At 40.5% G+C, this 243,793-nt stretch overlaps 1 protein-coding gene across 6 annotated transcripts; it reads left to right on the top strand.

Annotated features, from left to right (window-relative positions):
- Nucleotides 1-51,529: 51,529 nt before the first annotated feature.
- On the top strand, nucleotides 51,530-237,273 carry SLC25A13 (solute carrier family 25 member 13). 6 transcript variants are annotated; one of them, XM_058725014.1, is made up of 19 exons: nucleotides 51,530-51,751; nucleotides 65,378-65,442; nucleotides 81,567-81,620; nucleotides 91,124-91,266; nucleotides 121,098-121,213; nucleotides 143,458-143,597; nucleotides 159,474-159,620; nucleotides 161,965-162,103; nucleotides 162,849-162,942; nucleotides 163,179-163,263; nucleotides 166,850-166,934; nucleotides 167,432-167,590; nucleotides 182,130-182,182; nucleotides 183,834-183,914; nucleotides 205,869-206,009; nucleotides 224,343-224,481; nucleotides 235,223-235,381; nucleotides 235,475-235,565; nucleotides 236,095-237,273. In XM_058725014.1, exons 4-19 carry the CDS (start codon nucleotides 91,157-91,159, stop codon nucleotides 236,279-236,281), a joined length of 1,926 nt encoding a protein of 641 aa, XP_058580997.1. In that variant the 5' UTR covers nucleotides 51,530-51,751; nucleotides 65,378-65,442; nucleotides 81,567-81,620; nucleotides 91,124-91,156; the 3' UTR covers nucleotides 236,282-237,273. The 6 variants fall into 6 exon arrangements, with proteins under 6 accessions (XP_058580997.1, XP_058580996.1, XP_058580999.1 ...); XM_058725013.1 differs by lacking the exon at nucleotides 65,378-65,442; XM_058725016.1 differs by lacking the exon at nucleotides 91,124-91,266 and having other exon boundaries at nucleotides 51,531-51,751.
- The last annotated feature ends 6,520 nt before the right edge of the window (nucleotides 237,274-243,793 follow it).

The raw sequence follows: 243,793 nt of genomic DNA on the forward strand, positions 1-243,793 counted from the left end.
ATCACACATGGCACAAATATTGAATATTTTCTCAAGGGAAAAATATGAAAAATATAAATTAATTTCTGACTCCTGCTTTTTAATAAACGTTATAAACAAACTAGAAGAAATTTTTTCTAAAAAAAAAAAAAAGATTTATCCTTTTTGGGGCAGAAGGTGAGGGCAAACACCACTATCAACCTGAGACATGGATAACACTTGGTTTGTTGGAAACATTTACAGGAAGGCCTTCCAAGAATGCTCATGCCCTGAGGAAGAGATTTCAGGTCTGTGCTGCTTTAGCATGTATGAAGAAGCGAGGGCAGCAGAGATACTGGTGACAATAAGAGTTCTTAGTGAGGGCAGCAGCCTTGCTGGAAAGAATGATGGGAAGTGGGACAGCAGCTACCTGCAGGACTTTCTTTCTAGCTCTGGTGTCAGCTAGAGACTTCATAGGTCTCCCCACTGAACCAGCTTGTTGCTAGGTTACCTTGGGAAACAGGGACAGAGTTCCCAGGATGTGTGATAAAGTTTGTTCTGCCTCATCCTTAAATCACATGGAGGAAGAATGAGCATCTCAGAAAAGCAGGGCTCTACCTGCAAGAGAGAAAGCTTTTAGAGTAGGCTACTGAATGTACTCTACACCTGCAGGCTTGAAACCCTCACCAATTGTGGTTGAATCTTAATTCTAGACTCTAAGGTTCTTTTTCTTTCAATACTCTGAAGATTTTGCTTCATTGTCTAGTCTCATCTAGTACTGCAGGTGAGAAATCTGTGAGTTATCTGTTTTGATTCTCTAGAATAGTTTTTGCAATTTTTTAAATCTTTAATGTGCCAAAATGTCATAATTTTGTGCAAATATGTGAAGTTGTTTCATCCTGTTTGGCGCACAGTATTCCTTTTCAATCCAAGAGCATGTTTCTTTTTTTTTTTCAGGTATTATTTCTTTTGTCATTTACTTGAGGGTTTCCTCCATTATCTCTATTTTATTCCTTCAGACTAACCCAGGAGACCCATGCATCATTAAACAGACTTTAGAACTTGCAAATATCTCATCCAGGTCTCTTAAGTTCTCTTGCTCACTTTTCATTTATTTATTCCTTGTGCTCTGTTCTGTAAGGACACTTGCTCCAATTTTCAGCTCACTATTCAGCTCTTTCGCTTTTCTTTTCTCTGCTCAACCCTCCACTGAGTTTGTTTTCCTAGTAAACTTTATTATTGAAATATAACACATATAGAGAAAAGTGCATAAATCCTAAGTGTACAGGTTGATGAAACTCACAAAGTGAGCACACGTTTGTAACCCTCGCAGACAAAAAAAGAGGACAGCACCAGGAAAGTTGCCTTTGCTGCTTTAATATATAAGGTGTATTTTTCTGTTGTGGTAACTTAGTGAAGTGAAAGAGTAAAAATAAAATGGAACTGCTGTACACCTCTTTAACTTAGTTTGCTATTCTGGCCAAGTGTTCCTTCTGTTAGCGCCTCCATTCTGTTCCTAAGGCAAAGAAAAGTTTTGTTCAAATGAGATAAATATGAGATCTCGATAAACATCTGCTTTACTATGGGTGCCTGGGTGGCTCAGTCAGTTAAATGTCTGACTTCTGCTCAGGTCATGATCTCACGGTTTGTGAGTTCAAGCCCCACGTTGGGCTCTGCATAGACAGCTCAGAGCCTGGAGCCTGCTTCTGATCCTGTGTCTCCCTCTCTCTCTGCTCCTCCACCACTCATGCTCTGTTTCTGTCTCAAAAATAAATAATCACAAAATTTTTTTAAATTAAATAATAAAAAAAGATCTAGTTTACTATGATATTGCTGGCAAAATTCCTAAATATTCCCTCTCGCTCATATAATCATTCTCCTCACACTTCCACTCAATATTGTTCATGACTTTTTATGGCCAAACCAAACCAAGTGGAATTTTTTTCTAAGCCACACCCTCTCCTAGAAATCTAAGAATGGCTTATTACACAAGGGCCCTGCCCTAGTTGGGAGGGTTAAAAGGAAAGAACTGTTTCCTCTCAGTAAGAGATGTATGGAAATGACAACTCTCCCTGGACCATCAAATCAATGTAGACTGGCCTGCCTGTTTCCTTAGGAATGATCTGGAAGAGTGTGCTTCAGAGGTATACTATCTTCCTAGCTAATGCTAGGAAGCTAATGCTTCCTTCCTAATGCTCTGCCTGCCCCTCTCAAAGTTATCATTCATTCTTCTTGTGGAGGACTGACTGTTTTAGCAGATACTCCCAGAAGGAGAAAAAGCTCAAGAAAGTGATCACAACTTGCAGCTCCCATGTGGGTCCAATGAACTCTCAAAAAATATCTAGGTCATTCAGTGGCTGGAAATTTCTGTGATTAGTTCAATTCAGCAGATGTTTATTGAGCACCTACCTTTAAAAAAAAAAAACTCATTTAACAAATATTTATGGATGAACTTCTCTGCAACAGGCTCTGTTTTAGGAGCTATAGCAGATACAGAAAATAAGATGAGACCTGTGTTGAAGGAAATTGCTGTTTAGTCAGAAGGAAAAGGCATACAGAAATAATGAAAACCTATAACAGAAAAAGGCACTGCCCTGGAGCAGTGTAAGCAAATGACCTTGGGAGAGGAAGATTGCACTCAGATCATCAGTAAACCAGGAGGGCTTCATGGAAGATAGCATTTAAGATAAACCTTGAAGCTAGGTAGGAATTTGACAGAGGTGGAGGAAGGAAGAACATTCCAAGAGAGAAAACTGATTAAAGAAAGGCATGGGATTAAAGAAAGGCAAAGGAGTTGCATGTGCCTGGAATGACAGTAGAAACAAGTAAGCAGAAGTTGTTTTTAAAAAAGAGAAGAAATTGGTTTATGGGTACCATACTTCTAGATGGCAACTCTAACCAATAGCCAATGGAGGTTGTAACATCCAAAACAAACTATTTTATAGAAAAGGATAGGGTTTCTGAATAAAAATAAATGATATTTTTGTTAATCTAGTATAGTCTGGATTAAGAGCAAAGTGCTAAGATCAACCTTTTCCTTAAGGAATCTTCTTTTTTTTTTTTTTTAAGTTTATGCATTTATTTTGAGAGAGATAGAGTGTGAAGTGGGGGGAAGGAATAGAAAGAGGGAGAGGGAGAATCTCAGGCAGGCTCTGTGCCTTTACTGCAGAGCCCAACACAGGGTTAAATCCCACAAAACTGTGAGATCAAGATCATGACCTGAGCTGAAATCAAGAGTTTGGGCACTTAACCAACCAAGCTACCCAGGCACCCCAGGAATCCTCTTTTTAATAAATGGATTAGAGGAACAAAAATGTTGTCCACTTCCCCTAGGTAAAATATATGGATAAGATAAGTTAAGCATTATTAAACAATTAATTCCAGCTAAAAGGACATGGAAGACTTTGTAGAAAATTCAGATTTAAGCAGGGTTTTGAATGATGGGGCAGGGGCTGGAGAAGATGCACATGGGAAGATCAAGCTCCCAGTTCTATTTATAATGCTCATGGAAGAAAGCACGGAGATCATGGGCAGTTGGTGCCTATGGAATCACTTGCTCTCCATAGACATAAGCTACGGGAACACTCTGGTCCAATTAACTGTGAATATCAAATGAGCTTCCCATTAGCTTCAATTGCTATGATTGATAGACATTTTGTGAATCCTGTGCAATCCTCCAGGCATTTAAACAGGGCTTTCTTTATCTTCTGTAATCATTATTACAAAATAATACCATGTGTGGCCCCTATCCCTATAATGTGGGGGACAAAGGAGAGAAGGTGGGTAAGGCTTCTGGGAGAAGTGGATGATGACTTTAAGATCCCAAGGTCAAGATGAAGGTAGAGACAGGGAGGGCATCCCAAGCAAAGAGACTGGCAGGTAAGAGTGGCAAGACAGAATTTGGTAGAATCAAGAAGTGTCAGTAATTCTGGAGGACTGAGGTAGAGGAAGATTAAATAAAGGGAGTATGAGCCACATCCAAGGTCTTGTATCCACCTTAAGAAGTTTAGCTCTTATCCTAAAGGCAATGGGAGTCATCAAAGCATTGTCAATGGGAGCAAACTTTCACTTCAGAAAAGCCCCTATGGCATCTGGAAGAAAGAAATGAGTGGTAGGAGGAAGGAGGAAGGAAGAAGGAATGCACCTTCCATTGCAGTTTCACAGCCGCAGCCGAAGCAAGGTGGGCCCACATCAGAGTCTGGTAACGAAGACTTGTTTTTAAGAGCTGGAGAACACACATTTCAACCGCCTGGTTATGTCGTTATGGTCTCTCAACACCCCTGGTTTGTCAGATCATTGCTCAAGCCAATTTCTTAAACCAAAGGGCTTAGGAATAAGAATATCACATACACTGAGGAAATTTTACTTTAACTTTCCTGAAATTGGGAAACCAACCTCTTGCACAGTTCAGCACATTCCTCAAAGCTGCTCTCACTTTCCTGCCTGGCTGCATCAGGCAGCAAAGAGGGCTTCGTTGCTAAGACAACCCCATACAAGGCCCTCCACACTACGCTGCCCTCTGCTGTGCTCTCTGGCTTAAACCCTTTGGGATTGCTTGGAAAATTACAACTAAAACTAGCGATGCTACTTCTTCACTTACCTTTCTCAGAAATCCTCCTAGACATCCTGTTCTATCAACCATGTTATTTCTGTGTCTGTCTCTCCAGCCCCTAAGTCTTTTTCTTTGAAAGGAAACATGGACTTTCCATTCAAATTAGGTTTTGTTTTCTGATATTTTCAGACCTTAGTTGCTTTAATTCTGTTTGTTTCAAACCGGTCCAAGGAAGGAGTGGAAAGGGAAGGGGAGAGGATGCATCTGATCTAATATATGCTGCCCAGGCCTAAATGTTATGAGGCATGCAGGTACCAAACCTAAATGCATTTCCTTGTTAAAACATATGATACCATATGTTAAATAAGAGCAATATAGTACATCTGGATTCAAAAAAGGTATTTGGCAAAGTTTCAGTATAAGGAACAAGGTGAAGAAATGGGGAATAGGTAAGTTTGTGTGGTTAGCATGATCCAAATTTGACAACACCCAGACAGTGTTGATTAATGAATTGCTGACATCTTGTAGGAAGGACTCTACTCTTAACCCCATCCTATTTATCAAATTCATAATCACTTGGATAGCAACATATACTATTAATTTCTTGAATGAGCCAGTGCAACTAGTGCAATGCTAGGAACTTAGTAATTGCTCAATCAATGTTGAATTTAATGGAGAGGAAACTATTGATACTTTACCTGACAGAATCACAACTGGGCTGAAAGAAAGTAAAAATACAAATACAATAATATTGAAAAGGGATAGATTAGTTTTGTGCTCTTGGGCTCAAATAATCAATGGTACAAGTATATGACTGAAAAAGCCCAATTTAACATGTGATTTAAAAATTAGGATTTAGCTGACTACAAGACATGCATTAATAGGTTGCTTTTCTCTCACTACAAAACTAATGCAGGCTACATAGCATCATATACAGATCAAGGGAGATAACAGCCTATTTGCCGCTGAGCTGTTCAGACATCTTGAAACTGTGTTTCATACTACACTCTGCATTTTAAAAAGATTATTAATCAAGAAACTGTGTCCAGATGAGAATATGTACAGTGGAGGTCCTATGAAGAAAACGTAAAGACATTTGGATTATTTGCCCATATTACAAAATAAAATTTATGCCAGAGTTTGATGGGAGTCTTCATGATAGCTACCTTCACATGTTTAAGACTATCATGTACAAGCAGGATTCAAATTATTCTTCGTTGCTCTAGAGAGCTTAGCCTTAGCTTAACTTAGCTTAATTACGAGTTTGAAAGAGGGAAAATAAAGTAAATTTTGGCTGTAGATAAGAAATAATCCCTTAGCAAATAAAATGGTCAACAAATAAAACAGTGAGTGTTTCAAAGTAATACTGAAAAGCATGTTTCTTTTAGAGAGAATTATTACATGGAATAGATTGTTGGATTTTAAAAAGTACTTTATATTTTGAAGTCCCTTTCATCTCTAAGACTGCCTGATTATGATTATGACTATGATTATGATTATGTTGTCTAAAAGGAAAAAACCAAAGTGTTAAACCACCACAACCAACTAATCATCATGCAGGCCAAAATGATGCTCAGATTTAAGAAATCTTAACTCAGAGATGCCTGGGTGGCTCAGCCAGTTGAGCATCGACTCGGATTGCAGCTCAGGTCATGATCCCAGGATTGTGAGATTGAGCCCTACATTGGGCTCCACACTGAGCATGGAGCCTGCTTAAGATTCTCTCCTCTCCTCTCCTCTCTCTCTCTCTCTTTCACTCTCTCTCTCTCTCTCTCTCTCAAAAAATAAATAAATAAATAAATAAAAGGTGGGGGGGGCACCTAGGCTACTTAGTTGGTTAAATGTCCGACTTCAGCTCAGGTCACGATCTCACAATCTGTGAGTTCGAGCCCCACAACAGGCTCTGTGCTGACAGCTCAGAGCCTGGAGCCTGCTTCAGATTATGTGTCTCCCTCTCTCTCTGACCCTCCCCTACTCACTCTCTCTCTCTCTCAAAAATAAATATTTAAAACTTTTAAAAAGAGAAATACTAATTCAGTTGAATTCCACAAGTATTTTGGGATTACTTCCTTTGTACTAGGCACTTTGTAGGTGCTGACTTTATAACTCAAGCTTACAATCTTGTGGTGAAGAATGATTTAAGTAGATAACTTCAATATGTTTCCCATAACAGTGCCTGCACATAATAGGCACTTGTATTAGTTTCCAAATACTACTGTAAGAAATGATCATAACTTAGCAGCTTAAAACATCACAATTTTATTAGCTAATAGTTCTGGAGGTCGGAAGTCTGAAATGGACCTCACTAAGCTAATATCAAAATGTCAGCATGGCTAGTTCCTTTTGTAGGCTCTAGGGGAGAATCTGTTTCTTTGCCTTTCCCAGCTTCTAGAGACCACCAGTATTCCTTGGTTTGTGGCCCCATTCTTCCAACTTGGAAGCCAGTGATGTCAAGCACAGTCGTTACACTGCCCTCTGTCTGATTCTCTATTTCCTACCTCCCTCTACCATACTTGAAGGCCCTTATGATTATGTTGGTCCCACCCAGATAATCCAGGATAATCTCCCAATTGCAAGGTCAATGGAATAGCAATAACACCTTTGCCACTGTATTAGTCAGCCCAGGGTGCCCTAATGAAACACCACAGACTAGGTGGCTTAAAAACAGAATTTTTTTCTCATAGTTCCAGAGGCCGGAAGTCCAAGATTAAGGTAATAACTTAGCTTATTGAGCTAAGAGTTGGTTTCTGGTGAGACCTCTCTTTCTGGCTTGCAGACAGCTACCTTCTTGCTGTGTCCTCACGTGGCCTTCTTTCTATAGACACACAAACTCCTGGTGTCTCTTCCTCTTCATAAAGATACCAGTCCTATTAGATTAGGGCCCCACCATTATGACCTTAATTGCTTCCTTAAAGACCCTATTTCTAAATATAGTCACATTGGAAGTCAGGGCTTCAACATATGAATTTGCAGGGGGACACAATTCAGCCCATAACAACCATGTAACCTAATATATTCCCAGGTTCCAGGGATTAGGGAATGCATGTGTTTAGGGGGCCATTTTCGTGCCTACCACACTCAATGAATGTTTGTTGAATGAATGACTGAATGAATGCAAAGGCAGGAGTTCTCACAGGGAAGCTCAGAAAAGATCCTTAGGTCAGCTTGGTATTTAAGGGAAGGATTTCTAGAAAACTAACTGTGGATAAATATAAAGTCAATAGGGAAAAGAGTAGGAAAGAATATTAAGCATCACACAGTCCAGTGCTCAATTTACAAACAAAAAGTGAAGGGTAAGGGAGGTTAAATGATTTGCTATTGGACCTGTTGATGAGAACTTATACAAGGGTGTGAGCCTCTGTTTCATCATCTACAAAATGGGGTAGTAACAGCTTCTACTTCATATAATTATTGTTGAGTTCAAAAAATAAGTGTGCTTGGAATAGTCTCTTGTGCATAATAAATACTCAGTAAATGTAGGTAACTACTATTATTATCATTATTATTACTATTACTAGCAACTTCTAATGCTCTTATTATAAAACGGTTGAAGACCTACCCGCTGACTGGTGCTGAACTAGTACCAAGACACAGAAATAAACAAGAGTTTCCACCACTGTGGACTTCAGTCCACAATGAGTCACAAGCCTAAATGCCTATGATGGCCACACAGGCATCTGTGATCTCTGTGAGTGAAGTGAGCCAGATGGGCCTATGGCAGGAAAAGGGCCCATGTCTGATGTATGTGTAGCACCTACTGAGTTCCAGCCAACTCTTGCCTCATAGCGCCTAGCCCAGCACTGTCAGAGATACCATTTTTTCAAGGGAAGCTGCATATCTGAGTGTGTATATATATATATATATATATATATATATATGATAGCAACTCTTTACACTGGCAACTCCTATCACAAACATCTGTGGACCAGATTTGGCCCATAGACTACTAGTTTGCAATGTCTAAGGTGAAGAAAGGACTTGACTGATTAACCAGCAGTTCTTAACCTGGAGTCCTAGATAGAATTCAGAGGTCTGTGAGCCTGCGTGGGGGAGGAAAAAACCTATATTTATTGATGTAACAATTTGCATATCTCTTATATATCTATTTATGTTTCTTTTTATTAAATAACAGAAAATAAATTACATATTTTTCTAACCCCTAGTGGAAATTTAGCCTCTCCTTAATTACAAATATCAACAGACCACAGGAGTATTAGGAGTACCTGTAACTATCACCCTTGGAAACCACAAATATTTTTACATCACATTGCAGTGTTGTAGCGTCTCAAAGTATTTTCTATGCGCATCACAGCTTTGCAATTACAACAATTTATAGATCCACTGTAGGTCTTGTTGTTTAATTGTATAATGTATTTAATGTGTGTGTGTGTACATATGTATACATGGCACATATAATACCGTATCATGAATTTGCTTTTATTCTAATATTTTGATAACTATTTCATCATGTTCGTTTATCTTTGCAATACTTTTTCATTTTATGAATTGAGAAAGATTATTCTGAGAAGGGTTCCCTATGCTTCACCAGACTCCAAAGGAGTCCATGACATGCACTACACACACCCCTACACACACACACACACACACACACACACACACCCCAAGAACCCTTGAATGAGGGCTCAATGAGGGAAATGAAGGATAAAGGGGAGACAAAAGACTTCTCCAAAAGCAATACTCATAATTGTGCATCTTGGTTTGCTCTTTGATAAAGTGTTAGTATGCGGCCACGTGGCAACTGCCAATCCCTAACTGTCACTTCAGCAGTAACATTAATTCTTTTAGTCCTCTCAGGTACTACAGTTAAGTCTAACTTCAGCTACCGGGAGTGACTGAGTCTTGGTGAAACCCAAGCTTACTGTTGTCAAACTTGATTATTAAAGTGTGCCGCCTTAGGAACCTCATCTTGTTCAGTAAACAGGTCATGATGGAACTTCAGCAGTAGTTACAGATAAACTTTTTTTGTTTAGGTCTTGCTGGGCTGAGGAGCTTTTGATTGTTTGCTTGCCATCCCATTCAACCAAAGCCTCTCTCTGCTGGTAGATGTGGCTGGTTACTTTCCCGGTCTGCGAAATGTGTTTGGCCTGCTCCAGTCTGGGCTGTCTGCTCTGCTTGCTGGGTTTTGCAAATCTGAGCTCAGTTGTGGGTTTATTTAGTTCCAGGAGAGTGGGTTGGCTTTTCACATTCCTAGGTCTCGTGTGTCTGAAGACCTTCAGTTTGGCTTTGCGAATGATCCTATGGTGTAACCCTAGCTCCTAAATGGTAACATAAGTTTGGTAATAATAATAAAACAGAAATAGGGAGCTATCAGAGATTATTAGTACTGGCATATGAATTAAACCATATTGTAACAAATCTGTTTCAAGGGTAATAATCTTAGTTTGGACAGAACTAAATTCAAGACCTCAGCCTCGCTGGCATTTTCCACATCCACTTCCTCTAAATATAAAGCTTTCCAGCTATCCTTACATGATGCATGCTCTCAACTAGTTTTCAGATAGTCCTCTAAAAGGAAGTCATTTCTACCAAACTCTGCTTTCAAATGTCCTGATTTTTTTTTTTAGTTCCAGGCAGCTGAATGCTCCCGAAGTCATAAATAAGAGGGCCCCCATACCTATGTATCGTCCCCAAGGGCAGAAATATTTGTTTGTTTTGTTCATCGTGGTATCCTTAGCTTGGCACGTGATAGGTGTTCAAAAAATATTCATTGGTTTAATAAGTAAATGAATCAATGCAACATGAATTAAGTATAATTACAATGCTTATTTCAGTAGTTATTGAAATGATTATTTAAGACACCATTTAAAAATATTCATAAACTCCTAAGTCCTATAAAAGTGAATAAACTGGTTTCACTAGTGCCATAAACCATGGTTAACCTCACACCCTCCTTCATGTTACACGAACTCTAATAGTTTCTTAGTTATATAAAAGCCTATTGCTAAGCAAAACTGTGTATTTTGTATGTTTTTATTGATGTCATTCCATTCTCCTTTTATCAATGCTGCCCTATTTTGGGGGTCCCAATTTCCAGTGGCTCAGAATCCTTACAAAATCTGGTACATTTGATATAATTCATTTAGAAGATAGTTCCGTCCTTACTCCAGACACTGAACATCTCCAAGCATTGCTTCCCTACCATCAAAATTTATCTTTTTTTAAAAATTTTTTTGAACGTTTATTTATTTTTGAGACAGAGAGAGACAGAGCATGAACGGGGGAGGGTCAGAGAGAGAGGGAGACACAGAATCTGAAACAGGCTCCAGGCTCTGAGCTGTCAGCACAGAGCCCGACGCGGGGCTAGAATTCACGGACTGCGAGATCATGACCTGAGCCGAAGTCGGCCGTTTAACCGACTGAGCCACCCAGGCGCCCCAAAATTTATCTTCTTATGTGCTATTTATTCTCCGCAGTACAAAGCTAACCTGAAAAGCTTTATATATGTAGGTATGTCTCAGCATGTTATTATTTAATGTAATATCCTTCTTGGTTGGTGCATGTGTCTTTCATTAGGGGCAAATACTTCAGCCATCCTGGCTAAATGGCAAGAGAATATTGGCTTTTCTGGGACCATTACATATTATAACACATTGGCAGCTACCTACTTCATCTGTGCATAAATCCAGCCCTGGTAATGCATGCAAAGGCTTATTTTGCCTCTGTCCCACCCAAGCGTGCTGGGACACTTGGGCAAATTGTTCACTGTCTCTTGAAAAGGGAGGATAGAAGTGGCCCAGATAAACCTAAGAGAGCAATGGTTCTGGTTGTCTAATATGCTTCATATGAAATAAAGCAGGTTAAATGAGAAATCTGTAAGAGATGCTAATGTTTTCTCACCTCACTTGACATCAGACTTTGACAATAATTTAGGAGCCAAAATAATTTAAGAGGCTATATATATATATATAATCTCACAGCTCACAGTATATAGGATTTATGAAGACAATAAAATGATGATTGAAAAATGGCCAAACTCACATCTACAAGGACAGCTATGTAAATCTTCCTGAACCAGAGGTTATATATGGCATAGTGTGTTCTGATAACTATTTCTACTTCCTCCACTGTCAGGATCTTTGACATCTAGAATGACTTTTCAGGCCACTTATTACTGGTCATACAGTTCTGATGCAGGTTTCAATACGTCTAGCCTGAGCTGTCTGAGTCTTCAGTCTCATCAGGATTATCATCTTCACTACTCATTAATGGGAAGGAAGTTCTAAATTGACATTTGTTGTAGAGGAATTACTTCCTACTTGAGATTCCTTCAAAATGCAAAAGTATGGACATCAGGATACTGCCTATGTACTAACATTAAATATGCCTGTCATGAGCTTGGAATGCTATTACCCAATCATTCTCTGTCCTGCCTAGTGTAGGCACTTATACACATCTTTGTTGGTGAGGTTATGCTAAATTGCTACAGCAAAGAGACCTCCTCCCCCCAAAACTTACTGGCTTAAAGAAACAAATAAATTGACTTCTTGGTCATGTACCGGCCTGAGGTCAGAATTGCTGGCAGGTATTTCTGCTGCATGGTGATCATTCGGGAACAGAGGCTGAAGGTGGCCCAAGAAACCTAGTAACACCCTAAATTCCATGTACGAACTTAAAAATAGACCAAAAACTGGTAGTTTTATCACTTTATATTTTAAAACATGATTCATAAATTGACTTATCTCTTTACTCTATAAATTTGACTCTAAAAAAAAAAAATCATGGCATGGTGACTATTTTTAACTTCACATGTAGTGGGCAAACTTGATGAAACCATACAGAATTGTCTTTTTTTTTTTTTTTTTTTTTAGCTCTACTGAAAACCAAATAAATGAATCAAAAAACTTATTTCTCGTATACAATTCTTCTGTTTAATACAAAATGCCAAGAGTTGATAACAAAGGTCTAGGTTTTTAATGTCTTATTTGCCATCATGTTACTATGCCACTGCCAGGTTGTCCGTTTTGTAGAGGGAGCTAAAATTTAAAATATAAACAAAGGCATGAGTTCCTTTGTGTTCCATTTTTGTTGACACTGGATTTTTCTTCTGAACAAAAATAAAGCCTTTCCCCCATCATAAGTAGTGACTTTAAATTGACCAAAAAGGAAAAATAAAAAGACAGTAATGTGTTGTCATGTGCCAGGAGACAGTGGTGACAGTTTTTATTTTTATAGTGCATTGTGAAAGGCATCTAACAAAAGAAGTTTGAGGGACTGCTAAGAATAAAATACATTTAAATGTCTCTGGCTTCCTTTTAAAATATGACTAGGAGGATGATCAGCATTTATCTCTGAGGGATAAATAGAAAGTCAAGAAAAGGAAGTCAGCTTACAAATGAACATATTTACCAAACCCAGAAAATAACAAAGTCATGCTCTTCACCTTCATTGAATACAAATTTGCTTCTGTCTGTGGAGAGCCACGATACTCTATTCGCTAGAACTGTCACGTGGTTTCTCTCCTTGGCTAGATGTTTTGGGCAAGTAGACCCACAGCAGCTGAGCAAACACACTGGAGTTATATGTAGCTCAAGACCACCGCAAAGGCTGCTGGAGGAGGGCAGCACAGCCACCCTGTGGAATCTGGGGAGTGGCTTCTGAGAATGAGGTGGTCTCAGGGGCATCAGAAGCCTGTTATGGACGCTGTGCCAAGATGCTGAGACTCCCAGATCAGCAAGGTCCCCCAGATCAGGTTAAGTCTGGGGTCCCCTGCCTGCTTCTGTCAGACAGCCAACGACTCTCAGTGTTAAGTCCCAGGGAGCTGCTTCTCAGCCCTCCCACGGCTGTCTCACAGTAGTTTTGGCCCAGATCATTTCCTGCTACATTTCCTTTCTCCATCGCCATGTAGAAACGTGTGATGGGGCATGAAAAATAGTATTGCGAGCCAAATAACACACTCTATTTGAAAAGATTGGTTTGGTATCCTCAAATAAAAAATAATTTTGCTTGTAATTTCAAATGCTAGCCTACAAACTTGAAAGAAACCCAAATGACCACAGGATGGGGTGGTATAGACTACAATGTGGTAGAGAACATTAAAAGGAGATATGGTAAGAGCCTGGGAAAAAGGGTCCTTAATTAGAAGGTGTGGCTCTGGTGTTGGGCTTGAAGGCATTTGACTATAGTCAAGGCCTTTCCATGACTCAAAAGTCTGAGGGGAGGTTAGTTATACATAAAATCTCTGCTTACACTGTCTCTAAAAATTAATTATACCAAAGTATACTTTTTCATTTGTATTGTTGACAGTCAGGATGTGGCCTCATATCTTGTAGTATATCCAACATTAACAGAAATAGTTACAAACTAAGGTTATCAAATATACACATATACAGCTAATGCAAAATATTCTTGTCAGGTAATTCCGTTGGAAAGCATTCTCTTCTTCAAAAGCGAGTGCATACCTGTGCACACACACAGACCACTCAAAGAAGGACTGAAAAGAGAGAGATGAGTAAGGAAAAAAGAACGCAGAAGTGGGGCAAAATTGGAAATCCAAACAAATTTATACCTGAAATGATGTGATTAACAAAGTAGCCAAGGAATTGTCCTCCAACGTGAAAGTAACACAAGAACAGAGTCATTTTCCAAAGCTCCATAGAGAATAAGAAAGTCATTTCACTGTGTGAACTACAACAATATACACAACACTAGCTCTCTTTTCTAGTCATAACAAAAATTACTTGAAACATATACAGAGTGAAGGAAAGAATTTTGGTTTTGAATATTGAGAATTTAAAAAGAGAGAAGTTATTTCCTCCGAAGGCTGAAAATCTAGCCATATGTATATATACACACACACACATATATATATAGGTATATATGACTTTATAAGTTAAAATTATTTTTTCCCCCTGTACTTTGAAAGCCTGAAATAATTTAATCTTTTTGCAATTTTTTTAAAAGAATAGACATAAACATTCACATTATTGAGCATATATTTAATGGAGATGAAGAGCAAGAAGAAAATTTTTAATGGAGGCATTTTTGCCAAAAAAAGATTTGAATGAATTTCATGATGGTTTAGAAAAACAGAGTAGGACATGTTCCATGTAGATTAATGCTGTTTGGAAAGTTATAGGCTAGATTTTAAATCCATTTTATGATAATGACAAGTTATTTTAAGTATTGTTATTATATGCTGTTAATAAGGTAAACAAATTCATAAACTGAACTTTCCTTCTTTCATCATAGAAGAATTCAAAAATGTTAATGCCTTGAAAGACAAATAGGAAAGGAGATTAGTCTAGATTAAAGGAAACTAGAGAGACATGACAATCATATGTAACGTATAATCCTTGATTGTATCCTGAAACAAAAATAACTGCAGTTAACTGTATTTTGTGGAAAATTGGAGAAATTTGGATACAGACTCTTTATTAGATATTTATTGAATCAATATTAAATTTTTTGGATGGTTTTGTAGAATATCTTAATTCTTAGAAAATACATGATGAAATATTTATGAGAAAAGCGTCAAGTTGCTTTCAAATATACCTACAGATATAGACATACATGTGTGTGTGTGTGTGGAGAGAGAGGTAAAAGCAAATGTGGTCAAATGTAAACAATTGGTGAATCTGGATAAAGAATATATGGGTTTTCATTGTGCTATTCTTTTAACTTTTCAGTTGATTTGAAATTGTTCAGGACAGTGGGTTACTAAATAATAGATGAGAGCTATTTCACTTTTTAGCAGTATTTCAGGTAATAAATGAAGAAAGGATGATAGAATTAGTCTGTCTCCATTTTGTAATCCCTAATGTACTCATGAATCTAAGCACTGAGCATCAATGGCCATGAAAGGAAAGACAGTCGGATATCATGTGCCTTTTAAGAGAACACACCACTAAGATCATACCACTGCTGGGGCACTCGGGTGGTTCAGTCGGCTAAGCATCCAACTCTGGGTTTCAGCTCAGGCCAGGATCTCACAGGGGATGGAGACCTGTGTTGGGCTTTGCACCGACAGCATGGAGTCTGCTTGGGGTTCTCTCTCTCTCTCTCTCTCTCTCTCTCTCCCCCCCCCCAACTTGCTCTTTATCACTTTTTCTCAAAATAAATAAATAAACATTAAAAAACACCACACACCACTGTTGTAAAGTGGTCTTGACAAGAAAACAGGTATCAAACCTGAGTTAAACTTCTAGGTTAGCTTTTCTCAAACATCAGCAAAATCAGAATCACCTAGAATCATGGTTAAATCACAGATAACTGGACTACAAGCCCAGAGTTTCTAATTGGACTAAGGCTTGGACGAGGTTTCAGTGATTTGCATTTCTAACAAGTTCTCCAGTAACGGTGAGACTGTGGTCTGGGACCACCCTTTGAGAACAACCTTTCCATATCAACATATTAATTTACAAGAACTACAGATGACAGAGGGATGTGAAATAATACCATAGGGATGCTGTCAACAAAAGGGGACTGTGGGTAAGTAAAGGAAAAAACAATCTGTGTTCTTAAATACATTGCAATTTAAGCACAGGCAAAAGGGGAACCTGTAGGTTAAAAGAGATTTAAAAAATGTACCAATCAGGGGCGCCTGGGTGGCTCAGTCTGTTGAGCGTCTGACTTCGGCTCAGGTCGTGATCTTGCTGTCTGTGAGTGCGAGCCCCATGTCTGGCTCTGTGCTGACAGCTCAGAGCCTGGAGCCGGAAGCCTTTTTTGGATTCGGTGTCTCCCTCGCTCTCTGCCCCTCCCCCGCTCATGCTCTGTGTCTCTCTCTGTCAAAAATAAACATTAACAAAAATTTTTTAATGTACCAATCGATTGCAATATGTAAAATTTTACTTGGATTCTTATTTAACTGTTTTTTTTTAAACATTTATTTATTTTTGAGAGACAGAGACAGAGCGTGAGCAGGGGAGGGGCAGAGAGAGAGAGAGGGAGACACAGATCTGAAGCAGACTCCAGGCTCTGAGCTGTCAGCACGGAGCCTGATGCGGGGCTTGAATTCACAGACGGTGAGATCATGACCTGAGCTGAAGTCAGACACTTAACCGACTGAGCCACCCAGGCACCCACTGTTTTGTTTTTTTTTAAAGCTTTCTTAACATTTATGAGACAATTAGAAATTTGACCATTAACTGGATAAATTCTGGTTAATTTTTTAGGTGTGTTAGTGGTATTATTTGTTTTCTTTTTTTGCAAAAGAAAGTTCTTTTTAGGTGTACTTCTTTTGAAGTTCTATTTAGATGAAAATTTTAAATGTACATATTCAAATATTTACAGATAAGAAAAGTCAGAGGGGAAAAATGAAATAAATAAATAAATAAATAAATAAATAAATAGCTTGGTAGCTTCACTGATTTTAATTCTCCACAAGAATGTTTTTTTTAGTCTTGCTTGTTTCATCATTAATATTCCTGTCTAGCTTTTTAAAAATCCTCCTTTTCCCCTATGATGACTCAGTTCTTGGACATCTGAGATGGCCCTCACAATTATTTTCATGGTTAAATTCTCTTTGCATTGGTGCCAGTATAAGTCTTTCCTGAATCCAGAGTACACATGTATTGATTTCCTCATTATTTTGACATTTTGAAATGTCAAAATACTAAAATACCAAGCATACCCACATTCAATATAAGTTCCATTTTAATTGCAAGCAAAAATATGAAAAATCATGTTTAGTTTTATTGAAAATACCATATATAGAGTATATGACGAATGTATGCATACCTTAAACAATAACAATGAAAACCACCCATCAACCACCTTCCGGCTTAACAAATAGGAGACTGTTGGGGAGCCTGGGTGGCTCAGTCGGTTAAGCATCTGACTTTGGCTCAGGTCATGATCTCATGGCTTGTGAGTTCGAGCCCTGCATCGGGCTCTGTGCTGACAGCTCAGAGCCTGGATCCTCTTCAGATTCTGTGTCTTTCTCTCTCTCTCTGCCCCTCCTCTGCTCATACTCTCTTTCAAAAATAAATAAACATTAAAAAAAAATTTAAGAAATAGGAGACTATCAGTACCCTAGAAGATCCCTAAGTGCCCATCTAAATCACATCCCCCTCCCTGCTCTCTGAAAGTAACCACTAGGCTGAATTTCATGCTAATTAGTCCTTTGCTATATTAGAGTTTTACCATCTAACACTATAGTTCTGTCTGTTTTCATATTTATATAAATAGAATCATACTATATGCATTCTTCTGTGTATTGTTACTATTTTACATTATGTTTTTGAATTTCAGTCATGTGGAAATGTACAGCAGTGGGGTGCCTGGTGGCTCAGTGGGTTAAGCAGCCGATTTTGGCTCAGGTCATGATCTCACAGTTCATGGGTTTGAGCCCCATGTCATGCTCTGGGCTGACAGCTCGGGGCTTGAAGCCTGCTTCAGATTCTCTCTCCCTGTCTCTCTGACCCTCCCCTGCTCATGCTTTGTGTGTGTGTGTGTGTGTGTGTGTGTGTGTGTGTGTCTCAAAAATAAGCATTAAAAAATTTAAAAAGAACAAAAAAAAGAAATGTACAGCAGTAACCCATCCATTTTAACTGCTGTATAGTATTCATTTATTCATTTGTATAGATATTCCAAGATTTATCAGTTCTTATGTTGATATTTTACCTCTTCCTTTATAAATTTTAAACTTTTTAATTTTTTTAAGTTTATTTTATTTTGAGAGGGAGAGAGAGAGAGAAAGAGAGCAGGGGAGGGGCAGAGAGAGAGGGAGAGAAAGAGAAATCCAAGCAGGCTCCACACTGTGAGGAGCCCAATGTAGGGCTCGAAACCACGAACCCATAAGATCTGAACTGAAATCAAGAGTCGGATGCTTAACCAACTGAGCCATGCAGGTGCCCCCAAATTTTAAACCTTTTTATTTGATAGCACTATTACATCAATTACAAAATTACAGTAAAATGGCAATGGGTAGCTGACTTATTGAAGTCAATTCTTGCTGACTTTTGTGGAATGACTCCAGTGTTTCCATTAATCCCGGCGCTGGCTTTTGGAACCTTTCTTTATTCATTTACTCTGTTTCTTCTGAGGACATCATTTTGTCTTGATTTTTCTTTGTCTTCTGATGTCACTTTTGGTATGTTATATTTTCCTAGTTAAAAGTTTTTCTATTCAGCCAGATTTTCAAATATATTTTTAGAGCTGAGTGTTCCCTTTGACTCTTTTTATTTCTTCTGTTTCTGCCATTATTTCCCTGTTAACATTTCTTCTTTCTTTCTTTATTTTTTTGTCCTTTTTAAATTAACTTTCCTAATGTTTTGTCTGTTTTATACTTTTAAAGGAGTTTTTACATTTCTGTATTAGTACTATATTTTCTATATTCTAAATCACGAATTATCTTGTTTTTAATTCCTTCCATTTGCTTTGCTTTGCTTTTTTCCAGCCAGGTGCCAAAACTTTATTACTTATTTACTCTTTAGATTCTTCTACTAAAATTATTTAGAGCTATTGAATTTTCCTCTAAAGACTGCTTTAGCTGTATCCCATGTTTTGATAGCTAGCATTCTCATTATTGTTCTTTTGTAGAAAAATTCTGTGATTTTAGCTTGAATTTCTTTGTTGACCCAGAAGTTGTTTAAAAGAGAACTTCTAAAATTTTAGGCAAAAGAAATTTTTTTCATACTTAGTTGGGAGTATATGATTTCTTTTAAAAATTATTTTAATGTTTATTTATTTTTGAGAGAGAGAGAGAAAAGGGTATGAGCAGGGCAGGGCAGAGAGAGAGGGAGACACAGAATCTGAAGCAGACTTCAGGCTTTGAACTGTCAGCACAGAGCCTGATGTGGGGCTCAAGCTCATGAACCTTGAGATCATGACCTGAGCCAAAGTCACATGCTTACCCGAGTGAGCCACCCAGGGGCCCTTGTAGTTTATGATTTCTGGTGTATACTCAGAAAGCAGCTGAAAATATTTTCTATTTTCAGGGTGCAGCTTTTGTGATAATATATGTATCAGATCCATCTTATTAACTATTGTTTTTAGGTCTTTATATGCTTACATACAGATTTCTCATCCATTTTACCTGCCGTTAACTGTGTCTTCTTTCCAAGCAAATGGCACCTGCCCTCTTTCAGTTAGAGATGGCTGTACTGATTGCTCTGGATAATAAAATGTGAGCAAAAGCAGCATGTGGCACTTCCAGGGAGGGGCCTTTAAACACTGGTGCACTATTTATTTACCCATTAGCTTGCCACAGAACCAGAAAAGGAATTTGTAATAAAGGAGACTTCATCAGCCTGTGTCCCTCAGTGAAGAAGGCATTGAGAATAGGCCCCTGTTCACCCATGATGGACATGTCGTATAAGCAAGAATTTAATTTTATTAGTCTAAGCTGCTGAGAATTGGGGACTGTTTGCTATTTAGCAGGATAGGCATAACCCGATTCACATGAATACAGCAAGTGTACAGCAGAGTTCAAGGTAGATTGATTAAGCAGCTCGGTATGTCATCAAAGACTCAAATATTTCCACCTTTCACTCTTGACTTCAGCTTCTCACTGATAACAAGGGATGCAGCAGTTCTAGGACTTATACTCAGAACGAAATAGCAAAAACAAGAAGAAAAAGCATATTTTCTCTAGCTCTCTCTTTGGAGACGGGAAACTCCCTGATGCAATCCAGCAGAGGGCCCTTTATACCTCATTGACTAGAACTGTGTCCCAAGCCCATTTCAGAACCGATCACTGGCAAGACAGATGGAATTTTCATGATTGACATAGACTAATGGTCTAGGATAAAACAGATGCTGGGGTAACAATCAGAATGCCTTCTACTGAAAGCAAATAATCTGTATTAGTTTGTTTACATATGTAGGAACCATTATTTTTAAATATTTTAATAGTTAAAAAAATACACTCTAGAATTCTCTTCATAGATATAAAACACAAGAAATGTAAAACAGTGATTAATTTTCTCCAAATTCTGAATTTAAAAAATTTTGATAGTTTATATATTATCATTTTTATCTCGCATAGGCCTTTTATTTATAAAAATATCTACTTACATGCTGTGAATAAAAACAGAAATAGTAAAAATATGTAAATTTATAACCCAGGATAAGCAATGATCAGAGTGTATTTGTATATTGGCAAATATATATTTCATGTTACCTGAGAAAGACAAGTATCACTTTAACCAAGGTTCCCACACTTTCTGACAACTCAGCTAAGTTTGGCTCTTTCGTTTTACTTGGCTAAATATTTATTCTTGTCCAGACATCAATCAATTACCATGTTTGTTATCTTCTCAGACACTGCTCATGTTCAGTTTATTTATTTATAGCAAATGGTAGATAATGTTAATGATACTGTGGAATTTTTGTAAGTTAATGACCTTAGATTTCAGTTTCCTTTGAAGTTTTAAAAAATTTTAGGGGTGCCTGGGTGGCTCAGTCAGTTAAGTATCTGACTCTTGATTTTGGTTCGGGTTATGATCTCACAGTTCGTGAGTTCAAGCCCCACATCTGGTTCCACCTCCTCACTGACACTGAAGCTTGCTAGGGATTCTCTTTCTGCCTCTCTCTGCCCCTCCCAGGTCACTCATGTGTGCACTCCCTCTCTCTCTCTCAATTGCTCTCTCAAAATAATAAACTTAAAAAAATTTTAAATCAAATTAACAAAAATTTTACATTTAAATTAGTTAATATTTTTTGTTTTATTACCTGAAGTGTTACATGGGCATTAAAAATTATTTTTCGGTTTTTATTTATTTTTGAGAGACAGAATGAGAGCAGGGGGGCGCAGACAGAGAGGGAGACACAGAATCTGAATCAGGCTCCAGGCTCTAAGCTGTGGGCAGAGTCAGATGCGGGGATGGAACTCTGTGAACCACTGAATCACGATCTAAGCTGAAGGAGGACGCTGAACCGACTGAGTCCCCCAGGCACCCTGTAACATGGGTATTTAAAATTACAGTCTTTTCATTAGTGATATATTTCCATTGAATGAAAGGTAATTCAGAAACTTTTAAAAGCATTTAAATACAATGGGTTCATATTAGAATCTAACAAACAGTTGGCAAAAATCACTCCCAAACTAGATTATAAGCTCTTAGAGGATAAAAATCAAGTCATAAAGCTGCTGCATCTGGTATACTAAGGCTCAAGGAATACCTGTTGACAATATGATGAAATGAGAAATAATCAATTTTTTCAAATTAACTACTTTTTATTGAAATAGCTATCCATATTCATGTTTTTAAAAAATGAGGCAAATATTACCATTTTCTTTCAATTTACTTAGAGACTATGCAAACAGGTATAGGCTAGTAGTTTACAAATGGGGATGTACTATACACAGTGTTTTACAACTTTGTTTTTCACTTGGTAAGATATTTCAGAGATCATTTCCCATTAGTACATAAATCTTTTTAATACGTCATATCTTTTTGTATGAATAGATCTTAATTTAACCTTCACCCCATTTATATGTGTTGAGGTTATTTCCAGTCTTTTGTTTGTATAAGCAATGTTGCAATGAGCATCTATTTTTGCACACTTGTATACGCGTATCTGTAGGAGAAATTCCTAAAAGGGAGGTGTGTGTTTTCACCACTTTACAAAGCAATGATATGAGTCAGACTTGCCATTTTTAAGACATTATTCAGAGGATATATCCACAAATAACTAACTCTAAAAACATTACTTGATTAGTAGGAAGATATAAATGTTGAATGAACCCTGTTCTTGTATGAAAACACATCTCTATTTTTATTTCACCACTTTTTCTGGTGAGTTCAACCAGTTGCCATTACCACAGGATGATTTACTCATGATTTTCAACACGACTTAATTAATTTGGGAGGGTTTAGAGATATTTCATACACTTATAAATATGAGAATAAGTGACTATTAAAAATAACAAAATAAATACCACTATCAGGAATGTGTGAGAATAAAAAGAGTAGTCTGAAAAATAATGTTTTTCAAATGCTCCTTGTATTTCCTTTGAGGCTCATCTCTCCTAGGATTACTTGGTTATTTGTTTTAATGTTTTATGGGTCCTTTGTGAAATACTGAAGGTTACTGGATGTATGACTTAAGTTTTGCAAATCAAATGTTTCTTTAAAATTCAACAAATTTTCAATGAGGTTTAATTAGGCAGAGAGGTGGTTCAGAACTCATTTTAAAACATGCATGATAATTAGGGAACATCAAAGAGTATTGTTACATTCTAAACAGTAAACAACCAGATGTTAATGATTTAACAAATTCTAAACGTTATCCCACAGTACAGAGAACTGAAGCTTTGTTTTTTTTAAGACAAGTGTAGATTAAGTAGATGATTTACTCAATTCCTCTTCTCAAAAAATAGCTTCACCAAAGACAGCATCTATCATTGCAAGGGTCGAAGTTCATGGAATCTAGAGCTGGGAGACCATAGGTATCTTCCCATCCACCAGCAAATGAGAACACAGAGTTGGCCAATGTCATATTTGATTACCAACAGTCTGAACTAGGACACAGTTTCCCTGGCTCTTAATCTATGTCACTTTCTACTATATTGTGCTGCATCTGCGTTGAGGTATGTAAAAGACCTCACAACACTAAGTTTACTGTGGTATGTAATTTTTTTAAATCGACTTAAAAAAGTCTTTATGTTGAAAATCATGGATAAATTATAGAGATACCCCAATGAATTAGGGAGAAAAAGTTTCTCTCAGGAGCCCATGTTCTGGTGGGAAAAGGGCATACCCATGATTAGAAAACGCACTAGGGAAGAATTAGAAATCCTGCTAGGGCTGATTAGCCTTTCTCCCCTGGGCTTGCTAGGAGTGATGACATGTGTGTCCCATTATGTCATTGTTGCCATAAGATCTACCACATTTTAATTACAATCATAATCTCTTACACCCTTTACAGATTTTAAAACATGTCTCCATTGCTGTGTCCGATCCTCACAGTAAATTGTGAGGCAGACGTTGTTATTCTCCACTTTCTAATTAAGAAACCCACCCTTACAAGGGAATGACTTGCCCCAAACCCCCCAGCCAGAAAGAGGTAGAAGTGGGACTGGAACCCCAGGCTTTCTGGCCTTTGGTCCAATGAGTTGGCCAATATAAATCAATCTGAATTTCCCAAATTCCAAATATTTAGTTTTCTGGGAATTCTGAGGTTACTTGAGAAGGGAGATCCTTCAGTGGAAGTTTGGGTAACCTAAATTTCCAAATTATAGCATGCGTTCTTGGAAGAGGAAAATAGTAGCGCCCAAAAGTTCCATGGAAGTGCTTGTGGCTGTGAGTGAGCTGTGAGGACTACATTTTGCTAGAAGCATGAAACCACAGTCAGCTTTGAGCTCCTCAGTTTGTTTGTTCCACTCCTTGTCATGGGGATAAGGAAACTTGAAAATAAAATATCATTGAAATTGAATGTGTCTGGAAAGAAGTTTACCAAAATGTTACCAGTCTCTGGGTAGTTGGGTTACAAGTTAATTTTATTTTCTTTTTCTGCATGTTCCCACATTTCCTACAATAATTATATTACTTTTATGATCAGAAATTATATAATTCACTGATAGCTATTTAGAATTCCCAACCTATCCAAAAGGGAAATTTGCACTTTCTTGAGCTGGATACTTAGATGGACAGATATTTGGAATCTCTACTGACAAACACATCCTTTAAAAAAAAATCAATCTGTGAGTAAGCTATAGAATTCATCTAGCTATCCACCCATGCTTCTAACAAATATTGATTGAGCACCTACAATGTGTCAGGCATACTTAGATGCTGGGACAACAGCACTGAACAAAACAGATAAAAATCCTTGCCTTCATGGGTCTTCCATTTCCGAAAGGGAGAGAGACCAAAAAATGAGTATGAAATGAGTATAATATAATATGTTAAATGGTGCTAAATGGTAAGACATAAAATGAAGCAAGGAAGAAGAAGGGAGTGGTTTGGGTGGGAGCATTTTGGATAAGGCATCCAGGGAAGGCATATCTGAGTTGGTGACCTGTAAGAAATGAGGTAGTGAGCCTGATGGATTTCCAGAGGAAGAGAAATCCAGGTAAAGAGAGTAGCGACTGCAAAGGTCCAGGACAGGAATATACTTAACATGTTCTACAAAGGTGGCAAGGGTATCTAGAAGATAGTGAGAAACAGGCCAGAGTAGAAGATGCCATCAGCCAGAAGGGAATACAATCTGACTTGTATTTTAGGATCATTTTGGCTGCTGTGGTACCAATGGGTGGAAGGCAAACCCGAGGCAGAAGCAGGGAAGCAGATCGGAGGAATACTGCAAACCTCAGCAAGTGGAGTCAGTGGCTTGAACCAGAGTGGCAGGAATGAAGGTCTTCAGAAGTAGAGAGTGCCTGGATATGCTTTGAAGGCAGGGCTACTGGGATTTGTTTATAGATTGAATGAAGGTTGTAAGACAGTCAACAGTGACTCAAAAGTTTCCAATTGAGCGACTAGAAAATTGTGTTGTTATTTCCTAAAATGAGGAAGATCATGGGAAAAGCAGATCTGAGGTAGACAAAATCAGGAGCTCACTTCTGGACATGCTAAAATTCAGATGCTTATCCTATATTGAAGTAGAAATATTGATTTGACACTTGCATATACTGTCAAGTTGGGAGTTGCCGGGAGTTGAAGGGAGTGGTTTGAGCTAGACATATAAAGTTGGGGGTCATGAACATCCAGATGACATGTGAATCCAAGAAGCCAGATGGGAGCAACCAGGAGCAAGTGAGAGTAGATAAGAGCGGAGACCCAAGGAGAGCCCTGGGTCCCACCTACATAGAGAGAGCAAGGAAACAAGAACCAAGAGACAGCCTATCCTGGCCACCAAGTGAAAACCGAGTTTAAAACAAAGAGGACATGCATCAGGTGGTGATGAGTCAAATGTAGCTGAGAATTACTGTGCCTCAGTATTCAGTTATTTCTCAGATAAATTTGAGTAGTGTTTGTTCCAGGGATTAACAATTCTTAATGATTCTGCCAGAAGAAAAACATTTTAAAGCCCATAGTATCACTTCTTGGCATTTTGGCTAAGATTGAGAGTAGAGGCCATGGTACAATGAAAAAAAAGAAAGATGGGAAACAGGGATGGGAGGACCAGCTCCACCATTTATTGGCTGTGTGACCTGAGAGAGTCATTTAGCTACTTCAGTTCTAGCTTCCCACATCTGTAAGATGAAAGCAATACTAGCTATCTCATTCCATTACTATGAGGAATAATGGGAATAAAATCTCTATCTTTGTTTCTAACAGAGACACTCAATAAATGTTAGTTTCCTCTTTGTTATTAAATGGCATATTTGTTGAGGGCAGTGTGATGGATAGAAATATGGGTAGACCCTATACTATATTTTAGGCTCTATAAAATTGGTCCTTGGTGACCCAAGTCCCTATTGTCCCCTTTTTCTATATTACTCAGGTGCCAAATATATGTCCCTTGCTAAACTTTAAACTTGGCTTCTCGAGCTAACAAACACCAAGCTGAGGAAGGTTTATAAAATAACTAGCTCATGTTCTCCACATTCTTAACATCACCAAAGCAAAGAAAGGCTTAGGAACTGTTGCAGAGCAAAGAAAAATACAAAGACATGACAAACACATACAATATGTGCTGCTGGACTGGATCCTGGACTTTTGGGGGCAGAGGGGCTGCTGTAAAGGACATAATAGGGACAACTGACAAAATTGGAATATGGACTGTATACTTGAATATAGATTGTTAATACATTAATAATATTAAATTCCCTGAATTTGATAGCTGTGCATGGATGTCTAAGGGAATATCCTCTATTTAGGAAATGTCACTAAAGCATTTCAGAATAAAAATTCATCAAAAATTATTATATATAGAACAGAGAGATAGAAAATGAAAAACAAACCTAACAACATGTTAGAAGTTGGTTAATCTGGGTAATAGGTATACAAAGTATCTTTGTATTATTCGTGCAACTTTTCTGTACATTTGAAATGATTTCAAAATAAGAAGTTGAAAATATTACTTTCTGGGGTATGCTGTTAATTATTTCATGCAAAAAGCTTCTTTCCCAGGGGCGCCTGGGTGGCTCAGTCGGTTGAGCCTCGACTTCGGCTCAGGTCACAATCTCGCGGTCCGTGAGTTCGAGCCCCGCGTCGGGCTCTGGGCTGATGGCCCAGAGCCTGGAGCCTGCTTCCGATTCTGTGTCTCCCTCTCTCTCTGCCCCTCCCCCATTCATGCTCTGTCTCTCTCTGTCTCAAAAATAAATAAACGTTAAAAAAAATTAAAAAAATAAATAAATAAAAGCTTCTTTCCCAGATTGGGTTTGGGGCAATTTTTCTTTCACATACATTTTATATGTTCTTTTGTATATGTGGCACATTTCACAACAAGAAATTAAACAAAAATAATGAGGAATGTCTAAATGTGTGTATTTCCACAGAAATATGAGGGATGAAAAATGAAACTACAGGCCTTTGAATTATAAACCCCTTTGGTTATGGAAACATCACACACACACACACACACACACACACATGCATGTTATACTTGGTTTATGTCTGGAAGATACAAAACAAAACAAAAAACCAAACACTTAAAAAGTGATTACCTCTGAAGAGTCCAATTGCAAATTTTTCTAATAATTTCTTTCCTGTTTGAATTTTTTAAAATGATTTTTCTTCTAATTTAAAATATATTTTAAGATGGATAATAAATGATACTGTTAAAACTTGAGACTCAGATGACACTTTTGGAATTTGTGGTCCAATAATGAGGGAGTGGATTTGAAAGAGAGAAGCAGAGAGTTTCTCCTGATGCAAATACACAGATGAGAAAAACTAGAATTTGTCAGTCTTCATCTTTTGTCTAGGATCTTCCTACAGCAGGAAGCAGAGGTATCACTGAGCATGGACAAAGCAGCTGTTGTTTAAGATCTTACCGGCCTGCAGATATTTAGGTAAATTATTCTTAATCCCCAGTTCCCTGGCTTCTGAAAATCCAGAACTTCCTAGGATTTCTGCTAACTTCTGATTTTAGGATTCTGATTTTTTTCTGCTCCTTCATCATCACGAACCAACTTGTTGCTGCCTAGATTTGCTCTGCTGCCTTTCACAAGGAATACAGGTACACTGCTAGTTTACAATTGAATAATTTAAATAAACACTTGAAGAGTGGTTGAAGTACCTTCACCAGACATTGCCAAACCCTCCACCCTCTCCCTCTTTCACATTTCACTGACTCCCAAAAATGGATGCTTCCACCCTATGAACCTGAAGTTGTGTGCATACCCTCAGAAATGTAGTTAAATTCTATCCTAGCAGATGTATCTCCAGTGGACCAGCTGGGCCAATCTCCTTGCCCAACTCCTCTTGGAATTCTGGTGAATAAAGTGCTCCTTAATAAAAGTTTGTGGTTATGATTTACACATGAAACATCCAATCAGGCACAGTTGTGGCAGGAAGTGAAACGGATTCATAGAAGTCAATAGGTTTTTGAATTATCAAAACACTTACCTGAAATGCCCTGATATCCCCTCTGCCCTTCCCTCATCCCTCCTCAATCTTTAAGACTTGATCCTGGGATCACTTGGTGAAACTTTTTTTTTTTTCTCTTCTCCATCTGCTGATGGAGGCTGATCATCTTTAGACACACACCATAGTTGAAACCGTGCAAGTAAGTGAGGTGGTCCAAAGCGTCTGTGGAATACAGAACAACAACAGCAATAAAAATAAATAACTTCATGATTAGAGATACAGGCTTTAGATGCTGGCTGCCAGAACCCAATCTTTGTTCCTTTACTGTCTAATTTCATCATACCAATACTTGCTACACTAAGTAAAGGGAAAAGAGAATGATACAAATTCCTTTGAAGATTTTGGGGAATTTGTCTCATTTATTTTCATGAAAATGAGGACATGTAGGGAGGTGAGAAAAGTTTATAAGGAAATCTACTGACAAAGTTTAATAAGTCTTCCAATGAATTGCTGTTTTGCTTCTCACCTTCAAGTTCGCCATACCTTTCCTTCATTCTTTTCCTGGTTATTGACCAAAACATTTGTGTTTGTCTCTCACCAGAACAGGAAAAAGGTCATGAAAGGTCTTTAAAGACCTATCCCAGTAGGAATATTGAAGCTAATTAAAATCCAAAATAGAAGAGTAATGTTCATCTCTAAGTTAACATCTTTCCTAGCCTTCTAAGCTATAGAACTCCTCACAAAGTGTGGCAAGCAAAATAATGGCTCCCCAAATATGTCCTCATCCAAATCCCTGAAACCTGTGAATATGTTACCTAATATGGAGAAAGAGACTTAGAAGGTGTAATTAAATTAAGGAGATGGAGAGATTATCCTGGATTATTCAGTGGGTCCAATGTAACCATAAAGGTCCTTATAAGTAGACACAGGAAAGTAGGAGTCAGGAAAGAGATTTACAGGTGCTGTGTTTCTAGCTTTAAAGATAGAAAAAGGAACTGTAGGCCAAGGAACACAAATGGCCTCTAGAGGCTGGGAAAGACAAAGAAGCAGACTCCTTGCTGGGGCCTCCAAAAGGAACAAAGACCTGCCAAAACCTTGACTCTAGCCCAGTTTAGACTCTTCTGACCTCCAGAAACAAGTCATGGTAAATTTGTATTACTCTAAGCTACTAAATGTGTGTAATTTGTTACAGCAGCAGTAGGAAACTAATATACTAAGTCACCTACATTTTCTTCTTGTACTTCCCTAACTGAAGTTCTGTTGTTCAATTGATTTGCTTGTTAGTTGTCGCCTCACTACTCCACTCCCTTAAGAATGTAAGCTGCACAAGATGAGGAGAAATCTCTTCTCATAAGATGAGCTTCAGACTGAGCCCATTGCCTGTCCCTCTGAGTGACGGAATTACTAATAACGCTGTTGAAATAGTATGACATTAGGCAGTAACACCAGAGACCAGAAACCAGTATTCATTGTGATGTATTCTCAGCAATCTACTATGTGCCAGGTACTTGGGAATTGTTGGGATGGAGAGAGCTATAAATGTAGCTCCTGACACCTGGGACATCTCAATCCAATCACATAGAGTAACAAGGTAATACTTACTGTAAAGTTTTTTGAGCAATTAAGATGCAAATAGAAAGCAATGTTTTAGAAGTCTATGATTTACAAGACATGGTGGCATCGCGGTGAAGAACAGTGGCTTTAGACGCAAGGCATTTAGTTGAAAATCTTGACTGTTACTTCTTTCCCCCAGGATGACCTGGAGTAGTTAATTGACTTCTTCAGCCTTACCTCCTTGTCAGTAAAATGGAGACAGTGAGATTTATGCCACAGATTATTGTGATAATTAAATTAAATGACAGCATCTATACAAAAGCCTTTAGTGTAATGGCTGGCACAAAATAATAGCTCAATAAATGACAACTTAAAAGTACAATTAATTTGTCAATATCCAGAAGCAATATTTACAAAAGTAGATGATTTCCTAACGTTTCCTCACCAGGAACCTCCAGAACTGAGTTATTTTACTTTGAAGAACTTTGCTTACCATATGTTCCCACTCCTTTCCCCATTCCCAAATCCATAGTTTCTGTTCAATTCCGAAATGAATTGCCCAATCAGATTTGTCAGCTAGGATTTCCCTATGCCTACTTTCTTTTAAGGGATGGACCCCAGCCAGAAAAAGGATTATATTCTCCAAATAAAAACACAAATGTGGGTTATGGGCCACCATAAGAAAGCAGAAATCTATAAGGACACCAAGATTCTTCCTTTAGGGTCAGGATGGATGAGGTACATTTGTTAGGGAAATTGTGTGTGTATGTGCGTGCATGTGTGAGTGTGTGTGTGTGTGTGTGTGTGTGTGTTTATACCATAAAATCCCTCATTGTTCATTTTGTGCTGGACCATTCTCAATATGACTTTCACTGTTTTCTTTCCAACACCTCACTGCCAAGCTGATTGGAAAGGCAACTGATTCTACCTTTCAAAGGTTAAATTGTAAAGTTAAACACATATGCCAGATTTTCTCTTTAACACATAAAAACACTTTGTCTTATTTATTTTCCATCTAACTCAACACACAAAAATACTCAATCTTACATTCCGAATTTTCACCAGCTAATGCAAGGAATAATTCAGAATAATCAACAGACAAACAGACCAGTGAAATAGAATGGAGACCCCAAAAGTAAACCCAAGTATATATGGTCCACTAATATTTAACAAGCGAGCCAAGAATACTCAATGGAGAAGAGATAGCCTTTTTAATAAATGGTGCTGAGAAGATTGGATATTCACAAGTAAAAGAATGAAACTGGATCCCTATCTTTCATCATACACAAAAATTAACTCGAAAGACTTAAATGTAAGACCCGAAACTATGAAGTTTCTAGAAGAAAATGCAGGAATAAAATCCCCTTGACATGGCTATTGGTAATCTTTTGGAAGTCACCCCTAAAGCATAGGCAACAAGACCCAAAATAAGCAAGTGGGATTACAACAAACTAAAAAATTTCTATAGCAAGAGAAACCATCAACAAAGTAAAAAGACAACACTTTTCCGAAGAAGATACATGAAAGACCAACAGGTCCATGAAAAGATGCTCAAGATCACTACTCATTAGGGAAATGCAAATTAAAACCACAGTGAGATATTACCTCATACCTGTTAGAATGGTCACCATCAAAAAGACAAGAGATAATAAATGCTGGTGGGGATTAAAGACAAAGAAACCCTTGTGCACTTCAATGGGATTATAAATTCGTATAGCCATTATGGTAAACAGAATGGAGGTTCCTCAACAAATTGAAAATAGATCTTCCTTATGATGCAGAAATTCTAATTCTGGGGATATATACAAAGGAAAAGAAAACACTAACTTGAAAAGATATCTGCACTCCTATGTTCATTGCAGCATTATTTATAATAGCCAAGACATGGAAACAACTTGTGTCCATTGATAGATGAATGGGTAAAGAAGTTGTGATATACATATACAATGGAACATTATTCAGCCATAAAAATTGAGGAAGTTCTACCATTTGTAACAACATGGATGGACCTTGAATGTATTATGCTAAGTGAAATAAGTCAGAGAAGGACAAATACTGTATGATCTCACTTACATGTGGAACCTAAAACAAAACAAAACAAAATCAAAAGAAACCCACACCCAACTCAGAAAAAGAGACCAGATTTGTAGTTGCCAGAGGTGGGGGGTAGGGGAGGAGGAATTGGAGGAAGGTAGTCAAAATGTACAAACTTTCAGTTATAGGACAGATGAGTACTGGCGATATAATGCACAATGTGATGGCTGTAGTTAACACGACTGTATGGTACACAAGAAAGTTGTTGAGAGTGTAGGCCCCAAGAATAGTCATCACAAGAAGCTAATTTTTTTGTGATGAGTATTCTTAGGATCTATTCTCTTATCAACTTTTCTATATATAATGCAGCAATGTATATGTGTGATGTTGTTAACTTTTTTCTTTTCTTATTCTATCTGTATAACATGATGGATGTTAATAAACCTATCATGGCAATCAGTTTACAATGTATTTAAATGTAATTCTCATGCTGTACAACTTAAATTTATAAAGTTATATATGTCAGTTATTTCCCAGTCAAGTCCCTTGATTTTTTTTTTTTTACTTTTCATTTTTTTTAAGTTTTTATTTTAATTCCAGTTAGTTAACATTGATTAGGTCTTAAATGGCGTAATTACAATGTGGAAGCAGATGTGTCTCCTTTCCTTTGTTTCCCAAATATAAAAAAAAAAATCAAGTAGCAGTCCCAGTGCTAAACCCAGAGCTGTGGAATGAGGGTTATCACCTGTAATCTCCTCATATGCGGGCATCTTTCAGAAAATCCAACCTTCCCACTGAGTGAAGGATCTCATCAAATATGGCACCTTTCCTCCATTTATTATGGCAGCTACCCAGGAATCTATGATAGGGTCATTTTCCTTTTGGAGAGGTGGGAAATTTGAGGAGAGTAGTCTATGGAGTCATGCTTGGACGCATATACCCCTGGAAGAGCGCTTGTAATTTATGATGGGCAGTGGCTGGGAGCTGCTGTTAATCAGAGCACAGTCTCCCCTAGAGAACACAGTGACTATTGAGTCTGCCTTTCTGGCTTGCCTGCTGAGACCCATGTGGAACCTCAGCAGGCACAGTACGTGGTATGTAATTCCTGGGCTCTCAGAAGGCAACAGAAGCCAACTTCAAACCATTGCAAAAGAATTCAGGCTGTTTAACAGTGGGGATCTTCCAATCAAGGCATATGAATGAATGTCAGCCTCCCCCATTCAGAAATATAAAACATGGCATATATTTTGCCAAGTGTGTAAGTGTGTGTAAAGACTGGAATCTCTCCCTAGCTCAGCGTACTGAAATCAGTTCAATTCATCAAAACTACTTATTGAATTCCTTCTTTATGTATAGCTCTGCATACCACATTGGTCTGTGGTAAACAGAAATGAGTGATGAAGTCAGAAAGAAAGCAAAGTCATGTTTGTAGAGTCCATTCTTAGGTATCTGCTTTAATTGTTTCTTAACTGTTTCTCACAACACCCCTGAGAGGCTGTGCAGTTTAGATGAATGGTCCAGCCTTGTGTAAAGGAGAGTCAAAATACTGCAACTTATGTAAGATAGAAATTTCTTTTTTTTCCCTCATCTAACAGTCCAGAAGTGGGTGCTCCAGGCACTCTCTATCTTATGCTCAGCCATCTCTAGGGTGTTATTCCCATCCACATAATCCAAGATGGCTCTGCACCTCTTCCCTCCCATTACACCTATCACTTCTGCTCACAGTCTGTTTCTTAAAGCTTACCCTCATGGCCAAATCTACCAGGGAAACATAGGCCTTCCTAGAGGCAATCACATGCCAGTCTACAAAGCAGAAATTCATTTACATGAGAGATAAGGAAGAAACAGATCTTGTAGAACTTAGATTGTTATAATGATTTCCATTTCACAGGTATGCTGAGATGCATACAGGTTAACTAACCTTCCCAAGATTCGAGGGCTTCACTACATTATACTGCCTCTCTGTAATGTCATACACTAGTTGCTTTAGCCTTGTGGCTAAGCTGTTTCTGTCAGAATAGAGTCCTGGATGCCAGAATTATGCATTTCTGAAGTTCTGCATCCTTTATGTAAAGGGAAATGAGACTGTGATGAAAACTATTTAAGGTAGAGAATTTTTTAAAGGATTTGGGGATTAATTGTTTTATGGGAAATTGGGAAGAAAGGTTTTTTTTTTTTAATGTCTATTCATTTTTGAGAGAGAGAAAGAGAGAGAGAGAGATCGTGAGCAGGGGATGGGCAGGGAGAGAGAGGGGAACAGAGGATCCGAAGTGGGCTCCATGCTAACAGCAGACAACCACTCAGATGCCCCTAAGGTAGAGAATTTAAGACATTCCAAAGCTCTCATTTAGCAAAGGAAAGTCAGATTTTGAGTAAATGGCAAGAAGTCACACAAACTAAGCAGCTAGGGTAGCAAGGTAGGAAATAGGAAAGACTTATCTAGGAGAAGTCAAGGCAGAACCCTCCCTCTCTCTGGCTTTATATCCTCCTGACAGTGGTAGCCGTCACAACTGTTCGTCTGTCATTGTAACATGAAAGTAGCCATATATTAGAGAATACAAAACAAATGGACATGGCTGTGTTCCAACAAAATATTATTTATGGACACTGAAATTTGGCTTTCATGTGTGAAATAGTTTTCATATGCCACTAAGTATTATTCATCTTTTGATGATTTTCAGCCCTTTCAAAATGTAAAAATCATTATAAACTTTTAAGGTATTTGAAAACAGTTAATGGTTACATCCATACCATGGACTACTACTCAACAATAAAAGAAATAAACTTTTGATACATATGACAACTTGCATGGGCCTCAAGGGTGTTAAGCTGAGTGAAAAAGTCACTCTCAAAGGTCACATCCTTTATGATTACATTAAATAACATTCTCAAAAAACACAAAATTACGTAGATGGAGAACACATTAGTAGCTAGGGATGAGGATGTTTGGAGATAGCGGTATGGTTGTGACTACAAAGAGGTGGCATGAAGGAGATCTTTGTGATAATGGAATAGTTCTGTGTCTTGATGAGGTGGTTTCTACATGAATCTACACATGTGATAAAGTGGCAGAGACATACACACACATGCACATACGTTGTGCCAATATGGATTTCTTGCTTTGACATTGTATTATAATTATGTAAAAGGTAACCACTAGGGGAAACTGGGTGAAGACTAGGTGGCATCTTTCTGTACTGTCTTTGAAGTTTCATGAAAATCAATAATTATCTCAAAATTTAAATAAGGGGCACCTAGGTGGCTCAGTCAGTTATTGTACAACTCTTGATTTCAGCTCAGGTCATGATCCCAGGGTCATAAGACCCAGCTCTGCCTCTGCCTTGGGCTCCCCACTGAGCATGGAGCCTGCTTAAGATTCTCTCTCTCTCTTTCTCTCTCTCTCTCTCTCTCTCTCTCTCTCCCCCCCCTCCCCCTCCCTCCCTCTGCCCCTCCCCTGCTCATGCAGGTACACATGCTGGTGTGTGCTCTCTCTCTCTCTCAAATAAATTAAAAAATAATAAGAAATAAAATGGACAAGGGACATAAGTAACTTGCAAAGAAATACAAATGGCCAATAAGGATATTTTAAAAATAACTAAGTCCAGTAATTAAAAATTGATGGCAACAAGCATTTTGCTACAGTATCAGAAACATATGATTAATATTATTAAATGCTGGCAATGTTATGGAGAAGTGGATAGTGTCATACATTGTTGGTAGGACAGTAAATTGGTGAATAAAATTTGAAAGATAAGTTGGTGGTTTCTGTGAAAATCTTAAAATAGGCATGTCTTTGGTCCACCAATTATACATCTCAAAATTAGTTCTATGGATATACTTATATGGGACCACAAAGATGAGTATAAGAATGTTCACTGTAGTTTAGTTGGGTTTTTTATCTTTTTATTTATATAGAATAAAATTATCTCACTTAAAATAAACAAGTCAATGATCTTTAGCCAGTTTATAGTCACACATTACTAAAATCCAATTTTTAACCATTTCCATCACCCCTAAAAGATACCTTCTATTCATTTGCAGTCACCCCCTGTTTCCATCCCTAGCCTTTGGCAACTACTAATGTACTTTTGTCTCTATAGATTTGTCTTTCCTGGATATTTTATACAAGCGATGCATTTTAGTTTTAATTGAGACATATTCAATATTCAACAACATAAAATTTCTTTCACTAATGCTCTAGTACCTATGGACCAGTAACTATGGACATAATTTAAAATCCTGCTTAAATTTAGCTTAAAAGCATCAAGCATACAGCTTCAATAGGAAGGAGATTGAAGGATATTAAATAGTATGTAAATTTGCATGTATACTGTCTTCCTTCAGAATTTGATAAGCAAAATCCGTTGAACTTTGTCACTGAGTAATGCCATGAAACTGTTATATGGTTCCCCTTCCATAGGGAATACAAAATTGATCTGTGTATTTTCAAAGTGGGAGGCATTGATACTTTGACAGAGTTCTATTACAGTGACAGTATTCTTATTATGCCCAGTGTCTAATGTACACCTAATTGTATTATACCCAGAGAGCTGTTATGCACTGATTACCAACTGCTGTTTATAATCTTTTGAATGCATTTTTCTGATGCTGAAAAAATTCATGGGAAAAGTCACAAGAGGGAGAAAATGGAAGAGAAAGTGATCCATAAACAATGGGGCTTCATATAGCTCCATGTGGCTACATCAAGCCTCATGATGTCTCAGAGTCTCTGACAAGTTCTAGGAGCATAATAAAATTCTAGGCTTAACAGCAATAAAGCAAATGGTAGCTTCTGATTTAATATGTACATGGGTGTCAGGGTTATGGTAACACTTGATATCATGAGTCCTTTGAGAAGTAGGCCCAGTGGCAACTGCTGAGCCTACTACACCCCAACCATAAATCATCAGTCATCCTAATCAATCAGAGATCAATTTTCCTGTAGGGAAACCGCTTATTTAAATGTTCAGGGCTATTTTCCATGTTTGTTATGATCCAATTACATTTTCAAATATTTGAGAGGTTCAGTAGAGAGAGAAAATAAAAGGATTTGGTTTCTTTGAGCAGCGTAGGTGCTATTGATACCTGCAAATTGAGCCATCATGACAAGAAAGCAGGAAGCATTGGGTTGTACCCAAATGGGACCAGATACTGAAAGTCTGCTATGTCCTTTCCATGTGGCAATGATTTGGGAGGAAAAGTGAGAGAGTAGTGACAATAGTAACATCTTCCCCATGGTGGAATGAACAACATTGGAAAAGAGAGTGGGAGAAGAGTTTGAGAAACTGAAATGAGTGCAGCTTGACTAAAGCAGAAGTTGCAGAGAGGAAAGTGGCAAAAGATGAGGCTGAAGTTGTATACAGGAGCCAGCAAGCAACATTATGTTCTTGGGAATTTCAGGACAACAGGGAGCTATTGAAAGATTCTGAATAAAGGAGTGGCCTGATGAGGTTTGGTTGCAGGATGAAGAACAGTGTGGAGGAGAATAAAGTGGGGCAGGGAGATCATTTAAGAGATTATCAGAATTCTTCAGGAGAGATGATCCTGCTTACATTACCATAGTGGTGGTGGTAGAGAGAAGGGGTATTTACATGGTAGAATCTACAGTAGTTGAATCTACAGTGATTGAAGCGATGTGGAGTGTGAGAGAAAGAGAGGAGTCAAGAGTGCCCCCCACCCACAGTGTAGTTTGGGCAACAAGATGGCTGATGGTGCCATTTGTTGAAATAGAGGTCAAAATGAGGAGGGGCTGTTTGAGATAGTGTCCAATTTGGACATATTAAAAAAGTACTTAAGACCAGAAGATAAATACATACATAATTAGTATGAGTCAGAAGCTCAGGAAGAGAGATAAGGAAAGAGATAAATATTTGAGAGTGAGACATTGAAGCTATACAGATAGATGAGATGGGGCAAGACTATGGAGAAGCTGGGACCCAAAGAAGGTAAAAATATCACAGTGATAGTATTGTTGGAGCTGGGATCACCATCCTTGTATAATGGCCTTGCCTAAGGACCAGAAGAGAAAGTAATCCAGCATGGTAGTTGAGAGCCTCAATTCAGGAAAAAGAGAATAATTTGAATCCCAACTTGGTCACATATAAATCAGTGATATTAGGCAAGTGACCCAGTCTCTTTATGCCTTACTTTCTTAAGGTGTGGTAAGATAATAATAATAGGAGCTTCAAGAGTATTGGAGACTGAATGCAAAAACATATCTAAAGCATCTAGTTCAAGGAATGACATATATTTGGGTATCAATAAATGGTAGTTCTTACTATCATATTCAATAAATGGAATGAAAAGTTCCTTTGAAGATCTTTACCTATAGATTATGTTGACTGATATTGTCTTTAATATTTTAAATTTTGCCAACTCTTCCCTTTAATTCTCATTTAAAATTCTTAATTGTAATTGACACAAAATTGTCACTTTTTCTTTAAATGGTAGTTGTACTATTGGGTATTGGTTGGCCAAAGACCAAATTTTATGTGCTAGAGATGACAATTTACAGTCTATTTTGAACAGGTCTGCCTAAGGTGGAGAAAGACACAAGAACCACTCACAGTGTCACACTTATTTCCATTAGGGGTATTGGTATTACATATAAAAACAGTAAATTTCTCTATAAATAATAGAGTACCATACATGGAAGGGAAAGTGCCTACAGCATAGGCAGTACTGCTTAATCTATTTTGGGGAAGAAAGAGCCCATACAAAAAGAACATGATAAATATGCTAAATTTATACAATATGTGCTCAGTGATAAATATTCTAAGCATGTACTTCAATAATTCTCTCATCAGCGCAGCCTTGTTACCCCCACCATCAGCAGATACTGATAATTAATCAACTGAAATGAATCTTTACAGAATAAACAAATCTGTTATACATGAATGATGATTATGTCTCTTTCAGTTGTGAAGGCTTTTCATAACTTATTCATGCCAGCGTTATGAAGACTTTTCCCTCAGGGAACAAATCTTTTTGGTGAGGCCTCCTTTTAGACTATTACTGGTGATCAGTGGCATTTCAGCCATATTCAGTGGATGTAGGTAATTGTAAGGAGCATGTGGGTGTTATTCCATCTCTGGGAGGGAGAGGGTAGGCCCCTTAATCTGTTTCCTAAGCACTTGCAGTCTTGCTGGCAGAGCTGGGATGGCTTGCTGTGACTGCACTCGTGGAAGTGGACATGATAGCTTTGTATCTAGATCTGGATAAATATCTATACAGGCTGCTTTACAGCTTATGCATACACACATTAACTTCTGTGGACAAGGAATATGGAAAGAAAATACAGTATGCCAGACAAAAAGAGGCCTTGGGTTGGTTCTGATGGAAATAACAACAGTCTCATGAATAAGGTGTACAGATGCATTCCAACCAGTTCCTAATACCATCTTCATGCTCCTATTAAAGATAATTCTTGGGGTGCCTGGGTGGCTCAGTCTGTTAAGCATCTGACTCTTGATTTCAGCCCAGGCCATGATCTCATGACCCATGAGATGGAGCCCCATGTTAGGCTCTGTGCTGACATCACAGAGCCTGCTTGGGATTCTCTCTCTTCCTCTCTCTCTCTGACCTTGCCCTGCTCTCTCTCTCTCTCTCTCTCTCTCTCTCTCTCTCTCTCTCCCCCTCCAAAATAAATAAATAAACTTAAAAAAATTTATTCTATACAGGTCTCTTGCATGTTTGCACATCTAATTAGTAGAGGCTCTATAGTCTTTGCTCCAAATTATGCAAGGACATTTGTATAAGAAACAGACTTGGAAACTCCTGGACACAGAACAGCATGCTTACTGTCCCTTATAAAAGATTTAGGTTTCCTAACTCAGGGTTCCTCCCCTATAATGCAAATAACTGCATGTACAAGTATCACCTGGCCCTCTTTGTGCTGCCTTGTGGGAACTAAGGCTTAGGGAAACCAAAACTGATACCCTGGCTATCGCTATTACTGTGAACAATAAACTGTTCTTTATCTTTGACCCCGGAGTCTCATGTCTTTTGCCGGCATCCATGGAAACTTGTTAGCTTGCAAGTAGACTAAAATCTCAGAGCCCTTTACAGTTTTTGACACTGGATTTCAGTATGTCTGATATTTAATATGAGTTATTTTCAGTTTTAGTGTACCTTAAAAGTTTGTCTGTGTTTTAATTCTTCTAAAGTAAATGTGGGATAGAGAGAATTGATTTGTAGTCAGTACAAAGGGAAGATATTTCTGAAAGCCATGTGGAAAGCTAAACGGTTAAAGCATGTTCTAAATCATCGCAGTATAGAAAAGTTATAAAATGCTTTTCTGTATTTTAATGACAAAACCCCTCAAAGAATGAAAAATTAAAATGTTTTTCTAAAGAGTCAGACATAAAATTTCAAAATAGGAAGAAAACTTAAAAATGAGTTGATTCAACTGACTCCCTCTATTAAAAAAAAATAAGGCATATGAGGACACACATTGACCTCCTTTGCATTCTCCATAATGGCTTTTGTAAATAAATATTCTAAGCATGTGCTTCAATAATTCTCTCATCAGCACAGCCTTGTTACCCCCACCATCAGCAGTGGGGGTTAGACAATTAGAACAAATATGTAGAAAAGTATTTATCATATTTTACCAATGATAGAGAAAAATGACAAATGACTTAAAACTCCCAACCATTAGAGAATGGTTGAAGTGTTGACAAATTCTTGTGATGTAATATCAGGTAACATTTATAATTATGTTTTTCGAGTGTTTTAATTAGTGACACGATATAATTTTTATGACATATTGTTAAGTGAGACAGTAGGATATACAAATTGTGTAATCCCAATAATATGACACATCATTATAACACACACTCATGCATACAAAGAAAAGAACTGGAAGAAAATTACTTTAAAATATTCAAGTAGTTATAACTGGATTGGGGAAATATGGATGGTTTTATTTTTCTTCTTTGTTGTTTTCTGTGTTGTTAAAACTTCCTATATCGAATCAGAATTTTAAAATAAATGATCCTTTATGCAACAAACTCAGTCTATGTTTAGTCCACCACCAGGCTTATTTTAGCCTTTTTCCTTCCCATTTATAACTCTCTTTGCCAGTGTGCAAGTGTGGGGTGTGGTGCAGTTTTGAGGGCTGGGTGGGGTAATAGAATTGTGTTTCATTTCTCAGCCTCCTGCTTCATCCAGTTCATCTTATCCTATCTTCACATGAAGCCACATATCCTGAAAGTCTCTCCACTTTTTACCTCTGGGATTCCAACCCCATGCCCTGGCATTGCCAACCTTTTCTTAGCTTGCTGCCTGATGGTGCGCTTGAGTACAGACTGGGGACACGTTAGGCAGAATGTCTCCTTGACCCACTCCCATCTCCTCCATCAGTGTTCCCTTTGCTGTACCAACTCTTCCACCCTCTCCCTCTCTCTACCTGCCCCTTCCCCACACATGCCTGCACGCATACACACACACACACACACACACACACACACACACACACAACTAGCTCTATATCAGCACTATTCAATAGCAACATTATGCGAAACCCTCAGTAATTTAAAATTTTCTATTAGCTACATTAAAAGAAACACATAAAATATATTTTAAGAATACATTTTATTTAACCCAACATGTCTAAACTATTGCTATTTCAACACATCATAAATTTAAAAGTTATTTAAGGAGACATTTTATATCTGCTTTTCTATACTAAAATCTTTGCAGTGCAACAGGCATTTTATATTTTCAGCACATCTCAGTTCACACTAGCTCCATGTCAAGTGCTCGGTAGCCACATGCAGCTTGTGTTACAGCATTGGGCAGCAAAACTCTGGAGGGATCTTTCCCCCAACAACTTCTGTTCTGTGTCCCATTAGCCTGGGCCTTCCAAACATGTAAATGGCTCTTTGGCTGGCTCTACTGGGACAGCTGTCTACATTAACCAGGGGCTTTGGAGGAAATACCTGTCACAGTTTGTGACAGGAGATCATGTACCTTTGGTGGTTCTGCCTTATGAAGTAGGCAGTCACCTATCCAATCTATGAATCTTGCCAGAGTGTGTGACTAGATCAATAGAGATCTGTTCCCTTATTAAAGAACAGAGGCCATCACTGTCCTTGATACATCCCATCCCATCCCACTCTCACTAAAGTATGGCTTCCTATTCCACCTATGTCTGAGGTTGGCAGACTGGCTTTCTGTTTAAATGAATCGGGAGAAGAAAGGTATCGAGCATCTTCAAAATTAAGCACATTCATTTCATTGGTAAAAATACTGAGTCCTGGAGGGGGAGAAGTGATTTGCACACAGTGATAAAGCCACTTAGTGGCAGACTTGGATTGGAACTAAAATCCAGGCCCCTCTTGGTCCATCACATGAAGTCTCAAGTTATTTACTTTTGGTGATGTTGATCAAGTTATTGAATCAGGTCATTTACCAGGAGAAAGGTCCACGATCTACCCCAGAATTAGAGCCCATTAGTCTGATCTCTGTCTAGCTCCAATCTTTTTGTCCCAAGTAACTTTTCACACCAAAGCCTAGAAAACGGACAAGCAAACAAACACAAGCGATTAACTCACTGTCACAAAGTGCTAAAAAGGCCAGAAACGGGATGCAGACATAGAGGGTAACAGGAGTTCCTTCTTTAGAAAGGAGGTCAGAGAAGGCACCCCTGAGGACCTGAGGATGAAGAAGAGGATAAGGGAGTGGGACTGTGGTGTTCCCAGCAGGCCAAACGGTCGGTGCAGAGGCCCTGGGCCGGGAAAGCTCTGCCCATAGAGGAACTGGAGGCAGTCAGGAAGTAAGGCGTGAGACAGCCTGAGAGGCAGGAGGAGCCACATTACATGGAGTCTCATGGTGAAAAGCTAGACATTTCAGTAAGAGTTTGAATTCTCCTGCCCCTTTTGGTATCTGGTGAGTTTCTTCTTAATTTTAACTGTTGATATTTAAAGATCTTGGCTGCATTACGACCTTAAGAGAATGAGCTCCACCACCTACAAGAGTCCTTGGAGGGTGAATGCGCTGGCCTCTCTTTCCAGCAGCAGATCCCTAATGGACTCAGGCAGTGACAGCAGGAGGTAAGATAAAGCACTGTAGAGGCTGTGGCCCTGAGGCTGGAATTGTGATTGTATCCAACTGACAAACAAGTTCGGACATGGACCATCTGGTCCAATATCCTTAAATTGGGAACCTAGGGCTAACGTTAATAGGTTGTTCATAAATACTCAAGTGCTCTCCTGTTCTCTGCCTCATTGCTGTTTCAATTTTCAGCTTCCAAAGTAGATTTTCCAATACTTCTAAATGGAATGAAAGATTCTGGGACAGTGAGCCTAGGAAGAAACAGTCTTCATCCGCGTAACAGAATACTGGAAGCAGTAATGCTAGAATAGAATCAGAGAACATCAGAACAGCAAGGAGTCAAGGAGGACAGCTGCTCTGACCCTTTCATTCTAGTGTGACTATTATTTATAACATATTTTTACATGCCAGATGATTTATACATTCAGTTTAATAGCATAGCAACCTTGCAAAATGGGTATTTTTAAAAATTTCATTTACAGATCAGGAGACTGAGGATCAGAGAGGTTTACTACTGACCAAAGGTTGCACAGCCAAAAGTGGCAGAGCTGGGACTCAAATAAAGGTCTGATTTTTAACTCACCATGCTATCTGAAGCTAGTTAAACAAATAGACAGATGAGAATATAATAATAAGAGCTAGTGGTAGAATATACATGGCCCAACTAGTTCTCATTTTTTCTACATCTTGATTAGCTATAAAGAAGAGTGCAAAAGAGATAAATAATACCTGAATAGAGTTCATTGCTGTTGTTGGTGGTGGTGGTGTTTGCGTTTTATAAAAATATAGGTCTCCTTAAACCAGTTTTGGAAGATTGTTTTACTGAGTATTTTCTTCTTTTTTTAATTTTTTATGTTTATTTTTGAGAGAGAGAGAGAGAGAGAGAGAGAGAGAGAGAGAGTAAGCAGCAGAGGGGGAGAGAGGGAGGGAGCCACAGAATCTGAAGCAGGCTCCAGGCTCTGAGCTGTCAGCACAGAGCCTAACACAGGGCTGAAACCCCTGAACTGTGAGATCATGATCTCACCTGAAGTCAGATGCCCAACTGACTGAGCTACCCAGGTGCCCCCCAAGTATCTATTTTCTTAAAGAATTATAGAGCTCTTGATGAAGAGTTTTAGGAATTATTGCCAAAGAAATGGCTACACTAAAAGAAATGTTCCATACTACAAATGGCCAGGGATGGAGATCTCCCTGTGCATATTACTGGCTTCTGCTCCTTTCTGCTGATCTGACGCTGGCCTGCTGAAGCACTTGACTGTTCTGATACACCCTTCCTGAGTGCACTGAGGGCCCAGGGTAGCCTAAGCGTGATTTGCCACTGCTTTGAGTAGCCTGCTGGGCTCAGGGGATCTCAGCCAGATTCATAAGCACAGACTTGGACCTGGTGAAAGATTTGGGGTATTCTGGTTCCAGGCCATAGAAACAGAGCTCAGTCTCTTCAAAGACTTGGCATAAGTCCTGTGAGTAATTACTGGGATCTTATGGAAATATGGTTAAACATATTAAATATTCTACTCTAAGAACTACGACTTCTCTAAGATTTGCTACACCAGTGATACCATCTTCAGAACCAGGTGTGTTAGGCAGAATAATGGCTTCCCAAAGATGTTCATGTCCTGATCCCCAGAACCTCTGAAATATGTTACATTACATTATATGGCAAAAGAGAATTGAGGTCCGAGGTGGAATTAAAGTTGCTAATCAGTGTGAGCTGAATTGTATACTCCTCAAAATTTATATATAGAAATCCTAACTCCCAGTACCTAAGAAATGTACCTGTATTTGGATATAGGGTATTTAATTAAAATGAGATCCTTAGGATGGGCCTTAATCCAATATGGCTGGCATCTTTCTAAGAAGAAAAGATTAGGACACAGGTATGTACACAGAGAAGGCCATGTGAAGACACAGGCAGAAGACAGTTGTCCATAAACCAAAGGGAGAGATTTACTAACCCTGCTGAAGAAACTAAGTTTGCTGACACATTGTTCACAGACTTTTAACCCCTAGAATTATGAGAAAATAAGTTTCTATTGTGTAAGTTACCCAGTCTGTGGCACTTTGTTATGGTAAGCCCTAGCAAACTAACACACTGATCAATTGACCTTAATATTGGAAGGTTATCCTGGATTATGTGGGTAAGCCTGATGCAATCACAAGGGTCCTTAAATACAGAAGAGGAAGGCAGAAGAAGCGATCAGACTGATGTGGTATGAGAAGAACTGGACCCACTGGTGCTGGCATTGAAGATGGAGAAGGAGGACCATGAGCGAAGGAGTGTAGGTAACCTCTAGAAGCTGAACGAGCAAGGAATAAATGGATTCTCTCCTACAGCCTCCAGACAGAGAGTAACACAGCCCTGCCAATATCTTGATTTGACCCATTTGGAACTTCTAAAGTGTAAGATAATAAATTTATGTTGTTTGCAACACTAACTCTGTGGTAACTTGTTCCAATGGCAGTAGGAAGTCAATACACAAGGGTTCTGAGCATGGTCTGTACAACACAGCAGGTTACAAGGCATGACCCTTACTTCAGCATGGTTTGGACATCTGTTGCACTCATACCATTAGATGCTCTTCAAAATATTCCTACTATTTCTTATTTACCTACTTCTTTTGTCAGTGTTGTATAAGATATTAGTGAATGGTGCTGGAATAAGGTACTGGGACAAGCAAATGGTCTGGTCTAACACCTTCACATAGGAAATTTCGAACATGCTTTGAAATTGTGGATGAAGCCAGGTCACCATGGTGTCCTTAATTTAAACTTCTACTCATTGGCCCTTGTCGGGTGATCTTCCTCAATCCTTAGAGGTATTGGTGCTCTAGGTGTAGGACTTCATGTTTTCGAAGCATACATTAAACGGATTTTTACTGAGTGCCTTGTACATACCAGATAGTGTTGCAGACACTGGGCATGCGGCAATGAGCCAACAGAGATACAATCTCTGCTTTCATTCCAGTGGGGGGAGGGAGACAACAAATACCTAAATAAATGTATGCCAGGTGATGGTAAGGGATAGAATGAAAACCTAAGCAGGAGGTGAATGGAGTGGGAGCAAGAGATTTCTCTGATATGACATTCGATGAAGACCTGAATGGTAGATCTGGGAATTCTCTGCGGGTCAAGACTGTGTCTTCTTCACCTTTGTTTCTGTGCACAGGTCAAGTCCTTATAATGTAGGACAGAGAAATGATTTAACACTAGAATATAAGACCACGCTGGCAGGGGCTGTAATGATCAACGCTCACCCCATGGAAGTATAATGTATATAGTCCCATGAATACTGGTCAGCATCAGCTATCTATTCCATTTCACTCAAGAGTCCTTTATGCTCTTGAGATAGACAGCAATCACATAACTCAGAACTTTCTGGGGTACTATGTGCCATCTGTTGTCCCAATATCTTACTTAGATAGTCTCACCAGTCAACACTGTACCCTGGGGACTTGAAACTAGAAATTTAAATTCATCCCCAAATTTGTAGCTGCTGTAGAAGACTTTAGAGGTTTCCTATGCCTCCTGCCAAGTGTATAACTTCAGTGCTTGGGAATCTAATCATTTATGCCTGAATTGCAGTATTTGGCCCTTGACCATTAGGATGAATTCTGTGTAAATTTAGTAATTGTGATTCCTTTTCCCCAGCAGAAGGCTGGTTGCTGTTATGGCCCCTATTTCCATTTTTGGGTAACTTTTGATACTCACATCTTGCATTTGGTGAAACTGAAGGTCTACCCATGAGGGCAAGTGTTCACATGCTTGTGTATACCTGTTCTGCTCCCAGAAAGTAGCTGTTCAAGGCCTTGCTTTCAGAGCGTATCTCAAAGCTTTGGGGATTTGTTTTCAATCACACTTTTCTCAAGATGTCTTGTTTCCTTATCCTGACTACTTCCTCCCTCCCCTTCTTTCCTTTTTAACTAAAAAAATGTTGACATAGCTTTCTCTCTTGGATTTACTAAGAAGCTAGGTCATATTCATTTCTGACCTACCTTTAGCCCACTCTCGGGGAAGGCTCATCATGCTTGATCTGACACGTGGCAGGATTCCAAAAACAAAGGACCGCCACAGAAGGTCCTGGAGCCTGTGCAAAGTCAGAACTTAGGAGCTCTTCATTTAGTTATGTCATGGTGCTCCTTTTGCTCTGTCACACATGTCCTTTACCAGCCTGGCATTACCTTTGCAAAACGCAATCCATACAAAGGATCATACTGCAGTTTGTAGTACATGGTCAAATTTCCGGTAGATGATGTGTTTTGCTGGAGTACCCTTTCCAGCATGCTGTAATCTGGTGGTGGTAGTGGCCACAAGAGTGGCCTCTTGTTTGCTTGTTTGTTTTTCAGGGAGCTGAGGAAAAGAGCATGGTCAAAGGGCACCTACAAAGTGTGGCTGCCCTGGGAAAGGTGAAAGCTCAGAGCAGGACACACTGTTCACTCTTCTGAATTCCTGGGGCTTGAGCTCATGCTCAGGCCGTGTGCCTTCATAGCCCATGAGCGTCCCTCATGATTTAGACTGGCTGATTTCCCGGCCAGCCAGGTTGGCATCTGGTGCTTCAAGACTGATGGCTTTGGGACCTGTATTGGTTTCTTTGTTGCAACAAAGTACTGCACACAGGGCAGCTTCAAACAACAGAAATTTATTGTCTCATAGTTCTGGAGGCCACAAGTCCTCAGGCGAGGTGATTATCAATCAGGTAGAGCTATGCTCCCTGTGAGACTCTAGGTAAAATCCTGTCTTCTTCTTGGTTCCTGGTGCTGGCTGTTGATTGTTGGCATTCCTTGGCTTATAGCCCCGTAACACTAATCTTTGTTTTTGTTTGTTTGTTTGTTTTGTTTTTTATCATCTGGCCTTCTCCCAGTGTGTCTCTGTGGCTTCTTTTTTTTTTTTTTTTTAACGTTTATTTTTGAGACAGAGAGAGACAGAGCATGAAGGGGGGAGGGTCAGAGAGAGAGGAAGACACAGAATCTGAAACAGGCTCCAGGCTCTGAGTGGTCAGCACAGAGCCCGACGCGGGGCTCGAACTCACGGACCGCGAGATCATGACCTGAGCCGAAGTCGGCTGCTTAACCGACTGAGCCACCCAGGTGCCCCTCTGTGGCTTCTTATAAGAACACCAGTCATAGTGGATTAAGGGCCCACCCTACTCTGGTATGACCTCATCTTAACTGATTACATCTTCAATTTCCAAATGAGGCACATTCTGAGGTAAAAGGGGTTTGGACTTTGGGGGGGGACACAACTGAACTTCCAACCCATAATTTTTGGTCAAAATTTAGTGTCAGCTACTTTTAAATTGTAGGAAAGAGGATAGTCTGGGGGCAGAAAGAAGGGGTGAGTATGAGACATGTCGCTTACCAGAGTGCTCCTCAGCCTGTCAGGACATGATGAGTGGTAGGAGGCAAAGTGGCAGGTGCCCAGGCGACTTTATCTTCCTGGATAATGTTTCACATCATGCTAATGTTTAAAGGTTATGTGGAAATCAAGGAGCATCTTTCCCATTTCAGGGCTTGTGACGGTTAAACTTCTTAAAAATTTCATATTTTGGATAATTCCAGAATGAAGGAAGAAGCTTAATAACTGAGTCTGACTCAGTTGAAGTACACTTTGTTCCATATGTGGATATACCTGCATCCACAGTGTGGTAGGCTTGGTAGGTGGACTAACGGCTCCCCACCCCCAAAAAGATGTCCACATCCTAAACTCTAGAGCCTATGAATGTTACCTTATATGGTGGAGACTTTGCAGATATGATTAAAGATCTAAAGATGGACAGATTATTCTGGATATCTGGGTTTGCTCTAAATGTCACGGGAAGTGTCCTTATAAGTGGGAAGCAGAGGAGATCTCAGGCAGAAGACACCATGTGAGGGAAGCAGAGTCAGAGACAGAAGATACTATATATGTTAGCTTTGAAGATCAGGAAAGGGGTCATGAGCCCCTGGAAAAGGTAAAAAACAGATTCTCCCCTAAATCTTCTGGAGAGAGCACAGCCCTACTGACACATTGATTTTAGCCCCTTACAGCTCATTTTGAAATTCTGGCCTCCAGAATTGTAAGAGAATACATTTATGTAATTGTAAGGGAATACAAGTATGTGGTGGCTTTGTTAGAGCAGCCATAGGAAACTTATACACAGAGTATGATTCCTTCTATTTAAATTTAAAAATGCAACTCTCTCTGAAAACTCACCATGATGAGCACTGAGTAATGTATAGATTTGTTGAATCACTATATTGTACACCTGAAACTAATATAATGCTATATGTTAACATACTGGAATTAAAATAAAAAACTTAATAAAATTAAAAAAATAGATCTCTCTCTTTTTTTTCTCTGCATAAACACATAGAGATATCAAGACTTGAAGAAAATATGATAAAATGTTACCAGTGGCTAACTCTGGGGGTAGGATTGTAAGTGATTTTTTTTGGTCATTACTATGATTTCTTAAATTCTTCGAGACTTCTTGAGAAAATCGAACAGATTCTTGATTCTTTTTCTTTAAAAGTTAAGGAACGATTACTCAGTCTTAAAAAGTCTTAAAACTCTGGCCCATGCTGCCAGATGGATGAAAACTTGCAGACATTATGCTCATTGAAATAAGCTGGTCACAAAAAGACAAATACTGTGTGATTTCACTTTTATGAGGAACCTAGAGTAGTCAAATTTATAGAGACAGAATGGTGGTTGCCGGGGGCTGTGGGGGAGGGGGCCTGGGAGTGGTTGTTTAACATAAAGCAAAGAGTTTTAGTTTTGCAAGATGGAAAGAGTTCTGGAAATTGATTGCACAACAATGTGAGTGTGCTTAACATGACTGAACCATACACTTGATATTGGTTAAGACAGATTTAAACCACACGTAAATTTTTTTTTTTTAATTTTTTTTTTCAACGTTTTTTATTTATTTTTGGGACAGAGAGAGACAGAGCATGAACGGGGGAGGGGCAGAGAGAGAGGAAGACACAGAATCGGAAACAGGCTCCAGGCTCCGAGCCATCAGCCCAGAGCCTGACGCGGGGCTCGAACTCAGGGACCGCGAGATCGTGACCTGGCTTGAAGTCGGACGCTTAACCGACTGCGCCACCCAGGCGCCCCACACGTAAATTTTTTAAAGTTCATCTACATTATAAGAGGAGAGCTTCAGTGATGCCCTTAAAAACAAACGTGCACTGAACGATGTGCTTTCTGTTACATGAGGTTGCGTTTTCTCTGTAACTTTTAAATTCTTTTACAGCAGCTGGAGCCACCTCTCCACATGAGCTTTAGGTTCATCCCCTGCCATTCTTTTCTCTGTCAAATCTCTTGTTTTTGCTTTTGTCTTTATTCTTTCACTCTTTGCGTGGTTTTTCTCCTCCACCTATGAACATGCTCAAGTTTTGGGGGGCTTTGTTAGATCTCTTAAGAGTATGTTAATCAATTGCTCCTTTTTAAAATGCTTCTTTTTCTGGCTTTTACAACATAATTTGTATATTGTACATCCTCTTACAGACACACACTTGTATAACTGATCTTCTATTACTGATCTGTGGTGTCTCTCCAACATCCATACCAGGGATGTATGTGCAAGGCAGGGTGACTCCCTTTCTTTCTCTTACCCCCACATATAATTATTCAGCACTGGTGACTAATTTTATCTCCTCTGTATTCTTTTAGCCCTATCCCATCTCTGGTTTCAGGCCCTCAGCCTGTCTTGTCAGAATGTCCCAATAGTTCAGTCTTGCCTCATCTTCCACACTGCAAGCAGAGTGATCCATCTATATTGTAAACCTTACCATGCTTCTTCCTGTCTAAAAGCCTTTTGGTCAAGGTGCCTACCCTTCAGCATGGTACCCAACACCTTCATGACATGGTCCCTAGCTGTCCATCCAGACTCTTCATCCACCAGTTCCACAGCTCATGTCACCTTTCATGATCAACGACTTTCATAACTTGCTGTGGTTCCCCAGCAATTTCTGGGCCTCCTGCCTCTCCTTATTTTCTCTGGCTGGGAAATCTTTGCCTTCCACTTCATTGGCCCAAGACACAGCCACTTTCCTACATTCAGCTTAGGCACCATCTCCCCTAAGGGACTTCCAGAGTCCTCAATGTCCCTACAGTGTCCTGGGAACAGGTTGTTGCCTTAACAGGTTATTTACATAGAAGTTAACTATCTATGTGTCTGCCTCCTCACTAGCCCTTAAACTCTTTAAGGGCTGAGTCCATCTCAAGTCATTTAGGTGTTTCCAGCACCTAGCACACTGTAGGCCCTCAATCAGTGTTGATTAATTAACATAATTATGTAATAAACACTTTTGTTGAAAGGTTATATCCGTAATTAACAAAATATTTAAAGCACTTTTCCCTGACCACCATTGCCTTAATTATAAATTTTGATGGCAGAGATAAATGAACGGAAGTTTGATGAAGAAAGCTAAGATCTCTGGAGGTTATACATTTAATTTTTCCATTATAATTTTGACCTATTTTAGCAGGGCCTATCTGGTCGGGGGCGGGGGGATCTTTTGACCTTTATGATCCTAATAGGCAGCGCTGAAATCAAATAGCCTCACAAATATATGTTCTGCATTATACATACCCATTTGGTACTTAAGAGTTTACAGATTTGGCCTAAAAGTAGATTTGCTAGTGATACTACTTTCCTATCTTCCCACTGACTGGCCAGTGCTTTTGGATGCATTATAGCATAATACAGAGTGGAGTCCCTTCAAAAGGGAACCTACGAGGAAATCTGGCTGAACAGTGACCCAAGGGGACTTCCCACCCGGGTGCGTGCCCCTCCTTGCGGGTCTCAAGGGCCTGGAATAGCGGAATCCGGCCGCTTCCCTCGCAAGGCCAACTACCCCTAGGAGGGCGGATCGCACCCCACCACTGCCCCACGACCCTCGCCGCTGGACAGCGCAGCCGGGGTCACGTGCGCGCGCCCGGTCCACCGCCCCCGGACCCGAGCCCGCCCCGGCCTCAGGGCAGAGGCCGTAGGATCACGCGCGCCCGGGCGGCTTGGGCCGGGCGCAGCCAATGGGCTGGCGGCGCCCGTCTGACCCGCGCCGGCGGGAGGGCGTGGGGAGGCAGGCCGGGCGCGCACGCTGCCGGGCTGTATCGCCATCCCTGCTGCCGCCGGGACGGGAAGTGAGCCGCCGGGGCCCACAGTGAGATCCAGCCACCGAGAGGGTCCTGCAGGCGCCCGGACCCGCACCCGGGGCGAAGCATGGCGGCCGCCAAGGTAAGCGTAGGCCCGTTGCCCCGGGGAGCGTGCCGGCCGGCCGGGGCCCGAGGGCTCGGGCGTTCACGTGCCGCCTTGGTGCAACGGGGAAAGCAAATGGAGAGGGGCCCGGGGCAGCTGTTCCACCTTGCAGCAAAGGAGGAGGGAGGTGACCGCTTCTCCCGGGCAGCACATGTGGCCCATGCGGGGACAGAGGCCCGACCTTGCAGTAGAAACTTTGTCGGCTGAACCCTCCCACTTGGCCCGGGAGGGAAGTCGGTGCCCGGCTGGCGCTCGGCGGGCTGAGCCAAGGTCGGCTTAGAGAAGCCAGGTGCGCCCGGGGCGAAGGAGGGCCCGGGGTCATCAGGTCCCCTCGGGCACCTCAGAGCACACCTGCTTGTGACCCCGGTTGTTATTGACTCGGGCTTTTTCCCGGCGGCATCGCCCGGGCTGAAGCCAGATCCTATTAGGTTTCAAAGGCTCCGCCCTCCCGAGGGTGGGGAAGTCACCTTGACTTCCGTTTTAGAGACTGTTCGGAATAGTTGGCCTGCACGCGTGTGGGTAAAAATGGAGAGGGTCCCCGCCCCGCCCCCCCCTTCTCATCTTCCAGCCACCTCTCCCCATCTGACAACACTTACGTACCGGCCTCTGAGCATTTGAGAGGCTTCTTTTTAGAAATGACAAAACAGATTGTCCTGGGAGCCTGTAACTCTTGTGAAGTTTTACTTAAAAGGAATTCTGCGTAATGTGAATCATTCACTAACCCGGAGGAAAGGCAGCTCCGACAGCTTGACCTTTCCTCTTTTCACCATTTTTTGAAACCTGGACACCATTTCAGTCTCTTTGGACTCCATTTCAACTTTTCTGGCAGAATACCATACTTAGTCCCAATCACTTGAATCATTGGAATTTATTGCTTTTAATTTTAAGTTCACGAAGGCAGTCCTTTAATCAAGCCTATACAACTTCTTAGTTCATTTTAAGTGCAATGAACTTAAATATACCCAACATTTCAAACATTTGTCCTTAATCAAAACTCTGTGATAACCCTCAAGAGGAAAACATGGCCAACACATCATACTCCTATTTATTCAAGCAAACTAATCACATTTGCAATGGAAATTGTAAGCAGACAAATATATTTAAATGCTGTTCTATGACTTAAGTTTCTCCAGACTCCCCAAATCTGCAGGCTTCTTCATGTTTCTAGACTATGTGGCCTAAGTGGCCTTTTTCTTTTCTGTAATGACTCTTGAGTTCCATCCTCAGGAGTGTGTTCTTGGGTGTGTGCATGAGTGTATTTGTGTGTGTGTGTGTGTGTGTGTGTGTGTGTGTGTGTGAACATATTGGTATATATAACTATTTTAGGTAGATTCTTTGAGGATCACTGGTATTTATTTTTGGTAACTACATTAACCCTTTCAAACTCAATGGCTCTTGACCTTTTCTTTGCATTAAATTTGTATCCAGTCAAGATTTCAAGGCCTGATATGAATTCGTTCCTTCCAAGTGACTTCTTCCAGGAGACAGGTGAAAATAGATTCCCATGCTCTTATTATTTTTTATATCTGCATGTGAACTAAATAATTATACTTAATTTGGAGATAAAATAATTGAGGAGCCTAAACTGATGAATGTGCATGTAATTTGAGTATAAGAAAAGGATCATGAACTAGTATGAAGTAAAATAAGTGACATGGACGCAGATTTAACTTTTTGGTTGTATCTTTATTAAGCTATCATATCATATCAATAAGTGCAGTTAATTGTAACCAAGTAGTGAGGGGGAAGATGAAACATTTCATTTTTACTCTTTGGGAACTTGTGTGTTTGTTTATTTATTCATTTAGCTTTGCCTCTTTTCAGGATTTCTGATGGCTCATATTATATATACATATATTTACAATCCAAAAAGATATCAAAATCAAGTGAGAGTAGATAAGAAAAGACAGGATAAAGGGAAAGGAAGATGCAGCCATGACTAAAATTAGTGGGAAATAAGGAGGTACTTGCTAGAGGAGACTGCATTTTCTAGCAGCCAGGGTAAAGAGGAAATGATCAGCAAGGTCAGTCAGTTACTTGGGAGAGAAGCCTCCTTGTACTGAGGGCAGTTTCTCCCCATGTCCTTTTATGTGCTGTGAGCAAACTGCATTCAGAACTAGCTCATGACCACAAATATAGGTCTGTGGGTTCCATAAGGCCATTTTTAATAATGTCCCTCCTTGTAGCTCCAGGGCAGTGCAGTAAATGTAGTCTTAAAAGTTCCCAAAACGAGCTGTGCTGGTCTACTTTAGTCTAAGAATGCCTCTTACTTAGTGGCCTTTGGGCACTATCCTTGTGAGGTGATTCTGTCAGTTGTGGGTCAGTGCTGGGTGGACTGAGTTAAAGGCTGCGCTGTTAGCCTTTTCCTGGTGTGCAGTTAGTCCATGTTGCTGCATTGAACACAGAGCCATGGGTTTAACAGTCTCATTTACAAGCAGGATTGACATCCCCTCTTAAAACTTGAAGAGCCTGCCTAGGAGAGAGCCCACTCCAATGGAATGTCCCAGAGGTTGGGCCAAGAATCTGAAACTCAACAATTGTAGGTGAATTTCAGCACTCACTGTGGAGAATTGTTTGAATATTTAATTAAGCAGGTCTGATATTTTCTGGATGAACTTAACCACACCTAGCAGTTTCTTGATCTCTTGATCATTTATTCTGAGTTTCCTTGTTCTTTTTTTCTCCCCCCCCAAGTGTAACTAATTATTCATGTCCCTCTTCCTTTAAATAGTTCACATAGGAAGGCCAAGAGGCCAAGAATCTAGTCTTTGGTCTGCTTTTATTTTGATTTCTGCACGAAGACTTCTGCATAATGATGCAAAAGATATTTGTTTTTTCATGAGGTAACATTGATCTAAAACTCTTATTATTTTGAGACAGACTCAAAAAACTTCCATTCTCTTGCTGCCTACTTTCTTAAGGTTCCCTTCCTATATGGTAAATGGTAAGTGGTCTGCCTGTACTATTTGTGTCGTTTTCAGTATTTCTTTTAAAACCTTCCAAGCACTGCCCTGCATGTATTAAAATGTAAATGAGTTTTTTTAATGATGTTTCATGCAACTTCACAAAAAATGCATTTTTAAAAAGTAGTAATAAGGGGAAACCTCCCCTTCCCCTTTGCCCCCATTTGGTTGTAGCGAACATTCCCTCTTGGTCATTGGTTGAATTTGTACATTAATAATGATGAAATGAAACTAGATGAAACTTAAAAGTTAGAGAATGCTTACTTGAGTTCAGGCGTGAGAAATGTTCAGATATAAAACTGGACATGGACCGATAATTTGGCCTAGAACTAAAGGAAATTTGGAACAAATTGAAGCATTAATAATAATGAAAATTTGGTCTGGAGGACTAGAACACTTAGGATTGATACTGCATTCTTGGAGGAGTTGTTGCTACAATCACTGATCACTGACTGCTTCAGAGTTGTGTATTATGTTCTTTCTAATGTTCCAAATGGGACTAAACTGAGGATGTGAAAATGAATTGGTTTCCTTTTGGGCCTTCTAGAAAACCACAACTATACTATAGGCTGAATCCTGTCATGGAAGTGCCCTCAGTAGTGGTTAGTGCCACAAAAGGGGCTATGGAAGCACTGGGGAAGGAGATGGATTCTGTGGGGGTGGAAGGAGGAAACATCTCAAAAGTGATGGTATTTCAGCAAGAATGGCTGGGGAAAGAGCGAAGACCCGTTCCAGTGATAAGAAACCACAAGTGTAAGGCCGAAGTGACAACACTTGCTACTTGTAGGGGATAGGATAGCAGGTAATGAAATCCATAAAAGAGCAGGGAACCTTCCCTGAGTACTTACTAGATAAGAGATTTGGTCTAATGCTTCTTGTTAGTAACTTACCTATATCCTGTAGCAGTCCTGTGAGTTACATGCTATCATCCATGATTTACAGATGATGACTCTGGACACCAAGAGTTGATGTAAGTGGCTGAAGAGCAGATAATTAGGAAGTGAAGGAGCTGGAGTTCAGGTCCAGCCAGTCTGGCTCCAGAGTCTGCTCTTATCCTGTGCTCCCTAGGGTCTGCCTGCGTGGTAGTTTGGGTAGAGAGTAGAGCGCATGAGAGAGGGGAGATGGTTTAGGAGGGAAATTAGGTGCTTCAGAGTAAGCCAGATTTTTATGTAAGAACCACTTACACAGTGTCTGCTATGTGCCAGGAACTTTCCCAAGTGCTTTACAAATAATAACTCAATTACTTTTCATAATAGCAAGAAGGGTGCTATTTTTGTCCTTATTTTAATAGGTGAGAAAACTGAGGTCCAGAAAGGTTAAGTAATTTCCTTAAAGTTATATAGTAAGTAAGTGATACAGCCTGGATTTGAACCTTGCCAGTATTTTTTCAGTGTCTTTGCTCTTAACCTGTCTCCACCTCTCCCAGGCCTTAAAAAGAGTTCTGTTTGCAAAGGTGTATGTGAAAATTCACATGTTATCAGTTATGGACGTATGTATTTCCTGGTCTTCCTAGTCCAGTAGTTTGTAGCACACTGTGACACTCAGTGTATGTTTCATTGCAGTGTTGATTTGCTATAGCTTTCTTTAAAAAAAAATTTTTTTAACGTTTATTTATTTTTGAGAGAGAGAAAGAGAGAGAGAGGGAGGCAGAGCTTGAGTAGGGGAGGGATAGAGAGAGAGGAAGACACAGAATCCAAAGCAGGCTCCAGTGTCTGAGCGGTCAGCACAGAGCCCGATGCAGGGCTTGAACTCACCAGCTATGAGATCATGACCTGAGCCAAAGTCCGATGTTTAAATGACTGAGCCACCCAGGCGCCCCTGGCTTTCTTAAAAAAAAAAAAAAAAAAAAAAAATTATTTTTGAGAGAGAGAGCGAGTGAGCACGGGGGAGGGGCAGAGAGAGAGGGAGCCACAGAATCTGAAGCAGGCTCCAGGCTCTGAGGTTTCAGCACAGAGCCCCACGTGGGGCTTGAACCCACGAACCAGGCCGTGTCCTAAGCCGAAATTGGACGCTTCACTGACTAAGCCACCCAGGCACCCTGATCTGCTATGGCTTTCAAACCACATTGCTGAGGCCAAGAATTGTCATATACCTTTTTTTAAAAATAGCTTTATTGAGAATTCATGTACCATACAATTCACTCATTTAAAGTGTACAATTCAGTAGTTTTCATATATTCACAGAGTTGGGCAACTATCCATGCTGTCATATGCCTTTGTAAAAGTCTTAATCCACTGTTTACTACTAAGGACTTGGACTGTATTTTTAAGCTCCATGCTTTTCTCATTTCTCATCCTATAACAATGCCCTATTCAAACATTTGTTAATGAGGATGAAATGAGATTTGGGCTTATCACAGATATTCTTTAAATGGGAAGTTTCTTTCCCTTATGGTAAAACCACTAGGTATTTAGTGATATCACAACATCATAATAAAGCAGAGCAGTTTTTGTGCTAGACAGGAAGGAAAAAAAGTTTGAATTGTTTTTATGCTACCACGATGGTGGTAAGTTTCTGTGGTTCTGCTGAGGTTTGGATTTAGAGTTTCTTAAATTGATGGAGCTGGTGAGGAATGGGTTTAAATAACACAGTGGTCCTCTCTCCTCCCTACCAGTCCTGTCCCCTCTTGCTAGGTAAAGAAACGGAGTCCCAGAAAAATGTGTAATTGGACTAAGTCCCCTGATAAACCCTTTTGCTTTTTGCACACAGGCCACATGCCTTCACCAATGTTGGTCAGCAAATAGAGAACTGGGGTGGGTGGGGAGGGTTCAAAGCCAAGCTATGGTGTAAGAAAGTCAGGGAGCAATTCTTTTTGGATATTGAGTTCTTCATAAGATTGGTGGAGGGGTTCTGACTCCTTCTACTTCTTTGACCTGTTGTCCTGTGTCCAGCCTCTGCTTTTGTTGAGTTCTCAGATGGAATCATTCCTCCCTGAGTTTTCCACTCTCTGTGAGGATTAGGCCTACTGAGCATGGTTTCTTCCTACGCTCCTTGCCCAGCATTTGCTGCTTCATAAGCACCCATCCTTCCTGTCATGATGCCTTGGATGCCTTTGAGTGAGTCTTGGAACAGAGGAATGTGTGAATCTGCAGATGTGTGCTGGTTTTGCTGGGGAGTAAGGAGGATGTGCCCTTGCTGCAGTGATATAATTCCCTTAGCAAATGTATTTAACAGCAACTGAGCAAGCTCTATTTTCATGGCCTGTTTAACCAGACCTTCTTGTTGGGTTAAATCGCCCCAATTTATGGTGGCTCTGGTCTGTTACCTCAGAATTATTCCCAGTGGTTTATTTGTAGCGTGGTGGTCTGGTTTGTTGATTAGAAACGTTTATAAGATAGAGTACTCGTACTCACCATTTCCTTTGGAAATTTGCTGTGCAGTTGCATGAGTGAAAATAGGCCCTGATGGTTCCTTTTGAGTTGAGGTGCTGACAACATAGCAGAGTTTGCAGTGTTGAAATTTTTAGTAATTTAGCCTAAATAAACCACTCTGTTTAATGACTGTTATTAGGCTGGTAGCTTTGTCTTGGTTTCCACACGTAGTCACAGTTTCCACATGTTATCCATGAAAACTGTTGACTTGATACAAGAGTCAGATATTTCAAGATACACTTATTGTTCTATGGTAAAACGTCTTTTGCGTCAGACTTATGCAGTACAATTTGTAAGAAAACTGTGAAGTGTAGGGGAGGGAAAAGTTCTCCCGGACTCTCCTAGGGTCCCTGGCTGGATCTGAAAATTAAACTGACAGAAACAGATGGGAGAAACGTATACAAGTTTCATTGAATTTTTACATATACGTGGGAGGCTTCACAAGAGAATGAAGACCCAAAGGAGGGACCAGAGTAGGAAGCTTTTATTCCTTTCAAACAAATTTGTGAAGAATTGACAAGACAGAGGCATTTGGGCTAGGAGTAGTAAATGGTGAAGAAGTAACTAGGAGATAAGGGTTAGTTTAATGATGTTTAATGATGTACAGTTTAATGATGTACAGCTTTCTGGATCCCCAATTCCCCATCTCTGGTGATAAGAATGTCTTTTCTCCTCCTAGTGCAGGGAGGGTACCCTGGTACCCTTCACATGGGGATTCTGTGACTGATTTCAGGAAAGAGGGCTGTGGGGAGAAGGTCAGAGTGACTTTCCTCCTTTTGCTGTTTTCTCAGACTCCTTCAGCTTAAGATTTTCCATGTGCCAAAATGCTACATTGTGGTGCAATATGTCCTGAACTCCATCATGAGCCTGATTTGAACAGGCTTGTAGCCCCAGGTGCCTGTTTAGAAGTTTCTCCAAGTTAGACACGTGATTTTTATATGTCTGATTCTGGTCACAGTTCTAGACTGAGCAGTTGAGGAGCTCAGAACTGCTTTCTTATATGGGAAGAGGCTGCAAGAATGTTTTGTTTTGTTTATTTATTTATTTTTAAATCAGTAGCTCTGGTTTCGTGAGGAGCTAGACAGGCAGGAGTGGCTGTATGCCCACTTCTTCCACTAATGGTGAGAACTTGGACAAGTCTACTTTCTCTGGGTACTTAGTGTCACCTTGTGGAAAACAGGGACCATCAGTGTGTGATGAGCAAATGCAATGTAACATGTGAAACCACTGCGAATTATCAAGGAATGTCAAGAGATGTTGTTGCGGGCTGTGGGACATTTCCACCTAATTGAAAACCGGGGGACAGAGATATTATTTGACATGCTTGAACAAAACGTAGTGTGCTTTTCTTAAGCTTGTGATCCATTTTAGTATTCACCATAATGGCTAGCCTCTGTGGCTGCTTAGCCAAATTCTCTGAGTAGTCTACTGGAGCTTGGCTATTAGAAGTTTTGGTCCATGGACCCGCAGCATTGGTTTACTTGGGAGCTTGTTAGAATTGCAGCATATTTTGAGGAATCTCCATAATGTTCTCCAGAGTGGCTGCACCAGTTTGCATTCCTACCGGCAGTGCAAAAGGGTTCCCCTTTCTCTGCATCCCCGCCAACATTTGTTGTTGCCTGACAACAATGTTATCCATTCTGACAGGTGTGAGATGGTATCTCATTGTGGTTTTGATTTGTATTCCCTGATGATGAGTGATGTTGAGCATCTTTTCATGTGTCTGTTAGCCATCTGGATGTCTTCTTTGGAAAAGTATCTGTTCATTGCCTGTTTCTTTACTGGATTATTTGTTTTTTGGGTGTTGGGTTTGATAGGTTCTTTATAGATTTTGGATACTAACTCTTTATCCGATATATCATTTGCAAATATCTTCTCCCATTCTGTCAGTTGCCTTTTGGTTTTGTTGATTGTTTCCTTTGCTGTGCGGAGGCTTTTTATCTTGATGAGGTCCCAGTAGTTCATTTTTGTTTTTGGTTCCCTTGCCTCCGGAGACGTGTTGAGTAAGAAGTTGCTCTGGCTGAGGTCAAAGAGGTTGCTGTCTGATTTCTCTTGAAGGATTTTGATGGTTTCCTGTCTCACATTTAGGTCTTTCATCCATTTGGAATTTATTTTTGTGTATGGTGCAAGAAAGTGGTCCAGGTTCATTCTTCTGCATGTCGCTGTCCAGTTTTCCCAACACCATTTGCTGAAGAGACTATCTTTTTTCCATTGGATATTCTTTCCTGCTTTGTCAAAGATTAGTTGGCCATATGTTTGTGGGTCCATTTCTGGGTTTTCTATTCTGTTCCATTGATCTTTGTGTCTGTTTTTGTGCCAGTACCATACTGTCTTGATGATTACAGCTTTGTAATATAGCTTGAAGTCTGGAATTGTGTTGCCTCCAGCTTTGGTTTTCTTTTTCAACATTACTTTGGCTATTTGGTATATTTCTGATTCCATACAAATTTTAGAATTGTTTGTTCTAGTTCTGTGAAGAATGCTGGTGTTATTTTGATAGGGGTTGTAAACTACCCTACAATCTATCAATTGCACTGCTAGGTATTTATCTGAAGAATACAAAAATGTTGATTTGAAGGGGCACATGCACTCCAATGTTTATAGCAGCACTATCAACAATAGCCATATTATGGAAAGAGCCTAAATGTCCATCGACTGATGAAAGGATAAAGAAGATGAGGTAAATGTATATAGTAGAATATTACTTGGCGATGAAAAGGAATGAAGGCTTGCCATTTGCAACAACATGGATGGAACTAGAGTGTATAATGCTAAGTGAAATAAGTCAGTCAGAGAAAGACAAATACCATATGATTTCACTTATACGTGGAATTTAAGAAACAAAACAGATGAACATAGGAGAAAGGAAGAAAAGATAAAAAGAGAGAGGGAGGCAAACCATAAGAGACTCTTAAATACAGAGAACAAACTGAAGGTTGCTGGAGGGGTGTTGGGTAGGGGGATCGGCTAGATGGGTGATGGGCATTAAGGAGGGCAGTTGGGATGAGCACTGCATTTTATATGCAAGTGATGAATCACTAAATTCTACTCCTGAAATCATTATTACATTATATGTTAACTAGGATTTAAATAAAATTTAATGATTTAAAAAAGAATTCCAGCATTTTTGGACTTATGCCAGGCCAAAGATTCTGTTGCATTAGAATCTGCCTTTCAACTAGATCCTCACGGGACTGCATGCACATTAAAGTTTAAGGAATATTGGTCTGGAGCTCTCATTAGTGTGTAATTAAATGTAGCTACCTTTCTAAACCAAGGGTGCAGTACCTTTTGAATTGGTTGTAAGTTAGTCCAACTTTTTGCAGAATTAAATACACAGTGATAAAATTCAGTATAAATTTTAGGGTTTTTAGGGATTCATTTTGATTCCACATTGGGGTCAGGGTATTATTTTTGGAACACATGTCTGAATTATTATTTAAGGAAATGTATGATTATTATACAAGGGTTGTACTTTTCTCCATTTCTTAACTACCCACACATACTTAAAGTTCCCGAATATGAACTTACACGTATTCTCTTTTTCGATATTCTCTCCTAAAGGTCACCAGTGACCTCAGTTCTGAAACTGTTGACCTATCTTCTTTATTACTGGCCTGGTGGGACCCCCCCCCCCCCAATGTCCCACCCCTTTCTTCCTATAGCACCTTCTGTCAGCTTTCATAATGTCCCCTCTCATGGGTGGCCTCTTAACTCATATTATTGCTTTATTCTCCTTTGTGGGCTTCCTTTCGTCCTTCTTTTCTCCCCGAAATGTTGGTGTCCTGAGACTCTCTTCCCCCTGGAGGGTGATGGCTCTGTGTAACTCAGTCTGGGCAGCTCTCTTAAGCAGCAGCCTTGCATTTTCAGCTGTTTGTTGGAAATCTCAACTTTTCTGCCTCAGAGATAATTCAAACTCTGCTTACCTAGAATTGAATTCATCTTCTTGGTCATTCCTGTCTTTCAGTCTGTAAATTAACTTTCCTGCTGATTAAAATGTCCGATTAGTTCAATTGAGTACCTGATGTGGTCAGCCAGGAGAGACCATCAGCAGTAATTTGGATGTGGACAAAGAGATGGGTCTGTGAAACCCTTCTGCTGCCCTTCTAGTGTCCTGTCTCTTCCATTTATGCCCAGGTCTTCATTACCTTTTAGCCACACCGTTTCTATAGCTTCCAAGCTAGTCTTGCCTTTGGCCTGTTCCCTTTCCTTCCGTCTCCATGCTACCCAGAACCGTCAAAGGCGGCTTCTAAGATTGGCTCTTGTTCCCATGCTAATAGCAGTACTGTGTTCACATGGACAGCACCTAACAGTTTTTAAAAGATGTATTCGTGTGTGCGATTGATACCAACTATCTGTCAGCTCATACTGTACTGGGCTTCTAAAATGAGTCAACTATCAGACTTGTTTTCAAGAACTCACAGTCTAATGGGGTTAAAATAACCAGATGATATGAAGACCCAAGCTTCACTATTTTATCTTTATTATCAACAGGGTAGCCGGGAAGGTAAGGTAGCCTCATTTGACAGGGCACCTTAAGGTTCAGAAAAGTTATGCAAATAACAATAACAACAGCAGGTTCCATTTATTTAATACTTATAAAGTCAGGCACTGTTCTAGGCACTCTGTATATGAAGGAATCTGGTCTTCTCAACAGTTTTATGACATATAAGTGCTGTTCTTATCTCCATTATAAAGATGGACAACTGCATCTGAACAGAGTATTTAATATTTAAGTCTCTTGAGGACAGAGAGGTTAAATGATTTGTCCAAGGGCACAGAGTTTAGAATTGGCAGATTTGAAGACAAGCAGCCTGGGTCCAGAGTCCACGTACATAACCACTGTGTGACATTGCCTTCTTTAATCTACCTTGTCACACAGTGTAGTTTCATGTTGCCTACAGAATAAAATTTAATCTCTGTAGCCAGCCAATGCCTCTTTGATCTTGGCTGTTGTCTAGTTTTTCCAGTATTACTGCACACTCATTCCCTTCGGATATCCTTCACAGTGGTTTATGAATGGGACCCCTGTTTGCATTGCTGGCCAGAAAGCTATGGCAACAGTGTAGCAGGGAAAAAGGGAGTCTGTTTGTTTGTTTGTTTGTTTGTTTGTTTGTTTGTTGTTTAACTTAGAGCTCAGTCAGAGACAGATATGTTTTTTGTCATTTCTCTATGTTGGTCGGCTGGGTTTTTTTCAGTTCTCTTTAGTTCTTAGGAAAAGGGGTCTTAGTTTTATTTTGCCATTCATTGAAGCACCTGTCAGGATGTTAAAATCCATGTCCTAGGTTTATAGTTATTATGGCTGGTTTGTTCTAATCAAGATTCAGACACAAGCCACACATGGCATTTGACTGATACACCTTTTAAATCTTGTTAATCTATATGTTCTCCTACCTCTCTTACTGTTTCCTTGAGGTTTATTTGATGAGGGAATTGGGTCATCTTTCCTATAGTTTCCTACAATTTGGATTTTGCTGATTGCTTCCCCCTGGTGATCCTCTGTCCCCAGTGTTTTCAGACAAGTGATAGATATGGAGGCTTGATCAAGTTTAGGGTTTTATTTATTTTTATTTTTTGTCTTGGCTAGAGTACCTCCTAAGGGGTGCTGGGTGCCTCTCTCAGGTTATGGGGTACTTGGTACTGGGTACAGCATCAGGGGGCACATAATTCTTGGTTGTTTCCTGTGTTGTTATGTTTGATCAGTGGGGCTTGGATGTTGCTTTTCTATGCCAACAACTGTTTGCATAATGGCTTATTTTATTTTTAAGGTTTATTTATTTATTTTGAGAGCAAGAGTGAGAGAGAGAGAAATATCCTAGGCAGGCTCCACACTGTCAGTGCAGAACCTGATGCAGGGCTCAAACTCTTGAACCATGAGATCATCACCTGAGCCTAAGTCAGACATTTAACTGACTGAGCTACCCAGGTGCCCCAGAATGGCTTATTTTAGTTGGCTAAATTTTAATATTAACAGTCATTCTCATGTATTATGATTTTCATTCTTGAAACACACACGTGCATGTATATATGTATATATATTACAGAGAGTGTGTATCACAGTTATTACAAAAAATAATGGCTATTAAAATCATTTGGATGTTAATGGCTGTAGAGTTTGGAATGATGAAAAGATTATTGCTGGTGGTAGTCCAACATTGTGAATACATGAAATGGCACTGAATTATACACTTAAAAATGGTTAAAGTGTTAAGTTTTATGTATATTTTACCATGATAAAAACAAATCAGTTATAAATGGATTGTAATACATTCAATTACATTACATTCATGTAATACATGAATTAAAAACAAAACAAAACAAAACCAATACCATCATTCCATGAGTGAATAGTATTCATGCCCCAAAAAGTGAAACTGAGGTAGAGGGTAGGAGGTAAGTTCTTATTTAGCGAAGAATTGCCAACCAATAAAGGTTGAAGGCTTGATTGAATTAGAAAAAGGAAAAAAAATCATTTTGCAACCTGCAGGTAATAATGGATTCGCGCAAGGGTCTCTAGTGGATGCCAAAACCATTCAGTGAAAGATAGTTGGAATTCCTATGGTTTCAAAGTATCTCCTTGTAAATTACTTACTAATTACAAAGGAGGAAGAAGGTACCTTTACAATGAAGGACTCTGCCGCAATCTGTGATCCAATTTAACATCATCAGGAAATGGGACAAGCTATCATTGCTGATGTGATGTAGTAGGAAGTACCCAGCATATGCATAACTTTTGGAGACTTCTTGCTAACAATGTTGAATCTGAATCTAATCATGGAGAAACAGACAAATTCAGAAAGTAGGACTTTCTGTAAAACCTCTGGTCTGACTTCAAAAATGTTGGTGTTATGAATGAAAAGGCTAGATTAAAGGAGACCTCCAAAGAGATGTGACAGCCAAATGCAGGGCTTGGGCTTGGATCCAAAATAAATAAGCAAAACAGTAAAATAAGTAAATGAAAGAATGCCCAGTTGGCGTAACTCAATTAAGGAGAATATATTAAGCAATTCTGTATTAGTTTACTAGGGCTGCCGTAACAAAGTACCACAGACAGAGTGGCTTAGACAACAGAAATTTATTTTCTCACAGATTTGGAGGCCAGAAGTCCAAGATCAAGGTGTTGGCAGAGTTGGCAAGGTGAGAGAAGATTTAGAATTAGCTCTTTGGCTCCTAGGTGACCTTTTTGACCCCGTGTCTTCACATGGTCTTCCCATTGTGTCTGTGTCCTAATTTGGTTTCTTGTGAGCGTTCACACACTTATTTTATTGCAGGTTGATGTTGACTCTGAGTTTGCGGATTCCTCTTCTTTCCATTGCCCACCGTCTCTGTTCCAGAGGTAAAAAAAGCTCAACCCCTGGTTCTCTTTTTTGGTGGTTCTTGAAGATTTGTTAGCCCTATTTTGGTGTCCATCGGCAGGTCGAGAAGAGCCTGGTCTTGACCTTTGTCCAGTTTTCTGTTGGACTATTTGTCTTTTCACATTGATTTGTTCTCAGAGCACTTTTAAATTAAGAACCTTGGCCCTTTGTCCTATCTGTTGCACATTTTTTTTTGTAGTTGTTTGATGTTTAACTGGTTCATACTCACTTTTGATTTCTTTTTTATGTTACATATTTATTAATCTTTTTGTTTATGGATTCTGGGCTGTCAGTCATGTTTAAATACAGCTTCCCCACTTCATATAAGAAACCACTTGTGTTTTTCTAGTACTCTTTCTCTCTTTTGGAAGATTATTTACTAATTATCTGCAGTTATTTTGATATAAGATGAAAGGTAGGGAACCAGTTTAATTTTTGTTGTTGTTGTTCAACCCCAGGGGTCACGAACTTTTACTAGTGCCACATCACCAGCTGGCATGACCTGCTGCCAGCCCAGGCCAGACCTTCTGCTGGCTTAGGTTCGAAAGGGAAAATACCGTCAGTTCAGAAAGCCAAGAGAGCCTCCCTTGGGGCTCAGCTGCCTTCCGATGACTCAGTCAGCTCTGCCGCTGGGAACATGGAAACGGTGTCAGTAACTGGGAAGCAAGGCACTGTTAGATTCTGCCCCAGCATCCACCACTTTCATTCAGTCCTTCCTTCCCCTGTCTCCTCCACACTCACAGATAACACAGGAAGTCACATTGCTGGTTAGTGATAGGGTAAAAATTTAAATGTCCATTTGCAAAGCCCATAAAATAGGGGCAGATAGCATTCTGTGAGGGAAATCTGGTTGGACAATCTGGAAAATCTTCCCAGAAGAATTGGCATTTGACTTAGGTCTTGAAAGAACTGCAGCATTTTTAAATTTTCCAGAATGTGCAAAAAAAATACAGAAGAATATAATGAACACCCCCTCCCCCCCCACGTTCCTATCTAGTCAGTTTCAGGAATTATCAGCTTATGGCCAATACTGTTGCATTTATATCACTGTCTCTCTTCCATCCATCCGCCTGGTGTTTTCAAAGCAAATCCCCAACATATTGTATATGTAAATATCTAAAACAGATTTTTTAAATGAACAACCAAAATACTATCATACCTAAAAAAATTCGGTGATTCTTCAATATGATCAAATATCTGTTCTGTACATGTTTTATGCATTTCCCCCTTTCTTAATAATTTCTTAAATAGTTTTTTTTATTGTTACCTAAATAAGGCCCAGGCATTGCAATTGGTTGATGTGTCTTAATATTTCTTAATGTCTAGGTTCTCTTGCTCTTTCGATCTTGTCTTCTCTCTTTTTTCTTCTGAAAGCCAGTATAACATAATGGTTGAAATCCTGGACTCTGTGTTCAAAGTATGGCTCTGGGCAAGTTACTCTATTTGTACCTCGTTTTCCACATTTATGAAAAGGGGCATAGTTGTATTTCTTTACTGGGTCAATGTGCTCATGTTTGTGAAGCTCAGAGCCAGGCCTGGGACATAGTAAGCTTTACAGAAGCGTGAGCTGTGGGTTTGGAATCAGAGAAGTTGCTCAGAGTAACATTGCAAGTCAGCACACTGTGGGAGAGAGCAGAGGAGGGCTCATGTCAGTGAAATTTTGTGCAGTCTTGAGGATGTGAATCCTGGCTGTGCAGAGGGCTCCTATTTCTTTTTCTTTTGGCTGCCTGCTGGGTTCTTGATATTTCTTCAGTTCTATGATGTTGATGCACAGAGGAATTTTGAACAGGTAAGGTATTATTTAGTGGAAGCAACTTTTCTATTGTCCTTTTGATTTGCTGCTTTCCCTTCCTCTGCATTTATTAAGTTCGCTATTCTCTCGCAGAAGCCATTTTAACTTTCTCTGGCATTATCTGGGCTCCAGCAACTTGTGATCTCCTAAGTAGAACCTTTCAGCACTTTATAAATATGTCATATACTTTTTATATTCTTTTGTTCCCCATCAAGAACATACATCCCAGTCTTCAGAACAGCACAATCAGTTTTTATTCATTTAAGGAGCAGTAGTAATTTGACACTTGCTAATATGTAACAAATTATATTGGGAGCTGTAATTACAATTGCAGCTGGTTCCTAATTATACTGTAACCTTGATGCTTTAAAAAAATTAAGACTGAGTTCAACCTGTAATACTGGAGAATAATATTCTACATTAGGCAGGTCTGCCTTCTACTGAACCATGGGCACTTATGTATCATAATGCCAAATTAAAAATACTTTTTTTTGAGAGAGAAGGCACAAGTGAGTGAGGGGCAGGAAGAGAGAGAGAGACAGAGAGAGAGAGAGAATCCCATGAGGGGCAGAGAGAGGGAGAGGAAAAGAGAGAGAAACAGAACTCATGTTTACCCAAGGCGGAACTTGAACTCATGAACCGTGAGATCATGACCTGAGCCAAAGTCAGATGCTTAACCCACTGAGCCAGCCAGGTGCCCCTTAAAAGACTTTAATTTGAATTACTTTCACCTACAGTGTTGTCCAGAAGTACCCTTCATAAGGATAGCTTCAGGTCCCCATCCTGGCTTGCCAAATTCTTGGCACATCCTCCCGGTATTAAAATTAGTGTCAAAACAACCTGGGCTCTTGGGTCATTTTTGACTCTGTGATTTACTACTACTCACTTAAGAGTAAGAGTCTTATATCCTCACTTTCCTTATGTGAAAAATGGTGATGTTAATGACTCTTCACCTTAAATAGTTTTAGTGTTGTTTAAATGAGGTCAGATGTGAAGCCTTCTAGCATCATGCCTAGCATAGAGTTAAGGACTCAATAACAGCTGATAAGTGTTCATTACTATAATCAATAATGAACAATCCAGCTCCAAAGACTTTTTTACCTCTGCAACCCCCAACTCCAGCAGAATGATGATCTTAGTTCTGTCACCACTCTAATTTGTGATAGCACGTATCTCCACCCACATTGTACCAAGCACTCATTGGTAAGCCTGTCATTTCCCTCGTGGGGCAGGGTCTCTGGTTTATTTGGCATTGTCTCCTCAGTGCCTGGCGCTGGGCCTGGTACATGGTATGTTTCCCAGAGGTGATTGCATTGCATGAATGAACAGCACCATCTAAGGCAATGGTCTCAACTCAGGGTGGGGTAGTTTTGCCCCCAGTGCATATTTGGCAAGGTCTGGACACATTTTTGGTCGTCACATCCCCGGTGGCAGGGGGGAGGGGGTGGAGGAGTTTGCTACTGGCATCTAAAGAGTCATGGCAAGGGATGTTGCTAAACATCCTACAGTGAACCTGATAGCCCCCTATAACAAAGAATGATCTGACCCAAAATGTCAATAGGGCCAAGGTTGAGAAACTCTGGTTTAAGGCAACCTGACTGCCTGGGTTGTGGCCCTGTGGAAAAGGCATGGGGCTTAGGGTATATTAACCTGTTTGACCTGCATTTTTCTCAGCTATAAAAGAAGAAATTCCCACCTGCTTCAAAGGTTCTTTGAAAAGAAAGGGAGATTATAGAGGTGGGTGCCTAGTGACTCAGCCTACCTAGGCTCATCTTCATTGTCCTGGCCACTCATGATTTTTTTTTTTTTTTTTTTAAGACTTAGTATTTTTGAATAGTTTTAGGTTCACAGCAAAGTTAAAAGGAAGGTTCAGAGAATTCTTATATACCACCTGTGCCTGCACATGCATAGTCTCCCCCATTAGCTTTCTTCAGAGTGGTACGTGAATTACAGTTGATGAACCTGCATTGACACATCATTATCATTAAAGTCCCTGGTTTACATTAGGGTTCACTCTTGGCAGTATACGTTCTATGGGTTTGGACAAATTGTGTAATGATACGTATCCATCATTGTAGTATCATACACAGTATTTTCACTGCTCTAAAAATCCTCTGTGCTCTAACTGTTCTCCTTCCCTACTCCCTAACCTCTAGCAACCACTCATCTTGTAACTATTGTCATACTTTTTGCCTTTTTTAGAATATCTTATAGTTGAAGTCGTACAGTATGTAGCCTAATCAGATTGGCTTCTTTCACTCAGTAATATGCATTTAAGTTCCCTTTCGTGTCTTTTCATGGCCTAATAGCTCATTTTTTTTTAGTGCCGAATAATATTCCAATATCTGGATGTGCCACAGTTTATCCATTCACGAAGTATACCTTGGTTGCTTTCAGTTTTCAGTAATTAGAAATGGGACTGCTGTAATTATTAAACATTCATGTGTAAGTTTTCGATTCCTGGGTCATATGGTAAGAATATTTCAATTTTTTAAGAAACTGCTGATCTGTCTTCCAAATGCTGTACTGTTTTTCATTCCTGTCGGTAATCGATGAGAGTTCCTTTGGCTGCACATCCTCACCAGCATTTGGTGTTGTCCGTGTTCTGGATTTTGTCCATTCTAACATCTTCGTGTTTTAATTTGTATTTCCCTGATGGCAGATAATGTGGAACATCTTTTTATATGTTCACTTGCTATCTGTACATCTTTCTTGATGGTTTTTGTTAAGGTCTTTGGCCCGTTTTTTCTTTGGGTTCTTTTTTTTTCTTACTGTTGAATTTTAAGAGTTCTTTGTGTATTTTGGATAGAGGTCCTTAATTGGCTGTTCTATTGCAAATATTTTATCACAGTCTTTTGTTTATCTTCTCAGTTTCTTGACTGTATTTTGCAGAGCAGACATTTCTATTTTGATGAAGTCCAGCTACTCAATTCTTTCTTTCATGGGCCATGCCTTTGGTGTTGCATCTACAAACGCCTGAGCGGAGCCCAAGGCCATCCAAGTTTTCTCCTGTGTTATCTTCTAGGAGTTTTACATTTAGGTCTGTAATCCATTCTAAGTTAGTTTTTGTGAAAGGTGTAAGGTCTGTATCTAGAGTCTTTTTTTTTTTTTTTTTTTTTTTGCATGTGAATGTTTAGATGTTCAGCACCATTTGTTGAAGAGGCTGTCTTTGCTCTGTTGTCAGATCAGTTGCCTGTGTTTATGTAGATCCATTCCTAGGCTATCTATTGTATTCCATTAAAGATTGGTAATAATCTTGTTGGAAAATTGACCCTTTTGTCTTTCTGTAATGTCCCTCTTTATCCCTTATAACTATCTTGCTTCAAAATGGTTTCTGGCAGAAGTTAATATAGTTACTTCTGCTGTCTTTTGATTAATATGTTTGTGGCATATCTTTCTCCATTCATTTACTTTTAATCTGTAAGTTTTTATATTTACAGTGTGTTTTTTGTAGATAGCATATAATTGGGTCTTATTTTTTGATACATCTTACAAGTTCTGTCTTTTAATTAATTGGTTCTTTTAGACCATTGATGTTTTAAAGTAATTTTGATTATCTTGCTTGGTGTTTTCTGTCATCATGGTTTGTGGTTTTATGTCTGACATTGGTTTGGAGGAAGTTCTCAATCATTATTATTTCAAGTAATTCCTTCTTTCTTTCTTCTCCTTCTGGTTTTCCTGTTATATGTATATTATACTTTCTGTAGTTGTCCTGCAGTCCACCCCGTTCCCCCCCCCCCCCCCCCCCCCAGTTCCTTTTCCTCTTTGCTTTCAGTTTTGGAGATTTCTATTGAGATGTCCTCAAACTCAGAGATTCTCCCTTCAGTCGTGTCCAATCTACTAATAAGTCCATCAAAAGCATTCTTTATTATGCTTACAGTGTTTTTGATCTCTGGCATTTCTTTTGGTTCTTCCTTAGCATTTCCACTTTTCTGCTTACATTGCTGACTTGTCCTTGCATGCTGTTTACTTTATCCATTAGAGCCTTTAGCATATTAATCATAGTTGTTTTATATTCCTATTTTGATAATTTCAACATTCTTGCCATATTTGATGCTGGTTTTGATGCTCTGTTTCCTCAAATTGTTTCCTCAGATTTGTTTTGTTTTGTTTTGTTTTGCCATTTGCTATGCTTGTAACTTTTTCTTGGTAGTCAGACGTGATGTACTGGATAAAAGGAAGTGCTGCAAATAGGCCTTTGGTAGTGGCATGGGGGGAAGGGCAGCAGTGGTAAAGGCAGAGGAAGTGTTCTGTAGGCCTGTTATTAGGTCTCTGCCTATTAGAGAGCCTGTGGTTCTGGCTAGTGTACTTCACAAGTGTTTCTCAGTTTTTTTTTTTTTTTTTTTCTCTCTCCTCTTAGGTGGGAGAAAATGGCTAGAGGTGCCTGGAATAGGGTATTTACCTTCCCAACGGTAAGCTAGGCTCTGATAATACCCCAGCAGGTTAGGCTCTTAGTAAATAATTTCTCCCGAGTATAGATTTTGTTATAAAGAACAGAATGCTTGGATGCCTTTCAGAATGGTTCTGTTTTCTCTCCTCCTCCTAGAAGTGCAAAATGAGTTTTCTCCTGTATTCATTGTCAGAAACAGATTGAGTTTCAGGAGGTGAATATGGAGTTTCAGGACACAAATATGGAGAACCCCCTATGGCTGAGTCCCTTTACAGTTTTTAAATCTCTGTCTTGTCCACACTGAGCCTCCAGTGGTTTGTCATTTACAGTGACAGGTTTTTCCTACACTGACACTGGTTCTTGGCTTGGGTTCTAATTGGTCCTTCAGGTAACTTTCTGAAATAGATAAGTAGATTTGTCACTTCACCCATTTTATAGATGAGGAAACTAACTTGGAGACGTTAACTGACTTGTCCAGGGTCACCAGGTTAGCAATACACTGGAACCTAAATCTTTACCCTGAACCTGGTGATGTTTGATTATGTCATGGTGAGCAAACACCTCTGTCTCCAGAAAGAGTTGAAAATATAAACAGAAATAGCTCTATTTTAGAAAAGACTCATAGTCAAATTTTTGACTCTTGGGAACATTTACTGGAATGCTAACTTTAGCTGAATAACAATAATAATAAAATCTAAAATTAGTGTGTTGAAAGTAATTTTAGCATAACAGCACACAGCTAAAATACCACCATTCATTTCTTAACAGTTGTACTCTGTTTCTTAATACAGAATTGTAATGATGATGGCTTTATCATTGTTTAATATTTGTCTACAACAGTGCAGAGTTAAATCCAACACACTTCACAGGCTACTGAATCCTTCTGATAAACATCTCCAGCACCCCTGAAATGACCCGTTTGTGTAATTACCTGGCGGGTTAACATTTGTGGTATCTGCTGCCTTATAAGTCTCCTGTTGAGTGATATGAACTTTTGAGGGTTGATGACACAGAAAGGTTGTGGTTTGAAGCATGCTTAACAAGGCATCTTGCCTGTATACTTGTTTATATTTCAGTAACTTTTTCATAATCACTGCTCTTCCTTTATTAGAACTTAGGGAAACTGTAGGGTGAGGAATGAGGGACTTAGTGAATTCAATGAAAAATTACTTTTCTTAACTTTGATGAGACACCTCATTCTTTCTTCTTTTCAAGTTAATGGTAACTGTGGTTTTGGGGAATTCCGAACTTTCTTTGCAATTACTGATTGTATCAGTCAAGGTTCACTTACAGAGAACAGCAGAATCCACTCTAGCTGGTTTAAGCAGAGGGAGATTTATTACAGGGTATTAAATGGCTTACAGAATTTGTTGGGAAGGTGAAGAAACAGACTTCAGGTTGAGCTTTCAAGAGTGCCTCCCAGGCACAGCAGAGCAGGCCACCAAGGGAGCAGTCATGAAGCGGCCTGCCAGAGGGGAGTGTCCAGAAACATCCTGCCACTGACATGGGTAGGAAGGAGGTTGCCACAGGGAAATCAGACACTTGTAGCCATGGTGCTTGCTGGCAGAAACAGCAGAAGCATGGCCCCCAACTTCCAAATCTTTGCTTTCCAAAATTTTGCTTCCCAATCTCCTCCAGCTTCACCTGATTGACAGCGCTTAGGCCATGTAGCTGCAAGGGAGTCTGGGAAATGTAGTTTTCACCTTTCCAGTCTGTACAGTACATGAAGATGTGTGGTGATTCAGTTCAGGAAGATAGAGGGGAAGAAGAGTTGGCCCCAGTTTCTCAATTGTTAGGCCACACCCTAGTATTGCTTTCCCTTGGGATTCAGGTCCACCCACGACGCTTACTTCCTCAGATTCAAAAGACCAGAAAGGAACGTTTCTCCCTCCACCTCCTTTTGCTGCTTGTCACTACATGCACTCCTGTGCTTACACAGGGACTAGCTCACTTTTGATGAGCTGCCTCTTCTGGTTTTTATTTCATATCTAAGGTAAATAATTACTTCATGACAGTAGAATTTTCCGGGTAAACCTGTGCTTGCCTTGGCTTTCAGACCTTTTAGGTTTGGGAGGGCTGACTGAAGGCCTGGTTGTGCAAGATGAAGTTGAGATCTTGGGCCCTAGCTCGGTAGTTCTCAACCGAGCCCCACATTATCACCTCGTGATGGAGCTTTCAAGGTACCCATTTTAGAGATTCTGCTTGGATTAGCCTCTGCAGTCTAATTCGATAGGCCTGGACATTGATAAAACCCAGAAGTCCCTCAGGAGACTTGAATGTACAGCTGGGACTGAGAACCGCAGTCCTAACCAAACTGAATTGGACATTAGCTAAAGCTGTGGTTCTTTTTTTTTAATTTCTTTTTTATTGTTTGTTGATTTTAGAGAGATACACACAGAGTGTGAGCGGGGGATGGGCAGAGAGAGGGGGACACAGAATCTGAAGCAGGCTTCAGTCTCTGAGCTGTCAGCACAGAGCCCGACGTGGGGTTCAAACTCAGAAACCACGAGATCATGACCAGAGGTGAAGTGGGACACTTAACCGACTGAGCCACCCAGGCGCCCCTAAAGCTTTAACAGCATCAGCGTCATCAGGAGGACTTGTTAAACTGTGAATTGATGGCCCCACCCTTAGAATTTCTGATTTGTAGATCTGGGGTAAGGTGTGATCATTTGCATTTCTAAATGGTCCCACTGGAGGCTGATGGTCCGGTGCCCACACTTTGAGCACCAGCAGCCTAGAGGAAGGTATCTATTTTCATTGACTGGCTTTGATTTCTACTTGCCTGGAAGACTTTCTTCCTTAGTCAACATTTTTGGAGCATCCGCTTAATTTCTGTTCTTTGCTGGAGTTGGGGATGTGGACATTTGAGGAGGTCACGATCTTAAATCTCTAGAGCTTTTCACTGGAAGAGGAAAGCTTTTTGTTTCTTTACATTTCCTTCTTCAAGTTAGTATCCCTTATTCTGTGTAGGTTTTCCTATGTTCTTCCCTGCTGCCCTCAGACCTTGCAAACTGTTTGGGGCACACAATTCTGTACCACTGCGATTTGTTAATGAGCCTACAACTGTGGCTTGATTTCAGTATTAGAAAGCCACTTAAAAAAAACCATTCTTACGTGTAGGAAAATCTTGCCTGGTGTTTTCCTTTTTTTGGCTGCTTGGACTCATATTAAAATGAGAGTGAATTTATTTGTCCTGTAAGGTATCTTTCTGGTCCTCCTTGCCATGTTTCCTGTTCCCGCCTTTTCAAAACCAGTCATTTAAAGTTATGTTATTGTTATTTTTTTTTTTTATATCTAGGATGCACCTAATTCATGTATCTGTTTTGCAAGTGTTATTGACAGCCTGTGTAAGCTATTATATCTAATGTTTGTCCTGTCAAAAATTTTACATATTCAGTGGTCCTCAAACTTTGCCCCATGGAATGTTGATTCATAGAATTGATCTGAAATTTCCATACTAAAGTTCAGTAAAGATAAACCTTTCCCATTTTGTGGAAAAAATACACAATGCATAGTTTTTTTCAGTTTTAACCCCCTCCTTCTCCCCCCCCCCCCCCCCCCCGGCTTGGCTATTTATGAAAGTTAGCTGCTACAATATAAAATTCTCTATTGTATTGATTTAAGTAGCAAATGGTGATATTTCATAGTATCTGCCAAGAACCCTTTACCTCCTTGGTTATTTTCCTAACTATGTTTGAAAACTAGTTCCTTTATTTAAAATGCTTGATACAAAATTTTTGTTTAATGGTGAAATCTGTTCTTACAAATGCAAATTCAGAAGAATGATGATAAAATCAGGTAATTAGATTATAAGAACAGTAGCTGTAAATATTTACATGCTGTTAGTGTAAGAAAAAAAATACCTAACAATGAAATTCAGCCTTCTGGAAACAATCTCAAGTTTCATGAATCATCAACAGGCTTGTTAAAGTGATGCAGAGTGTGCATGCTGGGCAGCTGTTTCGAGTTGGCTTAAAAGGGGAGACTACATTTCTAGAGTTCCCCTTTTCCAGCTCCTAGAACTTTCTGGGTATTGATTTTGCCACCAGGTAGGCTCCATCTCAGTACACCTTCAGCACACTGGTACTTCTAGCTTTAACTTTGTGTGGTGTTGAATAAAGCTGTGTAAGTTCTTCCTTGACTGCCCATGATACCCAAACAAGAAAATAAGATGGGAGGTAGAAGTAGAACTGGGAATTCTGAATAGCCCCACAACACTGGGGAAATAGATGGGATTAGTGCAGAGGTGAGGAGACCCAGGAAGCTGGTAAAATTTTTTTCGGAAGCCATCACCTATTGAGCCATAGTTACTTTGTGCTTCAGTACAGTGTATGCAGGACCTAATACATATTTCAGTGGGCCTCTGGGAAATTCCATGGTGTATCTAACTTTGAATCTAGTCTCAAGAAGTAGCATTGGTTGGGGCTAAGCTAGCAGAGGAGATGAGTTAGGAAAACCTCTATGTTTAGTGGTTTGGTGAGTGTTCTTGAAGATCCATGAGTTCCTTTCCCCTCCTTCCTTAATTTTTTCCTTCTCAAGTTATGAGCCATCACTTAAAGAGTAAGCATGGTTGAATATAAACACCTTTCCATAAGAATATGAATAATAGATTCCACACGTTTAGTGCTTTAACTCTGTGTCCTTTTTGGTACCAAGCACTTTATGTAATTTTCTCGTCACTCTTTCAACCATCCAGGACTTCCATTTTGCAGATGAAGAAAGTGAGGCTAAGATATCAGGGATGTAGCTCAAGGTCACACAGCTAGTGACTTTAGAGGTCACACTTGATCCCCAATCATAGGTGGCCTGACACTAAAGCCATATTCTTAATCACTGGATGGACACTATAAATTGGTGGTATTAGGAGACACTGGGAGATTCTTGATTTCTAGGCATGTATTTTGTTAATGGTTAACATAAGTTATGGTCTGTTTGAAGCTTCCTGCAATGTGGCCCAGTGGAAAGACCAATACAGTAGGGGATGGAAGATTTGGGATCTGATCCCAGCTCAGACAACACTTAGAAATGCAAGTATGAATTAGTGCCAAATCTGACTTTTGGGGAAAAAATTGACTGTCTCTGAGTCTTAGTTTCTTCTTCTGTAAAGTGGGGCCAATATTATGCCCTCTCCAGGTCTCAGATTTTGCTGTGAGGATCCAGTGAGGTAATGGTCATATATTGAAAATATAAAATGTTCTATACACATTAGATGACATGACTTAGAATTGTTGGGTCCCTATATGAATTTTTTTAATATCTGTCTAACAATTTCTTTATCCTTTCATCCATTGATGGACAGTTAGGTTGTTTTTGTGTCTTGGCTATTGTAAATAATGGTGCAATGAACCTGTGGGTGCAAATACCTTTTTAAGTTAGTGTTTTCATTTTTTTCAGATAAATGCCCCAAAGTGGAATAGTTCCGTTTTTAATTTTTTGAGGAACTCTGTATTGTTTTCCATAGTGGCTGCACCAGTTTACATTCTCACCAGCAGTGTATGGGGTTTCCTTTTCTCTACATCCTTGCCAATACTTGTTATATCTTATCTTTTTGATAATAGCCAGTCTAACAGGTGGCTAGAAAACATGCAGTTTTCTAGTTTTCCCAAAACCATTTATTGAAGAGACTATGCTTTTTTCATTATCTCTTTTTGGCTGCTTTGTTATAAATTAATTGATCATATATGGCTGGGTTTGTTTCTGGGCTATTTTGTTTCACTGATGCATCTATTTTTATGCCAGTACCACACTGTTTTACTCACTATAGCTTTGTGATACAGTTTGAAATCAGGAAGTATGATGCCTCCAGCTTTGTTCTTTTTTCTCCAGATTGCTTTGACTATTTGCTTTTTGTGGTGTGTGTGTGTGTGTGTGTGTGTGTGTGTGTGTGTGTGTTCTTGGTGGTCGCATACAAATGATAGGATTGAAAAATGCCATTGGGGGGTGCCTGGGTGGCTCGGTTGGTTGGGCGTCCGACTTCAGCTCAGGTCGCGATCTCACGGCTCGTGAGTTCGAGCCCCGCGTCGGGCTCTGCGCTGACAGCTCGGAGCCCGGAGCCTGCTTCGGATTCTGTGTCTCTGTCTCTCTCTCTCCCCTCCTCTGCTCATGCTCTGCCTCTCTCTGTCTCAGAAATAAATAAACATTAAAAAAAATTAAAAAAAAAAAAGAAAAATGCCATTGGAATTTCAATTGGAATTGTAATAAGTCTGTACATTGCTTTGGATAATGTGGACATTTTAACAATTGATTCTTCCAATCCATGGGTCCAGAATATCTTTCCATTTATTTGTGTCCCCTCTGGTTTTTCATTAATGGTTTGTAGGTTTTAATATAAGATTACTCGCCTTAGTTAAATTTGTTCCTAGGTATTTTATTCTTCTGATGCAATTGTAAATGGAATTGTTTTCTTTATTTTTCTAATAATTTGTTATTAGTGTATAGAAATGCAGCAGATTTTGTGTATTGTGTATTTTTGTATCCTGCAACTTTACTGAATTTGTTTTTTAGTGCTAATAGTTTTTTGATGGGGACTTTAGAGTTTTCTGTATATATAATATCGTGTCATCTGCAAATAGTGACAGTTTTGTTCTTCCTTTACAATTTGAATGCCTTTAATTTCTTTTTCTGGCCTAGTTGCTCTGGCTAGGATTTTCAATAACTATGTTGAATAGAAGTGGCAAGAGTGGACATTCTCCTCTTGTTCCTGATCTCAGAGGAAAGGCTTTCAGGTTTTCATTGTTTGAGTATGATGTTAGCTGTGGGCTTGTCATATATGGCTTTTGTTATGTTGAGATACATTCCTTCTATACCTACTTTATTGAGATATTTTTATTATAAATAGATTCTGAACTTTGTCAGGTGTTTCTTCTGTCTATTGAGATGAAAATATGATTTTTATTCTTCATTCTGTTAATGTGGTATATCATATCAGCTGATTTGCGGATGTTGAATTGTTCTTACATCGCTGAAGTGATTCTACCTGATCATGGTGTGTGGTCTTTTTGATATACTGTTGAATTTGGTTTGTTAATATTTGTCGAGGATTTTTGCATATGTGTTCATCAGGGATGTTAGCCTGTAATTTTCTTTTCTAGTGGCATCCTTGTTTGATTTTGGTATCAGGGTAATGCTGGGCCCATGAGTTTGGAAGAGTTGCTTCCTCTTCTATATTTTGTAAGAGTTGGAGAAAGATTGGTATTAATTTTTCTTTTAATGGTTGGTAGAATTCACTAGTGAAGCTAGCTGGTCCTGGACTTTTCTTTTTTGGAAGTTTTATTTTTTTTTTTATTATTATTATTTTTAATTTATTTTTGGGACAGAGAGAGACAGAGCATGAACGGGGGAGGGGCAGAGAGAGAGGGCGACACAGAATCGGAAACAGGCTCCAGGCTCGGAGCCATCAGCCCAGAGCCTGACGCGGGGCTCGAACTCACGGACCGCGAGATCGTGACCTGGCTGAAGTCGGACGCTTAACCGACTGCGCCACCCAGGCGCCCCTGGAAGTTTTAAATTACTGGTTCAGTCTCCTAACTAGTATTGATCTCTTTAGATTTTTCTATTTTATCATGATTCAGTCTTGGTAGGTTTGTAATGTGTTTATGTAATATGTAATATGTTTCTTGAATTTATTCATTTCTTCTAGGATGTCCCATTTACTACTATAATTGTTCATAGTAGTCTTTTATGATCTTTTGTATTTCTGTGGTGTCAGTTGTTGCTGTCTTCTCTTTTGTTTCTGATTTTGTTTGAGTTGTCATTTTACTTGGTGAGTTTAGCTAAAGGTTTGTCAGTTTATCTTTACAAAGAAACAGCTATTAGTGACATTGATGTTTTCTATTGTCTTTTTAGTCTCTATTTCATTTATCTCTGCTCTAATCTTTGTTATTTTCTTCCCGTATGGGTGGTGTTCTCATGTGCCTTAGATCTTAGCAGAGTTACAGAGTGAAAGCTTTGTTTCTTTCTCTCAGAGAGGTGTAGTCCTGGTGGGGAACACTGAATGTGCATGTGGGGGTTAGTCATGGAAGAATGCTATGGGAATTTAGGGCAGGGGAAGTTCACTCTGCCCAGGGAAGACTTTATGAAGTGCATGGCATAGTGAATTAATTAGATTTTAAAGGATGTGGTATTCAAATGGAGCAAGAATGGTTCACTTTGTGGAAACTTACCTTTGCTTTTAAAAGGAAACTCAGCTAAGTACCTAGGGTCACCATATGCCTTCTAAAAAATTACTTATGGACTGTCTTGAAATGTGGAATTGGAGAGTATTTCTCTGCTGTTCAGAGGGTTGAGGGGCGCCTGGGTGACTCAGTCGGTTGAGCGTCTGACTTCGGCTCAGGTCATGATCTCGCAGTTCATGAGTTTGAGCCCTGCATCGGGCTCTGTGCTGACAGCTCAGAGCCTGGAGCCTGCTTCAGATTCAGTGTCTCCCTCTCTCTCTGCCCCTTCCCCGCTCATGCTCTGCCCCTCTGTATGTCTCAAAAATGAATAAATGTTAAAAAACAAAATTAAAAAAAAAAAGAGGGTTGAGGTGTTTTTATGCTGTCTCATCTTCTCCAGTGGTGTTTGGCCTATTCTACCTTTCTCAGAATATAAACCTGAAAGGAAGGAATCTTCTCCTGAAACCTTTAGGTTGGCACTATCATTATTCTTAGGTTGGTTAGCATTCTGTTTTTTCCTCCTTAAATGAACACCAAAGAACACTAATTCAGAATTTCAAAGATAACCAAATCTTATGGATAAAAGTAGCATTGGTGGTTGCAAGTACTCAGCTGAAATTAAAGGAGTTATCAGTCTTGCTCTGGGAAACAAGGTGACCAATCAACTTGTTTGAGAAAAACTACCTCTCCCATTCCAGTGATTAGTTAATAAAATTATTCCTGACAGTGGCAGGCCAAGAAGCTCAGGCAGTTACATATTTAGAGACAGAGAACACATTGTCCAAAGATCTCAGAAGAGCCTTTGCAAACACACAGAAAGGATTTAGAACAATTTGCATAAATCTCCCTGTGGAGTGCCATGGCCCCGGTATTAGGGTGGTTCCAAGAACCCCTCCTTGGCTGTATCATGGGGTGACGCTGTGCTTGGTGAGAATTCAGTCTCATGACGGTTTTTGCCAGCAGGATTGGGTGATGGGACACTGAATAAGCCCACTGTTTGGTTCTACATAAGGACTCTTTTGTGTTAGCCTGGGGTAGCCATATTCAAGTTTGTCTTGCTTTTTCCCCACTAATGTTTTTGGACTTTGTGGGCTGGGGAATTAAGCACAACACCTATTCTGAGCTAATCTGTCAAATTGTGTTCTTGAAAGGTAACCGTAGCCCCTTGTATTTCGAGAATGTGGAGAATAATAGTCATACCTTTGGAGACTTGTCCTGACTTCTGAAATTAAAAGTCGGGGAAAGGAGGAGAGCTCACATGGCATGCCCAGATAGGCGTTGATGCGTATTCCTGGTGGAACTGTGGGAAGTAATTCCCTTGGTTGTTAATATGATTTGCCTTGCTCACTAACTTCCTTAAGAACTATGTTCTCTTGCATAGTTAACAAACAAGTTGTACTTTGATATTTAATATTCCTCTGTGAAAGGGTATGGGTCACTTTGGTGTGTAGTTTAAACATGCCAGGTGATTCCAAATCTGTTTCAGCTTTTCTTTTTTTCTACTTATTTTTTGGAAAAAATGATATTTATTAGACCACATATTAAGAGCTTTACTGGTTTCTTGCACAGCCTGTTATCATTCTAGAAGCCACATAAGGAGTCCAATTTAAAATCCAGGGAGCAGTTTATGCACTGGGGAAATTTGGTGCTCTAACTACAAAAACGAAATCCACTAATTTCTAACCTGGAGTTTATTTTCTTTCAGTCTGCTAGCTTGATGTCTCAGCTTTGTTCTAATAATATAAACATTTTTATGTTTATTTATAGGTGGTTTTAACCAAGAGAGCAGATCCAGCTGAGCTTAGAACAATATTTTTGAAGGTCAGTATAAAAGAATCTATTTTGTTTCTTATTTGATTTGTGTTCTCAAATTTTTAAAGATTATTTTCAAACAGCTCTTTATTTCATTGTTATATTTTTTGAAAAAATCCCCAAAGGTATCTTTACATAAGACGTAGGAAAGAGATCTGTTACAATTATATGTGTTTTTTGAAATGCATCAGAAACTAGTAGGTGATTGTTTGTGATGGTAATATGGTTTACATTTTAATTCCTTTTCTCTCATATGGTGTCAGATACTGGAAAGGAGTTGCTGGGGCATTTAGTCTCACGACTCATTTACCTTTCCAGGATTCACCTTTGCGGTTTGATGATCATGCTTTTTCTCCTAAGATGTTTAAAGCTCTTTGTAAAATTCCCATGATCCTTCATCTATCCGGAGACAACTACCCTTGCCTCTCTTTGTAGAAACCCATTGTTGTCACCCTCATTGTCATTACCCTCATTTAATTGCAACTGTAGTGCCAGGTGAGGAGCCCTTGGTGTGAGTAACAGTACATATTAGATCACAACAGATATCACATATTTCCTTGGTGTCTTACATTTCCCCTGGGTTGTGACATTGGACAGTGAATGAATGATACTCTAATTAAAAGTCTACCTCGGGTCCCAAACAGTGAACCACATGTAATGTTACTCACCTGGATTTAAAGGACTCAGAAAAGGACACTTTTATAAAGATCATTTTATTTATTTAATTATTTATTTATTTATTTATTTATTTATTTTTGGGACAGAGAGAGACAGAGCATGAACGGGGGAGGGGCAGAGAGAGAGGGAGACACAGAATCGGAAACAGGCTCCAGGCTCCGAGCCATCAGCCCAGAGCCCGACGCGGGGCTCGAACTCACGGACCGCGAGATCGTGACCTGGCTGAAGTCGGACGCTCAACCGACTGCGCCACCCAGGCGCCCCTATAAAGATCATTTTAAAAGCATGTATGTGAGCTTTTTCTAAACATGATGGAAAACCAGCTGCGCTGTACAGACAGAGGACCAGGGCTTCAAATGAGAAACTTGACTGTCTGTCATGTCCCAGATAATATGGCTCAGAAAGTTACCAATGCCGTGAGCATCACTTTCCTCATCAAATTGTGTTACTACTAAAAAATACCAAGAAATCAGAGAATTTGAACACTGACAGGGTTATCTGGTGTTAAGGAATTGTTACTGATTGATTTTTAGGCCGGATGATGGTATTCTTATTGTGAGAGCTACAAAGAGTTTTTTTCTCTTAGAGATACACACTGAAGTATTTACAGATGAGATTATGATGTCCGAGATTTGCTTTTAAATCGTCCAGTTTTGGTGAACTATGGTTGGTGTGGTGATGGTTTTTGAAACTGGTAGATGGATCATTACGTTTTTTACCCTGTTTTCTCTATATTGTACATGTGTGAGCATTTTCATAACAAGTTACAAAAATTTTTAAAGATTCAGTGAAAAAAACTTGGATGAAAGTGCCCAGCACCTGATTTGCATTAGATACTGATTCAGTAAATGCTTGAAATTAAATGATTCAAACATGAGAGAGAGAGGCTTCAAAAGGAAATGGTTAAAAATATGAGCAGTTTTTGGGGGAGGAAACGGGATAGATTTGTGAGGAGGTTTGGATTATGTGTAAGAAAGTAGAGTTGTTTATAAATTTGGTTTTAGCCCAAGAGGACAACACTGTGTAGAGATTCTAAGGTAGAAAAGGATTCTAGAGAATGAAAGGACAGGAAACAAAAATGCTTTGTTTCACCTTGGCCTAGTTGTTGCTCTGCATTCGGGGCCCACCATAATTGGGATGAGGTGTGTATGAGGGAACCATAGACATTGTTAGTATGTATATTTAAGGTCTATATTATAAAACTCTTACGATGTAATTCGGGAAGACCTCTTGCAGGAGAAGAGCACGTGAGCGGGCTGCCAGAGAGCCTAGAAAAATGGATAAAGCTCGTTAACTTGACCTGGCAAAGTCATAATCATTCTTTGAACTCTATTACTTCGGTTTAGCAATAGTTGTGGGCACCCTTCTGACAGGAAATGGGGACAGCTCGGAGTGTCTTAATAGGTGGCACATCATGGATACCTTGGTCTTTTGGCACGATTTGGTGGAAAGGCTCCAGGTAAAAGCTGCGTCTGCCTTTTGAGGCCACATGGCAGCTGGCGAGGTTAGTTTAAGATCCTACTTCGGAACAACGTGTCTTTTCCAGCTGCTCCATGTCAACAGCAGGCAGGTCTATGGTGGAGGCAAATATTGGTCAGGGAGACCAAAGGAGGGTAGGAATTGCATGCAGAGTTCTGGAGAGTCACCTGTGAGATTTCTGTGGATGTGGGTCTGAGGGCTGGGGTGGAGTCTTTGGGACCAGCTAGGGAAGTGCTGTCTTCTCTTGGGGTGGCTAAGACAACGTAGCTTTTGAGTGAGAGTGTGGCTTTGAGTCCAAGGGGACGATGGGGCCAGGAAGGGGGGCAGGGGCTGTCTGTGAAGAAAACAGCGATCAGCAGTTTCTGGAAAGGATTGTGGATCTGGCAGAGGTTCGGGTGATCTCATAGGGCCTGGGCAGTGTAGTACCAACACAAATCCACCTTGGCTCAGCATGCGGGGGATCTCTTGTTTACCATCTGGCACAGATGGTGTTGTGGTGGGAGGAGAATAGGGATCGGGCTTGTGGGGGCTGTGCCAGGCACGTCTCCACTGTGGCTGGTCTTTCTAGTTATGTATGGATCAGCAGTAAGCACTCTATAAACCTAACTACTTTGCTGACTCTCTGTGACTTTTTCCTGACTTTTCTTCCTAACAAATACCCTACCTTCTGTGTATTAAACTAGTTAGAAGGTGCTTCTGTAGGGGCGCCTGGGTGGCTCAGTTGGTTAAGCGACCGACTTTGGCTCAGGTCATGATCTCGCAGTTTGTAGGTTCGAGCCCCGTGTCGGGCTCCGTGCTGACAGCTCAGAGCCTGGAGCCTACTTCAGATTCTAGGTCTCCCCCTCTCTCTACCCCTCCCCTGCTCACGCTCTGTGTCTCTCTGTCTCTCAATAATAAATAAATCAAAAAAAAAAAAAAAAAAAAGAAGATGCTTCTGTAGCTTGGGGGAAGTAGACCTCTGGACCAGATGTGCCAATAGCAGGGAGTTGGCAACTGCGGAGGTCAGGGAGAGCCAGAGGATCTGGGAGAGAGAAGGAAAGCGGGGTCCTGGAGGACTGCACTGGGCCCAATTCTGACTTATTTTGTTTTATCCTTAAGAACGGTTCAAATCAATGCCACTTCTTTCTTTTTTGGAGGGGAGTTGCTTACTGTGTGTTAAGTACAGTGTTAAGCGTTGGGGATATAAAGATGCATAATTCATGGCCCCTGCCATTTACTATTTCACTGTGTGTGAGCGTAGAAAAAGGCCATAACATGGTTGATAAGCATTATATGGCCTTAATTAGTAGGAAGCTGATGTGGGGCTAATTACATCTTGCTAGCAAGGGTCACTGAAGTTACAGAGAGGTTGTGGTGTCTCAGCTGGGCTAGACAATGAGTAGGTACTTATCAGATGGAGGAGGTAGTGGAGCGTTGTGGGGCAGAGGAAGACTGTTCTGGGCAGAGGAAACAGCAGGTGTGAAACAAAGGTTTCACTCAAAGTTCTGTGAGAGTGCCAGGTGGGGGGGTGGGCTGCAGCACAGGCCCCTGGGCAGTGCACTGGGATGGTCTGTAGGACGCGACTTGGTATAGGGCACTCCTAGCCCGAGGCATTTACTATGCAGCCTGTTTTGGTGATAAGTGGGTAGTAACATTTTGTCTGGGTGTGGAAGTTGAAGTCTAGGTGTGCTCAGTTTTGCTTCTAACCTAAATGTTGACATGTGTTTTTTTGCCTGCCTAATACTTCTGGTGCTGCTTCGTGTTAATTTGGACAGATGTACTGAGTGCTTACAGTTTAAATAAAGCACCCAGAAACTTTGCAGTGTGTAGGATGTGCAAAATAAGTATAAGCTGGGACCATGTCTTCAAGGAGATCAGCTTGTATACAAGAGGCCAGATTTACAGGCATGCAGCAGGTAAGAAAGAATGTAGGTTGGCCTACAGGTATGTGGTTTAAAAATGCCACAGGAAACGGAGAGAGTGGTCCCCGTGGTGGGGCGTGGTCAGAGGAGGCTCCTTGGAGAGGGAACTTGGGGAGCCCCGGGATGAGTGGGGCTGGAGAGGCAGGGAGGAGGGCAGGTGGGGAGTTCCAGGGGAGAGGGCCACATTTGACAGAAGGCCCGGAAATGGGTTTGGGAGCAGACAGCCTCTCCAGGTTGAAGGATTCTTGCTCCTTCTTCAAATGTTTATTTAAATTCAGCCTTGTGCCAGGGAGTCTGCCAAGCATTACAGGGTGTGGGTGACAAAATTAGAAAGATAATTGGGAATTTGGCGTGTCTGCTGAACAATAGGAAGCCATCGGAGGTTTTCCGAGTCATCCAGTGACACTGGCAGGATGGGTTTGAGATGTGGTTGGTACTGCAGGCAGTGAGTTTGGCAGTGTTGGGTGCAACCCTGGTGTGAGGCCCTAAAGACTTGATTGGGGTTGTGGCGGCAGGGGAAATGGCGAGTGGGCAAGGTAAAGACATTTTGAAGGACTGCTTGATGAAAATGGTCTTGTGTGATGAGTGAGAGGGAACAGGGGATAAATATGACCATTGGATATACCGTCTGGGTGAGAGAGGTGCCAGTAATTAAGAATGGGGAAATTGAGAAGGAAACCATTAGCTCAAGGGAGACCAAAGCGGGTGATACCTAGCGTTTACAAGTACAGAGGTGGATGTAGCTGAATGCCTCTAGTGTAAGATGTGGGAGGTGGGAAAACTGGGTAAAGGGACTAGACAAGGGGAATAGGCCATATTACAGTTTGTAATAATAATACATAGTGGGTTGCATTCGGGTTTTTATAATGATTCTTTGTCAACAAAACATGTGTATTTAAAATTTGTGTTAACAAAATTGGAAAAACTTCTTTTTTGAAAACTATTGAAGTAAAAACCTTTATATTCATTGACGAAAATTGAAAAAGCACAAGTGTGTAAAGAAAAGTAACTTGTGATTCCACCCAATAGATACAATCTATGTTTATATATAAATGTGTATTTTGTATACCTATCTCTCTGTATTTCTGTCACTGTGTATGTATGTAAATCTTTTTTTCCTTAACAGGAGAAAAAATACCGTTTTATCCAGTTTTCGTCCTCACCTGATGCGTTAGGAAACCCTCTTCCTGTCATTGATCGCGTTTCTACAGTATTTTTAGTGTTGTGTGCTGTTCCACATACAGTGGCTTTACTCTCGCTCATCTAGCGGCTTCCTGTTATTGAAGGCTTAGTTGTCTTGTCTCCTGTGCTAGCAGTAATGCTAGTTCAATACTCTTGAACCTGCATTTTTGCATATAACTTGTGTATGTTTAATCATATTAAAACTTAAAAAAAATTCTAAGGAAGAGAGGCTTCAAGTCACTTGTAAAATCTGTTCCCAAAGAAGAATCCGTGGAAGCTGCGAAGTCCACTCCCCTGACAGGGGCCCCTCTGTTCCCTGCTGCAGGAGCAGTGGAGCACCTTTGTCAATATATTCTTATTATGATCGGTCTGTCTATCAATTGGAGGAACAACCTTTGATATTTTTACTATAATCACAAAGCAGACTACTCCAGCCTCGGTGATGAGCTGGTTTTGCAAACTGAAGGAAACTGTTTTCTGTGTTCAGATTAACATGTTCTTACATTTACAAAATTATTTATCACTTCCAAAAAATGACGCAGAAAATATCTCAATGGTTTTCTTTTTTTTTAATGAAAACTATTGAGGTATGAATCAAGTGCACAAATCATGAATGTACCGCTCCATTAACATTCACGAAGGGAGCACACCTATGGAACCAGCACCCCAGGAGCCATCTGATGCCCCTTCCAGTCACTACGCACCCCTCCTAAGGGTAACCAGTTGTTTGGCTTTCAACTTTATGTAAATGGAATCATACACCATGTTTTCTGGTGTCTCATTTCTTTTGCTCTTGCTCTAGTTCAGATTCATCCTCATTGTTGTGTGTGGTTGTTTATTTTCGTTGCTGCATTATATGCCGTTGTGTGACTGTCCTACAGTAGTTCATTTACATATCCTACCATTGGTTGACATTTGAGTTATTTTTCATCTTTTTGCTATCCAAAATAATGCTTCCGTGGACATTAAAATGCTAAAGTACGTTTTTATTCTTTCTATATATGTATATACATATGTGTGTATGTACATATACATAAACACCACATATGTATATATACACACGTTTATTTTAGACATACTTGTGATTGAAATTGCTGTTTCTATGGTTGTCTGTTCAGTTAGAGTACATATTCCCAAGCAGCATTCTAAAGTGGCTTAACAGTTTACTCTTAAAACACCAGTGTATGAGAATTGCATTTGCTCCACATTTTTGCCGACACTTGTTATTACTTTTTAATTATTCTGTGTATGAGTTAGAGGTATGGCATTGTGATTTTATTTCGCACTTTCAGTAGAATTTTTTTTAGGGGTCAGCAGCTTGACAATGATTCTAAAGGTCATTTCGGGGAAAACCAAAGAGTGATCATGGCCCAGAAAATTCCCAGGATGGAAGTAGTGTGTGCCTTCATTCGACAGATATTTATTGAACATGTTTCACTCTCTGCCTGCCACCAGTCCGGGATGTTGAGGATGCTGCAGTGAGAAAGGCAGGAGAAAATCTTGCCCAGACAGAGCTTTCCCTCTAATTGTAGCAATTAAGATGCATGTAATCTTGCAAGGATTCCTGGTGCAGGGATGACAAGAACTGTCAGCCTGTCCGGCATTCCTCCCTGGAATTTGGTGGCCACCTCGGAGGAGAGCCTCTTTCTACCTTAGGGAGCCATTCATTGCCAACTGGTCAGAACTGGTGTTGAAGATGGACTTACTTGCCAAGCTGTTCCCTGATGACCATATGATAATCAGTATGTGTTGAACATGTCATAAGAATGATTTCATTTGTGCTCCTGGGACAACTGAGAAATTAAGTGGGGAAAACTAAAGTTGAAGGATCCTGACCTCAAACCACGTGAAAAATCAAGTATCAATGTATTGAAACTTAAAAGATAAACCTACTTGAAAAAAGCCCAGAGAAAATATCGGTGAATATTAGTCTTGAGATGAGGAAGGCCTAGTTTCTAGACTTAGAAGTAATAGAAGGAATTGCAAAGGTGGAAAAAAATCTGTAGACTCAATTATATAAAAATACCAAACTGGAAAAATGCTTGCAACAAATCTGAGAGACAAAGGACGGGAGAAAGGGCATGGTCCAGCACTGCTGGTGGGAGTGTAAATTGGTACAATCTTTTCTGGAGAGCAGTGTGATAATAAGTATCAAGAGCCTTCAAGTTCCTCTCCTTTGACTCAACAATTTCTCTTCCAGAATTCTACCCTTTGAAGATTGTTAGGAATTCGGATAATTGTTATGTGCGAAGCCAGTTACCTTAGCTTTATTTAGAAATAACCTAAACATCTACTGGTGGGAGAAGAGTGAAATTGCATTTTAAATAAATTAATTATTCACCACTATAAGCAAACATAGGTATAAGTCTAAATCATAGGATCGCTGTAATAATTAGCAGCAACATTCCCTTTATATTTCTTGTCCTCTTTTGCCTCAGGAAAATCAAAATCTAATTCTTCTGCATTTCCAAAAAGCCATTTCAATGCTAACTGAAGAATACTGGGATTCTTGGACCATTTTTGAGCTTTTCTTTTGTACCATGCTAGAAAATGTTAAAACTGATAATACAGAACATTTATAAAGTGCTTGTTGTGTGTAGCACATTGTGCTAAGTACATTACATGATTATTCATTTATTTCTAGCATCAACTTTATGAAGCAGGTAATGTTGTTACCCCCATTTCATAGGTCAGGAGCTAGAGACCCAGAAAGCTTTACTTCCCTGAGGTCGTACAGGTGGCAAGAGGTAGAAGCAGAGCTCGGTGCAGGCTCAGCCCAGGCCTGAAGGGCTCCAAAGCTTGTTACTGAGTATCTAAGCAAGAGTGTATCCTGCATTGGAATTAAAATGTAGAAATAACAAAGGACTTTTAAAAACAATTTTTATATTTATTTATTTTGAGGGGCGGAGAGAGGGAGAGAGAGAGAGGGAGAGAGAGAGAGGGAGAGAGAGAGACTCCCAAGCAGGCTCCTCGTTGTCAGCACAGAGCCCGACGTGGGGCTCAATTCCATGAATGGGGAGATCATGACCTGAGCCTAAATCAAGAGTTGGTCACTTAACTGACTGAGTCACCCAGGTGCCCAGAAACGGTTTTAATGGGACTTGCTGCTGGAGCTGCAGAGGGAGTGGAGGTGCTGTCATTGGCACTTCACACCACTGTGCTCCCCACATCATCCATTGTGGTTCCTGTCACCCATCCAGCCTTGTTCTTCTTGTAGCTCACAGTCCTCACTCCCCCACCCCCAAATTGCTCTTCTGTCCCCAGGATCAAGAGGTCCCCTCCTGCTCCATAAGGATACCATATGATCCCATGTTGTTTCTCAGCACTTCCCACGGCCCGAGGGACTCCACGGAACAGGAATGAACAGGTTCCCGCTTTCAGGAGTTGGACTGTGTCGCCAAGGCAAGAGGAACACTGTGAACAGGCACTGGGTGCCACCTGTCTCTCGTTGACCACTTCCACTCTAGAGCACCCTTTCACATATTCTTCTGTGAAATCCCACAGGAAACCATGCAGTTCATAGTTTGCTTTCTAGTTTAGCCTGTTTGTCCTCCTTTCCTGCATTATTGATGCCCTTGAAACAGGAATAGGGGCAAAAGAATTAGGTCGTTTCCATCCATGATTTTATAATTAATTGTTTTTTTTTTTTTTTCTATGTCCTTGCCAAAAACAAGATGTAATTTGTTTTTCCAAATTTCTGTAAGCCAGAAATTTTCATTCTCATTCTCGGCACTGATGACATTTGGGGCTGGATCACTCTGGTGTAAGGGGTCACCCTGTGCCTTGTAGATGTTTAGCAGCTTCCCTGACCTCTACAACTAGATGCTAGGAGCATCCCTCCCCCCTGGTTATGACAGTCAGAATTTGTCATCAGACACTGTCAGATGTTTCCCTGTGAAGAAAAATAGAAACAATGGAGGAAGTACCAAGCTAGAGAACACCCTCCCATCTCCTGCCCACCAAAGACAGGTAACATATAGAAAAGACTGGTCCTCATAGGTGGACTTGGCTATTAGGGGACATTGGTGTTTGTAAGCTGGACAGTCAAGCTAACCTGCCCTCAGTTGAGAACCACTGTTATGAACCTAAATCTTGGCAGACTTCATGTGTTTTTGTTTTTTCTATGAAGTGTTGGGAAATAACTGTCCTTGGGAAGAGTAGATTATCTTATGTGATGTTTTATCCTTTGAATATTTTCAGCTTTTTCAAATATTGATCTCGTGATTAAATGCTTTTGAGGGTAAAATATCTTTTCTCTTTTTTCCTATACAGTATGCAAGCATTGAAAAAAATGGTGAATTTTTTATGTCTCCCAATGACTTCGTCACTCGATATTTGAACATTTTTGGAGAAAGCCAGCCTAATCCAAAGACTGTGGAACTTTTAAGTGGTGTAGTGGATCAGACCAAAGATGGGTATGTTGGTCATTTTATTTATTTTTTTGTTCGACAGAGCTTTCTGTTGTTTTAAAGATTAAGAAGTCACTGAATACCTTCCCATCTCTTAAAAGCATTTTCTCTACCTATTAGAATTAATTCATTATTTTAGAAATAATACCTTTAACATTTCCTTTAAAGTCCTTATCACAATTGACGATTCTGTGTGTGTATTTTTTTTTTTTTTGACGGTAAAGTGGCTTATAGTTCCAGAGACTTTAAAAAAAATTTTTTTTTTTAATGTTTGTTTATTTTTGAGACAGAGAGAGACACAGCATGAGCAGGGAAGGGGCAGAGAGAGAGGGAGACACAGAATGTGAAACAGGCTCCAGGCTCTGAGCTGTCAGCACAGAGCCCGACGCAGGGCTTGAACTCCCGAACTGTGAGATCATGACCTGAGCTGAAGTCAGATGCTTAACCGACCAAGCCACTCAGGCACCCCCCAGAGACTTTTTTTTTTTAACATTTGTTTATTTTTGAGAGACAGAGAGAGACTGAGTGGGGGAGGGGCAGAGAGAGAGGGAGACAGAATCTGAAGCAGGCTCCAGGCTCTGAGCTACCAGCACAGAGCCCAACGTGGGGCTCAAACCCAGGAACCATGAGATCATGACCTGAGCTGAAGTCAGATGCTTAACCAACAGAGCCACTCAGGTGCCCCTATAGTTCCAGAGACTTACTATAGTTGATGACTGGTGTGAGATATACCAGAGTGTTTGTATCTATACTGGTATTTTTCAAGGGAACTGTAAAAATTGTGAGTAAATGTAAAACATAGCTCTATGAACATAACTTTTCTATGATCTTTCCCTCTGCTCAAATAACTTTTGAAATCTTCCATATGATTAAGTCATATGAATCTAACAGACAGAATAATAGGATGATTCCAAATCTCCAAGAAAGGTATTCTACCCAAGCTGGAAGAAAGAGACAGACCATCTAAAATTAAATGATTCTTTGCAAAAGGCCTTTGGGTTTTTTTTCCCCCTACCAGTGTTCTCACATTTTAAAAATGAGCTTTTCCTGATTTTGCTTAAGATTGCAGTTGGCATTTACCATTAGGTACAGAATTTTGGGCTCCAAACTCTTACTAATACAAATAACAACATCCCCTAAGAGACACATATTTTTTTTAATATGAAATTTATTGTCAAGTTGGTTTCCATACAACACTCAGTGCTCATCCCAAAGGTGCCCTCCTTAATACCCATCACCCACTTTCCCCTCCCTCCCACCCCCCATCAACCCTCAGTTTGTTCTCAGTTTTTAAGAGCCTCTTATGCTTTGGCTGTCTCCCTCTCTAACCTCTTTTTTTTTTTTTTTTTCTTCCCCTCCCCCATAGACTTCTGTTAAGTTTCTCAGGATCCACATAAGAGTGAAAACATATGGTATCTGTCTTTCTCTGTATGGCTTATTTCACTTAACACAACACTATCCAGTTCCATCCACGTTGCTACAAAGGGTCGTATTTCATTCTTTCTCATTGCCACGTAGTATTCCATTGTGTATATAAACCACAATTTCTTTATCCATTCATCAGTTGATGGACATTTCGGCTCTTTCCATAATTTGGCTATTGTTGAGAGTGCTGTTATAAACATTGGGGTACGAGTGCCCCTATGCAACAGCACTCCTGTATCCCTTGAGTAAATTCCTAGCAGTGCTAGTGCTGGGTCATAGGGTAGGTCTATTTTTAATTTTTTGAGGAACCTCCACACTGTTTTCCAGAGTGGCTGCACCAAATTGCATTCCCACCAACAGTGCAAGAGGGTTCCCGTTTCTCCACATCCTCTCCAGCATCTATAGTCTCCTGATTTGTTCATTTTAGCCTCTCTGACTAGAGTGAGGTGGTATCTGAGTGTAGTTTTGATTTGTATTTCCCTGATGAGGAGCGATGTTGAGCATCTTTTCATGTGCCTGTTGGCCATCTGGATGTCTTCTTTAGAGAAGTGTCTATTCATGTTTTCAACGCACATTTTCTACATACAAATATATGCACACACATAATTTTCTTTTTTGGTTGTGCCATTTGATTATAAATTGCAGACATCATGATAGTTTAGCATCTATCTTTTAAGAATAAGAACGTAGGAGAACAAGAATAAGTAGGAGACCACGTAACTGCCATACCATAATCTTTTAGGAGAATTAACAGTAATGTGAAGTATCTTCAAAATTCCAGTCTGTATTCCAGTATACTGGATCTCTCCACCTCCCTCCCACTTCAGATGGCTCATTGTGGTTTTGTTTTGTTTTCTTTTTAAATCTAGGATCCAGACAAGGTTCTTGTACTACCTTTATTTGTTTTATCTCTTTTAATCTAGAACAACCTTCTAATTTTTTTTCATGATATTGGCTTTTAAAACCTGGGCCAGTTGTTTTATTGAAGGTTCCACATTCTGGACTTGCCTGATTGCTTCTTCAGGCCTGGATTCACGTTAAGGGGCAGGTTAGGAGAGATCCTATACTTTCTGCTGTACCTCGTCAGAAACATGTTGCAGCATCAGTGATGCTAAGTTTGATTGCCTGGTTAGGGTGGCGTCCCCCCAGATTGTATATTTATGATAATTTTTGTTTGTAATTAATGAACAGATACTTTGAGGACATGTGCATATCCTGTTTCTCAGCAACTCTTCATCCACTAGTGTTAGCATCCACAATGATCGTTTCCTGAATCGGGTATCACATTGTGGTGATTTTTCTAATTCTGTCATTTCTCCTATATTTATTGTCTAGCACTCTTTGTTAAGGAAAAGTTTTCTCTCCTCTACCCCGTTTTCTTTCTCTCTTCTTACCAGTATAAATTCGTGGAAGTTTTCATTTTAAATTCAGTGTATTATAATCTATTACTATTATTCTCTTAGATGCTCAGATTTGGCAAGGGGGGGCCCTTGGGCCTAGCTCCTTTGCCCTCGTCTTTGAGTGCTCTTTGCTTTTAGGCAAATCAGCCATTCTAGGTTCTGGGTGGGTGTTTCTGCCTCTAACCTGGGAATCACTGTTCTCTTCAAGAAGTCCTGGTTCCTTTAGACTGGGAATGGTGCTTACAAACTGAGAGCTGGGCACTGGCTTGTTGTTACAAGGTTGTTACTACTTCTCTGTCTTCTCAGTAAAAAGAACAGAGAAATATACTTTAAAAAATCAAAAGTTCATAATGACATTTCCTATTTAAATTTAACATTACAGGATTTTTTTTTCTTATATTTTTAACTCAGTGAACATTTTGGTTCCTAATTATATTAATATATGTATGGATATTAACTTCTATAATTGTGATACCTTCTAATTTTTTTTCCCATCTCTATCACCATTAACATACATGCTTTTCCTATTTACTTTTGTATGTACTCTCCAAAAATAATAGCCTTCGATTCAATGAGATAGAACAATGTGTAATATATGCTGTGCATATGTATATATATATTCAAAATCTTATCACAAATCTCAAATGCTGGCTTTGTTTTCCTGGTTTTGCAGATGAGACAGCTGAGGCTCTTAGTGATCAAGCAATTTGCCCCCAAAAGGTGCCCAAGCTTGTCTGGTTTCAAAGACCTTGACCTTTCCAGTGTTTCAAACTGCCTCTTCTCTCATAATCTCATCATCCTCTTTAACTTGCCATTTTTTTTCAGATTTTGTATTAACTTAAATCTCAGTTTTTCACTGTGACAGAGAAAATGTTAGATGGCCTCAGTCCATTGCCTTGTGACTTTTTTTTTTTTTCCCAGTTGCAGAAACCTGAGTTTCAAAAGGGAAAATAACCACCCATAATCTTTTCATCCCCACACGGTGGTTTAGAGTCTTTTTTAGTATCTTCTATGATTTGTTAACCTGCATCAGTATTTTTCATAATCTGAATGAATATTAATTGCAGTTCTTTTATAATCTTTTAGACTATATTAATCAATTTCCATATTTCCATATGCTGTTCACATTAACAGTGTTAAATAGCTTCGTAGTCTATGAGATTATATACCAACCATACTCTATGAAATCATGCCCTTACAGAGTTGTTTCAGTGTCTAGTTTTCCTTTTGTTTAATTAATTCCTTTGAAAGAACTTAGAGCCGTTCCTGGACACAAGGGTAGAAGTATTTTAAGTTTCACCATATGTAGTGTGGTGATTCTTTCCAAAAGCACTGATCATGTTGAAGAACTTGTCCAAACTATTTATGCTTTCTGAGCCAGTAGCACACGGCTGCTGTTTGAGCCGAGACCTGCCTAAGACCCAAGACTGTTCAGATGTTCATGTGCCATTTTCCCTGACCCTGACCCAAGCTCCGCAGTATTTCCTTCACAAATAGGTATAACCATACATCTGTTCTCAATGTAAAACTGTGAATGCCTTCATTTCCCCTTCCTTTGGAAGCATAGCATTTCTCAAGTTCACAAGTCACAAATCATCTTCCCAAATCAACTACTGTTCTTGAAAAAATTACACAGTGAACCCACATGCTGGCCCATGGAAGCACAGCACATACACCAAACAAAGGGAAAACACTGGCATGGGCTCCATTTGGCCAGGCTCTCTTTGGGTGTAATGACATCTCTTGGCTGGCCAGAGGGATTCTAGTGCATAATCTTTTTCAAACTTGAAAAACTGTTTGTAGATTGGTAACTTTAAGATATCAAAATAACGGCAGCTGTGCTGACCCAGATGTCATGGTGAATTGAAATAGTCATTTTTAGGTAGATAATGGTCCACCAGCTGTGGTTTCTGGAGTGGATAAGCCAGGTCCTGCATATTTTAATATCTCCAGTGTCTGATCCAGTATCTGGCCTCTGGTTCACAGCAATTTGTTGACCAAATAGGAGTAAATCTACTAAGAAGTATTTACTCCCTTAAATTATGAGAGCCCAGGAGTATTGAGGAATGGAAGTTCTAGTTCAAATTCTAGGTTACTCACTGTAGTAGCTGAATAGTGTCCACCTGGAGATGTCAAGTCATAATCCCTAGAATTGGAAATGTGACCTTATTAGGAAAAAAGTGTCTTTGCAGATGTGATTACATTAAGGATCTTGAAGAGAGCACCCTGGCTTATCCATGCCTTAAATGCTGTAAGTATTCTTTAAAAAAAAAATTTTTTTTTTAATGTTTTTATTTTTGAGACAGAGAGAGACAGAGCATGAGCAGGGGAGGGGCAGAGAGAGAGGGAGACACAGAATCCAAAGCAGGCTCCAGGCTCTGAGCTGTCAGCACAGAGCCTGACGCGGGGCTCGAACTCATGGACTGTGAGATCATGACCTGAGCTGAAGTCGGATGCTTAACCGACTGAGCCACCCAGGTGCCCCTGCTGTAAGTATTCTTATAAAAAGTAGAGAGACGTGATACAGACATCAGGGCTACCAGCAGCTGGAAGAGGCAAGGAAGGATTCTCCAGTGAAGAGTCTCCCTTTGGTGGGTGTGCAGCCCTGCTGACACCTTGCTTCTGGACTTCTGGTCCCCAGAACTGTGACAGAATGAATTTCTGTTGTGTGGAGCACCCTAGTCTATGGTAGTTTGTTACAGCAGCCCCAGGAGACTAATACCCTAACAGAGCTCTTTTCTCCGTGGTTCAGAAAGTCTGTACTTGCAAAGAATATGCGGGGGATGGAAACCAAATAGCCTGATTCTGAGCAGTTTTTTTTTCCAGTAGTAACTTTTGGCTAGATCCCGACATTTTCCAGGCAGAAACCTCTGCTGCAAACCCTCTCTGTGAGGGCACAGTCCCTCTCTGGAGGCTTCACTTATGTATAGGGTTGGGCTGAACTCTAGGCATGGAAGCTTAAACATCTGTGCACTGCTAGAATTTATGGTAAAGGGATTCGGATTTTCTGGAGCACTCTTGGTTTTGATTCAGTGTTTCACTGGGTAGTGACTTGGTCAGACTTCCGTTCTGTGAGCTGCTTGCTCATATTCTGTAATGCAGAGGCTGGCATACCAGGAGCACAGAAAGTGCAGAGCATAGTGGAGGGAAGTACATAGGAACTTGTACTTCATACTAAGGATTGTAGGCCTTTATTTTGAGAGCAATGAAGAGCCATCAAAGGATAATTTGAGTCTTGGCCTAATGTGCCTGTCTTACAGCCCACATATATTCTCTGATTTCACCTGTCCCCACCTCTCTTCTAATTGCCTGTTGTGTTTAGATTCCCCAAATTCCATTCTTTTAATAGATTTAATAATGGGTTTAATCAATTTGTGAAATTCCTTGAGAGAGATGATAAGAAACTTTGAATGCCCAGTCCTGGAAGCCTTTTGTGTGGTGGACCTCATGGGTAAGAAGGGCCTGTTGCAGCATTTGAAGAGAAAGGAGAGGAGGAAAGCAAGGAGGAAGAGGAGTAGAAGGACTTCTAGGGCCCAGACCCTCTTACTTTAGCTAAACAGTATGAACTCTGTGCTTGACTTTGGATTTGTCTGTATGATTTTTGATGTGTGTTTTAGATTTCTCATCATTATGTTTTTGTTTAAAATGGGAATGAAGGGTTTTTTTTGTGTGTATCATCCAGGGGTAATTTTTATACATTATTCACACAACTATCTACCAAGAGCAAGTAAAAATAAATTTTATGTGTGTCCCTTTCAGCTTTGCAAACATGTTTTCTGTTTGTTGTTTATTATTAACTGATATCTCACTAGAGACAGCTGGGACTCAAAAGCTGTTTTTCCTAGTACGTGACCTTCTTACTCGGGGAGACTAAGTGGGGGCCAGAATAAGCTGGATGTGTTTGGGTGCCTGGTCTCTTGGGCTCAGGATGCTATCTAGTAACTGACCCCTGTCTGTGTGGGTGGGCCTTGGCCAGCTCTGGCATCTAATCGGTTTGCTGAGATCATATGTATGAATTTAACACATACACGTTTTCCATCTCAGGCGTGGAACTTCTTTGCACTCCATGCAAGAATAGAAGTTGGCTCTTCTTGTGAAAAAAGGAATATCACTGGAATCTTCTCCTGAAATCATTATTGCACTATATGCTAAGTTGGATGTAAATTAAAAAAGAAAAAAAGGAAGATCAGAAACCTTGATTTCTTTTTTTTTTTTTTTAATGTGTGTTTATTTATTTTTGAGAAAGAGAGGCAAAGAGAGAGAATCCCAAGCAGGCTCTGTGCTGGCAGTGCAGAGCCTGACATGAGGCTCGAACCCACAAACTGGGAGATCATGACCTGAGCTGAAATCAAAAGCCGGACACTTAATTGACTGAGCCACTTAGGCGTCCCAGAAATCCTGATTTCTTAATGAGCTGACATGTCCCTTTTACCACCATCTCAGTCCCTGCTCCAGGGACAGTGCCAAGTGGGGAATTTGGTGCGGTACACCTGTCCTCCTGTATCCCAGGTGTCCTAAGGCGAGCTCAGGGAGGACAGAAACCCCCTGTGGATTGGAAGGGCAAAAGCTCCCTTGATCCTGATTTTCATTACGAATACAGACCATGAAAGCCTTCTGACCTTTCGGTTTATTGAATCAAAATGATAGCAATATAATCAGCAAAGAATTGCTTTCTCTTCAGAGTACAGAGAATCATTCCTGGGCCAGTTCTCATTTTGAGGCATAAGGAATAAGGGTGTTAAAGAAGAAACAGTAAAAAAGAAATCGATGATTTAAAAATGTGTGACTATATAAATCAAGTCTGTTCTCTGCCTTTCCCATGTTTGATCTTAATCTGAGGGGGAAAAAAAAAGTATGGCCTTTAAATACTTCACAAGGTGAAGGAGGATATAATAATGTTGTTGATGATAAAATCATTTTTATATACCTGTTTTCACTTTGTGAGGTTGTTGCGATGAAATCCAGGCCTTGGCCACACGCTGGGAGTTAATGAGGTTTACAATTGGCAATGCTTAAAGAGTATTAGGGTAATGTATTTAAATATCAGCAGTTCATAGTCTGAAATGCTCATCTGTCAAATATAATCCAGAATCAATAAGAGGAGGTCTTTCAATTTGCTAATGAGGAGCGTTTTCTACATACTGGGGTGGACACAGATTTCAGATAAACACCTGAAATTCATAAGCTATAGAATTAAGCAAAGGCATCTCTTTCATTAAAAGAACTTGATAATAATCAACAGCAGTCACCTGAGAAGCTTAAATTTTCTTCTTAGTCATCAGACTCCCAAATTAACCTACCAAAACAAAAAGCCTCATTAGCAGCTCTCATTGAATCAGTGTTATTTTTTTCTTTCTCTCAAGGTGTCTGATTAACCCCCTTTCTTTTTGCATTTCTCACTTTGTGTTAATATTTGATGTCTGAAATCATAGGGGGGTGCGTGCGATGTGGTGGCTAGACGGTGTCTGCAAGGAACAAATTAAAAAGAATTCTTAAAAAGGTTTGTATTATGTCGCTGGTTGGTATATTAGAAAACCTTTAGGAATGTCAGGTGCCTGGGTTTATTTTTCTTTTTAATTCGGGAAAAGGTTGATTAATGACTGGGTGTTGATTTCACTTCTCATTCATATGTAGGGACATCCCTCCTCCTCTTCCCCCCATCTTCTCTTACATACCAAATGCAGCCCCTCTTTTGGAGAGTGTGGCTGTCAAGGGAAGGTGAGAAGTAGGGGCCATTCCTGTAGGGGAAAGGGGAGTTTTGGACAGATGACAGCATGACGTAAGCTCAGGGGAATGACTGTAGAGTGTGGAGATCTGACACGTAAGAGAGAAAAGGAAGAAATTCTAGTGCATTGTCTGAGGAGGAGGTGCAGTCTTGTGAGAACTGGGTGAGTTCATCCAGAACAGCTCTTCTCAAAGTGTGGTCCCTGGGAGCGTCTGAAAACCTTTTGAAGGAATCCGTGAGGTCAGAGCTGTTTACATAATAATACTCAGAGTCACATCTGCCTTTTTCCAGAAGTGGTGAGTAAAACTTGTGAAGCCTTAACACCAGTTAAGGAGTGCCACCAAGCCAAATGAGAGGAGGGAGTAGTCATGCTCTTTGCTAGCACACATTTGCAGTGACGGTAGTGATGAGGAGGTTAATTCCACTTCAAAATGGCCTTGGAGAAGCAGTATAAATCATTGATTTTTATTAAGTCTCACCCTTGAGTACACATAATTTAAAAATGCTGGGTGACTAAATGGGAAATAGGCATAAAGAATTGCTGCTGGTTATTGTCATGTGGTTGGTCGTCTGAGGAAAAGCGTTTGAGCAGTTGATTTGAGTTGCTAGCTGAGCTAGGCATTTTTTTTTTTTCACAGAACGCTGTTTTTATTTGAGAGAAAATTTTCATGTGACAGCTTCCCAATGCTTAGACTTTTCTGATGTAATTAGTGGGGGATATTAATGAATGTGAGTTTTTAATACAGTGTAATGAAATATGCCAACATTTCGAAGATTGGCATAACTTAGTGACAGTATTTGCCAGCTGTCCAGTATAGGATGTTTCAAAATCATGCACGGGTGGAAGAGGTATTCACAGTGCATGACAGACCTATGGATTTTAATGTAAGAGTGGGATACTGTTTCAGATTCCACATTGTAACTAATCTGTAAGGAACTATCACTTGTTAGGATTTGGTGGTGTTCTGTAGAATAGCCACAGTGATCTGAAAAGGCTGCTGAAATACTCCTTCCTTTTCTAACTATGAATCTGCATAAGGGTGAAATCCTTCATATCCCTCTAACAAAACAACATATTATAGCAGATTGAATGCAGCTGTCTTCCATTAAGTCAGATATTTAAGAGACTTGCAAAGACATAAAATGCTTCTTTTCTCACTACATATTCTGTTTTAGAAAATATAGTTATTTTTCATACAGATATATGTTATTTATATCGCCATGTAGTAGATTTATTCACTTTTAAGTGAATTAATCAATACTTTAAAATTTTGCCTGTTTAATTTTCAATACAGTAAATATGATACATATAACCCACATAAATAAAAACTCTTTGGAATCCTCAAAGATTCCTAAGAATGTAAAGGGGCCCTAAGACTCCAAAGTCTAAGAAATGCTGAGCTAGAAAAATGGAATGGCAGGCAAAGTATAGGGCAGAGACGTGTAGATGTGGTGGTAGGATTTGGAGGAAGTTTTCTTCTGGTTTCCTTGGTTCTGCTCTGGGAAATAGATGAGAGGGAGGATGTGGGTTGAGGTACTGGAGGTTTGAGGAGAGAGGAGAATATATTATGGTTCCAGGTCTGGTGCTAACACTTTCCATCCCTTTTCTTATTTAATCTTCATAACAAGTCTTTAAAACAGGTACTTTCATGCCCCACTTATAAAGGGATGTACAGAATCAGAGTTCAAAGCCACCTAGTTAGTGAATTGCTGGAACTAGAATTTGGACCTAGTTCTTTTTGGCTTGTGCCCAGAACTTTCTACACATAGAGGAGAATATTGAAAATAGAGCTTTGCATGAGAACTCTGCCTGTGTCCTTGCTTAGGAGTTCTGATGCCCTTTGAACGATTCTTAGCCTCCAAGACTCATGATTTGGCCAGCATAACGTGGACTTAAAAGCTCCATGAGCACTACATCAGCTGTCATCCACACCCACAGACCTTTGAAAAACTGCCCTCACATTCTTCACATCTGTTGTTTCTAACCCAGGAATAGTTTTTGGATCACTCTCCCCCTTTCACTCTTAGACTCAACCTTGAGGTCCCGTTGCATACCATATTCTCAGAATTCTTATCTGTCTTTACTGGGCCAACTGAAAATACCAACCCTTCCTCCATATTCTTCGCAGCGTGTGGAGGTGTTCAGAAAATGAAAGAGCCAAAACACGTTCCCTCCCACTTTCTTTGCTTGGTTGTTTAGTCTTGCTTTAGTCTGCACTGGTGGGGTTTAAAACTCGCATCTAAAAGGCTAAAGGAGAGGGAATCGTGTACGCTCTGTTTCCTGGCTACTTGCACATCTGTTTCTCTACCCGTGGCAGTGTCCTAGGCACAAGATGTGGCAGTTGCTGAAATAAAGAGTCTTGCACGAAGCTGTGAGGGATTCCTGAAGTGAATCATGAGGAGATTTTAGTGCGTATTAACTTTCCCATTGATTGTGGCATAATTGTCAGTGCGTCACTTCCTAGTAAATAGATTGAGATTCTCTGACTTCAATGAAGGTTTCTGAGGGTAACGTTTCCACCACAATCTGTTAAAAAGGTTTTGGGATTTTCAGTCTAGAAGAGTAAGAGATGGCAGAGGATAACTGTTGAACCTGCGTAGAAATTATAGAGTAACTTAGTATCTGTAATAAAGGATGTATAGTACAGTAAAGTAGCCTTGTGTTACAGACCTGAGGGAACCTCAGTACTTAAAAAATCTAGGTTAATTTCATATTTAGTAATTCACTTAACCCATACTTATTGACATTAGCTATGTGCCAGGCATAGTTCTAAACCAAACGGTAAGCAGTATGTTCTGATATAGCAAATGGACAATGTAAACCAATAGATCTATGGTATAGAGGCAGGTAACTGTATGTATGAAAGCACGGGAAGGAGGTGGTGAGTGAGTGCTCAAGGGTGCCATGGTGGATAGGGTGGTCAGGAAAGACCTCTGCAAGATGCCATTTGGGCAGAGACCTCAGTGAGAGCGAGCTATGTGGGAATCTAGGTCTTCAGCTTCTGGGTGGAGGGAATAATAGATGCAGATGAGATAGGAAAGTGTTTGACGCGTCTGAGAAGCGGCAGGGGGACTCGAGACTGGCAAAGAGCAGGGAAGTGACGGAAGCCAAAAAGGTATCCAGGGCCAGATTTTATTAGATCTTGTACAATTTTATTCCAAGTGTAGTAGAGGTCATTGGAGAGTTTGAGCATGGAACTGACATGATGTGAATTAAATGTTGAAAGGATCTCCCTAGCTGATTTATGGGGAATAGAATGAAATGGGCAAGAGTGGAAGAAGGCAAAAGATGGCAGGCTTAGAGTGCCAGTTGTGGAGATGGTAAGAAGTGGTTGAATTTTTGGGTGTTCTTGCTAGATTGGCCTCAAGACTTCTGTAGAACGTGTCAGTATTGATGTGCTTGTTACACATACACGCGGAGAGCTAGGCTGTTAGATGTTTGGGTCTGGACTTTAGGGAAGAATCATATTTATCTCATTTTGGCAAGTGGGGGCCCATTTATATTTTCTCCTTAGCCCTTTTTGGTAGGATCCATTTGTATTTGATAGCTTACTTGCTTCCTGGCAAAGCAGAATGTTGTTTTATGGACTTCCTGCTCTGGACCTGGAATTGTCCACTCTTCATGGAGTCTTTATTCTTTTTAATGGGCACTTGTATTTAGAGACCACACTGTAGGTATCACATGTGCTTCTTTTGGGTTGCCATTGCTTTGAGGCCTTTCCAGTGGCTAATGGGGGAAAAGTTTTCAGTCCACACTGGCATTTCTAACTCAGAGTTAAACAACTGACAAAATTAAATTCAAAGTATTTTTATTCAAAGTATTTGGTTTAACTCTAACTCAGAGTTAAACAATTGACAAAATTAAATTCAAAGTATTTTATTCAATTTCTCTATCATCTCTCTACTCTTTCATTGAAAAACTCTTGGCTACCGGCAACATTCATGGAATTACCTATTTGCAATATGTAGGTTACATTCAAAACTATTAATAACACCAGTATTGCTGCTAACAGATATTGAATGAAGTTTAAGATTCTTTTCAGCTCTGTTTGTGCATAGAATGTGTCTCACTAATTACTTACAGTAGAAAGACTGTATTCTAAAGTTATTTGAAACAATTCATTCCTCTGTGTGGGTTGGCCACCAACTAGATATATGGTTAGGTTCATTCGTTTCAGTTTGTCTTCAATTTTTAGGGATTGCTTTTTTTCTTTTAGAGTTAATTTAATTTTTGAATATGTAAAACATGTTTCCCAAGTCAAAGCTGTATTGACAAAAGCAAGGTATACTCAGAAATCTGACTTAAGATGTCTGCCTCCTTCACCCTATCTCCTCTCTTCCGTTAGAAGAGATAACATCAGATCCTATGGGTTGAGGGCTCAGTCTCACAAGACCACCTCCCTCTGGTTTCACTTTGGATACCAGTTGCAAAGTCCAAGTTGTTCACTGATCACCCATAAATCAGAGGTTCTTATGACCCCCACCTTGAGTTTGGTAATTAGCTAGAGTGGCTCCCAGAACTCCGGAAAACGATTTGCTGTTTACCAGGTTTTTATAAAAGGATATGATAAAAGGGGCACCTGGGTGGCTCCGTTAGTTAAGCGCCTGCCTCGATTTCAGCTCAAGGCATATTTCACAGTTCGTGAGTTCGAGCACCATGTCAGGCTCCATGCTGAGGTACGGAGCCTGTTAGGGATTCTCTCTCACTTTCTCCCTTTCCCTCTCTCTCTGTCCCTCCCCTGATCACTCTGTCTCTGTCTGTCTCTCAAAATAAATAAACTTAAAAAAATTTTAAAACAAATTAAAAAATGGGATATGATAAAGGATGCAGATGGCCATCTAGATGGAAGAGATGCATAGGCATGGTATGGGGCAGTGGGTATGGAGATTCCATGCCCTCCCCCAGAGCTGCCACATGTTCACCAATCTGGAAGCTGTCTGAGCCCTTTTGGGATTTTTATGGAGGCTTCACCCATTTCTAGCACCTCTGTCCTCTCTAGAGAATGGGGGATGAGCTGAAAATTCCAAGCTGTCATCACGGCTTGCTTTTTTCGGTGACCAGCCCCTATTCAGGAACCCACCCAGAGTCATCTTAACTAGAACAAAGACACTGCTGTCACCCAGGAAGTCCCAAGGGGGTTAGGAGCTCTGTGCCAGGAAAAAGGGGCAGGGATCTGTCTCTCTATTTTTTCTGTTCTATCACAGATCTGCATAACAAAATCCAGTGATAATATTCCTCTTCAGGTTAACATATTTTCTCCCTCACACCTTCTGGAAATACTGCTTTCGGGACACCCATCCCATTCTCTTGCCTCCCTGATTATTCTTTCTGAGCCCTGTTTTCAGATACTTCCTCATCTCCCATTCTCAGAGCTCAGTCCTTGGGACTTCTTGTTTCTTCTCACACTTCTTGGTGATCTCATTTCCCTTATCTCATGGTTCTAAATAGTCCATAACTTTTGCTTTTATATCTGTAGCCCTCTCTTCCCGGTTGAACTCCACAGTCCTCTCTGTTCAGCTGCTTCCTTGAGATTTCCATTTGCATGTTTAGCAGGACTTTGGAAACCTCAAGTGTCCTAAACTGGATTCCCGGTTCTTTTCTCCAAAAGCATTCTTCCTTTCTTATTTGCTGTCTCAGGACGTTCTATCTCACAGTTGCTCAGGTCCCAAACCCTGGAGACATCCTTGCTTCCTCCTTTTCCTCTCACACTTCACATTTAGTCTTTCGTCAGATCTACTTGGCTTTACCCTCAAAATATGGTAAAACTCCTTCTGTCCAATTTCTTAGCATGGTGACTAATATCAGCTGCTTCTCAGGTTTCACGATACCAATATAGACAGTACGAAAAAGGAAGGTGCCAGAAAGTTGACCAAGAAAGCCAAAGACCTAGTAGAAGTGTGGGGCAAGTCCGAAAAATGAGAGAAGGTCCAAAGGCAAACTCCAAGACAAGCTCAGTTGCTTTGTCTTGTTTCCTTAAAGGCAGAGGAGACAAATTATAACAAGTGTCCGACTCCAAGTTCATAACTGCTATGGTCCTCTCTGGAGGGCTGATGATTTGAGGCTCCCTTACCGGAGCATCCCTTGAGGGGAGGTGCTTAGTAGAAGACGCATCTGGTAGGTTGCTAACAAAGAGCCCATGTAACCCGCACTGGGAAAGATAGTGATGCACCAGCTGCTGGTGAAGATGCGTAAAAGCTGCAGCAGGGAAGCAAAGGTACATACCACTGAAGTTCAGCTTCACTTTTCTCTTTTCTTCAAGCTCATCTAAGTGTAAATTTTCAAAAAGAAAACTGTATTACATGAGCACCAAAAAGAGAAAAAAAAGAGAGAAAAAACTAAAACTCTTCATTAACTCACTCCATAGTGATTCTGTGCAACTGGTGAATGGCATGTGGCCCCCAGTTGGCTAGTTCTTTAGATTGATTGCTAGTGAATAATCGAGCTCCCAGTGTGACCCTGCATTTCACATGAGTTAGGTTTTTTTTTTTTTTTTAATTCCATTTGTAGCATTGTGGCAGACAGTTACAGGATATCCAGAATGTGACCATTTCTTTCCTTCTGTGCTGCTAGTATCATCGTCTAAGGCAAGATCATCTCTCACTCAGATTATTGTCATAGCCTCTTAACAGATCTCCCTGCTTCTAGATTTCCTTCAGTCTGTTCAGCACAGAAACCAGAGTGATCCCGTTCATACCTAAGTTGGATCATGGCACTCTCTGGCTCTCCATGTCACTCAGAGCAAAAGCCCGAGTCCTTACTGTGGCCAGTGAGGCCTAGCAGTGGCCACTTTCCTTCCCTTCCCCCCTACTTCATCTGCTTCTGTTCTTCCTCCTAATACTTTGTCCCAACCCCTTTATTGATCTTGATGCACCTTGAGCACAACATGATTAGTCTTACCTCAGGGCCTTTGCACTTTTTCTTCCCTCAGGAAGCTCACTCATTTCCTTTAGGTCTTTGCTCTGATAACACTTCCTTAGGGAGTTTTTCCCTGCGCATACTATTTTAAGTTGTACCCCCACCATGCCTTTTCCTTCATAAGGATTTTATTTATTGTTTTATTATCTCCCTCTCCACCTTCTGGCACACACTTGCCTGTAAGCTCCAGGAAGGCGGGGATATTTATATTTGTCTGTTTTGTTCACTGCTGACTCTGCAGATCATAGGACAGTGGGTTGGCCCATGGTAGCACTCCATCAATATGTTTTGAATGACTCTGAATGGATTGGACACATAAAGTGCCATGAGTGTATGACATATTAGCATTGAGATGATGAGGGGATGAGATTCTCAGGTTCTCTTTTTGGTTCTGTATTGAAATTCAGCATGTTAAAATCCCTGGTTGTCCTTTTTCTCCTAGGAACACTAACATTTTATGCAGGCTGTCTCTGTAACAGGTGCTGAAATTTTTAGCAAATCTTTTATCTTCTCCTGTCTTCACTTTTATCTTCTCTAAATAGGCTGGTGCCACCATAGTCTGGGGTCATTCTAGTTTTTGTAAAATTGCTCTGAGGAATTCTTCGTATCGAGAAAACCACTCATAGGATTAGGTTCGTGATCCTTTTTAGACTCCTACCCTGCCCTTCAGCACCTTGTGAAGGCCTCAGTGTTCACTGCCTGCCGTCCCCTCTGGTCCATTCAGCTCTGTCCCCTGCCCTTCTCCGTGTTTATGGTCTGGTGAGTTCAGATGTTCTGCAGTAGAGTTAAAGAAATATAGTCCTGTGTTACCTCTTAATGCATTTTAATTCACATTATCCTTCTGGTTATTGATGTAGAATATAATTTTTAAATTCACTAAGGGTGTTGCATTTCCATGGGAGAAAACCCTTTTTGAAAGTATCTGAGGAATGTGTAATTCATATCGAAACCCTCTTTCTATGCCTTTTATGATGTCCTGACCAGTGCTTGCTTTCTTCTTACAGTTTTTGTTTTTTTGTGTGTTTTTTTGAAGTCAGGAAGTAAAACAGTCACCAGCTTACTGAAGGAAAAAGCATTAAAGCGCTGATGTTGCTTTTCCACAATTAGCAATAATTATAGCCAGAAAAAGCAAAAGCGCCTCAAAAGTCTTATAGCTTAATTTGCTTTTGCAAAAAGTACTCCCAACAGTTTCTAATTTTGATTACTCTTTACAATCGCTATTCTGTGTTGTAATTGTCTGCTTTTAAAAAAGCTTGGTATTGTGAGGAGACCTTTAGAAATAGGACTTGTTAATGAATACAGAGATAGTGTGGAATAGGATGGGGCAACCTGATGGGCAGAAAATTTTTCCTTTCTTACCTGTTTTCAACATTTATATAGGTTCTTCCAGAGAATAAAATAAAATGTAAACCTATGTAGACCAGGCTCAAGCAGTTATAATAAATGCTTTTGGTTCTTTTCATGAGAATCTACATTTGTGGGTGGCCTGTGTTAGCAGGTGAATTCATTATATTTTGTTCGTGTTTATTTGTGTAGCAAAATACAATTAAATATGAAAAACTTCTTTTTTCTTTTCTAGACCTTTACCAGTTCTTAGGCAAGCAAATTTTGTTCATGTAGTAGAATTTTAATTAATCTTTACTGGGGATAAGGATGGAAATAGCATTTTGTATATTGTGGATTTGGGGGTAAAATCCAGAAACATCACTTCAACTGTTAGGAGCAGAAATCAATTTTTGTTTCAATTCTCAGTAACATTTCTGAAGTGATCAGGCTACTTTTTGCAATAATGGCAGTTTATACAATTTAGTTTTAATTTAAAAATTTTATTTGAAACCCTAGAGTGTCTTAGATAATCATTAAGAACATAAATTCTCATAGAGGCTTCAGTGATGTGACTGAATCTCTGCTGATCCCAGTATATCCTTGGAAATGTTCGACTTAAAGATTGATTGGGGCTATCAATTTGTTTCTCATGATTTACCTCATTTTAGAGCAGAGTGCTAAAACGAAAATGGAATATACATTTAATATCAAATATATATATATATATATATATATATATATATATATATATATATATTTGATGAGCACCATTTGGAGCTCATTTGGTGCTCATATATTATTTGATATAATATCGTATATATATGTGTGTGTGTGTGTGTGTGTGTGTGTGTGTGTGTTTTCTGACCACATCTCAGCCCGTGGACTGAACATGGTGATTAAGATTTTATTCAAGCAGCTACATGAATATTCGTGGAATAGTGGAAGGGGAAGCTTGGTACCTGAGGCTAAGTCATTGCATTTTGTGTGGCCATTTCTTCCTTGTTGTGGATTAGAAAACAGATGTGGGAGGGAGAAAAAAAAGATCTCAGCTCATAATCCTAGTTGTATCTGGGATCTCCATCCCCATTACCAAGAACTCATTTGTTCTTGGCAGAGCTTTCTTTTTAGGTACTCTTAGGTTGACCTGACAGCTTTGCAGCTCACTCCTGAGCCTTGAACACTCTTGATCTCCACCCTGGTCGGTCTTGAACCCCATCCCCTACTTCCTTTCCAGGCCTTTGAAGCCTGCCTTCCTCCTATACTGGGAAAGGTGAGAAAGTATATCGGAGATGGCTGTGCCCTTTGATGACTTGTTTCCATTTTGTGCATGCCCTTTAAAATTAACATTGAATATTTGGAGGCCCTTTGTAATGCAGGTGATAGAGGACAAACTGTAATTGCTTTTTGACTGAAATTTTAGACTTACATAGAATTACCGCATGCCTCAGAAAAATCAGAAGTCTGCTGTTTTGGAACGGAAAGGTGTGTGGGGAAGTTCTAAGTGTGGAGACTGTGTTTGTAAAGCAAGCGCATTGTTTTGCTTTTTTTTTAATGTTTATTTTTGAGAGAGAGAGCATGTGTGAGTGGCGGGTGGGGGGGCGATGAGGGGTGCAGAGGATCTGTAGTGGGCTCTGTGCTGACAGTAGAGAGCCCAGTATAGGGCTCGAACTCACCAGTTGTGAGATCATGACCTGAGCCAAAGTTGGACACTTAATCGACTGAGGCACCCAGGCGCCCCGCACATTGTGTTTCTTAGACATGGGTGTTTGTGCGGAGTGGCATAGGATGGAGGGCTGATGCAGATTATTGGGGATGGTGGCTACTCTTGATGGAAGCCGTTGGCTCTGAAAAACTCTGTATAAACTGCATATTGCCATATCCGAGCTATGGAACACATTAGTAACTTTTCAATATTTAAGATATTTTAGATAATGCATAATGTCTCCCATACTTTCTATTTATTGCTACATGCCTTGATTTTTAAGTACCTTATCCTCTAAATTTATGGTGGGGTGTCTTCTCCCCACCTTGTCAGAAAACAGTAAAAGTCTTATGATCTGAGATGCAAGTGCTGGAATTATTTTGCAACTTTGAGTAAATTTAAAGTAAACTTTGAGTAAAAAACACAATCCTTCTTTGCTTACATTGAATATTATAAGAAGTGTTATCCCTGAAACTTGGTCTGAATTCTCCTATGTTATCAGAAATTTCTGCAAATTCAATTTGGAATCAACACGTGGGCATTGTTTTTTTCTTTTTCGTCGTCTTAAATACAGAAAATCATAATCTATTTTAAGCTTCTTATAAATGATGGAGCACTTGTTTACATGGGTAAAATGACTCTATCTAAGTAGTGTATTGAAGTTCATGTTAATGTTTGCTATTTAATGACACCTAATGATATTCAATGAAGGGTTATGCTAAACCGAAGAGAAAATGTGTTACCCAGGCAACTGCCTCAGGCACACTAAAGATGCAGGCATATGGCTCTATAGTTCACATTATTTCAGCATCTTTAAGCATAAAGAGCCACACATGTAATTGACTGTGAAAAATTACTGCTCAGTTACTGTATTGTACGGTCATAATAGAAGTAAATGAATACGTCATTGTTGTTGGAACAAGTCTGTTGGGAATCACTTGTAGACTCTACTATTTAAGAAGCAAAAATACAATAAGAAGAAAATAGCTGGTTTAATTAACATGTAAAATTGGGTTAATTTGAATTCAGCTGGCACAGCAAATATTAATGTTGGCTTTTTTGTGTGTGTGATATTTGGGCTCAAGCCTGTGTACTTTATTTCTTCTTGCCCACAGCATGAATAATTTTATTTCTTAAAATATGATAAAGGCTATTTCAGTCACTTAATTTTTGCTTTGCCAAACGCTTATGTCATCACATCGAAGAAGGTTTTCGTGTGTATCCATAATGTAAGACTTACAGTTGAAGGGAAAAAAAAGTTAAAATACTTCTGAGTAATCGATAATGTTCCCTGAAAAGGAACAGTAAAACTCAATTTCATGTGTTTTGTAAAAATTTAGTTTACTGCTTATTTTTTATTATTTTTTTTAATAGATGAACCAGGAATTGTCGTTGGCAGACGCAAGAAAGTAGCACATTTGCTCTTGTCACTTCCCGTGTGTCTGTGCTTAGGTGCTTATTTGTTTTCAGACATCACTGTAATCATCATTACCTGGCTTCAAAGATGCAGAAGAGTACACTGAGAGAGGCGTTGTGTCCCAATTAAAAAATCATTTAACTCAGTCGATATTTGGTGTTTTCAAATGCTATATAAGCAGAGAAACACCCATAGTTAATATGGGCATCTGCTAAAAGCGTTCATAAGAAAATTCTGTTCTTCAGCCTGTCTTCCGGGCTTTTTAAGTACTCACACAATCTCTTGAGTGGAAGGTACCTTTTGTGCTTTTCAGCTCTGAACCAAAGGAACAATCAAACTGAAGACTCAAGTCAGATAAGTAAAGGGTTCCACAGTGTGTGCTCTACTGGAAGCGTTTAAACCACCTGGTTACTCCGTGGCAACCAAACAACTAACCTGCTGCTTTATGCAGAGTGATAGCCAGTGTGTATAGCGGTCACTTAAAAAATGCTAGTGAACAAATTTGGTGCCCACTCGCATTTCAGGTCCTGATTTCTTACCTAAAGCTTATATCCCCATTGTCCTTCTTCATTTAGCATGTTAATGAAGCTGAAGCCTTCTCATCCAGCCTTAGAAGAACAAAGGAAGATCTAGGAAATATAAATATATTTTCAATCTATTTTGCTTACCTAAGTGAATTTTCCATTGTGGTTTAAAACTACTTCCCCCCCTCCCTCTAAAAAAATTTTTTTTTAATGTTTATTGATTTTTGAGACAGAGGCAGAGCATGAGTGGGGGAGGGGTAGAGGGAGAGAGAGACACACACAGAATCCGAAGGAGCCTCCAGGCTCTGAGCTGTCATCACAGAGCCCGACGCGGGGCTCAAACTCATGGACCACGAGATCATGACCTGAGCCAAAGTCTGACGCTCAACCAACTGAGCCACCCAGGTGCCCTCTCCCTTTTTTTCTTTTAAACGAGTGGTCTTTCTATTCCCTTTTAATTCTTTTCCTCCTTTAAGGCAACCTCCAATTTAAAATGACTTGTTTATGTTTTTTTTTTTAAACTTAATACACTTATCCTTTTAAAAGAAATACGAATCTTTGGGTAGATCTCAAAATGCTGTATACCCCATGATGTAATTAAGATACAGGATATTTATGCTGTGCACATTATTAAATTCTGTCAATATTGGTTATTAGACAAAATGGAAACAATGTCATATAAGATAGCTTTTTAGGTCCCCCCCGCCCCAATGCTTATTAGCATTTAAGAATGAACAGGATATTTGTCTAGAGCCTTACAAGGATAGAGAACATGATTTGTCTCTGGGGGCATTCTTTTCCTTGATCCAGTACTACTCTTGTGGGCATTGGCCGTGATCAGAACTTTTTTATGACTCAAGGTTTAAAAGGTTGGAGAGGTGACAGGACATGACATATTCTCCTGAGGTCATTGGGGAGTGAATAGTAGTATTTAACAAAGAGGAGAAGAAGGAATGGGGTATAGAATGTGTATAGGTGAGAGACATTTTTGAGTGTGTAGTTCAGTGAACTATTAACAAAAAGTAGAATGGGGGTGAGTCATACCTGTTAAATATGTTTGATCCCTCTGATAAGGAAGGAGATGTTGGAGGTATAAGAATGCCCTCTATAAGTCCCAGTAGTTGGCACAGGCAGCTTTGGGTAGCCCAGCGCTGTTTGGAGTGAACTGCAAGGCGTGGACAGATAGGTAGATCTGGAAGTATGGGCTTATCACTTACTGAGTCAAGGTCACAATTACAAGGGAGGGCCTATGATATTTATCTACGTTTGGCAATATGGAGGCAGTGATCTATGCAGAGGTGATATTTATAGGCTAAACTTGTGATAACAATACAGTAAAGTTGCTAATAAAATCTTTAATAGGTTTTCAAAGCCAGGCAGTAGCATGCTTGTTTGAACAATATTCAGTCAGCCAGATTTCATTGGAGCCAATGAATTTAAATAGCCCCTTGGCAAATGCTGCAGTGAGGTTTGAACCCAAGTGCATGTAGAGCTGAGGAGCCCAGCTGGCCTCTGGACACATATACTCCTGGCAATGCCAAGGCCAGTGCTGGAAGAAAATGGGATAGTAGACTGAAATGCATTGGATAGATCCTCCCTCATAGATCAGGAGAGGAGATCTGCTCCAACTTGTCCAGCAAGATCATTCAGCCACTTAGGCAAAGGAAGAAGTAGAACTTGGGCCTTTTTCCACTTTACTACTGATGATGTTAGGACGTAAAATCCATCATCTGCCTAACTAGTAGTTTTCATATTCTCTGTAACTACAGGGCCTCAGAGTTTGTGCCTCTGGTTGCCATAATCTCTGCATCCACAGGCCACTGGGCTTCCGGGGTGGGGAGGGGGGTGGGGGTGGTGGTGCCTGATTTGCCCCTGGGCTTTATAAGTTGTGTGCTGTGACTTCTTGGACAGAGCCTGGATTTGAACCCTTTCCATTCTGTTCTCTCTCCTGCTAAGCTTTAGGCCTAGCCTGCTGCAGCCACTGGGGACTGGGCTCACTTCTTCTCCCTGCAATCCGTGTTCCTCAGTATCCTGAGTGTTCTTTCCATGCAGTCCCATCACTGCTGGGCATAAAGCCCTCCAACAGTGGCTGTCCCCCATGCATGCTTGCATTGAAATCCACATAGCCTCGTATGCTTAACGTACTCCCTCATCCCCGTCTCCCTTCAGCTTCCCTCCTCTCCTGTCTCCAGCCCTCTAGTGGCTCCCTGCCCCATGGGTCTTGCCAAGGTTGGCCTGTCTTAGGGCTAGCCTCTCACCGAGGTTCTTCTGTCCTAAATACTCTTGCTCCATATCTTCCCAGTGCTTTCTCCTCATCATTGAGACTTACTGCCATCTCCCAAGAGGCATTTGCCGGCCACATAGGCAGACAGCCCATGTCCCATCCATATCATTCTCAAGCTTGGCTATACTTGGGAAGGTTGAAAAAAAAAAAAAATGCTCAGGTCCCTCCTAAGACCAATTAAATAGGCTCTCTGGGGCTGAGAAGCACTGCTTTAAAGCATTTCTTTTATCTTCTACACAGAAGTCAGCTGATTATGAATCATCTTATTTTTACGTATGTATATTTGTGCTCATTGCCTGCCTTCTCCACTACAGTGGAAATCCTTGAGATGTGGATTCTGTCCATCTTCTTCATTTTCATGGTGTCCTTAGTGCCTAGGGGCTTGCCTGGTATATAGAAGGTGCAGGGAACATATTTGCTTGGTGGCCTGAACAATGTATATTTGCAAGGCATTTGGGAGGGAGAGAAGGAGGTGGAAAACCCCCAAAGCTATTAAAGATGTTAAAATGATAGAGGCCAAAACTCTTTTGCTCAACTGGAGATCTCAGGAAAGCCGAGTTCTGTGTTTGTTTTTTTTCCCCCCCCTCAACATTCTCAGATACTTGAACCTGGGTGGTCTGGTGGTTGGGACCCAGTTTTTGGAGTTCGATTTTACTTTTATCTCTGCCATTAATCCTGGACAATCGTTTGGCTTCTGTTGTAACACACGGAAGAGGGTTATAAGGAGAAGTTATTCTTGCGAAACACTCTTGTGGTTAGGAACCTTAAGTAAAAGTGGTAATTGGATTTTGATATGGTGCATTGTCTACATCCAAACTTCCTGAAAGCTGAACAGATCAGATCCTTATGTGCAGTTGCTTAAATTTTCCTAGCCACAGAGTTGGCCTGGAGGTGGGAGCCAGGCAGGAGATGAAAGGGACTGCATGGGGCATAAGCTGCTGCTGAGTGAGAATAAGCAACAGCAGGAGGAAGAGAGAAACTGGAGGTTGTCCACCTCAGATGGCCAGTTAGTGTGACTCTTTCCATCATTTGTTTCTTTTTTCAGTACCCCCCTCCTAACACCCCCATCCCTTATTCAGGCCTTTTGCCACTACCTAAGTGTATTAAATCCTTGATGTTTGGTTCCATATAAATTTTAATTTTTCTCTTATTACAAAAGTAATTCAGTATGTGTATTACTGAAAAGAGTAGAAAATATGGGCAAGCAAAAAGAGAAAAACCCTAAATTTCTAATATTTTAACTACCTAGAGAGAACCACTGTTAATACTTTGGCATACATCCTTCACACTTTTGTGTATGTGTATAAAGTATTCTTTTTGTCCATTTTTAACAAAATGGGATTGTTTTTTAGATACATTTGTATAACCAATTTTTTACCTAATGTGAATTTGTGTATGTAGCAATTATAGTGGTTGGATAGTATTCTATATATGGATGTTCCTTTATGTAATCAGTCACATATTTTTGCATATTGAGGTTGTTTTCACTTTTTGCACTGTCAACAATGCCACTTGGACATCCCTGTACATAAGTTTGTACACCTTCATTTGTGGGGTCAAAGAGTGTGGGCGTTTTTAAGACTGTTGCAGTGTTGTCAGATTGCCCTGTCCTGAGGGTGTGGCACCATATACTCGCATGCCCTAGTAGTAAGGAGCCCTTCCTTCCCTTTAGGTCTTCATGGTTCTTCCCTGGGTTCAACCAACATGTCTCCCCAACTGCACACTCTTCTCCTTCCAGCACTGCCAGATTATGGTTTGAAGCACAAAGTCATGTTACTAAGCACCACTGCACCTGCCCTTACCCCAGTGATCTTGCACTTCTAGTGGCTCTTCCCTCCAGCCCTCCTTCCTTGGTTCCTGGCTTGCCATCTGCCCCCTGGGCCATCAGTTCTTGGGGGGCAGGGGGTGCACTTTTCCCCCGTGTATTCCCAGTACTAGCCTCTGCTCAGCACATAGAGGAGGCACTGATGCCTCATTGCAGTTGCCAGCCTGTCCTTCTCCCACCTCCCATCTCTCCTCTAGCCCGTCTTACATCTCCTGCAAGACCAAAGGTACATGTCCACTTGGTCATATCTTCCCTCTGATATCATGTGATTTTACTGACATTCTCCATCACTTTCCTCTCAGTGTGATAATAATCTCTCCTTCCTCTGAATTGCTAAGTAATTTATCTCCGCTTCTGTTACTTGCCACTTTTCCCCATAATATCATGGTATTCTCTATATTTTAAGTGTCTTCAGGCTGAGAGCTATTCCTTGCAAAGCTGAGAGGAGGAGACCTAAAGTTATGCCACTGTAAGGACACTCAGGCATCATTTTGGTACGTGTCCTTCTAGTATCTTTCTGTGTGTATAGTTGTGTCGTCTTACACAGCCCTAAGCACAGCGTACTGATGCAGTCTACTCTTAATCCCTCTTCTCCTTGGCTCTGTATTTGGTTGTAGTATGTGGTGTTTGGGCTACTTTACCTGGACTTTGAAGGAGTTGTAAAGTTGCTGCTGTTAAAAATGGCTTTAGAGTAAAGAGAATGATGGCTCTAGTGGTTTGAACACAAAACGACTTACTTAAAAAAATCTCTGGAGCCAGGAAATGGAGTAGAAACCTACTCCTCCCTCATCTGAGTGGTTGTAGGCCTGTGAAAAAAGTGACTTGTGGGTTTGCTTCTCTTCGCTGACCCACGTCGCACTATCAGTTGCTGCAGGTGAACACTGGTGTCAGACACTGTCCCACGGACACAGTCATGGAACCACGGTCATCAAAGTTGTGTGATTTATTTTTGAGGGCATCTGGTGTTGTCAGAGAAGTTTTGGGTGGAAAAGGAACCAAGTGAGCTCACCAGCCAGGTCTGAACTTGATTAAGCTTGTATTCTTTGTTGTAATTTACGCTAATACCCATTAAATCTGTAAAGCAAGACCGAAGTACTGTTTATATGAAATATGTGTGTGCATGTGTGTGTGTGTTTAAATAGCATGCTGCAAATGAATATATAGTACTATGTAATTATTCTGATAGCCTTCTAGTCAGATTACCTTGAAAATCCAAAATGATCTTGCTGAATGGTAAGACATTATGATTTCATGGTTCATCTGTATACCTCCTACATAGATGTGTAATACTTGTATCTAACAGGATTACCAAATTACATACCTTTTTGGTATCTGTAACATGCCTAAAATACCAGAGTATTCATTGGCCAGATATGGTTATGAAACCACATTGACACTGCCAGACAAGGATTTGTTCACCCACATAGATAATGTTCAGGTTTCTCAAACCATTTAGAGAGAGGAAAGATGCTCTTTTTATTGTATTTAAGCCTTTCTTTCTTCAGACCATTAAATTAAAAAAAAAAAAAAAGTGCCTCTTTTCTGGAGAACACACTGCTCAATTCGTTTTTAATTAACCTAACGTCTGTGCAAGGATAATTGAGCAAATAGGATTGTTTTCTGCCTTGACAAACTGCCAGCAAGTTAAACTGGGGAGCACTGTGGCTGTGTGGTTGTTGGTACCTGCTCGGAGGAGCCCTGGGGTTGGAGTGGCGGTGAGAAGCAAGTAGCCCAGAGACACCTTCCCCTCTCTGCTGCGGCCGCGTCGTAGAGGATGCTGAGTGTGCCTCCGGATGGAGATGCTTCTGGACAGTTTCATTCACAGCCTTAAGTAGCCTTTGTTTAAAACCTCCCAGATCTGTGTTTCCAATCTTGGCCCCTGTGTTGGTTCTCTAGGGCTGCTGTAACAAAGTACCACAAATGAGATGACTTAAAACACAGTAGTACATTTACTGTGTCACAGTTCTGAGGCTGGGATCCAGGGTGTCAGCAAGCGTGGTTTCTTGCCAGGGCCGTGAGGGAGCATCTAGCTGTTGCATGCCTATCCCCTAGCGTCTAATGGTTTGTTGGAAATCTCTGGTATTCCTTGGTTTGTAGAAGCATCTGCTCACTGCCCCTTTATCTTCACATGGTGTTTTTCCTGTGTGCGTGTCTGTGTCCACATCTCCCTTTTTTATGTGGACTTCAGTCATACTGACTAGGTGCCCACCCTCTTCCAGTATGAGCTCATCTTCGCTCATTGCATTTGCAACAACCCTACGTCCAAGCAAAGGCATATTCTGAGGTTCGGGGGGTTAGGACTTCTTCATGAATTTTGAGTGGTGGGGTTCAACTCCTGTCAGCTCCTGTCCCGAGTTTCACGCCGGTCCTTTTGGTTTCCTGCTGGACACCATGTTCAGTGTCCCACTGGTACCTCAAATGCAACATGGTCAGATTTGGTCTTACTGGCTCACAGTCCCTTCTCTCTTTTTCATTTTTTTCTCTTCTTCTTTACCTTTGGTGGTGGTATCATCGTCTCACTCAGTTATCCAGGTTGGAGGTCTTGGGAGTAGCTAGACCTCTTCCCTGGCCCTCAGCCTCCAACATCCAGTCACCACGAAGTTTTGTCATTTCTGCCTCAACTGCATTTCTCTAGCCTTTCCTCTCTTTTCAGTCTTGGTATGGTAGCTCTGGCTTACACCCCTGCTGTCCCCAGCTCGTAGGCTGTCTCCCTGCATCTCGTCTTTGTCCTCTGTGAAATTCATCTTCCACACCAATTCCTTTTCTGTGATATGAACTTGGTATTTATTAACTCCCAAAGCCTTCAGTGACTTCTCACTGTTTACAAAAAAGTCAAGATTTTGTAAGGTGGCCTTTAAGGCCCTGCTCAGGTGGTCAGCGTTACAGCTCAAGCCACTCTTCACTCCTCACGACCTGTTAGATGCAAGGTCGGCAACACGTGCAGCCTTCCCTTAACCACAGTACACCTCATTTCTTGTCACCTCTGTTCTCTGCTCCGCTCTATTCCTCAGTGTGGAACCACCTCTCTCTGCCCTTCACTCTTCTCTCCACTTTCCCCTACCAGCTGGAATTCTGTCTCAGTCATACGGAGACCAGGACGCCTGCTGTTTAGGCCCAAATGCCGCAAGTGCTTCACCGTCACACAGTCATTAACTTCTGGTTTCCTCAAAAGTAACATAAGGAGGTTGAAGTAGATGATCTCTAAGATCTTCTCAACTTCAAAATTTCTTCTTTAGGGGCACCTGGGTGGCTCGGTCGGTTAAGCATCTGTCCGACTCTTGATCTTCGCTCAGGTCATGATCACACGGTTTGTGGGTTTGAGGCCTGCCTCAGGCTCCGTGCTGACAGCGTGGAGCCTGCTTGGGATTCTCTCTCTCCCTCTCTCTCTGCCCCTCCCTATGCGCTCTCTCTCTCTCTTTCTCAAAAACAAACACACATTTAAAATCTCTTCTTGAAAGGCCACACTTCCATGAGGTGTTTCTCAGTTTTGTAGCAGAATGGATTGCTCCTCCTTTTATGCCCCTAACACTTTATTTCTTCTTTTACCTTTGACCCTCAGCTTGTGCATTCTGGTGGGTATATGTGCACATGACTGCCTTGCCCTCGCCTAGTAGGTTGTGAGCTCCTTGAGGCCCAACTCCAGCCTTGCTTGCACATAGATTCTCAGTGAGACAGACTGAATGGTAGAGAAGGTGTTCTGGGCATGCATTCCTCTGTAACACCTGCTGTTCCCCAATGTTTCCGTGCATTCAGAAGGTTGTGTTTTGGGTGGTGAATGACAGCGATAGTATATTGAACACTCCGTAGGATTTTCCTTTCTTTGTGACATTATTACAATCAGGTGACATTCTGGGAAACAGCTAACTTTGTTACATGTACTTTGTACAAAAATGTGTTCTCCCTATGAGATGCTTAGAAGTAATTGTTTTGAGAAACATAGGAAAATGCTTCCGTTTTCTTCCTCCCTCTATATCCTCCAGAAACTTGGACTATTTCAGTGTATCATTGGAATATTTGGACAATTAAAATACAAAATAGTGACAAAGAACATTTCTGGAAACGCTTTTGTTGGTGCATGTACTCCTTGGAAGGCACAGCATCTGTGACTTGTCATGTTGTTCCAAACAACCAGATTTGATTGGTTCAAATCAAAGACTTTCTTTGATTTGCTCAAAGACTTTCTTTCTTTTCTTTTCTTTTTTTTAATGTTTACTTATTTTTGAGACATAGAGAGAGACAGAGCATGAGCGGGGAAGGGGTAGAGAGAGGGAGACACATAATCTGAAGCAGGCTTCAGGCTCTGAGCTGTCAGCACAGAGCCCAACGTGGGACTCAAACTCACGGACCGCAGGATCATGACCTGAGCCAAAGTTGGACACTTAACCGACTGAGCCACCCAGGCGGCCCATCAAAGACTTTCAATAACTGCTTGCTTCCTAGAGAAGAAAAACCAGGCCCTTCTTTTGTTTTCATGCCCATCTCTGGCCTGACACTTATAATCTCATTTCACCATCTTTTCTTTCATGTGCTCTGCAGTTCCTTGCCATTTTCCTGGTACACGCCCTAGCTTTCTTGCATCTGCTTTTCTGTAAGCATCCCCCAACGGAGTGCCTGCCCTTCTGTGCCCATTACTATACACCTGAATTTCACTCATTTTTCAAGGCCCAGCTTGTATTCCATTTTTGCTACAAAGCTTTTTTTTTTGCTTTCCTGCCGCAATTCTGTTATCATATTGGTCCCTGTCTTAGGTTGGTCTTCCCTTTATACTATTTCTAGATCTAGACTAGTGTTATGTGCCTTAGACTAGAAGTTCCTTGGTATCACATTTCATATCCGTTTGTATTCCATCACCCCTATTATCCCTAGTTGAATCCACATGCGGTCAGTAGGTATCGACAATAAATGAATCTTTGTGAACCATTTTTACATGGTGTATAAAGGTATCAATGAATGACAAAGCTGTGCTGTTTTGCTGCTACACAGTCACATCTTAATCTAAAATAAGCTTTAATTCTAGAGTCCAATGATTTGCCTGAAACAGAAATGCTATGTTGTTGGCTACTACAGTTTACATTTGAAATTATAATTCAAACCTGTCATGTTCTTTAGATTCTGTACATTGTTATTTCAGTCCACTGTATATGAAAGGAAATGCTGAGTGTTTATAAATGTTTAGGTTTGAATTTAATTTTTTGACAGTGACATTTAATTTTTTTCCTCAGTGTGTATTTGTGTATGCTTTTATTTTCTGCAAGCTACTGATTTTATGCTTTGTGCTTGTTTTATGTTGCAGATTAATATCCTTTCAAGAATTCGTAGCATTTGAATCTGTCCTGTGTGCCCCGGATGCTTTGTTCATGGTGGCTTTTCAGCTATTTGACAAAGCTGGCAAAGGAGAAGTTACTTTTGGTAAGGGGTGTGAGTGTGTGTGCACCGAAGTAAGTGCACACTTGAGTGAGCATTTCTTTGCCCCCACGAATGAAGTGTACGGAAAGGCTTTTAAGAAGTTCAGCACATCCCATTGAGCAAAGATATCTCCACAATTTGGTGCTCCAGTTCAGGTCTCGTTCTTGTTGGGGAAAAAAAGGGGTTCTGGTTTAGTTTTCAGGCGAGGGAGAGTGCATCTGACTTTTTCACAGGGTCGTAGACTGCGCGAACGCGGCAGAACTTCTGTTGGTTCTCTTCGTGATCCGTGGTTCTTCCCACCCGCACGATGAAGGCAGTCATAAACTGCCCTTGAACAGAAGGTACCGTGCACCCAGTCCTTGGAGTGCTGACCTCAGCTCCACGGGGTAGCGTGAGTGCAGAGCCCTGCACAGGACGACAGCTGAGGGTAGTATGCGCAGAGCAGTGTTCTTTTGAGCGGTGCGTACCCCCTTAGTCGGGTTGGTGGTGGTGGCTGTGCTGCCCCCTTCTTTATTTTGAAAAGCCAGAACCAAACTCACTGGGATCGGCTGCAGAGCTGCAGAAGACCCAGAAGTCTTTTAAGTATTAGGAGAAAGGAAGTGGCAGCACAGTGGTAGGTTCCTTATGAAAAATAAACTGCTTACTGCAGTTTTTAAAAAGTGCAAAAATAAACTTTTTACACCAAAGATAGAGTTGACAGAAAGTACCACGTCTTCCTTGGACCATGTAGGATCCAGCATATGGTGTTTGTGCCTGCGAACCTGCTGTAGATGGCCCTGCATCTGGGGAAGGGCCCTGTAGGGCTTATGGAGTGGTCATTCAAGGGTCGAGATAGCTCATGTGCCTATTTGAAATGTCTTTTTTCGGGGCACCTGGGTGGCTCAGTCGGTTAAGCGTCCGACTTCAGCTCAGGTCACGATCTCGCGGTCTGTGAGTTCGAGCCCCGCATCGGGCTCTGGGCTGATGGCTCAGAGCCTGGAGCCTGCTTTCGATTCTGTGTCTCCCTCTTTTTCTGCCCCTCCCCTGTTCATGCTCTGTCTCTCTCTGTCTCAAAAATAAATAAATGTTAAAAAAAAATTGAAATGTCTTTTTTCATAGTTTCTAATCCATTTAGACTTCTTGGGCTTGTCTTACTTGACAGATTGTTTTACTTGATGGGAGAAATGCACAGATGGGAGGAAAATACAGATGGTATAGTAGAGTACCATCTATTTCAGAATGGTTCAGGAATTGGAGAGACTCACCTACTTCTAGCTCTGCCTCTTTCGTCTCTGAGCAGGTTAATTATCCTCTCAGGTCTTCATTTTCCTTATCAGAAATGAACATAATAACTACATAACATATAGATAAGACAGCATAATAGACTTATTCTAGAAGCCTTCCCCTTCGACACCCTTTTTTCCACATTCCTTTGACATGACAGTTATTTACAACTAGATCAGCTAGCTTTGCAAGCGCAAAGGCAAAACATGGTTTTGTTTCATGCGATCCAGAAGCTCAGATGCTTTTCATTAGCACTTCGTGAGGATGATTTCATATTTAAAAATACCTAGAATAATTTTAGTTTTTTTCCCCATCACCTGATTCCTCTTAGTGTCACTGTAACCACAGCTTTTCAGTGGAACCCCAATAAAACATGTCCCCGTTGAAACTTTCAAGTAGTTAATGAGTCGCTAGCTCACGGTGGTGTTGATTTACCCAATGGAAACCAGTTGGATGAAGGTGTTACGATAGCGTTTCCTGGGAATGAACTGAGGAACGCCTGTACCTTTGAGTGAGTTGAGCACCAGCGTTCACCCTTTCTGTAGCATGTCTGGAGGGAGAAGTGTGAGAGAGCCGGGATAGAGATGAGGGCACTGAGAAATGGACTGTAGATGCTTTCCTTCCATCATGAGCATGAAGCAGGAAGGGCTCTTGGCACCAGCCACACCACTGGCCTGGCAGAGGAAAGAGGACACTGTCCCCAGTACAGGGAGGGATGTGTGTTAGTGTGAGCAGAAGAAAAGAAAGGGTGAAGAAGCAAGAGGCAGGAGAGAGGGTCATCTATGAGGTGTAACAAGAAGAGTGGCCTGAGATTCTGTTTACACTTCCTCCTAGCAGTTTGTTGATGGGTTTCAACTTCCTGAGCCTTATTTTACTCATCTATAAGATCAGGGTAATAATAATTTGCTTTACCAGGACTATGTGAAGATGAAAATATATACTGCATGTAAAAGTGCTGTCTGGGGAACAAAGGCCTCTATAAAAATACTACTAAAAGAAAAAACTTGAAGAGAGCAAAGGAGGATTTTCTTTTTCTTTTTTTTCTTTTCTTTCTTTTTCTTTTCCTTTTTTTTTTTTTTTTTTGGTGGTTGGGGGGCAAGCCCTGCACTTTTAACTTGCAGCGTAACCACTGGCCAATTAGCCAGTAATTTTCTTACTATCTGTTCTGTCCCATCTCTGAAGGCATAAGAGATTGAAATAAGAAATCATGGCTTCGAGGAACTACAAGTCTGATTACATCAGTTGCATGTAACTTGTAGAAGAATGTGTGGCTTCTCTCCCAGTACCCCGCCCTCCACAGGCAGTTTGTTCTAGAGCCTCCCTATCTCACAAAACATATACAGGATATGTGCTGTATCCATTTATGATGAGCTGATGGGGCCCTTGCCCAGTGTGTGTCAGCAGCAGCGGGGGGGGTGGGTGGGAGGTCATACAATGTAGCCTGGGCCTTTCTGCGCGATTCATCCCTATTTGAGATTAAACTAAAAGGGTTATGCATACTACAAAGAAGATCCCCAAATGACCATCAGCTTGCAAAATAATAGCTGACTTTCAACATTTTTTCAGAAAGTAGAGAAGCATCATCCAGGAGAGGTGGGTGCTGTGTATAATAGGGTTTTACCCCAGTAAACTGACAAAAATCATATGGGGGACATGGGAGCCTAAGGAGTGTTTTGACATCAGGTATCTTTAGAAGAAGCTAGCAATAAGTATGTCTTCCAAGAAACTCATAATGGGGTTGAAGAAATTTTTTTAAAAAGTAGAGTTGGGCAGAAAAGAGGACTGACTTAATCTTGGTCTCATAAACCCCCAGAATTAAGAGAATCCCAATCTGTGAACTGGTGTCTCTCTGTGTGATGCTGTTTGAGGTCTGTGCAGTAACACTCCTATGTCTGGTTGCATCCTTAGCTCCTTGTAAACCCTTCACCCAAGAATGGCCCTTTTGTGTTTCAGAAGGTTGCCTGGGTGTGTGTCTTTGGGAGGGGTAAGCCTGAAGAGGTGAGAGAGGAAGGGCTCTTTTTTTCTTTTTTTTTTAACCTCCCAGATTGGCTCAGTCAGGTGGGGTCATGAGGGAAGCACTGTTTCACAGGATACAGAGGTTCATCTGGGGCCTTCCCTTGGCCCTGTAGGCCAGGCAGGAGAGTGGCCTCAGTTCCCCATGTTTCCTGGCCTTGCATTTCATCCAGAGGAGAGCAATAACACTCTTCATCTGTACACATAGTGGGTTTCCACGTGAGGGCTTATTGGAAGCCAGGCTTCCATGACTAAGCTCAGTAGGCACCAGTGTTTGTCAATAAGTCAGCAGTATTCATGCTCCCACTAATGCTGATTCTGGTACACACCAAACAAAAATCAGGTGGTGTGAGGGGCAGATAATCAAGTGTCACATTTCAGTGAAGGCTTGCCCCACTTTCTTGAGGCCTCATTTATGTTTAGCATATTTTCATGTCTAGATTAGTCCCTGTGTTTGCTACAATGAAAAGATCCTGATTAGGCCAATTTTGTTCCTTTGGTATCTAATTCATTATGTTCACCTGTTTCATTTGAGGGAAAGTATATCTCCAATATTTTGTTCTTACCATATTTTCTTACTTTGATACCTGATATTTTTAAATGCATTCTGAAATGTCAACAGATGTGTAACATGGATAACAGGATTTCAGCATAAGAAAAAAAATTCTACTTAACAGTTTGCAGTTCTGTATGTGTAGAGAAAAAACATTTTGTTCTATTTTTTTTTTTTTTTGCATTTGTGGGCTATTTTATATATGATGGTGATTTTTTTACTTTTAATCTTTAAAGTATACTGTATATAAGCATAGCATCCGTACAGATGAATGCACAAGTCATAAGTGTACATCTTGATGAATTTTTTCACAGTGTGTATAGTTGCTCTGTCATCATCCAGATGAGAAAGAATAGTGCCAGCACTCCCTGGGCCCCTTCCCAGCTATTGTCCCCCAGGCCCAGTGGTCACAGCTGACATCTACCGCCATCAGTTGGGTTTGCTTGTTTTTAAACTTGACAAAAATGGAAAGATACAGAATATACTGTTCATCCTGACTTCTTTTACTCAAATAATATTTGTGAGATTCAGCCACGTTTGTGTGTATTTTTACTTTGTTGTTTTTGTTTGTTGTATGTATAGTATTCCTCTGTAGGATTCTTTCCTAATTTGCTTATTCATTTTGCCATTGGTAGACGTTTTCACACTTCCAGTTTTGGCAGCTGCAAATAATGTACTTTGAACATTCTTTTATACATCTTTGGGATGTGGGTATGGCGAGCATTTCTAGGAGTAGAATTTCTGGGTCATAGAAAATGTGTTTATTTGACTCCCATAGATACTGCCAAACAGTTTTCCAGAGTGTGCTAGTTTACATTCACACTGTCAGTGTGTAAGAGTTCTCTTTATTCTATGTCTTGGCTAACACTTGGTATTACTAGTCATTTTTATTTTAGTGATACTTCACCATGTGGCTTTAATTTGCATTTTTCGGATTATTACTGGGTTGTGCAACGTTTAGAAAAGATTTACTCGCCTTTCGGGCATCCTCTTTAGTGGTGTTGTGTTTGTCTGGTAGAGAGTGTTCACAGGTTGTGTATCTTACAGATAACTTCACTCTCAGACTTGTACTTCCACTCACTTAATAGAGCCCCAAGGAATAGAAATTGTTGATTTAATGTAGTTAAATGATCAGCATTTTCTGGTACAGATACTGCTTTCTGTATCCTGTTTAAGAAATCTTTGCTTACCACAAGGTCATGAAGATAGTATCTCCTATGTTATCTTCCAGAAGTGTTTTCGTTCTCCTTTCAGATTTATATTTTTACTCTTTCTAGAATGTGTTTGGGTTTTTTTGTTTACTTTTGCGTGTAGTGGGGGTCACTCCCCAGCCCCCCCCCCCCGCCCCGGATATCTAGTTTCCCAGCACCATTTATTGAAATGATTGCTCTCTTATTGCCCTACAGTGATACAGTGATGATAAATCATTCCTCTGTTTGAACTCTGTTCTTCTGTAATTGTCTTTCTGCAGCATCCTATACTTTCTTAATTACTACAGATTTGTAATAAGTCTTGATTTCAGATGAATCCTCCAACTTTATTTTTTAAGATTATCATGGCTGTTTTTGGTCTTTTGAATTATCAAAACAATTTTAGAAAAAGTAGTTTTCACAAAAATCCTGCTGAGATTTTGAATGCTGTTGCATCGAATGTTTGTAGTATGTTTATGTATATCTATGTGTATAAATTTTTGACTGCCTTAAGGTTTCTTTGAAGTATTTAAATAAAAGCTTATTTAGTAATAAATGTTAGTCTGCCTGTTGCACTGCATTTGGAAAATGTAAGTTGGCGAAGACACAAATTTTGAAAGGGACAGTATATATCTGTGATTCATTATCTAAAGATGCTAGTGGATGTCTGCCATTTTGTAGATGGGTCTGTTGCCAGTAGGAATCCATGCTAAACCTTTCAGAAGGAAGGAACAGGACCTATATTTTACCTCTGAACTAAAAAGTAAGCATAGTTTTTTAAAAAAATACATAAATATTAGTCGATTTATATTATGTTAACACATTGAATATAACAAATGGAACGGAACTTCAGAATACTCAGAATTTGAACATCACTGATACTGTCAAATTTTGACTAATGTAGTGGGAGAGGGGATGTACAAAAGAGAGTAAATCATGGTGGCAAGCAAGCAGGATAGGAAGAGGAAAGAAGAAATGGTATTTCTTGATGGTCTTAGTCATTTAACCAAAGTAAAGAAATAATAAATAAAGTCACATTATATTAATCATAAATCTCTATACCATTATATAAGGAGATATTCATAAAAACTTCAATTTGTAATATTTAAGGCCTTACCTCTTTAAAATATACATTTTTTGAGTATCAACGTGATTTCCTTTTTTTTTTTGAGCATTGCTTTTATGCTAGATCAGGGACAATAGACTTCTTCTGTAAAGGACTAGAGAGTAAATATTTTAGAGCTTTGTGGGCCTTAGGGTCTCTGTCACAACTAGTCAACTCTGTTGACTATTCCCATGGACAGTGTGTAAATGAATGAGTATGGCTATCTTCCAATAAAACTTTACTTATCAAAACAGTTGGTGGAGTAGTGGAACATAAGTTTTCTTACCGGTCCACCAGAGTATTAACAGGAACATACACAAGTTGATGATGTTAATACTAGGGATTAAGACACTTAATGGGTATGTTCTGATGATATTTGGGTGATTACAATGATTTATGAAACCAAGAAGGTTCTCCTCTGTACACAATATGGTTTGGTTGTCTTTGTTGAGAAAGTGGCTTTTGGGGCACCTGGGTGGCTAAGTCGGTTAAGCGTCCAACTTCGGCTCAGGTCATGATCTCACAGTTTGTGAGTTCGAGCCCTGCGTCAGGCTCTGTGCTGACAGCTCAGAGCCTGGAGCCTGCTTCGGATTCTGTGTCTCACTCGCTCTCTCTGCCTCTCCCCTGCTCACACTCTGTCTCTCTCTGTCTCAAAAATAAATAAAACATTAAAAAAAAAAAAGACTGAGAAAGTGACTTTTGAGCACAAATTTGAAAGAGGTAGGGGAATTGATCATATAGATACAGGGATGGAGGAAGGGGAGAGATTGTCCTAGACTAAAAGAATGGCTGTCGTCCAGGTTCAAAGACTGGACTGTAGTTGGCACATTTGAGGAACTACAAGGAGGACTTGTGTGAGTCAGAGAGAGCCTCATAGGAAAGGAGCTCAGAGAAGTAACAGATCAGATGAAGTAGTAAGGCTCTTCCGATCAAGGTTAGGGCTTGGACCTTGATGGTAAGTGAACTGGGAAACCATCATAGGATTTTTTTTTTTTTTTTTTTTTTTAGCAGAGGAATGATATGAGCAGGTTTATGTTTTAACAGGATCACTTTGGCTGCTCCTCTGAGAATAGAGCATGGAAGGGACAGAGTAGAAAGAGAAGGATCAGTTAGAAAGCTATTGTAGTAATCCAGGTGAATGATCATGGTGGCTTGGACCTGAGGGAGGTGAGGGGTATTTTGAAGAGAAAATCAACAGAGTTCTCTGATGGATTGGATGTGGGCTGTGAAAGAAAGAGAGGAGGCAAGAATGATTCCAAAGTCTTTGGCCAGTTGGAAGGGTGGAGTTATCAACCAGGATGGGAAGGGCTGCAGGCTGGGGGTGGGAGGAGAACAGGAGCTAACTTTTGGATGTGGTAGTTTGATGCCTAATAGATATGTAAATGAGGATGTCAAATAGGCACTTAAATTGAGTGTGGAATTTGGGAGATAGAAATTTGGTAGTTATCAGCAAATAGTGCTTGAAGGCATTTAAGTGGATGAGAGAAAAGAATTAGTAAAGCGGGATATCTCTCAAATCTGACTATAAGAGTGGAGATACAGAAATGACAAGATTAAAAAATCTTCCTATGAGAGCTTACATTTTAGGGAGAAGGTAAACAAATATATGGTGATCTGTAACGTAAAGCAATCGAAGTGGGTAGGAGAGATAGATGCTATCTGAGCTGCCCTAGAGCAACAGTGTCTGAACACTGAGGTGACATGTGGGCTGTGGATGCCAGGATCTTGGAGCTGTGGAGGTCTGGAGGTGATGTTCACATGGAAGGTGCTGTGAAAGTCTAGGCAGGAGATAATGGACTCCTGGACTGGACTTGTACCTCTGGACCCACCAGGGTCATTCATGAGAATCAATCAATCGTATGTGACTTGGCTGTGGGGGAAAAGGAGGTCAAAGAAAAGGAGGGAGGACCCAATGGTAGCTGCTGAGCTTGTTCTGCTCTAGAGATATATGGTGTTACATAATCTCTTTAGAGAAGGAAAGTACCTGTCATTTTTATCTTTAAGTTTATTGATCACTTATTACATACTTGCCTCTGGTCTGAATGCTTTCTATGTAATTTGTTACTTAATTCTCACAACCTAGGAGGTTTATACTATATAATTCTCATTTTTCTGATGAGGAAATGGCCTTGGGTTTTTTTGTTTTTTTGTTTTTTGTTTTAATTTTTATTTTAGAGAGAGAGACAGAGCACAAGCGGTGGAGGGCAGAGAGTGAGGGAGACAGAAGCAGGCTCCAGGCTCTGAGCTGTCAGCACAGCGACCAACGCGGGGCTCAAACCTATGAACCGTGAGATCATGACCCGAGTCGAAGTGTAACCAACTGAGCCACCCAGGTACTCCTCCTTGGGAAGTTTAAGTAACTTGTCCACAGTCATGGAGTTGCCAGGGTAGCAGCCTGGTGACAGCCAAGTGTTTGCTGTTGACCATGTCCTGCTGCCTCCCTCTGGTGGTGGTTGTGCTCTGTGAGGCGGGCTGCCTTCTTAGTGAAGGTAGGTGCCAACTGATCGGTAGTGGTTTCAGTCTATATCAGACATGAGGGGGATTTAATAATTTTTCATGAAGTAAAGAATAATAAGCAAATGCATTAGTAAGGAGTTTGTTTCTATGACTGCAGTGGAAAGTAATGATAAAGAAGAATGTACCCGGATTAGAGTTCTTGGTATATATAGAAAGTTGCCCTGGTGACACACATGTCCACGTAATTTGTTGCCGTGCATTTGATATAGTCTCTACCCAGGAAGCTTTATCTTTTGACATGACCAGAATTCTAAGTACAGGGGGAGTCCTGGAGTGGTGGGAGGTAGGGAAGTGGTCCACGGGTGGAGGATGTTAGAGGAAGCCTTTGATTGAAATATGCAACGTAAGAGCTATGGGTGCCATTTGATGGAGTGCCCATCACAGGCCCCTGGGCAGGAGTTTTTATTTAATAGGAGAGGCAGTTGGGAGTCCCACAGGGTCTTCAGAGGACAGGGACCAGATCCAAATGATCCTTGGAAAAGGTAGGTTTTCTTGCATTAATTGGAGTGGGGCACAGCCAGAGGCAGACATGCCTATGATCATTGTGTGGGCTTTGCAGTACCCGTGTGAAGCAGGCAGATGACCACTCCCTTTATGTGAGTAGAGGAAGTGAAGGTCAGGGTTTGAAGATGTGGCGTAGACACATTGTGAATAGTGATTTCCCACTTTCATTTCCCCAAGTTTCTTCTTTGAGGGTGCTCGGAAAGCAAAGCCTATTCCTTAGTATGAATTTTCAGAAAGAGTGTTTGTGTGTGTGTGTGCGCGGGGGGGGGTGGTTAATCTGACATATTTAGTGCACCCACCAGTGATTGGTCTCTTAATGATGCTAATTTAACTATTCCTATCCTTTGATATTTCTTCTGTTGTTGGATCTGCAGGAGGCAATAGTAATAGCTTAGCTCAATGGTAGTGGAGGACCTGAATCTTACTTTCGTCTGGCAAACATCACAATTGGACCCCCTGAAAATCCAAAGTATATTCTATACCACAGCACTTCCTTAGGTTGAAATCTAAAATTTTTACTTGCATAATGCTATTGCATGTTTTTCTGTTTCTTTAACTTTGTCTTTTTCATTACAGTGAACAAAATTTCATGAACTGTTTTATCATGCAATTTTAAAGTTATTCTTAGTATATGAGCATAAGCAACCACTTTCATTATGTATGTGGTATTGGTGTGTGTATGGGTCTGCATTTTTTTTTTTTTTTTGTGGGGAGAGTTCTGTTTTTTTTTTTTTTTTAATTCTTTTTTTTTTTTTTAACATTTATTTATTTTTGAGACAGAGAGAGACAGAGCATGAATGGGGGAGGGTCAGAGAGAGAGGGAGACACAGAATCTGAAACAGGCTCCAGGCTCTGAGCAGTCAGCACAGAGCCCGACGCGGGGCTTGAACCCACGGACAGTGAGATCGTGACCTGAGCCGAAGTCGGACGCTTAACCGACTGAGCCACCCAGGCGCCCCCTTTTTTTATTTATTTATTTATTTATTTATTTATTTATTTATTTATTTATTTTTTTAACATTTGTTTATTTTTGAGACAGAGAGAGACAGAGCATGAATGGGGGAGGGTGAGTTCTGCCGTTTTTGATTGAACTTTAAAGACAGGAATTTTTGAAAGACGGGACTTCTTGAATCTGGGGCTCTGGGTAAGTGTCAGGGAGTCCGTGAACAGCCATAGCTGTCAGTAATGCTTTGTCCAAATGAGCATTTGCTTTTAGCAGATCTCAAAGAGGTCAGTGATCTGCCAAAAGATAAGAATGGCTTTTTGTAGAGGGACAGATGAACAAGGAGACATATTTCTTATTTAAGACTTCTGCAGCTGTTAAAAACTTCAGTTGTAATATAGTCTGTGCCTTGTGCCGCACTGGGGAAGTTTTGACTGGCCCGCTGCTTCAGCTCTGTCAGTTGACCTGGAGTCCAAAAGAAACCAGCCCAGTTTTGCTCTTTTATTGGAAACTGCAGTGGCCTCTTGTCCTTTAATCTTTGCTATTGAACGAGATTGTGTGTTTGGGTACCTTAAAGTATTGGTGTTTCCTGTTTATGTTAGTAAGTGTTGCGTGAGAAAAGGATCCTCCTACTAGACAGTCATAAAGCTTGAAATTTTTAGCTTATTAAGGCTCTGAGAAACCCTGCAGAACAATAAACTCATCTAACTTTGTCGAACTCATTTGAACAGGACCTTTCTTTTGTGTGTGAGACCTACCCACGATCTACAGAACTAGTGGCATGATCTCTCATGCCCTTCTCTAGTTCATTCTTTGATGTGGATGGTAACGTGTCTGGAGGGGCCTTTCTGGGCTCACAGTTAGATTTGTCCTGTAACACCTGCTGTGGCGACAGTGGAGTTGGCACACTCTGGGGATAGGCAGGCTGGGTGATGTGACGACATATGCGGAAACATATGCTGGGTGATGTGACGACATCTGCTTCCGTCATTTTGACTCAGGGTGCAGAAAAGGAGCAGTTAAAATTATGGAAATAAGTTTTTGAAGGTATGCACCCAAACTTAATAATAAATATAAAAAGCTAGAGGAATGGAAGTGTTAGACTAGAAGAGGACAGAACTCACCCAACATTTTTTTAAGCTCACTGGGAAGAAGATCATTTGTTGTCATGTTTGTAAAGACACTTGGAAAATGAAATATTCAAAAGCTAAGCGAGGGGAAAAATAGTTAAGAGTTGGAAGGAGCATTATTTGGGGGAAGTTCTTTGTTAATATTGATTCTGATTTGGGGGTTTCAGAAAAATTGTGTGTTATTTTGGTGAAAGAGGCTTACTGCTGTACAGTAGATTTTAGTTTTTATGTTAACTCTGAGACTCAAGTCCGTTTTCTTATACACATTCCAATAGAGAGTAAGAATATTGAATAAGAACAGTGTGAGTCTTGAAAGGAAATAATTTCCACACTGATAAGAATCGTGGCATGCCTGGGTACAGAGTGTCTTGACTGAGATCCCAGACACTGCTCAGAAGCTGTTCCAGTTCATTGGGTCAAAAATCCACTATTTACAAAAAGCTAAATACGGATTTGCACGATTGACCATAATGGGTTCAATTTTCAAAGATCGTAGTATCAGGGAGCATTTCCAGGTGGTGGGATAATTTGAGAGTCGTCCGTGCTCAAATGGCTACAATATTGGACTTGTTGCTACTTCATCACTCCATTTTAAAAATAGGGCAGGGGTGGGGGGGAAGGCCTGTTGAAAAGGTGGAAGAATGTCAATTGGGGACTAAATCACAATAACCCTGTGAAGCCACTCCTTAGTTAACAACTGCCTGAAGGTTAGCTGTTCTTTAGAAGACTGTCGGTGTGGAGAGGCTGACTGGGGGCTTCTGCCCCTGTGGTGTGCGTGTGCATGTGTGGGTCAGGTGGAGGGAGAGGAGAACGTGTGAATAGGGGAGGTGTCGAGAACAGAAAGCTAACAGTAAATCCTAAAAGTTGGAGCACTGGGAAAATTTGACTATTTTAAGCTGTACTGCTCACTTAAAAATAGGAAAATTACACCATTATTCTTTCAGTATGAGGGAGAGATAAAAATACAGTTTTTCTAAATTGGAAAATTTGCTGTAATCTTGCTGCTAATGACTGATTTCTTCCAACAGTTGCAAGGCAGTTTTTGCTCTGATAGGTTGATAAAGGAAACAAAATCAAGAACATATTGGAAGTTCTCAGAGAAAATTACAGTTTAGGTATGTGTTGGGGGTGGATAGTTAGACATTTTAATTGAAATAAAACAGTTTTATACTAATATGGGATCACTGTGGGTGTGCATTTGTAGTACATCTGCTCTTGAAGCATTTCAGTAGGGTTAGATATATGTTCATGCTTTTGCAAGAACATTATTTTTGATTACATCTGTCTAAGGAAACTAGCTTAGGAAATTGGTTTGTAAAACAATATAGATATATTTGCATTTAGAGAATGAGTTAGGGATTCCAAGTACTGCTTTAAAAAGTTGGAATGTTTCGGTTGTGTTCTCTAGGGGTGAAGAAAGTTAACAATAATTAATGCAACAGATGATTAAAAACAAGCTTGTACGTCTGGAGAGTGACTAATCTGTGCCTTCAAACATCACTTTAATGGACCTACTTTTGATGTTATTAAAGACTGCTAATGGGTCATTCTACCCAATTGAAAGTAACTTTTCTAGCATATAGATTGAAAATATCTCAGTTGACCACTCACTTTCAATTAAAAAAAATTTTTTTTTAATGTTCATTTATTATTGAGAGACAGAGCATGAGCATGGGAGGGGTAGAGAGAGAGGGAGACACAGAATCGGAAGCAGGCTCCAGGCTCTGAGCTGTCAGCACAGAGCCCGATGCGGGGCTCGAACTCACAAACCGCGGGATCATGACATGAGCTGAAGTCAGAAGCTCAACCGACTGAGCCATCCAGGCGCCCTGCTGTCTATTTTAGATAATGCATGTGATAGAAGATTAATACAAATGCTAGGTATCTGCCAGCCTTTAACCTTTTTTTTTATTTTTGTGTACCAACATTTGCAGGAATGAGTTAAACAGTGTAGTAATCTTGTGGATTCATAGAGCCATCAGATTTTAGAATAGGAAGGATTCTTACCAATAAGATCATGGGTTTTTGTTGTGATAGCGTGGAGGTGTTCATTACCACTGTGGACTCCCTGGTTCCATCTCGAGTGTACTGAATTAAAATCTTAGGGCATGGGGCTTGGGAATTTGTTTTAAAGAAGCTCTCCAAGGATATGTCATTTACACTGCAGTGGAATAATGGCTGGTGTAGTTTCTGGCTTTCTTTCATGAATATGGAAACAGGCCCAAAGAGAAGGGAAAGTGACTGGTTTTGTAGGGACAACTTTGTTTTCTGGCTCTGTGAGGTGGAGGATGCTTTTTCTAGGATACCCGAGACTTCATCAGAGTAGTCCTGTCCCTCTCTAAGTACAGAATTGGAAGAGTTGGAAATTAGCCCTCATTTTTACATACACCAGCACCACAAAAGTATGACTTGGGTACAATATTCAGCCCAGCTTGCCTGTGTGTGTGCAGTGTGCGTGTGTGCTTACTTTTTGAAAGCTACTTATCACCACTGTACCTACATGTTCAGAATAATAATAATAGCAAGTATACGGGGGCTTACAGAGAACTCAGTTTTAATGAGAAGGGCCGCATGTGTGAAGTACTTACTGTGTACTTACTCTATTTTAATGGCACCCATTTTCCCCCTAGAACTTTCTTGAGCGAGTGTGGATTGTAGCCAGAATACTTCTTTCCTCTCCAGACCCTTAACTGTGATTAATATAAAAAGGCACTTGTCAAAAGGGTTTGAAATGGCAGCCTTGATACTGGAGCATGTGGCAGTAGAGATAGGTCTCCATCCACTCACTCCATTATGTTATTTAACTTACGAATTCAACAATTTGTCTTTTGCTCCCTGCTTAAAATACGATGGCCATATATGCTGTTGTTAACAATATCAGCAGGGTGGGATATTATTTCCCTTAGAGTGAAACCACAACTTTCTTTGAGGATTAGGCATGTGTTAGAAAAAAGCACCCCGGCAAAGCTGTTCAGAGAGAAAGTGCAGGTTGTTCGCCAACTCTCCCTCTGCCTCCAAGAGGGATTTCTTTCCGGTTTAATAGAAACATCCTTTTTGTGTTATTGTATTAATGAAATATTTAGGATCCATGGGAGAGATATTATGCTTCAGTGTTTAAAATAATGTAGCTTGATGAACCTTTTTTATTTGAATGGGAAACCAGTTTTCCTTGATTTGCAGCTTCAAAAAGTGGATCTTTTGGAAATTAAAGTGCATTAATTTAGTTATTCTGTGTGGAAACAAGAACATAGAAAGTTAAATTTGCATAAGTGAAGACCTCGATGGTTTCAGATTATAGTGTGGTGGAGGTTAAGGAATAAGGGTCCATAGAATTTGTAAAAACAAATTCAGTCTAACCACTTAATGGCATGTGCAAGTAATTTGCCAATTAAATAGTCCTACTATCTGAAAGATCTTCAAAGTAAAGAGTGGAGGTTCTTAATCGTTCTTAATTTCATACTTTCAAAAACATAATAGAAAATTACTAAATTTTTGATCACTTTTCATTCAAAAGTTTAATGTATGAGCTAAGAGAAGGATGGATTTTAAGTATTTGAGGAAAATTACTGCTTTTTGAGAAATGTATATGATATTTCCAAATCACACTGTGCCTGCTTTTTTTTTTTTTTTTGGTATCATTTGTAAATATTTGATTCCCAGATAACAATTTTTATTATCATTAAGACTTGAGATTTTGGAGTTTTACCATTTTGATGGTCACCTACTATGTTTAGAACATTGTGATAGGCACATTTAGCTCCAGAACAGTGCTCCAAGATAGATATTTTACTCCCATTTTACAGAGAGAACTGAGTCAGAGTAAATAATTTGCTTAATGTCACTCACTAGTAAGAGGCAGATCTGACAGTCCCAGGTTTAAAGAAAAAAAAAAAAAACAAAACTTTATTGAAATATAATGCATCCACTTAAAGTGTATCATGTAGAGGTTTTTAGTATATTCACAGATATGTGAAACTATCGCCACAATTGTACAACATTTTCATCACCCCAGGTATATTTTTCTCTCTCCATACCTTAGCAGTCCTCACTCCCCCTTCCTGTTTTCTCCTTGTCCCTCTAGTCATAGGCAACCACTAATCTAATAAGCATTTGCTTATTCTGGAAATTTCACATAAATGGAATCATACAAAATGTGGCCTTTACAGACAGGCTTCTTAATATGTTTTCAATGTTCATCCATGCTGTAGCATGTTACAGTACTATATTCCTTTTTATTGACAAATAATACATTATTATGGACATGCCACATTTTGTTTATCCATCCTTTAGTTAATGGACATTTGGATTGTTTTCACTTTTTGGGCATTATGAATAGTGCTACCATGAACATTTGTGTACCAGTTTTTATGTGAACATATGTTTTCATTTCTCTTGGATGTATACCTAGGGGTAGAATTGTCAGGGGATTTGGTAACTATTTTTAACTTTTTGAAGAACTGCCAAAATGTTTTGCTAAGTGACTACATGGTTTTACATCCCCACCAGCAATTTATGAGGGTTTTGATTTCTTCATATCCTCGCCAATGCTTGTTATTAGTGGGGATAAAGTGATTATCTCATTGTGATTTTGGTTTGCATTTGCTTGATGGCTAATGATGTTGAGCATCTTCTCGTGTTTATTGGCTGTGTATATGTCTTCTTTGGAAAAATGTCTACTCAAATCCTTTGCCCACTTTTAAAATTGGATGATTTGTCCTTTTATTATTGAGGTGTAAGAGTTCTTTCTATCTTCCAGAGTCCTTTCTTTATCGGATACATGATATGCAAAATTTTCCTCCCATTTTGTAATCTGTCTTTTCACTTTGTTGGTGGTATCCTTTGGAGGACAAAAGTTTTAAATTTTGACAAAATTCAGTTTATGTATTATTTTCATGTGTTATGTGTGTCATAATCTAAAAAAAATTCTTAATCCAAAGCCACAGAAATTTATGCCTATGTTTTGCAGTAAGAGCATCACAGTTTTAGCTTTTACACTTAGGTCTTTGCTCTGTTTTGAGTTAGTTTTTGTATATGGTGTGAGGTAGGGTTTCTAACATCTTTCTTTTGCATGTTGGGATATCCACTTGTCCTACAACCATTTGTCAAAAAGACTGATCTTTCCATTTTGAATTGTCTTGTCATTCTTGTTGAAAAGCAGTTGACCAAAAATGTGTTTATTTCTTGACTCTCAATTCCATTCCATTGGTCTGTATATCTGTCTTTAGGCCAGTACTACACATTCTTAATTACCGTAGCTATGTAGTAAATTTAAAATGAAACTTTATTCTCTTTCAAGGTTGTTTTGGCTATTCTGGCTCCCTTGAATTTCCATATGAATTTTAGTATCAGCTTGTCAACTTCTGCAAAGAAGCCAACTAGAATTTTGATGGGATTACACTGAATCTGTTGAGCACTTTGGGGGAATAGGTCTTCCAGTCTATGAAAATGGGCTATTTTTCCATTTATTTAGGTCTTTAATTTCTGTCAACAATGTTTTGTAGTTTTGAGATTATATGTTTTGCTTGCCTGTTGTTAAATTTATACTTAAACATTGTATTCTTTTTGAGGCTGTTGAAAATGGAATTGTTTTCTTAATTTCATTTTCGTGTCTAGAAATGTCTTGTTGGACTAATTTATTGTATGGTTTTAACAGTTCTAATCGTTCTAATAGTTTTTTAGTGGATTCCTTAGGACATTCTATACACAACATCATATTGTCTATGACCCAGCTCTAAAAATCACAACTTTTTCTACTATAACCATACTCTATAGCCTGGGAAATTTATTATCTTAGGAGAAATTAGTTGACTTTTTGAAGTTATATTTAGGAAAGAAACAGTTGCCAGTTTCTAATTGTCTTTTTATAATCTTTAAAAAACTACAGTAGACTTTTAGGCCGGAAACATTTGTGGGGAAAGCAGAGTCCCACAAATAAAATCAACGGATCCTTGTGCTTATTTGGTGAGGTCTTGCTTTCAATAATATTGCCGTTATTTGGTGATATTATGGGAACTGTATGCCTTCCAAACATAGTTTGTTTGGCACAGACTGAAATAGCAATGATTATACTTTAAGAGATAAGCATTCTAATTTGTTTTTACTTTCAGGAGGAGTAGTGCCTGAGCTAAGAAAAGTATGACTTTAAATACCCAAAACATATAATCTGATGCTTCATTGCGATTTCAGTGCTAATTCAGTTTTGCTTCTTTGCCTGTCTGACCTCAACCTGGGGGTAAGATTTTAAGCCTTGTGTTTTAGACTAGGAGGGATCTTCTACTCACTCCTTTTAAGTTAGTGATAAATCTGCCATGTGATGGTTATTTGAAAGCCGTCAGCTGGTAAGTTACGAGTTCTAGTTACATATGCAGTTCACTGAGCCCAATAAGTAACCAAAAAGCCTAGGATATTTAGGGTTTCCACTTTCCCATCCAGGAATACAAGTTAGGTTTGGAAAGGCCAGGGGATGGTAAAGGTGTAGGTAGGATGGCCTTCAGTTGGTTCCTGGAGTCTTTCATCATAAAGCTCACAAATTTCCCATGGGAGCCAGAAGACAGAGCAGAATTTGAAAATCACTTTGGTTATTAGTTTCTGATTTTCCAGCTATAAAATAGGAGGAGTACTCTTACTGATCATTGCCTTACAAGGCATGGAGAAATCTTAAAACAATAAAATGTTAAATGAGAAAGCTATTTGTGCTTCCTGAAAGGAAAAAAGAATATTAACCTGAGGTGTCTTCCAAAGTGAAGGGGGGAAATTCCAGGACCCTGTTGTCACTGTTGGTCTCATAGAGGTTTCTGTTCATGAAGCTACAGGAAAATGTGGAGCCCAAGCATTTCAGAAAGCACGTGCCCCAGAATGACTTATCAGAGCAGGAGGAAGTGCTCTCTGACTTAGGAACCCATTCAGTGTTTTTGGAGAAAATGTGTGAGTTTTCAGGGTGGTAAAATTTAATGTTTTAATTCTTTAAAAGAGTTGATTAGTGGTGAAAATGAGTAGAAATATTGGTCGTTTTCCTCTTTAGCAAGAATCCTCCTTTCCCCTTGAACAATCATCTGGTTTGTCCAGTTAGAACGACTTGGCAGTCTCACGATAGCAGAGTACGTAAACCTCTGGTAGGTAAGTGAGGAAACTTTTGTAGAAATTATACTAAATGGTAAAAAAATAAACAAAAAACAACGAACAAACAGAAACCCCTGGGTCTTTTTCTCTGCAGTGTCCCGGGATCAGCTCTTCTTCCCACAGCAACCTTTCCTTCACCATAAATGTGGCATCCACATTTATGCTGGTGAGTGAGGCTAGTGTCTGCAACTACCCGGAGCAGGATCTGTCATGTCTCAATGACCCCAGGTGGCTTTGGTCCAGAGCGCTCTGATTGGAGCCTTGATTCACTTCAGAGGAAATGAACCCTTCTTCATGCTATTTGCCCTCCACTGAAAAACTCCCTCAAAGATTCATCTCAGTAAATCCTTGGCAGCCTTCAGGACCCAGTTCACATTCTGTCTTTTCCAAGAAGCCTCGTTCTCTTGTGTCAGTGCCTCCCTCCTTCAGCTTCTGTTTCCTTACCACAAGTAGCAGGTTAGCACTTTAAGTGGAATAGTGTTGGGATCTGCTGTTTAGTTATGTCTTGTGGATTAGACTTGGATACGGCACCGTGTCTTCTACCACCTTTCCACTTCCCACATGGCTGGTGCAGTGCTCATAAGCTGGTGCTACTTCCAGGTTGATAGCTTGCTAGCTGGGGACTGGCGTTCTTACCATAGCCAGAACATCTGGGAGCTGGTAATGGAGCACATCATGATTCAACCATTCTATATGTTACTCGGTGCTCACCATGATATTTAAATTTTTTTTTAAGTTTATTTATTTTTTGAGAGAGAGAGAGACACAGCACAAGCCAAGGACAAGGAGAGAGAGGGAGAAGGAGACACAGAATCCGAAGCAGGCTCCAGGCTCTGAGTTATCAGCGCAGAGCCCAACGTGGGACTTGAACTTACCAACTGTGAGATCATGACCTGAGCCGAAGTTGGATGCTTAACCAACTGAGTCACCCAGGCGCCCCTACCATGATAAATGTAATCATCATCTGTCACCACACAGCACTGTTACCATCTTATTGACTGTATTTCCTATGCTGTACTTTTCATCTCTATGACTTACTTATTTCATAACTGGAAGTTTGTATCTCTTAATCCACTTTATTTCACTCATCCTCTCGTATACCTTCCCTCTGGCAATCACCAATCTGTTCTTTGTGTTTAAGAGTCTACTTTTTTAATCTTTTGGCTGTTGCTCATTTGTTTCTTAAATTCCACATATGAGTGAAATCATATGATACTTGTCTTTCTCTGTCTGACTTATGTCACATTATACCCTCTAAGTCTATCCTTATTATTGCACATGACAAGATTTCATTCATTTTTATGGCCTAGTAATATTCCATTATTTATACACACACATACATACATACATACATACATACATACTATATCTTCTTCATTCATCTATGGATGGACACTTGGGTTCCATATCTTTGCTATTGTAAATAATGCTGCAGTAAACATAGGGGTGCATATATCTTTTCAAATTAATGTTTTTGTGTTCTTTGGATAAATACCCAGTAATAGAATTACCTAATGATACAGTGTTTCCATTTTTAATTTTTGAGGAACTTCTGTACTATTTTCCACAGTGGCTATACCAATTTGCATTCTTACCAACAGTGCGTGAGGGTTTCTGTCTCTCCACATCCTTGCCAGCACTTGTTATTTCTTGTCTTTTTGATTTTAGTCATTCTGACAGTTGTTCAAATAGCTCATTGTGGTTTTGATTTGCATTTACCTTTCCCTAATGATTAGTGATATTGTGCATCTTTTCATGTGTCTGTTGGCCATCTGTATGTCTTCTTTTGAAAAATGTCTATTTGGGTCCTTTGCCCATTTTTTAAATTTTTTTAGAGTGAGAGTGTAGGGGAGGAGCAGAGGGAGAAAGGGAGAGAGGCAGAATCTTAAGCAGGCTGCAGGCCCAGTGCAGAACCTGATGATGCGATGGATGGATCTCATGACTATGAGATCACAACCTGAGCCAGAATCAAGAGTCGGCTCAACCGACTGAATCACCCAGGCGCCCCTCCTCTGACCATTTCTTAATCAGGTTTGTTTTTTGGTGTCAAGTTGTAAAACTTCTTTATATATTTTCAATATTAACTCAAGATATATTATTTGCAAATATCTTCTTCCATTCAGTAGGTTGCCGTGTTGTTTTGTTGATGATTTTCCCTTCGCTGCACAAAAGCTTGATATTTTGATGTAGTGCCACTAGTTTATTTTTTCTTTTGTTTCCCTTGCCTGAGGGTATATATCTAGATAAATGTTGCTATGGCCTCTGTCACAGATATTTTACTGCCTATGTTTTCTTCTAGGATTTTTATGGTTTTATAAATGTGAGACACATTTAGGTCTTTAATCCATTTTTATTTTATTTTTGTCTGTGGTGTAAGCAGGTAGTCTAGTTTTATTTTTTTGCATGTATCTGTCCAGATTTCCCAACACCATTTGTTGAAGAGACTCTCTTTTCCCTATTGTGTAATCTTGTTGCCTCCTTTGTCGTAGATTAACTGACTCTAAAAGTGTGGGTTTAGTTCTGGGTTTTCTGTTCTGTTCCATTGACTTATATGTCTCTTTTTTGTGCCAATACTGTACTGGTTTGATTACTACAACTTTGTAATATATCCTGAAATCTGGACTGTGATACCTCCAGCTTTGTTCTCCTTTTTCAAGATTGGTTTGGCTATTTGGGGACTTCTGTGGTTCCATACAAATTTTAGGATTATTTGTTCTAGTTCTGTGAAACATGCTGTTGCTACTTTAATAGGGATTGCATTCAATCTGTAGATTGCTTTGGGTAGTGTAGACATTTTAACAGTGTCCTTCCAAACTGCACTGGAAGGAAATAGAAAATTTGGACAGACCAATTACTAGTAATGAAATTGAATCAATAATCAAAAAGCTCCCAGCAAACAAAGGTCTGAGACTGGATGGCTTTACAGGTGAATAATGCCAAACATTTAAAGAAGAGTTATTACCTATTCTTCTCAGACTATTCCAAAAATAAAAGAGGAAGGAAAGTTTCCAAATTCATTCTACGAGGCTAGCATTGTGCTGATACCAAAACCAGACAAAGCCACTACAAAACAAGAAAACCACAGGCGAGTATCTCTGATGAACATAGATGCAGAAGTCCTCAGCAAATACTACCAAACTGATACTGTATGTAGAAAACCATAAAGACTCTGCCAGAAAACTCTTAGAACTGATAAATGAATTCAGTAAATCACAGGATACAAAGTCAATATACAGAAATCTGATGCATTTCTGTGTATTAGTAAAGAAGTAGCAGAAAGAGAAATTAAAATAATCCCATTTACAATTATACCAAAAAGAATAAAATACCTAGGAATAAACTTAACCAAGGAGGTTAAAGACCTGTACTCTGAAAATAAGAAAACACTGATGAAAGAAATTGAAGACAGTGCAAACAAATGGAAAGGTACCCCATGCTCATGGATTGGGAGAACCGATGTTATTAAATCCTCAAGAACTTTTTAATAACTTGATAAATGACTGTGTTTAAGACTTGTATAGCGCTGTATGTGTTTATGTATATGTTTCCTGCCACTAAAGATTGAATTATATCCAGTGTGTCTAGAAAATCATATTTGTTGAAACAAAACATGTGATATGATGATGTTAGATTTAGCTTATTACTTGGGTTTGGTTTCCTACTGCCTTTTAAGCGTGTGTGTGTGTGTGTGTGTGTATTTTTTTTTTTTCTCTTTATGGGTAGGATTGTTAATTTTGATTTCTTGACTGCATGAAGATTCCAACTTTTATTTTTGCCATGGTTTTATTACCTGTGTGGTTTTAAAGTTGAGTTACTTTTTACAAGAAGAAAGGAGCAATACCCTTTTAATAACGGATTGTACAAGGATAAACCTCATTTGTTTCAATCAATCTTTCTTTTCTCTTTTCAGAGGACGTTAAGCAAGTTTTTGGACAGACCACAATTCATCAACATATTCCATTTAACTGGGATTCGGAATTTGTGCAACTACATTTTGGAAGAGAAAGAAAAAGACACCTGACATATGCAGAATTCACTCAGTTTTTACTGGTGAGTGTAGCTCTTAGAGAGTAAATAAGTAAAACTGGGATCCTGGTTTACCTGAAAATTGCTAACCTGCCCAGACCATTCTTTTGGAAGTATTTGTTTATTAGTGTGTAGAAACGATAGGATTAGATGGGTTCATATAGACTGGGTAGAACCCTTTCACATTGAAAAGGAATATTCACTGAGGCCCCAGGAAATCAAGTGATTTGCTGAAAAGCTACATAAATCAGGAGGGGGCAGAATTGGAACTTGAATTTTTGGCTTATGATTGGTTCCACTGCTATTTACCAATATTTTGTTTTTCCTTGAGAAATGAACATGTCACCATCGGCATCTAACTGCAGAATTATTTCTCTTGAGGCCTTTTACAGACGAAGCATGGGGTCTGCAACCTGACTCCATATTGAAATTGCCTGGCGAGCTTTAAAAACTATTGTTATTTAGGTTCCCCACCTCTAGAGGTTAGATTTGATTGGGGAGGTGGGCGGGGAGAACCTGGGCATCGGGGTATTGAAAGCTTCACAGGTGCTTTTCATGTTTGAGGTGCCAAGTTTGAGAATCACTGTTCACTTTTGTCCTCATCCAGGGTTGAACTCTGGGAGTTGTTTACATTTCTGGGGCGCACCTTCCTTGGCCTAGTTCTTCACACCTTCCTCTTATCACCCCCACCCCCATTATGTTCACATCATTGAGCCACTGATGATGCCAATGGAAGAGTAGTAACAACATATGTTACAGTCTAGTTTTCTCCCTGAAGTATGCTTTGTTAATTATTTTAATTCTAATATTAACATTTAGTCACTAGAGGTCAAATCTGTGTGGTCTGTAGGCTATATGAGAAACCACTCTTTCTTTCGGACTTCATGCATTTGTTTTATTTCTCTAACAATTAAATTTTATTTCTGTTTTATTAAATATAATTTTAAAAGATATATGTAAGGCCATTACTTTTCTGTGTTTAAATTCTGGGTCTTGAGGGAAGATTTACCAGGGAAATCACCTTTTATTCACTAGAAATGTCCTCAGGGAGTATCCTGATGCCCCTATTTCTTTTGTGTGCCCACAACTTTGCCAGAGCCTTCTGAGAAATGGTTGGAAAGTGGAGTGCAGTGGATATGGAGGGCACAAGAACACACACCTGTCCCATATGCTGTATTGTGTAGGCAGTTAGCATTTTGTGGTATCTACACCTAGGCACCAGCATATGTAATAGGTGGACTTTAATAGGTACTTCTCTTTTTGACTTTTAAAGGTATTGTTATGATATATAAAATTTGTCATTCTATTTTGTTTGCTTTTATTTTCCTAGCCTTAAAACAAGATATTTTAAGCATACCTTTGTATTTTTATTTTAAATGTTAATGTCTACGAATCCCCATTTTCAGTTCTATATAAACACAAACCTACTTAAATAACTCAGGAGGAGAATGGAATGTGAGTTGTTGGATTTTGCTGTTGTTTACACAAGACATTGGCGCGCAGTAGGAGGTGGTATTCATTTTGATGAGGAATAATTACAATAATGCTATTGAGACAAATGCCTCAAATTGACTTTATGGAACACAGCCTAATTAACTTTTAGCCTTAATGGGATGTTAGCAATATTGTAAGGATGATCATGTTTCCCTTTTAAGCAGGTATCAATTATGCTGAATTGAGTCGGCTGTAAGCCACTCCAGCAGCTTCTAGGCCTTCTTCAAGATATGGAGAAGCTAGAGTCAAAGATTAGATGACTCAAGGATTACTGATTGTTTCTAGCTACAACTTGTATGGCATTCACTTACATTTGACTCCTTTTTACAGCGGTAAATGGAAAAACATCCCACAGTCCTGCATGGGATGATTTTGACTTTGTAGCCCGAATACAAGTGCTTGCTGAACATACACTAGGTTCAAATGGTAATGGTGGATAATTATCTGTTAGGGCCTTGCCTTTGTGTTCCACTCTAGGTCCACATTTAAAGGAATTAATGGATGTATCATGGTAGACTTTATGTGAATGTCAGTGAAATAGCCAGTTTTGACGTCTACTGTAGGGTCACCCCTTCTCCCCACCCAACCCACCCACTCAGATGTTTTGTCTGCTTCCTTTGAACTCTTTTCTGAAGGCAGCTATAGCTTCAAACCTCTACTTCAAATGCTTTGTTTGCTTCCTTTGGGCTCTTTTTTTCTAGGCAGGAACTTCTTAAAGATATGAGAGAGCTTAATCTCCTATATATTTTGGGCTCTTGCTTTGTCAAGCATGCACCCGCCTTTCTGCTCTAGGGCAGGGCTCACAAATAGGCACCAGCTCCCTGGCTGGCGCCAGGGCTGTGAAAGCAGATGCTTGGCCGCTTAAGACGTGAAAGGGCTGCCACCGTGCATGCTGCTACCTGTCACCTGACGAGGAAGAGGAGCGGCCATAGGGACAGCTGAGAAGTGTTTGTGTTTTCAGGGAGGCTTAGTGGTATGTAGAGAAAACACTGTTCAATCCCACAGAAGGTCTTAGACGGGAATTCGGGTTGGTTCCAGCCAACTCAAGTCTCACGTGCGTGAGTTACCTCTGCTTTATGTGTATACACCTGTTTGTGACTGGTGAGCAGAGCCATTGTCTGCAAGGTCAGGTTTCTCTTTTCTTCATTTAATAAATGTTTTACTGTATCTAAGCAAGTTTGAGTGTGTTATAAGCCACCATGTGGCTGTGAGGACTTCCTGTGTTCACGTGTTCGTCTGCATACTATGTGGACAGGCTGTGCACTCACCGAGGTGGTGCTGCTCATGGGCATGGCCTGAATGCCGTGTTCTGTGCTTTGGTTTTAAATTAGTGAAGTGGAGGGGCGCCTGGGTGGCGCAGTCGGTTGGGCGTCCGACTTCAGCCAGGTCACGATCTCACGGTCCGTGAGTTCGAGCCCCGCGTCAGGCTCTGGGCTGATGGCTCAGAGCCTGGAGCCTGTTTCCGATTCTGTGTCTCCCTCTCTCTCTGCCCCTCCCCCGTTCATGCTCTGTCTCTCTCTGTCCCAAAAATAAATAAACGTTGGAAAAAAAAAATAATAAATTAAAAAAAATAAAAAAATAAAATAAATTAGTGAAGTGGTGAATCAATTTGGTACTCTTTGAGCAAAATTTGCCTTGCTTCTACTTTACATGTAAATGAGAGTGTTTTGGCAAGAAGCAGGGATTCAAAGCCTCTTTATCCTAGAGTCTTGTTCCTAGCTAAGAGGGATTTCAGAAACGAGGGGACCACGGTCCTTTTACCCCGTTATTGACACTATTGTATTTACGGCTGCTGTTCATCTCCCGGTCTGTCGTCTACCCTTAACTGCGTGAGTGATGGTGTGTATGTGTAAATGTGAGTACAGTTTTATATGTGGGTATGTGTATGTGTATTTTTTAAAAATTATAAATGTTTCCACGTCCCTCTATTCTTAGTTCTAATTTTATGTTTGCCAGTTGAAAAATAGATTTTAATATGCTGAATTTTTCAGAAAACGATTTGGAGAAATATTCTTCTATGCCTGATGGAACTCCTGTTCATAAGTGGTATTAACTTTAACTCTCTGTCCTATGCAAGTATTTCTCATGCTGTGGTTATTACTTCCTTGGTTGGGATAAACCACCCAACTGAGCAAATGTTTGCTGAACATGCAAGCTTTGTTGAGAGGCCTTGTGCACAGAAAGGGCCAAGAAAGAGGTGCAGAGATAACAACTTCTTGGATACTTGCATTGCACAGGTCTAGGGGTTGCTCTGTGCTTATCCGTCCCAGGGGCTCAGAAGGAACAACTGCAGGCAGGTGTGCACGGCCTACAAGGCCACTCTCTTGCAGCACAAACCCTCGGGAAGGATTTTCAGCCAGAAAGCCGAAACCGACATTCAGGGTGTGGTTAGGGTAGCCGTCCAAAGCACAAACTCAAGAGCCAGATATACCTAGTTAAGGGCCCCATTTTCCAGATGAGAAACTAAGGCCTTTCACTCTAAAGTCTCTTTGCAGTATCTCATTTATGATTTTGATTTGCGTTTCCCTGATGACTAATGATGTTGAGCATGTTTTTATGTGCTTATTGGCCATTCGTTATCTTCTTTGAACACATGTCTATTCAAATCCATCTTCAGTTTTTTACTGGGTGGACATTGGAGGCAAATGTGAGGACAGAGTGAAAGGCCTCTTCAACTTTTCTGCCAAATTCTTCTGTAGAGTTGGTACTGAGATTCACTCTGGAAAATAGAAGTAATAGTAACAATCTTTATAATTTACAAAGTGCTTTTAAATATTCTGTTTCTGATAATAGCATCCCAAAACCCTGAGAGGTAATTATCATTATCCCCTATTATATGCAAAAGAATAAACGGACTCTAGGTAAAAGTTTGCATTTACAGGTAATTTTCTGGGGAAAATGCTCCTGGCTTTCATTGGGTTCCCAAAGGAGTACCCCGAAAGAGTACACAGAAACTATTCTAGAGCTAAGTTTCTTCCATAAGATCATACACATGTGAGGGATTCAAAAGTACTGTGCTGTTGCCATTTTATTACATTGTCTCCAGGGCCTGGGCTATGAAGAGTTAGTTTCTGTTCTTGGAAGGGACTGTGCTTCTGAATGGGGGAGTACAGCCATGCCTTGCTGGACACTGAGCATTCCTGACGCCTACCCCTTCAGATATGATTACAAAAAGACCCTTAGTAGGGGTGTGTGTTACTGTCATTTCCAGTGACTTTTTGATGATTTAAAAAATTTCGTTTTCTCTAACATTTATTTATTATTGAGAGACAGGGAGACACAGAGCGTGAGCAGTGGAGGAGTAGAGAGAGGGGGAAAGACAGAATCGGAAGCAGGCTCCAGGCTCTGAGTTGTCAGCACAGAGCCCGACACAGGGCTTGAACTCACAAACTGTGAGATCATGACCTGAGCCAAAGTCGGTCGCCCAACCAACTGAGCCACCCAGGCGTCCTTGATGATGTTTTATAGTCATATATTTCACATATAAAGGTAATGATTTTAAAATAATGTACACGTAGGAGAGTCTAGCTGCTCCAGACTCAGAATAGAAAAGTCTAGGATTGTTATCAAATGTAATATATGTCTTAACTAGAAATCTGTTGTTCTTAACTGACTCTTTCATAGCATTTTCTGGCTTAGAAAGTGCTTTTACTTGTATTCGTCTTTACAGTCATCTTAAATGTTAAGCATTTCCTATTGTTTCTGTATGAAAGATGAGCACACAGAGTCTTGGAGTAATTTTCTGGATTTGTTCAAGGTGAGATAGGTGAAACTGAAGTTGATTTTAATTTTCCTAAATCTCTAGCAATGTTTTTCAAATTTTGTGTAAAATTTTTCCAAAGTGATTATTTTATTTTTAAGTTTATGTATTTATTTACTTAGAGAGAGAGAGGGAGAGCAGGTGAGTGAGCTGGAGAGGGGCAGACAGAGCTGGGGAGAGAGAATCCCAAGCAGGCTACTCACCGTCAGTGCAGAGCCCGGTGCAGGACTCTATCTCACAACCATGAGAACATGACCTGAGCCGAAACATGAGTCGGATGCTTACCCGACTGAGCCACCCAAGTGCCCCCCGAGGTGATTATTTTAAAAAGTAGAGGCCTTGGTCTCTCTGCCCATCAAGGGTCTGATTCAATAGGTTTGGATAGGGCCTAACAAATAACCTTTCAGATAAGCATCCTGAATTGTGCAAGGGCCATACATTGAGAAACTGGTCTGGACTATATAATCCTTACTATTTAAAAGCATACAGAATCAGGTCTTCACATTTTCATCCCAGTATCCATAGGAAGCTTAGACAGGTAAATATGATCAGATTTGTGTTTCAGAAAGATCACCCTGGCTGTTGTGTGGAAAATCCAATGGAGAGGGATCTCACTGAGGACAGGAGGACCTGTAGGTCACTTTCTAATCCAAGAGAGAAACAACAATGGCCTGGGTTGGATGGTAATGGTGGTGAATCAAAGCCAGTGGATTTAAGAGAACTTGAGGGATAGGCCTGATCAGGCTTGGTGATTTAGTAGCATGGAGACAGTTCAGGATAATATAAAACTCACAGTTCACGCCTTTTTTTAGGTGAGTTTTAGGCTTGGGCAAGTGGAAGGATGGTGATGGTTTACCGAAATGGGGAGCATGGAGGAAGCAGTCTTCATGAGGGGCTGCAGACCAGTGCATTGCTTATAATCACTGTTAACTTGTGTGTGGCTGGATTGTCTCCAGCTCTTCTCCTTAATTCCTTGGAATTAAGATAATACTATAGGAGGCCCACCTATGGGCCCACAGACTTGGGCATTTCTAAGAAATTCTGTTCCCCATTTTATGGAGCCAGGAAATTTCTTCTGTTTCCAAAGGCCTTCTTCCTCTTGCTCTAGGAGAAGGAATTCTCAAGAAATCAGCAATGCTGTGAATTGGTGAAGAGGCCAGGTTTTGAAGTTTGGGTTGCTTTAGTTTCCCAAGAAAACAGGATTGCTATCTTGGGAGGGGATGGGGCTATAAATGTCTTGTCCTCAAACATAGCTTAAGAATTAAGTTGCCTGACCCAGTGGAGAGCCCTGAACAGAAAGGTGTGGATGCTTTACCATAACTCTTTATTCAGGTCCCCCTATTGTCAGAAGGGGATGATGGAACGTGGGGAGGTGAATGCTAGTTGATAGAGCTGGGAGTAGCACCTGGGAATCAGCACTGTGTCTCATGCCCTAGACTGGACACACACACTGGTAAGGGCTCTTGTCACATCTCGAGTTTCATGGCAGTCCTGTTGGATGCTAAAGCATATTCATGCTAAAAATGCAACCGAACAACTTGTTCTTTTTGTTAAGTGAAATTGGCCATTATTTTAGCCTGTGAGTCAGCATGGCCTACGGATCCAGCCTAGTCTTTTCTGTATAAAATGGACATTTTGGTTATTCAGATCTTGAGCCCTAGAGAGTAGAGCTCTGCGAGTCCGCTGTTCCCAGGTGCTGGTGGTTGTCCCATGTCCCTCCAGGGGTCAGAGATTCACTAATTAGCTGTCGTCTAGGCCTTACAGTCACCATCACTTACGGTTTGCTGCTCTATTTGCTGTGGCATCCTGGTAGAAGGCAACACTTTGAACACAAAAAACAAATTGTTCCCCATCACCACCAAACAAAAGGAGACATAACCTTCAACCATGGCAACATCAAATTCTCAAGTTTTGGAATCGATAGAACACTTCGCGTGTGAACAAAACACAATCACTAGTAGTGGAGCTCACTAAAGCCACAATTGTTTAAGCAGGTTAGTGGACAATAACAAAGTCATTGTTTAGGACTGAGAAAGCCAAGTGATTTGTACCTCCCTTTTGTCCCTCACCTTGCCATCTGTATTAGTTAAAATCTCTAGACCATGGATCTTTAGTAGTCAGAGACCATGATTATATTTGCATTTTTAACATGTGAGTGCTTTTTATGTTGATCTTTAAGTTGGACCAGATGGGGTCTGCAGTACAGCTTCGGTACTGTTTCCTAAATACAGCATCAACTTGATATTTCAAAATGAAATAATGAGTAAAAGTAGCTAATGTTGTTTGCCCTCAGCTCTTCTAGGAGATTAGATTCTATTTTGCATTCAGTTGGAAGCCATTGCCGGTTTGGTGATGGGTGACCAGAGATGTGGTAACATCCCAGTCAGTCGGAGAATTAGATGCAGGGCACATTTCATTCACGTCGCACTTGCCCCTCTCCGGGCAAAGGAAATCAGAATTCATTGTGCTGTTGTGCCCATGGTGTTCGCCAGCTTGCTGTTTTGTTGAGCAGCCTGGTGTGCAGGCTTTTACAGTAGCATCCTGGTAAAAATGAGCACTCTGTACAGCATCTCCCCAGCTGCTACCCACTGTGAAGTTTAACATTAAATCAGAAGAGCAAGGAAATCGAGATGAAAACGTCTGTACTTGGTTTCTGCGGAGGTGTTGCTGCGCATGTGGTGCCACAGGCAACACCGCTTCCAAAGACTGTTTTAATTAAAAGCCCCACCCAGTGAATTGGGGGTCAGATTTCACCCTGAACTCTGCAAGTCTGACTGCATGGGTGGGATATGGGGGGCACAGAATTTGGAACTATTCACGGTGTGGGAACTGCTCATCTCTCTACCTGTTCTTTTGCAGGGTCTCTTTTTAACTCTGTTTAATATGTGGATCTTTATTTTAACTAGACTTTCCCCTCCAAATTCGCGTAGGATTATGAAAATGAAGTGCGCACTTATATGTTCGACAGTTTACAAGTTCTGATACTCAATGTAATACAGAATTTATTTGAAGTAGGATTAACTGTGATACCATATTTTTAAAGCAAAGCTTTATTGATTTTGTTTCTTGTTTTCATAAAGAATTACCTGCATTTTATCTGGAATTCTTCTACCCCCTTCCCCCCCCCCCCCCCCGCCAAACAAGAATTCTTTTGAGTCATGTCCTTATTGATAACACCCTGCTTTTTATTAAAGTTTTAGATATTTTTTTTTCTTAAATTTCAAAACTGTACAAAACATAAAACATGCAAACTAGCCAGGGGTCTTTTTTCTTGTTTTGGTGTTCTTGGCTTTGTAATATAAATCATCTGGATCTGCTTGCTTGTTTTGAAGGTCTGTTGGTCTGTTTTTTGTTGTTGTTTTGTTTTGTTTTTGTTCTGATAAATTATCTTCAGGCTGAAGCACAAAACTTGCATGTCTGAATAGAGGTGGAGAGAATTTTTGCATTCAAAATATACCCACCTGAAAATTGGAGATTATTAAGGAAATGACAGGCCTGGAACTATTAGAAGCATGAATGTTAGACCTGAAGTGGTGTAACCCCCTCTATATGTTTATTTCTGTACAGCTAGCAATTTTGAAGAGTTTGATTTTTTTTCTTTCCCTCCAGCAATCTGAATGGGTGTGTTGAAGTAGGTGGAAACTGCGGCAGTAAAAGCCTATTCCGTTAATCATCACGCACCAGAATAGCGGGAACAGAAAACCGTTCCCTGGCAAATAAGAAAGAGAAATTGGGCCTCCTTTCATGTGCTTGAGCAGACTGCGTTCGAGATAGCTGTGCTGCTCCTTGCTCGGCGACCTTCCAGCCTCAGGTGAAGGACGGCCCTTTCTCCTTGGTCCCCGCCGTCCCCATCAACAGCACTTCGCGGGCACCCTGTGCCTGGCACGCATGGGCTGTGCTATCTTCCTGGCTCTCTGGCTTTCCCACAAGGTCACAGGCCCTCTGGTTTGTTGTCTGTACTCCCCTCTTTAGATATCAGTTCCATTTTTTGTCATCTGTCTGCTCTGTGTCATCTTTGTGTCATATGTACTGTGGGATGACCTCATCTGTTTTCTGCAACTGTTATTTCTTTCTTCTGGTTTTTGGGAGTCTTCCCCCTAAAAGGAACAGGCAGTCCGTGTAGGTTAACAGGTTAAGATTGTGGGTCCACAGCCAGATTGTGCAGGTGCCACTCCAGTTTCATTCTCCGCATCCTCTGACTCTCAGCTGCTCTTTTCCTCATTTTCCCATCCATAAAATGGAGATGATGGTGGGGCCCACCTTGCAAGGCTGATGGGAGGATTCAGAGAGATGAAACAGGAAACACAGTAGTCCCTGGAGCAAAACACACTCTTAATAACACTTAGTAAATGTTAACTTTTGGCTTTCTTCCCCCTGAAATCCTCCTATCTACATTTCCCAAATTTACATTTGTCTGTATCTCTAGCTTTCTTTTGTTTATAGCTCAACTTTTTAATTTTTTTATTTTTTATTTTTGAGAGAGAGAGAGAGAGAGAGAGAGAGAGAGAGACAGTACAACAGGGGAGGGGCAGAGAGAGAGGGGGACACAGAATCCGAAGCAGGTTCCAGGAGCTGAGCGGTCAGCACAGAACCCGACGTGGGGCTCGAACCCATGAACCGGGAGATCATGACCTGAGCCGAAGTTGAGACGCTTAACCACTGAGCCACCCAGGAGCCCCTATAGCTCAACTTCTGTGTATAACTTAAACTCATCTGCTTCAAGTTTCTCATTGTGGTCAACTACCTCATCTCTTTTTCCTTAGGTGTTTTCCTTTATGGTTGATTTTTCTATCTCCCTCATCATCCATGGTGAGAATTCTTTGAGATCTATCTTGCTCCATTTTTATATACAAATCCTCACCAAAACAGATTTTCTTAAAATCTCTTTTTCAGTTATCTGTTACAGTGCTCTTACATTATGATTTTACCCAAGGCAGCATATAAGCTAGTGGCTAGAAATCTCATTTTTGGAATCAGAAGGTATCTCGGCATAGATCCCGGGCCTGCCGCTTCCTAGCTGCGAGACCTTGGACTTGTTAGTTAACCTCTCAGAGCTTCAGCGACCTCTCTGTGAAATGAAGATAGTATCACTTCGGTGAATTATTGTGAGGCTTAAATGAAGTACATTTTTTAAGTTCTTGGCATGCCCCTGGCCAATAGTAAGTGCTTAGGCATTCAGCTATTACCACTATTCTCCACTGTAGCTGGTCTTCATCTCTCTGTTTTTATGGACAGTTCAGAATGACTCAGCAGAACCACTCTTCCTTACTAGGGGATTTTTTGAAAGACTCAAAGAACTTATACTGAAAGGGTCTTTAGAGGATTTTAAACCATTCACCTTGACAAAAATCAAAGGTACCACTTAGTAAGTGGCCGTCATGCATGATGTGTGTTTTTTACAACCCTGTATGTAGATACTGCAGGGGCTCTAAGATACATACACCCCTAATCCTCCTAGGAGTGTCATGATTGATATTTGACCTCTTTTCATTCCTGCTCCGAACTTCAGATTTTTGTCATCGTAACATATTGCTTCCATAACTCCTTCACTTAAAATAAATAAAATAAATTCCTTGACGTATGTTCCCCAGCCTGTAGTTGGACAGATATTGCCAGTGACTGGAAACGTACTACTTTATAGTGTAGCCCATTTCATTGCTGAACAGCTGGACAGATTAAATACTTTTGTGTTTTGTGCTAAAATCTGATCCCTATGTATTTTTTTCTCCGTTCATTTTTTTTTTTTTTTTAAAGAAATATAGAGAGCCAGTCTGACTTCTTTCTTTTACCTGATGGTCCTTTAACCTTTAAATATTTGAGTGTAACTCTTGGTTCTCTCATTGTTCTCTACTCCTCTGCTCATTTTGGAAATGACCGCAATTTTACATGTGCCCTGCCCCGTGCATACCAAATACTCTCTGTCTCACTTTTATCCCCCTGGGTTCAGATCTGGGAACCATCAGGGTCTTGGATCTACATGTATGTGTTAGGTTTTCTTTAAATAGCTTTAGAGGTGTCAGTGAAAAGCTTTGATTTTAAGTCACTCTGCCATCAATAGTAAGCCTGAATATTTATTTCAAAAGTCATTCATTCTCGTGTTAAGTATTTACAGAGTTTCTTTCTGTTGGCTCCCACAGGCCTCCTTATTTGTCTTTCTCTTCCACAGTCTCTTGCGGTTGTGAGTAGGTGAATAAGGCCAGGAGAAGAAAGCCTTTAGATTTGATTCCCCTTCTCCATGGTCTCTGCTGTTGGGAAAACAATCCTAGCACTCTGCGCACACAGAAGACTTTTTCCTTAATGAAAAAGTCTCAGAGATGTTATTGTTTTCTCATGAAAGCTGGCAATGAAAAATCTAGATAATCAAGAATAATTTAAAAGCAAACTAAATTTTTGTCTTTTCATAGTTATTAAGATTCCTGTCAGATGTATTTTGTAGTTAGATTCCTGACAGCAGCATTATTCAGGCTCCCCAGGTGGTGTGTTGGGGTGTTGGGAGCATTGTCAGTGGGCACAACTGCCTGGGTTTGCATTCCACCTTCACTGCTTCCGGTAAGACCTCAGTTTCCTCAACTGCCACGATGAAGTTCATAAATACTGCCCATCTCCTAGGGTTGCTGTGAGCAGTGAGTTTATTACTGTCAAATGCTTTAGAACAGCATCTGGTGCATAATATTTTTTTTTCAATATATGAAATTTATTGTCAAATTGGTTTCCATACAACACCCAGTGCTCATCCCAAAAGGTGCCCTCCTCAATACCCGTCACCCTCCCACCCCCCATCAACCCTCAGTTTGTTCTCAGTTTTTAAGAGTCTCTTATGCTTTGGCTCTCTCCCACTCTAACCTCTTTTTTTTCCCTACCCCTCCCCCATGGGTTTCTATTAAGTTTCTCAGGATCCACATAAGAGTGAAAACATGTGGTATCTGTCTTTCTCTGTATGGCTTATTTCACTTAGCATCACACTCTCCACTTCCATCCACGTTGCTACAAAGGGCCGTATTTCATTCTTTCTCATTGCCACGTAGTACTCCATTGTGTATATAAACCACAATTTCTTTATCCATTCATCAGTTGATGGACATTTCGGCTCTTTCCATAATTTGGCTATTGTTGAGAGTGCTGCTATAAACAAGTGCCCCTATGCATCAGCACTCCTCTATCCCTTGGGTAAATTCCTAGCAGTGCTATTGCTGGGTCATAGGGTAGGTCTATTTTTAATTTTTTGAGGAACCTCCACACTGTTTTCCAGAGTGGCTGTGGTGCATAACATATGTTCACTAAATGCTATTAACATGGTTGTAATATTGGCTGAGGTCATGGCTTCATTTCTTCACCCAGGAGAAGAAATAGTCACAACATAAACAGATGTCCTTCACAAGACAACCCACATCTTCTGTAGTCTGCTTTTAGTTTGAAGAAACACTTAGCTAAATGTTTTCACTATATCCTACTATTTAGAGAACTGTGTACAGTTAGCTTCTTGCTTTTCGTGGAATTTATGATGTCCTCAGTCTTTCAGAGCTGTTGGAAATGTATTCTAAAGTTGTTCATTAGAGTTCAGAGTGTGTTCATGTTCTGTGATCGAGGGATCCCTGCTAGTAAATGTGTAATTCCAAAGTGTAGGCACGGAAATGGGTAGTGACACCATCCTTGCTACATACAGATCACTCCCTGTTCTGCCACATGAGCATCCACCCCCACTGTGATGTCTGTTCCCCACTTTGAAATTTCGAGCAGGTTGGTCTTAGTCTAAGTTCTAAGGAAATGATGTGGCCAGGAATTCTGAGAAATGGGGTGGTCAGGGAAAGGGATGCCATTTTTGGTGTCATGGTCTGAGGATCCCTAAGACTAGTTGAGTTATAAACTAGGGGAAATGATAAATAACTGAACATACCTTCTGCCGTTGTTGAGAGTAATCTTGCCTTACAATAGCTTTAGCAGTGGGTCTGGCAATTCAAAGGAGACTGTTCATTTACTTCCAATTGAATACATACTGTGGTCATTTTTCACTACAGGGTGTTTAACAGTTGGTTTCTTCCTCCTAAATTGGAGGCACTTGTACAGAGAACCCCTTTTTGTTCAGTGGAATGTGATTTCTTCATTCAATTGGTTTTATAGACTACCTATCATTGAAGATTATGGCTGTGGTTTATTGAGTGCCTAGTATGTCTAAAGTATTCTGCCTCCACCAGGAGAGGGATGAACAGGACACAATCTCTTTTCCCTAGCAAGGTGAGGGAAACACAGGAATCTAAACAACTGATTCAAATAAGAGGAAATAAGACAAGTCTTATAATTGAGGTTCAAGCAGGGAGCCACATGATCAGATCAATTGTTTTCAGTTAAGAGACCTACTTATATTTACTTAAGTGGTGGCATTTGAGCTAAGCCTGGAGGAAGTGGTAGGATTTCAGGAACTAGAGAAAGAGGCTGCAGTCTACACCGGGAGGAGGGAGGAGTGTGGACAGAGGTAGGAGTGTGTGGAAGCACTGGAAGGGCTGAGCATGGGTACTGGAGACCAGGCTGAGAGTAGCTCCTTTCAGGGTCTTGGGTTTAGTGATGTGTGATTTCATGGTCTTTACAAGATGTCCATGTGGAGGTATACTCTGAACCGTTATGGATTCTGTTCCCACAGATAGTGGTGGGAGACTGGGATCTGAGAGTCAAGCCTTCTGAGAAATCCTTGAGACCTAGGGGAGTAGAGTAAGGAGACTTGAGGACAGAGGGCTGACAGATGCCTCCCATTTAAGTGGAAGTGGTAAGGGAAGTGGAAGGGAGGTAAGGGTCCCATAAGAGACTTTGGGCAGGGACAGGCTCGGATCAGAACTGGCAGATGCTGTGACTGAGAAGAGGCTTTTGAGTAGGATAAAAACGCTGATTCTGACTATTGTCTTTTAAAATTTTTTATTGTAGACATTTTCAAACTATACATAAGTAGAAAAGTATATTATACTGTGACCCACCATGTCCCCATTGTGCAGCTTCAGTTATTATCAATATTTTATCAAGCTTCCTTCATCTTCCTTCATCAAGCTTCCTTCATCTTCCTCTTTCAGGGGAAAGAGAAGGGAGATAGGGGACTTTTAAGCACCATCAGGCTTGTATCACTTCTGCTGAGCTTTAGTTTGCACTACGTCATAAGGACAATTTGTTTTTATACTACTCTAAGTCATTATCTAGCCAAAGTTTAAAAAAAATAGAGAATAGTAATTCTCTGTCAGCCAATTAAACTTCTTTTTGTTTAAATAATTTGAAGTCCTTGAAAACCACATCAGCAGTGCTTTTTAATTCCATAGAGATTAGATCTTAGTCTTTTTATTTTCTTTCTTTCTTTCTTTCTTTCTTTCTTTCTTTCTTTCTTTCTTTCTTTCTTTCTTTCTTTCTTTCTTTCTTTCTTTCTTTCTTTCTTTCTTTCTTTCTTTGTTTCTTTCTTAGAGAAAGGTGGGTGGAGAGGGGCAGAGAGAGGGAGAGAGAAAATCCCAAGCAAGCTCTTGACTTGGATCACAGAGCCCGATGCAGGGCTTGAACCCACGAAATGTGAGATCATGACCTGAGCCAAAATCAAGAGTCTGAGGCTGCAATGACTGAGCCACCCAGGCGCCTGGAGATAAGATCTCACTCCAAGGGCGCGTTTGGGAAACAGGCAGTGTCGTGAGGAAGATAACAAAACGTTGTCTGTGGAAGGGATGCCTCTTCTACATGGCACGTGATGCGTTTTGATGGGAGGCTGTTTATTTTGTATGTACACTTACTTCCTGTGAATAGCACTGGACATCTAAATCAAGCTTCCTGTCTTTAGATCATAGGACTTACAATAATAGTGGCAGTTTTGCCACCTCTGACCCACATACCATTCAGTTCCTAATCCTGGAGCAGGGGTCCTTATTTGGGACCTGTGGCCATCTCCGGAGACTTTTTTTTTAGTAAGCTTCATGCCCAGTGTCAGGCCCAAGACCTGAGCTGAGATCAAGACTCAGACGCATAAGCAACTGAGCCACCCAGGCGCCCCAGCCAGAGACATTTTTGACTGTCATGCTCTTGGGCGTGAAGGGGCTACCATCATTTAGAGGAAGGAGAGAGGAGAGGGATGCACAGGGCAGCTCCCCATAACAGAGGCTTAACCTGCCCCAAGTACTAGTAATGTCAAGGCTGAGAAACTATATATTAGCAGAATACCCTATTTCAGAGGAGAACCGCCCTTTTTAGTTTGGTATTACATCACATGTTTGTGTACCAGGTTACTAATAAGAATTTTTCTATCTCCTTTGGAGAGAGGTTAATGTCTTCTAGATGTTTTTCATTGGATCTCCTGTATCATCTAAGTTGGGTTTGGCCATATCTTTGGGCCTACCAAACTTCATTCCAATTTTTGTTTTCTTTGTGTCCTTGGACTCTAGCAGAGCATGGAAGTGATTTGGTTTCTCTGGGTAGGAGATTTCAGGTAGAATGCATTTTCTGAAGACATGTTCATTGGTCTGAGCAAAGTTCTCTCTTTGGAGGAAGATGATAGCTTGAAGGTGTTATTTCACAACAGGTGAGTCTTGTTAAGTCAAGATATGATCTATATTTCTTCACCCTGATTTGAAATTGAGCAGTCTTTTGTAGTAATTGAGAAACATAAATTATTCTACTTTCATTTTTTGTAGGAAATACAACTGGAGCATGCAAAGCAAGCCTTTGTGCAAAGGGACAATGCCAGGACTGGAAAAGTTACAGCCATTGACTTCCGAGACATCATGGTTACCATCCGCCCCCATGTCTTGACGCCTTTTGTAGAAGAATGTCTAGTAGCTGTAAGTTGTAACTTGACCTAATGAAGCAGTTTATTTTACCTGGCAAAAGCTCGGTAAATAAGGGATTATAAAAACAATTCTTAAAAATTATGTAGAGTTTTTCAATTCAAACTAACGTTTTCTTAATGTGATCTCATATATTATCAGACTTCCCGACAGGGTATGTTTTGGCTAGTTTTAGTGGGTAGGTTGATTTGTTACCTGGATAATATAGAATATCTCAAAGAAACGTGTGAACTGGGTTTTTAAAAAAAGGTAAAAACAACTTTATGATTTCATGTTAATTTTGCTTTATATCTCAAAGTATGTCAATATGTCATATTGTCATAGGTCATATGTCAAATGATAATCTTCACTTTTATCTATTCTCCAAGGCAAAATATTTTTTTTAAAAAATAGTGCATGCAGATGTATTTCTTTGGTCAACAGAGCAGAATCTCTAAACTTTAGATTCACTCATTCATTCACCATGTGTGTTTTGAGGCAACAGTGACACATAGGATGGGTGAGCCCCGTTCCTGTGTTGTAGCTTCCATGCCAGTGGGTGCCCAGCTCCTCTCCCTACCTCATGGACCTGGAAGGTATCCTATAACATTCTCTGCTGGAGGTTCTCAAGCCTTGGTCACAAAGCATAAGAATCACCAGGGATGCCTTCCTTTTTCTTAAAATTTTTTTTAACATTTATTTACTTTTGAGAGAGAGACAGAGCATGAGTGGGGAGAGGCAGAGAGAGAGGGAGACACAGAATTGGAAGCAGGCTTCGGGGTCTGAACTGTCAGTACAGAGCCTGACGTGGGGCTTGAACTCATGAACTGCGAGATCTGATCTGAGCTGAAGTCGGACGCTTAATCGACTGAGCCACCCAGGCGCCCCAGCGATGCTTATTAAAAGTACAGATAACTAGGGGCGCCTGGGTGGCGCAGTCGGTTAAGCGTCCGACTTCAGCCAGGTCACGATCTCGCGGTCCGTGAGTTCGAGCCCCGCGTCGGGCTCTGGGCTGATGGCTCGGAGCCTGGAGCCTGTTTCCGATTCTGTGTCTCTTTCTCTCTCTGCCCCTCCCCCGTTCATGCTCTGTCTCTCTGTCCCAAAAATAAATAAATAAAAAAAAGTTGAAAAAAAAAAAAAAATTAAAAAAAAAAAAAAGTACAGATAACTAAGTTTTCTTCAGGCCTATGGTTTTATCATCTACAGGTGCTGAGGTCCTAGAATCTAATCTCGAAAGCTTCCCAGATCATTCTGACAATCACACGGTTTTGGAAACCCTCACACTGTGGTTTGGTAGTCCCGGGGAGACTTTTGGGGTTTTTTCACCATGCTCTGGGTTTCCCACAGTGCTTACCATAGGCAGGAACTCAGGATAGCTTTTCACCTTTTTTTCCCCTGGTGCCTCTTTTTGGAGGCATGGAATTCTGACAAGGCCTTTTCCACTCTGGCACTGTGTTAATCTAACTCCCTTTCTTGCCTTCCTCCTACCCTTCGCTACTCCATTTTAAACTCTTATATCAGCTATTTTAAATGATTACTAAGTGAAGATTTATGTGGTTGTTACTTTCTAAATAAGTGCTTTCCTAATAAAAATATTTTGCCTCGTTAGGGAAGGATAGAATTTGAAACCCCAAACTGAAGTTCCATTCATAACGGACATACTATCTGTTTCCCTTGCCCCCCCTTGTGAAAAAAATACGGTTTCTTACAAATTCCGATTATCAGAATTCTGACCAGTTTTAACTCCTTTCAAAGCACGTGACATCTCATAATTTTATCGTAATACGCTTGTTTACTAGAAATCCCACCAATGTAAAGTCTGTACTTAAATGATTATTTATTGCTAGTTATAAGTAACATGACAGATCATGATATTAATGTTGGCTTGACCACTTTTCATACTGTGTTTGTGTTGGAATAATATAGCTTTACATGTATAAGCACACACACATGTGTATGTGTATGGTGTAGTTGTGCATGTCTGAGCCTCTCAGAATTGCTCATTAGATGAAATAAACAAACTTATAAAACATTTCCAATTGAAATTTGAACTCTGTAAATTACTACTGGTCCTGTTGTTATAATCCTACACATGTATTTATTTAGTGTTCCAGGACTTATGTGTGGAGAGTATAAGCTCTGGTCGTGATTAGTTGCAGTTACTTTTAAAATTCACTTATAGCTTTTTTATTTTTTTTTTTAATGTGAAAGGAAAATACTTATGGCCATTTCTTTTCAGACATGCATTCTTGATTACTTCCAAAACTAGCATTTGATATATGTACTTCAGAATCTTCTTCATTCTATAAATCTTTTGTTTATTGTTCTTCTCCCATCTCTTATTTTCCACTTATTTGAGGCTGCTGGAGGTGCTACGTCCCATCAAGTTAGTTTCTCCTATTTTAATGGATTTAATTCACTCCTTAACAACATGGAACTCATTAGAAAGATCTACAGCACTCTGGCTGGCAACAGGAAAGATGTAGAGGTGACTAAGGGTGAGTGAGAATAAGTCTGAATTTTTGCCTGCAAGTATCTTGGTATATTATTATTAGGGTGAAGAAGGCAACGGAGAGTTTATGTTATAGATTTTTCTATCCCATTGACACATCTTAACCATATGGTACATGTGTGTTCTCCATCCTTTGATCTGACAAACAAAAGTAAAACAGTCTTCAGCAGGTTTTAAATAAACTGAAGACAGTCTTTGAATGAGGGAACCATGAAAAATTTCTTAAATGTTTTCAAATCATGCTAAAACCTGAGCTAAATTTGCAGCCTCTAAAGTGGCCTTCAAAAGTACGTGAGGAATTCCATAAACTTACACTGGTGACAACCTCAGAACAAGATATCAGCGTTAATAGGATTTTTTTTCTTTTAACTGAGAAGTCCCTTAAGAATCCCACAGCATCATTAATAGAACCTCCCAGGACAGATGCAGGTGAAGCTTCATACCTGCTTCCTTGTTTTCTCGGACCTGCAATTTCAATAACATACTGTGTCATTTTTTCAAAGCCTTCAGATGAGACACAAAGCGTTTAAGGTCAATATTAGAGAAACTGTTCTGCACACTCCTTCCAGATGAATGAAAGAATTGCAAAAATTCTTACCCTATTTGGATTTACTTGAATTCTGTGATAGTAAAGTTTTGTGATGTTCACTCATTCCAGTGCCTTGAGTTAATGCTGCATTTAGTGGCTATTCCTTGTTGAATCTTTCCCTTTTAACTCTTTTTCCATACAGAGGAGTTTGTTCTGGCAGCTCAGAAATTTGGTCAGGTTACACCCATGGAAGTTGACATCTTGTTTCAGTTAGCAGATTTATATGAGCCACGGGGGTAAGTTGGCCTTTTTTTTTTTTTTTTTTTTTTTTTTTTTTCTAATTAGCTTAATAAAAGGAGGTTAGGAGTTGGGGGTGGGAGGAGGGCAGCAAACTGGGAGAAAAAGAAGCCAAATTAAAGAGGACTCCAAAATATGGGAAACAAACAAGGGAACGTTTTAAAATTCCATAACACGGATTTTAATGAACTTGTATTTTGTTGTCGCTTGTGCTTGTTTTTTTGTTCCCCTCCAGACGTATGACCTTGGCAGACATTGAACGAATTGCTCCATTGGAAGAGGGCACTCTGCCTTTCAACTTGGCTGAGGCCCAGAGGCAGGTGGGCAAAGGGAGCAGACTTGCTCCCTTATGTTTCTGTAGTAGGGCACCCCCAGACCCTTTCTATTTGGTGGTGCCTTGTTGGTGCTGGTGTCTCACCTTCCAATTTAACATCTTGCACCAACAGTCCAGACGATTTCCAAAGGCTGCAAAGAGAAATTACTTTAGAAAGGTTCTGATTAATAGACACTAGTTACTTTAGAAGATGGGGTGATTTCCTAACTGCATGCAAGTCTACCTCCCTTCCCCCCGACCCTCCCAAAATAGACAGAAGCTCTTTTCTTCTTCCCTAAATCTTGTGTTGAGAGATGTGGGACAGAAGTCCCATTTTGGTGTCGCTGTCCCGGCGAAGCGACACATTGCTCACGGCAAGCTGCCTTTGCTCCGAAGAGAGGAACTTCATCAGCTCATCGTGTAACTGCTGTGCCTTCCGTTTTTCTGAATATCAAAATGAGATAATTTTGTTTAGTCTGGAGTAATAGTTTGAAGGCTTTTAGACTTCTTTTCTCTGTGAAAGGATTCATAAGTTATGTGGAAACAATTTGAGGAATGCTAAATTTTATTTTATGGTTAACAGAAACCAATCTCTTGAAGTCATGAGAGTCAGAAACTTAAGACATGGGCCCTCCTCATTTAACTCTTGCCCTACTCTCTATAGATCAGGATTAGAGAATAAAAGCTTTCATAGCATGTGTTGTGCTTACACGATGTTTGTAAAGTAAATCCAGTCACAGACGAGCGTCATTTTAGAAAAATACCTCCTTTAAGCAAAGCCATCTCTGAATCCTATGAGACTTAACAGTTTTTGGCTTGGAGCTCTGGGTCTGTACAGAGACGCCAGTTTGACCACAATGGGTTGATGCGGGCTGCATTTTTAGGACTGGCAGGCCTTGAGCCAGCACCCCTTCTTTCAGCCCCCCCTCCCCCCCTCCCCCACGCTGAATGCACTGGCAAATTTTGTGTGCAGCATGTAACTCAAAGTGGTGGGTGTGTGCTCAGTAAATCCTAACTAGGCACCTCTGGAAAACCAGCTGGCTGTTGTTAAAAGAGGGAGCTGATTTCCCTGAGTGCAGGAGAGAGAAGTGTATAATCACGTGCAGCGGTAGAAGCAACATTGGTCTCCTCCCTTTGATTTTTAAACACTGCTTACCAGATGATTATCTCTTCGTCTCTATGTGACTGGCTGTTACAGAAATTTGGGGATTAAGAAAAAGCAGAGGTTTTTTTTTTTTTTTCTTTTTTCTTTTTTTTTTTTAAGCTTCCTTCTGTCCTCCAGCTGACAGTGGTATCCCACAATTTTTCCTTTGCCCTCTGCAACTTTTGAGAGATTTTGAGAGATTTTGGTGGGTGCTCATTGATACTGGCCATGCAAGGGTTAGACGAGATTGATGAGATTTACAGCAGGAAATGATTGGCTGCGGCTTAGAGGTGTAGAGCAATTCACAGTGGCCTTGCCTGGAATATTCTTTGCTATGTGAACACCAGTAGGCCTGACAACATTGACAGGACTCACGCAATGGAGGTCATCCATCTGGTAGGCTCTGTGCTACCATTTATCCTCAACAGAGGAGTGCAGGAATAGGAATCTTTCTTGTCTCATGAGCTTGCTACATTTCGAGCTTCAGAAAAGTTACATGAAAGTCTGGGATTTTGTTTATTTTGTCTTTTAGATGAAGAATTAGTGGTAGCTGTACATCTGCCTCCCCCACCCCCATCCATTATTTTCAAAATACTTTCACTCACTATTTTGATGCCAGAACCTTTCTGAGTATTACCTGTTTGTATCTATATAAGAAGTAGTGCCTTTCTTAGGGATGCATTTGTCAAAATGAGGGTTCTCGTGATTTCCATCTATGCAGAGATAGAACTGGAAACACCCCATGGCATTTGCAGAAGAAATGTTTTAGATTCCTGAAGATGCATATTTCTATGTAAAGCTATTTTCAGTTAAATGACTCTAAAGGAGATTCCAAGTTATCTCATTGTATTAGAATTGTGTTACATTGACAGCAGCTAAAATTCAGTGGGTTGATAGCTGGGGTTGGTAATTATTTTCATTGTTCATTTATTTTAATTATCATGACTTTTGGAAAAACAAATTTTACTGAATGTATTTATTCATTCAACAGGTATTTATTAAGCACTAACTATGTGCCACCCTCATTTGACAACTTTATATGGCATAAAATTACTTGTATTTATGTAGACAGAAAAATGCAGTGCTCTAAAATGTTTTGGCATCAAAAACACAGTAAGGATAATAAGGTCCAAAGAACAAAAAAATAACTGACTGGCCTGAAGTGTGAATTTAGAAAAAGTGGGTAAAAAAGAGGAGAAAGTAACAATTACCTGCAAGACAACCTCCTTGTTAGGTCCACTGTAAATATTTTGAGTTATCTTTGGGTATTGAGATAGCCAAAATGTTTTAATGTGTTTTTATATGCATACACATACCCACAAATAATGTTGAATAGAAATAACATATTGCACGCGGTCTTTAACATTGTTCTTAAAAGATTATGAGATATTTCAAACATTTATAAAGTTAAAAAGAATCATATCCTGAATACCTGTCTACCTGCTGTATTCTTTTTAACCTGTTTTCACTTTATAATACCTTATGAACATTTTTCTTAACATTAAGAACATTTTGCAATGACATACAATTTCATTTTAAGGCTGTAACATTTTTTAAAGTTTGTTTATTTATGTAATCTCTACACCCAGTGTGGGGCTCAAACTCATGACCCTGAGATCAAGAGTCGCATGTCTCCAACTGAGCCAGCCAGGCACCCCAAGGGTGCAACATTTTTAACTGGTCCTCTCTTACTGGACATTTAGGTTATTCTCAGAGTTTTTGCTCTTAAAACAGTGTTGCTTTTTAACATTCTGTTAGCTTGATCCTTGTTTACATACATGATTGTTTTCTAGTCTGATTTTTTATAAGTAGACTTGCGGGGTCAAAGGTTATGTACAAGAGTTTGGGTGTATATTACCAAGTTTCTCTTCAGGTTTATTCTAGATTAAATGGCAGGTTTGAGAAGCCCCATTTTTATCAACTCTTGCCAGACTGGGTGTTGCCATTAGAAAAGAAACTGTGGTGACAGATGGTAGTTAGATTTATCATGGTGAACACTTCACAGTGTACCTCAGTGTTGATTCACTGTGGTTTACACCTGAAACTAATACATTGTATGTCGACTATACTTCACTAAAATGAATAAACAAAAACCTCCCAAACCTGCCAGTTTGCTTGATGATGAATGATGTGTCATTAATGTTTTTAAGTTTGTGTCTCCTTGATCACTAATAAGAATTAAGCATTTGAAAATAGGTTTATAACATTTGAGGGGGGTACATAGTGGTTTTCATTTTGTTCAAATTTGATTTTCAGCACTAACAGCAGTAATAGCTTTTCCTTAATTAGAACAACAGAATCTAACCCTACCTTCCTCTTTGATGTTTCAGTTCGTGTCCTGAATTTGGAACCCGGTGGGCAATTTAAAAAAATCATATGTGCTGATTTCTGTTCTGTCCTTCTTTCTGTCTCCTGTCTCCCCTCCCTGATTCCCATGTGTGCAAAGAAGAAGGCTTCCGTCGACTCATCCCGACCAGTTGTCCTGCAGATTGCAGAGTCGGCCTACAGGTTTGGTCTGGGTTCCATTGCTGGAGGTTAGTCATGGATGAGTGCAAATTTTTCACTTTTATTATGCCTCTGATATTTTTTTCTCTGATTTCCACCTTGCAGTATTAAAGGACAAAGCCTTCTTTGGTCTTTCCAAGCCAGTTACCTGTCTTCACCCCTGAGATGGAACAAGAGCAAAGGGAACTTCCCCCCATACCTGCATGTGATCAGGGACTTCGAAGTGGCTTTTTCTCTTACTTATCTCTTAGCATCTACTATAGGCTTTTTAAAGATGGGTGAATAATAAGGTTAGGCTGTAGGTAATGCATAGGTAAAACTTTGAACTGTCTATGACATCATTTTATCAGAGACACTTGAATGAAAATCCACAATTGTTTATTAGGAAAATGAGTACAGTTTTAAAATCCGTACATGCAGAATTTGTTTCTTTCCTCGATCAGGCTTCTCTTTGATGTTAACCACCTTCCCCTTTCCTCTGACTGACCTTTCTTCCTTCTGAAATACTGGTTTTATTTGATTTTAGCTGTCGGAGCCACTGCCGTGTATCCCATCGATCTTGTAAAAACTCGAATGCAGAACCAACGATCAACGGGCTCTTTTGTGGGAGAACTTATGTATAAAAACAGCTTTGACTGTTTTAAGAAAGTGCTACGCTATGAAGGCTTCTTTGGACTGTATAGAGGTTAGTGCCATGTGCTGAATTCATGTAAGGTGAAATAGTAGCCGAAGGTTTGGTTTTCCATCTGTGTGCCTGAAAAGTATTAGGGAGACTGCATTACAGTGGAAATGCAGCAGATTCTCAATTATCCATGCTAATGGGAGTAGGCTGGAGGCATCTAGGGCATGGCTAATCAAAACAGCCCATAATCTGAAAGCCATTTATATTGCTCTGTAGTATATTTTATTTCTTAAAATAATTATTTTTTATAAATATCTTCAGTGGGTTTTTTAAAAGGCTTATATTGTTTGTCTTCTTGAAAGAATTCCACTCACCACCTAAGAGGGAAAGGCATCTTGGGGACAGGACTGAGCCTACTTGGGATTAATGGTTGTCCTTGAATATACCACATAAAAGTCTGTCAAGCGGATAACCAGGGGTTCAGTGGAGCCCTCATTTACTGCCTCTTAGTTAAAGTTGCCCCTTCCTTCCTCTGACTCTGTACCCAGTGGAGTTGATTCACACGCCACTCTAACAGGGGGTCCTGTCCCGCTTCATCTAAGCCCTGTCCTTCAATCATCTAAGGTTCATGAAGCAATGAGAACAGTAGTGAGATGTAAGTCATCACTAATAGAAAAGATCCCACAGGTCCTGACTACCCTTCCATTGGCATTGGCCTAAAGAGGCTTGACTTGGCTTCCCCACCTCTCTGTATTGCCTTAGACAAAGAGAAAAGAAGAATTTTGCATCAGCTAGAATACAGTATTGCAGGGCGGTTCCAGCTGAGCCACTTTGCCATTTGGCAACTGCGCTACTGGCGGGGTCTTCCCTGCCTTCCAATGCTTGCTGTAGAAGAAAACAGTATTTAGTACTCTGCAGAGACAGACCTTGAAACTGGCAGTCATGTAGACCTGGGCCTGTAGGCCTCTTCTGCCATCTGCTGACTCTAGTCTTCATCTTAAGCACCCAAGTTTAAAAAAAAAACAAAGACCCCTCTTGAAATCTCTCCCCTTAGAAACTAAGAGGTTTTAAACTCCAGAGAAGGTCCGTTTTGCAGGTTCTATTGTGTAGGTAGATAACTCCCATCAAAGGCCTTTTGATCTTTTCTCTGCCCTCTTTCCCTCACCCCTGCCTCTTCTTACAATTGAGAAGGTCTTTGACCCCAGGTGATTGATGATGACCCTTACAGGGTCACTGCCTTCCATTTGAAATACTTTTCTCTCCTGGTGACAACAAACCTCACAGATGAAATGTCTCCCAAGTAGTACAAGGTTAATGTCACAGTGCCACCTTACCTGTCCGTGTGGATTTTCTGCCTGGAGACATTTGAGCCTCAAGCCAGAAGGAGGACCGAACCTTGTCTGTTGCTTCACAAACTACTTTTATGGCCTGCTCTTGGTATTGGATTTAAATGTCAAGAGTGCCTTTAGGATTGTGAGAAATACTTTTTGTCCTGCTGAATTTCTTTAATATGCTTGTGTTGACCTGGTTTGATTTAACATTGAGTCCCTTCTCTTTCCTCTTTGACCAATGTGACAAATCTTGATTCTTGGTTGCATCTGGATTTTCTTCCTTGACCTATTCTTTTAACCCCATAGACAGAACAGCTTAAAGCATACCTGAGTACTGGCTACTGGGCTAATAATACAGGCTATCCCACAAACCTCTTGCTATTTCAGTGATTACATCTGTAAGATGAGGGGGACTGGTTTTAACTCTTAAGGGAAGGGGAGTCAGCCTGCCTACTAGAGACGGAGGTTCACTTTGAAAACCAAAGAGGCAGTCCTTACCTTTTTCCTGGTTTAGAAATTTAAGCCATTTATCTCACCTGTTTTGGGTGCCTGAACCCTAATGGGTTCTCTATCAGAGGATGCTAAATAAATAGACTGTGAGTCTGAGAGTACTTCTGGGAGTCATCTGTATTTATTTCCTCTGTTTTCTAGTAAATAATTATAAAGCAACAGATCTACTGTAAAACCTTGTTTGGCTTTGTTCTGTAGTTTGGATCTTGAGAGCAAATAGATGATTGGCAGTTCAGGTTTAAAAAAAAATGACTTATAATCTTGCTTTCTAAAAATGACCTGTTCCTCTTATTGACTGGTTGGGGACCACTTCTTCTTAGTGCCTTACACATAATCATTAATTAATAATAATTGTGTGTAACTGCTTATTTGTAAATGCTGGGCGAGAGAGAGCAGATGAAAATGGGAATCTGTCAGTACTAGCAGAAATTATAATGGAAACAACAAAGACCTGATGTATTCCTGGGAATCGGTATTATAACCCGTGTGTACCAAGTCAAGATAGAACACAGCCTACATGAGATTCTTTGACTATAAATTTCTTATTAAATGTAATTTTACTGTTTACAAATTTTATTCTAGGGCACCTGGGTGGCTCAGTTGGGTTAAGCATCCAACTTCAGGTCAGGTTGTGATCTCGTGGTTTGTGAGTTCGAGCCCCACATTGGGCTCTGTGCTGACAGCTCAGAGCCTGGAGCCTGCTTCAGATTCTGTGTCTCCCTCTCTCTCTCTCTGCCCCTCCCACACTTGGACTCTGTCTCTCTCTGTCTCTCAAAAGTGAATAAATGTAAAAAAAAAAAAAAAAAAGTTAAAAATTTTATTCTAGGGGAAAATTAAATTTCAATTTTGGGAATTTAAAATCGCCTCTGATAACGCTTCATCCAGCAGGAATGAGAAGGTGTCAGAGGACCTCTTGGATTTATAAACATGTTTTGAAATATCAAGTCTATTTTTTCCTATTATGGAATTTTGCTTAATGTGTAATTTTTCTGCATCAATACATATATAATTGCTAATATTTCCTGAATAGTATAATTTGGGAATGTTGCATAAGTAAGGTCTCTCCCCCTATTTTAAAATTATCTTTATGCATATTTCTGAAAAAAGTTGACAGTTAAGCTTGAAAGAAGGTGCTTGCAGGGTGTATCTAATAGAAGGTTAATAAGCATCTCTCTCCCTCTCTTTTTTCCTTTTCTTTCCATAACAAGAATCCAGCTCTCTAAAGGGACACTGTTTTTGTACTGAGAAGTAATTCCTTGTGGGACTAAGTAATTCCTTAGTTCTTTCTAAGGAACTCTTGAGCACACTCCACCGCAGGTTGTTTTTCACTTTCCTCTCTCTGGCAGTCACCAGCATCTGCATGCGGTCCTGGAGGTTGTCCAGTGGTGAACAGGGAGTGAACTGGGATCACTGCCCCGGCGTCCAAAGGTGACTGATAATGCAGCTGTGGGGAGTGTCAGCAACCGCAGCAACTGTCCTCAGTGGACATGGTGCTGTCCCGTGCCCCACCCCCACCCCTGAGAGCCACGAGTGATTTTTAGTGTTGGGGTTTCTTCCGTATGACTATCCATGTCTCTCTGCAGCTCCCTGTCCCCTTGTCTCCAGGAGTTTCTTATTTGGTGTGTGTTGTTGGGGGGGGGGGGGGGGCAGGTCAGCAAGGATCCCCTTGGAAATCCTATAAGACTGACTCTACAGACCTCCTCTATTATGTAGACTACTTTCTTTACAAGAAAATGATCGAGGGGCGCCTGGGTGGCGCAGTCGGTTAAGCGTCCGACTTCAGCCAGGTCACGATCTCGCGGTCTGTGAGTTCGAGCCCCGCGTCAGGCTCTGGGCTGATGGCTCGGAGCCTGGAGCCTGTTTCCGATTCTGTGTCTCCCTCTCTCTCTGCCCCTCCCCCGTTCATGCTCTGTCTCTCTCTGTCCCAAAAATAAAAAAAAAAAAAAAAAAAAAAGAAAATGATCGATATTCCAAGGTTTTTCTATAATATTTGAAAATCAGACCCTCCAGGGTGAGTCTGTCTGTATGGAGGGAAATAACACCCAAGATAATCCAGATCTCCCTGAAGTGCTTATAAAAGTCTTCCTGTGTTTCCTCCCCACTCTGCAGCTTGATTTCATGCTCTCAGGTGTTTAAAATCCTTAATGAATTACCTCACAGTTCGTTTGGGTTGAATGAACCACGTGACCAATGAGTCAGTTATTAGCCTGCTGTGGACTTGGCATATTAAAGAGAAACAACTGTGAGACACCTGGGTGGCTCAGTCAGTTAAGTGTCCGACCTCAGCTCGGGTCATGATCTTGTGGTTCACGAGTTGTAGTCCTGTTTCAGTTTCTGTGCTGACAGCTCAGAGCTGGGAGCCTCCTTCAGATTCTGATTCTCCCTCTTTCTCTCTGCTCCTCCCCAGCTCACTCTCTCTCTCTTTCTCTCAAAAATAAATACAAACATTTAAAAAAAAATAAAGAGGAAACAATTTATTGGGTAACCATCCCCAAATAAATGCTCTTGCCGGTCCAGGAATAACTGATTTCTGCCTTTAAACTTTGCTATACTCTCCTCCCTCAGATGTTTCAGGTAAAGAGATGAGCAGCCTTAGAAATTGGGAAATCCTTGGGGGAGGACCTTTGGGGAGAATGACAGATTCAAGAGAAATCAGAATCTATGAGAAATACTTCTTTTTTTTTTAATTTTTTTTTTTAACATTTTATTTTTTTTTCAACGTTTTTTTTTATTTATTTTTGGGACAGAGAGAGACAGAGCATGAACGGGGGAGGGGCAGAGAGAGAGAGAGGGAGACACAGAATCGGAAACAGGCTCCAGGCTCCGAGCCATCAGCCCAGAGCCTGACGCGGGGCTCGAACTCACGGACCGCGAGATCGTGACCTGGCTGAAGTCGGACGCTTAACCGACTGCGCCACCCAGGCGCCCCTTTTTTTTAATTTTTTTTAATGTTTATTTATTTTTGAGAGAGACAGAAACAGGATGTGAGTGAGTTGGGGCAGAGAGAGAGGGAGGCACAGAATCTGAAGCAGGCTCCAGCTGTCAGCACAGAGCCTGATGCCGGGCTCGAACTCACGAGTTGTGAGATCATGACCTGAGTCGGAGTTGGATGCTCAACCGACTGAGCCACCAAGGCGCCCCAATGAGAAATACTTCTTAAAGGAAGGTTTTTGTTTTTGTTTCTGTTGGTGAAAAGAGCTATAAAGAAAACCTGCCAGAAAGAGAAATTCGATCATTTTATGAATTAAACTTAATTTGGAGCACTACTTAATCTGTGAGGTAACTGGCAAAATAAAAAAAAAAAAATTTAATTAGACTACTGATTGTTGCAAAGTCTTAAATGGGTCTATTTCAAGTTGTCTGTGTAGTGCAAAAGCCAGTCGCCTTCCATCCTGGAATGTTCTCAAGGTGACATCTAGAGGATATTGTGATGATATCTCAGGAAGTTATTGATATGTTTGCATTCTGGAAGGAAGTTTTATCAAACAGCTAATTTAAGTGAGGCCTCTTGTGGTTAATGTCTCTACAGAAGGGAGTACCCAAATTACATGGGTCCATGGTGAAATTCCTTCTTGCGTAATTCTTGTGTATAAAAATAAATTTAAAAAAAATTCTAGCACCCAAATAATGGATTCGAGTTTCTACAACTGTTTTGCATAACTTAAGAACGCATGTGTTTTGGAACCAGCTACAGGGAGTCCTTGAACTGCGCCAGTCATGGGTGTCTGTCCACATCCAGCAGAGCTTCTAATGAGCACAAACTAGATTGGTTTGAACCTTATTTTTTTCAGGTAGTTTTTGCACATTTCAATTTAGGGTAATAAGGTTTTGAAAGGATCAGAAGGCAGATATTTGCTTCTAGGAAACTGTAAGCTTGGATAATCACATCTGCAGAAATCTACAGTGAGCCAACTGTACTGAGCACAGGGTGTTAACGTAGGAGGCAGAAAGAGCACAAAGTCAGACCAAGGTGGGTGGGTGTGTTGTCAGAGGCCTGACAGGGCCAGATGAGAACAGCAGCGAGCTTAGAAACTTGGGAAAGACAGGGGCGCCTGGATGGCGCAGTCGGTTAAGCGTCCGACTTCAGCCAGGTCACGATCTCGCGGTCCGTGAGTTCGAGCCCCGCGTCGGGCTCTGGGCTGGTGGCTCGGAGCCTGGAGCCTGTTTCCGATTCTGTGTCTCCCTCTCTCTCTGCCCCTCCCCCGTTCATGCTCTGTCTCTCTCTGTCCCAAAAATAAATAAAAAACGTTGAAAAAAAATTAAAAAAAAAAAAAAAAAAAAGAAACTTGGGAAAGATGATGAAAAGATTGAAGGAAACGAAGCCCAGCAAAGAAAAGGTTGAGTGAGGTAGCTCCAGGCCTCTAGGATGGTAATTTATAACCAGCTGCTGCCACTGCTGAGGCTGAAGCAAGGGGAGCGGATGAAACCTCGGCAGCAAGGAATTAGTTGAGCTGGAAGGAAAGATAAGCAGGAGTTGCCGTGTACCAACCATAGTGAAAAACTGAAGGAGGGGGATATGACCTTTCTTCCCAATGATCTTCACTTCTAGGAAACCAGCCCCGGAAACAGAGGAGGAGTCAAAGGAACTGAATCCTTCCTAGACTATAATCAGTATCATTCGTTCACATTTTGACAGTCTCTCAAAGGCAATCTGAGCCATGGCTGAGATAGCAGATGGTTCTTGACATGTGCAGTAAAACACATAACCCGGACGAGCAATCATTTACATCTGAACATCTGCACCATGCCCCACTCCCCCTGCCATTTCCCCAGCTCGACTGCACAGTCGAGGGTGGGGTTGGGGTGGTTCCCCAAGAGCCCGCTGCAGACCTGGAGTGAGCCCAATGCTCTGAAAGGGGATAGCCGAGGTTGAGGGGGGTGGGGTGGAAGCGCCTCATGCCTCAGGGCAATATGAGTCAAAGGTGGACAGACAAGCGGTTGGAGGGGGAGGGAGGAAAGAAAGCTTGAACAAGTGAAGAGAGAAGGCCATGGAACTAGGAGCAGGAATAAAAGCTGTGAGACTGGGTGCACAGAGTGCTGATAGGTCCAGAATGAAGGGTAATCTGTTGTTGAAAGCAAGGAGGGGCTGTTTGGGAAGATGAGGGCAAGTGTGGTGGCCCCTGCGGGGAGGTCAGGAGGGTAAGAACGTAACATCAGAGGGATTTCCTCCTGGTTGAAACTAGATAACACAAGAAAGTGCTTCACGTGCCTTTTGCCAGAGGAGCAGGGATGGTGTATGCCCTGATCTCCCCTACCGAACTCTGCTGTTCGGCTCTGCCCCACATGCCTTCTACCCTGTTGGACATGCTCTGCAGTACCTGCGTCCAAGCTGGGCTTGTTTTTGTCTGACCTGAGACAGAGATGCTGCATCGGTGATGGAGATTCTTCCTTGTTGTGACCCCTTGGTGTCTGTGCCCCCGCCCGTCTCCTCCAGCCTGGTCTTTTGGGATAGCTACTGCATGGTGGTAACCCTTCTCCGTGGACTGTCCGCCTGGCTCCCGACCTGCTTGCTGCGCCACCTGAGCCCAGTCCACAGTGCGTTCTCGACTCTGACTCGTTCACCAGGTTGTAACCTGCCACTTGGCCCTGCTGTTCGGTGCCTTCAGTGTTTTAAAGAGCCTCGTATTCAGGACCCAGGAGGGGTGGGTGGAGGGATGATGTGGATGCCCACCATACATCCACCCTCCTTCTGTTGTGTGAAAGGGCCAGTCCATGCACGGTGCTAGCCCAGTGCCAGGCGGGACCCAGAGAAATGTCTTGGAACAGTCTGGGCCAGAAGAAAAGCCTTTACAGAGCAAAGGAGAAAATTGGAGCAGTAAGTCTACCAGAGTGAGCAGGGAAAAGCAGAGCACATGGGGGCTTGAGTGCGGTGGTGGAGCTGAATTCAGCTGAGTGCTGCTGCACAGTCACCAAATTCTTAGTGACTTGGGACGAGATGCTTAGCCTCCCTAGATGCCAGTTTCCGTGAAGGAAGAGGATAGTGATGATGGTGATGTTGATGAAGATAAGAACAGACTGCAACAAAAATCACTTCTGTGGTACTTCCTGTGTGTTTGGAGGGCTTTATGTATATGAACTGATTTCATCTTCAGAACTGCCCCACAAAGATGGTACTGTGTTTGTGTCCATTTTATAGATGTAGAAACTAAGGTACAAAGAGATTGGGTAAGTTGTCCATAATCCCACAACTAATAGAGAACGGAGCCAGCATTCAGACGCAGCATCTGGACCCAGACTCCACACTCTTAATCACATGACTCTTCGGCTGCTCAGTAGAAATTGCATGGTAGAGAGTTGCTTATCTTCAGAGGTTGGACAATGTTTAACTTTTTTTTTTTAAATTTTTTAATGTGTATTTTTGAGACAGAGAGACAGAGTGTGAGTGGGGGAGGGGCAGAGAGAGGGAGACGCAGAACCCAAAGCAGGCTTCAGGCTCTGAGCTATCAGCACGGAGCCTGACATGGGGCTTGAACTCACGAACCACGAGATCATGACCTGAGCCGAAGTCAGATGCTCAACCGATTGAGCCACCCAGGCACCCCGAGCAGTGTTTAACTTTTTAACGGAAACATTTTATTTTAACTTAAAAATGTAAAGATATGTTGTTATTTCTACGCTACTTCCTTATCTTTGCACAGAGTAAGCAGGGCCCCTAGACACTCAGACCAGATGCACCCTCACATCTTGGGCACAGATCTTCTAACAATAGGAATAATGCTATGAGGACAACATTATACTCCTTACTTAATTCTGGACTGTGAATATGACTCAGGCCGAATTGCCTCTTGTAAGGAGGAGAATCAAGGATATGCCTTGGACAGGTTTGATGGTAGAAACATGACCTTTTTGGATACATTAAGAAGGTTGCGAGTAGCATCTAGCTCTTTGTATACATTTACTCATATGATTATTGTAATAAACCAGTGAGTCATCATTAGCATCCTTGGTTTTACCAGTGAGGAATCTAGAGTTCAAAAAATAACATCCCCAAGATCACTCAGCATGAAAAAGGTACAGACCTGGGAGTCAAGCCCAGGTCTCTCAATCTCCAAAGTCCAGGATCCAAGCCATTCATTTTGCTGCCAAGCCGTTGGAAATAAATAGCTTCAATTAGGAGCATTATTAATGAGTTTCTTTCCTAGTTCCTTCCAACTCTGAGACTCTATATTTCTGAAAGATTTTTAAGTAAAGAATAGCACAGTAGCCCTCTGATCCAGCATACTGCTCCCAGGAACCCCTTTTTGGGTGCCAGATGAAGCTGGAGTTGGAGGTTCCTGATGTGGGCTTCGTTCCCACATCTTCAGCTCAGTTCCCATTGGGTTGCAAAAGGGATAGTGTGATTTATATCTCAACCCCATGAAATTTGAAGACAAAATACTATATTAATATTGTACCCTGTAAATCTTTTCTCGCATTAGCAGCCTTCTGGTAAAGTTTGCCAAGGAAGCATTGCCATATGTGCTGATGGAGCTGAACTAAAATGAGAAGATTAGAAAACTAACCACACTAATAAATTTCATTTGAGGCGCTTGGAAAATAGACTGCTGTTTTGACAAGTTAGAAACAACACACACATCCATTCTCTGTTTCTGATGGTTAAAATGAGTTTCCAGACTCCAACAGAAACATCTTATATTAGAAGCCTAATTTTTCTGCTGAGTTACCCAGATGTCATACATATATGTACTTTCAACTTCAGTGTGATCGTATTGAAGTGCTGTAGCAAGACTGGCTGTTTTGGGCGTTACTGAGCCACGTTCCCCTGCCCACCCCCCCCCCCCCCCCCCCCACACACACACACCAAGTCAAGGAACCAAGAGGGTTATTGAAATTCCCAACTCTGTGACTTGCCATTGTCCCACGGATCATGACCACTTGCGAAGGGCATTTACCCAGGGCTGATGGTGTCAAGGCCCACATCTGTAGTGCCACTCAGATTGCTGTCAGATTGCCGTCCACAGCCACCTTTGTTTTCTCATTTAGCCAGGCCAGTTGCCACACGAATGGTACTTACCCAGGACTCCCCATGTGCCAACATCTGGCCCAAGTCTTAGGCATGGATCTGTACTTTGCTTTTATTCTTACTGAGTTGAAGTTATTCATTTGGTGAAACTCAGGGCTTCTAATTCTATTACCTTAACCTCTTAATTACTCTCCAAGTCTTAGCTCTCTGCCTTGATCATCTCTCTTTTACCCGCCTCTAGAACTTTTTACTTTTTAAACTTTACTCTCTACTTTAAAAGCCACCCCAGGTATCTACAGAATTTGGTGCACTCTTCTTCGCGTGACATGGGAGAGAAGTTGTGGTACGGGGCACCAGGTAGGGTCACCCCCTACAATCAGACTGCCTGGGTTCAACCTGTTCCCCCATCTAACAGATGAGCGACCTTGGGCAGGCTCCTTGCAGTCAGCTTCAGTGTCTGTTAATGGGATAAACATAACTTTGCACTGTTACTCTTTTGACTCAAGTGGATTAAATGTGTTGATTCACAAAAAGCCCATAGAGCAGTGTGTGGAATGTAGTAAGTGCCCCCCAATACAGGCCATTGTCATCATCCCTACCGCTGCTATTTCTGACCAGCCTTCACTGATCTTGTCCCAACCCTGAATGTGCCACGAACTTGAGATTTGGGGGCCTTTCACTCACAATTCCCTCTGCCTGGCCACATTGCCCTGCATGCTACCCACATCTCTTTTCTCTGGTAAACCTCTGCCTGTCTTTAAAGATCTAGGTCAGGGACCTCCTCCTCTTTGACGCCATCCTCCCTCCTGTAAGAAACTGGTGTTCTCCAACACATTCACATAGTTCTTTTGATACTCTGGGCTGTGGCACTCACCGCTCTTTTTTAAGGTGGTTTATCTCCTTTTGGGCACACCGAGACACCTAGGGTTCCCTTTTCTTTTAAACTGAGAATCTCTCCTGGGGGCAGCACAGATTTACTATGTCCATCCAGTTCCTTCCAGTCCCAGGCATGCAAAAGGCACTTGGTAAATGTTTGCTGAACAAATAAATATTTGCTGCCCTATATTTAGTCTTAAATACAGGTTTTTTTCTCTTTTGTTTGGTTTTTATTTTTGCTGTTCACGGTGCATTACTAAATTTGTAGTGAGAAAGACAAATCTCAGTAGCTGAAAATGCTGGCTGAAGTGATTGTACCTAACACCGTAGTCATTTGGCTCTGTGGGCTGTTTTTTATTAATCATTTTAAAAGAGTGTCACAGGGTAGTTCTAGAGACAAGAGATCATCATTTAAATCACAGTGCTTTCAACTCATCCATGGTTTTGGTCTACAATTTAATGATGAGAAAAATACATCTAGAAAGTAAATATTTAACTAAACATTTTGGTCCCTGACCTGAATACAGGGTGACATGGGAATCGTAAATGCTAAGATGTAGTTACAGCAGCTCATCCTGATATTCTACCTGTAGAAATTAACATTGTACTTTCATAACGTAATAACAAATCCTCTCTTCTCCTATTAGACACATCATATTACCTCATAGGGTATAAGTAAAAGATTCACAAGCGAATGTAGTTTAGAAGGAGAGAACACTGCCTCCTTTGAATAAGAGCACTTGCTTTGCCCGATAGTTCATGTTTTCTGTGCTGCTCTGGGTTATTTAGATTATAAAGAGCAAAGCCCTATTCAAACTGGCGAGAGCAGAGCTCTGGTAAGGGTTTACTTGAGAGAGAAGGAAGGCAGAGCTCTTGCAGTGATCCCAGGGCAGGAATGTCCCTAGAAGCTGGCCTCGGAGGGACCAGAAAATGTTCCAGGCTCCTCCTCTCATCTGCGCACCTTTCGTGGGCTGTGTTCTCTCTCTGGCATTTGCTTCCCATTGTCTCCTCTCTGCCATCTCACTTCCTTTTCTTGTCCTTATTTTCTTAAGGCTTCACTGTGGTGTTAGCACCTCCAGGGCTTCATCATGCCACGTTCCCCACTCCACAGGGCGTCTTCTCAGTTTGTGCCCCTGTGCTAACTGGCTCTTCACCTCTGAGGACTCGGTTATGCTCCTGGGGGAAGATTCCTAACTGGCTAGCTCTACTTCTCTCCCCGCCCCCGCCAGGAATAGAATTTAATGATTCAACACTTACACATAACACCCAGTGCTCATCCCAACAAGTACCCTCCTTAATGCCCATCACCCAGTCAGCCCATCCCCCCACCCAATTCCCCTCAAGCAATCCTCATTGTATTTAAGAGTCTGTTATTTAAGAGTCTGTTATGGTTTGTCTCCCTCTCTGTTGTTACCTTATTTTTCCTTTCCTTCCCTTCCCCCTATGTTCACCTGTTGTGTTTCTTAAATTTCACATATGAGTGAAATCATATGGTATTTGTCTTTCTCTGACTGATTTATTTTTCTTAGCATAATACCCTCTAGTTTCTTCCATGTTGTTGCAAATGGTTAAGATTTCATTCTTTTGGATTGCTGAGTGATACTCCAATGTATGTATAAACCACATCTTTTTTATCCGTTCATCAGTTGATGGACATTTAGGCTCTTTCCGTACTTTGGCTTCTATAGATAGTTGGCTGGCTCCACTTATGGTACCAGATCACAGGGCCCAGGTTGCTGAACTCAGTGGCTGCATCTATCTTAGGTGTCTTACCCTCGTCCAATCAGCTGTGGTCCTGGGGTGCAGCAGGCTCAAAGAGTGGCTGCCTAGAGAAGACCTTGCAAACTCATAATGAGGATTAAATGAGTTAGTAAAGTGCCTGACACACAATGAACAATTTGTGAACTGTTTTCAAGTTCGTTCCTTTTTTTTTTTAATTTTTTTTTTTTTTAACGTTTATTTATTTTTGAGACAGAGAAAGATAGAGCATGAACAGGGGAGGGGCAGAGAGAGAGGGAGACACAGAATCGGAAGCAGGCTCCAGGCTCTGAGCCATCAGCCCAGAGCCCGTCACGGGGCTCGAACTTATGGACTGTGAGATCGTGACCTGAGCTGAAGTCGGACGCTTAACCGACTGAGCCACCCAGGCGCCCCACGTTAGTTCCTTTTAAACAACATTCTCATTAGCATCATCCTCATCACTCAGTTCCACAATGAAATGAGCTTTCTCACATTTTTTGTAAATGATAAGGCTGTTTTATATATACTTTTTCTAGAACCAGAAGCACAGAAAAACACCCCTTTCTTGTAATGATATCAGCAGAGCAAGAAAATGATGAATGACAACTGTCAGTTGTCCTCATTGCCATGTTGGCATTGGAGATGGGGGGGACCTTGGTGAACTGATGCTCAGACCCTAAAGTGTAGAGCCTTTCCCAGCTGGAGCAGATTACCATGATGTCGGAAAGAGGTCCAGGGCTGTCAGATGGATGGGTGGATCAATCGATTGATTGCTCTGTCTTTACAATAAGCTCAAATTATCTTTGAAACCCTGCGCTACTCAATAAAACATGTCTGCAGGGTGGATACACACAGCCCTCATGCTAGTAGCAACTTTTGTCCGTGGGCTTAGGAAGAATAGTGTGTGCCAGGCTGGTATCTCAGAAGACTTTGCAAGTGAACCCTTTTATGTCGATGAATTAGAAAATTGTCCTTGATAAACAAAGGCTAGCATCATGAAGCCCCTCTCGAGGACAGCAGTATGACACCGGGAACAATGTATTCTGATCCTCAGGGATAGCTTGCTGCATGTTTCCAAGAAAAGGCATATGCCTTTGATTTTATTTTCTTAGAAAGAACAAATGAAAATAATAATATTTTTTAGTTTACCTATATAGGCCCGCTCCTGCTCTAAGTTCCTTTCCTGGAAGCGACCGTAACCTCTCCCTTGTGCTCTGATTTGTAATTCCCACTCAGCCTACATGTTTAAAACTGAACTCTTCACTTCTCACCCCTTCATCTCTACCCAGTATTCATGTCAAACCCACTTTTTCTTTTGCTGTCTCCTCTCCTGACCCACACACGCACGTGCACACACCCGCGCATGCATGCACCCACACCCACACCCATTAGTATGTCCTGTCTTTTTTCCACCCACCAGCAAGAATTGGTCTTTTTAAAAATATGAATTAGCATATCACTCTCCTGATTGAAGCTTGTAATTACTTTTCATTGAACTTAGAATATTATCAAACTCAGGACCCTGGCCTACCATGTGGCGGTAGCATCTGGCCCCGACCTGTGTCACGCCTCACTCCTGCTTTGTACGAGGCGGCTCACCAAGGTTCACCCTCATTTTTGAGCACACCAGGCTTGTTCCTACTCTGCTTTCTTTGCCTTATCTGTTCCCCTTCCAGAAATGCATTTTTCCCTAGTTGTCACGTCTTCGGAAAAGCCTCTCCCTTGCTTCCGTCTGAGGCTGGTCTGAGCAAGAACCTTGTTTTGTGCTTGTTGCTAAGTGAATGAATGGCTAAACTGTGAGCCTTTGGGGGTAGGAGGGATGAGAAGAGTGTTAGAAAAAATAATCTATTCACTACAGTGCACTTATTTCACTTACTTCAGAGGCAGAAGGGAAAAGAACAAACTTACGGAATAATGAGATTTCCTGTGTCACTAATACTGTTGACTTACTCAACATGCAAACGACCCAGAATATGAGAGGGAATTTGCTTGGGCCTGATGTGGCTCTGAGACACATTAGTACTTACACATACCATTCTGAGTATTCTCGTTAAAAGGAATAGCAGAAAATCGCCGCAAAGATTGCCCCAGTTTTTAGATGGCGATCCCCTCTTTAGAGCTGTTAATTTGTTTAGTTAACAGTAATTTATTTAACATACTTCTACTTTTTGTTGTTTTTTAGGTCTGTTGCCACAGTTATTGGGAGTTGCCCCAGAGAAGGCCATAAAACTTACAGTAAGTCTTTTGAGTTGATGCTTCTGAGGAAGGGAGTTTGCATACACGCAGGAGTCCAGCAGATACTCTCATGGGAAATAGTGGGTTTGTGTTTCCTCAGAGGCGCTGGCTAATCTCAACCGAGGCCCTCGTGACACCCGGCTTCTCGCTGTCCTCCACTGAACACCGAACATCCACACATGTGATGTTGTATTTGAACAAAACTTATGGCGGCTGCTACCACCACTACCGCCACCGCCACAGCGGCAGAGGGGGCAGCACTTGCCGCTAAGTTTGCCTCGAGACCGACCATATGAGGCACAACACATATGATCTGCTAGTGTTTAATCTCAAGCAAAGTGTGACCCAGAGGTTAGATAAGGAAAGTGTGGTCCACAGGGTTTAAGTGTTTACCTGTGTTCACACAATTCATGAGTGGGAAGATTAGAATTCGAAACCAGATTTTTCTGACTCTGAAGTTCAATTACATGTGCTGTTTATAGAATTCATGTTTTGGGTATATTCTCTGAGCATCTGCTGGGCCACATGTTCAGGAGTCTGAGTTCTAGTTGAAGTTGATCCTTTATCCACTGCCAGGCTCTCATGTAACAGACGGGCGATTTTCAGGAAGTTTGTGGAATGGGTGGATCCTGCCTTTCTATCACGAAGGTCATAAAGCCCCAGGAAGTTCAACTCTACTTTTAGACTGGGCTCTGTAGCCATGGTGCCTGAGATTTTTTTACTGTGTTACTGCATGACCTTGGGACACCTAATCTTCTCTGGCTTGTAGCTTCCAAAACCATGATTGATTTTTAAAATTGCTTGTAGTACATACCAATTTGAGTAGATGATACTTAATTAATTAATGTTACTGATGTTGAGAATCCCTAGATACTGAATTTCTATTAAGCTGAAAATTCTGCTTATTCAACTTTGTCTCAGTAATGAGTTTTGTTTTAGATTAAATTTTGTTAGAAGACTTGAAGGTGATTTTTAATCAAACTCTGTGAAATAGTTTTTAACTTCTAAATCATATGGTTTTATTTTGTTCCTCATGTCAGTATGTCTCTCTTATGCTCTTGTGGTTGCCAGACATATTTACATTTTAGGCTTATAAGCCATCTCTTTTCCTTTTCCTTCTCCTTCTCCTTCTCCTTCTCCTTCTCCTTCTCCTTCTCCTTCTCCTTCTCCTTCTCCTTCTCCTTCTCCTTCTCCTTCCCCTTCCCCTTCCCCTTCCCCTTCCCCTTCCCCTTCCCCTTCCCCTTCCCCTTCCCTTCCCTTCCCTTTTTTCTTTTCTTTTCTTAACATTTTATTTTTAAGTAATCTCTTACTTAAAGAGTAATTTCCACCCCAATGTGGGGGTGGAACTCACAACCCTGAGATCAGGAGTCACGTGCTCCACCGACTGAGCCAGCCAGGTGCCCCTGGCCATCTCTCTTTCAGTTTCTTTCTCCCTGAAACATCTGGAAGATACATAGATAGATAGACAGACAGAAGACAAACTACATATGTAGTTGAGGGTACTTCTCAAACTCTTACAATTCTTAATTTACTCAGTTTATGATTACTTCAGTATACTTAGAAAAAGTACATACTTACAGTTGTATATTTATGTGTGTTTAATGCCTTTCTTTATGTTTTTCATCATCTTCCATAAATATTTTTCTTTAAGGTGAATGATTTTGTGAGGGATAAATTTATGCACAAAGATGGTTCGGTCCCACTTGCAGCAGAAATCCTTGCTGGAGGCTGTGTAAGTACCTTTTACAGAACTCTGTGTTTGAAAAGATTATTGCACATGTATATCCCCACCATGGTAACCTAACATGGACTAAGGCTTCTGTTCAACCACAGATCCTGTGCAAGGGCAGAGCCTTCTAGGGCACGGACAACCATTCCTGAGATGGAAGGGTAAACGTTCCTGATCTTATTGCCTGTTAAGTCATGCCTGTTAAATCCATCATTGCTTTTGGTTGGTTCTGCAGTAGAGGTCATTTGTGGCAGAAGTGTTTGGCCTTTAAAAAAATCTTTGCTAACCTTTTTCTGAAGTTAATTTGTAGCACGTTCTTTCCTCATGGCACCCTCTGCTGGGTCAGGCACTTAAATTTGTCGTTTGGAGTCAGCAGCCATAGCTCTGTGCTTTGCTTTACCTTACAATACCAGCGACTCCTCAAGCTTCTCTGTGCTTCTGGAAAAAGGACACTGGAAAAAAACTGGCTGACTGTTCCGCATTGTCAAAACTGCTTGGAATGAGGATTTCTTTATATGAATGAACAACCTGCATCTTGTTCTTAAGCTCTGCAAAACATGATGTCTTGTTTTATCTCATGTACAGGTTTGTTCATGTGAATGCAAATACTTTAAGTAAATTAAACTCTTCTACAAAGACTGGCACTATTTAAAGATAAGGTTGGTTAAGTAAACAGACTTTGATCACTAGGGCAATACAATATCAGTATATTTTCCATCTAAACCTATGTTTCTTATGAGAAAGATGAGGTCACTTACTTTTTTTAATTAGCTTGTTCTCTGCAGGGAGTGGTACTCACAAAATAATCTTTTCTTGAAAATCATTGCGTTTAGATGGCAATGGCATCTAAAGGGCAAACACCTGAGAATATTGAACCTTTGTTTGGAAAGGGCTTATTGTCCTCACATTGAATGGGGGTTCCTTGAATGCAGCAGGAACTAAGAAGTCCTAGTCCTGGTAGTTCTTAAGAATTAGGTGGAATTTGGCTAGTGCCTGACTCTCTTTCTGTTTGATCACTGACCTGTCATAGACGGCCAAGTAGGATCCCCTTGTCCTGTAACTTTAGGAGCATTCAGGATGGAAAAAGGGAGGCTTTAATGTCCTAAATAAAAAGAGCACACAATAATAATCAAAAAGAATATTATTAGAAGGTGTAACAGCTACTCTTCCTGGTAAGCAGTCTTCATTTGAAACAACCATAGTGTTCATTTGAGTAACTAGATTTTCTCATTGCAAAGTGGCATGGCCACAGTCTGTCTGGCCTGGCCTCCAGGCTGGCGCACGGGACTTGAGCTAACAGGGTGTTTCTGTAAGTCACATGGGTTTGCTTTTCTGAAAAAGTCAGGTTTTAAACCTGCTTGAAAAGACATGATTGTACATCTCTGTAAGAATTTAAAATGTGAAATTAATTATGTGAAACTCCTCGAGATTTTGGCAATAATCTGGAGGTTTATTTTCTTTTTAATGAAAACATTTTGCCTGCACCCGGGCCTGGGTGCCTGGGAGATGGGTTGTGGCGCGTCCTGTCTGCCGTAGGTGGTCTTGTTCTCTTGTCTGTGGTCGCCCGTTTTAAACCCAAAGCACAGATTGGCATCAGAAGTGGATGCCTCGTCATTGTAAAGAGGCGTAGCCCTTCTTCAAACCTGATCTAAACACGGGCTTAAAACTGGAGCCACTTGGGCTTTGCAGCTACTTAAACTATCTGTGAAAGGAGGTCTGCCGTCCTTCATCTCAAAGGCTGGTAGACAGCAGGGTCCTCGATGTTTCAAGTCTCCCGTGTTGCTCCCGCCACCAACGCTGCTTTAAGATGAGAGAGTTTATTTTTCGAGTGAGCAATCCTGTAGGTAGCAAACAATCCAGACCCTTCAGATCTCTGAACAGTGGGACGGATGATCCCATCTTCAGTGTGTTTTTAAAGCAGCTGCACCTTCCCTTGCCAGCTGCGACAGCATTTTCCCATCCTTGGAGCCAGACACACACCTTAGAGAGTCCTGTGAGCTCCAAAGCCTCGTCTCTCCGCCTGGGAATACAAAGGGCTTTGAAAGCTTGGGTCACGTGGCCAGTCCCCCTTCTTAGTTCACCCGAGCATGCCAGGCAGTGACTTCTGATTCCCCGGGGAGCTCCCCTTGCTTCGTTATTACTGAGAGTTAGTACACATGGCTGACTTTTCACTTGTAACTGAAGCTGCTCATTTCTTTGAAGAAAGCCTTTTCTGTTTTATTGTCTGTTTTCTGCAAAAACAGGGAAAATCCGTCAGGAGGCCTTTGTCTCGTTACCTTCATAGCACTTAGCAAAGCTAATAGTCTGTTTTATTATATTGTTTCAGAAAAACAACCACAATGATAGTAAATTTGGAGGAAGTTTTTGGAAGAAAAAGGGAATAAAATTAATACCCTTTATTAATTTATTTTTGAAATAGTAGAATCTCTGAAGAGATAAATCTCCGGTGTCACTGATGTGGATAAAAGGGTTAAATCTGACTCAATTTTTAATGCCATTGTTTGCACTGAGATTAGATTTCAGTTAAAATTTGATTTCAGTTTTCTGAGCATTTCTGTAGATTCACACTTAACAGTAGTGGTATGTTCAGCACAGTTCAAGACTAAACGAAATGCTGAGCCTGGGGTTTGCAAACTCTGAGTCTGAAAAGTTCTTTGTGGTTTCTGTTTTCTCCATACCTTGGTTTTCTACAGGCTGGTAGTTGTAGGAGTTTTGACAGAGACCCAGATCCTCAGGCATCCCTGCACAAGTATATACCTTCTGTTTCTTTCCATCTTTCTCCTTCTCGGGTCAGGAGCTCAGCCCCTGTAGGGGGACATGATTGGGGGTCACTGTCAGTGATGGTGGGGCTCACAGTAAATTTGGCAAAGGGAAAGGGGTCTGTCACTACCCATTTCCAAGTAGATTCCCAGTGACTTTGGAAACATACTATCTCTCACCACGTTGTTGTTATTACTGTGTTGCTGCTTAGAAATAACACAGGTAATGCCATCTGTCTGGAAGCATCCGTCCTTAACATAATAATTGTGTGTTGACTGTCTTCTCTGCATCCAGTGAAATAAGAGGATTGAAATCCTGAGAGGTCTGGGATCTTCAATTCTTGATCCTTCGATCTTAACAAGTCTTCAGATAAGGAAATGCAAGTGGTGCCATTACTGTTTTCAAGGACAATATAAAAGTGATGATTAACTTATTTGGCAGGAAAATAAATCTCCATTGAAATAAAAAGAAATGAAATAATATTCACCAGGAAAAAAAAATGTCAAAGGATGAACCTCTCTCTTTTAAAGCTCATAGTCAGTAAAACTTACTTGCATACCAATAGAAAATAATAGCATTCTGTAACAATTTTTAAGGAGACAAGTAAACATGCTTTTTGAACAATGGTGCTTTGACGATGGGTCCACAGTAGTCTCTTCCTGTTGAGATCCATACACATAAACACACAGATGCTGATTGGTATGTATGTGTGTGTGTGTAATATATCCAATGCTTATGGAAGTTTATATTCATTTCAAGTGACAGAAAGAATTGATGTGCTCACATCACTGGTTTTGAAAGGGATTGGTGAGATTATGACCACTGATGAAAACATGGCATGAAGAGCAATCTTAATTGCAGTCTCCTGCAATATGACCCTGACGTTGTTGCCTGTATTCCCATTGTTACCGGTGATTACTGTATGCTTATTTTTATGCCTGTATAGCAGTGTATCAGAGACCATTTTTTGAGGCAAGTTTTTATCATTCATCTTTTTTACATGACATTCAGCCTCAGTTAATCCTCACTGTTTAAAAAACAAAAAGAGGGGCGCCTGGGTGGCTCAGTCAGTTGAGCGTCTGGCTTCGGCTCAGGTCATGAGCTCACAGTTTGTGAGTTCGAGCCCCGCGTCGCGCTCTGTGCTGACAGCTCGGAGCCTGGAGCCTGTTTCGGAATCTGTGTCTCCCTCTCTCTCTGCTCCTCCCCCGCTCATGCTCTGTCTCTCTCTCTCTCTCTCTCAAAAATAAATAAACATTAAAAAAAAATTAAAAAAAAAAAAAAACCGATACAAGGCACACCGATGTGCCTACCACTTAACATAAGATGTCAAATGTAACACATGCAGCTGGAGGCCCTCCCGTATCTGACACAATAGGTTTTCCCTCTTCCGTCTCCCAAGAGATAACCCTATCCTGAAATTGGTGATTTTCATTTCCATGCATGTCTTTATACTTTTTATAAGTGTAAACTTGAGCAGCATAAATATTTGCTTTTGGAGGCTTCATTCTGACTCCGTGCTACAGGAGCAACTCATGATTCTTAGGTTGATGGCTGTTGCATTTTTCCCACTAGTGCAACTCCTATGCTTTGCTCGCAAGAAAAGAATATATTGTAAATGGGAATATTCTATTCAAATGTTGTCATGTGGCATACAGTGAGTATGCCTGTTACAGATGTGTGGATTTACATGATTTTATACAGCTATGATTGGAACAGTGTATTTATTTAACCAATTTTTTGTAACTTGGAGTTTCTTCCCTAAAGTCCTTTCTTCAGTCTCACCATTTAAACTGCTGCCGAACACTAAGTAGGTTTAAAATGATAACCCTCCCCACTGCCAGCACACATGCTCCCTGTCTGCCTTACTGCCCTCACTTCTTGCCTCCTTCCTAGTGGGAATCATATTAGTGTTCTTGAGGAGGACAGGCGTTCTGGTTATCTATTGCTATATAACAGGTCATCCTGAAACTTTATTTATTTATTTATTTATTTATTTATTTATTATTATTATTTTTTAACGTTTTATTTATTTTTGAGACAGGGAGAGACAGAGCATGAACAGGGGAGGGTCGGAGAGAGGGAGACACAGAATCTGAAACAGGCTCCAGGCTCTGAGCTGTCAGCACAGAGCCAGACGTGGGGTTCGAACTCACAGACCGCGAGATCATGACCTGAGCCGAAGTCGGCTGCTTAACCAACTGAGCCACCTAGGCGCCCCCCTGAAACTTATTTTATTGTCGCACATTTGTGTGGGTTGACTGGGTTCAGCTGGGTGCTTCTCATTTGTGATCTCCATGTGATTATAGGCAGATAGCAGCTGGGGCTGCAGTCATCTGAAGGTTTGACTGGGATGGATGTCCAAGATGACTCCCACTTGTGGCTGGTAATGATGCCAGCGAGGCTGTTGTCCAGAGCACCTAGTGTGGCTTCTCTGGGTTGCTTTGGCTTTTCAAACCTTGACGGCTTGATTCTAAGCAAATGCTTCCCCAAAGTAGGCATGCTAAGAATCCTGGGCAGAAGCTGCAAGACTTCTTAGGACCATCTGATTTTGAATGTCACCTCTGCTCTCTTCTCTTTGTCAAACAAACCACTTACACCAAGGTTCAAGAAGAGAGAAATCAGATTCTATCTTTCAATGAGAGTAACGGTAAAGAATCTTTAAACTATCTTTGGAGGGTTCAATAGGCAGTATTGTAGGACGAGAACATCCTCATTGTCCCCTACTTGATGACGATTTTATAGTTAATCCCACGCCTTCTCTGAGGATCTGTTGCTGATTCTAGAACCCATTCCTGCTCCAGATTGCTCTTGATTGCAGGGGCAGAAACTCACTAAAGTAGCAATAGCTGAGTGAAGGTTTACCTTGAGGGTGTACATGACATTAAAGGCTCTTGAGAATTGAGGCAGCCCTGGGAACTGGCTGCTTCCTGCATTTTCTCCTGTTGGCCATCTTGGTTTTTCTCACAGTGACTTTGCATCTCTCTGCACATTTCTTTAAAGACTGTTTTTTTCAAAGCAGTTTTATGTTCACAGAATTGGGAGAAAAATGTAGAGATTTCCCAAATACCTCCTACCCCTACACATGCATAAAGTCACCACTATCAACATCCCTCACCAGAGTGGTATGTTTGTTACAATTGATGAACCTACATTGACACATCATTACCATTCAAAATCCATACTTTACCTTAGGGTTCATTTGTGGTGTTATATGTTCAATGGGCTTGGACAAATATATAATGAAATACATGTATCATGTTAATAACCACACAGAGTATTTTTCCTGCCCTGAAATCCTCTGTGCTCTGCCTATCTCTCCCCTTTGCTTCCACCCCTAGCAACCATTGATCTTTTTTACTGTCTTCATAGTTTTCCCTTTTCCAGAATGTCCTGTAGTTGGAATCATGTAATTTGTAGCCTTTCCAGATTATCTTCTTTACTAGTGATATGCATTTGAGGTTTATCCATGTCTTTCATGGCTTGATGGCTCATTTCTGTTTATACTCAGTAATATTCCTTTGCCAGATGTACCAGCAGTTTATTAATTCTCCTACTGAAGAACATCTTAGTTTCTTCCAAGTCTCAGCAGTTATAAATAAAACTGCTATAAACATCCTGGTGCAGGTTTTTGTTGAAAATGTAAGTTTTCAACTCCTTTGAGTAAATATGGAGTACAGTTGTAGGATCTTACATTAAGAGTATGTTTAGTTTTATAAACAAACGAAAAAGTATGTTTCGTTGTATAAGAAATTCTCCAAACTGTCTTCCATATGGCTGTACTATTTTGCATTTCCACCAGCAACAAATGAGAGTTCCTGTTGCTCCACATCCTTGCCAGCATTTGTCATCATCAATGTTCCACATAACCTTTTTTATTTTTAGAGACAGAGCGCGTGAGTCGAGGAGAGTGGTGAGGAGTGGAGGGAGGGAGAGAGAGAATCCCAGGCAGGCTCCAGGCTCAGCGCAAAGCCCGACACAGGACTCGATCCCACGATCCTGGGATCATGACTTGAGCCAAAACCAAGAGTTGGACACCCAACCAACCAAGTCACCTAGGCGCCCCTCCCCCTTTTTTCCCTTTTCTGCATAGCTGTTTATTTTGTTTATTATGTTTTATTTTGTTCCTGATGGTGTTGACTTCAAGAATTCTCTTCATGTCCTTGCTGGCCATCTTGCCTCTCTCCCTAACAAATGACTTTCAGCTTCTTTTCATCCTCAGCCCCAGCTAATTAGTGCAAGTAGCTCAATTTTGTTTCGTTTTGTTTTTCATTTAATTATTAGAGGGGGAATTTGATTGGCAAGCATCAGCTTCGTGTGTCAGGCTCTAGATCAGCCTTGAGTCATGACCCCACTCAAATATTAATAACTTTGCTAAACAAAATCATTTGTTTCAACCATCTTTAAATGCATTCAAACACTTCTTGTACTTTTATTTTGGTTTTAGCTTGAATTCTGTATGGATCCTTTGAATAATAGTGTATGTACTTTTGTCATAAAGTATACCCAAAGGCATATTCTTTATGACTGAGTTTGAAATCCCTTGAGGTTTTAGACCAAATCATATCAGACCAAGGAGAAAAGTTCCTCATGGAGTGAACACATAGCTCTGATAATCAGCTTATGAGTCAGATATCCTGAAGTGGATTTAAGCCCTACTTCTGTGATCTTTCTCTTCTCAGGGTTTTATGTGAAGATGTGGTCTCACAATGTAGTTTTCTTAAGGCAGACTTTTTATGTGTGATGGGTCTTTGCACATCTCCTACTTATAAATACAGAATGATGTAAGGCTCAGTCATTAAGTTCAACTTCTGTGAGGTTGCTCCTGTGTGACATGTCAAGTAACCAAGATTTATCATGATTTATATTGAGGCTGTGGAAATAAGGTTATTATTTTTTTAATACTTGCATATTTATTTGTTTATTTTTAGTTTATTTATTTTGAGAGAGCTTGAGCAGGGGAGGGGGAGAGAGAGAATCTGAAGCAGGCTACACACTGTCAGTGTAGAGCCCAACGTGGTGTTCAAACTCATGAACTGTGAGATCATGACCTGAGCTGAAATTAGGAGTCAGACACTTAACTGACTGAGCCATCCAGGTGCCCCATTGGTTGCATCTTTATAGTTTACTTATAGTTTAATGAAAATCTAATGGTTAGTTAGTTCGCTTTCAGATTTTGGTTAGTCAGTTCGTTTTTGTTATTGTTTGGAATGTTCTCTGGGAGGTTTTTTTGGCATACCCCAAAATGTATGCCCATATTGTAAGTTTTCTTTCCTTCCTCCCTCCCTCCTTCATTCATCAATGGCAATTTCTATTTTAATAGATGACTTTCAACAAGATTGAAGTGAACTAAATTATTTTTGTTTTCATAAGCTTTACATTATCTACATTGCTTTTCATTCATTTCCATATATTTACAAACTTAAAATTGTACCAAACACATATTTTAGTCAAGATCATATCATAAACATTTTCTATATATCAACATATATTGTGCCTTTTAATTATGAAAAAATAGCCATATTAAAGCTAAGGTAGAAAACAAAGCAAAAGAAACTGGCCATAATTCAATTCTGATATTGTAAATTGTCTTAATTTGTGCATATGCTTTATCCCTCTCCTTCCACTGTGTTGACTCCAAGGCTTAGAGACTGTATCAGGTATTATGTATGACCTGTTATGTTTGTCATGTATGGTCTGGCTTTGCCACTTAAGGAGCTCTTCCTTTATGGCCTTGTGCTGTCAGCTAATTGCATTCTGGGGATCATGGGTAAATGTTGCCTGAAATAAGACATCTATAAATGCTGAGGACAGGGCCTACATCAAACTATTATACCTGCCCCTAGCATTGTGTCTGATATATGGGAGAGGCTTTAAAATACTTACTGAATGAATAAATGCTTGACTAGAAGGTCTTGAGAGGGCAGTAAACATAAGGCAGTTATTTGATATACTGAGTTGCTATTAACGTAGATAGGAACAGTCATTGAAGGAGCAGTAACTATAGGAATCAGAGTATGAAGGAATTGATGGACTTTAGGGAATAGCAGTAACACGCCTACATATGTAAATATCTAGGATGTTTCCTAAGAAATGTTTTCCATGATAATTTGGTAAGGGAACCAACCTTTAAAAAACTTCAACTTCTGTTTATTTGGCTTCATTCCAACCCCCATCTTTATACAGAACCTCAGGAACAGGATGAATATAAAACACTTGGGGCATTTGATAGAGTTTATGTATTATTACTTATGTTAGTAGAAAAGATTTTATTGAATGGTTAACATGTGAAATTATCATGTCAGAATCATGAAGGAGTCATACAAAAGAGTGGCTTTAAAAACAAAAGAGACTAACAATGAGATTCCACTACCCATCTATTAGAATGGCTGAAATCTGGAACACTGACAATATCAAATGCTGTGGAGCAAGAGGAATTCTTATTTATTGCTGGTAGTAATGCCAAATGGTACAGCCACTTCAGAACATAGTTTGGAGATTTCTTACAAAACTGAACTTACTGTAGATCCAGCAATTGCACTCCTTCGTATTTACCCAAAGAAGTTGAAAACATATTGTCAACAAAAACCTGCACAAAGATGCTTATAGCAGCTTTATTCATAGCTGCCAACACTTGGAAGAAACCAAGATGTCCTTCAGTAGGTGAAGGGATAAATAAACTGTGGTACATCCAGACAAAGGAATATTATTGAATCTAAATAGAAATTAGTTACTGAGCCATGAAAAAACTTGGAAGAACCTTAAGTGTATATTACTAAGTGAAAGAAGCCAATCTGGAAAGGCTACATACTATGTGATTCCAACATAGAATCCAGAATAGAACATTCTGGAAAAGACCAAAACTGTGGAGACAGTAAAAAGATCAATTGTTGCTAGGGGTGGAGGAGAAGGGGGGAAATGAATAGGCAGAGCACAGAGGATTTTTAAGGCAGTGAAAATACTCCGTGTGATACTTTCATGATGGATCTGTGTCATTATACATTTTTCCAAACATACAGAATGTACCAAGAATGAACCCTAAGGTAAACTATGGGCTTTGGATGATTATGTGTCAGTGTGGATTCATCAATTATAAATGTAGCACTCTGGTAGGGGGAGTTGATAATGGGGAGGCTATGCATGTGGCGGGGTGGGGGGGTGGCGAGGGTATAAGGGAAATCTGAACCTCTCTCTCCATTTTTTTGTAAGCCTGAAACAACTCTAAAAAAAAGTAAAAGAGTCAATAAGTAGCAAAAAATGTTAGCTATGGCAATATCTAAGTTTGGAGGTTTCTGAGAAGCCCATCAGGCAGCTCTATCACAGTTTGACCAGAAAGTCCTCTGGGGGTGGGACTAAGGGACTGGGCTGGATGGGAATTCTGCTGCCTGTCTGCTTCTAGGAAGAGCCCTTTCTCCAGATTTCTGCTTGACTTGGAGCAAAAATAAAAGAGCTATCGGATGGCACTAAGGGTCCATCAGGATGGCCTCCCTAGCTAAGAGCTCCCCTTTGGTGGCTCAGAAATGTCATCTCATTAGGGGAAAGTCCAACTGGTGAGAGACCCTGAGCCAGCCTGATGTCTCTTTTCTGTTTTCTCCCATCTGTGGCAGAGCCTGAGCCTGGTTTGACTCAAAACAGTTCAAACCCCAGGCCATCCTTCTGGTTGTCTAATAAATAGGGGAGGGGTTTGTTATGATGTGAAAATACGAAAAAAGATTGGGCCACAGCTTTCGTATGCTTTAGACACTGAAGGTCTGTAAATCATTAAATGATTCTGGTAGTAGCAGTCAAAATAGACATGTATCACAGCCAGAGCCCAAATGTGAACATATTTGACAGATCTGTAACTTCATTGCTTTTTAATGTCAGTCAAACAGATTCCACTTTGGTTTCTTAGCCAGGCTTCCATACACCTATTAAAACCCTATGAAGTTGAAAATATGAAACTTAATATTTGTAAAACATGTAAACAGCATAGCCTTTTTCCACCGTGCCATGTAGTTAAGAAATTAAGAGTAGGGAGATTTCAATTTGGTATCTCTCAAAAACAATTACATGGTGACGATCTATTCTTTTTTAAAGTTTCCTAATAGTCCAGTTACAGATTTTTTTACTTAAGAGCTTAATTTACACACCCAGTCAGGAGACAATCCTGTTTTGTTTCATGTTTAGAGGTGTGCAATTAGACAGTCAAATTGGTTCGCTAGGGCTGCCATGACCAAATGCCACAGACTGCATGGCTTCAATAAGAGAAGTTTATTTTCTCGCACTTATGAAAGCCGGAAGTCCCGGATCAAGGTGTCTGCGGGTTTGGTTTTTTTCCAAGTCTCTGTTCTTTGCTTGCAGATGGCCATCTTCTTGCTGTGTCTTCCCATGCCATCCTTCGGTCTGCATGTTGCCTGTGTTCTAATCACCTTTAAAGACTCCAGTCTTATGGAACCAGGGCCCACCCGTATCATTTTACCTTAATCACCTCTCTGAAAGCCCTGTTTCCAAATACAGTCACATTCTGAGGTATAGGATTAGGTCTTCAACACACAATTTTGGAGGGACCCAATTTAGCCTGTAACACTAAGGGTTAGGCTAAAGGTTCTTTTCTCAACTTGTAGTGAGGACTGAACTTCCTGACTGTACAAAGTGATAACCTCTCCTGTGATGGCACTGGGCACTGGGCACTGGATCCAATACTTTCCTTTCAGAGCAAGTTAGAGGGTGCGGGGCCTCTTGGCCTCACATCCCCTCACAGTTGCCATCTTCTTTGTGAGATTGTTGAATTCCTGTATTCCGTGTTGCGAAGTACCTGACTACTGTTGGGTACTGTGTTTTAATTTAATTCATCCACTACTATTTGCTGAATACTTTTTTTGTACCTGTGATCTTTTTTTTTTTTTTTTTTTTCTTTTCAAGTAAGCTCTATGCCCAACATGGGGCTTGAATTCACAACCATGAGATCAAGAGTCGTGCACTCTGTGGACTGAGCCAGGCACCTCCCTGTGATCTTTCTATATGATGATAATATCTGTACTACATACAAAGTATTTTCATGTCTCCATGTAACATTGAGTTAATAAGAGAATAAATAGAAAATACCTTAAATCTTAGATTTCTTAAGAAATCTTTATTTTTCACTTTAAATACCAAATACTGTCATCACTTGAGTGTTCATTTTATATGTAATGTGTATCATTAGTAATTTACTAGTGTAGACCTTTTTTGTAGTTACAGTCTTATTTGTATCCAAATAATCAAAATACTGTATTTAGGTTTTAGTTTAAAAAAGCCATATTCCATAACTTCATATTAATCTATTTTTGACACATGTAAGCACACATTTTAGAATGTCAGTGTGCAATTAGATATTCTTAGCACATGTCATTTGTGAAAAGCACTTTAAATCTAAGTACATTCAATTGAGCATAATTAAAATATCAAGATACACATTCTTCATATACATTTTGCCACTTAATTTTTTAAGTAGCTATAAGTATCTACCATGTGAATTCAAATTAAGGGGAGGTGATTAAATACAGTTATATTTAATGCTTTTAGTTTAAAATGTAGCAGGAATTGCACTATGTTAAAAAAAAAATACCCCGCTATGTTTTCTGTGGACAGCAGATTGATGACAGGATTGATTTTTTTTTTTTTTTTTTTTTTTTTAATGCAAGATTGTTAACAGTTTCTGAATATTCTCAAGACTTTTGGCTAGCCTGGTTTGGGGAGGCAAATCATACGAAGCATGCCTTTTCATCTTGTGAGTTCTTCGGACTCAACTCCCCAGGTCCCAAAAAGAATGTTCAGGGATACTATCCAGGTTAGGAAAGAAGCCTTGGAGAAGGGCTTGCTTAGTTCCTAGTAGGTGAAAGAAAATGCATCCTAGGGAAATAAGAACTGGAGCTTCTGGAGCAGACCTTTACATAACGTGTTTAGGCTGTGGCTATTTTCCAAAGTTTAATAATAAGCAGGCTGGGTAAGTCATCTTCAAGGCATATAACTTTAAAACCTACTTGTTCACAATTATTGGACCTGAACTATGTTAGGCTCACTTTAGTGTGAAGGTCCCTGTCCTTGGAGAAATTGGGCAGTGCATTAGGGTCCTGCAGTATGTTGCCTTTCTGAATGTTTCTTGACATTCTGTTTTTAAAAAAGCAGATGAATAACCTCCCAGAATAAAATTACCTATGCAGCATCTGAAGTGTTAACAGTGAACTTAATCATTACATAACATAGCAAGAGGAATTTGGGTGACAAAATCGTGAAAAAGAAGAAATCAAGCTTATAGTCGCATCTGGTCAGTGAGCCAAAGCTGTGACGGAAGCCACGTTTCAGGTTCTTTGCAGACTGTCTGGCCCATTTCAGAGAGGGGGTATTAGAGGGAAAAAACCTGTAATTTTACTTTGAGCCATGAGGAGTGTGTCATATGAAAAATTAGAGCATTTGGAAATAACGATGATTGTGTCGACAGAGCCCTATTCATTTGAGAAGCTTGGTGCTTGGGTTTCATGCTGACATAGTTGTAGCTTCCATAGTCCTGTGTCCCTTTCTGGTTGCTCTCAGCCCTCCTGGATGCAAAGGTGAGTTTATGAAGATCATGAATTTTAGACAGGAATCACAACCACTGAAACTGTCCTGGAGACATGAACTTGGATTTGTATTGGTAGCAAAATGGGTTATCCAGCATTCACTTGGGACAGCTTTAAAGGCCCGAAACATTAGAAGTTGATCTTGAACATAAAGGGCATTTGTGTGGCTTTCCTTCCAGCAGTCAGATTACCTGGTCAGAAGAATGTGCACTGTGCCTCGTTTTCAGCAGTGGGGAACCTAGTCTCTGTCTCAGTTCCTTGTGCAACTGGTGGTGCTCATTTTCAAAGTGGTTTGCTAGTGTTGGGGGCAGTTCACACCTACATGGAACCACAGAAAGCATCCCCACAGGCAGTGTATGGTAAACTCTGCTGGATAACTCTCTTATCTAGCCATTGTCATTTTTACCAGCTCCTGCAGCAGGACGTGATTGACCATTTCTCTGTAACAAAAGTATTCAAAATTAGAAGTACCCACTTTTATGGAGTGTCAGCTTGAATTTAATTAATAAAGTTAAGTGAGTTTAAATTAAATAAAAACTCTCTGGTTATGTGGATAACCACTCTATCACCCATCACTTAGGTGAGTTTTTGTGTCCCCCCCCCCAACCCCCACCAAACTTTTTTTGCTCGAGACTGCTACTTCCTGCAATCCTCGGTACAACTATGTTTCCCTCAAAAAGAAAGTTTAATGTACAGGTTTCTAGGAAAAGAAAAAACTGGAACTCATTTGTACTGGCTTTGAGGGGGTTTGGTAAGTTGAATGGTAAGCAGTATCATTGATTGAGTAGTATGCCAGGCACCGGGATGAGTGCTTTATGTACCTCTTTCCATTTTATCTTCGCACAGTCCTGTGAGTAACAGCCAGAAATGTGCTCTGTAAGGTGTGTGTGTATGGGGCGGGGGGGGGGGGGGGGGTGTTCATTAGTTTTGTTCACTCTTACACATCTGCTGTGGAGTTGGCACACAGTTTTCTTTAAAAAAAAAAAAAAAAAATGTGGGGCGCCTGGGTGGCGCAGTCGGTTAAGCGTCCGACTTCAGCCAGGTCACGATCTCGCGGTCCGTGAGTTTGAGCCCCGCGTCAGGCTCTGGGCTGATGGCTCGGAGCCTGGAGCCTGTTTCCGATTCTGTGTCTCCCTCTCTCTCTGCCCCTCCCCCGTTCATGCTCTGTCTCTCTCTGTCCCAAAAATAAATTAAAAATGTTGAAAAAAAATTAAAAAAAAAAAAAATGCTACAAAGCATTTTGTCACATTGACACTAGCATTCACTGTTAGTGCAGTGGGCAGTAAACATATCTAGTCTCGTCCGGGTGAGAATCCACATAAGACTGAACTGACTCATTCCTCATCTGCAGACCTGTGCACACAGTGGGGTCTTAATGGAGAACCCACTGGGTGCTGCCCCGTGGCTCCAGTCCTTTCAGGCAGGTGCAGATAAGCATGCCTAAACAGCCCTTCAGCACACTGCATCCTGCTGTGTCTCCCGTCTGTTTGAGCTGCGGGGTGGCAAGCATGGGCCACTGCATCAGACACCTCTTTAGATGTCACTAGGTACCTCATTGTCCTCCTGTCTGTGCACATCGGACTAACTTCACCATAACTTTATATAACTTCTGGAGAGCCAGAATGTGATGTTACTCTTGTTCTCAGGGGTCATTTGTTGTTTTGTGTTCGGTTTATGCTTTAGAACTTCCGTTGTCTCCTTGTGCCAAATCCTGATCCATTTGATTCTGTTTGTCTTTGAATCATAAATAGTAGGGAAATCCCGGCTTCACTGTCTGTCTGCCTTCCACTCCCCTCCCCCACCCAGAACTTGTGTGCTATTTTGCATAAGTGTGACCTAATCCTCCTCAGCTCCAATTTATCTCTTCACTGTCCCCTAGAGCTGCTCTCCTTCATGACCCTAAATGCATTTGCATTCTGCCTTGCTTGCTTCCATAAATGACATCATTCTCTCTCTTTCCCTTCCCTTAAAAAGGTAGATTACACATGGGACGCCTGGGTGGCTCAGTCGGTTAAGCGGTTAAGCATCTGACTTTGGCTCAGGTCATGATCTCGTGGTTTGTGAGTTTGAGCCCCACGTCGGGCTCTGTTCTGACAGCTCAGAGCCTGGAACCTGCTTCGGATTCTGCGTCTCCCCCTCTCTCTGCCCCTCCCCTGCTCACTGTCTCTCTCTGTCTCTCAAAAATAAATAAACATTAAAAACAATGTAGATTGCACAAACTCTGATTCCCCAGCATCCACTTTTCCATTTTTCCAACCACAGATCACACGGTGAGCTGGACCTTGCCTCCCTGTGCCAGCAGATATTGTTGGCCATTTTGTCGTTGGCTTTTTCCCTTCCAGAAGCCCCTCTCTTGACCTCTGTGCCTGGATTGCTGTGCTGTGTGGCGGAGGCTTCTTGTCACTTAGGTCTCCACTGTTGACGTTTCATCTCCCTGCACCCCATGTGAGCTCCTGTCTTCAGTTAGCACAGATGGGGGATGACACCCTCCTCTGACTCCCTCCCTAACTCCCAGCTCGCTTTCCCATTGCCTTCTGGATGTGTCACCCTTCCTCTGTGCCCCTTTGTTCCTGTTACACACTTGTAAAAATATGGGTCCTTTCTTTGATCCTACACACTCCTTCTCCCGCATTCTCAGCAGCGGGGCCCGGCGTTCTCTGCTGCATCCAGTGCTCAGCCATCCACCCCCATACCTTCTTGCTGGTGTAATTGTTCCAATTCTGGCCTTTCTTCTCTCTCATCTAGTCTGCTAAAACCCTAATTGTTATCCCTGGCTTTGGGCTCGTCTCCCCTACTGAACTCTCCCTTCTACCACCCGGTCCATCTTTCTGAGACACAGATGGTAGTCACGACACTCTCCAGGTCTAAACCCTGTATAACCTGCGTTCCTCCCACCGCACGAGCACAGGAAGGCACTATCGAGGCCTTCTGTGATTTGGCCCCAGTAGCCTTCTCCAGCCTTCTTCTCTCGTGGCCTTAAGCAGCTGGCTGGTTCTTCTGTGCTGCCAGGATACGTAGTGATAAATGGTGGAAGTGCCTGTCTGGCTTCGGGCAGGTCTGCTTTGAATATAGACTCCATCTTCCTAGCTCTGTGATCTCAGGCAGGTTACATAAGCTCCTTCACCCTTTCCGTCTCCATTTGCTCACTTATAACACTGGAATAGTATTATTAGCTACCTTATGTTATGAGGACCAACGGAGAAAATTCATATAGAGCTCTTAGTGTAACATGTAGTACATAGTCAACACTCAGTAAATGCTAGTGGATGATAATGTTGATCTCCTCATAATTATCATCCATATTAAAACTTCACTGGACACACGGTACTGGGTCTCTTTGCTCTCTAAGTGTGCCAGGCCTTAGTCACTGTGCCTTTGTGCCCTTCTCTGCCTGGATTAGCTAAATCCTAATTGCACTCAGTCACCAACTGATGTGTTACATTCTTACATGCCTTACCACCTCTCCAGGTTATCCCATCCAACAGATATCTTACCTTTCTTCGAATTGCCATGGCAGTTTATCTGGACCTTACCTCTTCATGTTAGTTATAATTCCCTTTTCCTATGTGCCATGTTTTTTCTTCGTAACACATACATTTATTGGACTCCATAGAAAATCCTTTGCTTGCTGGCTGTGTAGCCTTGTGTAAGTGCTGTATTGGTTTGCCAGCCCTGCCATAACAAAATTCCACAGACTGGGTGTAATTATTTTGTCATGTTTCTGGAAGCTGGAAGTCCAAGATGGTGTCAGCAGGGTTGGTTTCTTCAGAGGCCTCTTTCGTTGGCCTGATGATGGCCCCCTTCTCGCTGTGTCCTCACACTCTCTTTTCATTGTGCACATTTGTATCCATATCTCAGTTTCCTCTTACTATAAGGACAAAGGCCACATGGGAGTAGGGGCCACCCATATGACCTCATCTTACCTTAACTACTTTTGTGAAGGCCCTGTCTCCAAATACAGGCACTGTCTGAGGTACTGAGTGTTAGGACTTCAGTATATGAATTTTGTTGGAACACAGTTCAGCCCATAACAGTTTCTTTAATCTTTTATGCCTCAATTTTCTCTTATGTAAAATCTGGAAAAAATACCTCTTTAGTGGGCTGAAGATCTGTAATCCATGCAAAGCAATAAATACCCTGATACCCAGTAATGGATGCTTAATGAATATTTATGACCTCACTCCTATTTCAAGCTCCTTGAGAACAGGAATGTTTTCTCACTCATCTTGTGCCCTTGCAGCTCTTAAGACAAACTTTGAGCACGATTGCTTATAAATGTTTGGGACTTTTATGATGTGAATGAATGAATGAATGAATGATCAGGTAGCAGAAGTGAGTCTGTAGTAATAAGCACGTGTGTTTCTTGGATAGATCCAGATGCTGGGTAGGAACTAAGGTTTCAGTAATAAAGAACCTGTAGAAAGGAAACTTATAGACACCTCAGCGTCCCCACTATAAATATAATGTGCCACCCACACAGAACCAGTTCTAGTGCAGTGTAGAAAATCTTTGCCTGTCCTACTTGCCACAGACTCCAGAAAGTCACAGGGAAGTGATTTGTGACAAAATTACACACACACACACACACACACACACACACACACACACACAAAACAGCATCATCACACAGCCAGGTCTCTCAAGTGATGAGGGACACAAAGACATGCACAATAGGTGTTCCTGTTCGTGGTCTGTGGATTCAGCTATCTTTGATCTCACGGAGGAGGGACACAGGTAAGGCACTGTGAATGGACAATAGACTGGGAGAGCGGCAGCCAGTGTGCCGTTCAGTGATCAAGTTGTGGTGATGCCCAGACACTGTGCATCTGATGATAAGCATCTTCTCTTGGTGCCTTGGAGTCTCTCATTTCCTTCCAGCTTGACTCCAAAGGACTGATTCATCTTTGGTACCTGTACAATGTGCCACTTTGAGTCTGGAAGCTCTTTCTTTCTGAGCCCACCCGAAGCCAGGAGTACATCATTATTTTTTCTCAGTATCACTACACTTTCTTCCCACTGCGTCTGTTCCCTGCAGCTGTCTGAAGTGGATTTGACTTTTGCATTGTCCTTAGTGATTAGAATTCACTGTGCCGTGCTAAAAGAATTGGTATCTATCGATTGGCTGGGAGTCAGGGAATTGAGTATTAAGTTCTTATTTTGTATATAACATTAACTTTTACAACTATTAGTGCAGATATAAGGTAACGAGTAAGACAGCGATTCTGTGCCTAAGGATTATACCCTTTAATAACGGCACCACTTGGAGACGTACAAAGAGTTTGTTGTGAGGTCAGATGTAAAACATAAAAGTTGCCCTCTGAAAGAAACTGGAGAACTGGAATTAGAAGTCACAGTTGTAAGTAAGCCTGTCAAGCAGCCTCTCAGAATTTAAAGGGATCATGGAGGTGATCCAGTGAAGTAGAGCGATTCTCAAATCTCACTGCACATCTTAATCAGGTTTTTTAAAGAGCAGTTGCAGAATTTCTTATTTATCTGAAGTAGGATTTGGAAGCCAGTACTTTTTCAGAGCTTCGCAAGTGACCGTAACATGCGGCAGAGAGGGGCACCATCACTTTGGGAGAGAGGAGAAAGAAACTCTATGGTGACACTACTGTGTCACAGACATCGTGCTGGCTGCGGTCCGTTTGCCATCTCCGCAAGCCTCATATTGAGTGAGGTGGTTTGACAAATGGGACAGGGACTCAGTGTGCACATGCGCGCAGGTGCCTCTGCAGCCGCTGTTGATGAGTGTGCCTTGCATTCCTGTGCTGTTCTTTAAGAAGATCGACAATGCAGACTCCTGTCCGTTCTGCCCTTGATAGAGATGCTGTTACCCACATTGGGACTTTTATAAATCAGCCTCAGATTGGATTAATTCCAGCTCAGCAAATCTTTCTCATTCTGCTCCCATAAAACAATTTTCATATATTTATTTTTTATTCATTTTTGCAACTCAAGAGCTTGGGTCAGGAAGCACAGACATAATCCTCATTGTACCATTGGTGCTGTTACTAAGCCAGGTCCATTTCCTCTCTTCCTTCTGACAACTTTAACTCCCCTATGTCATGTGGAAAGATGCAGGTGCAAACCCACAAAATACTGAGGAGCTGTAGACAGGTGGGGACTTGGCCTTTCTGCCTCCCCGCAGCTCCCAGCAGTGTGGGAGCAAAGAACAGCTGTTCTGAGCCAGAGAAGAGGGAGCCCAATGTCTGTGGGACCAGAAGAACACACCAGCCTCTGGGCATATCGCCTCATGCTCTCCTTCCTGCTATCTAAGGGTCTTTCTTGGACCTTTTGATGAATCTAACCTAGGTTTTTTCCTGCCAGGATTGTTTGGCCCACCTCCTGAGAGTCACGTAGGAGAGCCAAAGGTGAGGGGTGAAACAAGTAAGCAAAGAGAGGTGGTCTGTGTGGCCGTCAAGACACTGGACCATACTGCTGCCTTCTAAACAGTTGTAATGTGGTGAGAGGGGTGGGCTTGGTCTGTTTTTAAGATCAAGTCTGTCTTAAGATATCAAGTTGGTAAAAAAAAAAAAAAACAGTTTAATTTATAGAGAATTAATGGATGAACATATTTCTTTACTTTTTTTAGCTAACATTGCTATACATACCAGATAAGTTATGCAGAGGTATTTATTTTTCTTTATAGAAGTAATATATAATCTGTGTAGAAGAAATAAGAAATACAGCAGAAAAGAAAATAAACCACTTGTAATCCTACCACCTAAAAAGCACTACATTGGTGTATTTTCTACACGACGGTAAGGGATAACGGGGGGGAAAGCTGTACATGCATTTGAACATGAGAGTTTATACTTCCCAGTATGTATGTATGTATATATATATATATATATATGACCTTTTCCACAATATTTTCATTGGCAGCATAGTATCTCCATTGCATGACATACCCAAATTCATTTAATCCATCTCTCATAGTTGGATATTTATATTGTATCTAATTTTTATTTCCAAGTGAATTATAATTTCAAGATCATCTTTGTTTATCCAGTGTTGATTAGTACTGGCCATTTTATGAGGGCACATACATTGGTTAATGGGGTCAGAGAATCTAACAAGAAGTAGTTTTGTATGATATTAATCCAAATTATGCTTGTTACCGTGATGGCATCTACTGAGCTGTAAAATATCAGCACCATATCTGGTCTAGTGTGGTGGCATCACTAGGTAATAAAGATTCTGAACTATACTGTGTATCAACCTTAGTTTGGAAGAAATAAAAATTTAATATATTTGTGACAAGAAGTAACAAGCTGAAGTACAGTGAGAAAGAATGTAATTGCGTATAATAAATGCAAGCTGAGCTTCAAAATAACTAGCTTAAAACTTCCCTTATAATACACTTTATTGTTTAAGTACGTTTTATTCTTTTTACTTTTATTTTTTTAAGTTTATTCATTTTGAGAGAGAGAGAAACAGAGCACACAAGCAGGGCAGGGGTAGAGAGAGAGGGAGAGAGAGAGAATCCCAAGCAGGCTCCATGCTGCCAGCACAGAGCCTGATGCGGGGCTCAAACCCATGAACCATGAGATCATGACCTGAGCTGAAGTCAAGAGCCAAATGCTTAACTGACTGAACCACCCAGGTGCCCCAAGTCCACTTTAAAGACTTCCGCTGATGATCTTAGAGGTGGGGCACCCAGCCACTGCTGGAATGAAATAATACACATTGCTCAGAGTTTGGGCCATAATTGATTTGATGCATATTTTTACTACTTTGACATTTATCTTCTATAAAAAGATTAATCTATACACAGGTAATACATACATAAAATTATAAGAATATGCAGCTCCATGAAATGGTGTTTGACGATGGACCTGATTTTTTAAGAGAAGACAAAATAGCTTTCATCTAAGTTTACGTGTTCTCTGGCAATTCTTGAATCATTGCCAGAATCATAGAGTCCATCACGGGAGAACCTGTGTCCTCCCTATCTCCTCCTATTCGGACAAGCAGGTTTGTGTCTCTTTATTTGGATACTATTTGATTTTCATTTTAGTGCTGCCTTTGTGCCCTTGGCTTTGAGCCCTGTGATAGCAGTTGTTTGTGCTTCAGGGAATCCATTTCATTTCCATGCAACGACTTTGGTGAAGCCACAAGACATCTGTCTCTGCTCTTTGCCCTCTTTCAACGTCTGCATGAGGGAAATAGGACCTCAGTACCCAGGACCTCCTTGGCAGTAACTGTATTTTGATTCAGACTCATAGTCACTGTCTTTTTTCTTTTTTAATGTTTATTTATTTTTGAGAGAGAGAAAGAGACAGAGTGTAAGCAGGAGAGAGGTGGGGGGCGGGGGAGACACAATCCAAAGCAAGGTCCAGGCTCTGAGCTGTCAACCTAGAGCCCGATGTGGGGCTTGAACTCATGAACCGCAAAATCATGACCTGAGATAAGTCGGATGCTTAACTGACTGAGCCACCCAGGTGCCCCATCTTAGTCCCTGTCGTAATTGATGGAACGAGGATGGAAAACTACAGTCTCTTGAAGATAGAATATTCTGAGCTCCATAGAGGATAATCACACCCTCTTCCCGACCTTCCTTACCCTTACCCTTACCCTTCTGTGATCCTAAATCTTTACTTTTTTTCTCTTTTTCTAGGCAGGAGGCTCCCAGGTGATTTTCACAAATCCTTTAGAAATCGTCAAGATCCGTTTGCAAGTGGCTGGAGAGATCACTACTGGTCCCCGAGTCAGTGCCCTGTCTGTCGTAAGGGACCTGGGGTTCTTTGGGATCTACAAGGTAACTGTCCTTTTAGTCATTTACTTGATCTGTGTTCATCTCCTAAATTAGCAGATGGGGTGAACTATGTAAATAAACTTCTCATCAGCATGAAATTGACTCCTCACATTTTGGTACCTGGAAAAGGCATTCTGCTGGGGCCCATAGGGTGCCTTCATGCATGCCATCAAAAAGCCATCCTTGAGGGCCGCCTGGGTGGCTAAGTCGATTAAGTGTCCAACTTCAGCTCCGATCATGATCTTGCACTTTGTGAGTTCAAGCCCCACGCCAGGCTCTGTGCTGACAGCTCAGAGCCTGGAGCCTGCTTAGGATTCTGTGTCTCCATCTCTCTCTGTCCCTCCCCTGCTTGTGATCTGTTTCTCTCTGTCTCTTAAAAATAAATAAACATTAAAAAAAAAATTTTTTTTAAAGCCATCCTCAAGATATACTAATCACAGATGACTATGATGTGAGTGTTGCTCAGCAGTTAGCTCTTTGCAGCAACAGTGGCTGGAGCTTTATTTGGATTTGTTACCCATACAAAAAGCTAATTCTCAGTGCTGTCCTCTGTGAAGGGTAGAAACAAAGATCACAGGGTACCATTTTTCAGAAGATACACTGAGCTCAGTTAAAGGAGAAGCCCGTACTAGATTGGGAATTTATTTTCAGGGTTGTATATTCCAACCCTGTCCATATATATGCCTTTGTCATAATTATTTTGAATCTTAATTGTCATTTAGAAAATAGTTTTTCAGAATAATTGCAAAACCAGGCTTTCAGAAAATTCTTGAAATTTATTATTCGCACTCCTCTACCAAGAAGTTGAACTGGAATATACTAGAACTGCCTCCATATATCCCCAGCCATAAGGCTTTATCAAACATAAGGTGTTTACAATTTTTCAGTAAGGAAGTTAAAAAAATTTTTTCACGGCCAACTTGACTAAGTAAAGTTTTAGGGATAAATAAACCTGAAGTCAGATGTTTACTCAAAATAGTTTTCATTTATTTACACACAAACATACAAATTCCCATCATAGGAAATTGATATGACTTTTTTCTGTCCATACATATCAAGAAATATCTTATTCAAACTCTTTATAAGGATTTTGAATCAGTGTTTGGATCTCCACCTGTGAATCAACCATTCACATGGTCTTGCCGAGTACATTGTCTACGTTTTTATCCCACGCTGGCAGGGTGAAGCACTTTTGGGCTCCGTGTGCAGCATTGTCCCTGGAAATTTTATCCCACAGACACACAGCATGAGGACAGTTGTTTCTTTTTTCCTCTTCCCAGTTCATCCTGAATGGACATACCTGGTCCCATAAACAACTTATCGTATTGCTTTTGAGAGTCCGTGTAAAATGCCTTGTTTTGACATTCAGCATTTATGAGATCCTACCCCCAGGAATACTCCCCCCTCCCCTTTTCTTTAATTCAAGTTTTGGAGGTAATTTTGGTATAAACATCCAGTGTTAGTGATGATTAAGGTTGTTGCAGGCAAATCCGCCTGTCCCCAAATGCTACTCTGTACTTCTCAAGGTCAAGTGATTGTACCCCATGATCCAAGACTTTGTTAGACTTGAATATAATGTGACACACCTTTTCTGGGGTTAGTTTTAGGGGGGAAAAACTTGCCTTATATTTAGGCATGTGTGGTTAGGAATAAGCATGCAGATTTTGTAAGTAGTGCTCAAAATACTCAGCCTGTGGTTGTGCAGGGAGCACACTGTTAGAGGCATTTCACTTACCAAATTATTCTCCAGCTGTAAAGGAACAAGCAGTATTATCACAAAGCACAGCACCGATAAATTTGAAGAAGAGTAGTCTTCTTTTCTGAATTTTTGGGCTCTCTGCAGACTGTAGCAAGCGTGGCAGCACGTACGTCATTTTGACAAGATGCCAAGCAGTCTTTCAGCAGGTTGTCTGGTGAAAAGCACTTAGGTACTATGGCAATGACTGCTATCGAAACGTCTCGAAAGATAAAATGGTAAAAACTTGTTTGCTGACACAGAAACGGAGACTGTTAAACTACCTGCAAATGATATAAGACTGAGAGTCCTTTTCATCTTCACAGTATTTCAAAATCTAAATCCCTGCTAACACCCCTTGCAAGAAGTTGGTCTCCTGATTTTGCAGTTCGGAAAATAGAAGCTGCCGATGACGGGTATCTGGGCTGAAACCGAGGCTCAGAAGTTTCTTGTTTCCACTGCTTTCCTGAAATGAGCAGGATTGCTCAAGTTTGAGCAAGAGACCTCTCCCATATAAAGGTAGTTTAATTACTAGCCTGGTGGTTTAATCCAGTTCAGAGGCATTCCATGGGGCTTGTTGCTGCCTTACAAAATGCTGCTTTTGGAGTATTGGTAATTACCAAGTGAAGTCACTAACACTTTGAGAGCTTCTGGAAACTCAGGTGTCTGTGCAACTCTGCAGTCCCATCCTTTCTGCAGGCCATTGGTGTCAGCGGCCAAATTCACTAAGACTGAGTCTAGGCTTCACTCAGCAGAGAGCTCACCTCTCCATTCTGTTGGCTCAGTCCGGCATTATCACCCTCCTCGACCCTCCTTTATGTTCCCCTGTTCCAGCCACGGGTTTTGTTTCTTGCGAATCTCTCCTCTCCAGTTTCGCTCATCTGACCCCACCCTTCCCTGCTCAGAAATCTTTTAGCAAGTCAAGATCCATCCTTTTAGGGAATGCTGAAGCATTGGAGCTTTGGGACTTTAGCATTTCCATGATTTGCTGTGATTTTGACTGCTTTTTAGTCATAAAGGTTTTTCTGTCTCTAAAAAAATTTTTTTTTAATGTTTTTATTTATTTTTGAGATAGAGAGAGGCAGAGCATGAGCAGGGGAGGAGCAGAGAGAGAGGGAGACACAGAATCCGAAGCAGGCTCCAGGCTCTGAGCGGTCAGCACAGAGCCCGATGCGGGGCTCGAACTCATGAACCGTGAGATCATGACCTGAGCTGAAGTTGGAGGTCCGCAACTGACTAAGCCACCCAGGCGCCCCTCTGTCTCTAGCCTTTTTAAGTTGGGCAGAAAAATGGAAATGGCCTGGAGTGACCTAACAATGTAGAACTTGGTATGTGTCCCTGCAGGTGGGTCTTTAGAAAGAGAACTACTGTCCCGGTTTTAGTGGGGACTGGTGATCTTCATTCTCCTTCCCTAGGATCTTTTGTTTGCTGTTGTTTACATGACAATGTAAGACCCGGGAGGAGTGTGTGGTGAGTGGCTCTGTCTGTGTGTTTAGGCCTGCTGTTTAACCTCACCTAAATTGGACTTAACCAGTCTTTCTCTTTTTCTCCTGAATTGACTTGCAAATTACCCAAGTATTCTGTGACTTCCCAGTAAATGGTAATTAGGACGTTTGCTTTAGAAATACATTTACAACTGAAAAAAAAGTGGATTTGGTAAACATTTCACATTCCTGAGCTTAGAAATGGTTTAGGACAGATATAGTGAACTCTGCAAACAAAGCCCCCTTCCCCCCCCCCCCCCACCTTTTGTAACATTTAGGGAGATTTAGTCACAGCACAGACTAGGTAGGTAATTGAAGTAAAGGCAAGAAAATTAACTGCCACTGAACGAGCTATTTGAATATAATGTAGTTTAAAAAAAAAAAAACTACAACATATATTACTTTTCTTAAGAATATATGAGCATGTATTTCCCTTTCCCTACATAAATTTTGTTTATTGCATAAGCCCCTGGAACATAAATAAAATCAATTCCGTCATAGAAAAGAAAGTGGTATGCATCTTTTGAATGGTACCTTGCCCATAGGAGCCAACAGAGCTTTGACAAGGGAATGGTTTACACTGTAGTAATGGAAGGAAACATCATTTAACATTAATAAGGGCAACACAGCTGATATAGGCTAAAAAGTTGCTTCCTTAAGCAATGGACAAGTTCATGGTGCTTTGTGAGGGCAAAAACATGGTCAGTGAAGCGGTGACAGCCAGGATATCAAGCATTGTTGAAAACTGCTTTCAGATTATGTAATCACAATTACACTCCAGCCTGGAAGGTGGTCACTTAGGATAGGAGCGGTATCGACTGTGTTCTCACCAAAGGCATTTGTCCCTCTGCATTTAACAGAGCATTCAAATACAATTTTCATCTACATGCAAGTATGTGTGTATGTGTGTTCATTCACATAGTGTGTATAAACCAGTCACTGGAGCTGCTCTCCTTAAAATCAGAAAGCAAGTAGTGATACATCAGTACATTCTTATTTATTCTGCTAATTCTCTCAAAGAGGTGTTGTTTGTGTGTGTTTAAAATAGAAGTTTACCTTTAAAAAAAATCAAATAATTCAAAAGATATGTGAAAAAGTAAGACTCTCAAACCCTTACTGCTTCCTTCTCTCTTCAAAAGGTTACCACTATTTTCTTACATATCCTTAAGAAAAAAAAATCTAATTACATCCGTATTTATCTCCTTTTCTCTCTGTGTATCTATCACAAATTGTATCCGTTTCAATGTTGTATGTGTGTGTGCACGCTTTAACACAAAGGGAATATTTCTTTTTTTTAATGCTTATTTACTTATTTTTTGAGAGAGAAAAAGGGAGCAGGCCAGGGAGGGGCAGAGATAGGGAGACAGAATCCCAACCAGGCTCCTTGCTGTCAGCACAGAGCCCGATGTGGGACTTGATTCCACGAACTGTGAGATCATGACTTGAGTTAGATGTTAACGAACTGAGCCACCCAGGCTCCCCAAATAGAATATCTCTAAATACACCATATATCTTTTTTAAGTTGAAATGTATAGTTGACACACAATGTTATAGGAGTTTCAAATGCATGCAGTAGACCTTGAAACTCTTTCTTCGTTGTACTTAATAGCTGTGTACATTTTTTTTTTAAGTTTTTCTAAGAAGTTTCCTATTGATGAATGTTTGTGTTGCTTCTAGTTTGGGGATACTATAAGCAATGACAAGGTGAATATCCCCTACAGTGTATTTTGACATAATTTTGTGAGTATATGCAAATGATAAATTCCTAGCAATGAAAATGTCTAAGTCAAGGGGCATGTGCATAGTTTCAGTGTGAATAGATGTTGTCAGATGACATCAGTTTATCAATTTGAGCTTGATAGTGTATGAGTACACAAGAATACTCAATTTAGGAGCTTTTAAAAATACCTATTTTTCTGAGTTCCTGACCCCACCTGAAGAAAACAGTTGCCCCATCATTACTTTGAGGACACTTGTGCCCTGCTAACATCAAGGGCCATTAGATGGTTTTACAGCCACCAAGGTGGTAGTTCTCACTGTCTTACTTCTCCCACATTTATCTTTCATCTGGGTGTCTGTGAAAGCCTCCTCATGGATTTATTCATTTTGACTCTTGACTCCCTTAAATCCGTTGTCCCCACAGCAGCCAGAGTTGGTCTGTTTAAAATGTAAATCAGATTAATTAATTCACTCCACACACTTTTAATGAAAGCTGACTACTCTGGTAGGTTAGGATGCGGCTGTGAAGAGCCAAGTCCCTGTTCAACGTTTGGTGGGTAGAAAAAGCCATCAAGAAAGTAAATTTGGTGAGAGGTGAGGTGGGGAGTGGCAGAGATGGCCAAGACAGGAGAAGGGGTGGGAGATAACAGGCTTCCAGTTATGCCGGGAATATGCCATGGGGATAAGAGGTACAGCATAGGGAATATAGTTAGTGACATTGTAATAGTGTTGTATGGTGACAGATGGTGGCTACGCTAGTCGTGATCACAGCACTATCATCTAGAGATGGTGAATCACTATGTTGTACACCTGAAACTATCACGTTGTGTGTCACCTACACGCAGTTCAACAAAAACAAATCTCTGACATCAGGTGGGTGTTAAGACTTTGAAGAAAAAAGAGGCAGATGAGGGTGAGGAAAAGGCTCAAGGCAGGATGGGATGTGGGGCAGGGGGGGCATTTAAAAAAATTTTTTTTTAACGTTTTATTTATTTTTGAGACAGGGAGAGACAAAGCATGAACAGGGAGGGTCAGAGAGAAGGAGACACAGAATCTGAAGCAGGCTCCTGGCTCTGAGCTGTCAGCACAGAGCCCGATGCAGGGCTTGAACTCACGGACCGCGAGATCATGACCTTAGCCGAAGTCGGCCACTTAACCGACTGAGCCACCCAGGCGCCCCAGGGGGTGCATTTTAATAGGTGATCAGGAAAGCCTCTCACATGAGATCTTATTAAGCAGAAACCAGAGGAAATGAGACACGAGTGTGCCCTACAGAAACCATGTCTTCCTAAAGGAAAACCATCTAGCAGCTTCCTGTTGCACCTAGAATAGAACCCCAGCTCCTTCCCTGTGGCCCTATCTTCTCCACCCTCCATTTTGTACCATCCTCTGCTAGCGACACTGGCTGCATTTCTTTTATTCAGATATTCCAAGTTCACTCCCTCTTGCTTTTTCCTCTGCCTAAACATTCTTCCCTTCACATCTTGGGTCAACAGACGCTTGCTCAGAAAGACAGCCACATCACTTGCTGTCATAGCCTCCCTGGGTGTGTGTGCTCATCTAGAGTGTACTTTGATACCAGAGACCTACCTTGTATAACAGTTTCTGACACATAAATAGACATTTGATAAATATTTGTTGAGCAAATGAGTGGTAAACAAAAGCCAGGTGTTTCCAAGTTATAAACAAGGATATTAGAGCACAGATAGTGAGTGAATTACTTTGGCAAGTAATGACCAAAGACTATGATGGTGGGACATCAGCTGTAAAGAAAGCAGCTAATTATATGAGAGTTTGCTTTCTCCTTTTCAGAGGCATCCATTCCTTTACCCAGCAAGCTCTGCCCTGGGTGCCAGGGATACAAACATAATAAGAAGTGCATGGTTTTATCAGAAGTTTACCATCTCGTGGGGTGGTCACACCAGTAAAAAGACCCTCGGAGTACAACATATATGCAGTTGGGAAGGGCTGTCAGGGGTGTGCACAGGTTCTAAGGGAGGTGGGGCTAACTCCACAGCAAGGTCTGGAAGGCTTTCTGAAAGGGAGATAGCCTTAAGGGAGGAGTCATCGTTCACCAGTGGAAGCCAAAGACAAATGACATGGTCAGGTTTGCATTTGAAGAAGGATAATTCAGTTTCAGTGTGGACAGTGCCATGTAGGAGGGCAAGACTGAAAGCTGGGTAGCCTTTTAGGGGGCTGTAAGCCAGGGATGGTGGGGAGAAGGGATGGCATTAATGTAAAGTGATACCGGTTAGAAATTCACAGGATGATATCAAATACCTCAAGGGGCTGGGGTTTGTATCTAATATGGTGTGAACTTGAAATAATAATGGAAATCATATGATGTTGTCCATATTATGCTTAAAGGTTGAATTAAGAGAAAACAAACAAAAAAAAAACTTTTAAAATCTTTCTGTTGCTGTGTTTCAGCTGCCATCATTTGTAAAAAGAGGATAGTAATAGAACCTACATATTCACAGGATTGTTGTCAGGGTTTACTAAAATAATGTATTTAAAAGACATAGGCTAGAACTGAGCACATAGTTTGCATGATGTGTTAGTTATTAATTTTAAATTATAGCATGTCAACTAATAGATTCTTGCAGAGATATCTAGCTCCTTCCACTCTGCCCCAGTCCTAGGTAATTTTCCCTGCTGTGTGCTCAACAGCTATCTCTAGGTCATGCCTTCTTCTTTGGACTTTAGAAAACCAAATAAAAGGAGACAACTTGAAAAATAATTATTTTTATAAAACACTACTGAAAGGAATTGAGTATGCTAAAGGGGACTAGAAAAGATTCTTAAAAATATTAGAAAATCAGGGTGCCTAGGTGGCTCAGTCAGTTAAGTGTCCAACTCTTGATTTTTACTTGGGTCATTTTCTCAGTTTGTGAGTTTGAGCCCCACATCAGGCTCTGCCCTGACAGTATGGAGCTTTCTTGGGATTCTCTCTCTCTCTACCTCTCTCTTTGCTCCTCCCCTGCTCATGCTCTCTCTCTGAAAATAAATATACTTTTAAAAAAATATTAGAAAATGACTCTATTTTACGCCCAAAACTAATATAACACTGTATGCTAACTGTATTGCAATTAAAATGTAGTACTTCATAAAGAAAAGAAAATAAAAAGTATTAGAAAATGATTAATTTTCTTATCATTTTTCCATTTGTTGACCAAATATTTGTTGAGGGCTAACTCTCTACTAGGAGCTGGAGTTACAAAAATGAATATGGTACCATTGCCTTCAAAATAACCAGTACTAAGGGAAGTGAGAGAATATAAACATTTAGCATCATAGTTCTTTAATAATTAATTGTCATAGAGTTTGTTAAAAATTAATTTTGGTAGGCAAAATAGTTTTTAAAAGAAGAAAATTCAGATAGAAAAGAGTAAATAGCAATAAAATGTTGGCCTCCTAGTCCCACAGATAACCTATTTGTCCAGAGGCAAACATTTTTTTTTTTAATTTTTTTTTTTTTTTTTTTTTTTAAATTTTTTTTTAACATTTATTTATTTTTGAGACAGAGAGAGACAGAGCATGAACAGGGGAGGGACAGAGAGAGAGGGAGACACAGAATCGGAAACAGGCTCCAGGCTCTGAGCCATCAGCCCAGAGCCTGACGCGGGGCTCGAACTCACGGACCGCGAGATCGTGACCTGGCTGAAGTCGGACGCTTAACCGACTGCGCCACCCAGGCGCCCCTAATTTTTTTTTTTAACATTTATTTATTTTTGAGATAGAGAGAGACAGAGCATGAATGGGGGAGGGTCAGAGAGAGAGGGAGACACAGAATCTGAAACGGGCTCCAGGCTCTGAGCAGTCAGCACAGAGCCCGATGCGGGGCTCGAACTCACATACCGCGAGATCGTGACCTGAGCCGAAGTCGGACGCTTAACCGACTGAGCCACCCAGGCACCCCCAGAGGCAAACATTTTTACCAAGGTCGCGTTTTATTCTTTTGTTGTGAGTTTCTTCTGTTTCTGTTTTTTTGCCAAGTGCATGCAGGATTAGTTTGAACACAATACTTTTTTATTTTAATTAAACTTTTAGAATAAAATATGTGGTCTTTCATGTTTAAAAGTATTGAAAATTATGCTCCTAATCCATTGTTGATAGAGTGCTCTGAATATATTTTCTAGAAGTGATAGACACATTTCTGCTAATCTGTCCTTTCATTTATCTTGTTTCTAATTGTGACTAAAGTATGCATTTAAAAGGTATCCAGTTTAAGAAATGTTTATTGACTGTAAAATTAAGGAGATAATATGCCATGTGACAGCCCACAAGTCCCATGTGGAGTATGATCATTTAGCAAACCAGTGTAAACTTTTTGGTAGGATTAGGTCTTTGCCAAATAAAAGACTGTCTCTTAGCCTGATACATATAGAACTCTACTGTGATTCAGGTATGAAACCATATAGTAATCATACCTCAGCTGCAAGTTGTTTAAAGAATATATTAGCTGTTTCCATTTTCTGCTGCAACAGTACAGTGTGCTTTTCATTGATGATGGTAATTACCTTTTCATTGTCACCTTTTATGGAAAAATCCTTTTGCTAAGTATTATACTGAGTACTTCATACCATTTGTTGGATACAAATTCTTACGTCAGTAAAAATGTTACTCACATTTAATAAATGAGGGACTTGAGGTACAGAGATTTTACGAACTTGTACCGAATACCAGCTAGCTAAGTGGCAGAGTGATGAACTGAGCTCAGGTTTCTGACTCCAAAGCCTGTATTCTTGTTCCTACAGTGTCCTTCTGTTGGTGAGCAGTGGCAGAATTCAGATACAGATCCATATTTAAGATGGCACATGTCGACTATGTTTTTTTTAATGTTTGTGTATTTTTGAGAGAGAGAGAGGGAGCGTGAGTGGGGCAGGAGCGGGGGGGGGGGTGGGTACAGAATATTCAAAGTGGGCTCTGCGCTGACAGCAGACAGCCCAATGCAGGGCTCTAACTCAAAAACTGTGAGATTATGACCTGAGCCGAAGTTGGACACTCAACTAACTGAGCTACCCAGGCATCCCATGACTTTTTTTTTTTTTAGTACAGTCTCCTTTTCTCTGAAAAGTCATTTTCTTCAAGAAGAGTGGCATGTAGGAAGATGGAACACGAAGAGAATACCCAGCTCAACTAGCTGATCAGCCATAATGATTGATGATGCAGAGAAGTGGCCTTCATTGAATGTGCTGAAGGATATTGGAATAAAGAGCTTTTTCCTTCACTTTGGACTTTGAAATCTCCATCAAGGAGAAAAAGTTAAAAAGGAATTATCAAGGGCATTGCCTGTGTAATACTGCAACATTTTGAAGGAAACTTGTCGAGGGAATGTGTCAAGAACAAGCCAGCTTGAGCATCTCCTCTTTAAGGTATTAAGTTCTCCCCATAGGGTTTCGAGCCATTGGCAGTTAGGATATTTGAACTGATCATCCCATTGAAAACAAATAAAAATGGGTAATATACTTTAATATATTTTGTTCAAGCCTTTTCAAATTCATGAGCTAGTGAGGAATATTCAAGCCAAAATTTAGGTGGGATAAGCAGAACCCTAAAGCTGGCTTTGGCCTTCAAGGCATTTGCCAAACACCTGAACTTGAGCATTAATTTTTGATGTCCCAAGGGACAACCAGGTACTGCCTAAAGTGCTAAGTCTAAAAGAAAGGGGTAGAAAAGGCGAGGCAAGCAAGACACTTAGGTCACAAAATGTAAGGAGGCACCTAGTCTCGGGTGCTGACCTTGTATTGAACATCTCTGGTACTGAGTGCCTCCTTCAAGTCTCTACATTAGGGACCAGTCTTGCCTTATCCAATTCCTGGTCCTGAAAAAGTTCATCTTCCATAAAGCTGGCCCTCAAAGGGTTATACTAACCTCAGTGTAAGGGCAAAGTAAAAATGCTCACTTTTACTATTCTGGGCTATAAGGAAACTTGCTTTGGTTCTGGAGGGAAAGAAAAGGGAGAGGGTTTCCTCCCCTAGAGGTAATTAGGAATTTTAACCTTGTCTCACATGGGTTTGAATGCTGAATTTATGTTTCTTGGGTGATATGAAAACTCTCAAGCTGGCAAAATCTTAAATTGGTAGTACCCACAGGTATCTGACAGGAGCAAACACACATTTTCTCAAAAGGAGCCCACCTTCAACCCAGACCTCAAAGAATTTTCATAGATATTGTTGCAAGGAAACTGAATAGCTCATAGTCTAAAATCTGAAGTCACACAAGGCAACAAGGTACTTTAAGAAAAGATAGCAAAAAACAACAGGCAGCATTTTAAACCTACTAAGTCTTAAAATTTCAAAATTATCAAAAATAAAATTAATGTTTTTTATTTCTTTTAAAAAATTAAAAAGGGTGAAAATATTTATAATGATTAAAATTTAAAACTGAACATTTCAAAATTTTGGTTTTAACAACAGATTAAACACAGATGAAGAGAGAATTAGTGAATTGGAAGATTCTAGTTAGAACTTAGCAATGAGAGACAAAGGGAGATTGAGACATAGAGGAAAGTATGAGATGGTTTAATAGGTATAAAAGAAAACCAGAAGGAAAAGAGAGATGATGGCTAAAAATGCTCCACAACTATTAAAAGCTATCAATCCACAGATTCAAGAAGTACAACAAATCGCAAGTGGGATGTTAAATAAAAATAATCTAGACTAAACATGTCAGAGTGAAGCTGCTGGATACCAAGGCTGACGAGAAGCTCATAGATGGCCAGAGAGAAAAGCAAATGGCCTTCAAAGGAGAATGGTTGAACTGACAACTAACTTAAAAACAGGAACAGTGGAAGCCAGAAGACATAGGAATGGTGTTTTCCATGTATGAAAGAGAAAAACCTTTCAACCTAGAATTCTAGACCCTGTAAAAATGTCTTCTGGGAACAAGGATAAAATAAAGACATAGCAAAACTCAGAATGTATATAACCATCAGGCCCTTACTAAAGGAAATTCTAGAATACTGCAGGTAGAAGGAACGTGATCCAGATGACAGTTTTGAGATGCAGTAAGGAAGGAATGACAAAGTGGTAAATGTTTAGTCTAAGTAGAATTGTGTGAATTTAAATATATGTGTAATGGTAATTATAATGTGTCATGTTTTTAAAGCTAGAATTAAAATACATGACCATAAGATGGGAGGGTTGCTTATAATGTAAGTTGTATAAAATGCATGTATTATACAGGAGGAAGTTAACAAAGACCATAAGTGTGTATATTAAAATTTCCAGGGTATAAACTCTTAGAGTAGTAACAGATTGTGGAACTTGCAAATAGTAGGGAGATGTCAAGGGAAAGAAGGCAAGAAAGGAAAGAAAAGAAAAATTGAAAGGTGGATGTGTTTTATAGATTAGATTTATGAAGGTGACATGCTCAGAGACCAAAATTTCATGTCATAAAACTGTGCCACTAACTAGGTTTCCAGCCTGTCTCACTATGAGCATCATTGGTGGCAAAGCAGTGTGCAATAGACGAGTAGAGAACCAGAACCAACATAGGAGTGGCATTTCCTGCAAAAAACAAAAACAAAAAAACAAAAAAACCTTGAGTTGCCAAGATGCTTTGGTCAGAATTACAGTGAAATTAAGGAGAAACCAATATCCTGAAAGTCCCTGGCCTAATGAAACTAAATAATAGGTTTTGATATTTTATATTCAAATTGAAGTAATTTCAGTGTCACTGATACCAAGTCTCCAGTTGTTGGCTGGTTCATTTGGTTTTAACACCAGTGACACAATCACGTAACGGGTCTTGGCACGAGTGGTATTTCCCAGCAAGATACTGAAACTCACCCTGTTTAAATCCCAGGCACGTGGGCCTAACTCTCCCTTGACTGGGCAGGAGCAGTGCTGCCAGACTGTGTATACAAGGGTTAACTCACTTGGGAGAAACCAAGAGGCATGCTAAGGGATCAAGACATGACATGCTGCCCATTGTTTGTAGCTCCAGGATCAAAATATACAATTATACATGCCAAATAAATTCTAAACCTGTAAGGTAGAAAAGGAGGGGTGGCTCTTACTACAGGTGCCAGAAGCATTAAATAACCTCCTCAGACAAGGTGCACCACTGTTGTCTTGAATGCTGCAGGTCCCTCCGTCTGGCATTTTCCCCCATGCTAGACAATGTGCATTCACTGCAGGAGTCTCTGTTAAGCCTCTGTCTCCCAGACCTGCTGGCTCCTGGTGCCCGGCCCTGACACAGAGGTGCCTTTGTGAATGTAATTACCTTCCTCTGTATTAGAAATGTTCTGTTTAGAGCTGTAGTTGCAGGTACAGCTACAATAAGCAGGAATTAGCATGCAAAAAGACCTGCTGTGGCCCTGACTTCTTTATCAGCAATCGTTCTTAAGGCTTGTTTTGTTCCTCAGATTGATTGGGTAGGTGTGATACCATCCAAGATGAAGAGCTTTAAAAGAAGAAGAAAAGATATTGGAGATAGCTAGCTAGGGGTGTGTGTGTGTGTGTGTGTGTGTGTGTGTGTGTGTGTGTGTCAGAGAGAGAGAGAGAAATCCTGTTGTATTCTATCTTTTGACAATTTCATGCCTGACAGAGCTGCCAGAGTAAACTTGCGTGGATGATTCCAGCAACTTAAGAACTGATTAAACTCCCTTGGGCTTTCCACAGTGTCCATATCAAAAAAAGCATGAGAAGCAAAAGAAAGAATTCTGATGCCATGGTGATACTATGGCCAGTGTCTCTGAGCCTAACTGGCCTGTGTCAGTTTTAGACTCCTAACTGTAAGTTAAGTGAGACCAACCCTTGAAGAAGTTTTCCTAGACTTTAAGTAGAATGATGATGGTGAGGGTTTAGAATGGTACAAAATAGGAATGGAGCCAGAGTGGATAATTAAACTAGATCTGAGTTTTGATTCTAGTTTATTTATATATAGGTCTCCCCTGAGATGCCTTTTACTGTTCCTGTCTGTTACTTAAGAAGGCCCACTAAATTAAAAAATACAATAATTTTCCCTCTTTGGAGAAAGTGCTTTAATGAATAGTAAGAGATTAGATGATTGCTTATTGTATTTGTGAATTTCCCCCCAAGTGACTTTACTGTGTGCACAAAGGAAATTTGGGGCTAGCCAGAGTGTCTGAGGGCAGAGATGTCCAGAGAACCAGTGAGGAAGACCTAAGGCAGGCAAATGTGTAGATTTTCTTATAGGGCAAGAAGATTTAAAGATTTATTTTAGGTGGCACACACTTGGTAATTCATTAATTTTTTAATGGCCAAAGTAATGATTTTTGTGTTGCTGACGCAGGCTGTTGGACAGCATGGAATGTTGCCCTTTATTATAAAGTTGCCTGTTCAGAATGGCTGATCACTTAGTAAAAATTGTAAGTGGCACAAGCAGATTTCAAGTCAGACAGGTTTGTGTTGTGATGTAAGACTGGAGAATGGGTATTCACCGTGAAGTGAAGGATTTATCAAGGAATCTGGGAGAGAAACATTCTCCCTGTTGGAACTTTAAAAGCCTTTTTCACATCCTGCTTCCCTTTTCATTGCACTGGAGCCACAGGTCAGGTATTGCCTGAGGCAGCCTTACAAATTGGCACCTGCCTTTGTGCCTTAGACCTGAAGACAGTGGTGGGGAGAAGAGGCCAGGGAAATTTAAGAAGTCTTTTTCTCTAGCCTTTTGCAAAGTTAGCTCTCCTTGGGAATTGGACTTAGATGCCTGTGGTGTGAGAGAGGCCATGGGCTCCTCCTGACCCTGGAGAGTGATTTGCTGCAGGGAGACGCCTGAGGTGCTGTGCTGTGGAAGGGTACAGGCTCCAGGAGAGGCAAGGAGACACAGCCGTCCTCGTCCCCCTCCCTCCTTACGTTAGTACTGCAGGTGTTACCTCAGGACTTGTGTGGTTATTCCTTCATTTATTCCTAAACCCCTGGCCCCATAGGGTAGCTTTCTTTGTTGGCTTTTCCTTCTCCCTTTTCTCAAATAATTAGAAACCTATGGCCTCTCTTCATGGTCTGACGTTCACTCTCTAGCACGCATAGATTACTGGACCACGTTGTCTGATTCCAGGTAGGAAAAATACGGCATCCTCCTGACCATTTTTCCTTTGGTGTTTCATAGTGCAGCTCCACTCTTTCCTTAGATTTGTTCTTGTTTGTCTGTGTTTTGATCAGGATGTTTCTAATTTCAGATCATGTCTTCCCATGGCCTTCTGATCGTATTGAAGGCACATAACATTAGAGGGGCTACCAGCTGTCTTCCTCTCCTTTTTTCAAATTTTAATATCCCAGTACAAAATTATCAACTAAGCACTGTTGTATCCCCCTAAAATTACAGATCTTTATTTGAAAACTAAAAGCTTGGCTTTGGTTTCTAGTATATTTTTCCAAGAAATTGAGTTTGTTTTCCCAGTAGGAGCCTGACAGCATATCCCAGAGCCTCTCGTTTCTCTTTTTCATTGTGTTTTCTTTTTTGTGTGAGTTGGCAAAGTCAAATCAGTGTCACCAGAAACATGTCCCAACTGACAGCCAAAGATTTTGCCGAGTGTTCTCTAGCCCCTGGTTCCTGACCCCTGGTTGCTTATTTTCTGAAATAGGCAACACTGATATAGGCAAGATATAAGAGCATGAAGAAAACCCAAAACATCATGGAGAAAGTGCAGACAATGTGGAGCTGTGTGGAATTCACTGCCTGTCTACCTTCTGGTTAAAGAATGCTTAGTGGAAAGGGTGGTATTTGGGGGTTAAATGAATGAAGAGGTGATATTCAAGGTGTTGATGTTCCCAGCTTAGCATTCATCAAGGAAGTTGCATGGTGACAGGTGTACCTTGTTTGATCAGATGAGTGAGGCATTGAACAGCTTTATTTGAGAGGAACCAGGCTGACCAGAGAGAGGAAAATGGGAAAGTAAAGTCATTACAAAGCTTTGAGAAGAATGAGAATATGGGGCCTAATCCCCAGGACTGCCAAGACCAAAGGTGGCGGTAGAGTTTTGGAAACAACAAATAGAAAGGAAATTTGGGCAATATGGCTGAGTAATAAAAGAGATGTTAGACCATACCAGTCCTTCCCCACTCCCACCTCCCAAGAAAACCCCACAAAACCACATACCATGAATTTAAAGAGAAGAAAAGGATAACTCAGAACCACAGAATGATGGTCTCAACCATGGAATGGTTATTAATGCTACTGATGAAGGAAAAGCTCCAAAACATGTACAGTTGCAGTGGTTATCTCTAGCTGGCAAAAATTAAGCAATTTTAATTTCTAATGCTTTTCTATATTGTCTATGATGAGCAGTTAATATTTTATAATGAGGGAAGAAACATTTTGAAGGAAAAGTATTACCAGCAAAAAAATAGACTGAAGTTTGGCTCCAAAATGTGAATATTTGGGAGGTGAGGGTAAAAGTAAAAACTAATAGGTTTAGTAAAAAACACGATTTGTGGGAGGAAGAATTGTATCAGCTTATTAAAAATTACTCTAAAGAGATTGTTTAAAAAGTCAGCATTATGGCAGTGTTTCTTTCACTATATATGGAGAGCCAGATGTGAAGAAGATTTAACTGATCTTAATTTAAATTGGTTATTTGGCATCTAATTTGAATATCTCCCAAACACTGTCTGCATGGGAGTAAATGACTAGCACAACTCCTAGGAAGGTTTGGAGGCAAAATGAGGAAAAGGAAGTGAAAATAGTGAAACAAATGGGTGAAAGTGTTACCCTCACACAGTAATGATCACAGGGGAAGGACTGGATGCTGTGCATGGATATTGGCATTCTACTGTACTTTTCATCCTTGAAAAAGCTGGGGGAGGTGGAAAGATTGGAGAGTCCTATCCTGAGTTTTGGACTTTCTCTGGGCACTGCCTCCAAGGATCTCCCCTGAGGAAGCCAATAGTTTGGCCCTTAATAAATGTGCAGTTGATGGATTAATCGTCCTGAGCATCACTTTGCATGTATAAAACCACTTTGTGGTTCTTCTTTTCAGTTAGGCATTTAACAGTTTCAGGGGTAGACAAGATACAAAAGTGTGGGTTGATTGGCAAGCAGTACATGATGTGGATTTGCCCCCCCCCCTTTTTTTTAAATATCTATAATAGAAAGGACAAAGATATCTTAACACATTCATGGGTGAGTTGACTGGGAAGTAGCCAACACAACAGAATCCAGATTCCAAGCATTTGTTCTGGTTAGAAGGATGGGCGAAGCTAGGATGAATTTAAATAGGGTGAAACAAAGTCCTAATTATGTTACTTATTTAAGGCAACTAATTAAGTTATAGTAGACCTAGGTTACTAGCAATTCGTATGAAAAAGACTAAGGGTCTTATTACCCACAGTCGCAGTTTGAGTCAGGAGTGTAATGATGGAGTCAGAAAGCAAAGGCTATAGTAACAGATCTGTAGTGTTAAGGAACCTTGACAGTGCAGCCTAGCATCAAGCAAAAATACCTACGATCCAACATCACTAGACCTTACTAAATGTCACTGGGCTTGGCTAGTTCTGTTGAATCTGGATGGATTCATTATTTTCTTTGAAGAATCTCTCAGTTTAGTGGAAATTTTTAGGTATTAGAAATCTGCGAAAGAAATGGTATTAAATCATTAGGTGTTGAAAAGGGGTGACTTCCTTCCCATTTGGCCTGCTAAAGCACAATATATGTCTGGTGGTTTTCATCAGAATGCTACACTTCTAGGCACACATCAGTTCTCAAGGCCTCCCCATGCATTATTTTGACACTAGAAATTGTTTGAAGATTTTGCTCTAGTTGTTGATTGCTCTACACAGCTCTTAAATGGGTAGGAATTATTGTAAATATTTTAAGGCTTTAGAATAAGCATTTATCAATGTTTCATACCCTTGGGGAGAAGGGGCAAATATGTGAATAAATTAGGGGATCCACGAACCCCTTCAAAAGGTATATAATTTTTTACGTATGTGTAATTTTTTTCTGGGAAAGAGTCCAACACTTTCATCAGAGTCTTAAACAATATAAAGAACAAACCTCTTCCCTTGCCACCTATATAATTTGTCTGCTTCCTAGTATGTAAACAAAGGGGCCTCTTGGTTTTTGCTGTCCATCTTCTGAGTACAGACCCTCCTTGAGATGCCAGCGACTGACTTGCCATCGGTAGGGATTTAAAGAGATGTTGCAGGCAGAGTTCCAAAAGTGTTTTAATCAAAATCTAGCCATTGCAATAAACAAGAAGTGTCTCCCTCTTTCTCACACTGCACAATGAAATTTGTTTTATTTTTGAAAAACAAAATTCAGATTTGTTACTTGCAGAATTTGGGTTATTTTTTTTCTGTTCCCCTTTCAGTTTGTGAGTACAAATTTGGTCTTCTCCAGGAATATTTTGTTCTGAGGTAAGTTCCAGAAAAGCTTGATCTTCTCAATGGGATATGTGTTTCATGTGGTTTTTCTTCCTTTTCAAATGTACAGGGTGCCAAAGCATGCTTTCTGCGGGACATTCCTTTCTCGGCCATCTACTTCCCGTGCTATGCTCATGTGAAGGCTTCCTTTGCAAATGAAGATGGGCAGATTAGTCCCGGAAGCTTGCTCTTGGCTGGCGCCATAGCTGGTGAGTGGCCCTTACAGGGCTCTGTTCTTCCCCTCTCTCATGTCACTACCTTGGAATTTTTTGCCTGTAGTTCTTGATTGGGCACATTGAGGTAGGCTACAGATTGCTTTGAATGGCTACTGAAAAGAAAGGAGAAGAAATTAACCTTCTGGCAGAATAGATTAGGCAAACTTAATTTCTTGCCAGGAAAATTTGGTGCCAGATTAGGCAAGCTTAATTTCTTGCCAGGAAGGTCCAGGAAAATTTGGTGCATTTTGTGGCATTGTTGAATTCCAAGTTCCCTATAGTTTCATAATTCCACTTCACAGCATACCAGTGATGACTGTTTAGCTGAAAGTTTTTACAAATTTGAATCATTGTGCTTTAAAGTGTCTAGCTGAAATGGTACGTAAATGCTTGTCCAGAATCTAGATAAAAGTGACGTAGTACTGACTACTGACTCCTCATCGCTGTGTTACAGGAACAGGGTGTGTGTGTGTTCATTGAATCCCAGAGGGAAATGACTCTCCTTGTTTTTAGTGCTACAGTGACTATGTCAATAGAAAAAAAAAAAAAAAAAAAACAGATGATGAGGGGGAAGGTTGTCCTCTACAGCCCAATGTAAATTCCCAGAGGAAATTTGATTATAGCCACAGCAGGAATCAGTTGGATCTTTGATGCCCCTGGTTCAGAGATCCTAAAGGCTGGAACAATCCGGATTCACTCTCCAGGTGGTGGCAAACATTTAATGAGTTAACAAACCCTAAGGCAGTCCTGGGATGGCTGGGTCCAAACATTTTTGATACAGGTGTTGTTCTCCAGAGAGCTGTTGACTTGAGTCTCAGGAGAACAAGCCCCTGATCTGAGAAGTTGTTTGCTGTTTTGTGGACCTGCCTGTAACCTGGGAAGCCCCTAAGGCAGGAACCCATGGAGCTTTTCTTTAATTCTTAGTTAATCCCTTTTCTTTCAAAGGCAGTGATGTTGGTAAATGAGGCAAGGTTGTCCTTTCCTGGCTGCTCAGGGACCCTTGTTGTACAAGGCCACTCTACCTCTATCAAGAAAAAAATAATGACTTCGAGACTATAATATAGAATTCCCAGTTTTAATCCCAACTTAGCCATTGGTTGACTGTGCCCTGTTGTATGTCACTTACATGTGTATACATGATAATATTTTCTGAACCAAAAGGTTATAATGCAGTGCATTTTGTACATTGTACAATATCAATAACTTATTTGAAATAAGGTAGGACCTACTGGGGAGAACTGCTACACCTGTTGGTAGTGTGCTGCTTGGGCAAATTACCTAACCTACCCCAAGCCTCGGTGTCCTTGGCTGTGAATGGAGATGATAAGTGTACTGACTACAGAGTGTGCCTGTGAGATACAAGTGAGAACACCCATGTGAGGGACTTAGCATAGTGCCTAGCATATAGTAAATACTCAATAAACACTGGCCACTATTACATCAAAATCAAGAGACTCTGTCTGTAAATTATTCCAGGAATCAGTTGTAAAATCAGAGGATATGTATTAGAGCTCAAGATCAAAGTCTAGGCCTCTCTCCAAAATACAACAGAAATAGTGCCTGTACTCTTCTCTTGAAGGCAGATAGCCACCCAGAAGGGATTTTATCTTTGGGTAGGAATTTCCTAGGTAATCCATGCTACCAGAGCTGTAGAAATTACTAACAGGTGTTTTTGGGGTTTTTTTTGTTGATCTTGTTGTTTTCTCTTTGGAGGCTTATTTTCTTCCTTCAGTTTTTTTTTTTTCTTTTTTTTTTTAATGATTAGGAAAATAATATTGCTAAATTGTAAAACACTTGGAAAGTGTGAAAAGTAACCGAAAGGGTAAATAAGAAAATACTATCAGTTACTCCACGACTCTAAGATAATCCCTATTTAACATTTCTGCTAATTTGTTCCCCCTTGCATCATTTTTAACCATGCATAGTTTTGGGGTATTTTTTAATTTTATTTTTTATTTTTTAAAATTTACATCCAAATTAGCATATAGTGCAACAATGATTTCAGGAGCGGATTCCTTAGTGCCCCTTACCCATTTAGCCCATCCCCCCCCTCCCACAACCCCTCCCATAACCCTCAGTTTGTTCTCCATATTTATGAATCTCTTCTGTTTTGTCCCCCTCCCTATTTTTATATTATTTTTGTTTCCCTTCCCTTATGTTCATCTGTTTTGTCTCTTAAAGTCCTCATGTGAGTGAAGTCATAGGATTTTTGTCTTTCTCTGACTAATTTTGCTTAGCATAATACCCTCCAGTTTCATCCATGTAGTTGCAAATGGCAAGATTTCATTCTTTTTGATTGCCGAGTAATACCCCATTGTGTATATATGCCACGTCTTCTTTATCCATTCATCCATCGATGGACATTTGGGCTCTTTCCATACTTTGGCTATTGTTGATAGTGCTGCTATAAACATGGGGGTGCATGTGTCCCTTCAAAACAGCACACCTGTATCCCTTGGATAAATGCTTAGTAGTGCAATTGCTGGGTCGTAGGGTAGTTCTATTTTTAGTTTTTTGAGGAACCTCCATACTGCTTTTCAAAGTGGCTGCACCAGCTTGCATTCCCACCAACAATGCAAAAGAGATCCTCTTTCTCTGCATCCTCGCCAACATCTGTTTTTGCCTGAGTTGTTCATGTTAGCCATTCTGACAGCTGTAAGGTGGTATCCGACCATGCATAGTTTTAACTATGATCACACTGTGGATATGTGGTTTTCACTTAATTTCATAGCTGAAGCATTGTTAGCCATCACAGCACAATGGTTAATGGCATGTGCTGTGAGGCCAAACTGGGCAGATTCCAATTCTAGTTTCCCCACTTAGAACTGTGTGACCTGCAGTTTTGTAACCTCTCTCTTCTTGTTTCCCCATCTACACATGGGTGAAGAACGGTCTTAGTCTCATAAAGTTATTTTGAGGTCAGTAGGTACACATTAATAAATGGAAAGATCCAAGAAAGTACCTGGCACATAATAAGTATTTTTAAATGTTCAATAATAACATTATATGTTTTAAAACTTTGTAAACATAGTTTTTAACTGTCGTATAGTTATCTAACCCTCAATCTTAGATTTTTAAATTTTTTTCAAAAAAATTTAAATGTATTATATTGTAAAAAATATCTTTGTGCTTAAAGGCTTTTCCCCTACTCTGGGACATTTTTTCCTTGGAGATACAGACTCTCTAAAGTGAGTTTGCTGGTAAAAAGCATGACTGTTTTTAATGCATTACTACATTATTCTTGGAAGTTGGAACTGGTTTATGTCCCCATGCTGCCTTGTTAGCGGTGCAGCTGTCCCAGCATCTTTCAGAGCTGTTGTTCAGATACCTTCTCTGTTCGTTATTTATTGCTGCATAACAGATTACCCCAGCACTGACCAGCTGGAAACAGCAAACACTGATCATCTCACAGTTTCTGTGGACTAGGAGCAGCTTATCTGAGTGCCTCTAGCTCAAGGTCTGGTGTGAGGTTGCAGTCAAGATGTCAGCCAGAGGCTCGGCTGAAGTTGGAGGATTCACCTTCAGGGTGGCTCAGTCACATGGCCATTGGCAAGAGGCCTCAGTTCCTTGCCACATGGTCTCACTGTAGGTCACCTTGGATGTTCTTGTGACAAGGTGACTGACTCCCCCCCCACCCCCCAGGAGCCAGCTCAGAGAGGGTTGAAGGGAAAGGGGAGACCAGGGTGGGGAGAGAAGACAGGGGAAGAGAACAAAGCCCCAGCTGCCATGTCTTTTGTGACCAAACCTTGGAAGTCACACTCCTTTACTTCCACACAATCCTATTGGTTACACCCATCAGCTCTGTGTAATGTACAAGGAGACTGAACAGAGGCTGAGGTGTAAATGCAGGAGGTGAAGGTCATTTGAGAGTCATTTGGGAGCTGAGTGCAACACTTTACTTTCATTATTATCCATCTGCTTCCCTATAGGATGGAAAAATACAAGATAGACTGTCATCCGTTGGTTTTTTTTTTTTTTCTTCAAAGAACATATTAGCCTCAAAGCTTGATGGTCTTGCATATTGCACAAATCTGTATAAACCATATAAGGAGAACTAAACCACTTTCTTAATAACATCTATCAAAAGCCAGGGGCAAATAACTACTATTCTCATTGAAATTAGGGATAAGACAAGGATATCTCTATCATCCTTGTTTTTCAGGCTTATTTTGGAGGTTCCAGCCAATGTAGTAAAATAGGAAAAAGAAGTAAGAGGCATACATATTATAAAAGAAGAAATGAAATCAGCATTATTTGCACATGATTGTTTAGCTTCAAATCCAAACAAAAAAATGCCTAAAAATGCATCTGAATTAATAAGTAATGTATTTTGTTATAAGATGAACATAAAAATCTGTATCTAGTGATAAGCAGTTTACTGATGTCATGGAAGGAAGCAGGACAACCAGCTGCTGAATGTAGAACCTTGCTGGCGTGCTCGGCGGCCAGATCACAGAATTCAGTGTGGAGAAGGGCAAAAACACTTCTGTTTACACATGTGTTGTGCCCAGTGCAACATCATCATTAAGGGCAGTGAACACAAAAATGCACACTTGTGTGGGCTGGTGTATGGAAGATGGATCAGGCCCCCGCATTCCCTTTGGGGATGCCAGTGAGAACAAAGGCATTTCCTAGGTAGAAGACGTACTGGTGGAGAATGCGCAGAATCCCCGGAAGTATATCTATCCCAGGGTCAGGGTGATCTTTGTCATTAGGAGAAAGGAGAAATGCTTATCTCAAAATAAGCACAAATAGCAATTTGACCACTGACTTTTTTATTGTAACACAAAAATGTCTTACTATTATTTTTATGTGTATTCTTATATAAAATATCTCCTACACAGAATACATATATTTTTTTGTTGAATAATTGTATTATAAATAAGATGGATCTGGGATTAAATTAATATGATCATGCTTTCTATGTTTGGATAGTAATTTCAGTATTTAGTAAGTACTGTCTTTTTCTAAAAATTTTATTTGACCTGAAGTTAGATTGCTTTAGTAGTATTTTAACAGAGGTGGTTTTTGATATCTCAAAACCTGGAGAATATTGATTTTTTTTTTCAGATATATGTATATGGTTGTAAACTGGGAATATCTTTACTTATTTTTTAGAGAAAGCATGCATGCAGGGGAGGGACAGAGGGAGAGGGAGAGAGAGAATCTTAAGCTGGGCTCAGTCTCAGGACCATGAGATCATGACGTGAGCTTAAATCAAGAGTCAGACACATAGCTGACTGAGCCACCCAGGCGCCCCAGAACATCTTTAAACACTGAGAACATCTCCATTATTTCACAGGATAGAGTAAGCCTAACCAATATTTGAATTTATGTTCATTGGCCAGCATGCCTCTGTGCGTTAGAAGGTGGGAGCCAAAGCAGAGAGCCTGAAATTAAGAAACTAAGTTTTAATTCCCTGCAGTGAACATGTTGCTTTTTGATTATCGAAGGGCATTTCGATATGGCTTACAGATAATATCAAATAAAAGATATCTAGTATTTCTCAAATTTTAGAGCTTCATCATTGGAGGTGATCTTAATTGACAGTGATGAGATAAAGGATAAATCAAATTTAGATTAAGTTGTAACTCAGGAGTGTCTTTAAAAGCTATTAAATACACAGTTAATGGAAGTGCTGTATGTGTGTGACTGTCTGGATGGTTTTGCAAATGTATTAAAAGAATGAAGTTAGGAGAGAAGTACTATTGACATAAATTTGTTAGTTATGTGGACATAAAGGTTAAAATAACTTAAAAACAATTCTTAGATCCTTAAAAAAAAGTAATAGGAGAGATTGAATCAAAGTAATAGACTGAGTATATTCATCTGTCTCTCCTTTCAACCCAAATACCTTAAAATGTCGGGAAATACATTTTTTAAAGCTCGTATTGGCACTAGAAAATATTAGCACCAGTCCTCGGAAGGCAGGAAACAGAAGCATATTGACTCAGAAACTGGACTGGAGGGTGCCACAACCCAGAACACAGGCAGGAAAAACTGCTCTTAAGGTAAGAGCAGAACCAAAGAATTTTAACCAGTGAGTGAACAATAGAATACCAGGAGTGGGGGAGGGCATGAGGTAAATCTTTAACGGGAGTGAAAGAGCCGAATTCCTGGCAGGAAGGTGGAGCTCAGTCCTCCCTACTCCTTTTTTGTACCTACTCCTTTTTTGTACGTAGCTTTGGGCAACAATTGAATCCAGGCTGAAAGCCCCTGGCTTTTCTCTAAAGAAAGGCACCAATTGCCTGGAGAAGGCTGAGTGTAAGGAACTGAAAAAATGCCGGGTAAGGCTTAAGGTTCCAGACCTTCACCACAGACGGAATGAGTGCATGCCTGCATGCATGCATGAATGAATGAATGAACGAACAAACGAACGAACGCAGCTCTTCGCAACAGGAGCATAAGATAATCTCTTCTACTCCCAGAGTGAAGCACTCCACGTTTCAGCAGCTTGGAAGGTCCCAACCCTGCTAGGCCACCTCCCCAACCCCTGTCCCCAGTTAACAGGAGTCCCTCGTTTCACAAAGCCCATTGCTGGCCCCCAACGCCCTCCCCCCACTTGGGAGAGAAACCTGCCGGTGAAACTGACCTAGGTGGTGGTAGAAGCCAGCATTAAGGTAATCAGTCTGTTCTTTGAACTTGAATGTATCAGTAGACAGCCAGAGGTCCCCAGACAAGGAGCAAGAAGAGAAACAAACAGAGGAATTCCAGGAAAGACAGGCAATTCAGAGAAAAGAGGACTTTTAAGAACTATACTTAGGATCTGCAGAGAGATTTGAGAGGAACATCTTAAGGAAGCTTTCTTGAAAATTAGTAAAAGGATTGCCAAAATTAAAAATCCATGCATCATCTGAATGATAGAATGGGTATGCTCAAAGTCCAAATTAGACATCTGGAAAATGAAGCCGTGGAAAAACAGAAACAAGAACTACAATATGGAGCGAAAATATAGAGATAAGAAAAGGAGAAAATGTGTTAGAGACATGTAGGATTAGTCCAGGAGGTCTAACTTCTATTTCATAGGAGCTCCCTAGAGAGAAGTAATATAAAAGGAGGACAGAAAACAAATCAGTAATAAAAGCTCACTTCTCATGTTTTCATCTGCAGTCCTAGCCCTTTCAATTTAAAATGCCAAGGAGGGGATGTCTGGAACCTCAATGGCATTCCCAGGCACACCAGCGTTCAGGAGGGGGGCAGGTCTCAAGTTCATTTCTCCCATAACTCAAAGTTTACGCCTCACAGATATCTCTAAAGCAAAATGAAAAGTGAATTTAAGGAAGAAAAAACTATGGGATATTTGAAACAGAGCAAATAAAGTTAAACCTGAGAGTGATTTCAGTAACTGGTGACTTTGATAATATGTATTTTTATATAAGAAGGGCTTGCTGGCAAAGGGTGCAAATGTACATTTATTGTACATATTGTAAATAGTGTACTATGTGATAAATGTATGTAATATTTAAATTGGGTAAGGGTAGAGATCAAAAGGGGAACAATTAGAAAATAAAAACCACGTTATTGGATAGCAGAAATAAGTCTAATAACCACAATTATAACCACAATTGAATGTATTCAGTGCCCCTAGTAAAAAAACAAATGCCTATTCTAGACAAGTTGTGAAAGGAAATCTAGTCATCTGGAGTTTGAGAAAACAGTGACATAGAGCAACTGAAAGAGAACGGGTTGAAAATATGTATTAGGCAAATACCAACAATAAGCAAGTTTAGCAATATTAATGTCAGACTGAATGGAATTCAGGGTTTAAAAATAGCACTTAGAAGCACAGAGGCTTATTTTGCACTTATAAAAAATAAAATTCACTAAGCAGATAGTGTCTGCCTAAATAAAGACATAAATTGAGGCAAGCTGCAATAGACCAGAAATTGGGTCTATTCAGAACCAGCAGGAAAGTTGCAAGGGGGTGGGGGAGGGAGAGGACAGCATGTTAAAACATTTGATGGGCATTCAGGCAGCATCCAAGCAGTATTCCTTGGCTTAAGGATGGGGAGAGATTGCTTGCCTCATGTTCATTGGTTAGGAGATAGATCTGTCTTGTGCAAGTCAAGCATTTATGGGTAATTAGTCTATCTGTTCTCAAGTTCTGTTCTTCTGAGGGAGCATGCCTGAGAATCTCCTCCTTTAATATCCTCTGGTTCTATTTTAAACTAAAATCCTTTCATGGTATATTGCCATCAACCCCTATGTAGTATCAACGTAATATTGTTTTATAAAACCTCAGCTTAAGAGTATGATAAGAACACAATATATTCCCATTCCAAATCTTGACACTTTTCTTAGAAGCTGATCCATCAAATAGATATTACATATAAGGACGAGGAGGGAATTTGTGAATCCCTTCACCTTGATCCAAAATAAACAGATATTAAGTTCATATCCCATAAACAGAGAAGCACGTTCTTTACAAATACTAATGGGATATTTATGAAAATTGAGGCTGCCTTGCCCCAAAGTTGTATTTTGCTGGTTGTGCTTTCTTTTTATTATAAATGAACTTCTGCTCTCTAGGCGCTGGGCCCCCTTTAAAGCGTTGTAATTTTTTATTGACTAAAGAACACCCCCAGTTGTTCTTGTCACAGAGGTAGTAGGTAGGTCTCATCATCTGTGTCATTACTGAAGCATCCATCAGGCTGCTGTTGAGGAGCCTAGACGAAGCCTCTCTGTTTCCTAGCCTCCACTTGCTCCCCCATGTTTGGGAGTAGAGAAACCGAGACCTCTTGGTTAGTGTTGTCTTAGCCTTTTGGAAGCCAGGAGAGACCAGGCAAATTTACTCAGAGTCTTTGCCAACCCTGGCCACCAAAATCAACAGATTTCTGGTGGCCAAGCTCTTTCTGGTAGATACTGCTTTCCTGGCCTTGCTTCAGAGCAACATAAGGCTGTTCTCCAGGTTAGTTTCACTAGTCTTCTATCAGAAATCCCCATCCACAGTAACTCCCAGGCCCTCCCAGCTGTCAGCCTGGGAGAGGTGAGGGTGAGTGGGATACGATGAGAGTCCCGGGCAGCTGCCGTATTTCCAGCCCCCAGCTCTCTTTCTCTGTCCCTGTCACACACACACACCACCACCACCACCACCAATCGGTCTTGCCAGATGAACTTGCTAAGCATCTTACACACGTTTCTTTTGGCATATTTATTTCATAATCGGAATCTTTCTTCTCTGCCCCCCAGTACTTCTCTCTTTTTTCATAACAAGGAGCTATTTATGAAAACTAACTGAAGGAGACTTTTTTACTGATGTTGTGTATGTCCCCTGTCACTCTGACATCCCTGCCCACTGTTGCAAGGAGCATTTTACTACATGTTGAAAGCAGACAGCCTTGCTAACCTCTTTCTAAACCAGGAAGTAAAACGTAATGGGTGGTGTGAACACAGCGGGTTTCTGAGCATTTTTCCTGTTTCCTTCCATTATGTTGGAAGATAAATTCCTGGCCCAAAGTTAAAATAATTCCTCCAAGTTAATAGGAAATTCAGTATGACTTATCCAGTGAAGCATTGGATATAAGTGAGCTTTTTCACATGCAACAAATGTGATTAATTTTATAAAAAACAGTTACTTATGTTGGGAGTTTGTGAGGTGGTCCGTGAAGATGGAGGAAGAGCTGTACCTTTAGTAGGATAAATACAGATGTGTGCTGTGCAGAGCTCCCCAGGCGCGTGCACACACACACGCACACGCACACACACACGCTGTAACCTTAAAGCTGTCTGTTAGAAGGATGAGATGTACTTGTGAGCCAGACCACGTTGGTTTGGACAGAAATTCTTACAGAATTATTAAGCCTTAAAAAAAGCAAAGGAGATTTATGCATCTGCATTTGACCAATTTGGTTTGGAATAGGTTCATAATGGAAAAGTAATAAAACCATAAGAGACAGTGTCTTCTGAGTACAGTCTCGCTTTTAAAAAATCTAAACATGGGCTGCCCCATTTTGGATAAAATGACTGTAGAAAAATTTCCCACTGGTAATTTTGGGAGGGTTTTGTTGCTGTTGTTGTTCCTTTTTCATTGATTATTAGCCAATATAAATTTTCAGCTTTCTGTCAAATATTTTTTCTGGAGATGTCAGTTTTAGGAAAAAGGAATCCTGAAGTGTTATCTATGGGAGTCTCCACCTCTGATCACCACCCCCCTTCCTCCCCCCTGCACACACACACACACACACACACACACACACAGTTTGCTTAGCCCTCAGCCCTCACTGAAGTCTTTTTCTGGTGTAACTGGAGAGGTTAGGCTTTGGTGGGTAAAGGGTGGTTGAACGTGTGCACGAAGGCACCTCCCGTGACTGCCAGCAGCCACAGAAAAGCATGAAGAGGAAACACATAACAAACTTCACCTCTGAAAATCGGACCTAATAACTTTGCAAGTGACTGATTTAGATGGGAAAGTAAAAAAAAAAACAAAAACAAAAAAACAGCCTTTCTCCATTTGTTCTCAACCACTTGAAGTAGTGTTACTGACAAATCATTCCTTAAAAGTATTAATAAATATGAAGCTCCCAAAGTGGTTCGGGGCAGGGAGGTGAGCAGAGTCTTAAGGAGCCTCCATCACTGCAGACAGGACAGTCCTGGCCGTGCTTCCCAGAGGACAGCAGAAGAGGCATTTGATTTCATCAGACTCTTAACTTTCTTTCCACGACCAGCAGTTCAAAGCACAGTGGTTTTTATATAGTGAGAATGTGACCAGACTGTGATGGTGGTGTCTTTCCTGCAGGTATGCCGGCGGCATCTTTAGTGACCCCTGCTGATGTTATCAAGACACGATTACAGGTGGCCGCCAGGGCTGGCCAAACCACTTACAGCGGGGTGATGGACTGCTTTAGGAAGATACTGCGGGAAGAAGGCCCAAAAGCTCTGTGGAAAGGAGCTGGTGGTATGGAAATAATTTGTTCTTAACTAAACCTTTGATATCAGGTAAATTTTTGAAAAATCTAATTGTATCTATTATTTCCCCATTTTCTCAAAGCTCGTGTGTTTCGATCCTCACCCCAGTTTGGTGTAACTTTGCTGACGTACGAATTGCTGCAGCGATGGTTCTACATTGATTTTGGAGGCGTGTAAGTATCCCGCTAGATCTGCAGCTAAGTTTCAGCTCTTCCAGTGCCCTGTCGTTATTAAGATGGGTGCATTAATCTAATTCCTAAGGATGAAGTAGAAAGGATGTAGGAAAGAGGCTCCTGGATGGCTCAGTCAGTTGGTTAAGCGTCCGACTTCGGCTCAGGTCACGATCTCACGGTTCGTGAGTTCGAGCCCCCCCCCCCCCCCCCCCCGTCAGGCTCGCTGCTGTCATCGCAGAGCCTGCTTTGGATCCTCTGTCTCCCTCTCTCTGTGCCTCCCCAGCTCCTTCTCTGTCTCTCTGTCCTGCTCTCAAAGATAAATAAACATTAAAAAAATAAAAAAAAAAAGAAAGATGTTGGAAAATACTGAAATCATGTAACCAAACACATTTCAAAGGGGAATGTACAACCAACTAGAGCTCCACAATTTCTTTATATGAGGCAGATTTTAACAACTTTTAAATGTTATTTTTACCGAGATAAGAATGATACAAAACTTAGGTTCTCACCCTGTTTTCTCTCCTTTTAGGAAACCCATAGGATCGGAACCGGTTCCTAAATCTAGGATCGTACTGCCCGCTCCCAATCCTGATCACGTTGGAGGCTACAGACTGGCCGTTGCAACGTTTGCAGGGATCGAAAACAAATTTGGACTGTACCTACCTCTCTTCAAGCCGTCCATATCTGCGGCAGAGGTCACCAGTGGAGGCCCGTAGTGGGAGCAGCCCCAGGGTGCGGCTGCAGCTCTGTCCACTGTGGTAGAGAACACCTCACCTCCGATGGAAACAGTGTTTGCCTCCTTTCATTTCCATCTCTTGTTTAAATTCGAGTCTTTTTATAAGGTGTAATCATTCATTTTCTGTGTGCTTTCTTAACCAGAGCGTTGTGAAATTACTCCTAATTATTCTTTGGGCCTCTGCTCACACATCTCTGTTTATAGCTGACATTTACTGGGATTTGGTCAACACTAACATGATTTGGGGAGAAGGAGCAAGTCTGAATAGAAACTAGTGCTGCTCTCCTCAGATTAGGATTATAGTCCCAAAGAGACTACTGAATGGCGATCATGGTGCTCAGAGCAAAGTGCTTCATGCATGTTTAAGCTGGTAGGAAGCTGGGTACATATTTATCACAATAAAAAAACACTGGAAGAAATGAAAACAAAATTATCAGAAATAGCCAGCCTGGCTTCAGATTTTAAACATGTACGAATTCTGTTCATGGATTATATTATGAAGATTTTATGTGAAACTATTTTTTTTTTTTTTTTTTTTTTTGGTGTCACGAAAACCACATTGAAGATATCATACTCTGTTAGTGGTACCAAGACTTCTCAGACAGATGTCTTTGTAGTCAGGGAAGTCCTTTTGGTATTTTATTCTATAGACAGAGAAACTATGAGACGCAGCACCTCTCCTGGATGTGCTGATTTGGGGCAAGTTCTCATATGATGCAGTGTGATGATCACTGCCTATTTCAGGAAACATTGCAGGGAAGGGCACATCCCTCATACTCATACCTACTTTACTGCCCCCATCCCCTGCCCCCAGCAGTCGACACCTGTTTGCTTTCAAAATCCCACTTGTCTTGAATCATGTGTAAGACAAATATATTCTAATACACGTTTTTATTTAATTTGTGGTGCCTTGCATCATGGTCAGAAGGCTCAAGCGTTTGTGAAGGAGGAAATAAACTATTTTTAAAGCTATTGTTTGCTCTCATGTATGTCACGTGGTGAATGACTAATAATTGTCACTATTGGACTCTATATGTTTCATTTTCAGGGTGGTTTTATTCATATTGGCGTGGATATATCCTCCTGGCCCTTCAAGGTAATGTGTAGCCTGATTTCCACTATGCCGATGTTCAGAGTGAGTAAAAGAAACAACATTTAACCCTCGATAAGCAAGGAACTCAGCTGACACTTTTTCTCCAGTCATCCCCGGTGCTTTGGGCCAGTTTCTTACCATGAGAATCAATATAAATTTTCACTTTATAATATTAATTGGAAGTTTCACTGGAAATTGGGCATGAAAACTGGCATGAAATGACAATTGCATTTTCTAACCTTTCTGACTCTTCCTCATATGAAAACCAGATATCACTGTATCTGACATTGGGTGTTATCTGGCCAACACTATCATTTGGAGAATGAAGCTAGTCTTGAACAGAATCTAGGGCTTTCAGACTACTGAGTGACCTAAGAGCAGTCACTTTGAACTTTCTGAGACTCCCAAACTTCCCTCCATGAGTCAGTCTCAGTCTTTAGGTCAATAGGCTGACATTAAAAGATATTATTCAAAATTGGGGAACATCAACACCATCCACGAGTCTGGTTTTTTATTCTAAATGAACAAAAGCTTTGTTCTCCTCACCAGAAACAGGACAAATACATATGTGGCTCCCCTCCCTACCACTCCCTCTGTCTACCCATCCTTCCCCCCAATCCCTACTCACTGTGACCAGTGATATTTATATTTTAATCTCAAAGACCAGGCACAGAACTCCAAATACGTCTTAGAAATGTGGGTGGTGTTGCAATACCAAATCAACTCGAGCTATATGGCATTCTGAATGCAGACAAAAGTCCCCGAGTGTAAGTAAATCTTGGCATTCCTTTTCCTGCACTTGCTGGAATTTTGTAGAAGATCACCTTCTCACGGTATAAACAGTGACCCAAATCTCAGAAAAGGTGTACTGCGCTGCCCGCTTCTTTAGGAGCTGTTGCTCTATTTACCTGTGGCTGAGGGCGATTCTCTGCAGTAAAGGAGAAACCAGAGGAACCAGGAAGTCAAAGGAAGGAGATGGGGCCAGGGGACTGTGTTTCTTTAAAATCCTAGGCTTATTCTGTCCAGGATAGGCAGTGACTGGAGACACTTTGAAGGAGGCCTCATTTCCATCTGAGTTCTGCTCAGTGGGTGGCGTGACTGTGACATCCTTGAATAGGCCTGCAATCACCATGTGGTGAAAACCACGTCAAATTTGTTCTGGGTTTTCCTTCTTCCTGAAGTGACAGCACAATGCATCAGCAGTGCTGCAGCTGCCGTTCATGCAGCCGGTCATTTCCCTCCTTAACGCTGAGGAACTGAACGATGTGTGACTCCCACACGCTGCCTGCCCACCCAAGGGGGCCAGCCTTGGAGTCTTTCAGCTCTGCCCTAGGCCCGCCTCCTGGTTGCTTTGGGGGTGGGGGAGAGGCCTGATTTTTGTAGCAGCTTTTTTTTTTTTTTCCAAGGAGGGGAAAAAATGTGAAGCTGACCACAAAGTGAACACACTGATTCTTGGGTTCCAGTCGTGGCTGGGTTTCTTGAGGCTGGGTGGCATCCTGTCGCCAAGCTCATGCTGCACCTCATAACCCACAACCATTTGCTGAGCTCCCTGGGGTCGCCTTAATCCCAGCAGCCAGGGTTGCACAGGGGAAAATAAGAATTCTGGCACAGAAAGGAGTCATTTAAGTGCTTATTGCATTTCAAGCTTCAGTTTTTACTTAGCTAAAATATTTACCATTGCTGGAAAACAATGTTGAAAATTTTGTGCTTATATGTTATTTAATGGTGTGGCCTATGTAAACCTCAGGATGCTTACATTTTGACAGTCTTCTGGAAATGTTTAACAGCACATAACTCAGTGAGCAGGGAATAAAAACGGGAAGAAATTGTGCTTGAAACTGTTCATAACCTCGTCCGGCTATAGGTCTTCAGCAAGTTGCAGTGGAATTCTTCAGGTAGAGGGAGCGAGGGTTCCTGTAATGGAATTTGAGGAGTCCGCTGCCTTGCAGGCCCCGTTTATCAGCCTTGTAGATAACCCTCTCTAAAAGTCATCCTGTGCCTTTTTTAACCGCAGAAGCCATTCTTTTGGGGATGCATTTGTATTTCTGCCACTGAGCAAAAGCCCACTTTAAATTCAGGGTAATCAAATGCTTTCAGGATGTGGATTTTTCCAAAGATGTTTAAAAGACACGTTCATTGGTAAGAGCAGTGAAATGTTCTTTCCCCAAATGGTCCTGCCCACAGAGGGGGTGTGCCTTTTGTTTCCCCTTTGGGGAATAACCCAACCCTCACCAGAGAGTTCTATTTTCAATGTTAGGGAGGCCGCAGGGGGTCCACTGCTTCATTTTAAAGGCCAAGGCAGCTAAAAAGCATTGCACCCCTGTCTTTTAAAACCATGCAGTCTTTACTTTGAAATCCCAGACTGGGCTCGAACAAGGGTGGAGACCGAGGCTTTTGTTCAGTTTCCACACTACCTGGAACTTAGTAGGCTCTTGGTTATTATTTTCAAGGATGGATGGATGGAGTTTTGGGACATAGGTATTTTTTTTTTTTTTCCAATGAGCAATCTCTGTTACTTTCCTACTTTACAAGCCTTTTCCGCTGCTGGAGTTAAAACCATGACTGAAAACAATCACAGTCTTCTGTATTGATCACATCCTTTAGAAGTCATAAATAGGTCTTTTATTAAAGTTACAGCTATTTAAAATTGGTTTTAATTACTTATATTGACTTAGGAACTGTCATACAAACGAGAAGATATTTAAATTTCCTGATGATTGTTAAAAATAACAGCCTTTAAAAAATCGTATCTTTTGAGATTAGTGTTACGTTAGGGTTGAGATATGTCACTATATCGTATGTTTTCCTTATCAGTGAATATTAATTATTTACAACTCATTCTCTCTGTTTCTCTCACTGCCTGATGTTTGTGTCCGTAGGAGCACGGTGGCAAGCTTTCCTTTAGAAGCTGTTGGGACAACGGGAACTCTCTTTCAAAAGGGTTTGTTTTTAGCTAATGCATTAATTGACTCCAAAAAAGAGTCCAAATGGAACACTCCACTTTCATCTGCTGGGGTAACCTAATAAAATAATGTTTGTTTTTAGATTCCCGGCTGTTAAGGGGGTTTTGCTCAAGGCAAAACCACAGTCCCCTCGAATAACTTCAGAAGGAAAGCTAAGAAGACACACTAATTGTGCCTGTCTGAGGCTTGCTTCTCCCGGGTCCCAGGCACACCCCTAGCACACTGGGCTGGCCACCCGGGCCTCAGTGCCCACCACCACTTTGATTCCATTAGACCGGGCTCCTGCCCCTTTGCAGGACGCTTGGTTTGGCAGTGGAGCTGTTCTAAGGTGATCTTAAAATAGACGCAAGCTCTCAGAACAGACTTGTGCAAGCATACCATAGTCTGTCCTGTATGGCGGGGAAAGGGAAATTCGAGGCTTAAGGCAAAAAGACTGATTAAAACACCATTCCCTGTCTCTTATCACTCCCCTCCACCTTCTTTGCTACCTATCCCAGCTCTTGCTCTGGTCTTACTGGGCTGCTTTCAGATGAGAGAGGGACAAGTCATTCTGCCTCCACCCTGGAGTATTTTGGCCACTAAGAACTCACTCATTAAATATGAGGCTTGACATGCCAGTCATGATCTCATTCAGTCCTCTCCACAACCCTTAAAGTAGGTACTGTGCTTTTTCCTATGCTACAAATGAGGAAACCCAAGACTCACAGAGGTGAAGTGTCTTGTGCACGGTCTCTGCTAGCAATGAGGGGGCTGGAATTTGAATCTGGGTCTGATGGCAGCCCAAGCCCTGTCCTTTACCTACAAGGGTTGCTCAAAAAAACTCAGTCCCTGAAATTCTTATGATAGTCTTTGCCCAGATTTCTTATTGGCCCCAGTTCTCAGAATCAGACGTATCACTCCTTAGCATAGAAGGGAAGGGTGATCACTGATTATTTACCATAGTAAGTACATTTGCTGATTCAGAGAATTGCAGAGCCTGAGGACCAGGTGAATCCTAACAAGCCTTTTGAGGTCCATCTTAAACTATTTTATGGCCTATTAAAGTCAGTAAAGAGAGCATTAAGGTAAACTCAAAGCATTTGCCCCATGGTAAACATCTAAGATGGAAAGGTAATGTGGAAAAAGCAGAGATAAATTTACAGACTGTTACCGTGCAACGCGATATGATGTGAACTGAATTGGACCATCTTAAAAATCTCTACTATAATTAGAAAATGCCATTGTTCTACAGAAGTTGGAAATAATGGAAAACCAAGTTAAAAGTAAATATCTATGGGTACTTGGCCTCAAATTGTGTCTGGAGACAGTTTACAGAATGTGGGATTTGCTGGAATTACTTTGGGTTGTAAAATCTCCGTCACCACTAATGGTGGAAAAGTCTTACTGTATTCCCAACAAGTTCCCTGCACTCCCTCAAGCCAAAGGAGAGGACATGTCCCACTGCACTCTGCTGTCCCCTCCACCATTCTTATGTAAACCAAAGCAGAGTAGTGACTGACCCACACTAAAAATTAACTGAAAACATATATATATCTTATAGTGTGAATTTCTGTTTTGAGGCAAGATTTACCTACATAAGTTCTGAATATACAAGTGTGCTCTATCAATTTGAGAATTTAGATCTGACAGCCACTCGTGTAAGAAACTACTTTTTCTGATAACTTTGTCATTTGAATTAGCTTCAGAGTTCTAAAAGGCTTACCCTCTTGTTAAAGTAAAATCAGAAAAAATGAAAAGTTGGGGCTGAGAAAAATTGAAACGGGGTTCTTTTTTTTCTCTTAAGACAGAGGTGAAGTGATTGCTGATGCCTGTTGAATTTTATTGCAGAAAGTAGAGATTTCTCCACATGTACGGTCTCAGCCTTTGTCCTGCCTCACTACACAATGTATGTATTTCCTTCTTTCTAACTAAAGAAGCAGTTCATAGGCTAATATCTTGGCTGCTGTAGTCTGAGGTAATAAATAGTAGGGCAAACAGTAGAATAACCAAAAACTTTAGAGGATCATCTGGGGCATGAGATATCCATGGGGCTTTGAATAGCTCTAGCACATGCCTGAGCATCTGGAAGGACACACAAACATACTCAGAACAGTGCATATGCTCAGGATAGACCCAAGAAGGCCCTAAGCTCTCAACTTCCTTCTAACCTTGAGGGTCTCCAGAAAAAGGAAGTGAAGACTAATGCAGAATTGTAAATGGACTACCTGAGTGTTGAAAGTGCACCTCAACACACATGAGCCCTTTGGCAAACACTGGAAGAGCCTTTTGGTTTTAGGCATTTACAGAAACCTCTGTCCACTTGTTGGCTAAATATCAAGTTAACAGAGATTTCTTTAACAAAGGGCCACACGTGGCACAGAATACATATTGTATGGAATTCAGAGAATTTGCTAAACAGTGATTACAATAAGTAACAACAACAAATCCTGGGGAGGGGAGGAAATCTGATTTCCAGAGTTGTACATTATAAATATTCAAAACATCCAGTGTTCAACGAAAAAGTATAAGACATGTAAAGAAGCAAAGTATGGCATATACCCAAGAAAAAAAAAAAATCAAGAAGAACTCTGAGGAAGCCCAGAGACTGGATTTTTCTTTCTAGACAAAGGTTTTAAACCAGCTATTTGAAGTCTACTCACTGAATGGAAACCAAGTCTAAAGAACTAATGGGAAGTATAGAATGTAGTAGGCAGAAGAAAGAAGAAGCAAATGCGAGGAAGGAGCGTTTGAAATATGCAATCTAAAGAACAAAAAGGAGAAACAAGAAATTGAACACAGACCTGTGGGGCACCATCATGTATGCTGACGTTGCACATAATGGGAGTTCCACAAGGAGACAGAGGAAGGGCAGAATTGTTGAAGAGAGAAAAGTTGAAAACTTCCCAAAGTTGATGAAAAACAATCTGTCATTCCAGAAGCTCCATGAAATCCAAGTAGGACAGACTCAGAGATCCAGCATAAACACATCATAATCAAACTGTCAAAAGTCAAAACCCGGGAGGCCATCTTGAAGCTACAAGAAAGAAGCAACTCCTCATATACGAAAGAGCCTAAATAAGATTAGCAGCTGATATCTTATCTGAAGCCATAGAAGCCAGAAGGCAGTGGGATGAAATATTCAACGTGTTAAAAAAGAATCTGTCAATGAAGATTTCTACTTCTGATAAAATTATTCCTCAAAGATGAGAGAGAAATAATATTCCCAGATAAGCAAAACCTGAAAGTTTGTCACCAGCAGCCCTGCCTTACAACAGGCTCCAAAGAGTCCAGGCTAAAATGAAAGGACACTAGAGGGAGATTTCAAAATAATAAAAGGGTCAGTTATTGAGAGGATATAATAAACGAAATATTTAAGTATCTAGTAACAGAGCTTCAAAGTGCATGAGTAAAAACAGAACTGAAGGGTAAATAGACAAATCACAGCCATATTTGCATA

This window comes from Neofelis nebulosa, chromosome 4, assembly GCF_028018385.1.
Source record: "Neofelis nebulosa isolate mNeoNeb1 chromosome 4, mNeoNeb1.pri, whole genome shotgun sequence".
Taxonomy (NCBI): domain Eukaryota; kingdom Metazoa; phylum Chordata; class Mammalia; order Carnivora; family Felidae; genus Neofelis; species Neofelis nebulosa.

What these genes read in the sequence shown, in the direction of transcription:
- SLC25A13 (XM_058725013.1), top strand. An exon ending in AGAAGGCCATAAAACTTACA is followed by an intron (nt 182,183 to 183,833) that starts GTAAGTCTTTTG and finishes TTTTTCTTTAAG; the next exon opens with GTGAATGATTTTGTGAGGGA. An exon ending in TCTGTGGAAAGGAGCTGGTG is followed by an intron (nt 235,382 to 235,474) that starts GTATGGAAATAA and finishes ATTTTCTCAAAG; the next exon opens with CTCGTGTGTTTCGATCCTCA.